Here is a 212,641-nt window from a genome sequence, read left to right as displayed (position 1 = left end):
AATGGTCAGGTCCGCAGCAGTCAACAGGTTCAAACAGGTACATGCAGAGCTATCTAAAGTCGTGGTCAAAGAACAGGCGTGTGGTCGGTAAAGGCCGCGAAGTATCAATAACAACCGGAAGGCAAGGCGAAGATCAAAACACAGGATAGACTAGACAAATAACGCATGGAAATGTTACAATAACAGATAAACAAGACTCAGCAAAGTCTGTGTATTTGAGAGATGTATACTGTAAATATTGTTTGGTAGTTGCACCTAAACTGTGTTTACTCTGACCTATTTTACATAACATATTGTACCTTTTTTTAAAGACATGACTATGTTTTTTAATGTGTATTTTGTAATGTCATTTCAAAATTCAGTTCATTTTTCTTCAATACTGCAATACAACTCAAGCGTTACTAAATTAATAATTATAGGCTTCAATATTTCTTTCAGAGCAACTTGAAGAAAAATAAATAAATAAATTCAGGAAAAACAACCCAGTTTTTCTCTCATCACTGGGGAATGAAATTTTTATTGCATTATTCATAATGTGTAAATGCTGCTTTGAAGAGCGCGATAGAGATCTCTTAAAAACACTAAACCATGTTATTACCCATCTAAACCTTCCAAATTATTTAACACTTTTGGCCAGTAGCTTAGACAGTAATTCTTGGATGTTTCTTGGTATTATACTATAGAGATATGTACAGTATAATATATATATATATATATATATATATATATATATATATATATATATATATATATATATATATATATATATATATATATATATATATATATATTATTATCTCTTTAGCTCATCAATAACTTTTTAGTCAGCGACATCAATGTAATGCCAGCTATAAAAAAATCAATCTTTTCTCAGTTTTAAATAAAGCACTGGAATTTCAAATTATATTTCTACATGTATACAGTACACACTTACCAGCCATTTTATTAGGAACACCTTACTAGTGCTGGGTTGGCCCCCTTTTGCCTTCAGATCTGCCTTAATCCTTAAGGCATAGATTCAACAAGGTACTGGAAATATTCTTCAGAGATTTTGGTCCATATTGACATGATTGCATCACGCAGTAGCTGCAGATTTGTCGGCTATGATGCAAATCTCCCGTTCCACCACATCCCAAAGGTTATTGGATTGAGATGATCTAGTGACTGTGGAGGCCATTTGAGTACAGTAAGCTCATTGTCATGTTCAAGAAACCAGTCTGAGATGATTCACGCTTTATGACATGACATGCTTTCCTGCTGGAAGTGGCCATCAGAAGATGGGTACACTGTGGTCATAAAGGCATGGACATGGTCAGCAACAATACCAAGGTAGGCTGACACTCAATTGGTACTAATGGGCCCAGAAAGTGTGCCAAGAAAATATCTCACACAACATTACACCACAAACAGCAGCCTGAACCGTTATTACAAGGCAGGATTGATCCATGGTTTCATATTGTTGATGTCAAATTCTGACGCTACCATCCAAATGTCACAACAGAAATCGAGACTCATCAGACCAGGCGACAATTTTTCAATCTTCTATTGTACAATTTTGGCGAGCCTGTGCAAACTGTGGCTGAAAATGCGATCTGTGAAAGACAGCAGCACCCTCCGAAATGAGAGGCAGATCGAGAATTATAAAAATCCACATGAGGTTTTTTTTTTTAGTAAAGCTAAATATTACTGTAGCTGAGTTACACTGTTGTTTGGACACACCTAACAACACACAACATAAGCAATTTGTCTGTACCAGATGTAAGATGACAAAAAAATTAATTAAATTAAGAGGCCTCAGAATTCTGCCTAATTAAATACAGCCATTCAAGCACAGAATAGTGCACTGCACTACAACACAATGGTAAGATTTGTAATCTTATTAATACATATTAAACTTCTAACATTATTAAAAGTACATGCTGAGTTACTGATACTTGTTGGTTTGCTCTAAGTCACAGTGATGTTCTGAGGTAAACCCTCTGCTGCTGCTTTCAGTATGGCATCAAATGTCACATAAAAAGATATTCAAACTAGCATTAGTTTCCCAAAGATGGGTTGCAGCTGGAAAGCCATCCGCTGCGTAAAAACTTGCTGGATAAGTTGGCGGTTCATTCCGCTGTGGCGACCCCAGATTAATAAAGGGACTAAGCCGACAAGAAAATAAATGAATGAAACTAGCCATAGTAGCATTTAACACTAAACAAAAGCACAAAATCATAATTAGAGAGATTAATTTTCATAGAAGTTTATAATGTGATAAATTTTGAGACTTAGAAACAAAAATATAAGTGATGCCTAGGACAAAAACTATTAACATTAAAAAAAATTCCTTTTGTCTCATGTAGGTAGGACATTGTGTAGGCTCAATAGTCAGGCACTCTCACTCCTCTTGGTGTTCTCAATCTGCCAACCTGCATTTGGCATGGTATTGTCATCGGACGGGCCAGGTGGAAAAAGGGTTTTGAATTTGGAGTGCAATTCCTAGTTCAACCACTGGGTGTCAATCTTTTATACATACTGGACCTTTAACTACTGATACCATTAAGAGAGAATTATGTGCATCATTGTATGCATTTATTACATGTGTGAAATAGATTTCTTTTTAGGGCTAGACGATAAAATCGGTATCGATACTTATTTTACCAAACCCTATTGTCAATATCCATTTAAAAAAAGATTAGGTATAAAGACTATAGTTTTATGAAATGTAAAGCATTGCCAATAAGCTAAGGGTGTAAGTTTTTTATTTTTAATGAAGTCGCATTACTTTCACATTGTAGCGACGTGCACATTTTGTGCAAGCGGCGCACAAGTGACATGCATTTTCCAGCCACACCTAGTTAAAAACATTAAACTTTTCCAAATGCCGTGATGACCACATTTTATGTATGTAGAACTAACTAATCTGCTTTACGCTTTGTATGGAATATACACATTTCAGTAACGGTAGAATAATTACCTAAGACAAACGAAAAGACAAACTAAAGGCGAAAAACAAACAGCACACCCAAACACTGCAGTGCTTTTTACTTTTCTCCATAAACTTGCATCGGAGCTGCAGCAATGGTTTCCGTTTGTCATCCTTCGAGAAGCCTGATGGGTGCCAGGGGAGCGTAAATAGTGAAAGAAACCACACAATTGCACTTGACGCTTCAGGTCAAAAAAACAACACATGCGAAAATGAGTGCCACACAGCAGCAGCGAGGAGAAGATTGTAAATAAAAAAGCATGTAAGGATGTTGCCAGAGTGGCCTTTGGTTTCTTTTCTTGTGCATCTTAGCCACTAGCTCCCAATCTGAATTTTTTTTTTTTTGCATAATATAGTCTTTTAACTTCATAATTTGTAATATAGCAATATGTATTTGAATAATGATAGTTCTTTTACTTAAAGCTCACATTTGATTATCATAATTTGTTTTAGTTACAGAATTTGAGAATTACTGTATCATTGTTATTCACATCTTACAGATGTTACTCTACCCAAAAAGTTTTCTTTGATTGTTTAGCATTTACGCTTCACCACTGCACACACTTTGTAACATTTTATCTATCAAGTTTAAGGGTGCTTTCACACCCAGACTTTTGTTTCCAAACCTGGCACGTTTGCTCTAGTAGCGTGGTTTGTTTGGCATTTGTGACACCAGCAATCGTGCTCAAATACGCACTAAAACAATCGGTCCGAGATCGCCTGAATGAGTTGGTTTCAGGTCAATTAAAACGAACTTTGGAGTGGATCAATTGCAGTGAGAAAGCAATACGATCCGAACCAAACAATATCACAGTGTATTATGAATATGTAACAGGCATATATACAGCTATAATGTAAAGCTTATAATTTATAAGCCAATTGCTACGTATGAGAAAGTCTTACCTCTGATTTATATCTGGTGACGATGTCTGCGAGTGTCACCATTTAAAATTAAAGGGCAGCTTTTCGCTTCTAATGTCTTATTGCTCATTGTCATAAATTAAAATAAGAATGCATGACAGCTGAGCGGGACTCATGAAACTCTGACCAATGTGAGGAGAGTCTACTCTGTTTTAGCTATTTTGGTCCATTTAAAAACTTTGTTGCGTGAAAGTGCAACATTGTAATAATTTTAATCCCTGTTTTGGAACAAAAGAATCGACCCACAGGTGTGAAAGCACCCTAAGAGTCTCTTTAACACTTTTTTTATTATGAAAAAATATATGAGATATTTTAAGGATATTTGTTTTTGACTATAAAAACTAATTGGTTTAGTAATGTTGGTAAATTAAAATAAAGTGATTAAATAAAAAGTCCTAATATTCCTAGATGTATTGTAAAAAATATTCAATAGTTTTCTATTTCGAATGATATGAAACTCATATTGTGATACTTTTTTTGCAATTTTGCCCAGCCCTATTACTTTTCGTCTCTTATCTCGAGTACAATGAGACTCTTGTTATAGGATTTGCTGATGTATATGTCTGGGTAATGTTCACAAACTCGAGAGTTTGAAATATATGGCAGGAGTCAATTGTTCCTTATGTTATAGAATTTAGTTCTATAAGTATGCAGGAATCTAGATCAAGGAGGGAGATACGCAACATCAAGAAATGACAACATCAATTTTCATTAAATCCATGAAGGTTAATAAACATGAACTGTAATGGCTAAGCAGTATTATAATGTTTTTTTTTTTTTTTATTTATATAGCACATTTTTTTACAACACAATGTTGTCCAAAGTGCTGAACACAATCAATACTAATTAAAATAAAACCTGCATCTCACACATACAATTAAAACAAAAAAGGCAAACCCCTCAACACTAAAAAGGCTCAAATGCTAAAAAACAAAGATGGAGTTTCAGAAGCTTTTTAAAAACAGATCGAGTTGGAGCGTGTCTGATGTGGGATGGAAGCCCATTCCAGAGTTTTGGGGCGATAACAGCAAAAGCCCGATCCCCACTTTGCTTGATTTTAACTAATACCCACATATAGAGAGATGCAATAGTCAAATCTTCCCAAAATAAAAGCATGGGTCACCTTTTTACAAAGTCACTTAAAGAGAGAAATGACTTTCCACAAGTCGTAAATGGAAAAACTGGATTTAACAACTGAATTTACTTGTTTGTTAAATTTCAGATCATGTGTGATGAGTCACGTATTAAGTGTCTATAAACTTTTGTCATCATTTGTAATAAATAACAAATGTTTATCTCTAATTGTTTGCTTGTGCAAGTAAATCAACATTAGTTTAGTTTTTTATTATTGACGTATACACCAAACACACACATTCTTTTTATTCAAATGTGCCCTGCTTTCATACAAGCACATTATTGCTTCTCATTTTGAAATTATTTTGTAATTTTAACCAAACAGAAAAGGAAATACCAAGGCATTGTTTTGAATAATAGGTGCATAAAAAAGCCAATGACCAAAACCATAACAACACATATACACCAAAAACTGATGGTTAGTTAATGTAAATTTTAATCTTTTAAAACCTTATTAATATGAATTGATTAAACAAACACAGATTTATACACAGAACAACAAAACAACAAAATTAAAACATACTTGCTTTCCTCTGCCTGCTGTTGTCTGACTTACTCCCTGCAACTCTACCTAAGAAATGCTTTTCCTTCTCCACTTTCTGCTGTTCTATCCTTCATCACTATCTCTCTCCTGTCTCTCTCGCTCTCTTCTCATCTCCTTCAGTTCTTGACGGTACTTTCTTTCGATGAAGCGTTTCTGATGAGCCATCTGAGGAAAGTTATCTGTAGAGGGTGAGGAAAAGATCAGGATATAGAAAAAGACTTTCATAAACTTTAGGACTATAATGGCTGCTTCATCAAAGCATTACTTCCATATTTGGGGAGATAAAAAAAACTAAACATTTCAGTGGATTGCAATCGTCTTTTTAAAGTTTTACTTGTATGCACTCGAGTCAGCAGTACTTACTGCCAATTACACAAAGACACACACAGCATTGAATAAGTATATAAACTTGCTTAAAGTTTTATGAAATGAAATTCAAGGGTAATTATGGGCTTCACTATGCAAGTAATGAACTTTGAGACAAACGGTTTCCATATACAGTGGCTGACACTTTAAAGATCATTACTGCGGCCCCACTAAAGGAGTAAGAACATGTTTTTAGGTATAACCGCAGTTTGCAACTACGTCGCCAGGGGGAAAAAAGGGACCGGATGCGAACGGAGAGAAATATACAGTACCTGTAAATAATTTGCTACTCGTAAATAAAGATGAAAAAATAAAACAAAGCATTATAATTCCTTCATTATTCATCAAAAACCTTTTAACAAGCTTTATTATCATTGTAAACTTAAATGAATTGAGGATTTATTTTGGAAAGTAAAATTTAAGCAATAAAAGACAAACAAAATTAAAGTACAAACATACCTACAAATAAGTAGGTCTAAATAAATAAACAAATAAATAAATAAATTAGGGTTTTAGACAAGGGTTTTATAGGCTATAGGCTACTATAGCATGGTTTCTGCAACATTCATTCTTTAATGGCAGGGTGCCACACTAAAATTCATCCCACCACAGCTACATTACAGCTTCTCGCTCAAAACATTCACTCGTTGTTTTTTTAAAAAGCGGGATATGGTTGCTCCAAAACATATTAAAAAGGTAGGTGAATTATAACAGCGGAAACTTTTTTGTAAACGCAGTAGTGCTGTGCATTATTTATTTAATCCTTTACGGTGACATGCTGACTGACTGACCGGCCTGTGTGAGGCCAGCAAACACAAAGTAGCTTTCAGGTAAGATGAACACAGTTTTCATAATACTTTGTAGATTAAGGTCTATGGTTCTGCATACAATGACTTTATCGTCCTGGAGTTTATAGCCGTTTCACTTTACTTTAGGATGCATTAATGCTGCTCTGTAGGTCTGTCAAAGTCATTCATAAATATTCCTAGCAAATCTAATAAATGGTGGAGACATGCTCATTACATAAATGCACTAAATCGCACTTCAGCAGCGTTTATTTGAGAGCAAACAAGAAAAGTTGTCCACGAACAGAGGAAATTGGCACGCAAGCATGCTTGTATTAAATAAATGCGATCTCGACTTGTAATGCTGCATTCACGACATTTGTCATTGAAATAACGCCATAGATACTGTAATTGGTAGATCTGTGTAAAAGGTCTGCCACCACAGCCGGAAAAAATCCTAGAGGAAACACTGTGTAGTAAGTAATAATTTGTTTTTTTTTATACATATTTTACATGTAGTTTTGCATTAATTTGCATAGACATTTTATAGTTTATATAGGCCTAAAATGAATGCCTCAGTTCAGTGCAGAGTTAATGATGGATATGGGTGTCACAAAATACTTTTTAAACCAATGTTTTTTATAATAATAATATTAATAATAATAATAATGTTATTATTATTATTTAATGTGAACAACACTTAATAAAAATTTAAATGTATTTATTACACCACCTTATAAAAAAACTATAAATTACAGTACTTTCCACAGGTTTGAAATATATTTGTCGTGGTAGCCGGATTAAAACACAATATCTAAGCACAAAAACTTTTTTACTATTGTAGATACACATATCGCGATAACGATGCTCAAACAGTATATTGTGCAGCCCTAGTCCTAGGGAGAGTTAAAGTAATTTTTTATTTTGGTGAACCATCTCTTCAAGGTGCTTGTGTATGCAACAAACAAGGTCAAATTAATCTCTGTATCTATATATATATGCTAAACATGAGCTAAACACATTAGGTATTAAAAGTAACTTACATTTCTCCAGAGCATCCATGGCTGCCCCCATCTCAGCTTGCTGAATGCTGTTGGAATTAAATAGTTATAAATGCTCAGCATCACAAACAATGGATCATCACTATTGTACTGACCTAATTACAAACCAGCTAATTAAGAACCAAGTGAATAGGAGTTTTCATCTACTTAGAACTCTCATTTTAAATACCTGACCTTCAACACTTCTATTGAAACTATCATAATTAGAGCCATGTACATACAGAAACAAAACACTTGTTACTGTGCTAATTTAATTTTAAATAATAGAACTATTATATTGTCACAATTACGAAATGTTTCACAAATATATCACACCACCTTTTGCACAGTTACAACTTACATGTGTATTTTTGGCTCAGTCAACAAGAACTGTTAAAAAGCATAATTAGCCATCATCTATTAAATCAATACATAGTAATGTTTCTAAATTAGCACGAAATGTCACACACTATTTGGTATGGGATTGCAATAGACGAATTACCATGTTTGTAAACATTTAGGATGCACTCGCATTGAGGTGGCAGAAAAAAACGGGAGCGCTAGCGTTTACAGCAAGGGAATGACATCCGATGCAGTACAGAGTTTGTTGTTGTCTTAGAAATAAGATATAATGATTACATATTATATTATTTACATAATGCTTTCAGTGTATTATAACACCCAGTGATAAGCAGAGTGATTCGGTAAAATCAACGTTAAAGTGAGCGGCGTTCATCTGACAGATCCATTTGCGATAGCACCCTTCCAATAAATATCGGATAAGATGAAATGGCCATGCATCCAGCCCGAAAAATACAATCTCATTGAAGCTCCAAGTGATTTTACAGGAGAAGAAGTTAAAGGCTTACAAGTCTTTAGATGCCACCAAAGTTGTTCTGTGTGATCATGTGCAAGATTACCAGATTCAACACTTTGTAGTGCTAAAAACTGCGTTTCTGCCCAGCCAAAGACAAGGAAAGTAGATGAAGCTGTACAAGGTAAAGGATTCGGATTTCTACCTTCCAATTAGTCTTAGCATGACTCAACGTTTATCCTTTTCTCATCATCCTATTTCTCATTATTTTTATTAAAGATGATTATTGAATAATGAATAAAGTTAACACATTGCTTAATTTTAGAATATTCAATCCCTACAAAGGCCTGGGTAATAAATCATCAACAAGCAAAACAACTGCATTCTGACAGCGAAATTGGTTTTATATTCACACATTCGGACTTTCTCCTTGATAAAATAATTTTATAAAAGTATTATTTGCAAACTCTAAATAGCGAAATCATATTAGCAGCCAATGACCATCAAAGTACAACATTGTTCAGTCAAATAAAGTGTTAATGTTGTTTTCAAGTCATACTTGCAGGTTATTTCAGACCAAATATTCAAAGTACAGTGTTAAACAATATAGGGAGTGTGTCACAAGTTGTCACTCAATGAATGTTTGAATATAAAACCAACTTTACCTTAATAACTTACACTTTCACGTTTCATTCTTATCATTCAGTGTGTGCAGTTTAATTAACCGTATGCAACTGTTTTTGCTGAAATCATTTCTGCAATCAAAAACGAGTAATGTGTACGATTCAGCATAGCATGAACTTACCTGATATAACATGAGAACTGCAGAGTCGAGCATTTCTAATAAAGGCGTCACTTTATTCAGCTCCCATTTTACCAAAGATGTCTGCAGTTTGCATTAAAGCAGTGTGGTTTATGGTAAAATTTAAGTTTTCTATTTTTAGAATTTGGCATCCTACCGCACAACACAACATGTTTTCTATTGCAGGCGGTCTTTTTTTGCAACCGGGAACCCGTGTGATGTAGGTTGGTAATTCGTCTATTGGGTTAGTTTTGTTAAAAAGACCTGGCAACCCTGCACTAGATATAGTTCAAAGAGAATGACATACTTTCCAATTTTTTCTATGATGTTAAAACTTAAAAGACATTATATGCAGTGATCTAGGAAAGATAGGGTAAAATATATGTTTATTAGTACCTTGGTCCTTTTCCACAGCCAATCCTTTCACCTTTAAAATACACTGCCACCGTGTAGGTCCTGGCATGTGAGGGTCCAACAGTTTGAAGTGTTCTATAGATAAAAGATAAAAGGAAAAAAATAATAACAAACTTGAATGGCACAATTATATGGAGCTAAAGATTTGTTATACTATCATTACATTAGATTAAAGAAATTAAAAAGACAAAAAAAGAAAAAAGATTAAATAAGATTTTAAAAAGCTGATGACCCAAAAATGTAAATTATACTTACATTATATACATACATTAACAGCTATCAATAAACGGTTAAATATATAACTTTGGTAACACTTTAGTTTGAGTTAACACATTATTCACACAATGTATAACTGGCTTATTACCTGCCTATTATTAATATATTAACTGTTTATTAGTACTTATGTACTTAAGATCCTAAATCCAACTACTACTTACCAACTATTAATAAGCAGATAATTAGTAGTTTTTGAGCTAAAAGTTCTATGTTAATAGTTTGTTAATGGTGTGAATTGTGTATCAAAAATGTGACCATAACTTTATTTTTGTATATAGTCACATAAAGCGCTTTCTACTATATAGCAAACTCTCCAGAGATGCTCTAGTGCGGTATCTTTAAGACATTTTCGGATCAAGAATAGAATCTGGAGTCACTTAAGATCACTGTCATGTTGAAAGGCCTCCAATACTCTTAAATAAATACAATAATCAATCGATCGATCAAAAATCACAACAATAGGGGATGCTTGCCTAAATTCCTTGGACTAAAATAAAGAGAACAATCAATGCATCTTTTATTCGGATTAAAAGTCTCAAAAGGTGACCAAGAGAAACGTGATGTAAATGTAGGCAATGTGATGAATGACGTTTTTTTCATTTTTAAAAATGTAAAAGTCTTCACAAATCGAATTCTGCTCTGTCATTATGGGTATGGGGTGCAGACTGATGTAGAAAAGAAAAATAACAAAGCACAAAATAAAATGTTAGGGTTTAAACTCCATTATACATAAATAAAATGGAGTTTAAATGCTTTCACAAGCGAAAAAAAATATTCCCTTGATGTTCATTCACTATGACCAGACATCTATATTCCATATACTTTTTAGGTTCATTATAATTATCTTAAAACAGAAAGAAGAGAGAGATGAATACCAAAGAAATTAATTGATGTTTATGGAAACATGCTTCTTACTTGTATAAAGGAATATCTGGCTCTTTGCCTTCCGTCCGCAGGGTTAGACAGCACTGCTGCAGCTGTGATTTTGGATCGTTCCAATCCTGGTTCAAGATGAACTCCTGAAACAATAAATGAACAAATTAAACAGACGTGTTTATTTATTTTTAACTTTCAGTGACTTCCAAATTAAAATATTTACAGAAGAAATTATTGTCTTCTATTTAGTCATTTTCACTGTTCAAAAATTAAATGAAAATGTCTCAAGCAAATTTAAGTGTTTAAAGGCATAGAAACCCAAAATTTTAATTGTACTTATTTTTAATTTATATATTTTACCCTTATTAGTTTCTTTCTTCTGTAGAAGTTTATTTTATGTTCAACAGAATAAAGAAAGTTTAACAGCTTTGAGATAAGTGAAGAGAGAATTTTCAGTTTCACCCAAAACTTAGTAAAAACTTACTTGAAAAGTAGATTATTACATTTAAAAGAGTTATAATTTATATGAAAATCAGGTATTAAGTTTAAATGTGATTTAGCCTTAAATTTAATAGTTTGACTTATGAGAAGCAGGACATAAAAAAAAAAAACTTTGTTTAATTCCAATTTATATTCCTCTCCTGAGTTGTAACAGATAGAGGTTCCTTATAATCACAAGAATTTAATGTAGTAGTATCAATTACTTTAGGGGTACTTACTAATAATTAAATCTGAAAAAAATAAATCTTTTGGTTTTAGACATACAGAAAGCGACTCTCGTCCATCTGCCGCAAACATATTGTAAACGTTCAGAACATAATGCATTGTCTGCAAAAGCTGTTTTTGGAGGAGACAAGCAGAAATTATCACTGTAATAGCCCTGGCTCAGTCCAGCTTGTCACTAAAGTACAGTATGTAATACAGAAACACACACACAGACACTGACAGACACTGACAGACACTGACAGACACACACACACACACACACACACACACACACACACACACACACACACACACACACACACACACACACACACACACACACACAGACACACACAGACACACACAGACACACACAGACACACACACAGACAGACACATGAATGAATGAATGAATGAATGAATGAATGAATGAATGAACGTTATGAAAACGATAGTTTGTTGTATAGTTGCATTCATACTAGAAGGGAACTGGACCAGAGTTCACGTGAACTGTACCCCAGACCACCTCTTTTAGGCGAACTCGGGTACAGTTCACGAGTGTGCACCCAAGTTCAGAAGACACCTTCACACTAACTAAACGTACCATACTCTAATGTCAAACGAACCCGGGTGTGGACTAAAAGTGCTAGTGGGAAAGTATCCTTGGTATAGTTCCTTTAAAACACTGACTTTGCAAAACATGAAAAAAGATGCCCATCTATAAAATAAAATAAAATAAAATAATCTAACCTATTTCTTAGCTGATCTCTATTCTAGTTTGTCATACCTTGAGTCGTGGGAAGAAGCAAACGTTCATGAATGTGTGCACAAATTCCAGGTCTTTATCTATGTAAAGTGCTGCGATAAATGCTGAAGTTAGAGAAAAAAACAACAAATTAATCGAAATCCACACAATAAACATTAAGTATTTTAGATTAATATAAATGCTGTATCTGAAATAATAATACTGCTGTATAAAATCATTTATAAATAAATAAATACTTACATTTCTGTAGGATTTTAGCTTGCAAAAAAGTTTTTATTGAAATAATTTAAATATAGTAATGTCACACTTACACTCCAACAAATCTGCTAAAGTCTTTGTCCGTAGGGCAACTGGTCGTTTGGTTTTGTCATTGGTAATGGCAAATTCCTGCATACCCAACTCTTCTGCAACCTTCGCTTGAGTCCGGTTATTTACCAATGAGCTGCGCAGGAGCTACAATAAAGCACACAAACATTTTCAATTCGTCTTGAATATGTACATACCTCATTTATATATTTTACTTCCTAAAGATTCATATACGAAAATGTAACCAACTAAAAAGATTACCAAATACTGTATATAATTTCCAGATCCCAAATTCAAAATTTTTAAATATAAAATTATATTATACAGTTGAAACCAGAAGTTTACATACACTGTATAAAAAGACACATAACCATTTAAAAAAATTCAGATGTTAATGTGATTTTTTTTAAGGCAAGTTAAAATTATCAAATTTGTTTCTGTTATGCTTAATAGCAGAATAATGAGAGAGTTTTATTTTTTTTGAGAAATTTTTATAACTTTTCTTGAAAGTCAAGTTTATATACAATAAGATTATTGTGCCTCTGTAAAAGCTTAGATGATTGTATGAAGACTTTAGAAGTTTCTGATTGGCTAATTGAAAACATCTGAGTTAATTGGACGCAAAACTGTAGAATAGTATTTAAGAAAAACCTCAAACACACAGCTTCCTTGTGTGACAACAAGGGAAAAATCAACAAAAAAGCCAGATTATTCTCCATGCGCTTCCGTGGGTTTCCTCCGGGTGCTCCGGTTTGCCCCACAGTCCAAAGACATGCAATACAGGTGAATTGAGTTGGCTAAATTGTCCGTAGTGTATGAGTGTGTGTGTGGATGTTTCCCAGAGACGGGTTGCGGCTGGAAGGGCATCCGCTGCGTAAATACTTGCTGGATAAGTTGGCGGTACATTTCGCTGTGGCGACCCCGTATTAATAAAGCAGCTAAACTTACAAGATAATTAATGAATGTATGTCCTGTGGTCTGATGGAACTAAGATTGAACTGTTTGTCCATAATGACCAGTGTTACATTTGGAGGACAAAGGGTAAAGATTACAAGCCAAGGAATACCATCCCAACTTTGAAGTATGGGAGTGGCAGCATCATGTTGTGGAGCTGTTTTGTTGCAGGAAGGACTGGTCCACTTCACAGCATAGATGGCATCATGAAGAAAGAACATTACAGTATGTAGAAATACTGAAGCAACATCTCATGACATCAGCCAGGAAGTTTAAACTTGGCCACAAATATCTCTTCTAAACAGACCATGACCCTAAGCATACTGCCAAATTAGTTAAAATGTGCTTTAAGGACAACAGAGCGAATGTTTTGGAGTGGCCATCACAAAGCCCTGATCTCAATCCTATAGAAAATTTGTCAATTGAAAAAGCTTGTGCGAGCAAGACAGCCTACAAATCTGACTCAAGTTACATCAGTTCTGTTAAGAGGAATGGGCCAAAAATCCTTCAAACTATTTTGAGAAGCATGTGAAAGGATATTCAAAACATTTGACCAAAGTTTTTCAGTTTAAAAAGCAAAACTAAAAAATACCAAGAAAATTTTCTTATTTTAATTTTTGAATGTCTCGAAATTCATAAAAAAAATTCTCATTATTTTGGTATTTAGCAATTGTAAATCATTTAAGTAATCCTAAAGCCTGGTTTATACTTCTGTGCAAGTGATCGGCAAGTGACTCATGGTGAATGCAACGCACATAGCTTTGCATTTATAATTCTGCGCACTGTTTCTGTTGTTCTGCAATAACACTTCCGAAACAATGTTCCACTGTGTTGAGTTTCTTCGCTGGCGTTTTTCTTTTCAGAACACTTCCTTAATGTACAAGTGGCTCAAACTCGCCAATTTTGAGGCAGGAACCGGCAGACGGGCAACAACTTTAACCATGAGGTAAACACAAAACAAAATTTTCCATCCGGAGCTCCTTCAAGGGACTCTACACTTGTAAACACTCGCTCTATCAGGCTTGCACGGCTCTCAGTCCCACCCAGACTCGTCAGCGCTACCTAGACGACCAATCACAGAGCATAAAAGCTATCGCTGCAAGGTTATTTATTTATTTTTTTTAATTTGCCTTTCAAAAACATAACAATTTAGACAAAACTCAGTCCAAACATAATTTTGCACAAACTGACTGAGACATGTCAGATATACAGTGAATTAAATACAAACCAAACAAAAATAAAATAAAAATACAAATGTACAAAATAACTTAACAAAAATAAATAAATAAGAAAAATAAAAATAAAAAAATAAATAATAATAATAACAATATACCATGCAGACATCAAACAGAAACTCTGTAAGGGGTTAAATAAAACCATATTCTAAGAACAAATCTTATAATTTTTTAGCCTTCTCGCCTTTCATTATTTTTAAAGCTTCTACACAGGTGGCAAACTCCTTTTTAAACACAATTAATTGAGGAGCTGTTTTCATAATTTTGCATTTGTGGATGAAGCATTTAAGTAAAATGAGTAAACAATTTGCAGAAGAAGTCATCATCTTTGCCGTCCAAATGTACACCAAATTTCACAATGTCCCAGCAAATAGAAGGAAACCTTGAAATTTATTGTTTTATCCAGACTTCCACATTAGACCAAAAAGGATTAACCAAATTACAATGAAGCATTAGATGTTCAACTGTTTTATATCACTAGTGTAAAATTTACAAACATTTAAAATTCACATTATTTAAAATGTACTTGTTTGTATTTTGGAGAAAGAGGAATATCATTATTTTTTTTAACTAAACTCTTATTAAAAGGTTGGAAAATATTATTTCTTTTAATAGGACCAGGATAGCATTCCTCTATAAGACATTTTCTTATAAATATATTTGTACATTTCTTGTCCATAAAAGTTAGCTTACCAACTTTAATGTCCCGAATTTTTGGTGTGACTGGAATAAACTAGTGTGCGTTGCTGCAACGTGTAGTTAATTTTTTTTTAGAGGTGCGCGTTAGCGACGCCGACGGCCACGGCAAAAAGCTATGCATCAACGCGTAGGCTGTGCCTTAGCATTCGCGTGCGTTCGACGCAGGAGTATAAATCAGCCTTAACCGACCTAAAATAGTAAGTGTTTAAAAAAATAGTTATGTACCATTTTTTAGAGTGCATGTAAACTTCTGGTTTGAACTGTATATCCAGAATTCTAAGAAATGATCAAAGCATGGTGACCTGGATAATATCTCACACAGGATAAATATAGCTCTTCATGATCACTACAGCAAATAGGGAGTTAAAGGAATAATTAACCCAAAACTAAAGATTTTTTCGTCATAACTTCATTATGATCAGTTTTTTTTCTCCTGTTAAACACAAAAGATGATATTTAATACATACAAAGAATAGTGAAAACCTGTAACCATTGACCTCCATACTATTTGCTTTTCCTCCTATGAAAGTCAATTGTAACACGTTTCTAACAGAAACTCATTAAGGTTTGAAACCACTTTAGTGTGGGCGAACTATTGCTTTAAAAAAATACACTGAAATAAAAAAGGAAGTTAAGCTAACATGAAATGAAGAAATTATATAGACATCCTTACTGTCAAATGTCCTTCGTGATGGTCTGGGAAGTGGATGAAGAGATATTCGGTTGCCACAAGCTGCATGATAGAGTCTCCAAGAAACTCCATCCTCTGGTTGTGGCCTCTGCAGACAGGAACATCAGTTGCATGAAGATCTATTTTTTAGATAACTACTTATACAATTACGGTGTTGCATTTCCAGACTAGAAAGGTGCATAAATATTATGGCTCAAACTTAAATCCTTAATTATTGGTGCTGGAAAGATACTCTAACCTACTATATAAGAAAAGTCACACCAGACTAAATGTTGCAATATTTTAAAATAAAACAAAAACACACATACAAGAATGCCACAAGTATGCACAAATGTCACATATTTTTAATATATTCTGAAACAATGTAAAAGGAGCTACCACAACTCTAAATAATTCTTAACACTTAAAACAAACATTATCGTGCAAATGTAAATTGTGTAATTAATACAAAATCCATAAAATGAATACATATTCAGAAAAAAGAAGAAGAAAGACAAAAGTATAAAACAAAGTGAAATTATTGTGGCACTGACTATACATTTCAAACCCAAACACACATATTTAAAGCCAAATAGAACTTGTGGAGAGTTAAAAATGCACTGCACAAACAGATATATACATACATACATACATACTTGTATGTGCAAGACTCCGGTCCTTCACGATCAGTCATCCTGTGACGTCTACTATGAGCATTATTTCCCAAAGCAGTCACAAGTGTTGCTATAACAATATTTATTATCTCAATTTTATTTATTTTTTTATCTTTTTTTTCAATCTCAGTAAACACTCATACTAATATACTTATACTAATACAGTCAACTAATAACTACATTAGTTAAGGGCATTCCTTATGACATGGATAGGATCAAACTTATGATTGCTTTTTAATATTAAGATATTTTCTTTAAAATCTAAATGTATATTTTCCAGCCATGAAAGCACAAAAGCAGCAGCAAGGAAAATCAGATGCTCAAGATGGATTATTTTCAAATATTAACATATTAAAAAATGTGCAAATATATAACTGAGACTTGAGATACAATCACAGTGAGGCATTCATAAATCCTTTTTTCCTTAGAGTGAAACAAATCATCCACCCGTATAGTTGAGTAGTGGAGGGGCACAAACAAAAATAAAATTCATATATTTTTCTTGGAATGAATTTTGCTTGCTATAATTTTGAACTTAATTTTAATGTTTCCTTTGTTGGTCAGTTATCTATAAACAAGAATAACGATTTGAGGTGATGCACTTTATAAGTCCGCTATATGTGTCAAAACATGAATTGCCGTGAGATTGTGTTGGTTTGTAAAATAAAATAATAATCTAGCTTAAATAAAATTAAGGTGAAATTTTCAGTTTCAGTGAAGCCTATATTAAACAATTTTCACTATTTATACCACATTTAAATGAGCAGGAAATGCTTTTGCAATGTATTCGCAGCACTGTTGGAAGGATGAGAGAACTCAAAAACTCGTTTTGAAAATGGAGATATCTGCATATTTGTGCCAGTCTGTCAGATAAAATAGCTTAAACACTTTAATATTTTAGAAAAGGTAATTAAAGTTTGCTTAACCAATGTTATTCACCCATGACCCACCCATAAGTAAATATGCAGCCTACTTTTTGATTACCTGACCAGCACATTAACAGCAGCACCCACTAATATAATCAAGAAATGATGTAATCCCAGTGGCGCAAAAAGGGGGTATGCAGTATATGCGGCGCATAGGGGCGCCACACATGGGGGGGCGCCATTGTGCCAAAACTATTTTTGAAATTATCCTTACTAAAAGTTTCAAATAAAAAAAATAAATAAATAAATATGTTTTGTTAAAAATGTTTTTTTTGCATTTTGTATGAGTATAATATTGTATTTTAATAAATAAAAAATTATACCATGAGTTGCATACGTTGGCACACACATTTTAATTCAAAAACAACACAATAACATGCAGTCGCAGAGCCAAGTGTAAAGTGTTCATGTAAATGTAACTTTAGATTTTTTTTACAATTTTTATCAAAATAAAACTGTCAAATCATACATACAGTAGAGTTGAGGTCAAAAGTTATAAGATTAATCTGAATTTTTTCTTTATTTATTATTATTTATTATTAATTATTTAATTATTTTGCCTAAATAAGAGGGATCACACAAAATGTATGTTTATGTAAGTACAGACCTATTTCACATAAACCGATATTTCAGATAAAATATTTGGATTAAAAATTCACCTATATAAATATTATATACTTGATTATAATGATTCTTAACCCTGTTAAAGTTGACACATGAACAAATTGTCCGAATATTCACATTTTTTGGAACTGAAATGTTTTTAATCCTTCTATCAAGATCCATTTTATACAATATACATGTTTTTATAAATTTATTATGTGTCATATTGATACATCAGGCCTTTTGGTAACTTTTTTTGTTCAAAACTATTTTATTTTAGTTACAAAACTTGAACCCGCATACCTCTCAGTATATGTGTAGTTGCGCCCCTGTGTAATCCAATTGCACAGCGTCACCCACGTGACGGAACTCGACATGAAAAACTAGAAAAAAAACTAAACATGCTAGACTTTATGCGGTAGTGTCATGAAGCATCGCAGGTATGTTTTCAGTTGTCATGAACTATGCCACATTACACGAGAAGACAATTAAATCTTGTTTCAAGACAACCATTTGTCATTTAAAAATCATGTCGAAATTGGACAAATTCGTGTGATCTGACAGGGGCTTAAGTTGTAGCATGATTTAGATAATGAATAATATATACTTATACTTACAAAATGTGTACTTATATTTCGAAAAAATAGGGGTGAAAGATGGAGCATTGCGTGGTTTGGTTGGCGTCACTCATGAGCTTAAATTTTTCATCAAAAGTTTATATCGCAATTTTTATGGTTGTTTACAGCTTATCTTTTAAGCATATTTTTTTTGTCTTTTAACAAGTTCTTTGTGTGATAATCTGAAAGACTTATAATCTTTATGTGCTTATAATGTTTATAATAGAGTATATGTATACATTTTATTTTAATTTTAGGTCAAGCCTCCCGAGGACTGGTGTTAAGAATTAGCAAGTCTGCTAAAACACTTAAACAAATGCATTTGGTTGTCTAGTGTAATTGTGATGTTCATGTAAAAATAAATAACCCAAAACAAAAAATTATTTTTACAAAGTCACAGAAGGACTGGGGCTCTTACAGTGTGAGGTGGTTGAAGCCCACTGTCCGCAGAGTGAAGGCCCTCGCTAGGAGACGTACATGAGTAAACAGCACTCCGATAGCATCCTCAAAATTAGTGAGTTTCTGCAGAACCGGAGAGGATTCAATCAACTGCCTGTCAGTCAGGGGCTCCTGCACCTAGACGTATAGCAGAACATTTACACATTACATATGTATAACAATTTCATTAGTACAATTAAGTTTATACACATCTTTTATTATAAAATGGCACATAAACAGCTGAAATTTCAGTAATGTATATAACAACATAAAACTGAAAATCCTGTCATTTACTCATCCTAAAGTCTTTTTTACTCCATGACATTTTGGACCACAAATCCACTTGTAAATTTGCTGCAACATATTTTTAACATTCCTTTATCCTTTTTGTCAATTGACAGAATGTCTATAGGCAATAAACATTTACAAGTTTAAAGCTTCATTACAAAATTCCTAAACTCATACAGACCCTTTTAATTTAATATTTTTAATAAAAAAAAAAAGTATTTTACGGAGGCATAATTGCATTATGTAATGAGCAGTTTAAACTATTTCAACCAACATTTTATTAAAATACAAATACTATTTACCTTCAATAAAAATTAAGGCTATATTAATAGCCCTCCAATACATTTTTTAAATTTTTTTTATTTCCAAACTGCAGTTTAACAAAGACATTTAAAAAAAAAAAAAATTTAAGATTTAAAAACTAATTTTAAGTAAATAATTTCTCTGCCATGATGACATTACATAATATTGTACCTGTTATTTTACATGATGCAAGTATTCAGCTTAATGTGCAATTAAAGGATTTAAATAGTTTTATAAGGGTAAATAGGCAGGTTAACTTGGTACATCAAAACAAAATAGCCCTCTCAAAACTTAACATTATGTCATTAACTCTCCCTTAACTTGTTTTTAGACATATTTGACTTTCTTTATTCAGTTAAATACAAAAGTGATTTAAAGAGAAACATGTAACCATTTTGGTTACTTCAATGGAAGTCAATGGTTACCGATTTTCAGCTTTCTTCCAAGTATCTACATTTTCTTTTAACAGAATTTAAAAAATAAGGTTTAGAACTACTTGAGGGTGAGTAAAATATTATTTTTGGGTAAACCAACCCTGTAATAGGGGCTAATAATATTAACCTTCAAAAATACATAAAGTTGAAGAATTATTAGCCCCCCTAAATTATTACAACACATTTCTAAACATAATAGTTTTAATGACTCATTTCTAATCCCTGATTTCTTTTTTCATCTTTGCCATGATGACAGTGAATAATATTTTACAAGACACTTCTATACAGCTTAACTAGGTTAATTAGGCAGGTTAGGGTAATTAGGCAGTTTATTGTATAACAATGGTTTGTTCTGTAGATTTTGACTTTAAAATAGTTTTTAAAAAATGTAAAACTGCTTTTATTTTAGTTGAAAATAAACAAATAAGACTTTCTCCAGAAGAAAAAATATTGTCAGACATACTTTGCAAATTCCCTTGCTCTGTTAAACATCATTTGGAAAATATTTGAAAAAAAAAAAAAATTAAAAGGGGGCTAATAAATCTGACTTCAACTGTATATATTTTAAAATTATTTAACTTCAAACAAAACAAATTATTACTTTCTCCAGATGAATTCTTTGAACTTTCATAATGAACACCAGTTTGTAGTACAAATAATTTTACCATTTACTGCATTTTATCATTAATTTTCTAGATAATTAAGTGACTAGCACGTGTATGTACATGTCTGTCTTACACAGGTACATGACAAACATTTGAAGTGATATGTGCACACACCTGTAAAGGATGAGGTGGGTAGTTGAGCCAAACTTCTCTCATGTCCTGCAAGACAAAAACAGGAAAAAAAAAAATCTACATTAACAACAGCATAGACTACTTGAGAAGAATTTGTACACAAAAGAATCTGAAATTAGACAAGAATGACTTCAGTCAACAACCTTTTGGCAACAAGAATCATATTTTTAGTTAATCACTATGTATTTTTAAAGTTTAGATTAGACTTTGAAGTGCAGTTTTACTATGTACATCACGCCAATGTTGTAATTAGAAAAAACATTTTAGGCTGCATGTCCACCAAAGTGTTTTTTTTCCTCGAGCAGAGCATTTGTTTTTTTATACTTTTGAGCTAGCCATCCAATCACAGTGGTGGATTGGTGGGACAACACCACGCAAGGGTCAACAAATAATCTGCTAAAGATTTTAAACTTGTAACGCTAAAGCGGGGACACTCTATATCATAGCAACAAAAGAACAAAAAAACACTGCACTGCAATAACACTCATAGATGAGCATTTTTACAACATCACTTGCTTTTCTGCAGCCCAAAAAATATTCGGTGGACACGCACCCTAAAGCCTCTTTCACACCATAAGCGCAAGCAGAGCGTAAGCAGCACATGTTTTTTTGGGGTCCATGTTAACAGATTATTAGAGCTTTCATACTGCACACAGTGGAGCATAAGCAGAGCTCAAATAAAGTGACAATGCATTGACAATCACCAAAAATACATTAAAGGACATTAAAATGTGGCAATTTTAAGCAGTGAATGCATCAATAAAATCCACCGATTTTTATATAGTGAATCACATAAACTTAAACAAGAAAAAAATACAACAAATATTTGTTTAGGCCCAAAAAAAAAACAAAAAAAAAAAACAATGAAAACAATTTATAGTATATGATTTGCTTAAGTTGTGCACTAGCTCGATTATGTATAATAACTATTAAAACTATTGTTACAGTCATATGTATATATATATATGTTTTGCTTTTGTGTTTTCTCTCTCTCTCTCTCGATTCTTAGAATCGCCCACTCCAATAACTCATTAGACCGTGAAGACGTCAATCTCTATTACACCCTGTGATGTCATCACATTCGCTGCCAATTAGGATGGAAGCTCAAAGTTTAAAGGGACACGAGCGGGGAAGCTTTTTCTGTCTTAATTGCTTTCTCTTGCTTGCCTTTTTATGTGTGTTTTGGCTTGTTGTTTTTTGCCATGATGTTGAATTTAGAGTTTTGATTTTGGTCTTGTTCTTGTTTTTGGTCGTTGTTACCGTCTTGTATGCGTGTATGTGACGATTCCCTGATCTCTGGCATCAGCCTTCCCCTGGCGGTTTAGATGCAACATAACATACACCTAGCATCACGGAAATAACTCCACTTTCTAAAGCACACTAGTTTAGAAGGGAGCGCCACCCGCTGTACGTTTTTTCTGTATTTTTGGTTAGAAGAGTAGTTTTAGTTATAGCGTGAAAACGCTAAAGATGTTTTGTTTGTTTATTTTGAATTTGATAGTTTAGAGGAGGGGGTCACCAATCCTGGTCCTGGAGGGCCGGTGTCCCTGCAGGGTTTAGCTCCATCTTGCCTCAACACACCTGCCTGGATGTTTCAAGCATACCTAGTAAGACCTTGATAAGCTTGTTCAGGTGTGATTAATTAGGGTTTGAGCTCAAATCTGCAGGACACCGGAACAAGTTTGGTGACCACTGGTTTAGAGGGTAAATTTCAGCTAAATTTGGGGCTTTGTTATATTACTTTAATTTATTTGGCACCAATTAATTCTTGTTTCCCCATCCATAATATGCATTGATTGATTAATTTTCTTTTGTGAGATCTTGTATATAATAGTTTTGCTGTTTGACTTCTTTTCACTTTTGTAAATAAATTCATTTATTTTTGTAGTATTTTGATTGTTGTTTTGCTATTTAGCCACCAACTCACCACAAAATTATCAAATCAATTGTTACTTCTTTTACACCCTCAAGCCAAACTTGAAAGTCGCAACAACTATATTTGTTTAAATATTAGGCTATTAAAACTATAGATTATGGGCGACGCAGTGGCGCAGTAGGCAGTGCTGTCACCTGACAGCAAGAAGGTTGCTGCGTCGGTTGATGTGAAAGACAAATGCCTGTGAGCTGCTTCTGCTCTCCCTAGGCACTGCGCACAAACTGCAGCTGCTCTACTTGCGTGTGTGACATGAAAGTGGCGTTAGGGTTGAACTATCCTTTATTGCTGATGCAGTAGCGATCCTAATGCAGACTGCTGATCTATGATATTCCATGTGATGCCAAGTAAATTTATTTAGTTTTTGAAATTTATTTTAGAAAAAACAACTCTTTGAGCTTTCAAAAAAAGCAACTTTTAAACCATTTTTTATTTCTTTAGGAATTAACATATTAATTTTTAAATGTAAAATTGTCCTGTGCCCAACTTGAACCAATAAATTGTTTTAAAACCAGGTTTTGAAACGTTTTAAAACCACAAAAATTTTCTCTTCAGCAGAAAAGAACCATCTACATCCACAACAGCTACTAGTCAGCCCACGAATCAGCAAACATTTGAAAAACAAATTCACTTATGCATCAACATCCAAGAATGCTTTAGACCTGAACAGAGCAGTGGCTTATTTATATCCAAAGAAAGGAAAGAAATCCAAAGATGCCTTTTCAAGCAGTAAAAATGTATTTATAAAATTTTTATGAACATATAAAACACAAGAACATAAAGCTCACCTCAGTGTTAAACAGCAGTCTTCCAAAGAGATCCTTGGCTTCTTCTAAACCCCCTTCTAGGTAAACAGCCCCTAAAACGAACACAAATCAATTTTAAACAAATTCAGTACTTTTCAAAGGTTTATGAAAGGAGTCGGCAAGAAGTTTGGCATTAGGCAAAAAATAATAATAATAATTGCAATTAGATGGTGGGCCAAAGCATAATCAAAAGATAATAAAATAATAATTGAGAAAAATGTAACTACAATTGTCTTGGGCATAATATTGTATATTTTGTAATTAGAGGGTATTAAAAATGTAAACTATGGTATTAAAATGTCTGGGTTTTACAACAGACAAATAAAAGCAGAGTAGTGACACATACTGTACAGTTGAAGGCAAAGCCTGTGTGCCTTAATAAGTCTGTTTTAGAGGGGTGTCTATTTATCCACCCATCAACTCTTTTAAACGTCTTTCAGACTTTTCAGAACAAATAAAAGCTCTCAAATTATCTTAAAATAAAACATTTCTGCAAAAAAAATGTTCTCATTCTTTTATTTTGAAGGCAAAATCACCAAATGATGAAGTGTTTATGAATAACCATTTCTGGCATGTGCTTTTAAAATAATCTGGCTGAGGGCATGGGTCAGATATTAATGCTGTTGCAGACCACTTGTTTAGGATCACAAGGAATTATTATATTCCTTTAAGAATTTTGAATCAATATTTGAACTACTCAAAAGGACTGTAAAGGTTGGTTTGATCTTATTCATTAGGCCTCACACACTACAACATCTTGGTGGCATATTTAAAGTGCTGAAATCCAGTGGTGAAATAATCATTGTAAATTTAACAGTTGGCTTAGGTTGTATTAAAACTTCATATTAAGTCGAGGCTGTTTTGAAGACATTCAGATGTTGAGCACACACCTATGGTTGTATTTTTTAATTTATATATATATATATTTAGTTTGTGTAAATATTTATTAGTACTACATAAACAACATAAATATCAGTATCAACATTTTGACAAGAGTGTTGGGAGACACATGAAATGAAACAAAGAGACAGACTTTAAGAGAAAGAACTAACCTATCAGGGCTTCAAAACAGTTTGCCATGGCATGCCGGAGATCTGACTCTCTGCACAGATCAGGGCCGTGGGCATATAGCATGAAACGATCCAGCTCCAGTTTCTGGGGATCCAAAACAATTATGAATATAAATAAAAAAAATATCAAAACTCACAAACAAAAGAAATACTCAAAGAAATTATGTGCTAAACAACACATCCATCTTACATTGGAAGGCAAATGAACAGTGTATGTGATTGGATGCCATCAATCTGTTCATGTAATCTGATGTGTTACAATACAGTCAATTTATTTAATCCAATGAGCACAAAATCACATGCAAGCTATAAGTGGCCAATTGAAACAGACTCTGACGTCACACACAAGATAATGAATATGCATGCTCCGGACAGTGTTTGATTGGCTGAGCAAACACTGAACGTTTCCTAGTGAGATTACAACAATATATATTTGTTATATTCTAAATTAGCTATATTTTTTATGTACTGTAGGTGGGAATAGGGCTGCACAATAAATCAGCAAAAAATAACATTTGTGATTTACCAAAAGCTGCAATTGTCTTGCAGATCTTGTGAGAAAAGTACAGTGATGTGATCCGATAAAAAGTAAATATGCTCCAAAGGCCAGAGAGCAGAAAAAAAGGACATTTTATAGCATTTGGTAAATAAGGAGAAGATTTAACTGCCTTTATTAATTCAATGAGATTAATAAACACAAAACCACACAATTTTCTTATTACAACTCCCACTCATAGCTTTTGATTGTTATTCTTAGAGAGACTTAACAGCCATACATTTTATTACTCTTTCTTTCCAAAGCACAGGGAACATTTAGGTAAACAGTCACCTTGGCAAGCATGGCAAGATGCTGGTTCTGAACGATTGCTGTGCGATATGTGGCAAGTCCTCCTTCCTCTAGGCTTGGAAATAGGTGGTAGAGGTGCACACTGGAAAAGAAAAACAACACTAAGCGAATAAACAAACTAACAACAACAAAAACTGTCTGTATGAAAGGAGAAAGAGCTACTCTAAAATGAGAAGGAAACTTCAAAAAATAACTCAGACATGTTCTGCATAAAGATACATTTAAAGCAAAGGTAACAGGAGGTCAGAGGTCCCACCTAGTCAGAAACTCAACAACTGCATCTCCAAGAAACTCCAAGCGCTCATTATGATTGATCCTGTTTGACAGACAAAAATCCATTTATATTTTATTAATGAACACCAAGAGCCACATTTATTAACAGTCTGAATAAAATCCTTCTTTAGGTGTGAACATAAAAAAAAAAACAATAATAATCTTACACTTTACAATAAGGTTTCATTAGTAAATGCTAACATGAACTACTAATGAACAAAGCTTGTACAGCATTTTTTAATAACAGTTCAACATTTACTAATGCAGTATTAAAATATAAACAGTAATGCACAATGCATGAGTTAACATGATTAACTAACGACAAACAACTTTATTTCCATTAACTAACATTAACAAATATGAATTAATACTGTATTGTTCACTGTTTTTAAACAGATTATAAAATACAACCTTACTTATTGTACTGTTACCAAAGTATGCAGTAAAAATGACCAATGAAAAAGCCATAGTTGATATTGTAGAAGCTCCTATTTCAAATACAATATTTATTAGAAGACAATAGTAAACAAAAAATGCATTGTTTACTTAAGACTGCTGCTGTACATATACTGATATTTCAAACTGTACCATTACTTTACACTCCTTAAAATTCATGTCATTAACTGGGGCTAGACAGAACATTTTTGCCATTTCGGTGCAGAATTTTTTTTAAAGTCTGTGAACTTGTGCGTAATGATTTTGGGAGTATCGTATCTAAAAACTTAATGAAATAAAAAAATAATACCTTTTAACATTTATTTAATGTTTACTAATTTAAGTTGATCTATCTGTATTTGCAGAGCAAGTCTCTCATAAAACATATCTATTGTAAGACAGAAAATACTAAATAATTTTGTAAATAAATCAATTGAACATTTTAAATAAATTTACACACATTTACACAAGTAACTACATTCAATCACAGGCTAAAATTCTGCAGAATTCTATGCACTTAGCAGCTATAATAGTTGCTGTTAGCAGGAGAAACACGGAGAGTGTGTAGTAAAAGTGAGAGGAAGTTCTGCTGTTATAAGATTGCGTTCTTACAATAATTTGCTTAATTTTGTACATATGGCACTAAATGTTCCAAGTCACAACCAAATGACCTCATTAATATAATGACAAACCACAAACCTGGAAGGTGATGGGTCATCCTGGCCCAGTCGTGACATTATATTGATCAAGGTGTTAATTCCTTATGATAAAGAGACAAATCAGTCGGTAAAATACACAACTTACATTAAAAACATTTTCTAACATACATTTACAAGAATATTTGCTAACCTTTTTTCCTCATGTACATATGATGCACTTTCCGGTCTCCATATTTTGGCTGGCGTATCCCACAGTTGGACAAAGAGTTGCGAGCATGGTCAGGATTCATCCCAAAATTAAGATGATGACTGGGGTGAGTCATTGCCAACTGAAGAAGTAAGAAACACAAAGCAAGAATTAAATGGTATAGAAGTAAAAAAATATGAACATTTAACAGCACACAACTAAAAATAATACCGTTTTCAATTTAGATTTTTACCGTTGATGATATCTTCTACTTTTAAAGTGAAGCATATTTCTCAAGTTAGTTGTTTGAGCATTTTTTTTTAATTGATTCCTAAATAGAAGCTATAAAAATATAACATTTAATATCTCATGATCATTTTAACTGGTGTTTAGCTGCTCTTTCTAAAAGTCATCAAGCGCTTTGAAATTTGCAATTTTTATTTGACAATCTTAACCGAAGACTAGGCAGGACATATAATAGCTTCAGCAATTAAAAAAAAAAAAAAACAACCAATAGCATTTCATTTTATCACAGCTCTGCCTGTGTTTTTATATCTTCCTAATGCAAAATTTTTCATTATTTTGTAGCACATTTGCTTATAGAAATCCTTAAAATCTAAAATACTGATTTGGATCAATGCGGTACAGTGCAGATGTCATCATGTTCAACGGAACAGAGACGTACCTTTAATCTCATCGGATTGCCCCATAAATAACCCACACAGATCATGATTTACATTATGCAGTACCACAGTGGCTTTCAACATGAGATAATTCACTGATAGCTGGGAGAGTTGCTTTTTGTTTACTGTGACTTTTTCTCTGATTTACTTAGTCTGTGTTACCTGCAGCAAGCATCGTTCCTTAAACATGTAACCAATCAGCTTATCCAAATGCATCAGGCACTGGTGATAGCGGATGTGATGGGTGAGAACAGGAAGCATCATAGCGTGCTGCAAAAAAGATCAAATCCGCTGCTTTACAGAAGATAAAATTGTGGTGAACCACTTGTGCTTTACAAAATGATAAGCCAGGTTGTGTTGGTTTAGACTAAAGCTCAACATACACAATACCTAAGGCAGCAGATTAGACTATTCTTGAAATATATGCATTGAATGAGTGTATGTTCATGTACCTGGCAGACGTCAGAACGAATGCCAGTCTTCCAGAAACCCTGACTGCTGAGTTCCACTGTGACCTCCCTTCTCATCGTATTCTTCTGCCTGATCTTCTGGAGAGCTTCCTGTAAATCAGAACCATTAGAACAATGTATCAGGGTTCCCATGCTTTCACGAACAGCAGATTAGCAGAAGGACTTTTTAAAGAAACAATAATGTGAAATAAAGTACCTTTGTAACTCATACCCCAGCACATGTAGCACCATGAAAGTCATTACCTAACTTAACATTTCATTGACAAAACAAGCATAATTTTTAAACATCTTGACCATTTTAAACAGTCATGGCGATTACGGCTGGGTGATATGGAAAAAATGGAATCTAGATAATTACTTTCCATATTGAATGATAACAATATACAGTTGAAGTCAGAATTATTTGCCTCCCTGAATTAGACCGCTTATTTATTTTTCCCCAATTTCTGTTTTAAGGAGAGAAGATAATTTTTTAGCACATTTCTTAACCTAATAGTTTTAATAACTCATTTCTAATATCTGATTTATTTTATCTTTGCCATGATGACAGTAAATAATATTTGACTAGATATTTTTCAAGACACTTCTATACAGCTTAGTGACATTTAAAGGCTTAACTAGGTTAATTAGGTTAACTAGGCAGATTAGGGTAATTAGGCAAGTTATTGTATAATGATGGTTTGTTCTGTAGATTATCAAGAAAAAATATATCTTAAAGGGGCTAATAATTTTGTCCCTAAAATAGTTTTTAAAAAATTAAAAACTGCTTTTATTCTAGCCAAAATAAAACAAATAAGACTTTCTCCAGAAGAAAAAAATATTACCAGACATACTGTGAAAATTTACTTGCTCTGTTAAACATCATTTGGGAAATTTAAAAAAAAAAGAAGAAAAAAACTTGAAGGGGGCTAATAATTCTGACTTCAACTGTATATTTTAATACAAGTTGTTGATGCTTCTAGATTTAAAAGAGTACCTCAACAATGACTGAAGCCACAAAAATTGGAGGGTCCATTAAATGACAACATTTTCGGCTGATAAATTTTTGGTGGGCAAAAATTCATGACATCTCTAATATTAACAAACTTAAGCTTATTTAAAAAAATGTAAAAATATTAACAAACTTAACAAGCTTCTTTTAAAAAAAAATGTAAAAAAATAAATAAAAATAAAAATAAATAATCGCCTGACCTCAAACTTTTGCCCGGTAGGATATGTAAACTTGATTCTCATCATCATGTGTACTAGATTCTAGTCACTTTAATAATACAGTCTTACTTCCATTGCCATATTTATTATTTAAAGCGTTGATGACCTTAGCCAATTACAAGTATGTCAACCACATTTGCAGACACTTACTTCTCTTTGCATCAACTTCTGTTTGTCAATTTGTTTAACTTTTGGGCTGTTGGCCAGCAGGTGTCGCAACTTCACATAACTCTTCCACAACTTTTGATACCTGCAATGAAAGCAGTGTTTTTACAATATACAGTATAAACAACTACAGACATATGCAAATAATCAATCATTTATTATATTGTGATAAAGAACATGCACAATATTGATATCATGGGCACTTACTGTGAATAATTATTTTAAATTTAACAGTCTTTAAGGAAAATTCACATCGTTCAAAAGGTGATGATAATAGTTATACATGGCAGTTTGATCATATTTTAGGTTGGTGAAAGAATAATTTGATCTTTTGCTTTTACGGGCTTCTCCGTTTTTTGCGCTTCACTCTCACGTTTGTCTGTTTATGAAAGGATCGGATGCCAGAAGCGATTCAATAATCACAGGCACGTTATTATCATCAGATCAAAAAGTTGGTTATTTCAAATAGAGGCACACACAAGTGATTGCAAGCTCCCTGGAGAAAGTTAAACCGCTCACACTTTTAGACAGCCTCATAAAACAAAAACAGGACATGGTAGATTTTTTTCTTCTTGGCTTTGTGGCTGTACATCAAAACAACGACAAGGTTTGTTTGGTTGACCATGGTTCATTATTATATGCATAAAGTATTACGATGTAATGTCTCGGCTGTGTATTTAAAAATGGTGGTTTCTTTGTTTTAATTTTTCTGCTTGTGTACAAGCGGGTGGCGATTCTCTGTAAACCAATAGCGTTCAGCTGAGCGTCTAGCTCCGCCTTTTGGTACCCTTTTATGGTGCTGGGTACCCTTTGCAAAGGGTGCTCAAAAAGTGGTGCAGTACGGTTCACTTTTAAGGCTCGTTTCCACTGACTGGTACAGTACAGTACGGTTTGGGTCGTAGGGGTCATCTTTATCAGGTTTATCAGGCTTGCGTTTCCACTACCAAAGGTACCCTTTTGGTGGGCGTGGTGTATGACAGAAAGTTTCAGTTGCATCATTCTCCCTCAAGAAAATGTCTGCAAAAAAGCTGTACGGGTCACTCATATCAAAAGAAAAGCACTTCTTACAAAACAGACACTTTACACACATAAATACTTGTGTGTCAATGTTTAATACTAACTTTTCTATGAACAGGATTTGATTATAACTGCAGATCAATAACAGTGCGAATTAGCCTACTGTAACGTCTGTAATTATAATAAATAAATAAATAAATAAATGAACATATGTGAACACATAGCGACCCTTATAGTCTCCGATATGTTACCAACTACAGAAAAACTACACACAACAGACATTTTGTCCTTATTTAGATTCAAAACAATACAAAATATAGCCTACAGTCAGTGAAATCATTTTATCTGTGTCTGTAGTCTTCAGCAGCACGTGTAGCCTCTGGTAGAGAGTAATTCCATCGTTCCCAGTTCTTATTAGTCTAAAAGGTGATGAAAATAATTAAAACAAGGCAGTTTGTTCACGTTTGCTGAAGAAATAATGTGCTCCTTTTTTCTGGCTTCTTTTTTTCAATTTCGAACAGGATCAGGTTTTTAAAGCACATCAACTCAAGAAGTTTGTTATTTCAGATCTAGACGTGCGGTGAGCTCAAACAAGAAAGCAAGCAAAACCGCTCGCGCTTCAGACTGGCTCGTAAAAAACTACGAGGCACAGGGTAGATTCTGCTCTACTCCGGCTTTGTGGCTGTTCATCAAGATGATGACAAGGTCTGTTTGAGCCCGGAGCAACCATGGCTCATTGGGTTATGTATATATTATTCTGCTGTAATCTCTCAGCTGTGTATTTTAAACATGGCAGGTTTTTTGTTTTCATTCTGGCTTGTTGCGTAAGTGAATGACGTTTCTCTTTAAACCAATAGTGTTCAGCCGCACAAGTAGCTCTGCCTTTTGGTACCCTTACAAAAGGGTGCCGAAAAAGTGGTATGGTACGGTCCGGTACACCTTTTGACAGTGGAAACAGCCATAAAAGCCTACCAAACCGAACCGTACCACTCAGAGGGAAACGGGCCATTAGGTACCTTTTGACAATGGAAACAACCATGAAAGTGGAGCGAACCATACCATGCCACTCAGTGGAAACGGGCCATTATGCACCCTGCATTGTCATGTTTTAACTGCCTGCTGCGTCTCCCCTTTGCCCTTGTGCACTGTTCGCTCGCAGTTGAAAAAAGTCAACTCTAAATGAAAAAAGTATGTTATGTCAGTTTTGTCTCTTTCATTCTCCAATCAAATGAAAGCAGAGGCGGGTTTCCACTATGGCGACAACAATGTTTGTGTTGTCAAGAAAACTAAAAAGACTTTTGAAGATGGATAAGAGACTAGTAGTAAAAGCATTAAATCTTGAATACCACAATATTATGAATTTATACAATTATAACAATATCAACAGCAACACAACAAGCAGAATGTAACTTTTGTAACCCTTAAACTTTTGAAATCCAAATCCTCTAAAGGATTGTTAGGCTGCATTAATTAGGGTAACCAGAGCTGGGAACACTTCCCAAAAGACATGATAATTTGAACGACATCTACGCTTATGTTAGTCTGTTTTTCATAATCCTAAGATCTCCATAATCCTAGACCAGGCTGTATCCTAAGCAGATGCTGTGGCGGTCATGGAGGAGTGGAGAGCATGAGACAGCTTTGATCCAAAAGGGCCAACCTGTACACTTGCCGGTGACCTACTCACACACAAATGCAGGTTCTCCACAACAAACGCCCAGCGTTCTCCGGCCTCTGGCACATAGACTGCAGCTCTGCACAGAAGAAATGGTCTTGCCCAACTGAGCCTGGTTTCTCTCAAGGTTTTTTTCTTTCACTTCAATTGGTGAAGTTTTGTTCCTTGTCACCAACATCACTGGCTTCCTTGGTTTGGGACATGTGGAGCTGTGCATCGATGGATTTGCTCTTCAGTGTTTGGACTTTCAGCAGTGAAATTTAAACCACACTGAAATGAACTAAATTCTTTAACTCTAAAAACTGGACTGACACAGTTTTAGTTTATTATAATCTTCTATGTTAAGCTGCTTTGACACAATCTACATCGCAAAAGTGCTATAGAAATAAAGACAAATTGATTTGAACTTTAAAAATTATTTTTAAACACGCTTCAGCAATTAATCGTAACAAGAATATGTGATAGCAGCAGAAGAACATTACAATCATTATCAAAATATTAATAAAGACCTATCTATTAATCAAAAACTAGAATGGAAACTGATACAGCACAATAAAGTTGCATCCTCACAAGAACTGCAATTTCATAAAATAAGAGTTCTGTTCATACAAACAATAGCAGCTAATGATCCATTGTTTTCAGCCTCTTGAAAAAGCTCAGAAGATGAAAACTCCCTCCACAATTAGACACAATTAGACACAATTGCAAATGAAATTAGTTTAGACTCATATCCCTAATTATAAGAACCACTGCAGAAAACTCATTAGATGTTTCTTAAGCAAGCATACAAGAATAGAAATGGTAAATGCGGTCACACTTACTGCGGGTCTCCAGCGTAGCTAAGCTGAGCAGGTCGGATACCAAAATGCACAATTATGGGGAAAGTAATGACACTGGAGTTGAACTGCTCACGGTCCAACTGGTCGATTCTCACAGAGCTGGGTTTCTGTGTAAATATAGGCACACACATATTTTGATGACATGACAGCACTAGAACAGTGGGCATCCTCAAGGGAAAAATAGCCATTGCTTTCTCCACTGGGAAACAGATTTGTAAGGGTAACATATGAACTTCTAAAGCCTGTTTTTAAATTGTCAAGGTTGTCGGTTGTTTGTATGTCATTGACTGCCTTGTCATATGTCATCTAACAGCACTATTTTAACAGTTGGATTGAGGGTTGGATTTTAAACTTTGTAAAACAAAAACTTGTGTTGTACAGGAAACTCTATCTGTTTTCTGTATTTTTAAATGCCTGTTTACACATGATCACTTTATGGCAATGTATTTGCATTTTTACGAAAAAGTTTGTACGTGTGAAAGGGGCAAATGTTTTGGGATTCTTCTCTGAACCCCTGCTGTTTATGGAAAATTAGGATTTGTGTTCAACAGACGAATTGAGTTTTAATTTCTGGTTTAAGTAATCCTTTAAACCAGAGATGGCCAAACTAGGACCCGAGGGGCAAAGTTGGCCCATGGTAACCCGTGGCACGTGGTATTTGGCACATCATCCCATCTGAGAATGATTTAGAGATTGTCGTTTCAAAATTATGGTAATCTTTATTTTGTTTGTTTTATTGTTAAGCTACAAAAAGCTATCTGAAATTAAATTTTTCAATTTAAATTGTTTAAATTAATCAGATTTAGTTTAAAACTTGCACACGACAGATGGAGGACAATGTAGAGACTTTGGTAAGTGAATTAAGACAAAGGAAGATTCTGCTTGACTAGTATATTGAGCATTGAACTCCCCTGTGTAATAAATATGATTGTTTATGTTTTTATTGGAATAATTTATCATTTAAAAAGTTATGCTGCATTAGTTAATATGATTCAAAGTAAAGTTTTATGTTTATTTTTTCAATACTATGAAAAAATAATTTGATTTAGGATATGACCCATGGCAACTAATGTAAAATAGTTTGATATTTATCTTTAGCCCACGGCTATCAATGATATTTGGCTTTTGGCCCTTCAAAAGAAAAAGTTTGGACACCCCTGCTTTAAATGTAGGGGGGCTACTTTAGGGTGAAGAAAATGGCTGCATTAATTCTCTCTATTGACACCACAAAAATAACAGAAAATGAAAAGTTATGGCTAATAATATATAAAGACTCACACAGACTGATCTATCAGGTTTTATTATTATTACACATACTTTGCTCACAAAATTACAGTAATCATTTTTTGTGTGTCATTGGGCGCTATCACATAGCTGAAGCAATAAGGCGCAAGATGCGCAAGACGTGCAATTTGTAGCAATTTTTAGATGGTCATTTTTAAAAGAAAACCTAACTAGATTTCTGTATGTACTACAGTGGATTGAGTTCACGAAAGTAAAGGAGTGAAGTAAAGAGAAAAGTTAAATAAAAAGATAGTAAAGAGGCTGAATGGAGGAGGCTTGTTCTCTATCCTCACTGCAGATGGTCTGTGTAACTGTTTTCTCGCTAGTGAAGCATTCAGTTTTTCCAATTAAAGCCTGCCATGTAAATAACAAATGTGCCATGGCGCGACATAACTAACTCTAAAAGGAAATGAGAGATGATACTGATCGGTTTGGTGCATGTTAAGCAAACACACATAACTCATTAAGAGAATAAGCACAACCCAGGGCTCACAGCGTATTTTTCCCATTCTTAAATTGGATTCAGACATGCCCTTAATGGTTCTGCGCCATGCAATTTAGACTGCGCTTCAATCGTTAAAATAGACCCCTTTGATGTCAGAAAATAATTTTATGCTTCTGACAGAATATCGTGATTGTGTAAATGTGTCTTACCATGCCAGGGTTAGTGACGATCATGCCCTTGCACTCCTCAGCATATTTCTGCCACTCCAGCTCCTCCCACTGAAGCATATTTGCAATCTCCTCTTCGGGAACCAGAGGTTTGCTGCTGTGTAAGAGATACAGCAGCACCTGATGCATTGACAGCACCTCCTTTCCTCCATCTGACAGCCAAGCCGACAGAAAACAACATTAATTATACTGCCAAATGCATAGAGCCAAATGTACAAACAATACTTAAAAGGAAATAACGTACATTATGACTCATCATCTTAGTTACAATTTGATTTGATTTCATTCTGACATTTACCCTGTAACCAAATTAAATGGCTAAAATTGTATTTATTACAAATAATATTTAAATTAATGTTTAACTGATATCTTAAAATACGATATCTTAGACCAAAAAAACGTAATTTAAGTCATCCTATCATTTTTTTAAACTCCCTCAAATGCCTATAGTATCTACATGTATATCCGACACACACTTTAAAATTATTTTTTTAAAGATTGAATAATAAAGTATAATAAAGGAGATAATACAATAAATAAAAGTTGTCCAGTAAGCTTTATTAAAATTGCTGAAAATAAAAATGTAATCCTACATTAAAACTCTTTTATGTCCTGAAGGAAGAGATATACTTTTAGGTATACTAAATAGCCACTGTAATAGCTAAAAACAGTGTACAATATCAATCAGATGACAGAAGGATTGTAGTATGCAATTGTTTTTGTTGTGTAGTTAATTTCATTGACTTAAATGCGTTATAACAACATGTTTTTTTTTTACACAAAATCTGTTAATCTAGTTTTTTTTAAAAACAGTATTCTATTAAATATCTATATATCTAAAAATCTATTTAAATAAACAAAGCCATTATTTAAGTAATAATATAGTCTTTGTATTAATATGCATGTTTGCAAAATCATATTTTCATTTATATATATTTTTTTTTTTAAAACAGCCAGACAGGCATTTAAAACGCACCTGGCAGGAACCGAACAAACCGAGGCATGAAATGAAACCTCTGACAGCCTAACGGAGAATTTTCTTCAGGATCTGTAAAACAAAGAATCTACATTACTATTGCTGTATGCTCATAGTGTGCTTGTGTATAATTGTACATGCATGTGTACATTACCTGTGAGATTCCAATCATACAACTCCAAGATGTCTTTAAATAGGTATGAGGAAAACAGTTCCAGGCCTTTAACACAGTAGTTCTGGAAAGCACAACAGATCACAATTGCAGAGCATAAGGGTTACTTCACCCACATTAGATTACCCAAAATGAACTATGTGCATAATCATAAAAAAAGCTAAGTTAACTTAACAGTTCCAATGGGTTTTACTCAGCTTCTTTTTAAAGGAACACATTTTATATATCACCTAGATATGTAAAAATCCATTTAGACGATCTCCAGGTCTAGCGGAAGCACTTTTAGCTTAGCATAAAATATTTAATTGGATTAGACCATTAGCATTTCTCTCCAAATTTTTAAAAAGAGCTTTGATCATTTTCCTATTTAAGCTTGACACTTTTGCATTTAGGCCGTGTATTAAAACAGACAGAACATTTTCTAGGTTGATACAGCTAGTACCTATACTCATTTCAGCATAATGATCAAGGAACTTTGTTGTCATATCATGGCTACACCAGATGCATTCATATTTCGCAGAGCTTGAAAATAGTCCCCAACTAGGTAACCTAGGTAACAGTGCTGCTTGACATCATTGCGCCTGAAGAAAGCAAGCAAACATGGCGTAGCTTTCATTTAGGATGAACACAGTTTCTATAATTGTACTTTATTTATAGATAAAGGTCTATGGTTCTTTAAACAATAACTTTGTCTTGCTGGAGTTTATGGCCTTTTTACTTCACTTCAGAATGCATCAATGCCGTTCTTTAGGTCTATTGAAGACATTCATAAAAAATTTCAGCAAATCTAATAAATGTTGGAGACATACTTGTCACATAAACGCACTAAATTGCACTTCAGCAGCGTTTAGTTAGAGCGCACAAGAAAAATCTGCGTTTAAGCAGCGTATATTTGAGGGCTTGCAAGAAGTTTTGGGCACGAACAGAGGAAACTGGCACGCAAGCAAAGTGATTAACATGCTCGTATTACTTGAATGCGATCTTAACTTATAACTTGCACTTATGACAATTGTCATTGAAATAACAACATAGGTAATTGGAAAATCTGTGTAAAAGGCCTGCCACCACAGCTAGAAAAATATAGTTGAGCAAACACTGGAGGAGTCAAGCTTTATATAGAAAATGGATCAAAATTTTTCTTCATTTTGAGCGATGGTTGCTAATAGTCTTATCTGATTCAGTGATTTATGCTAAGCTAAAGTGCTCCCACCTGCCATGGAGATGAACTGAATGGATTCAAATTAGCATATTTCCAAAAAAGTTAATTATTCTTTTAAATAGTCAACTTGTATTTATTAAGGCAACAGTATTAGCTAATTAAAGTAACTTATTACTTTTTACTGTGCATATGTACATTAAAATGTTATTCAATTTAACATTACAAATAATAATCATATGAATTAGATCAAATGAAAACAGTGTGAAATATAATGACTAGTATTATCACAAACCTCAGGTGCCATCTCTTCTATGAAGTGGATGGTGTAATCAATGTTGAAGCGAATAACCCGACACAAAGGGATCTAAAAATACAAGGGAAACAGTCAGTTCAGAGTATACACAGTATGAACTTTAATGCTGTTTGACATAATGAATGCTTCTGTAGTATGCTATTTCACAGAACAGAACATTTTTGAATTGTACACCATATAAATTCCAAAATAACATCCAAGCCCTTCACTTCAAAAATTATTTTCTAACTAAGAGTTTTATCTTGTTTCTAGTCAAAATATCTAAAAAAAAAAAAATCTTAAAATCAAGAAGCATTTTATAGATAAACAAAAATACTGTTTTGTTTTCATGTCAAAATTAATGGTGTGTTCAAAGAAAATGTAAGCAAATAATATTGTTTTTGCTATGAAATAAGATTATTTTGAATGTTAAGGGCGCTTGCTTACACTAGTAAGCGGAGTGTGTGAAAAGCAAGAAAAGCCCTCAAACAGGTACTCATGGTCATCATACTCAATAACCGTTGGCCTATCTGTCTGAAAGAGGAAGAGAGAGAGATCAAAATTCACATAATGAACATACAATATAAGAATACACAACAAATAATTAGATGAAGTAGTTAGATTAAAATGCCACAGAAAATTACCAGGAAATTGGTGGGTGGGGACACAGTTATTCTGTAATGGAACAGTTTTCCAGCATTGTTGTTCATTGGACGACACTGTTTTACTGGCTATAAGAAAAGAATGACCAATCCAATCATTTTAATGTCCCAAAGATTTAATCACAAAGATGAAAATGCTGTATTGCAACTTTTTTTAGCCAAAGTATAAAAACATTTTATTGTTGGAATAAAACAGAAACTAGGACTGTGCAATTATAAAAATACTGTAAATGTATTTGTTCATTTTTACTAGCAATATTACAATTATTATTAAATATAATGTCAACACAAGCAAACTTAAAAAAAATTAAAATTGTTTAAAAAAAAACTATGGCGATTACGTTGGGATTACAATGTTTTAATAGTTTAGTAATTTGAATATGTATACCTGTTCACCAGGGTAAATACTGTGTCGAATTCCAGTTCTTCTGGCTTTGGCACTGCACTTGCATAATGGTCCGTCATTCATCTGAGTTTTCAACATATGAGCAAAGAAATAAGAACAAACACATGTTCACTTTATGCCCTAAATATGTTTAACAATATAAAATTAAGCAATAATTGAGCAGGCATCAATTTAGAATGTGTAGGTAATTTGCATTTAATTTTTATAACTGGAAATCAGTAATGATTAAATATTATAGGATGTGGATGAACACATTTTTTTCTAAAGAGAACACTGCAGAGCAAATTTAAAGTATATAATATTAATAACTTGCATTTAGTAAATTCACATTGTAAATAAATCTTTCAAAACTTTTTTTTTTTTAAATTGATAATTTTCTTTTTTTTCTTTCTTTTTTGTATCATTAGTTTGAAATTTTAAATAAAATATTAAATGATATAGTAAAATGATAAGCTCTTAGCAAAGAGGCTGTAGTGAAACTGAAGCAAACCTGTCCAGGGTCATTGTACCACAGCTCGTCATGAAGGCGGTCAGGATGAGCTTTCTTCCTCTTGATCTCAGCGATGACATCAAACACCTCAGAGTCAGAGCTGCTGGAGCAGGTGCTACCACCTCCATCAGACTCACACTCAGATTCACTGGAACTCTCATCTGCACATAACAAAAAATAACTTTAGAGTTTTAAAAAAATATCTATGTATTTTTTTCATTCTTGTGCTCTGATATAAAAACAATCAATTCATGAGCATTAACTTTCCATACTGCAGAAGTTACACATAATTAGATCAAATGTTCAAAAAAAGCTATTTCTTCTTTTAAATTCCATTCCTTGGCTTAACATCTCACAGCTTGTTATAATTAATGTTATTTATCTGGAAAAACCAACATAATCTGACTCTCTAAGATCTAAGAATACTTTAATATTGTTTAACAGAACTAGGTTAATCTCCAATCGACTACATTGCGTTCAAATGCAGTCTCGAAACACTGAGTAAAGACATTATGTTTTTTTTTTTTTACCTAACCTTTACATTATTTATAGAAACTATTTTGTTTGGGAACTACAAATAAAATAGTTGAAAACTGATTGAAACCATTAAGTGTGATTAAAATGGAATTACTCTCTTAGGCTTTTAGTCTAAAACAGTAAAAACAGGCTAGATGTACATGATGCCTTAATGCTGTACATATTTGAAAAAAGTACAATCTTGCACACAATACCCTGATCCTGGTCCAGTTTGGTCTTGGGTGGTTCCCATTTAGGCCTGATGGATTTGGCACGCTCTTGTCTCTTACCAAGTTCTTCCTCAAAACGCTCGTACAGATCTCTCAACTTACTGGTTCCGACGACAGTAGAGTCGCCCTTTGGGTAAAAAAAAATACAGATGTAAGGTAAGAAACATCTTTAACTTAGAAGTCCTCAACATTTTAGTCACTTTTGACTAAAATTTAGTAACTATAAGGCCTTTTCGTGTCAACTCAACTAAAAAAAAATAATAATTTTGGTCAATTCAACAAATAACGAAGAAAGCCAAATCTCATGGATGAATATTCGCTGAACATGGTTTTTGGTCATCAGTGCACAACAAGAAGCAAAAACATCTCTCTGGAACTAAATCATACAAAATACATTATCCACAACAAACGTTTTTAATTCTTTAAACAAACTCAACTTAAAGTATATTAAGATAATGCTTTTTAAGGTTGCAGGTATACAAACATCATCATTATTGAAAAATATTTTCGTTTATAACAAAGATTCAATCAATCCATCTTTATTAGACTTTAGGTCAAAATCTTAAAAAGCCTTAAAACATGTAATCCATAACATCTAAAACAGACAATAACAATTTACAAAATACAGCAATATAAATGTCATAACTACAGTGTGTAATACTAACCCCTATATGTGATAAACCCAAAATAATGTCATTGTTAGAAGCATTAATCTGGTTGATAATTATAATTTCATGGAATTATTCCTTAACAGATTTTACAAAAAGTCATTTCAGAATGTGTGTAAAAATAAACAACACTTCTGAAACTCATCTTCCAGTAAACTGACTGAATTTGTATAATAATGCATCATTTATTTTAATCACTATGCATGCTCATGTTTCTTCAAAAAAGTTAGTTTGACATGCAATAACCAAATAGGAAAATCATTAATAAGGTCTCCTTATATTTCAAATGAATTAAAAAAAACTAACTTGTGTGGCTGAATTTTAAACAAATTCATGTCAAAAGCTTGTTTCAGGAGTACAGCTTGCTAAAGCGAACTTCCCAGATTTATTGGGACTCTGCATGCCTGCCATCTGTGTATTAGTAACCACTGTGTGTTTGTTCACAGCACCAAATGCGTAAATACTTAACAAGCCATTTAATTTTACTATTGTTACCATTTATAGGCCTTTTGTTCACTAATTATGTACAGTAAGGTTAACAATGAATTTAACTGAAATCAATGTAATGAGAACTACAAAAGCATTTATTAATTTTAGGGGATGTTGATTTATTAGCTAATGTCCAACAACACATTAAAATCGTAATCGTTTTATTAAATAGTCAATAACTAATAAAAATCAGCTCTACATTTTAAATTAGCATATAACAACAAGGTTATTTTTCACTGCTGATTTGAATGCATTAATGTTTACCATGTATTACACACAGTTGAGGTCAGAATTATTAGCCCCCCGTTTATTTTTTTTCCCTATGTTCTGTTAAACGAAGAGAAGATTTGTTTTCAACATTTCTAAACATAATAGTTTTAATAATTCATTTTTAATAACTGATTTATTTTATCTTTGCCATGATGACAGTAAATAATATTTTACTAGATATTTTCAAGACACTTCTATACAGCTTAAAGGGACATTTAATGGCTTAACTAGGGTAATTAGGTTAACTTGGCAGGTAAGGGTAAATAGGCAAGTCATTGTATATGGTATATATGGTTTGTTCTGTAGACTAGAGAAAAAAATAACAATTTACAATTAACAATTTTTTTTGTTAATTTAATATTGCAATTTAACAATTTTGACCTTAAAATTATTATTTTTTTAATTAAAAAATGTTTTTGTTCTAGCCAAAATGAAACAAATAAGGGTCCAGAAGAAAAATTATTATCAGGCATACTGTGACAATTTCCTTGCTCTGTTATTTTGGGAAATATTAAAAAAATAAAATAAAAAATTCGAAGGGGGGGCTAATAGTTCTGACCTCAAGTGTATATATAACAAAAGCAACACAATACAGTTGTTAAAGTAATCATTTTTTACAGCTTATGGCAATATCGTAATAGTATACAATATATTTTATAGTTATAAAAGCTTCAGGAATTAACTGCAACAAGAAAACCTGAAAACTAGCAGAAGCCTGTTCACTACTGTGTTTACCACTTGGTCCATGGGATCATTAGAGTAGTAGTTCTCAGCATGTGTGCAGCGGATCCAAGCAGGTTTGTGTAGCTCCTCCTGTCCTCTGTCCTCCTCATGGCGGTCGATGGTTATCTCCTCAGCCTCTCTGCTCCTGCTGGAGTTCACAGACCTTTCTCGACTGCTTGAAGATCCATCAGTTCTCCTCTCTTTATCCTCTTCCACACGGCGGCGCTTTCTCTCTCGGCTGCCTGAGCGATTGCGAGCGTGTTTACGATGTCTGTCTGAAGAGGGTGAACCTGGATCATCTCTGTGCCGATAGCGTTCTCTGGTGGATGGAAATATACATAGGAGGAACAGACCGTCGTTATACAATGTTTTGCCTAATTACCATCCATAACTTGCCTAATTATAAGCAAAAAACTGACATAGCAATATTTAGTTTTTCTGCAATATATATTGCAATTTGAATAAATTTTCACTGGAAAGAATTTATCATTTTACGGGAGTGTATCTGCATAAAATATACAAAAATATACAAAATAAAATAAAGCACAGATAAAAACAACAGAACAAAGATAATTTAAATAACACTTCATAGTTTTCGGTGGAGTCTAAAAAGCATTGAGAAACTAATCCAAATAAAGGTAAATTAACACTGTATAGTCATTACAGTACAATTTGTCTTTGTTAAAGTGGCAAACGTTAGAATTTCATAAGCCCAAGATACCACATAATCCACACTATTAGAACCAATAGATTAGGTCAAGTTTTATTATTTCCAACATGACATTGCAGATCCTGCAATGTGACTATTGCAGATTTGCACATTGCGATATCTATGCTGAAATGATATATTGTGCAGCCCTAACACACATATGTAGTGAATTACAATGCAGCCACTTTAATAGATATAACACATACTATTGCTTTCTCAGCTATTTATTGAAAGACTTGGTGCTTTCAAGGGTACCCATAACCTACTATTTACAAGAGTACCAAACTGAATAAAGTACTGACGACTTGTAATGTCACAAATAAATAAAATACTGGCTATTTAAATGTCGCAAACAAATAAAATGCTGGCAATTTATAATGTCGCAAACTAGTTTAGTACTCTAGATGCATAATATTGTAGTCATATAATAAAATACCCAAAATCCATTGTAGTAAACTATTAAATTACTCAATGAATTACACAAATGAAAAAAAGTACTGACAATTACAAAGTCGCAAACGAATAAAGTACTGACCATTTATAATGTCACAAACAAATAAAATACTGTCGATTTATCATGTTGAAACAAATAAATTACTGATGATTTATAATGTTGCAAACAAATAAAGTACTGATGATTTATCATGTCGCAAACAAATAAAACACTGTTGATTTGTAATGTCACAAACTAGTTAAAAACTCAAGATTTATAATGTCGTAAGCTACATTGATGCAAAATTCATTGATGCAAACTAGTGAATTACTCAATATTTATTATATCGCAAACGAATACAGTACTGACGACAACAATGTCGCAAACAAATAAAGCCCTGACAATTTATAATGTTGCAAACAAATAAAATACTGGCAAGTTATAATGTCAAAAACATTGCAATATCAATGCTGAAATGATATATTGTGCAGCCCTAATACATATATGTAGCGAATTACAATGAAGTCACTTTATTAAATATAACACATCCTATTTCTTTCTCAGCTATTTATTGAAAGACTTGAGAATAACTGAGAGTGTTTTACTCATAACCTACTGTTTACAAGAGTACCAAACTGAATAAAGTACTGACAATTTATAAAAGTCGCAAACAAATATAATACTGGCAATTTATAATGTCGCAAACAAATAAAATGTTGGTGAATTATGTTGAAAACTAGTGAATAACTCAAGATTTAGAATGTTCCAAATGAATAAAGTACTGACGATTTATAATATTGCAAACAAATAAAATACTGTTGATTTGTAATGTCGCAAACAAATAAAGTACTGACGATTTATATTGTCGCAAACAAATAAAACACCGGCAATTTATAATGTCGCAAACTAGTTAAATACTTTATAAATGTCAAAAACAAATAACTTACTGATGATTGAATGACGCAAGCAAATAAAATACTGGTGATTTGTTGTCGCAAACTAGAGAATTACTCGAGATTTATAATATCGCAAACGAATAAAGTACTGACGGTTACAATGTCGCAAACGAATAAAGTATTGACAAATTAATGTCGCAAACAAATAAAATACTGGCAATTTATAATGTCTCAAGTGAACAAAGTACTGACGTTATATAATGTTGCAAACAAATAAAAAACTGGCGATTTATAATGTTGCAAACTAGTTAAATACTCAAGATTTATAATGTCTTAAGCTAGTGAAATATCAAAAATTCTTAGTAACAAACTAATGACTTACTCGAGATTTACAATGTAGCAAATGAATAAAGTACTGACGATTACAAAGTTGTAAACGAATAAAGTACTGACCATTTATAATGTCGCAAACCAATAAAACACTGGCAATGTATAATGTCTCACACAAATAAAGTACTGAAGATTAAGTACCAAACTAGATAAAGTACCAAACTAGATATATTGCGAATATTTTGTGTGTATTTGCTTATTCAAGAGCTTCTGAAGGTTTATGAGTTTGGATGCTTTAAAATTCACTTAAATGTTCATATTGCCAAGGCTTATCTGGTTATTTAGGTCAACATAACCAAAATTATTTACACTTAAAAAGGCTCAAATGCAGCAGATTGAATAAGATAAACTTATTTGAGCATCCTTAAATATGCCTTATAGCATTCTTTAAGAGGAATCTTAAGTGCAAGTGAATTATCAGATGACCCAAATACAAGCAACATCATTCTGTATCAATAAAAAATGAGAAAAATGAGAGGTGAAGCACATTACCTGCTGCGGTGTCTCGATGACACACGTCCTCGGTCATAGTCGGATTTACACCGCCGAGGACTGTCTGAACGCCTCCGTTCTGAACTACACCCCCTGTCCCGCTTCTCTCCTCCAAACTCTCGGTTGTGTCTGCTTCCATATTCGCTATAACTGTGACCCCTGTGCCGGTGATCATCATGGTGCCGAAGTCTCTCAGGGGAACGAGAACAGGAATCCGTCTTGTAGTGAAGTGGTGGACGGGAACGTTCAGGCTTGAAGGAACCACTAGGCTGACCATAAGCTGGGTTGAAGCTGGGTGGAGGGGGAAGCTGGGGTTGTGGAGGGTAGCTCATAGGGTATGTTGGAGGGTAGGGCATAGTGGGTGGAACTGAGGGTGGCATAGGTGGCAGGGGTGGAGGGGGGATATTGGGCATCATGTAAGGATAAGAGTTCTGAATCGGCATTGGAGTCGAGCCATCTGAGCTGTGAGGAGGAGGTGGTGGAAAAGGGGGTGGTTCTGTGAAGACTGGTGGACGTATGGGGCACTGAGGCAGGGTGTTGGAAGCCTGTGATGGTGGAGGGAAGTGGAACGACATGAAGTCAGGATGAGGTGGCATGTAGCTGCTGCCGCCCTGGGGGTTATAGACAGGTCCGGGAGCAGCGGAAGGGTCGTAGTGATATCGTGGGGAAGCAGGATGATATATTTGACCCGGAGCGGGTAGTCTACCCCTCGGGCATCCACGGCCAGCATGGAAAGACATCTTTAAGAAAGCTATAGATGTAAAAAAATATATAGACATAAACAGAAATATTCTTTAAAAGACATTAAAACTGGGGTCCACAATAATACTAGTTAGGGCTGCAAAAAGTATTGTTTCAGCATTGATATCGCAATGTGCGCAATGTCCAGTCTGAATTATAGTTGACTAGGAGCTACCGAATTGTTTAATCACTGTATTTATAGGGAATTTATATGATTTATGCTGGGGAAAAAACAATTCTTACTTAGAATTTTCGTCTTTTTTCTAGTCCAAAAATTTACATTTCAAAGTGAAAACAAGATTATTTCACATATCCACTGGCAGATCATTTCCCTAAAACAAGCAAAAAAAAAATCTTAATTATTTTTTATATTTGGACTAGAAACAAGACAAAAACAAAGAACAATGTAATTTTGCATTGTGATTATTACATTTTTGAATACAGAATAATGTTAGATTCCCCAGAAAACCATCCAACAGAGCTATTCAAACCATCTTTTGAAACAATATGACCTTATTCTTCAATGCGGACATACACTCTTTTTGCAATTGTTTTAAAACTTACGATTCAGTTGCCTATGGGAGAAATTACTGGGAATAATTAACAACAAAAAATTGTCAAACTACTTGCTCTACAAACAAGTGTGTTCATGACAATACAAACAAAGCAAAATAATATAATAAGAAAATATCAATTTGCAACATCAAGCAGCAAAACAAGCTGTTTTAACTTCTAAAAAAATGAATGAGACTGGAAGTCAAACCAAAAAGATTCAAATGGCTGCGCCTGCTCGTACATGAAGAATAAGGTTAATATTTGTATTGGAGTTTTCCAATATTGTGCAGCCCTAAAAATAATACAGGGTTCTCACAAAAATATATTCTTACTATTTCCTGAGTTTCAATGACTAAAAAGCTGAATTTCCACAATCTATAATGAACAGAAAAACAGGCCATTGTTGTGCTTTGCATAATTTTTAAATGGTTTTATCTTGATTAAGTTTTTGCAGGACTTTAATAGCCACTTAGAGAACAACAATGAATAATTTACTTACACTTCCTTACTTACTTGTACTTTGGTGTGGCAAACTTTGAAATGGTCATTTTGAAGCCAAAACTTTTAAAATCTCTATTGTCCTGCATGGCATGCTAGCCTTTGTTAACATCTACAGTGACTGCATTTGACTTAAATTACTGCCAGTTAAATAATGTGTATGATTTTAATACAATGGAGATGAAAAATAGTCTAACCATAACAGACATTTTAAAAATCCATAATATTCCAGAAATTCCATGACCCATGGAAACCCTGCTAACACTAACCAGGACAACAAAGAATGCATTTGGTGACCAGTAGGTCTGTGCAATTTGGGGAAAATATGTAATTGTGATTTTTTTTTAAAGATATTGTGATTTGGGATTTAATTTTGCAATTAAGCTATCATAGCATCATAGCTTCTTACTGCTAACATTCAGTGAGTGTTAGTTAAAAATAGGAACTAAAAAGATATTAACAAACTTAAACATTTACAATTTTCTTTTTATATTCAGAAGAAACACAAATTTTCTTTAAACCAAACAGTAAATGACCTTACCTTTCTGTAAACAAGTTGAACTCAAATTAGAAAGTGATTAGGAAAAGTGTAGCTTATTATGAAAAAAAAACAAACAATTATAAAAATATAGAACACTCAGCAAACTAACATGGCTGAAACAACTCTAAAAAAAAAAGTACTTTGCTATTGCTTGCTACTACATTGAGTGTCACTGGTAATACTTTTAGTTGACTTTTTAGCAACACTCATCACTCAATTATGCTCACTCTTAGGCATACTATCTATAAAAGTAAGACTATCAGACACAGATGTCAGTCAGGCCAGTAAGGTACGCTGGCCAGGGAAAATTAATTAATACAAATATATTTCATATCGCAGCCTCTTGCAATTAGCTAATCGCAATATTTCAAATCGAGAATAAAACATAAAAAGACTTTAGAAAAAAATAGGATAACCAGACCTTTCCTGTCAGAACAAGCAGCAAATCTACTGAATAACCTCAAGACTCAGATACATAAAAGATCTTCTGGAAGACCTTTCAAGCAGTATGGCAAAGACTTTGCAGGTGATCCAGAATGTGGCACCACAACTAGTCTTTAAAATATCTCATCACACTCCTCCAGACCTCTTTGATGCTGCTTGTTTCAGAGTTGGCAAATAGAATAGCTCATTCCTACCTGAACTGTACTAAAATAATTATTGGCTTTTTAATGAATTTATTTGTCACATTTAATAAATGTGTCTGCTAAAAGCATAAACGTGAATGAACTGGAATCACCTGTAAGGAATCTTCATGTGAGCAACCAATGTTATAGAAACTGAAGCAACCACTGACTTCTTAAAGTTCTGATATAACTTATTATCTTATATAACTTATTATCTATTTATAAGTGTATCTATTTTTTGTTTATCAAAATTGTTATTGTGTGAATTTTTGCAAATATCTAAAATACTTATACTGTAACAATTTGCAGCGAAAATAACTGTTGTGTGATATCCACATTATAAAACACCATCCCTTTACCCTACCCTAAATTTATATATATATATATATATATATATTTATATATATATATATATATATATATATATATATATATATATATATATATATATATATATATATATATATATATATATATATTATGATTTCTCTTTCTTTTATGGATTTGGCAAATACTTTTTGGTTACATTTACAAGTTACACAAAACATTAACTTCTTCATAATTTATTCACCTTCATGTCCTGTCAAAACTATATGACTTTATGTCTTCTGTGGGACATATAATTTTTTTTGTACCAACAGTGGAGGCCAAGGAAAACAAAAGCATTTTATTATTAGCATTACTTAAAAGTAAGGGGTGGATTTAGTGATTTTGCAGCCCTAAGCAATTCCAGCCTTGGGGCCCAAAAGTTCTAAAATGCACCTTTTGTCATTTTTTTAAATATTATTTTGCTGTTTTTTTTTTCTTATATCATTCGATCTCCTTTTCTACATTTTATGTTAATGCAAAATAATAACATGTAATGCACCTTGTAAAACTTTTGAAACTTTGTTTTCTTAAGATTAACTCACAACTAAAAATAATGAATGAACCATTTCATTTTTAAAACTAAATCTTTACTGATTTGACTGCTGGGTGGGTCAATGATTGAAGGTGGTGCGCAGATGTAATAATTACGTTCAAATAAAAAAAAAATAGTTTTTTAAATTTAGTAATTTTTAATGCTATAAAACAACAATAAATAATTTATAGGTATCATTTATATTTCTATGTATTTATTTGGGGACCCTCAGATTTCCTGGAGAAAGAATTCAAGTTATATACAGGTTTGGAATGAAGTGATGGCGAGTTTAGAAGCACGTTCATGCTCGTGTGAACTCTCATTTTAATAAAATAAACTGGTAAGTTAAAGCGTGAAGCTAAAATTCACTTCTTCCGACATAGAGGCAAATTCTAATTATTTATAAGGCCAAAATAATATGTTTCTATAATTAGGGAATCAGCAATTTACAATGGACAAGAACCAAAGGAGGAAGTCAGTTATTTTTTTGACAAGGCAATTGAAAATCTGCCTGTTGGCCCTGCATGTCTGCCTTACTACAAAGATCTTTAGACCAGTCACGTCTTGGCGTCTCGCAAACTGTTTTTAAAATTTAGACTATTATCCCTGTCTCATTCCCAACCGGTATTACAACACTGAAAATGCATCAGAAATGAACTGTTATATCAAACAGTTAACGTTACATTGTAGTTTTAGCATCACCTATGACTAAGACAGAATTTTAATTATGAAAGCAAATAAAGATAAAACTCACCTTTAAAATAGCTCAGCTAACGCTTGAGAACTAAATCAACTATTCTATTTAAAACGTTTAAACAATGTTTACAGCGGTAAAAATGCTTATGTTATAATGCAGCCCATCGGCTCTTTCAGGACGCGATGTGTATTGCAGCCAATCAGATTGCGACTTCACGACAGCCAACCAATGAGAATACGACAAATGGTACCTCGCTGGAATAATGTTCCACGTTTTCATTTGGCGCATCACTGCCACCAACTGAACTGGAGAGTGAAGACTAAAAAGCAGAAGTTCCTACCATGATTTAGGGGAATTAGGGACTTAACTAAACGTAAAGCTTTATTTCTTTTTTGTAAATCAAAAAACAGAGATGTCTATTTTTTGCAGGAATCACATTCAAACGTGAAAGATGAATCTTTTTGGTCGAACCAGTGGGGGAGAAAAATTATGTTTTGTCATGGTTCTAATAACTCAGCCGGGGTTATGACTTTATTTAATCCACAGTTTAATAACACCTTACTTGAATCGCATTGCTCAAATGTAGGCAGGTGGTTAATCACTGTAACTCAGTTTAAAGAAAACATTGTTATTCTTACAAATGTATACGGCTATAATCGGCCCAATCTTAACACCGTGTTCTTTTCAGATTTAACTGTTAAACTAGTTTCTTTAAAAATAAAATATCCATCCTCAACAATCATTACAGGTGGGGACTTTAATGAAGCTCCTGACCTTTGCTTTGACAGATTTCCTCCAAAATATGACAATAATACACCCAATAAAATTATTAGTGATATTTGTTCTAATCTTTCTTTGGTAGATATATATAGACTTTTACACAACGACATTTCCTCTTCTTTTACCTGGTTTAAATCTGACCTGACTCAGAAATCACGTATAGATTTTTGGTTAATTTCTGATAGTTTGATTTCATCTGTTAAATCTTGCAGTATCTCCACAGCCCCATTAACCGATCATGCAGGAATTGAACTAGAAATTTCAAATTTTATCTGTAATTCATCAAGAAAACCTGGATATTGGAAATTAAACACCTCTCTATTACAAAACTCTGAATACTGTTTGGGGATTAAAGGCATAATTGACTCTTTTAAAAAAAACACAATCAACTCTCATATCTTAAACTGGGAATTATTAAAATTTGAGTGTCGCAATTTTTCAATCAAATTTAGTAAAAAATTGTCAAATTCTAAGGGACTATATTATGAATCCTTAGTAAAAGAAATTAATCATTTAGCATGTATTACTTCCCCATCTGACACAGAGACAGAAAAATTATATACATTAAGAGAAAAACTAAACACTCTCTATATGGAAAAGGCAAAAGGGGCTTTTATTAGATCTAGAGCCAAATGGCTAGAAGCTGGTGAAAAGAATTCGGCATACTTTTTTAACTTAGAAAAAAAACGGGGTGAAACGAAAAAAATTTGTTCTTTGTATATTGATAACAATGTAGTAACAGATGAAAAGACTATTTCAAAATTTGTTTCAGATTTTTATCAAAAGTTATACACATCTAATTTTAACTCTGACTCAAGTGACCTTTTTTTTAGTAAATTAAAGCATTTTATTCCTTGCATAAGTAAGATTAATAAAAACCTTTGTGAAGAGGAAATGTCTTTAAGGGAACTGGATGATATTATTAAAAAAACGCCTTCCAACAAAAGTCCAGGACCTGATGGTCTGCCTTTTGAGTTTTATAGAGTTTTCTGGGAAGATATAAGAGACTTAATTTTAAACATGTTTAATGAATGCGCTACCAATGGAGAACTTACAGAATCTATGAAACAGGGAGTAATTACTTTGATTCCAAAACCGAATAAAGATACTCTTTACTTGGATAATTGGCGTCCAATTACGCTACTCAACTCCGATTACAAATTACTAGCATCATTATATGCTACTAGGTTAAAACCATGTTTGGAGGAAATCATATCTCTCTCCCAATCTGGATTTATGAAGGGAAGAAATATTTCAAATAATATTAGATTGGTATTAGATCTGTTGGATTACTCAGAGTTAGTAAATGAGGAGGCTTTAATTTTATTTTTAGATTTTTACAAGGCCTTTGATACAGTTGAACATAGTTTTATGTATCAGACACTTAATTATTTTGGTTTTGGCCCAACATTTAAAAAAATGATGAAGACATTTTATTATAATATTTCAAGTAGTGTTTCTTTATCCAGTGGTACTTCTTCTCGTTTTATTATTCGGAGAGGCATAAGACAAGGGTGCCCAATTTCACCATTTTTATTTTTATTAGTTGCAGAAACCCTAAATCTTTATACTGTACATTGTTCTCAGATTAAAGGTATTGAAATAGGAGGTACCACATTAACTATCAGTCAACTTGCAGATGACACCTGTTTATTTTTGAAAAATAAAGATCAGGTCCCAGTTATTTTGAAGGCTTTTAAGCTGTTCTCTGATGCATCAGGTCTATTAGTTAATCAATCCAAAAGTGAAATAATGGCTATACACCAAATAGACGATTTAAGTATAGCGGGAATACAAGTTAAAAAGACAGTAAGATATTTAGGTATTGTAGTTAATAAATCAACCTCAGAACGGATAACAGACAACTTTTCACAAAGGCTACAAAAGACAAAAAATATCTTTAATTGCTGGCTTCAAAGGAATTTATCAATTCAAGGTAGAGTGCTGATCTCAAAAGCTGAAGGCATTTCCAGACTTGTATACCCTGCACTGTCTCTTTATGTAGATTCTAAGATGTGTACAACAATTGAGAAAGTTTTATTTAAGTTTATTTGGAGAGGCAAAACAGAGTATGTTAAAAGAAAAACAATAATTAGGAATATATCAGAAGGAGGATTAAATGCATTAGATTTCGAAACTATTAACAATATCTTTAAAATCAATTGGATCAAAAATTGTCTTCATAACAATAATTCCTTATGGTTCTCTATCCCAAATCTTATCTTTGAAAAATGTGGTGGCCTACACTTTTTGCTAACTTGTGATTTTAAGTGTTCTAAAATTCCTATTAAGATGTCAAATTTTCATAAACAAGCCTTGAATACATGGAAACTGATTTATAAGCATAACTTTTCCCCCCACTCATGTATTATCTGGAACAATCAGTATATTTTATTTAAAAACAAGTCCATATTTTGGAATGATTATGTTAAAAAAGGAGTAATTTTTGTTACAGACTTATTAAATCGTGTAGGGGATTTATATGATTACAATGAATTTATTAATAATTTTGGTTTAAAAATTACTTTGATTGAATACAAAAAATTTGTTCATTGTATTTCCCCAAAATTACTTCACCTTATTAAAACCGCAAAAATATATAACCATGTATCTGGCTCTCACCCAGAGCTTACTATTAAGGGCCTTTCTATCAAAGATAAAAAATGTAATAACAATTATATCAGGAATATCCTAACTGCAGATAAAAGTGTTCCTCCAATTGCAATGGTTAAATGGAAACAAGCATTCCCTTCATTCTTCTTTTCCCCAAAAATCTGGTCAGATATTACAAAATACATAATTCCTAATAAAGTAAAAGAAACAAATTTTAAAATATTACATAGATATTATCCATGCAATGATTTTATAAGTAAGTTTAAGGAAGGTTTTTCACCATTGTGTTGTTTTTGTAAAAAGGAACCGGAAACAATTCTTCATTTATTTTTCAGTTGCAGTTACACAAAACAGTTTTGGTCCCAAGTTTCCTTACTACTTTTTGAAGTGTTTTATAAATTAATCAGTATAACTGAGCAAATGGTTTTTTTTACGGATTGCAACTCTGGATTACTGGAAATGGACAAAATAGCAAAAATTCTTATTTTATTTGGAAAGTATCACATCCACAAAACAAAATGTATGCTGACTGTACCAAATTGTAAACTATTTTTCATTGATCTAAAACTTTTTTATGATTCCCTCACTGCTATACAAAGTAATACCAAAGCTATTAAGACATCTCAACTACTGGAAAAAATACTTAATGTACACGATTAATTTTTGTTGTTAATTCCATTGTATACTGTTTTATGTACAACTCTGTACATCCCTGTTTGTTCAATAAAAAAAAAAAAAAAAAAAAAAAAAAAAAGTTCCTACCATGATCAAAACATTTTGCATATCTAACTTCCCTGCTGTTATCTTATATATTTCTTAATGACCCAGTCTGAATTCTTTTTTTACAGTACTTACATTGGTTTATGCTGTAACGTTACAGTGGATGTGGAAATTTTCTGCTTGCTTCATCTTCACAATAACCTTTAAACCCATTACACTGCTAGTGATGTCATTCTTCTCATTAGTCCTATAAATCACAAAATCATTTATTTATTCATATTACCCTTGTTCACCTTTTTCTTTAATTACATTTCTTTAGTAATGCTGATCCAACCCAGGCAACCAGTTAATCGGAAGAATGTCAGAAAATGTTTTAAATGTAGTATCTCTTGGTCCAGTCATTCATGATGAGCAATGACTTTTTTTTTATTTTATTTTTTTTTTACATTTTTATTCCCTATTACACTATGTGTATTTGTACAGCAAACGCTCACATTTGTTACCACATAGCCTACACATTTAAGCTGATACACAAATTAAATATTATTTTATGTAAGAGAAATACACCATGTTTTGACACCGATAAGAGGACTAAGGATGTTTTAATTCATTGACGAAAATCATAGACACTAGAGAAACTCATACATACATCATGTTCATTACACAATGACAACATATGACTCGTTCTAAAATTCTGGGTATACAATATTCATAATTTTTCCTTCAACTTTCTTTAAATTTTTCCTCTTAAAAGAGTCATACAGTCAATTACGCATAGGCCGGTGAGTTTCAGACGGTATGATAATCTTGAATAAAAAACACAGTATCACGGTATTGTGATTACTGCTCTAAAATAAGTTCCAGGTGTCATTTTGCTAAAAATGTCCTGAAGAGACATCATTTAATTAAAATATGCTCTAGGTAAAAAAATAAATAAATAAACTTTTTCCCCATTTATATATGTATTTATTTATTTTTATTTATTTATTTATTTTTTATAAATATATTTTAGACATTGTATTTTATTTTAGAAAATATTTTATTTTAAATTGCATTGAAAATACTGGTGTAAAAATAAGTTCCATATTGTAAATACATGTTGTGGAAAATATAATTTAATGCAGCGCTTCTTGTTTGGTCTGATACATCAGTAATATTTTGTAACAGTAATCATGTCAGGCTAAATAATTAAAATAAATCATTGACTTATGCTGTCTTCATTAGTTTGGAAACACAGATTTCTTTACAACATGTTAAAAAAATACACAAAAAAACCTTACATACACCGTAGGAATGGGAAAAGAGAAAATATTAATGGTTTTAAAACCTTTACTTTTCAAACTACAGTAAACCTTGAAATCGTATAGTGCCTACAGTTGACTTAAAGTTACTTTTATTCAACCAACATGTTTTTAATTTTGACATGACACAGGTTTCTCTCAAAGGAAAAGATTTTTTTTAAAAGAAATCAGATCTTAAGTTTGCGATTTTGTATGACATGACAATTAACCGGAAGCCATGGGGCTGGCTGACTGAAATTAAAGGTCTGTGTGCATATAACCCATTGTCTGGAAGCCAGACTTGGTGTGTCACGACTGCAGAGGAAATGAAAAACCCATGAAGCATTATGCTTTAGGTGCATTAATAGTAAATGGTTAGCATTAGTATAATTTGTAAAACAATAATTTGGTTAATAAAATATAGGGTATGTAATGTATAGGTTAAATTCAGTTCTTTTGTAACACACAGGAAAAAAAATAATTAGTTCAAATAATTAAATCTCAATTGTTTCCTAGATTAAATTGGCATTTCCTGTATTATGAAGGCTTTAGATACAAACAGGAAGAAAGAAATGACTTTGTGTATTAAACATATTTTTTATTCATTCATTCATTTTCTTTTTGGCTTAGTTCCTTTATTAATCTGGGTCACCACTGCGGAATGAACCACCAACCTATTCAGCATTTATGCAGCAAATGCTCTTCCAGCTGCAGCCCATCACTGGGAAACATCCACACTCATTCACACACATAGACCTACACTACGGACAATTTAGCTTACCCAATTTACCTAGCCCTATACAACATGTTTTTGGACTTCCACACAGAAATGCCAACTGACCCAGCCGGGGCTGTGAACCAGTAACCATCTGGCTTTGAGGTGATTGTGCTACCCACCGCTCCACCATGCAGCTAAATTTTTTATGTATTTCAAATGTGGGTCAAGAAACCATGTAGCCCATATATCAATATTTAACATCTGGGCCAAATAGCCTTCTACATTTGACATCTGGACCATGTCATGCGTGCCACCTTAAAGGCAGTGCTACCTGGCAAACCTGACCCCTGTTTGGCTTACATGCTGTATGCCAGTGCTGAATAAATGAATGCTATGACGAGAGGGTCTGGGTGCAGACCTGGTGCAGTGCAATCTGAGTTGCATACAATACTTTTTAATAGCCCCATCTAACCCCACCCCTAACCCTACCCATCACAGTGACGTCACTTGCTCCATTTGAGTGCATTGTGTCTGACACTGTATCGCTGATTGATGCAATCTTAGCTTGCATCATAAAGGCTGCATATTGGCTATGCCAGCTTTATACCAAATCTGGGCCAGAATTCCTTGTTACCTGGGTATTGATGTTTCAAGTCTGAATACAACCTTAGGCCTATAATGATTTTTTTTTACTCTGGAAGTGGAACAGTTACAGTATTGTCAAGTTTTACAAAAAATGGAAACCTATTGTGGAAGTGTACTGTGTTCTGTGTTTTGGTTTCCGATTTGGTCCGTCATTCCATCAGAGAGGAGATACTGGGAGATGGAAAAATTAATCAAGCTATAATCAAGCTATAAAACTCCAAATTACCGTGACAAATTACTGTGACATACAGTTTGGTAGCCTATATGATGCAACATTTTGACTGACTGACATGCCCTTTAAAAGAAAAAACTTGGGTAACACTGCTCTAATGTTACAGCCACAGGCTGTACAAAAAGCCAAGCCCCTCTCATGCTATCGATGTAAACAAAGTAGTAATCTGTTCAGATTCATCTTCAGCCTTAGTTAGTATAGCAAACTCAAAATCAGATAGAGAGGATTTAATAACAGAAATCTATTTATCTTTATATAGATTAAAGGAAATAGGAGTAGTCGTTTATTTCTGCTGGGTTCCATCACATATTGGGGTATCTGGTAATGAAGTTGCTGACAAATTAGCAAAGGAAGCACTAAATAAGCAAGAGGAAGTAAATGTACCTCTGGGGAAAAGAGAGGCAAAATCGATTTTAAAGGAAAAACTAATAAATAAATGGCAAATTAGATGGGATAATAGTAATACTGGAAGATGGCACTATAGTATTATACAGACAGTAGGGACAACACTAAATCAAGGAAGAAATAGGAAGGAAGAGGTGTGGTTATCAAGATTAAGATTGGGACACACAGGGTTAAATGCAACACTTGCGTTAATGGGTTTACATGAGGATGGGAAATGTGATGTATGTGGTGTAACTGAAAATGTGGATTATGCACTATTTATATGTAGCAAATATAATAAACATCGCAATATGTTATTCAGTCAGTGTGGGGAAGATAAAACAATATATAAAATTATTCTAGGAAAAGGTATAATAGATTGGCAAGTATATAGAGCGTTTATTAGGTATATAGAGTATTCGGATTTAGGTTATTATAGTCTTATATTTATGGATGAGAGTATTCTCAATCATTGTCATAAAGGCCCTTTATGTTAGAGGAGCTGAACACGCAGTGCTGACATGAGTATGTGGTCTAGATGCAAAGATTGGACAATATGAAACATCCAAGGTGTTTTTTTCCCCCCTTTCCCTCCCTCCTCGTTTCTTTTTGTTGCCCTTTCATCGGAGTAAGATTCGGTACAGTAGGTGGCGATAATGCTTTTAATTGTTAGTCGCCATAAAACAGAAAGAAGAAGAAGAAGAAGATGCTATCGATGTGTGCTGATATCGATTATCCATGCTTGTAATTGGCTTCCGGTCCCGATTATTCAGGTCTGTTATCAAAATGGCGGCAATCACAGCAACGAATCCTTCGCAGCTTTTACCACTCGGTTTGTTTCACTTTCTTTAAAATTGCTTATCATTTACTGACATAACTTTTGTGTTTTTGTACGGGGCAGAGATGCCAATCAGTCACGTTCGTAACTCACTTTGCTTTTTTATCTAATTGAATACACCTGTGCACAAAAGATGTGGCCCTAATCATGTCAATGTGTTTTTATTTTAACTTAAATATTTAATTTCACAAATTTATACATCAATGTGTGATTGATTATATATAAACGGAAGCCAGTTCATTTAGTTAGTGTGGGCGAAAAAAATAAATCACTAATATGTTTCCCTCTGTTGGAGTTTAAAATATTGTAATTATGACTTGGGAACACATTTATCATTAACAATTTCCATTAAGATGTATTTATAAGTAAGATACTCTGAAAATAAAATTTTATGTATGAGTTACGACATTAGAGATACCGTGTCAAATGATTAAAAGCCACTCCACTCTTTACTCGCAGGATTTTTTTGTTGTTGAGTCAAATAAGCCTAAAATTAGTACTTTAAAGAATGAATTTGGTATTAACATATTACTCAATCCCACACCTAGTGTTAAAGCCAAAGAAATTTTAAATTTTATTAAACGTGGTTCGTTAAAAACTTACCTTGGCTGTATAGTTGTTGAAGTAACGTTTAACATAAATTGAATTTCTTTACAAGGTTTTACAGTTGTATATCACACTGACCACTCAAAATGTTTCCTTTAACAGCCAATGATGTGACTGTGTTTATGATGGGGATTGTGTGCTGTCTTTCAGAGCTGGTGGATAAGTGCATTGGCTCTCGGATTCACATCGTTATGAAGAACGATAAAGAGATTGTGGGAACTCTGCTTGGGTTTGACGACTTTGTCAGTATCCTTTACCTACTGGCGGTAAAAAAATAAACAAAACACTGTCAAATATTTGTGATGTTTACAATTTAGTTTTGGATTCAACTTTTTTTTTTTTTTTTTTTTTATAAATACTGCTAGCTAAAGATATAGTTACACATAAGATTTCCCTTTATTTCCCTTAGTCCGTTTATTAATCTGGGGTCGCCACAGCGGAATGACTCGCCAACTTATTTAGCATATGTTTTACGCAGCGGTTGCTCTTCCAGGGTGGAAAATGGCATAACGGCAGCAATGGTTACTGAACAACAACGTTGTGGAATCAGTCTGCCTAAAGAATGTTCATTAGCCTGTGCTTTAGTTTTAGCATTTTAATATAAGAAAATGTCCAACAAAAGAACTCTATCATATTTACAGACTCCAAATCATGCCTCCAAGTGATGGAATCTTCAGAAAATGATCATCCTTTGATTAATGATATTATAACTAAAGTTCACCATTTACAAAACCATTTTTTTTCATATTTTTTTTTTTTTTTTTTTGCTGGGTTCCGGGACATGTTGGGCTTTCAGGAAACGAGCGAGCTTGATCCAGCAGCTAAGGATGCTTTGAAATAAGTTGTGAACGAATGCCAAATTCCTCTTTTAGAGATGAAATCTTTTATCAACGTTTACTTTTTAAATAAGTGGCAAGAGGAGTAGGATGCATTGAGAAATAATAAACTGTATGAAATACAACCTGAAATCTCAAACTGAATTTTTAGTCATTTTAAGACTAAATTTGATTTAGTGATTTTTACTAGATGTTGTATTGGACATGCAAGAATGATCCATGCTTTTTTTTTTTGCTCAAATGTGAAGACCCTGCTCAATATTTGCACATCACACTTTCTTTTACAGTAAAACAGATTTTACTGGATTGTCCTGCTTTTAACAATTCCAGAAGGCTTTTTTTTTTTTTTTATCAAATGATGTCTCTTCAGGACATTTTTAGCAAAATGACACCTGGAAAATAGTAAAAAAATTATAAAAAAATGTATTAGCATTTAAAGATGTATTTAATTTATGTATTCATTTGTTTTTGTTTTTTAATTGTATATTTATTATTGAAATGTTCTTGCCATGAAAATAGCCTTGCATTGCTGACATGGCATTAAATAAAAAAATACAATACACTACATCACATGTTGTCAACAGAGAAATGTAAATGTCTATGTAATGTTATCTTTGCGATGTTGTACATTTCCTTGATGCTTTACATCAGACATGGTCCTAGAGGATGTCACAGAATTGTAAGTATATTTCCTAAACAAAAATATTAAATATTTGCTTAATTGTCTTTGCACAGTGTATTCATGCATTCTCTTCTGCTTTGACTTAAAGGATAGTTCCCTCAAAAATTTTAATTGTCAACATTTACTCAACCTTCTATTGTTCTAAATGCTGTTCGAGTTTCAAACGATCAGTATCCTGTCTCCAAAATTTTAGGTGTTTGTTTTATTAGGATAAACTATCAATAAAAAAAGCACTTTCGTTCTAGAGATTAACTAAAGCTCAAGTTTTATACCATTAGACTATTTATACTGTATTCTAATTATTCTATAAACTATACTGCATAGAGAAGGCATTTTCTAATCTTTTTAGAAACTTTTTTTAAAGTATGCTTAGTTAGAAGTTCAATGGTATTAGCAAATTTTTATCACTATTGAAACCGTTTAATATTTTGTGACATTATTATTAAAGAATAATTCCAAGTATTATCATTGATTAAAAAAAAAAAAAAATCAATTGAATGTGAAGTGTACTTGAATGTGAAGTGTACACTCATGTATTCAAGATGCAAGGAAAATTGGATTATGAAGTATTTTCACAAGAATTTATAGATGTAGGTTACATTTTTGAACACTTGGTATTAAATATTTCCTCATCTCGGGCTTGTGTGTTTGTATCACAGTGAAATCACACCAGAGGGAAGAAGAATCACAAAACTGGATCAGATTCTCCTTAATGGCAATAACATCACAATGGTATGACAAATAAGTTCATCTGCAAGTAATCTCATGCATGCACCAGCAAACAATATTTGCTTTAATGTCATTTTAATTTTTTTTCATTATTTTAAAATGTAATTTTTAATGCAAGTTTATGTACATTTTCTGTTGTCAGAAGTGTTCTGTTTTGGCATTTTGTAAACTTATTTCAATTTTACATTTTTATAAACAAAAACAAAGAAGTTTGCTTCTGTCATTTTAATAATTAGCTTTTTTGCTATTCCAGTTTAATCTCATATTATTTATAATGTACCTAGGGTGTGAATTATACATTGACAAATCGGTGTCAGTGGTCCACTTTTTCAGTAATGTTAGTGTAATACAAGCTTCTGTGAACCAAATTTATATATTTAATTCAAAAACATCTAATTTATTAATCAAACTTATTGAACTTTTCTATTTTGACCTACAGTAATCTCTGATTGGCTATTTTAGTAGATGCGGGATTCTCAAACACCTATTATTTTTTTATATAAAACAAACTGATAAGTTTGCATTTCTGCACCAATAAATGGATGACCCTGAAAGATTACACTTATTTTTTTTACTTTTTAACTTCCATGTCTGCGCAGGTGTCTGTTAAAAATACAAAGGATATGTCTGATTTCACTTTGCTTTTAGATTATATGTAGATACAAACACCTGTTTTACAAGAAAACTGTGGTGTCAACTCTTCCTGCTTAAATCGGTGCTTTAGATCAGTGGTTCCTAAAGTGGGGGTCGCAGGACAATGAGGGGGGTCACTTTGCGATTTTCAAAAATCTAATTTATTTTATTAAATGATTAGAAGGACCATATTTTATTCATAACCTACTGAAGAATAAAATAGTTCTTAAAAGTAACATTTTGAACATGTTAATAATAAACATTAACAAATTAACATCCAAATAAAAAGGCATCTGCTTTATTTATTTATTTTTTGCGACCACTGGGGTGATTATATTGCATTAAAGACACAGCAATAGCGTCAAATGCATTGATTTTTATAGCCCCAGGTTGGATTTTCAGACACCTTTATGGCACCCATGCACAGTAAAAATAAATACAGGACACATCTGAACATGGAGGATGGTCTTCGAGTAGCGTTCTCCAAAATTAAAGGATGAATAGACTTGGGCCTATTGGTATGTGTGCTCCGTTGTGTGCCAGGTTTATATATTTATAACCACCTCAGAGAATATTGCGGGTCGTGAGTCACTGGTTATTTTGGGGGTTGCAGGCTGAAAAGTTTGTGAACCTCTGCTCTATATCTGCTAGATGAACATTTTCTAGTATAACTGTTTGGCTTGATCATAATAGTATGAACTATTTGAGGGGTGGCTAAATATATATTTTTATTATGTATTATTTTAATTATTGAAGATGCATATCATAACAAACTGTTTCTCATTATTTTAAGGACTGACCCCACAAATATTTTGACATGCTTCTGGGTGGATCAAGGGTTAAATAGGGCAATGGTCTCAAACTCAATTCCTGGTGGGCCGCAGCTCTGCATAGTTTAGCTCCAACCACCCCTAACTCACACCTGCTTAACAGTCTTTAGTTATCTTCTTGAACACCTTGATCAGTTGGATCAGCTGTGATTGATTAGGGTTTGAACAAAACTGTGCAGAGCGGAGACCTTCCAGAAATTGAGTTTGAGACCTATGATTTAGGGGAATCAAAGCCCCTGTACTTTTCTCTCTGATAGTACCTTGAATCAGTGTTCTGGATATAAAGCAGTAATGCTTTGAGTTAATAATTTTCTTTTATATGGAAATGTGCTTACACCTACATTATTTTAAAACATCTAAAGAGATTAATAGAAGCAAGTTTTATTGCCTGCTTCAATATAGTCACCATCAAAGGGGTAATCTGCAAGTTGTGGATTATAAAGTCTAGAGAAAGATTGGTTATCTGTTGTTTGGTCATTTGTTATAAAGGCATACATCAGCCCAAAATTACATTAACTGGACCATATTTTCATCTTTTATCTTTCCCGAAGCATGACACAAGTAAATGGCACATTAATTGAACAAAAAACACATGAGATTGCTTCATTTTAAATATAATATAACCAATTGTTTATTGTTTTCCAGCTGATTCCAGGAGGAGAAGGACCAGAAGTTTGAAAAATGTGTAGCGACTTTTCAAAAATATACATTTTAAGTTCTCGTTCTCTGAAAGAAACGTCATGTCAGGTTTTCAAGCATATGTTTGTTTTCCACATTAGTTCTTTTATTACTTAACCCATCTGAAACATTTTTGTAAACATTGTTCTATGTTACAATAAAACAAATACAATGAATTAGTGTTTGAATTAATTTTAAGTTCTAACAAAATTTGGTATGATATATTCCGAAAGTGTGGATAAAGAAACAGGATATTTTGTGAAACTGTTGCTTTTATTGTGGTTGTTTGCTTTAATAACATGTCCTGTTTGTAAATTTGTTGGTCAGTTCTGCTGATTTACTTTTTGTATATGCTGAAATAAATGCAAATGGAGCTGTACATCATCTTATCATATGTACCACAACACACTGTATGATTGACTGATTTAACTTCAGTAATGTATCTCTAGAAAGTCTGAAAACAGGTCTAAGTTGTGCTACTGCATGTTTATTTCTGTCCCGGTAAACATCCGTTTCAGTACATGGAGGGCTTCTCTTCTCCTTTAGGATTCGTCACCTTCTCCAGGTTCTTGCTGATGACGTCATACAGTTCCGCCTAAAAGCAAAAACAGCCATCTTACTCTAGAAATCACGACAAAAATAATCACAACATATGTTTTTATGTAACTTTAAATTTAATAAGTTAATCAGGTTTCAACAATTTATTTTAGATAGATATACAAACTACATTCACCGGCCACTTTATTAGGTACACCTGTCCAGCTGCTTGTTAACGGAAATTTCCAAACAGCCAATCACATTGCAGCAACTTAATGCATTTAGGCATTTAGACATGGTCAAGTTAATCTGCTGCAGTTCAAACCGAGCATCAGAATGGGGAAGAAAAGTGATTTAAGTGACTTTGAACATGGAATAGTTGTTAGAGTCAAGCGGGCTGGTCTGAGAATTTCAGAAACTGCTGATCTACTGGAATTTTCATGCACAAACATCTCTAGGGTTTACAGAGAATGGTTGGAAAAAGAAAATATCCATTGAGCGGCAGTTCTGTGGGCGCAAATGCCCTGTTGATGCCAGAGGAGAATGGACAGACTGGTTTGAACTGATAGAAAGGCAACAATAACTCAAATGCTGGTGGTGTAATGGTGTGGGGGATATTTTCTTGGCACACTTTAGGCCCATTAGTACCAATTGAGCATCGTGTCAATGCCACAACCAACCTGAGTGTTGTTGCTGACCATGTCCGTCCCTTTATGATCACAGTGTAGGACAGGGATCACCAAACTTGTTCCTGGAGGTCCGGTGTCCTGCAGATTTTAGCTCCAACCCTAATCAAACACACCTGAACAAGCTAATCAAGGTCTTACTAGGTATACTTGAAACACCCAGGCAGGTGTGTTGAGGCAAGTTGGAGGTAAACCCTGCAGGGCACCGGACCTACAGGAACGAGATTGGTGACCCCTGTTGTAGGATAACGCACTATGTTATAAAGTTTGTATCATTTCATTTCTTGTACATGAAAATGAGTTCACTCTACTCAAATGGCCTCCACAGTCACCAGAGCACCTTTGGGATGTGGAACAGGAGATTCGCATCATGGATGTGCAGCCGACAAATCTGCAGCAACTGCGTGATGCTATCATGTCAATATGGACCAAAATCTCTAAGGAGTATTTCCAGTACCTTGTTGAATGCCATGAAGCATTAACGCAGTACTGAAGGTAAAAGGGTCCAACCGGGTACTAGTAAGGTGTACCTAATAAAGTGGCCGGTGAGTGTATATTTTTACTTTATTTGATTGATGAAAATTGAAATTACTAAAAATATTCATTTGAATCAACAAAAACAGGCAGATTTTTTTTACAATGTAATCTACAGCTGTGTCCACAGTTATGTTTAATTCATATTTTCAATTTAAACCAAATAATCGAAAGACTTACATAGAAACCGCGTATATCAAGCACAATCACCCTAATCTCAGAATATGCTGCTTCATCCTTCTCATGCACTAGAGAGCGATAATCCATCTGTCAAAAAGAACAAGTGCTTCATATTACACAAAAATAAAAAGATCAAAAGTTTTCAAACATTATTTGAAGGATAAATTATTATTATCATGTATTAAAGTTACCCACAAAAGAGTTAAAAATGAAATTAAAATGTTATGTTATTAATTAATCACGATTATGTAGTTCCAATCCCCTCAGATAATCTTTACAGCACAATTTAAGATATTTTGGATGAAATCCTAGAGCTTCCTCATCCTCTATAGACAGCAACGGTCATGAGGCACTTAAAGTCCGGAAAAAGAACAAAAAACCCTAAAAACATTCAATGTTATTTCAATTGAAACTACAAAAAAATGGAAATGACTTTGTTTAAAAATGATTTTTATTCACTGTCAGGTCGGGGGGGCGGGGGGGGGGGGGGGGGGGGGGGTTGCACAAAAGTGGAGATTCTTATGATTACAGTTGAACCACTTCTGAAGTCCTATGTAATGTTCTGACAATGTTTTTGGTTCCTTTTGGAATTTGAATGCCTCATGACTATTGCTGTCTATAGACTACAAGAGAACTCAAATTTCATTTAAAATATCTTAATTTGTGTTTCTAAGATGAATGAAGTTCTCAGTAGAATTTAATGACATGTGGTTGAGTAATTAATAATAAAATTTTCATTTTTGTGTTGACTAACCATTTAATATTTTATTATGGAACAATTATATACAGCAAACTTAAGATTGAATTGCAGATACTAAAATAAAAAAAAAACATTTAATGATTAAATAGGTTTGACTGCTGAGTACATTTTAATTTTAATTCTCTCTTCAGTTCACCATTAAAGATTCATATGTCTTCATTAAATAAGCTCAAACCTTTCACCTTTCAGAGTACATATAATGAAAGTGATTATTGCTCTTGGAGGAGGTGTGGTTATAACTTACACACTAAAAATGTGTCTGCTTCTTTATTCTGACACCTTTATCAGACATTTAAAAAAAATATTTTCAGAGAAGTATTTATTTATAAGTGTATGCATCGTAGATCAAAGAGTTAAATGGCAAATGGCAAAATGAAAATATGATTTTGAAATCTTACTTAACTGAAAGAAAGAAAGAAAGAAAGAAAGAAAGAAAGAAAGAAAGAAATACACCAAAAAGTTAATTTTCTCACCACATGTGTGTCTTTGGAAGCTTTGGCCACCGCATCACCCCTTTCTGAGAAGTACCTGCAGATAAAAAAATCTCATTACTAACATCACACTTTGGATTAAACTGGGACACTGTCTGTGACGGTTTTGTAACTTCAAAATAACTAAAATTCATCTTTAATAGGTACCTATTTTACCCCTTTTCCAACATTTAATATACCAGAATGTGTCTGTAAAGTTTAAGCTCTAAACACCCATGAGATTATTTATAATACATTTCAGAACATTCAAATTCTCTGCTCTAAACACAATGTTGCTGTTTTTGTGGCCTGTGCCTTTAATGCTAGTTCTTCCTGCCCAACGTTCCCATGTGCATGTCAGAAGGTGCCTCAGTCTCTGCTTCGGCTGCGTCAGAAAAACAGCACAGTGACAGACATGAAGGAAGCAATGAGTCACACACAATGTTGTTAAAAAGTTCATGCACACACACACACACAGTGCACGAATTTAACTTTGCACTGTTTTTGCACGAAAATGTGACAGGATACACATTATTATCCACTGCTGTATGTTAATGTGGATTAAAGCATCTTCTTTTATAATTTGTCACCTTAGAATTATAAGGTTCTATCTGACATTTTTGTCAAAACTGAGTTATTCACATTTTCTTATTAAGTGACAACTTAGTTACATTATATGATGTTTTTATAAGTTGTTTACATTTTAAGAGTTTCTATTTAAAAAAACAAAAACGATTTAACTACAAAGTTCAACTCTATCTTGGCTGTTTAGGGTTCTTTCTGTGAGCCAATCAGCATTTTTAATGCATGCACGAGAACCAATCAAGATCAGCTTTCTTTGTCATTTTGCCGGGCTGCTCCATTGACAGCAGGAAAGACCAGAAACACAAAATCAGAGTCGACTAAATAATGCACCACACAAAATTGAGATGTGTGTAAATGTGATGATTTAGAAGCATTTCTTGACATTGAGATTCATTCATTTTCTTTTCGGCTTAGTTATTTTATTAATCTGGGGTCGCCACAGCGGAATGAACCACCAACTTATCAGCATATGTTTTAAACAGCGGATGCCCTTTCAGCTCTAACCCATCTCTAGGAAACACCCATACACACTCAATCACACACATACACTTTGGCCAATTTTAGCTTACCCAATTCACCTGTACCACATGTCTTTGGACTTGTGGGGGAAACCGGAGCACCCGGAGAAAACCCACACTAATACAGGGAGAACATGCAAACTCCACACAGAAATGCCAAGTCAGTGAAACACTTTTCAGGGTTTATTATACTCATTTGGTCGTCATCTGTTTTTAAAGTGTTAAATTTAATAATATGCCTTGAAGGGCAAATACTTAGTTTAATTCATGGGGCATATAATTCAATAAATATAATTCAATAATTCATATAAAGCAAAAAGTGTAATAAATATTAATATATTAATTAGATACAATTAACATCTGCTCTGGAAAAAAAAAAATTAGCACAGCCTTGTGTGCTTAATTTGAACAAGACAAAATATCCTAAAACATAAAAAAATTTTTATAGAAAGCACAAATTTAACTTTCTCAAGCATCAACATATTGTTACAATCTAACTTATATATTTTTTGATTATACTTTTTGAAAAGTAATGCTTCAATGAATGATCTGCCTGATAGAACGTTATAATTCCAAGTGGAAAATTACTTTTCAGAATTAGAAGGTTCTATCTGCATTTACTGTGTTTTTTTTTTAACTTCAATTTGCAAATGTAAGAGAACTTTGATAATTTACAATTAGAGAACGCTTAGGGTCTCTGTCATGTTAATGTATGAAAGAAACTGTTTCACACATGTTGTTTGCTATATGGAATGCAAAAACTTTGAAGCTCAATATCTCAAAATCATTTAGAACGCAGATAGAACCTTGGTGACGAATTGTACTGACATGCAGCTGAAGTGATAAAGATGGTAAAATTGCTGTATCTTTACATTACAAACATGCACTGTTTTAAAAATGTTTTAAACTTGTTAAACTCATTCTTGATCACATTCGATGATGATTACTGATCACAGCGAGCTGAACATATCATTTAAACCCAATTGTTTTTAATCCCAGTTGCTTTACTGCTTAGATTTTGTGCTATATACAACAACCTATTATTGTCCTGACTTACTGATATGATTATACATGTTACTATGAAGACATGTTAATGCGTGGCTGTCAATCAATTCGGTGGGTGGGGAAACTGCACTCCTACATCACGTTGCGGTGGGCCTCAAAAAGGGAGAGATTTGGATCCTATTTTAACGTCAGGAAAAAAAAAAAAAAGAGACATATTGTCTTTATATCACCCCAATATGACCGTGGATACACTATACCTACACACAGTGCTGTCCAAACAGCTTACAAAAGATGATTTTGACTGGAGCTCTTAAGACTTATGCTACCCCTTTCCTGTTATTTAAAATGAAAAGAAAATCAGACCCTTTTTGTCACTTATGTAACAACTCTGCACAAGGTACTTATAAACATATGTTCTGGGAATGTCTCAAATCGCATTATTCTGGTCCATGGTACAAGACCTATCAGATCTAATGAAAACTCAGATCCAATGTGATCCATTACTTTTTCTCCTCATGGATGATTCATCACTCTCCTTATCCATCCACCAAATAAGGGTTCTGTTCTGCGAAAAAACACGATCCTGAAAATATGGCTGGTTTCATCTACTCCAGTTGATCTTTCTTGGAAACTCTACGTACTGGACATTTTGGAATATACCACAGCCAACTATTACTTTATTTATTATATTTGACTTTGCTTTACTTTGCTTTGTTGTATATAATTCAAAATCTAAAATATTTAATAAAAAAATGCTCATACTTGTTAATGTTGGTCTGGAATCCCTCGACTTTGGTCTTCACAGCAGTAATCCTCTCAAGGATTTTTTCCTAAAATATTAAAAGTCATTTTAGCCACTGGTTATCTTAAAATGAACAATATGAATGCACTGCAAAAAAAGCTTTTCTTCCTTAGGTTTTTTGTCTTGTTTCTAGTCCAAATATCGAGGGAAAAAAAAAAATATATATATAAATATATATATATCAACCAAGAGGCATTTTTACAAGCAAAAATGATTTTGTTTTCAGAAATAATATGCCAAAATTAAGGAGAGTTTTTTCCTTAAAACAAGCTGTACAATCTGTCAATGGGGTAAGAAACAAGATCTTGTTTTTACTTACTATAATAGCATTTTTCTTACCCCACTGGCAGATTATACAGCTTGTTTTAACAAAAAAGTCAAAATGCTATTCATCATAATATCTTTAAAACAGTTCCTCCACTGCCATCCAAAGCCACACTTCCTGAAACACGAATGCGTGCACCTTAAAGATGACAGTAAAAAACCCACTAGATCATGTCAATCGCCAGTTAGAAAACTTTACAGTACTTTATCATACTACTAATCAATTGAAAAACTCTTATATCTGTAATGTTTTCAGTTGTGTAGCAAGAGAAACTTGTCATAATGTGCAATATTTCATGCATGCAAAGATCGCTGGTCTCACTCTCTCACGCACTTTTTTTCTAAAGTGACTACTGTATGCTTAGTGGTTGGCCGACGGGGTGCAGAAATAACATTTATTACTAAGCCATTGTACAATTAGAATTTCAAATATCATATAAATACATTTAGATAATTTATTTTAATCATTTTTAACCAGCAAAAAAAAAAAAAAAAAAAAAAAATGTTTCTAAAGACAATCACCTAATGCACCTTTTATTAAGACAATCTGTTTTGCTTGTCTATAAAATGCTTCTTGAGTTAAGAATTGTATATAGTTGGACTAGAAACAAGACAAAAACTCTAAGTAAGGAACACATTTTTGGCAGTGTTTATATAAACCAGCTATCTTTAATTAGGTGTTAAAATGTAATAACCTGAATTGCAACTCCAAAGTCATTTCCATCTTCAATTTTGGGAATCAGATGAGCAATCCAGCAAGAAACCTGAGGAAAAAAGGATAAACTACTGCAAAATGACTGTATATCTGGTACAAATCTGAGAACTCTCCTAAAACCTTTTTCCCACTTACAGTGATACAGGTCTCCTTCAGACCCATTATCTCTGGTTTCACAATGTCAAGTAACTTCACAATCCTTTCATTTCCTTTGATGAAACCACACTTGGGAGCTAAAAAAAGTCACATTACAATTAATATTTCATATCTCCACAACATTTTACAATTATTATACTTTAGCATGCATACAGTACATACAGCACACAGGTTTTAATTGTGAGCATTGTGATCCACATTTCTCTGCATCTAAATTGTGAAGAACACTTATTTTTATATGCTAAGCAGGTTCCGTTATAATTGTTTTTAACCAGGTTATTAGGTGCTGACACCTTGTTAGTTTTAATTATTAATTTTTGAGTTTTATTTGAACCCACACAATGTGAGGTAAGGAAATATTGCAATGTCAAGTTTTATGCAATTTTGTTGTGCCAATAACTAAACCCTGCTCAAGTTATTTCATTATAATTACCCTGCTCAAGGTATTTTATTATAATCAGTCATTTCTCCTCTTTAAGGAATAGCTTACCCAAATATCTATATACTCTCTGTTTTTCTACTACAGGACGTTGATTGTTTGTTGCACTTTCAGTTTTCTTCAAAATATCTTAAGTGGTTTCAAATATTTATGAGTTTCTTTCTTCTTTTGAACACAAATTAAGGGTGAGTAAATAGTGGGTAATGTTTCATTTTTGGGTGAATTATCCCTTTAAGTCAACTTCCCAGACATTTAAGGTGTGTTCACGCTTGTAGTTGTCTTGATTTGTTTGGGCAAAAAAAAAAAAATCAATTTAGCCCTGGTTCAATTAACTGTCATTTTTAGGACATAAGCTTAAAATAAACAATAAAGTATTTATATTTATGTATATTGTAAGCTTGCTTTGTTAAGAACTTGTGAAGAGTTTAAAACATGAAAAAACAGATATGCTCAAGCATTCTGTGAACCTGAGATGGGTGAACCTTGCGACATCATATTCTGTTGTAACATTTATATTTCAATGAAACCCAGAGTTTCTTTGTTCAGTGTGCACCAAGTGTCAGATGACACTGTTCACACTGCTTTAAAAGAACTGGAGCACCAAATAATCACACCACTGTTTACCATTGTGCACTTGTGAGTATGCTTCACACAGGTGAATTAGCTTGACAAACAACCTGTGGGAAACACTTTTTTCTTTCCTCTCTATATGTGCCAGACTTTTTCTAATCAAAACAACAATCACGGGTGTGCTTTACACAGGTACCTGTGTAAAGCACAGGTTTACAAAGCACCTGTAAGAGACACACTCTTTTCTCATTCTCTACACACCAGACACTCTTAGTACAAAGACTCAACAAACAGATAATCAACTCAATGAATTAAGACTTGGAATGGCATCCACATGTTGCCACTCTGGTGATTGAAAGTTCTTTTTTCCCCATTTGTAAATGGCTTTTATAAAAGTGTCTGCTAAATTAATAAATGTAATACATTATGCACTATTACACTTAGCCATTTACTGTATAAATTTAATCGCTTTTCAAATGGAACACTAACATTTTTTAGGACTCATGTTTGGACTGTGTTTGCCCTGTACTATGTGCTTGTGTTGTGTTTACTTCCCCATGTGCTCCATGTTAATTTGATTCAGGTGTGTTTGGTCATGTGGTTCCTTTTTCTGTTTCCCTCCCTCGTTATCTTGTAGTATGTTCACCTGTTATTGTTATTATTTGTGCATTAAGTTCCTTTCTTCCCTTTCTGTCTGGTCTTGAATGTCTACCCTGTGTTTATCGCCACTGGCTTACATGGTTTAGGACTTGTAGAGCTGCACATCGATGAATTTAAGCTGCGGTCACACTGGGCTTTTCCTCCCATAGATTTCTATTCATATGCACGCGAATGCGTCAGACTGGAAACGCAGGGTCATGCGTTAAGTTTCGCAGGTTGCGGCTGTGCAAAGTTCAAGCTTGGTGAACTCTGACCTGCGAAATCGCATCACTTGACTGCATGAGACCAACCGAGGATCAAAACATGACCTCTCTGGACAGAAATTTTAAACATGGAGCAATTGCTCGCTTTTTTAATGCCTATTAATCTTGTTTAATTCTGTCTTTTTTCGCAACGCCGTACGACAGAATTTCGCACACACAAACTCTAGTGTGACCGCAGCTTCACACTTCAGTGTTTGGATTATCAGGAGTGAAAATAAAACCACACTGAGCTAAAGTGAACTGAACTTAAACTCTGACAACTAAACTGACATGGTTTCAATTCACTATAATCTTCTATGTGAATCTGCTTTGGCACAATTTACATTTTGAAAGTGCTATAGAAATAAAGATGAATTGAATTGTTTATACTCCTGTGCTGCATTCCTTTTTACTTCTAGAGATGCTGTTAAATTAACTACGACATATTATATATGTTGTTTTCTGACAATCTGTTTTAAGATCTGTGTGACACCCTTGTTTACTATCCAGAAATATAAAAGTTTACAGTTAACATTAAACAGTTTCCATAAATTAGCAAGCTACCAAATAGTACCTGAATATAACCCCAGTCACCACCAGGAGGTGGTATAAAAAAAATTTGCTTACACAATTCAAAATAATTGTTTTAAACTTGAGAGCTTGATAACGCCTTCCATTCCACTAGCAAAGCTGTAAGCGTTAAGTGCATAACGTTTTCAAAACTGACACTTTGTATCAGCTGAATAAGGCCCAATCCCAATTCTACCCCTTAGCCCTTCCCCTTACCCCCCTTACTAAAGTTCTCTTTAGCTTGAAGGCTAAATAGCCCTTGAAACAGATTTTTCGAAACCACACTCCTAACTAATAGGTACAAAATATGCACACAGAAGTCAGTAGATGCACGAATTAGTATTTTTTGTCAACAACATACAAACATATGTTTTAATACATTCATAACAGCATTTGTGTTTTACCGTCATGCTTTAAAAAAAAACTTTCAAAAAAAAAAAAAAAAACCCCGCTAAATTTTTCTATCTATAATCCATAATAATAACTCCTGTATAGTAGTCCCACAACATAAATTTACATCTGTCACTCGAATACCCTGTCAGAAAATTCTGGTGTCGGGGTATAACTAGGGTCTATGCATATGGCCACTGTGTAACAGTGCAAAGTACTTATTGCCACATTATATCGTTTTGATAGCATGATATCTTTGCCTTCAGTGACTTCCTGAAGATAAATACCCAAAAATAACACAATTGGAATAACTACAGCAGTTGTAATCCTCGATCTTATATGAAGATATCGCGGCAACATATGATGACGTGTGCAGGTGTTGTAATGGTTTACCAATTCTAAGGGGTAAATTTTGGAGTCCTTTCCCCTCAGACTTGGTTTCAAGGACCAAGGGAAAGGAGTGGGGGTACAGAAATAGAATTGGGATTGGGCCTAAGTGCATGATGCAGGTATTTAAAGAGTGTTTTTCTAAAGTGTATGGCATGGTTGAACAGAATAGAGCATAATTGTGCAATTTAGGACACACCAAATGATTTTGAATGTTTGGGAATCAGAAAAGACTTGTCGGTGACTAACCTTTTGTGCCCTGACAAAACTTTGATGACTGGCTTTGAACACCAGACAAATCAGACACAGGACATTGCAAATAGACTAGATCAAATTCCTACACAGATCCTCTAAATCTGCATTGTCATCTAACACCAAAAACAAAATTGTCCTTATTGAGTTCACATGACCAGCCAGATACAGCTGTGTGTGTGTTCTTGGCTATGTTTATAATGACACAGGTATTACAAAATTAACATGGTTCAACTTAAAAATTACAAAAACACATGATGCACCTACTTGCAATCATTGCAAATGAACATGCTCTTCCAGAATTAGGTTTTATAGTCACAGCAGGTGATGTAACTCAGCAAATAAAGATCCCATGGCATAGATTCCATTGTCTTACGAGACAGAATCATGCCAATAATTAGTTAAACTGCAGAAATATGGTTCTAGTAACTAGCTGCCAATAGGTAAATGCAGCTAACATTAGCTTTTAGTACGGTATTTGTTTAGTAACACATAATTTCTGCGCCAGTTTTTACATGTTTTCAGCCATTTATCTTACACGTACATCACTGGTAGTTACTATTATTCCACTACTAAAAATAGTTTTTACTTCCTGTGGTTCAAACATGCTGAAAAGTAATAGTTGGAGAAATTGTGAAACCCGTCACGTATGTGTGTGTGTGTGTACACATTACCTTTCTTCTTTTTCTCATCATCTTCATTTTTATCTGTCTCCATCTCCTATTGAAATATTTTACATACATATTGTCATAATTAATATTTGTAATATTAATTCAGAAAGCATAATTATCAATATTGAGCTGCATGCCAACCTCGTCCTCTGGGGCAGGGGGATCAGGAATGGGTATGTCCAGGGGTGCATGGAGAGATGAGAGGTCAGTGATACTAAACTCATCGCCCTAAAATCATAAAGAAATATTTTAATTCAGTTGTTGCTGAATTCAAGCTAAAACAACTCTGTTGAGCTGGAACAGGGTAATGATGAGTTCATTTAAAGACACATATAGCCTAGTGTTTATTAGCATGTAGTCACATCTGCCAAATAATCAAATGTTCGCAAAATATACCTTCAGCAGGTTGTCAAGGTGTGAGATCTTCAATGGTATGTAATTGGAGAACAGGTCTTCTGCCTGTCAACAAAAGAACTATCAGTCAACACAAACAACAGTGCAGCAACAAGACTGAATGCAGCCTATGTTTGGATTATCTGAAGTAAACTCATACCTGCTTATACAGTGACTGGCGGTAGTTTTCTATCTGGATGAAGATAAGACAAACGTTCAATTACAATTCATTTATCTTAGAAATTATTTTTCTACAAGCATCGCGCTTCAGGTAAAGTTACTTTCACTTTCACTGTCAATGAGGAAGTGTGACTCAGGATTTTTGTAACATATAAATTGAGATATTAAGCAGTTGTTACGTTCGATAACATCCATACATTCGACAAAAAGACCTTTAAAACGTCTTACAGGTTCCATACTCAATGCACAGCTTAAACAAACGGTTTTTACTTCGAGTTTGTAAACGGAGATTATATAAAGATTATAAAGATGAACTTACCCTCACTGCATTATCAGAGTTTAGCTTCAGTACATTAGCTTTAGACATAATGAAAGCAATTTGTCTTAATAAGCGAAGCAGGTCGCAAGCAGAGAGACGCAGACGTTTAGATGACAAATTTCCCTTCGCGATACTTTCGATTTCTAAACGACGCCCACTGGGTTCACGTCAGGACTCTGGGTAAGTACCGGTGAACTACCAAAAATATGCATTTCCATATTACTGTCGAAAATGTTACAACACCCATTTCTATCTGTTTTTATTTAATACAGAAATATGACAATTTTATAAGAAATAAGGAATCGTCATTCAACCAATGCCTTGATAATTAACACAAATAGCAATTAATAGCTTAAACGTTATGTTTATGTAAAAGCAGAGACAGAACACAAGATAAAGAGAAAAAATAAAATTAAAATTGAGCGCCACAAAATCCTAATGGAATATGTCCCAAACTATGCACTATTATTAATTATTATAATTATTATTCATATAGATTATTGTTATAATGGCTTCTCCTTTTCCTCAAGCACGGTCGTTTTGGGGAAAAATCAAGCCCTGCAGGCGGCAGTAATGCGTGATTTGTGCAAAAGCACGACCATGACGTCACGAAGAAGAAACAACGCCGCAGTCATCCTCAATGTCCGTTCGCTTTTATGAAGTGTTTATGAAGTAAACAGCAAAATATTTCTGTTTTAATTTGTTTGATTTAATCAGTGGATTTTTTTATTTGACTACTACAAAAGGGAAGAACAATATAAGGGTGAGTGTATTCTTACGAAGCTTTTATATGAGGAATAAAGCGTTTACTGCTAAATTAAATGTTGTCTTCGATTGACATAAAGAGCCTTGATTTGATTGCGTAGATTTTAGATTTTATTATGCCTTTTTTGTTGTGAATTCTTGGAATTTCTGCCAATTTTCTTTCATCCTCCATATAAAACGCTTGTCTAAGGGGGGTGTCTGGGATGCTGGAATTTATCCGTCGTCCTGGGCTGAATGCTGGGGAACATCCTGGTCAGATTGGCAGTCAATCTCAAGACTAACGATATATTGGACACATACACATTTCTACACACAAGCAATACTGTTTCAAATTAATCTAACCTTCACCTAGAGGAAACCCACTTCAACACAGGAAAAACATACAAAATTAACATAAACGGGCCTTTAAACGGGCAGTTGTTAAACTTGGCAAAAGATCTCCTTGATATCTAAAATAACGTGGTGTATTAGTTTTTGAGTAAATGTTTAACAAGCACCTGTTACTGTTAGTATCGGAAGAAAATATTTTCTTGACAGTTTAGACATACAAATCCAAATGACAAGTCTAAAATTAAACGTAAAACATTTTAAATAGTTAGTTTGAAGCTCTCAGCAAGAAAATGCAGGTTTTTAAAGAGCAGAGTGAAATAAAAAAGTAGTTCCACAAAAATAAAACACCAACATTGTCAGGATAAAGTTGCTAAAAAATAAAAGTTGTATTGTGTTTTCCCACTTTGCTTCAGTTGTTCAGACAACGATTCACAAAAACGACTCAAAGTCATATTATGGCTGTCATGTACATAAACATGCTGTCATAGGTTCCATAATTTGGGATTTAGTGTTGGCATGGTTTCATTTTCAAAACTGTAAATTGAAAGTGCATACATCAGCCGTTTTCCATTTAGCTGTTAACAGCCCTTTAGTAATTGCTCAAATTTGGCCTGTGTAATAATATTCTGATCTGTTTCAAACATTTAGCACATAAAAACACAAATACATAGAACTTCTAAAACAAAGTACATTATTGAAGGTTAGAGTAAAGGTTAAGTGGTAAAAAATAGTCATATATATATAGTCATATATATCATTTTTCATTAAAAAGAGTTAAACTACACAAATGTTGGGGGAATAAGAAAATGCTAAACTGAAAGTTTATTTATTTCCCCTTCAAATGTATATTCATTTCTAGAACATAGTTACTTTTCCTCATGTCAACATGCTAATAAGCGGGTGTCTATCTGTCAGAACTGAAGACAGTCAAAAAAAAAAACAAAAAAAGCAACATTTTTCTTACGATCAACCAATGATGGCATAAAGGCAGCCTTCTACTGATTGACAGACACCCTCTCATTGGCTTGTTTTAGGAAAAATACGCAACTGCGTTCAAGAATTAATAAACATTTGAAAGGAGGGAAAATAAACTTTTAGTTTGCAGTTTCTCATTTTCCCAACATTCATGTAATTTATTTAATATTTACCTGCCCACACTATTAATTCTTTAAATATTTATTTATGCAGGAGTTTATATTTTTTTACATACATTTATTTATTTATTTGCATATTTATTTATTTATTTAATGTTTAATTTATGCAGGAATTTATTTTAAATTTATTACAAATTTATTTACTCATTTATTTATATATTTGTGTATTTATTTATTTGTATGTTTCTATTATTTTATGACACAGTCCACACAATCAATCTCTGTATATTGGTGCAAGTTCATAGCTAATACAACCGGTATATAATGTTGATAGAACATCCATCTGTAAATATCACTATAGTTTTTTCTATAACTGCACTTTATAACTTATACTTGTATCCTGAACTTGCTGCTATTGCACTGCCTAAACTGGACCTAAGCTGCATTTTGTTGCATTGTACTTGTACATGTGTAATGACAGTAAAGTTGAATCTAATCTAATCTAAATGTAATGCACATAAAAACACTGACAAAAACTGTATTTACATGCAGAAAATTCCTATATTTATGTGGCTAATAGTACTTCACACTCTCCATTCATATAATTGTTTTTACTATTTTATTGATTTTTTTTTAGCTTTATCTTTTTTTTTTCTCCCAAGATGGGCGAGGTGGAGCTATCCTGTTTGGCTTATGCCAAGATGTATCTTCATGCCAGTCAGTTTCCACGCTGCAGTGTGAACGGCCTGCTGTTGTCGTCCAGTACAGCAGGGGGAGCCTTATGCATCACAGACTGTGTTCCGCTGCTCCACTCACACCTGTCTCTGGCTCCAATCACACAGCTAGCGCTTACACAGGTAACTATACTGTATTCCCAGTGGACATTGAATGTGCACACAGAGTTTCTTCATCTGCAATTGCATATGTTATTTGTAGGTTTGCTTAAAAACATGCCTTTTGACCAATACAAATGATCATTCACTGTATTAGGCATTTATTTACTAGACAACATTAGTTTTTCACTAGCTTTTGCAATTAATTTGGATACTCCTCATCTACTTATTTAAGAAAATAAACACATCTTTAAAAATATAGACCTCTTGCATATTTCAGGTACTGTTTTTTTACATTATTAGTCCTTGTATAGACACAGATAAAGAAACCAATATCTACAACTGTCTGAAAATACTTTCCCCAAAGCTTTTAAGTTGGTACCATGGTGCTGATTTACTAAACAGGGCAAATTGAGAGTGCAATCCCATTAAAGAAATGATAGCATTGAAAAATAGTGTGTGTGATCTACTGACCATTCATAAATTGGGTTTATGAATGCAGACCTTTTATTTTCAGTCAGCCAGCTCAAGCACTTCTGGTAAATTCCAGTCATGCCATTACAAAAAAACACCACATTTAAGATCTGATTTCTTTAAAAATCAATGACTATGTTTACATAGACATCAGTAGTCAAATTACTTGCCCTAATCTGAATAACACACTAATATGATTAAGGTGTTTACATGTGTTGCTTTTTGAATGTTCCTTTCATAATCTCTTTTTACATGTTATAGCACATAGATTGATTAACATCATTGTGTTACCATGCTATCAAACATTTCCTCCGGAGTTTCATGCAATTTCTGGTGTTTCATTTGTAATTTTTCAACTTTAACTGCAGTTTGGCCGTTTCACTTTCATCCAGGAACATTTCATTCATGCCCTCATGACAAATTGGCGTATTGGATGCGAGTATGAAGTAAGAACTGGTGGAAGAGTTTTGTTTTGTTTCGGAATTTGATCGCGCACACCAAATGGAAAAAACACCTTTGCATTTTGCCGTGGTTCTTTACTGTGGTAAAGGAACATATTTTACTGTGGTCCTTTACTGATTCAGTAGGAGCAGAGAATAATGTGTGAATGGAATTTTCTGTTGCAGAATGCAGTGAAAAATCCTACATGACGGTAATAGTTAAATTGTTGTGTTTACATGTCTGTACTGCACTTCAATAATGTGACTAAAATCAAATACTTCATGTCTTAATTTGATTTCTGTTTAGTTTGAATATGATTTTATTCAGATTAAGATCCTCAAAAATGGCTGTTTACATGGTAGACTCTTTAATGAAGTATTGTCTTAATTGTACTAAAATCGGATTATTGGTGTCCATGTAAATGTACTCAATTCCTGATTGATATACAATATAAATTGGGTATCAGACCAGAAAAGATGCACTGAATTAAATTCCATAGTTCCATGCCATGCCTTTAAAATATGGAAATTTACTTTACTATAGTATTTTCAATTAAGTTTTAGCACTCACCTGTTGCTTATGCTGCCACTTGTGTTTGTCTTTCTTCTTGTTTTATGCTTGAACAGCTTAATTAATGCTGAAATCTACTGGAATGAATCTACTTTAATTACATTACAACATCAATGCTGTAAAAGGAACCTTATTAAAATTAAAAATACACACATAAACCTTTCACCAGACGTTTATCCCTGCAAAAATTAGCCCATTAAAGAACACCAACACAAAAGCTAATGTGTATATTGCCTAATGCAAGGCATAAACTAGTGCAAATTTGGCTGCAAACAAGCAGAGCCAATGGTGATAATATTGACGTTATCTGCTAACAACAGCACAGCCACAAAATGTGTTACGGTTTTCTTTTTTTGGGTGGGGCATTACATAACCATGCACATACCAGTAAACTGACTACCACAGTTGCATGAATCATTTAATGAGTTTCTTTCCACGCCTATTCAGCAGTTTTAGAATGCATTACTTTAGTGCATCCTGACAGTACTTTTAATTTTTTTAATGCCGAAAGAAGGTCGGAGTTGATCCCTATATATCTTAATAGGTTATTTTTCTCACAAAATTGCAAAATTTACTCTTCCTTCTGTTGTTCCAAATCCATAAGACAAAACTAATCTTCTTGCCTGCATCTTCAGAACACAAATTAGGATACATTTAATACATTAATCATTTTTGTCCACCCTTTGAAAGTCAATTAAGTTGCATTTGAAAATTCATTTTAATGTAATGTACTTAAATGTAGGGCTGGGCAATTAATCGAAAAGTAATCAAATTCGATATTCAGAAATAATAACCGATCAAATTTATCCAGGTCAATGTTTCAAATTACTACTGGGTGGGGAGTCATGTGACCCCACTTTGTTAAGGCTAATTTATACATATTAAATTAAGATTTAAGCTTATTATATTATTCTGATATTATACTTCTGCCAAGCGCATGTGCACGGTCCAGAGCAGCCTTCGCATACCCGCACACCTCTCAAAAAAAATATAACTACATGTCACAACGACATGTAGTGCAAGCTTTGATTGGTCGGTTAGGCAGTGTTGATGAGGATTGGCAGCGCAGAAAGCTGCGTTTTAGACGATGTGTGTTTTAATTTTAGCTGTTCAGCATTAATGTTCAATAAATATTCATAGATATTGTTTTCTTCAATTATTTTAAAATGAAGTAATGCTTCTTTCCTTCAGAAATCTCTCTCTTGTAATATGTGTGCATATTTACTGTACAAAACTTGTTAGTGAACTATGAGGGCAAAAACATTAAATAAATAAATAAAATAATTGTTCATTGATTGTAATCAAGTTAAAATTTTATACTAATCTAGATTTTGATTTTAGGCCAAATCACCCAGCCCTACTTGAATGATGGAATGTAACTATTCTGTTATTAAAAATAAGTTTTCAAAGTATGCCAGATAGTATTTTTTCTTCTGGAGAAAGTCTTCTGTGTTTTAATTCTGCTAGAATAAAAGCAGATAATAATTTTTTAAAAACTATTTTAAGGTCAAAATAATTAGCCCCTTTAGGCTATCTTTTTTTCCGATAGTTTATAGAACAAACCATTGTTTTACAATAACTTGCCTTAACTGCCTATTTAAACTAATTAACCTAGTTACGCCTTTAAATGTCACTTTAAGCTGTATAGAAGTGTCTTGAAAAATACCTAGTAAAGTATTATTTACTGTCATCAGGGCAACGATAAAATAAATCAGTTATCAGAGATAAGTTTTTGAAACTATTACATTGTTGAAAAAAAATCTCTTTTTGTTAAACAGAAAACGGGGAAAAAATAAACAGGGGGGCTAATAATTCTGACTTTAACTGTGTACAAATAGAAATATCACACGAGTAGCAGTGTGTAGCTAGTAGCGAATTTGTTTTAGAAACTTCTATTAATTTAGTAGTTTACATTTATTTTTTTTTACTCCTGGAATTAGATGTTTTTAGTGGACACTTTTCAAACTAATATGACTATAATATTTCATTTACATGCCCAACAAACATGCCTGTGATTGGCCTGTGAATGCTGCGAAACACATTGTGAAGAAAAACTTTGACACACTTCACTGAGTGCTTATGTAATCTGAATGCAATGCAAACAATCAAAGAAGCATTGAAAGCAGCTGCCTATCGGCATGTCCCTGTTTATACATTTGACCCTGTTCCACTTTTTGATTCTACCAATGCTGCAGAGAGGTTGGTGTTTGACATTGTCTGCAATTCGACATTTACATGCTTCTTCAGTTGAATACAGTTGGTATTTTCTATTCTAGGTCGATGTTTGGTGTTCACAAACACAGCAGAAGATTGTGGGGTATTATCAAGCTAATGCTTGTGTGTCAGACAGCAGGTATTCCCTTAATCTTTTTTCACTTATGTTTGAGTTTCTTATTTTTTCCTCCTCATTTCACTTTCTCTTACTGCCTTTTCCAGCCCTACACCATGTGCTTTGAAAATTGCAGAGAAGATCTTCGAGCAGTGCAACAATGCTGTATTACTCATGGTAATTTAGGAAATATCACCAGGGTGCCAACATTTCTTGGGAAAAGCCATTTTGTAATTGGAAAATGTTTATGTCTTAGATTGATGGAGAAAAGATGTTTCCAGGCTGCCGCGTTCCTCCAATCGTCATGTATGAACGCAAAGACACCCGCTGGGCTCTCAAAGACAAACACACGTAAGGAAACGTCAAACAATGCGTTGATGATAATGCTACAGTGCAGTTTTTAAATGACATTTCTTTTCAATAGAATAATGCTTCGACAGTGGGAGGAAACCTGCTCTATAGTTAATCAGTTGTTCAGCTCTGGCGATCAGGCATTATTGGTGGATTTCGACAGCCATTTGGATGACATCACAAAAGATTGGACCAATCAGAAACTCAATGCCAAGATCATGGAGCTGGTCTCCCCAGCTAATGGAAATGTTTAACAATAAAGACTAAATCAGCTCATATAATAGTTTTTTTTTTCAACACAAAAGTCTAGTGTTTTTAAGATTTGAAACATTTTCTTACTTTGATCCTGTTACATCTGTCATCTTTAGTCATTTAAGCTATTGATTATTTAACATCTATCTATCTGTCTAAACATTAAATAAATATGTAATTAAACCATGTTGTTTGCTTAGTTACTGCCAGTACATTATAAGGTGCCGATAACACTGAACATGCTTTTCCGTTCTAAAAATACACGAGGCGCCCCACTCTTTTTTTATTGACAAGAGAAAAAAGAAGTGCCGTGCGCCTTTTATGTCACTAGGCAACGACTGAATCAGCTAGGTATTGTACGAGAGTGTTGCTGTTGATATTGGTATAATTTTAATATTTAATATTAATATTGCAAATCATACAGTGGCCGTTAGTAAATCATTTAAAAAAGGTGCCTCTCAACACAAAAATGCATTTGGTGTGATCAGCCCCTTAAACCAGAGGCGTGCAGGGTGCACAAGCAACACGAAAATAGCTCGCAGCCATTAGTAAAATCATTTAAAAAAGCCACATCTCAATGCGAAAAACCTGTTCGGTGTGATCAGCCCCTTAAACCCGAGGCATGCAGGGTGCACAGGCACCACGCAAAATGTTCGTGGCCATTAGTAAATTATCCAAAAAAACTGCCTCTCAACGTAAAAATGCGTTCGGTATAACTAACCCCTAAAACCCAAGGCCCGCAGGGTGCATAAGCAACAGGCAAAATTTCGTGGCCATTAGTAAATCATCCAAAAATGTGCCTCTCAATGTAAAAAAACATGTTCGGTGTGATTAGCCCCTAAAACCAGAGGCGCACAGGGTGCATATGCAACACACAAAACGTTTGTGGCCATTAGTAAATCATTCAAAAAAGGTGCCTCTCAACGAGAAAACGTGTTCGGTGTGATTAGCCCCTAAAACCCGAGGCGTGCAGGGTGCATAAGCAACACGCAAAACGTTCGTGGCCATTAGTAAATCATTCAAGAAAGCCAACTCTTAACACAAAAACACGTTCAGTGTGATCAGCCCCTAAGTGTTTTAAAATATATAGTAGGTTCTTTAAAGCCAAAAGAGACCCTATGTAATTGCTCAGAACACTTGCATACAACTGGGACAATTAATTTATAACAAAAACTGACTTGTTTATTTAAATGGAACGATAACCACAATCACGCATTGTTTAATCAAACCAGAGCCAAGGATTACTGTCATTCTTAATTTAAATACATATGTCTAGTGGTGCATCTCAATCAGCTACCTAGCTTCAGAGGTCGTGGATCAGTTGGTCGTGTACATGAATTCGGTCGCTGGTAAAGGCATGCAGGAAGCTTGCTTCACTACACATTTAGGACACTGACTGTGGCGTGAGCACAACTTTGTTGTACATAGGCATGGGACGATAACCGTTTTCAAGGTATACCGCGATTTGGAAAAGTCAACTTTTTAAAACCGTCAATATGTTCTGCTATACCATTTCTACGGTAAATGTAAGTTTATTAGTCACGTTTTGAGTTTTTTAGGACAACAGTATGTCCAGAAAAAAGATATCCAAAGATGCTGTTTTAAATTGTAATGAAATCTGTTTTTGAAACTAATGAAGACAGCAGAAGTCGAAGGCTATGTTTGACGCAGATTGACGCAGCTTTTCCTACTGCAGCAAATTTTGTTTTTACTGTTGATATTTGGTGCCAGTTAATCAGGAAGTGACTATTTTGTTCGCTTTGACTCGTTGGATGCAATGGCTGCTTTATTTGTACGTCTTTTATACGATATACCAGTTTTGGATGGAAACATAGCTAGTGATTGGTTTGAATTATTTAGCCTGATATGTTTACTGTTCCAAAATATTTTAAGTCTCTCAAAATAAAAGAGCAGTAATCACAATACCGTAAAACTGTGATATTTTTATCCAAGGTTATCATCCTGTCAAAATCTTTTGCCAGGTTGTACAACATGAAAAAAATGGAATTTATAAAAAGTAGAACTAATAAATTTTTAACAAAGTTTTAAGAAGTATATTATAGCTAAATAATTTGATTGGTTTATATACCAGCAACATTTCAACTGTTAAACAATTATAAATATTTGCTAGATTGTTTTTGTCCTCTCTGTCTATGTTTATGTTAAATATAAATAGAAAACAAATTAATACATTTTATTTGTTAAATTAATAAATAAAAAGTTATTTGACGAAAACCTCTCTGGTTTGTTATGTTCAATGATTTAGTTCTTGTGATTCATGTTTGGTGTTTCCAAACTTCCCCAACACGGTAAGCGAGTGAACGTTTCAGTGCAAATTCAGACTGTCTAATCAGTGTCTTGAACTGACTACTGAATAAGGGAGCTGATTGAGATCTAAGCACTGTAGGTCTAGGGTGGTTAAAGCCAAGTAAAATACTGGTAGGACCTATTTCTAAGTACTTCAGACGTGCTGTGGATCCTTTTATCTTCCTGTTATGACTGTAACTCCAGAGTTTTTTCTAGTCATGGTTCCACTACTGAATCTTGTCCTTTTTAGACATCAGAATTCAATATTGATATTGTAGGCACGTCAAAATACAGTGAATAATACTTAATCTTTTGTTGTGTGTAGTGCCTTTAAAGAATATTCAGATTGCTGTATTAAAAGTGGTTGTTCATCACAGCACAAAATAACAAACAACTTAATAGGAAATTTATTTTAAAACATTAAAACTTACGTAATCATCAATGTCATACGATATTGAGAAGTCTGACTATTTATACATGTTATATTTCATTGTACACTTATAAGGCTCCATTTGTTAACCTCAGTTAATTTAACTGAAGTCAACAATATAATAGCACCTGCAAAAGCATTTATTAATCATTTCTTAACAAATGTCTAATAACGCATTAAAATTAAATAATAAAAGTTTCATTAAACAAACTTAACTACTAATATAAATATTGTATTTATATATGAACTTTTATATAAATACAATAAAGCATTTACCAACATTTATTATTAAGACTTAAAGTTTGGTTATTTTTAAATTAAGTAAAAAATTAAGTAAAGTTTGGTTATTATAGCTGTTAAAACAATCTTTTTTTGCAGCTTGGTGCAATATCATGATTATACATTCCATTAAGATTTAATACTGGCAGAAGCCTATTTCTGTAATGGCTACCATCCCAATATGGCCAACATGCCAGACTCCTCAGCCATCATGGCCGCTGTGTCAGAACCTCCTGCCATTATGTTGTCCACGTCCAGACCTACATGTTCAGTTGAAGTCAGAATTATTAACCCCCCTGTTTATTTTTGTATCTAATTTTTGTTTAATGAAGAGATTTTTTTCAACACATTTCTAAACATAATAGTTTTAATAACTCATCTCTAATAACTAATTTATTTTATCTTTGCCATAATGACAGTACATACTATTTTACTAGATATTTTTCAAGACACTTGTATACAGCTCAACGTGACATATAAAGGCTTAACTAGGTTGTTTAGGTTAACTTGCCAGGTGAGGGTGATTAGGCAAGTTATTGTATAACGATGGTTTGTTCTGTAAACTATCGAAAAAATATAGCTTAAAGGGGCTAATAATTTTGACCTTAAAATGGTGTTTAAAAAATCAAAACTGCTTTTATTCAAGCTGAAATAAAACAAATAAGACTTTCTAAAGAAAAAAGATATTATCAGATATATTGTGAAATTGTCCATGCTCTGTTAAGCATCATTTTGGAAATTTTTAAAAAGGAAAAAATTCAAAGAGGGTCTAATAAATCTGATTTCAACTGTAGGTCCCAAGGTATTTGAGACGTTGAGGCATTTGGTGCCCAGTGAGGACTGTGTTATTTGTTCTGCTTTAACTTCCTTGTGGCTGTCCTCTTTGGAAATATTATGAAGCTATTGCACATGGATCTGCTTTTCAGTTTTTCCCTTCCAAAATTGTTACACTACACTTAAGTGGGTGATCATAATTAGACATAATAAGACTCGCCTGGCAAACTTTGAGGATCTATTTGTGGACTTCACCTGCCATACTCTTTAAAGGCAGAAAAAACAAAAAAAAAAACAATATACACTACCTGACAAAAGTCTTGTCGTCGATTCCTGTTGTAAGAGCAACAAATAACAACTTGACTTCAAGTTGATCAATTTAAAAAGTGGCAGAAAGTCTTTGTTTTTTTTTTACCAATACCGTACCAATCATCACAAATACTGAAGAAGACCTATTGGATTCTGTATGGACCCAAAATTCTCACAGAAATCAGTCAAGTTTGGTGAAGGAAAAATCATGATTTGGGGTTACGTTCAGTATGGGAGTGTGCAAGAGATCTGCAGAGTGGATGCCTTGAGGTATCAAGATATTTGTTCTGCCTACTACATTACAAACCTCGTGAGAGGACATTCTTGTGGCATTCTGTGGAGAGTGCTGTGGGAGTATGGGGTCAGAGGTGCTTTGTTAAGGGGTGTCTCGACCCTGTATGAACAGTGCATTGCCGGCAACATGTTTCCAGTGCATGTTGGACTCCAGCAGGGCTACCCTTTGTCACCAATTCTGTTCATAGTTTTCATGGACAGAATTTCAAAGCGCAGCCTTGGGCTGGAGGGGGTTTGGTTTGGGGACCACAGGATTTCATCTGTTATTCGCAAAAGTTGTTGTTATGTTGGCTTTATCGAACATGAACCTTTAGCATGCACTGGGGCGGTTTGCTGCTAAGTGTGACCCAGTTGGGATGAGAATCAGCACCTCCAAGTCCGAGGCCATGGCTCCACCGGAAAAAGGTGTTTTGCCATCTCCAGGTTGGAGGAAAGTCCTTACCCCAGGTGGAGGAGTTCAGGTATCTTGGGGTTTTGTTCATGAGAGAGGGAAGGATAGAATGTGATATAGACAGATGGATTGGTGCAGGGGCAGCAGTAATGCAGTTGATGTACCGTTCCATTGTGTTAAAAAAGGAGCTGAGCCGAAAGGCAAACCTCTCGATTTACCGGTCAATCTACGTTCCTACTCTCACCTATAATCATGAGCTTTGGGTCATGATCGAAAGGACAAGATCTCGCATACAAACGGACAAAATGAGTTTACTTCGCAGGTTGGCAGGGCGCAACCTTATAGGCAGGGTGAGGAGCTCTGTCACCTGGGAGGAGCTCAGAGTAGCGCTGCAAAAAAAATTATAAAAAAAAAAATTATAAAATTTAGGCAATCCACAAAAAAAGCACTTGGATTTAGCCGAGTGATATATTTATTGATACATTAGCGTTGGATGAAATTGTACCGTTTAACGTAACAGTCCATTTGTAGTAAATTGTGTACATTGTTATTAATGCATTTAATGCGATTAAATCTCTTAAAGCACAAGATTTGTACAGTGCTACAAATTACAAATAGTGAAACACAATCTTACACTGACTAATAACATTTTGAACTACTTATAAATAGTGCGATAGGATTATATATTTATATAGTAGTTGAAGCAGCTAATAAATGTAGCATTTACACTCACTACCACTGGACAATGTTACTTTTAGTTGTCTCAAGTCATTTTGCTTGTGATTTTGATCCATAATGTCAAGAATGCAGTGAGTGTTTTCTCAGAAGTTTGTTACTGGTTATTCCGATACTTCAACAAAATTCAGTGTCACTTCCCCTGTAGGAGACTGGCTGGCCAGACTTTTGAGAATTGCAATGGACTCTCTGAAGGCCTTGACCTCTTCTATCTGCGCCTCAGCCCAAGGGAGAGATATCTGGAAGAAGCAAATAATGACATTTTCTTTCAGTTTTACCTTAAATTTGGCCCAAGCTAAACATTCATTCCATTTTTTAGTCTAAATATTTAAACGTAGCAATGTTGAACACAAAATAAGATATTCCTCCATAAAGTCAAGGGTTACAGGTTTTCAGCTTTCTTCAAAGGCCCAATCTCTATTCTATTTCTTACCTGTACCCCTTTCCTGGGGCCTTGAAACATTGTGAAGGGTAAGGGCTATTAGTTTTACGCCTAAGAAATGGGACAGCATTACTACACCTGCACAGGTCATCATATGTCATTGTGAGCTCTTACTTCATGAGCGATTGAAGACAGCGACTGCTGTAATTATTCTAGTTGCGTGATTTCTTTTAGAATTTATCTTTAGGAAATCACAGAAGGCAACGATATCATGTTATCATAATGACATAATGTGGCAATAAGCTCCTAACTGTACACTGTATTTACATCAAGGCCTTATTCATCATATGAAAACAACATTAATATTATAGCAGACACTGTAAAAAGCTCATTCCCAGCCACTAGACTTTTCTGACAGGGTATTCGAGTGTCATCAAGTGACAGATGTGAAAGTATGTTGTGGTACTACTATACTGGAGTTATTAGGGATTATAGATAGCAAAATTTGAAATATTTTGAAACTACTATGAAACTAATTTGTGCATCTCCTGACTTCTGAGTGCAGCCATTTTGCCGCTCAAGATGATGTATTCTGGAAAATTTTCTTAGCACTTGGTTTCGAGTGTGGTCCTGAAAATCTCAGTTTCAAGGGTTATCGAACCATTCCCCTAAGCCCTACTCCTTCAAGGTAAAGAGAATTGGGACACCCCTACAGCTTCTGGTCCTATCGTACACCCGGGCGGCTCAATAAAGTGCAAGACGTGTTTGGCCTGATGTGTTTCTATTTTGAGACCAGCACAATTTTCCCATTTTGCTCCACGCTTTTTAGATAGCAAATCCATTGGCACCACTTATGGATGTGGTGGTCTAGAAAGGTGTGTTAAGGCGCATTGTTGGTGCGTTGCTATTTCGAAGAACTAAAATGGACTGCGCAATTGAGTGTGTTAGTTGTATGCCTTAAACACGTACACACTGCTTAATACACGCAGCATGTACAGCAATACGCAAATATCTTTACATATGAAAAAAATTAAAGGATTAAAATATTTTTAAAAATGTGGGCATGTTTGGGTATAACCCTGACCAAACGTTCGTTTGCTGGAAATTAAAATTGAATTAAGATATAGTTTTAAACAAATCTTTGTGGTTAAAAGTCAAGAGAAAGAAAAAATAAAGAGGCAGAATGTAGGAGGCTTATTCTTTATCCTCGCGCTGCAGATGGTCTGTTTAACTGTTTTCTCGGTAGTAAAGTGTTTAGTTTTTCCACTTAAAAAGTCTGCCATGTAAATAGCAAATGCACCATGGCGCAACGCAACTGACTTTTAAAGGGAATAGGATATGAGATCCTGATTGGTTTAATGCCTGTTATGCTCAAAACACACCAACAACTCATAAAAAAATAAGCACAACCCTGTTAGACCATGCACCAGGGTGCAGAGCGATTCGGACATGCACTTAATTCTTTTGCGCCATGCACTTTAGACTTTTAGACACTTTACTTTTCAGTAAATTTTAATTTCTGGGTTAACTGTCTTATTAATTATCCTATTTACATATTTATATAGTAATTGGTCACAAATCACAATGTTGTTTAAACTTGTTTAGTTGATCAATCAGTATTCTCTATATTATATCAAGGAGCATAGACAATGAGCAAAACATCATTTGTGTTTGAAAGTACACTTTTTTTAAACCTACTCTTTAAATTCTTCAAATTTAAGATAGCAGTTTAAACATTAAAGGGCACATTTTTTACCCCTTTTTCTAGATTTAAGATGAGTCTTTTGTGTCCCCAGAATGTGCCTGTAAAGTTTCAGCTTAAAACACCCATCAGATTATCTATAATACCTTTCAGAATATTGGATTTTCTGCTTTAAACAAATTGGAGCTGTTTTTGTTGCCTGTGCCTTTAATGCTAGATCTCCCTGCCCACTGTTCCCACGTACCGGTCAGAGTGTGCCTTAATCTCCGCCTCGGCTGCATCAGATAGACAGCACAGTGACAGACATGAGGGAAGCATATCTCACAAACGTTTGTGAGAAATACTACAGTAAGAACTTTCCCAATGATTATTTGTTGTATTTGTTGTGGGGTCGCAACGATGAGTCACACACAATGTCATTACAAAGTTCACACGCACATACACACAGTGTATGCGTTTAACTTTGCACTGTTTTCACATGGCAAATGTGACAGGATACACGTTAATATCCACTGCTGTATGGATATCCGTCATTTTAATGTACAAAATAAACCTGACTTAACTCCCACAAACTGGGATTGAAGCGTTTTCTTTTATAATTGTACTGACACGCGGCTGTGGTGATAAAGATGGTAAAATTGCTGTAATCATTACAAACATGCACTGTTTTGAAAACGTTTTAAACTTGTAAAACTCATTCTTGATCACATTTGAAGATGATTGATGATCTCGGCAGGCTGAACAGATCTCTCAATCCCAGTTGCTTTGTGCACATTCTGTCCTTGTTGATATGTTTATACGTGTTACTTTGAAGACATGTTAATATGCGGCTGTCAATCAATTCAGTGCGTGAGGAAACTGCCCTTCCACGTAACGTTGTGGTGGGCCTCAAAATGGGAAGTGATTTGGATTTGGATCCTATTTATCATCAGGAAATAAAAAAAAAGAGACTTATTGTCTTTTTCTCACCCTAATATGACAGTGGACACACCATACTACACACAGTTCTGTCCAAACACACTTACAAAAGATAATTTTCATCATTGGTGCCCTTTAACTTAAATGACAAATGTAGTAATGATCTATATATGTACATCAATTACGCATTTACCTTAATGATGATGTGTTTATCAGAGATGTTATCTCCCTCCAAGAGCTCCTCTCCAAAACAAAGAATGATCTCACTTTGAGGTTGTTTTCCTCCATTGCGGAAACATTCCAACTCTGAGAGGAAAAAAAAGAGGAAGAGAAATTTGGTATTATACAAAGAAGCTTCTAGTTTTAAGTCACAGGTCTTGCTAACAATGCTAATGTTGCTGACAATATTGCTAACATTACTGCTTATTAATACTTCCTAATTTTTCACCAATGTCCACACAATGCAAACACAACATGGCTGGGAAATGTTTCCAACTGGTGAAATAATCAAGGAACTTTGTTTTGTCTGAATTGTTTTTCTAAAATGAGCACATTTAACCAGGCCCAGACAAGTCATTTCACTCGGCAGCCATCTTTGAAAGGCCTCTAGGGCAGTATGCTTGGGCATTCGATTTGAATGGGGAAACATGAAATTCTCCAAAACTGCTTGCCAAGCTTATAATTGAATTTCATATTAGGAATCACGAATAAAATTAAACAACTCTTTCTTTAGTATCATTTCTAAACGTCTGGATCACACAAAATTTGCAGAAAATCGCCTCTGGTCTTAGCCCCTCCTTCGGAGTATAGTCAGTCTATAGCAATGGATGATTGGCTCCTGTACCAGAAGGCAGGGCTTCATTTATCATATTGATTGTTACAATTTTCCTGATTAAAAATAATTGGAGTGACATTTCTTGGGCAGTGTTGCCAGTTTAGTTTTAACATTTATGGTAATAATATGTTATAGTGAAATAACAAAATCAAAGATAACCGGGAAAATTGTTCATTTTAGAAGAACATTGCACACGGCATTTAGAGGCTTTTACATCTAAAATCTTCAACTCTAGATTAATATTTGACAGTCTTTCTGTGGTTCTTCAATATAGATTAGAGCCAGGTTCATTTGTGGCATTATTTGGAGTTGCTCCAGAGGACTTGTCTTGTCTTCTTTACTAGCACGCAGAGCAATTCTGCTCAAATAAAAAGATCCCCTCCCACCCATCTATATTCAAAAGATGAGAGATGATGGCTTGTCTTTACCTTGAAATGATTAGATATTTTTTAAGAGGATCCAAAAAACAATTTTATAAGATATGGCACCCTTTTACTGATTATGTTGACCATAGTAAGTAATGTCCTACTAATAAATTTATTTTTTATTTACTTTATTTATCCTTTTTTCTGTATTTGTATATATTTATTATTACTAGAATTTTTTGCTTTTTCACTGTTGGAAAGTGTCTATGTGTATTTATACAGTGCTCAGCATATATAAGTACACTCCTCACAATTATATCTTTTAAATTCATATTTTTAGTAGAAAGCTATACAATATTATATTTGCGCATACACATTAGATTAGTCAGTACGGAAGCCAAATCTAACAAAATAACTTACAATAACAGTCCAAAATGAGTACAGCCAAATTTATATGTTGTATTAAATACAAATTTTAAAAAGTGAAAATATCAAGAGAAGCAAAAAAAAAAAAAAAGTAAATTTTAAATTTAATTGAAATTTTATAGGTTGTAATTTTTTGCAATATTTTGCTTGAATTTAATTGTATTATTTTTCAATTTCTAAATATGTTTGGTGACTAAAATATTATTTTAATAAATACATATGTTTAATTAATCTGTTTTATTTAAATACACCAAAATACACTGCCTATATTCACTGACAAATGGATAAAAAAATATTCACTTTCAAAATGGGATGCACTAAATTATGCTGAGCTCAAGTAAATAATAACTCAAGTAATTGACAGCTAGAAAACGTATGTTCTACTTTGGGTAAGGGCTGTGGGGTTTGTGAACGTGTATACTTGAAAATCAATCAAAACAAATTCAAAGAAGATATTTTAGATTGCATCAGCGAGATCTCTGACCCTCGATAGACAGCAACTGTCCTGAGAAGTGTAAAGCACAGAATAGAAGTACACTCCATTCTGACCGTAGTTCAACTGTTATCATACAAAACTCCAAGAAAACTTTTGTGCAATGGCAGCTAGCTCTCACATGGTCACCCACTGAAGCTAAGTAGGGCTGTGCCTGGTCAGTATCTGAATAGGAGACATGGGAGACATGCTGCCAGAAGTGGTGTTAGTGAGGCCAACAGGGGGCACTCACCTGCAGTCTTTGTAGGTCCTAATGCCCCAGTATATTGATGGTGACTCTATACTGCTCAATGATGACATGTTAAACTGAGGTTAAACTCTGTGGTTGTTAAAAATCATAAGGGCTGTTTTTTGAAAAAGAGTAAGGGTTTAACCCTGGCATCCTAGCCAAATTTGCCCACTCTGTCTATCTCCTAACCATCCCCATATCATAATTAGCTTCATCGTTCTGTTTCCTCTCCACCAATCAGCTGGCGTGTGGTGTGCGGTCTGGTGCTTTAGGTGAATGCTGCACACTGGTGGTGGATAAAGGGGATTCCCACCCAAAAATGTGTAAAATTACTTTGAGTGTTGACAAAAGCACTATATACAGGGTGATACAAAAATAATACCTCAACTTTAAAAATAAAGAACTGCAAAAAAAAAAAAAAAAAAAGAGAGTTTAACTCTTTCTGTCATCAGTTTAAGGAAGCTCTGATGTTTTACATTGAGGAACTAAAAAAGGAAATAACTGCAGCTATTCAAACTGTTACGCCCGAGATACTACACAGATTGTGGAACAAGTTTGAGTATCGGATTGATGTCACTTGAGTGTCTGGAGAGGCTTATATTGAACATCTATGAACTTGTTTTGTACTGAAAAAAAACTTTAAGTACTCTACACATTAATTAAGGTTCCATCACATTTCTTTGATTTAATACAGATTTTCAAAGTTGTGGTATTCTTTTTGAATCACCCTGTAAATGTAAGGAATTATTATTATTATTAAAACAGTAGAAACGACTTTGTCTGCTATGTCTTCCATCTTCATCTAGGCTGTGTATTTACTATGGGCAATGCAATGCTTGTGTGTTGAGCTGCTGACACACATGGTAATTTGTTGTATTACATGTAGTTAACATGCACCCTGACGACCTGACTAGAAAGAGAAGACATTGTTGAACAAAGTCATTTTTAGTGTTTATATGATGCACAAAAGTGTTCTTGGAGCTTCATATGATTACAGTTAAACCATTGAAGTTCTAAATTTGGTCCATTTTCTGTATTTTTAACATCTTGGGATTTATTCTATGGAGGATGAGTGTGGCTTTGGTTTTCATCTAAAATATCATAATTTGGGTTCTGAAGATGAATAAATTAATAAATTAAAGAAGTAATCAACAGAATTTTCATTTTTGGGTGAACTAAGCCTTTAATTGTACAGTGCATCCGGAAAGTATTCATAGCGCTGCACTTTTTCCACATACTTTTATGTTACAGCCTTATTCCAAAATAGATTAAAATCATTTATTTTCTCAAACTTCTACACACAAACCCCATAATGACAATGTGAAAAAAGATTTTTAGAAATTGTTGCAAATTTATATATATATATATATATATATATATATATATATATATATATATATATATATATATATATATATAAACTGAAAAATCACATGTACATAAGTATTCACAGCCTTTGTTCAATAATTTGTTGATGCACCTTTGGCAGCAATTACAGCCCAAAGTCTTTTTGAATATGATGCCACAAACTTGGCACACCTGTCTTTGAGAATTTTTGCCTATTCCTCTTTCCAGCACCTCTTAAGCTCTATCAGGTTGGATGGGAAGCGACAGTGTAAAGCCATTTTCAGATCTCTCCATAGATGTTCTATAGGATTTGGGTCTGGGCTCTGGCTGGGCCACTCAAGGACATTGACAGTTGTTGTGAAGCCACTCCATTGATATTTTGGTGGTGTGCTTTGGGTCATTGTCCTGCTGGAACATGAACCGTCGCCCCAGTCTCAGTAGGTTTTCATTCACGATGTCTCTGTACATTGCTGCATTCATCTTTCCCCTTTATTCTGACTAGTTTTCCCGTCCCTGCTGTTGAAAAATATCCCCACAGCATGATGCTGCCACCACCATGCTTCACTGTACGGATAGGATTACCCTGGTGATGAGCGGTGTTTGGTTTTCTCCAAACGTAACGCCTGGCATTCACTCCAAAGAGTTCAATTTTAGTCTCATCAGACCAGAGAATTTAGTTTCTTTCCTTTAGATGCCTTATCGGAAATTCAGGCTTCTGTTTGGCCACTTTACCATACAGGCCTGATTGGTGGATTGCTGCACAGATGGTTGTCCTTCTGTTAGGTTCTCCTCTCTCTACAGAAGAATGCTAGAGCTCAGACAGTGTGACCACCGGGTTATTCTAAGGTCCTTTTCCCCCCAATCACTCAGCTTAGATGGCCGGCCAGCTCTAGGAAGAGTCCTGGTGGTTCCAAACATCTTCCACTTATGGATGATGGAGGCTACTGTGCTCATTGGAACTTTCAGAGCAGCAGAAATGTTTCTGTAACCTTCCCCAGCCTTTGTGCTTTGACATGCACTATCAACCCTGGGACCTTATATAGACAGGTATATGCCTTTTTAAATCATGTCCAATCAACTGAATTGACCACAGGTGAACTCCGATAAAGCTGCTGAAACATCTCAAGAATGATCAGTGGAAACAGAATGTACCTGAGCTCAATTTAAAGCTTTACATAAAGCTTTATACTTCTGTACATGTGATTTTTCAGTTTTTTTTTATTTTTAATAAATTTTCAAAATAAATGAATTTAATCCATTTTGGAATAAGGCTGTAACATAAACAAATGTGGAAAAAGTGAAGCACTATGAACAATTTCCAGATGCACTGTATGTGTTTTGTTTTGTTGAATGTTTATAAATATAGCACATCATCCTCTTATTATTATGCAAAGAACTAAAAGAGTCATGATGACTGGCAGAACAACAAGAGTTCTCTTCAATGCAGTAGGAAGAAACGTTTGAGTGGTGTAAATAAATGATGGAGTGTGTACATAAGGACGTTTATGGCGCACTATATAGCAGGTATGGTTATGCAGCAAGTTTCAGCACAAGGTTGTAATATAATAGAAATGTCTCACAAGCAGGTGGACATTGACATAACACAAATTAAGTTCAAATTAAAGGCCGTTTTATTGGTTGGTAATAGAAATGCAATGCATAAATACTGCTAAAACTATAAGTACACATTAGGAACCACACACACAAAGAAAAACAGTGCCTTGTCAAGAATGTTTCAAACAATCATATGGATTAAATAAGTTTCTACCAGAATCTTATGTGTTGTCAGACAAACCAGTGCCAGTATTCATAAATCATTTTATCTTACTAATAAGAGTTTTCATAAATATCAGTAAAAAAAAAAATTTGAGCTAGTTTTCTTTGAAAACCTATTCATAAACCTGAAGCTGAGGCAAAGTCTACGGGTGGGGTTGACCTGGTTGCAATGGATGATGTCAGCATGTTTACTAACTTCAGACACATTGTTGTCTGATTGGGAGGGGAGGAGAGAGTGCAATATTATGTGGCCATATTCAAACAAAGGTTTCAAGTCACATTAAAATAAAGATTTGAAATACACACTAAGAAAAGAATCAGATTCTAAAAAGTATGTTCTTTGCTTTTAGAATGTTAGACATTAAATAAAGAGTTTCTTTCATCCAATGTTACAATTATATGTATGTTCTTATAGAGAATATTCTTTCATTCAATTTCCTTTGGCTTAGTCCCTTTATTCATTGGGGTGGCCAAAGCAGAATGAGTCCTCAACTTATCCAGCATATGTTTTATACAGCGGATGCCCTTCCAGCTGCAACCCAGTTCTGGGAAACATCAATACACAATCATTTACTACGGCCAATTTAGTTTATTCAATTCACCTATACCACGTCTTTGGACTGTGGGGGAAACTGGAGCATCTGGACTCTGGAGGAAAAACCCATGCTAACACAGGGAGAACATGCAACTGGTCCAGCCGGAAATAGAGAGAATCAAATATATATTTTAAACATTTTAATATATTTTAAAATATTTTCTTATATCAATATTTGTGTTTTTGCTATTTTTAAACATTTATTTACAAATAAATGTAAAAATGTATTTGAAAACATAATTCTTACTGTAAGGGAAAGCAGCCACAATTAAGGTGATAACTTTATAAGCTCATTATGGTCAAATGATTTTAAAATTAGGCTCTATAATAATCAAAATATGTACTTATCACACAACCCATGGACATGACCTCAATTATTTTTGATGATGCAATATATATCACCCATATATTAAAAACTATTTTACAGGGTTCAACGCTAAGGATTCTTTCTACTGGTCTGATTGGGCCAATGGTTCAGATTTTTACTTGCCCTGCGAAACTGTTCACTGGCCTCACCAAAAGTTAATAGACATTTTTAGCCAAATATTTTAAACAATGTCAAAAGCCAGACAAAACTTCAGCATAACTTTTCTTTAAAAACAACTATTTAAAAAACACAATTGTGATGTAGCTTAATTAAAAAAAAAAAAAAAAAAAAAATATATATATATATATATATATATATATATATATATATATATATATATATATATATATGTGACTAACACTTTGGGAAACACTTTGGCAAAACTGTAGTGCTAGTGTCTGGCCCTCCGAGTGTCTGTGACTCCACAGTTAATCAATTTGGTTTGTTTAAGCCTAAGGTCCACAGTTTTTTTGACACTGAGGTAAAGTTTGACAATCAAATAATTTCAGTCGTCAGAAGTGGTTTCTATCAATTAAGGAACATTGAAGCCAAGTTGAAGCCTTTTCTGTCTTTTTGGGAGTTGGAAACCATCATCAATGTTTTTATTATGTCCAGATTGAACAACTGGAACTCTTTGCATTCAGGAGTTTTGCAGGCTTCAATTGTGCACCTGCAGCTGCTTCAAAATGCAGCTGCTAGGCTTTTAACTGGGACAAACAAAAGTTGTGGTATCTCACCGGTTTTATCATCCCTTCACTAGCTCCCAGTCAAATTTAGGATTCAATGCAAGTTATTGCTATTTGTTTTTTTACAGGTTTGAATGGTCTGGCACCTACTTACATCGCTGAGCTTCTTCTCTAGCATACTTCATTGAGGCAAATCAGGTCGGAAAACTAGTTTAGCTAGTTGTTCCCAAATCACGGTTAAAATAAAAAGGTGACAAGACTTTTTCTGTCACAGCCCCTCGTCTGTGGAATGGTCTGCCTTTAAACAGGTGCTTTTAAGTCTCATTTTAAAAAATCACCTTCTGTCTCTTGCTTTTTGATTGCAATTAATTAATTAAATTTTTTTTTTACATATTTTGTTATATATCTATATAAATCTATATAAGTATAGATTTTGTATGTTGGTCATGTTGTAAAGCACTTTGGTCAACATCTGTTGTTTTTAAATGTGTTCTATAAATATAGCAAACAAGATGATTCGTGAATATGGCCCCAGATGAAAAAACTGTATTCTGTAAATGTTTTTATTAACCTTTAAGCCTGGGTTTTATAAAGCTAAATACTGTAGATGCTTGTGAAACACTTACCTTGTTGAAATATCTCCCGGTTAAACAGCTGGGTTGGCGTGCCTGATCTTTCCATTTTACAAGGTCCTGTGGTGGAACTATGTGGTCCTCTCCAGAAGACCCGTCCCTGGCAGAAGCGCTTGGCATAGATGCCTCCTGATAAGGAGGTCAGCGCTACTCCCCATTCCATGAAGGGTAGCAGGGATTTAAGAGCATTCAAGCGTGGGGCGAGACTAGAGTCTGTGCTTATATCTGATGGAGGTTCCGGGAGAAAGATTCGATGGAAGTTGGAGCCACTGAGAGATGGTAGAGATGGAGGAACAGGTGAGCGAGGTAGGTAAGAGATCCGGACATCGTTTCTCATTACTTCTTGCCGCAAAACCTCCTGACCAATGTAGTGCACGGTTATGTGAAAAGTGTGCAGTGCTGACAAAGAAGAGAAGATTTATGAAACTATTGGCCAACAAACACAGTTGAAGTCACACATTTGCATACAAAATGCTAGTTATTTAACCAAAATTAGAGGAATCCTAAAAAAGGCATGTTATTATTTATTACTGACATGACATTATTTTAAATAAACTGTATTTGCTTATAGTCCACAAGAAAAATTAACAATGGTGGAAAGTTAATCATATTTAAGTTAAAGTACTATTACTTGCCTAAAAATGTAGTGCAAGTAGAGTACAGGTATCTGTTGTAAATATTACTCAAAGTATGGGTAAAAAGTAGACATTTCAAAAGACTTCAAGAGTAGAGAGTAGTGAGTATTATTCTTTAAAAAGCTGATGCATTTACATGTAGTTTTTGGATGTGTGTAAACGTAACATTCTGTAGAGAATCCAACATCTGATAGACGTCATAGTGAAAACGTCCACTCAATGTCAAGCTGTAACTACATTAGACAGTGATATTTGGTTGATTTTAGGTTAGACGTTGGTCATTGAAGTCAGCCTGACGTTGGGTTCTGATTTTAACCCAATAATAATTTCATTATTATTTTCTAAAAAAATGCATTTTCAATGCTTCCAAACAGTGCCATAAATGTACATACATGGAACATATATGTTAAAATATTGAAAAAATATCCATTTTTTTATTCATACATTTTTCCAACTATTCGAATTACAAATGTACATATGTGTCTAAATATAATAGCTCTGTTTATATATAGTTTAAGACCTTTAAAAGACCATTATGAATGAAATTTCAGACTTACACAATTCTAAACTCCAAGGAGTTTTTCTAAACACTCATTTAAAACATCAAAAAACATTTAAAACAAATGCTATTGTAAGGAAAATAATTAAACAATATGTATATAAATAGAAATATAAACAGAGTTGGTATGTAGAGTTAATAAATAAACTTTCGCTAAAACCTTTATTGAGAATCACAGTGATTGGATGGGCGTTGGCCAGATTGGGTAGCCATTCATGGACATAGAAACATTAAGACTTGCCTAAAAGGCTTTATGTTTTTTATTTAAAATTTTGAATTTGAAATTTAACTAATTAAAAGACATTTTAAGAGTTAAACTGCCCATTGTTCTTCAGAAAAATATTTTTAAGTCCCCAATATTGTTTGGGTTATTAAAAGTTTCCACCCAAGCTCTTAATGCATACTTTTTTACCCCTTTGAAGCATCAGTGAGGATTTGAACAATCTGTAATATAAAGTCCCTAAGTAGTCCTTTGGAAAGAGTTCAAGTACACTAAAATACAGAAAGATTTTTTGTGTATGTAAATGTAACTATTTTCTCTTGTGGGCTATACGTAAACAAAATATCTTTGCAGATTTTACAAGGTGTATGTAAATGTTTGACTTTATCTGTATGTTCCCAGCAGGCACACATCATCATAAGATGATAATATTAGGCTAGAATTCAATGTCTAGCCAGTGTCTAAGCACCACATTATTTTGATGTTCAATAATGACATCAAATTACGTTGATATTTGGTTGACTTTAAATTGTGTTGGAAAGTGACCAAAGTCCAACGTCAAGTGAACATCCAAAACCAACGTCTTATTGACGTCAAATACTGACATTTATTTGTCAAGTATGACAACCAAAATCCAATGTCTGATAGACGTCATATTGGTAACGTCCACACAACATCAAGCTGTAACATTATTAGATGTTTATATTTAAATGTTTTAGATTGCGTTGAAAAGTGACCAAAATCCAACGTCAAGCCAACATCTTAAACCAACGTATTATTGACGTCAAATACTGACATTTATTCATCAGGTATGGCAGCCAAAATTTATTGTCTGATAGATGTCATAGTGGTAGCGTCTACACAACATTAATCTGTAACATCATTAGATGTTGATATTTTATCGTTTTAGGTTGCATTGGAAAGTGACCAAAATCCAACGTCGAGCCAACATCTTAAACCAACGTCATATTGATGTCAAATACTGACATTTATTTATCAGGTATGGCAACCAAAATCCATCGTCTGATAGACGTCTTAGTGGTAACGTCCACATAACATCAATCGGTAACATCATTAGATCTTAATATTTGATTGTTTTTAGGTTGCGTTGGAAAGTGAACAAAATCCAACGTCTGTCCAACATTGGACATTGACATCAGTTTGACGTTGGGGTCTGATTTCAACCGATTTTCATTTCCAGCCAAAATGTACAACGTTAATCTGACGTCATGTTTACGTTCTGTGTCTGCTGGGTTATAAAAAAATAAAACAATCATTTTTTGAATTACCTCTCTTTTCGACCAGAGGTACAGCTTCAATGGTGAAGTTTAACTGGATATCTTCTGTGTCTAAGAAAAATCAAACAATGATAAAACTTTGCATTAATTTAAACATTAACCACAAAAGAACAGTTACAATTTATAGAATCAAATCAGATGATTACTGTTGTCACTCTTCTCCATCCCTGTTTCAATTGTTATTGCACTTCCTGTATTTATGAAGATTTCCTGTGCACTCTGTGAAAATCAGAAAGGAAGATTAGAGTCAGCAAAAACTGAGCAGTGGAGTGCAAAATTTATCTTTATGCACAATCTTGATCAAATTATGCATACGCAGGGTAAGTTTTTCTGGTTTGCATGACTACATCATAAGTTAGGCATGCCTCACCATGTTGATGGCCTGTGGTGCAACAATCTCCTCTTTGATCTTCTTGCCTTCAGTCTCCTGTTCATTCTCAGATTCGCTGTGTTTCCTCTTGCTGTTTCTCACTGATTTCTGACCATTCTCTTTTTTAACTTTAACCACTCCTATGGTAAGAAGAAAAGAGAAAATGTTTTACATACTTATTGCCGTTCTCACAGGCATCTTAATTTCAACATTTCATAATGGATAAAACAAGACATATTTAACATTTTTAAAGCACCAGAGGTGCCAAGAAAACCAGCAGAGTTTTAAACCAGCATAAAATATACAATTTCTATTTTTAATGGTTTCAGAATGTGGAGGTTTCCTTTAACAGATTTACATCAGTCCACACCAAGCATAATACTTCCCTAATATTCTGCAAATAAGCATAAATAATCTGTTAGAAAAGTCTTCATGTAAACACCTTTATCAAGCTGACTGAGCTAAATCTAAATAAAATTTCAATCAGATTGTAATGAGTGTTTTAAACCTGTTCTGATCTGATCTTATTTAAAGGATATATGAGCACTTGACTGAAAAAACTTCAAAGTTGTGCACACGTGCAAATTGATGTGTTCAGACTAGGGCTGCACAGTATATATTTAAAAAAATAATCATTATAGCGATAACAGTATATGCAATATCCATATCGTGAAGAAGTGTAATAAATGAAATACATTTTATGTGCCAAGCATTTATGTACTACATGCATAGGTTGTAAAAATAAATCTGACCAGATGATCAGATGGGGCATTTATTATCTTCATCCCCACCGAGGTGCTGTTAGGTGAACCTAGAGCTGAAAATAAATACTAAATAGAATTGCTGGCAGTTGGGAGACAAGAGAAAAAAGCCAATAAGAATCAGAATTTCCGCTAAGGTGTTCTGTCATTTGTGGTATTTTGAATATGATGGGATCTATTTTTAAGGAACTAGGCGCAAAGTCTAAAGCACATGGTCTAACAGGGTTGTGATTATTCTCTTAATGGGTTATGTTTGTGTTTTGAGCATAACGTGCATTAAACCAATCAAGAGTCTCATCTCCCATTCCCCATAAGAGTCAGTTGCATTGCGCCATGGCGCATTTGCTATTTACATGGCAGACTTTGTAAGTGAAAAAACTGAACACTTCACTAGGGAGAAAACAGTTAAACTGAACATCTGCAGCATGAGGATAAAGAATGAGCCTCCTCCATTCAGTTTCTTTACTTTCTCTTTCTCTTTACTTTGAATTTGAGCCAACATATTTAATTTCAGTTGTTAAGTACAAAAATTTGTTTCTAAACTATTTCTAAATTCGGTTATATTTCCAGCAAACAAATAAATGAACAATAACGAAGTTTGGTCAAAATAATGAGTTATATCCAAACACACATCATATTTTTTACGCTCCATATAGTGACGCAGTCATGTCCAAAACCAGAGAGGTGGACAAATCTAAACTTGTTTTTATTAAAACAAATATAAATACGCATATAATAAATAATACTGCTAATAATAATAACATTATACAAAAGCAAATTGTCATGAATAAACTGAAAAAAGTCCCTGAAATGAGGCATGGAGGTAGTGGTTTTTATATTTATGTAGAAAATAATAATTTTTGTAACATTTTAATCCTTAATTTTTTTTCATATGTAAAGATATTTGTGTATTACCGTACATCCTGTGTGTATTAAGCAATGTGTAAGTGTCTGAACCCACATAGGCACTTAACTAACATGCTCTGAGCTGGACTTTAAACCTTTTAGTTGGTCAATGGCACGGCCTATTTCAGTTCTACAAAATAGCAACGTGGCACCGATGCGCCTTAACACACCTCTATTTTAGATCAGCACACCCATGAGTCCACAAAGTGGCACAAATGGATTTGCTATTTAAACAACGTGGTGCAAAACGTGAAGATTAGGGATACGCTGGACCTAAAAGTAGCAACAAATCATGCCAAACACATCTTGCGTCTTATTGCGCCAGATGTATGATAGGGTCCAAAATGTTTGCACCTTGACATCTTTTTTTTAATTTTTTTTATTAAATATCTCAAAAAAATCTATTACTTGTTTATATTAGTGTGATCATAACATAAATAAATTATACATTTTTAAAACAAAAACAATATTGCATATTTTCCCAGTATCATGCAGCCCTAGTTCAGACCGATTTCTAGATTTAAATGAAGATTAAAAATATATCTTTTTAGCTATGCTTTCTCATAAAATATACTGTGACACTCTCTTATGCAACTCTGTTTCAACCTCGGGATATCCATGAGGTAACTAGAGATTGTGCAGCTCGAGTTTGGAACAAGCCTCTTGTGATGATTTTAGATGAGCTGATACATGTAATATGATGACAGAAGCTGTGAGGACCTCATACAATGCCAACCCTAAACCAACTTATACAACTTACAGAAAGTAATCTTGACTGTAATCGTGTTTATTTTGCTTGAATACTGTCATTACTTAAATGATTGTAGTATGCCAGAACTGAGTTTTGCAGTATTTACTTTGACATATTAACCTCTGATAACCACAAGCTCATTCATTCATTTTCCTTTGTCTTATTTGTCAGGGGTCGCCACAGTAGAATAAACCACAAACTATTTTGGCACATGTTTTACGAAGCGGATCCGCTTCTAGCCACAACGCAGTACTGGGAAACAATCACACAACTATAAAATTAAAAGTAGAAGCATTGTTTCTTTTGGTAAAGTTCCTTTGAAATGATTTGTATCATGAATAGGAGTATTCAAATAAACATGAAATCACCAATATACACGGTGCCACAGCAGTATTATGTTTTCTCATTTGCTCAATTATGTAATTATTTCTAAAAATATTTAATACTTAATATTCAACACTTTAACTTATTTAATCATCTACTTAAATTGCATTACAATTTATCTTGGAAAATAGCTCAAATCTATACAAATAATTGTGCTCTTACAGCTAAATTAGGTGCTGAGTCCTACCTAAACTATTTAAAACATACCACAATGATTGCACTGACCTATTCACTTACCTTTCTTCAGCTTATTCCCTATTTTATCAGAGGTGGCCACAGCAGAATAAACTATTGGATGCCCTGCACAACACTGTCCCATTCACACACTATGGCTAATTAACCTATATCGTATGCCTTTGGACTGAGGGGGAAACCAAAGCACCCACAGGATGTATGTGTGTGTGTGTGTGCATGTACATTTTTGTTGTTATTATTATTGTTATTATTATTATTAATAATAATTTACTAATTAATTTTTTATTTTATACCATTTGATTTATATTTGATTATTATGTGTTTTTTCAATTTTATTACAATATGCTTGCAAGTATACAAAATTAAGTAATGACATAATATGAACTTTAAAGTTCAAAACAGGCTGCAAAATTCAGCAAAAAAAAAAACAAAAAAACATTTGCAATACTTCCTAAATTAGTGCTTTATAATAAATACTTTAAATAGGGGTTTACCTTTAAAAATCTTATTTAGAACTTGAGCTGACCATAAATGCCTAATGATATAAATTCTTTAATATCCATGCCTCAAATTTCCAAAATAGCTTATTGTGGTCTTCTGAGTTACAGAAGGTTAGCATCTTTATTTCATGTATTTATTTATTTATTGCATCAGATACAATGTCTGATGAACGCCAGTGGCAATATTTCATTGCTCCATATTATTACTGGCGTTTTATTAAAAGGGGCAAAGTAAACATTCATAAAAGGTTTGCTTTCTAACTGGTTCAGTTAACGATGCACTTACTGTAAAGCAAACGATGGATATTGTAATAACTGCTTGTGTAGGCTCTTTGATTTGTTCCTGCACTCAATCTCAATTATTTTGTGTGATGGAAAGATTGTGCGGGCTCGCGTGTTTGATTCCAGCTGTAACTGCCACGCGGCCGAAACAACAATTCAGTTGTGAGTCCATTCAGTATGATTCTGCCTATCCCAGCTTCTGTCACTACATGTACCAGTGTCTCGATAAAGACTGTTTAAATTTTACTTTTTGTTCCACTACGAGATTGGTTAGCCTGCCTTTGACTGGACAGTTCTCGCAGTAGTGCCGAAATAAGGGACTGTCCTGGGAAAATTGGGACATCTGATCACCCTTATGTGTGACTAAAAAAGGGCTATTCAATATTCTGATTGGGCTACAGTTACTCTGAGCCCCAGTTTAGCACCGGCGTAAGTTTTTGAACAGCAGTGAACTTTTATATGTGATACTTCACATTATCGACGAGAGAACGCATAATGAAAAGAGGCATTTCCCGCATCACAGCCCAAATTCATTTCTCAGCCAATTAAGGGCCCCTTACGTTAATCTGGCCCTCCTGCAAACATGCAAACACCTCCTGATCCAGGCAGGACTAAAACCAGCAACCTTGCAACCATGCTAACCACTTAGCTACCGCATCTCTCTTGGAATAATTTCATTTTGATTAAATCTGTAAGTATTTATGTAAAGATACAGGCATTAAAGAGCACTATCTACACCAAGCAGATGAAAAACAATTCATTTGAATCCTGTTCCTTTAGACCAGTCATACTTTGAGGTGTTATATTATTTTGTGAGAGAGATTAAGAGCCTGAAGAAGAAAGAGAAACATCCTGAAAGTATGACTCAGAAAAACTATTAATGTAACAAAAGAATGTGTAGCACATGTTGACTACCTTGTTCTTCTGGTGGTACAAGGCGATACACCTTGTAGGGTTCTGAAATATCCAGCTGTGACCTTTCTGTGACCTCACTAAATTCTGGACTTTTGTTGAGGGCACATCGAAGGCGTGTTTTCCAGGACGCAGGGTCCGAATTTCCATTTTCCATGAGCTTCCCTTTAAACGCCGCCCAAGCCTATGATTGGAAAAGTTTAAATTATTATTTAGTTCAAAGTAAAAAGATTGAGTGCTTAAAGTATAAGTACTAAATTAATTCTAATCTAAAAAATAAATATTATGATGTGTAATGAATATAATGTATTAATCATTAGTATGTAATTACTCAAGAGATACTTGATTATTAAAAGCACAGTGTGTAATTTCTACCAGTAGAGGGCACGTGTTCATAATAAACAAAAGCATAGTTTGATGATGACGTGACTGAGTGTATTTAAAACTTATTATCATGAAGTAAAGTAAGAAGCTGATCACACCAAACTTGCTTTTTCATTTTTAAAAACGTGAGGCACACCACACTGCCTTTTTTGTTGACAAAAAAAGTAGCGTGGTGTGCCATTTATGTTGCTAGGCAATGACTGAATCAGCTGGGTATTATGCACGAGTGTTGCTGTTGATATTGGTATTTAATCATTTTAATTTTAATATTTAATTATATTTTGAAGTTCTAGATTTGTGAGTCATACAGCACCAGATAACTCAAAACAGCAACCACAAGTGTCTCCTCCATCTTCAAAAGTCTCCGTAGTTGTCTTGACAACACAAACACTGCAGTCACCTGAACCAAAGAGCTTTGATTGATCAAGAGGCGACACTCTATAGAACGTTGCATTGCAACAGCAGCGCCCAGCAACAGCCCCGGATTCTGCCATTTTGGAGTGAAAGCGATCAGCTTTCCATTGGATCTTATTGCTGTCACGATGCCAAGCAGATGCTTTGTTTTTTATTTATTTATTTATTTAAAAAGTGCATCAAAGCTGAGATACAACGACGATACAAGACTTACAATCACAATCATCAGCACTTTTAATAATTTATTTTACAGACTTATAATATGCTGTTGTTCTATTGTAGTTTTTATTCCAAAATGGCCGCCCCGCCATCTAGTGGCTATTTCCCAAATTGCACTAGAGTGTCGCCTCCTGGTGATTCTATGCTCTTTGCCTCAATGGAAACCCCACCTCTGATTTATTTGATTGAAGAATGAAAAAACGTGAATGACGTAAAGTGCTTTTTCCACTCAGAGTTGACTTTTTTCAACTGCGAGTGCACATCGTGCAACAGCAAAAACGCGAGGCGCAGCAGGCAGTTAAAAGGCACGCATAAGCAGAGTGCAAAATGCTCGCAGACGTTTGTAAATCATTATAAAAAGGCCTCCTGTTATTGCAAAAAGTATGTTCAGTGTGATCGACTCCTAAGGCTCAAGCCATCTATGCAAAATGAGACAACTGCTGCAATTGCTGGTGAGAGAGAAGTGTGATGCTGTGTAAAAGCAGCAGTTTTTTATTATGACACAGTTGGTTTCTGATTCTTCCATTCATGATCATGTGGGGAAGAAGCAGCGCTGTTTAATAATACTAAATACGTTTGAAGATTCTCTTATAATGCTGCTTTGTGCAGTCTAATAAAAGCGCAACATATTAAAACTTCTTTGGTGCTTCCCTGTTTTCTATAAAAGTAGTTACCAATTCCAGTCCTCAGAACCCCTCGGCCTGCACATATTGTATGTCTTCCATACTTAACACACCTGATTTGGATCATTAGCATGTTAACACAGAGGTCCAGGAACTGATCCTTTTGTATCAAATAGGAGAGACATGCAAAATGTGTAGGGCAGGGAGTCTCGAGAACTGGAATTAGCATGATGTGACACACAGTCCATGTCACTAGTTAAAATTTCTTAATTCTCTGGATGTGAACATTCTTCAAAGAATTTGGGATACTGCAAGTACATAAGTCACCATACTATATATAACTGTTCTAGTGTTTTGTAGTGTTGTCACGATCAGGGCTTGGCATTAACTTTTTTGATCACCAGCCACTGTGGCTGGTGGTTTTCCAATGTTAAAAACTACTAGTGCTATTTTCACTAGCCACAATTTTGTTTTGTTACTTGATTTAGATTTTGTGTTCTTTTTTGTGTGTTTGTGTATGAGCTTGCTCAGTGAGCATGAGCAAATGGGTCATGGTTTCATATTGTTATATTGCAATTAGTAATTATTTCACATGACTTTTCAGAGCTCAAAATTAAGGATTTACCTAATTTATCTCTGACCACAGCAAACAATAATTACTTCTTAGCTGTGTCAAAACAAGCAGAATATATCTGTATACTGTACTTTTTATTTAACAAAAAAATTATAAAAAAAAAAGAAAAACAATTGACTTTTAAAAAATAATTATTGTCATGTATCTAAAACTATGCACAGTAATCTGTCCTAGATAAAGGTCTCTCAGATCACCAGTTAGCTACACATAAATGGGGAGTTAATGTCCCATTAAAGCAATGTTATTGAAAAAATGTTAATTGAACCAAATCAATAAAAATAACTGTAAGCAAAAGAAAGCAGGTGAAATACATACCGTGTGTAATTATCAAAGAATGATCACACGCACACGGTTAACGTTAGGCCAATTAATAATCTGTTGAAAGTGAAAGCAAGCGGTACAGACAACACAAAGATCAGCTGGTCTGTTTATGAGCTGACATATGAGCGATTCGATGATGAATCAACTGATCTTCATGGCTTTGAAATGCTCCAGTGTCCCTGTATCTATAGTTTACACTGTGGTGAGCTTGGTGATCTAAGGACCCTCACGGCCAATCACAGTCATTTCTGTTGGGCTTGTGAACACAATGGCAAATTAGCGCTGTTTAAGAACACGCTCAAATGTAAACGGGAAATGGACATGTTTAAAATATCATTACTGACTGGTATCAAATTCCAGTATCATGAAAACACTATTTTATTAAAAAAAAAAACTTACATATTGTGCCTTCAATACAAACTTCTTGACTTAAAGTCATAGTCTGAGCAATTGATTGCACTAATTGGTGAATGCGCTCGTTATAGAGATATAACTACTGCAGGATTAAAGAAACAGCCAATGAAACTCCAGAATTAACTGTTGTCTAACATGAATTCCATAAAGACAGAAACAAAGATAAACGAGAAATGAAAATAAAAACACATTGTACCTTGAAAATAGCTGCATCTTCCTCACTGCGAAAGTCTTGTTTTCCTGCATGTTTCCATGGGATGCGAAACATGGTTTTCTCTGGGTTGTCCCAAACCAGGCCGAGATACTTCCCACTATTCACCTACATCCCACAGCACACACAATGAAAAATAAAAATCTAACTCAACAACAGCAAACTACAGCAGAATTAGACAGCTTTGCGAGAAATTAATTGCATGACTTTGCTGTTTAAACCAGTAAAAACATCTAAAACTACTTCTCAGAATGTGCTATTTACTGACGTAAGGATTAGAGGTTGAAATTTGTATGTGTTTGATTGACATGATCAGTTGTATCTTAAACAATAACTAAAGCCCTATATGCACAACACGCCAAAACTTGCAACAAATGGGCTACAAAAGCAGAAGACCACACTGTGTGCCAATTATATCAGCTACAAACAGGAAACCAAAATTTAACAATAGTAGATTCAAAAATGTTGCCTGGCCTGCAGATGTAAGGTCGAAATTTGATGTAAACTACATAAAACATTGATCCCTTCCTTGTATAGGCAGTTCAGGCTGATGCTGGACGTGTGGTAGATGTTTTCTTGGCACACTTTGAGCTCCTTTTAAGCACCACTAAACAACTAACATGAGTGTTTTTTACTATGTCCATCCATTTGTAAATATAATATTTATATCTTATGGCTACTACCAGAGTACATCTCATATCACAAATAATGCGGGTAGCTTAAACATGCTAACAGGTTCAGTTGACTATCCTCAAATGACCCCCAGGGTCACCATGTCACCATCTAAAGAACACTGGTGGCGGAATGGGAGACTTGCGGCATGTAGCTTTAAAACGGAGGCTAAAGGTGATATTAAACATTTATCATGCCAGTTTGAACCTAAATGTCTGAGAAATGAACTGCTCTTCCTTCTAACTTATGTAATTCACATGATTCTATGAAATCATATCTGTTATGCACACTCCTTACACACCTGTTCTACTATCCATGAACGCAGACGGCGTGTGGAGCGTATCCTTCCAGATGCCATCTGAAAAGAATCATACAATGACAGCTCCAGTTACGATAATTGTAACACCTGTAACAATAAAAAATACCATGTATTTGTTTAATTTACACAAATTCATAATGGTTTATTAAAAATAAGAACTTTAATTCATTTGAGTTCCAATTTTGCAATATGTCAAAGCAATTTTAGAACTGATCGAGTTGGAATGTGGATTAGTTTTAATCTTTGATACTTTCAGCATCTATAAAACAATAAAGAAATCTGGTCACACTTTACAATAAGGTTCATTAGTTAATGTTAATTAATGCATTTACTAACATGAACAAACAATGAACAATACATTTACTACGGTATTTGTTCATGCTAGTTAACATTAGTTAATGAAAATACAGTTGTTCATTGTTAGTTCATGTTAACTCATGGTGCATTAACTAATGTCAACAAGCATGGACTTGGATGTTAATAATGCATTATTAAATGTTCAATTATGATAAATAAATGCTGTACATGTGTTGTTCATGATTAGTTCATGTTAGTAAATACATTAACTAATGAACCTTATTGTAAAGTGTTACCAGAAATCTAAAACTGACCAGTCAGAGCTATACTATTCACATTTCCTTTAAACTGCGTTTACGACTTAAACCGATTTATTTTTTTTCATTTGTGGAAATCAATAGAGTCACCGATAGAATTGCCACTTTATAGTGCCCTAAGAAGCCTGCGCACTATAGGGAGCGGCGGTACTAAGTTATAAACACCTAACTGCAATAAGTTACCACAGAATGTCTGTAAACAATATGAGCTACTACAGTTACATGTATAAAACAATGCGTGAAAATGAAATAACGTTACCTGGTATTTAGTTTGTTCAACTTTTTTCTTTTAAAAACATTTACATCAAATAATTGCATTCTAATGCTGTACGTGAGATTAATGGACAACTCTAAGTTTAGATTAAGGTCATTTAGACAATAGACATTATGTACATTGTTTCTAATTACCTTTAGTGTCGGTCCTGTGCAGTATCAGTCGTTCTGTAGATCACAGTTTATCCAGCCCATCGCACAAAAAATAATGAAAGCAAAAGCAGTGGAGCGAACCAGGCTGTTTACGCCTAGTTAAATGCCTCTCAGATTTGAAGGGGCGCTCGGCAGCTCACAGTGCCAAATTATTATTATTATGCCATTAATACAATATCATTTATTCAGATCAAGGCATAGGATACAAACATTGACAACGTGTAGAGTAAAATCCTTTTTTAAATTGACTTTCCTCGTCCGTCTTAAACGATTGTGACTACATCGATTTCAACAGCAATGAGAAAAGTCTACAGTTCCACGTGACGTCGTGCCGCAGCCTTCAGTTGTTTTTGCGTATGCGTAAAGTACTGGAACGTAGGCTTTATATTGATATAATTAATTAGATTGATATATTATTAAGTAATATTATTTTATATTTTCTTTGGTTAATAAGTCTAAATGCCTTAATGCGTAAGGACTTTTAAAGCAACACCCACTTTAGTGCCTCACTCTGTCAGTTTCCCTTCTGCCAGTTTCATTCATTTAAAAAAAACGCCGCTCTTCCCAGAAATCACGTGATAGCACGGATTTCTTGTTCAAGCTCTGGTTCCAGCCTATGATACAAGCCTACACGAAGATAAATAAATAAATAAATAAATAAATAAATAAATAAATAAATAAATAAAAATGTAAAAAGGAAGAAAAAAGAAAAAGCGGAAAACAATAATCGGCATCTAGTGAAAAAAGTTTAACTAAGAAATGCAAAGTATTCCATGATTTAGCTGTCATTTACTAATATTCTATTTAAACTTAGATTTTCATCATGGCTACTGCCTAACACAAATAAAATGCTTTAATTTTTTTACTTAATTATTTCGTCCTAGGTCTATACAGCATATACTGTAAAGTAGATAGCATATTTTATAGAGAAATATATGGAGAGAGAGAGAGAGAGAGAGAGAGAGAGAGAGAGAGAGAGAGAGAGAGAATAAAACAATGGTCACAGTATAACTGTGAGGATAGTGTTTCTGTATTTCCTCTTACTGTATTAGTCTATCACCATTTGTTAACCTATTTGTTAAATACGACCCCTGCTGGTGTATATATAACCTACATATCTGTCCTTGAAGTAAAAAGTGTAAAAAAATCTGAGTTGTTCTGTAAAGCAATGTACATTCATTTGGTTCTCTGATTTAAAAAAAAAAAAAAAAAAAACATTAAAAACACTTTACACTATAAAAGAAAAAAAAAATCCTGTCATTGTCCTCGTCCTTAGCCCACTTAAACCTACAGCTTTAATGGTTTTGTTATGCTAAAAGCTGTTATTTAGAAAAAAATTCAGAAGTAGCAAGTTTGAAGGGGTGGTCTACTAAGATATAATATTTTAAACTTTAGTTGATGTGTAATGTAGCTGTGTGAACATAAACAACATCTCTAAATATAAGATGCTCAAATCTAATGCAAAGGCAGACATTGGGGAGTTAGCTTTGCAAAGCCTACAGTGAATAAATTTGGGGACTATAAAAAAATACATCAGGGCTAGTGAGATCACAAGAGCTGAAAAAAACAGAATTTGAGAAAGCTCAAATGCCGTCTAAATGCTGCTTTTCCACAGAACATGTTCTGTTTCTGTTTTTGGGATTCTAAAGGACATGGCTTGAAAAGAGAAGCGCTTAGAGTTTAATTTTAATTATGTTCCAATTGAAGAATTATAAAAAATATATAGTTAGCATTTGATAAAGGAGAACTTCCAGAATCTTTCTCAGTTCAGTACTGGATTCGGCTAAAAACTCCTTCAACAGACAAAGTTGTGGATTGTGAGCCACAACCTGTGAGTATTTTTATTTGTTAAAATTGAACAACTACAAGCACAGTTTCTAGCAATAATAGTATCTTTAGTGAGGACGTAAACAAGAATATAAACAATGGGAAATGCTGCTTGGCATTTTTAACAATTTAGCTACAACTTTATATTTATAAGTCAAACCGCTGTAAACACCCACTAGCTTTACCAGCGCTGCAGTGTCTTTCTATGTGGCCACTTTCCTTGCGTTCTACTTCTCAAATAACAAACAAGCAAAAGATATGAGATTGTTTTATATTACTTACACATGCTTATTCCGAATATATGTGAAAGACAATTGTCAGGTTTTATTTTAAAGGGCAGGCGTGAGGCTCAGATGTGTGCTCTTCATTTTCCTGCCTGATTCAGACAGCTAACGCTGCTAACAGCTGCTCTGACTGACTGTTTACACAGCGCAAAGGCACACGCTTGTGGGGGCATGACGTGAAGCCAATAAATCTGCAAATAACAGCACATTATGTTAGCTGACCAATCAGAGCCACTTGAGAGCAGGCCTTTCAGAGACACTTGGAAATATGATAGTCGTTTTCATATAAGCTGAGTAGTTGTATAAAATCTTAGTACGATATATGAAAAAATAATGTGATTTTCTATAAGTGAAGCATGAGCACACATTGCTTTGCATCTTATAAACACAACCAAGCCTTTAAAATACACTGTGGATCACAACTGATTAAAAACATGGAATTAGATATTATACTATTTTACAATAGTCCCCATGCTTCTGTCAGTCCTGTCAATTTTACAATAAATACATATGCATGCAATACAACGGTCACTGTTTGACAGCACATGTGCTGCAAATTATCATAATGCAAGCACATTTTTAAAAATCATGCTGCATTTTCACACAAAGCAAACAAATTAATAAAACGTGCTGCATTTCCTTAAAATTCAAACAATTTATGATTTTATTTTTTTATTTTTTTTAACACAAATTAAAGAAAAAACAAACAGAAGGGTTATATACATCACACATTAAAAAAGATCATATAATTTATAAATTTCATTTTTTAAAAGCCTTTTTTGTAAAAGAGTTTGAAATTGTTTCAAAGAAATACTGCATTCCAGTAAGCAAAATAAAAAAGGGATTTTGGTTTGAAAATTTACATCTATGTATTTAAAGTTTTGTTAATAAGATAATAAGATTAAGAAAATATATTTTGTTTATGGAAGGCTTCTGTTTTATAATTAGCAAAACCAAATAAAATATTTTACTATAGTAAAGAAAAGTCTTTATCAACATTCTCAATTACAAAAAGAGAAAAATATTTCCAAAGCAAATTAGAATAACTACATTGCCAAAATAAGTGGTCTTTAATGAACCTAAAAGAGCACATGTCACTCCGCTACTTATCCATTTGCACTGGCTGCCAGTTGCTGCTCGCATCAAATTCAAAGCTCTAATGTTTGCTTACAAAGCGACCTCTGGCTTTGCTTCTTCTTATCTGCTCTCACTTCTGCAGATTTACGTGCCCTCCAGAAACTCGTGGTTCCATCCCAAAGAGGGAAGAAATCACTTTCCAGAACTCTCGCATTCAATCTGCCCCGTTGGTGTAATGAACTCCCTAACTGCACCAGAACAGCAGAGTCACTTGCTGTCTTCAAGATACAACTAAAAACTCAACTATTTAGTCTCCACTTTCCTTCCTAATCTGCAATTGCCTCTCTGGCTTCACTGCTTACTGTATTACAAAAAAAAAAAAAAAAAAAAAAAGCTAATGTTTTGCTTCTTACACTTTACATACCTGAAACTTGCCTACAGCGCTTATTCATTGTTGCTCTTATAGTTGTGTAAATTGCTTCCTTGTCCTCATTCGTAAGTCGCTTTAAATAAAAGCGTCTGCTAAATGACTAAATGTAAATGTAAGTGAACTAGGGACTCTGAGAGTTGCTTACAAAATGAACAATTAGTATCAATATCTTTTTATATCTTAATAAGAGAGTATTTACTGGGTATGTACAATGAATAATTCTAAATAAAACTTATTTTATCTTATAGTAATTAAGTAGCTGTTTGCGATGAGCCATATTTTTCTTTAATCAATATCAGAAACAAAATAATTCTAATAAAAAGTAGCATTTGGAACTGATACAATTCCATTAATGAAGATCATTTTGATTAGTTTGAAGAAGTTGCAAACAAACAACTATTGTAGTAGCAGGGTCTAAAAGGGGGGAAATAAAAAATAGGGGATACAATAGAATAACCTAATAACTCCAGATGGTATGGCATCAAATACAACAGCAAATACTTTAAGCGGGGATGGGAATATTGAGTCGATTAAGAAATTCTTTAAAATTTTGATAAATGTCCGTTTGCATTAAGTAATTGACTAACATACAGAATATTTACTTTAACCAGCGTTGAAAGAAAAGAGATTTGTTTTTGTATACAATATTTAGTTTTTTCCAAATAAAATATTTGTTAGGAGGGAAGTTGTGCTTGTATAATAGTGAGCAGGCAAGAAGAAATTGCTTATGAAATGGAATATATGAAATATAATTTAGCTCTTATTTTCCTAACATTATAATCAATTTATGAAAATGTGTTGCTATGACTCAGAGTAATTGACATCATTTGAAGGAGGAGAAGCTGACAGTGATCAAAGGTGCGTTCTATCATTAAATTGTATGATTTTATGCTTATTTTGTATGTTTTTTTTTTTTTTTTGAGGAGGAGAACAAGCTTTAGGGTCAGGCTCTGTCACAAGTAAAAATGTATTTTTTCTAGTACAATGATTATTGACAAGTTTTACTGGCTTTCAGAAGGATCAAAAATAGATTCTTTTCACATTTTTGGGTTTCTCGGCAGTGGAAGCCATCTTAGTCGGGAAACCTTGAAAGCAGACAATAGTACAACAAATTTACTTTATTTAAAATTCTAATTTGCACAAATAACTGGGTGTTTCTCAGTACTGGGTTGCAATCCACTGTGTAAAACATATGCTGGAATAGTTGGTGGTTCATTCACACTAAGCTAAAGAAAAATGATTGAATGATCTGCATAGTGTTTTTGGGACGTTCAGAAAAAAAAGGAAAATATTGTGAGAAAAGGGCAGCCAGATAAGAGAACAATGTCAAGAACAATGTCAACCTTCGGCTTTGTGTATCCCAGCCTTTAGAAACACCTCACATAAGCATTTTAATCTGATGTAAATATGATATATAATACAAAGTATAGCTTTATGAATGTACGTTTGCTTTTTAAAGATCAAAAACATTAAAACTTTCAAGGCTGATGACCATTAAATTCATCATCACTGTCTTGTGAAAAGGGTCCATTGTAAAGTCTTGAAGGCATACAGCTGCAGATGATTAGGCATGTGTACATGTGCACTCATTAATTTTCTTTTCGGCTTAGTCTTTTTATTAATCAGGGGTCGCCACAGTGGAATGAATCGCCAACTTATCCAGCATATGTTTTACATAGCAGATGCTGACACTACGACCAATTCAGTTTAATCAATTCACCTTTAGCGCATAGCTTTTTACTTGTGGGGGAAACCAACACAAACATGGAGAGAAAATGCAAACTCCACACAGAAATGCCAGCTGACCAGCTGAGGATTAATTCAGCAACCTTCTTGCTGTGAGACGTCAACACTACCCACTGTGCCACCACGCCTCCCATGTGCACATCAATGCTGATGTCATGCCAAGCATCACCCATGGACCTGTAGCTAAACGTCTGATGCATATGGAAGACTTTTCTGGAAACATAAAATATTTTAAATATACAGAATTTTCAGGAGTCAAGTGTGCAGCAATCTTAACTTAAAAAAACAAGCCTTATCGGATAAAAAAAACTAATAATTATTATGCACAGTTGGGTGCTAGCTTGACTGTTATTCTGTGGATATTTTCACCCACCTAAACATGACATGACACAAAACAAAAGTTAATTGGTTGCATAACCTGTCAGTCAAATATTGTGGGCAGTTCTTCACTATCAAAGTCTCTTTAGGGCCTACTCACACTATGCCATCCGTAAAGTGCTCAGGCCCTGTTTCCCGGATCGTTTGAGAAGTGTGAGTGCGCTGAATTGGGCTCAAGCACGGTTCACTTGGCCGGCCCTGGCCCGGTTGGAAGAGGTGGGCCTGAGTGCGGTTCACTTGGGCTTTTGCGCGGTGCGTTTGTAGTGTGAGTGCAAATTGAGCCAAAGCCCGAAACTGAAAGTGAGACGTGACTTTTAAGGGACTGTTTCATATTGATTTATTAATCATTCTTACTGTTCAGTGAATGCAATCTGCCGTAGTTTATTAAAGACGCAAACTCCTCACTGCACGACAGATCCGCACCTTCAGCAGACCTCCTCATTACTGCAGCACGAGAGCTTGATTGTTTATGAGCGCCAAAAGTTGCGGATCTGTTCGGCGAAATATCTGACTGCGTGTCACCGCATCCCTAAGGACTGTTTGGCGAAACATTTGACTGCATGTCATGGCATATCCAAGGACTGAAACAATATAGCTAGAGAAATCTCCACTGTGCTGCTGAATGAGAGCGTCTCTCACTGAACAGCGCAGCAGCGATGACGTAAGCCGAGGCCCGATTGTGGTGTGAGTGTGGGCCGTCGGGGAAGACTGGAGGGGGGACAACCGTGCTTTGGCCCGGTTTGAGGCAACTGTACCTAGTGTGAGTACGGCCTTAAAGGGCCATGAAACCCCTCTGTCAGCCGGGTGTTTTCACACCTCTAGTTTAAAACAAAGTCAGAAAGTTGGTGAGTTTAGCTTAAGGTGGTAGTGTCGAGTGGCAAACGACGGAAGGGTTTGCATGAAAAGGGGAGTTTCAGTTCGAGCACATGCTGATTTTCACAGAGGCGAAACAACAAACACAAACGCAGTGGAGAAAGACAGTGACTGTTTACATGGACATCAGTAATCAAATTATTTGCCAAATCTTTAATTTGTAGTTTACCTACATGTTTACATTCGGAGAGCAGCATTTGCAGGATCTTTCAGTCCATAATATTGTATTGATATTAACATACTGTAAACTTAGTAACTAAATCTTTTTGACTAAGTAATGTCTTTAAAATCTAAAAGAGTACTGCTGACGAAACTAACTCTGACCTCTGAATAAACATAAACAAAGAACACTGATCACCCACTTACCAAATCTGTAGAGAGAATCAACACAAACTGAAACCGTGTCTTTTTTTTAAAAAAAGATAAACTGCTAATTCGGATTTTACCATTTCGAGATGTAAAAAGCTCTTGGGTAAAAAAAAAAAGTTCCTTACAAACGTATTTTTGTTGCATGTTAGCAGACCACTGTAATCCACACATGAGTCCAGCTGCACTTTCATAGCAGGGAATTGAAAACAAAACCTTTGCAGCACAGCATATAAACCCAGCACTGACGGCCCATGTCTCCAAACAATTCTTCTTTTTCCACTTGTTTTAAATTACGGTTGGCAACACAATATGGCGTCTCTGTTGTCTGAACATTGTAACAGATAAAAACAGCCTTCGAAGCTATCATACATATTAATGAAGTTGCGCCTCATTCACAATAGAGTGCGCTGATTGGGAGGTACCAAGTCTATCTCTTGAATTAACAATGAAAGCTTAAAGATGTCACCGTGTCCCAGCTGGTACAAACAACCAGTCTACATGCTGGAATTTACTTAAGGATCTGTTCGCCGTGATATAGCTTCTAAATTTCAATTTTCTTTTTTTGTGAAATATCTGTACTAATAGTGTTTTTTACAGCGTAGGACTGTCAACATCTCAAAAAATGTGTTTTGGTGTTTCGTGACCCTTTAAAGCAAGTCATTTCACTCGGTGGCCATCTTTGAAAGGCCTCTTCTCAAGCATTCTGTCTGAATAGGGACAAAAACTGTTTGCTTACGGTTACATTAAATATTTGAAACCACCAATCATATTAAACAAGAACTGTCTTTTCTAAACCTCAGAATCAAACAAAATCTGCATTTTTTTAGGTTGCTCGAGCCAATGTGTATGCACTAAAAAGAAACGAGATTACGACACCAAACTCATTTATGGTAGTTTAACACATTATCCTCCTCTAGATAATGCTTTGTCATTTCGTGCTGCTCTTTTGAATTCACAACTTGGTCCTGATGGAGAACCTCCTCCAGAAATGACCTGAACCCTTTGTTTACAGGTTTGTGGGCATTTGAGTAGTTGCCGTCATATGATTTGCGTTTGATAGGACTGACCGTACCTCACATTCATTTCTATTCAGATTACAAGCTTTATGTGAATATATTTCTTATGTCTGCAAAGCAAGAATTTGCTGAGATTTCAGTGTGTTTGTTAACCACCACACTGTTGTAAAAGCACATGTCTGGTTTAATCTCTCCCCCGAGAGAATCGTCAGTCTTTATCGATCTCTGTTTGGCTTCTGTACTAGAAGCTTTATTCGCCATATTGACCGTTACACTTTGTGAAGTTTATTTATAAACAAATTTCGAGAGGATCACGTGCTTATGATTGTTCACAGCTGTGTTTCAACATTAGCTCATGACTAATTATCCTATCAGACAAGAAAACCCCCCACCCAACCCTACTGTCCCTCCTTTCAAACATTAGCGCTGTTGCCTTACAGCAAGAATGACCCTGGTTTAATTCCCTTCCAAACCAGGCGACATTTGTGGAGTATTTTGCCCATTCTCCCTGTGCTCGCGTGGGTTTTTCCCGGGTCCTTCGGTTTCCTCTCACAGTTCAAAAACAAGCACCCTAAACATTTAATCCAAAATATTTTTAGCCAAGCTCTGAGTACACTCTTCTCAATCAACACTTTGCTACAATAAGCAAGGGGGAGTCATCGAGATATACCTGAGCTCAAACTCCCCTCTCACCCTGCAACGGGAGGGAGCCCAGGGCTCGAATATCTTATAAGCTCAGGGCTCTCTTCCAGGACAGCATGCCAAACAAGCTTTATTATCAATCATCAGCTAACTGTAAACTCTTGAATACACATTTAAAATACAAGTGGCATGCCTTGTGTCTTCTAAAGTCTATGTTGACTGTTCAAAGCGGCCAAATTTTCCAGATCTTCAGCCATCATTCTAAGACTACGCAAGACTAGCCACAACTGCTAACTGTATCCTGCAAAATCCTTCAGTTCAACGAGCAATTTTAAGTAGCCAATTTTGGGCACTTCAGTGTAAAATTAAACTTCAATATTGCAATCATGATTGTTTTCACAACAAATTTCCTTTTGAAGTGAGGCAATATCCCATTTGGAATGCACGGGAGTCTTCACTAATGAGCAGATGAGTTGGTCAGGTGTGAGCTGAATCAGGATTGTGGCGAACATTAGCACCATATCAAAATTTCTAATTGGCATGGTCTGAGCAGACAGATCAGTGTCAGGCTTGAAGCAGAGCTGCATGAAGTCATGACTATTTCTGTAGCTGTCACATCATACCACATTTTTTCACATCATTACCTACTCTCAAGCTAAAGTTCAAAATTGTATGAAACATACAAAAATATACATATTTCAACAGAAAAAAGAAAAGAACAAAGGCCATAATATGAACAAAAAATACATATCTATACTGTCAAAAATATACATTAATTAATAGTCTTCTTATTTTGGGATTCACGGGTTTATCTGTTTATGGTTATGAATTGCTTTATGGGACCTTGATCTCTGCTCTGTTAAATTTCGAAGTTTAAAAATTCTGTGCTGCAGTTAAACAATGTGACTTCTTGACATTTTAGTAGTTTAAAACAACCTATTTACCTTATTCTCCGCCGACGAGTGGGCGCTGCCATTTGAATCTTTTTGGCTTGAGACTTCCGGTCTCATTCACTTCCATTCATCTGCTAATTACGCTGCTTGATGTTGCAATTTGATATTTGATATTTTCTTATTATATTATTCTACTTGGTCTATATAGTCATGCAAACATTTGTTTGTAGAGCAAGTAGTTTGACCGTTTTCTGCCGTTTATTATTCCTAGTCATTTCTCCCATAGGCGACTGAATCGGAAGTTCTAAGACAATCGCGAAAACAGGCGCAGTTCCGCATTTTAGAATAAGGTCAATAGTATTAGAAAAAATATATAGAGAAATAAATCTGTAAAGTTTTAGCAGTTTATTATCAAGTTCATTCATTCCTTTTCCTTTGGCCTAATCTCTTTATTCATTAGGGATCATCCCAGTGGAATTAACCACCAACGCAGCATATGTTTTACACAGCGAATGTCCTTCCAGCTGCAACCCAGTACTGGGAAACATCCATACACAATTATTCACAAACATACAGTACACTACGGCCAATTTAGTTTATTTACCTCACATGTACTGCATGTCTTTGGTCTGTGGGGGAAACTGGAGCATCTGGAGGAAGCGTACTCGAACACAGGAAGAACATGCAACCTCCACATAGAAATGCCAACCTATACTCAGCTGAGGCGACAGAGCTAACCACTGTGCCACCATATTGCTTATAACCAATTTTTCATTCCATAATTTACGACACCCAGTATAGACAATATATTCCTTCAAACCATTTAAATTTACAATAAAATTGACTTTTTCAAACATTTCAACATCAAAAGTTGTTGGAGGAAAGATCAAGATCTCATAACACAATGTTTCATCTTGAATACAAGCATAATTGTTTCTGGTAGAAAAACAAAACAATACATAGTACATGTAAACAGTATGCAGTATGTCTTTTGGTTTGCTTTACCAAACATATAATCACATAGATCACACACATTTATTTAACACATACATTCTCATTACACAGCGCATAGATCTTCAGATATACCTTACAAAATTGCATGTTATGGTGCTTTGCAAAAGGAATTGGGCATCCAAGATCTAATAATTGTGATGCTGCAATTTAGAAAACCAAAATCTCAGGTATGTGTGGGTAGTGTGTAGTCAATTAGTGCTTTATGTAAAGAGTGCACTTGGATTATATTGATCCCTCAAATTGAATCAAACAGTTCCCATAAGTATAATATTGTTTACAGGTCAACATTTACTAATGTATAATTAAAATTTGACGTTGGTTATGTTAACAATAAATAACAGTATGTTCATTAACAAACATGAGTTAAAACCTTTATAAATTTATTGTTCATTGTTCAAGTTCAAGTTACATGGCATGTCACTCACTTCTTGATGCAAATTGATTTAATTTGCAAACCAGTTCCAATTTACTATATACATAGTCTATGAAAGACCGATTGATTGATTGATCACTACAATCAGTTGAATAAAATGACAGAAACACATGTATTAAACGGAATGTGAAGAGATGACAGTAATAGCAATATGTAACATTGTTACTGCCTTTTTTAAAGTTTATAAATAGATGAAACACTAACACTAACACACTAATTTCTGTGTGGAGTTTGCATGTTCTCATTTTGTTCGCATGCAATTCCTCCGAGTGCTTTGATTTCCCCCACAGTCCAAAGACATGTGCTATATGTGAATTGAATAATCTAAATTTGTTGTAATGTATGTGTGAGAATGTATGTGTGTTTTCCAGTTTTGAAAGAACATTTGCTAAGTTTAAACATATGCTAGATAAGCTGGCAGTTCATTCCGCTGTGGCGACCCCTGATTAATAAAGGGACTAAGCCAAAAAAGAAAATGTTATGGATGTTACAAATTAAGTTTTAAGAAAATATGCCTTTTAAAGTATTGTTTTGCATGGCAGTGTCAGTTAATCTCCATTCTCTGTATGTTTATGAATACTGTTTTCAAATATTAACAGCTTTTTTCAAATTTTTATTAGGGTTTTTCTGTTTATAATGCTTAGCATTAAGTCAGCATATACATATTCCCCACACACAGCGAACAACGTTGTTAAAAAAATACTTTAGGCCTGTTTTGAAATTTAAGTGTTTATAATTGACTATGAATGTGCTAATGAAGGTATAAGTCATTACTATAGTCTGTAAAAGACCTATGTCACCCATAGGTTTCAGAAGAACCAGTGGGCATGGCCAACCGTCGCCATTTTGTTCATGCATCATCGCACCAACCAGGGGATACCAAACAAGGGCAAAGAGGCAGAGCGTGAGCGGAGCTACAAAATCTTGCTTGCATTTTGCTTAGATGGGCTTTCCTATGGGAGAAACACTTAATACTTCATTACCTGTGACTTGTTTGTGTTCTGACCACATGTGCTTGGTTGTAAACTATATCAATAAAGCGTTTAGACTTTTAAAAACAGGAGGCGTTTTTCTACAAGAGGCAGGGCCGGAGTGGGACTCCTTTTCAGCCCTAGAGTTTCAAGTATTAGACCGGCCCACCTCAGTTCATAACTGACTATATTAAAATAAGGTCATTTCCAATTCAGTTTCTAATTACACTATCACGTCTTTTTCAAGAAAACAGCTGCTTTTGAGCGTCAAATTACAACAACCTTAGTTTTATATGTCTTAACAATAAAAAAGAAAAAAAAAGAACTACTCAGGTGAGGATCGAAAGTTGTAACGCAATGTGCTGACCACTGGTCCAAAATGGCGCTGCTACACTTTTGTGGCCGGAATGATAGTTAGATCATCATTACTCTGCAGGCTGCATTTTGCTCATGGGGCTGCGAGACAATAAATAAGAAGAGCGGAGCTGGTGCTAAAAAATGAATAAAAAGAGTGATATGGTCAAATAACTAAATAAATGAAAAAAAGTGTGACTGCTGAGAGTGCAAGCAGCTAGAAACACCGGCCCTCGCGGCCAAAAAACAGACCGGCCCACCGGGAACTCTCCCGGTCCTCCCGATTGGCCAATTCGGGCCTGACAGGAGGAAAACGTGAATTACTTCCAAACACTTCAAGTATAGCCATTCATTCATTCATTTTCTTTTTGGCTTAGTCCCTTTATTAATCTGGGGTTGCCACAGCGGAATGAACCACCAACTTATCCTGCACAATTTTATGCAGCGGATACCATTTCAGCCTCAACCCATCTCTGGGAAACGTCCACACACACTCATTCACACACCTACACTACGGACAATTTAGTCTACCGCCTACCAAATTCACCTGTACCACATGTCTTCGTGGGGGAAACCGGAGCACCCGGAGGAAAGCCACACGAAAGCAGGGAGAACATGCAAACGCCACACTGAAACGGCAAAAGACCCAGTCACGGCTCGAACCAGCAACTTGCTTGCTGTGAGGTGACAGCACTACCTGCTGCGCAACTGCGTCACCTCAATTATAGTCTGTGTTAGCAAATGCAAGGGTATTGATGAAATCCAGGGCCCGGTTTTTCAAAAGGTTTAATCTGGATCAAATTGATCCGGATTTAGTAATACTGTTTTTGCGATCTGTGATCACGTAATCCAGCTTACTTTTTGAGCCAGTTTTTCAAAGCAACATTGGATTGGATCAATCTGATCCGGATAGGAACTTTTCAGGATCACTAAATCTGGATAACCAGTGCTCAATCACAATGTAGATGGATAGATAGGCCTATGAAAAGAGCAGCAAGTAGAATAGCCAGTGTGGGGTCAATATAACTTTATTTTTATTTGAAATGAAAACACTCATTTAACAAAACACTCATTTGAAAATTCAAACACACATTTAAAAAAAAAACAAAAAAAACTAAAAACTATAAAAACCCCACCCCATCCTCTTCCAGCAGTCCGCTCATCTGAGATCTACAACACTGTACATTGAGGTATTTATAATAAGTTTCAAATATAGATGTAAATAAAAAAAGACTTAATGTCAAAAACTCAACAATAAGTTTAGACTTCCTCATCTGATGTGGAGAGACCAGCTTGTCTGAGCGTGGCCTTTAGGAGGCGAATCTCAAGTCATTGGTCTTGGTTTGCTGCAGTTTGGTCAGAGTCAGTTGTTCCTCTGCCAGATGAAGCTGTGCTTCTGCCCTTTCAGTCTCTTTTTGCGATTGTTAAAGGTGATTTCAAAAATCTGTGATGGCCATTCTTTGCATTTTTTTTGTCATTCTGTAATTATTGCATGCATCACTAATAAACATTCTAAAAACAAAAATAGTTTCCATTGTGATGAATATATATATCAATTATTGACAGAATAAAATGTATTGTTTTGGTCAGTTTTGACAGCTTTTTGGGGGATTGTTTTATGAGGTCAAGCCTTTTTTACTTTGCTGTAGGCCTATACTGAAAGGCTAAATACATTAAAGCCTATACTCACTATAGCCTGACAGATAAACAAATAAAATTAAAAATTTATGAATAAATAGTATATCTCGTAAGATACTGCATGATCCAAATATAGTATTATTTGATAAATTTTTAAAGTTTTTATTACATTTTGGGCATGATCTCCACACTAAATCCACCCTTCTGATGGGATCAGTTTAATCCATGTTTTTTGGATCAAAGTGATCCATATCCTACAAAAAATGTCTGAAAAACCCAAAGTAAAGGTTTGATCCGGATCAAAACCAAGATTAGATTACGTGATCTAATCTGATTATGTAATCCGTTTTTTCTTTTGAAAAACCCATTTTCAAGATTTGATCCAATCCCTTATCCAAAATCCTAGTGGATTACTTTTGAAAAACCGGGCACAGGTGTAAGTATGCCAATGTTTCAGATGACTGCTCTAGAGCCAACAGCTAATCAATCTGTCAGATTCTAGACATTACAGGTCTAAAGAAAACTATAAATGATAAATTATCTGAAATAAAACAAATACATTTAAAGATTTGGTATATAAGTCTATAATTTAACTTACCTGGGAAACAGAGGCCAAGTGAATGACCACACAATATGCCATATCATCTAATAATTTAAAAAAATTATTCTAAAAGACAACTGTCTGTGTAAAGCCACATAAAACAAAACAAAATTACGATGTATATACTGAGTTCATTGACTAATCAGCCGGAATCAGCTGAGGTGAAGTGACGGTGACTAGCGAGACCTAGCTGTCACTTAAGTGGCCACGCCCCCTTAATTATGCAGCCTTAATATAACCAAATATAAAGAAAACAGATGAGATATAAAAAAATTCACCCCCTCACAGTTGTCATGAAGGGGAATATTAGATATATGAACCAAAATCTTTCTTTGTACCAGGCTGTAGACTTTTTTTTTGCTGTAAAGTTGGCCATTTTAACAGTGGGCACAATAGAAATTTGCTATACAGGCCCGGCCCTAACCAATTTGGTGCCCTAGGCAAGATTTTAGGTGGCGCCCCTTCACATCGCAGTAAATTCCACTGCTAGTGTAAAGTCATAAGAAACTAAACAGCTTTTTGATCGACTACTACAAGCTGGGAAAATGTCAGATAAATATGCCAATGCAATTACCACTAGTTACCATTAGTTACATTAATACTACTATTTTCCAAAACATCTATGCCCTTCTATAACATTAGCTGACGTAAAACTAACAGATAGCACTATAGCTATTTAATGATTAGCAATGTTATGTCATATCTATCAACGTTGGGATGTTAAAATATGGGACAATACATAGCTTCAAATGATAGAATACATAGCAAACAATAGAAAATATTGACAATAAAATAAAAGGTTTAACCTATTCAAATCAATGGCCTATACAGAAATTAAATAAAGCTATAAAATCTATTTAACTTTTAATTGTATTTGCATATTGATTAAAGTTACTATAGTTATTTAGTGAAGAGCAGCAAATGAATCTCTCATTGTGTTTTGTTTGATAACAGAGGTGTAATGTAAGAATGCACAGATCTATAATGAATAAATGAATGAATGAATGAAGCATTCGACTACTTTAGTAACTGTTGTTGCAAAAAAAAAAAAAAGAAGACAGCTATGAAACATAACCAGCTTTGTCTTTTTGTAGGAGACAAACTTTGGATCTTTTTAGGGTAAGAGGTTTTTGAGTTATTGCCATCTATCACTGAATGTGTCAGGAATATTGAAAACAAAACCAACTTAACCGTGCTCATTTCTGGCGCCCCCTGGACGTACAGCGCCCTTAGCATTTGCCTATACTGCCTATGCCACGGGCCAGCCCTGATGGAGCTAGCAAAACTAGTTACTTCCATATTAGCTTCCCGAGGAAGAGCTGGAGGTTGCCGTTTGGCCAATACACTCATTACTCCAAAGCCATATGATCCTGCTCAAACATATACTTTTATCTATTGGAAGTGTGCTTGTTACAGTATGTTTCATGTATTATTATAATGCACTTATTTCAGCACTACAAGTGATTTTCATCTTGTATATGATGCATGTTTCCTGAAGCTTCTATTAGGAATATAGACTATGAGATGAGACATGTCTAAATGGGAAATCATTATAAAATCATTACAGACCCTCTTGTCCTTATAGGCACCCAAAACAAAGCACCCATATTATCTCTGAGATCATAGAGAAGCTATTATTCATAAGACACAAGAGGCTTGCTTGTGAATGTCATTGGAAGGGTAGACTTGGGTTAACAATTAACTAACTGTAGATAGGGAATACGTCAGCCTGGTCTGGGGAGCAGGATGCAGCTGGGAAATAGAAAATAAGATTGGTGATCAAACTGTGGATATTAACTGGAAAAGTAAAGTTTGCAGGCAAACTTTATGGGCTTGAGAAAGCCTAGTCTGAAAGTTTGAAATATCTTTAAAAATAAATACTTTAAGTTTTTAGAGGTTTGAAGCAGTTGGCATAGATAGATAACTACATATAGGTTAGCTTGTTTCTAGTATGGATTGGCATGTTTCTTGTAAGGTGGTTGCTATAAAGTTGCTACGGTGTTCCAAGTAGCTGCTAAGGTTTTGCTAGGGTGTTCTGAGTGGTTACTAAGGTATTGCTAGGCAGTTGCTAAGGTGTTCAGAGTGGTTGCTAGGCAATTTCTAGGGTGTTTAGGTGGTTGCTATGGTTTTTTGAGTGGTTGCTAAGGTGTTGCTAGGCAGTTGCTAAGATGTTCTGAGTGGTTGCTAGGCAGTTGCTAACATAAATTACCATGTTTCTAACATAAATTAGCATGTTGTTAGCATGAATTTAGCATGAATTAGCATGTTGCTATTATGACAAGTATGTTCGAGTATGTTTATAGTATGTATTAGTATATTGGAACAGTTCCCAAAGTGCCGTAAGTTGTTGCTAGAGTGTGGCTAATAAGATGAAAGATTATCAGTGATTGGCACATTGGTAGTCTGAGTTAAATAAGCCCAACCTTAAGGGCATACTCACACTATTCACAGTTGTCTTGAACCGGGCCAAAGCACGCTTGTCTCCCCGACAGCCCTTACTCACATTACATTCGGGACTGGGCACGCTTACGTCATCGATGATGCATTGTTCAGTAAACGCTTTAGCTTAGCACAGTGGAGATTGCTTTAGTTATACTGTTTAAGTCATTTGGGATGCGGAGGCACACAGTAAAATATTTTGCCGAACAGGTCAGCCACTGAAAAAGTCAATGCGACTTATCTCAATTTTCTGGCTCAGTTATCGGAAAACCTTAAGTCGGATCAGTTGGAAAAGATATAGCAACCCGAGTCAGACCAATTTGGAGGTTGTAATATGAACAGGAGGAGAGGCATATAGAAATTAGTCTCAGAAGAAGAAGAAGATGGAATAATAATATGTTTATGTAATATAACAGTATGTTGGCTTTCTCAAGCCACCACAATGAGATATAATGTTTACAGTGGTGTAAAGTAACTTATTACAAATTAAATGTCATTTGATGACATTATTGAACATCAGAAGAACGTTGTCCTTAGACGCTAGCTAGACTTTGAATTATGGTCAACTAGTATCATACTTAATATTAATGCTTTATGACATAAGCCTCTTTCACACAGTGATAGCGTAAATATCCGAAACAACTTTACCGGTAGATTTAAAAAAGTGCTGTTCACACAGGCAAGAAGTTACGGAAATATTACGGAAAAGACCATTCAATCCATTCCAATATAGCGGTAAATTCTGACATCATTAACCAGAAATGACCTCCAAACAGCTGGGCTTGTATTTGTAAGCATTTGATTACATTACAAACTTTGTGGAAGGATCAGTATTGTGAACAACATGTGTGCTGGCGCTCACGGGCTGCTTCACAGGCACACGCGACCCGTCAAGCAACTAATGGAAGCAGATCTTGAAGGTAAACAAACAACAGCTTAACATAAGCATCCTATTGATAATTATTTACACAGTTGGCATTAAGAAGGAACATAAACATTATCTGACTAACATCTAGCAGCTAAATTTGTCTGTAAAAAATATTCAAAGGCTTTTATTTTCATAAACTGCGTGGACGTCTACTGCGTTTGATTGGCTAAACTAGACGTCTCATGTCAGCACGTTCTAGACGTGCACATGCTCTTTCTGGCTATCTTCCTTCTGCGTTCACACAACGCAGCATTCCAGCAAATTACCGGTAATGTTACAATTTCTCTTTCTGGAAAATAGCCGTAAAACAGCCTGTTCACACATACAGACCTTTGCAGAAAACTGATGGTAATTTTACAGAAAGGTCTGTATGTGTGAAAGAGGCTATTGTGTGCCTGCTGGACAATAACTAAATGCACTACAGAATGTTACGTTTAAACATCCACAAATTACATGTAAATGCATTAGCCTTTTCCAGCGTAATACCCACCACTCACTACTTTTTAGGTCTTTTGAAAGGGCTACTTTTTAAACATACTTTAAGTAATATTTACAACAGATACTTCTACTCGCACTACATTTTTGAGCAACTACTTTTACTTGAGTATGATTTTTCAGGACCCTTTCCACCACTAGATGTATGTAATATCAAACCATAAGGGAGGAGGACAACAGTATCTATAAAACTGCATGAAAGAGTCTTATCAGACAGACATACCATCGTATTTCCTCTGTTGTTGCAAACTGCTTGTAACATTAAACGCTTGAACCTGAATAACTCAGAAAGACTTCAGAATTCTTTTGTTAACAACTTTTAGAAAGTAGAATAATTTTACACAACAAGCCATTTAAAGGTGGTAGGCACGGGCAGGCTTGGTTATTTGGGGATCCTAAGCAATTCCATGTATGGGGACCTAGCACTGAAACTCAAAACATTCTCTTTCTCAAAAGATATTTTTCTCTGTAAATTTATTCATTTATTTTTTTGTAAATAAACTTGAACCGCTTACATCTTACACATGAACGTGGAAGGAATATTTCACTGTTCATGGGCCCCCAATGGTTTTTAAAAGAAGTAATAATGTTAAAAATCTTAATGGTAATAGTCACATTTGACAACATATGATAAATAAATTATAAAAGAACTATATGATTAATATAGAATTCTTGGTTGGAGCCTCCTAATTTCCTGGGGCCCTGAGGACCGCTTACCTTGTTTATTGGTTAAGTCCACCCCTGGAGGCAGGTTCGCTCTAATAATGTTATGTTCCAGAAATAGATTAAATCAAGTAGTTTTTTTCCACATCCTAGAGCCCAAATTATGGGTTTTTGACCTTCCATGTAGTGTGTAACACCACTCTAAGTGAAGTGAAATATTCAGCTAAGGCTTAAATCTGAAAGTGCACCGTGTTTAAAACTATTGACTCATCTATAAATTAGTTGACTCATAGTGGTTCGAATGAATCTCCGGTGTAACGAGTCTTTAGCTGTGTCGGCGTGACGTCGATACGGAACTCAAACCCTACCCATTTGTTTAACAGGAAAATTAAAACCTGTTCAAGGTTGAAGTATATTTTTGCAAAAATACCTCAGCATTACAGCCACAGCCTTGCGCTGTGTTCACATCACTTACCTAATAGTCCTTCATTAATCTATATCCTTACAACGGGGGGATTTATTGGCCGTTTGTTTAAGGAAGGATCAGAAAAGACTATATGCGACTTTGTCAGAGCTTGACAGGAACTTTACAGTACACAGTTCATAAATCAGTTTCCTCCTCCATTTCACAAGTGAAAGTAAGTGGGATTAAAATGGTTGCCTCCTTGTTTTCTCTAGCTTGCGAATTGTGTATTTAATTGTGTTTTGTTACTTGTAACCGCGTTTACTTTATCTGGTTAACTCTTCATATTCTAATATCGTGTCTAAAGCCAGGTTGAAATTGCCATGCGTGCCGCTTTGTTTACGGATGTAAAAAAGTTTGTGAGCTCGCAATCCACTGCCGTTTGTTGTTGTTATAGCCACCATCAACTGTTCTGAAGGATTCGGATTTCTGCCTTCCAATCTGTCTAATCATGGATCAATGTTTATCCTTTTCGCATTTCCTGTTTCTCATTATCTTTATTAAATATGATTTTTTTTTTATTTAAATGACTATTCAACTTTGAAATTACTTAAACTAATGAATAAGTTAAACATACTGCTTTATGTAAGAATGTTCAGTGCATTTGCCTGTCTCCGTGTAACTTTTTCAGGAGCCACCAAACTAGCTCGGAGGTCACAGAGATCTTGAGTGGAACTGAGGGCTGAGGACTGGAAGCAACTGTTTTTATTGTTATTTCTAGTAGTTAATACTATCTACCATCAACTTTCCTCAGTCAGATTTTAGGCAGAAGTCACACAGAATCAACAACTGACACAGGATTCCACTTGGTCTTAAAAAGCCTTCTTTGATGGGTTATTTTAATTCATAGTTTATTTTATTTTATTTTTTTACCATTTATGATGTAAAATGCTGCAATCTATACTGCAGTCAAAATAGGACAAATGACGTCATGTCTGGGACAAATTCTGGACCTTTGTCAGTAAGGGCTAGAGAGCGGTCTGGCTGCATACTCAGTCCAGATGCAATCTGAGCTGCATGCAATGCTTTTAAATAACCATAACCCTACCCCTCATAGTGACGTTACCAGCTCCAGTGAGTAAATTGTGTCTGACACTGCATCTCTGGGAAATGCAATCTCAGCTTGCATCATAAAGGCTACATCCAGATACAATTGGAGGGCTGGGTCTTTCAAACCATCCAAACTCATACAGGCCTGCATTGCCTTTCATTTTTAGTTTTTTTAATCACCTTTACTTCATCCAGATGCGTTATTTGTGTATGAAATGGAGCATTTTCCATTCATTAAATTCGGGGTAAAAATCTATACTATACTGTTTTGCCAACAAATAGTACTCGTTTTCACAAATCCTTCTGAATCTTATCAATTAGTGATTAATAATAAACAAAAAATTGCATGTTCATGACTTAGGATAGATATTTCATGTGTATTGAAAGCGAGTAACCAAAGGAAATAATAATGATTATATTATTATTATATAATAATAATATTTTTCATGTATGTTTATGTAAATGCAGTGAAATAAAAGACTGGAAAAAGGATACAATTTTAACAAAAAACGTTTAATACACTTATTAGTCATTTTAAGAATAAAACAACTCCTCGATCGAACTCTAATTTGGAAGGGTTTAGCTATATACTAATCTCTGTCCCTAAACTTTTTGTGTTTTTTTTTTTTCTTTAAATATTTTCCAGTGATGTTGTGCTCTCCATTCTGTGGATGGGCTCATGGGAGCTTCTGTCTTAGCAGATGTAAATTCTCTTTTCCCCATTGTTCCTCTTTTTTTTCCTCTTGCTGTTCTCTTCTGCTGTTTTTCACCATCTTTGTCTTTATACTTCAAGCTATAGCTGAAAATCACAAAAAGATCAGATATCAACACTGAGCAAGCATTAACAATTGCTGCAAAACCACACTAAAATATGTATTATCAGTACATATATTAACCATCCTGTTGTGTTTGGGTCAATCTGACCGATTTACAACTTAAAACACTCATAAATGTTGTGTTTTACGTCTGATTGCCTCAAGGCCTTATGATGTCCTCCACACTGTGCAATTGAACATACAGTATAAAAGCGACGATCACCTCTTTCATTCCAATTTATTTTTAATCAAACTTTTAACTCACTCACTCACTCACTCACTCACTCACTCACTCACTCACTCACTCACTCACTCACTCACAAACTGAACAATGTTTTTTTGCAGCCTGATCTCACAAGGAAACATAACTATTTTACATTTTGTTAGTTAAGTAGCTAATTCGTCATCGTACTAATTTCTTTCTTTCTTTCTTTTATCTTTCTTTCTTTCAGCCAATCTTCGTTCAGCCAATCTCTGGGTCTACCAGGAGCACTTTTAGCTTAGCTTAGCATCAATTATTTTATTGGATTAGACCATTAGCATCTCACTCAAAAATGACCAAAATATAACTAGTGCTAGCTGTGTCCATGCTCACCATCCATCTCAGTTACTATTCCCTACATTAGTACACTAATATAGTCCACTTAAAGGAATGAATGAAAATTTGAGTACTCAGCACATAGGAAATGATACAGTTTTGTTTGTGCTTTGCTGATTGATAAATCATTCAGATAGATTCAAAATGTTTAAGTTCTTTGGTCAGACTCTGCTGTCTATATTAAAACAAAGTATGTTGGTTTCTGTCATGTATTGTTCATTTCCTAAACATTTTAGTGCCTATTTGTGTTTTCACTGCAGTTTTTTTTAATGTCTAATTCTATACAATTATGTTAAACATTACTTTGAGACATTTTTCAGAGCTAAAGAATGTTGAATTAAAATTTGGTGGTGATTTTTTTTGCTCTAATTCAAGAGAAGTTAAAACAGACCGGTCCATTTTGACTGAAAATAATAAAGTAAGGGGCAGGATATGAACACAACAGGAGGGTTGATGTATGATACATTATGACTGAACCACATGTCTAATTTTCACAGATTTTTAAAGTTTTTTTACAGCAGCAGTGTATTATTTTCTCAGACAGAATATTTTTGATTATACTGACAGTAGCAAGTCTCTGTAATTGCTCTGCACTAATAGTAAAAGCAGCAGCATAGTTCTGCTATGCTCTATATCAAACAATATTCTATGTACCTGACAAAATCTTGTTGTCTATCTCAGTTGTAAGAGCAACAATTAATAACTTGACTTGTGGTTGGTCAAGAAAAGTGGCAAATTTTTCTGAAGAATCTGTTGAACTGCATCCCAATCATCACAAACACCGTTGAAGACCTAATTGAACCTGCATAGACCCAATATTCTCACAGAAATTAGTCAAGTTTGGTGAAGGAAATATCATGGTTTGGGGTTACGTTCGGTATGGGGGCAAGCGAGAGATCTGCAGAGTGGATGGCAACATCAACAGCCAGAGGTATCAAGACATTTGTGTTGCTCATTACATTACAAACCACAGGAGAGGGCAAATTCTTCAGCAGAATAGTGTTCCTTTCCATACTTCAGCCTTCACATTAAAGCTCCTGAAAGCACAGAAGGTCAAGGTGCTCCAGGATTGGCCAACCCATTTACCAGATATGAACATTATTGAGCATGTCTGTGGTAAGATGAAGGAGGAGGCATTGAAGATGAATCCAAAGAATCTTGATGAACTCTGGGAGTCCTGCAAGAATGCTTTCTTTGCCATTTTAGATGACTTTATTGGTTATTTAAGTCATTGCAGAGATGTATGAATGCAGTTATCCACGGCACCATGACTTTATATTCCATATTGTACATTATTTATGTAAGGTGACAAGACTTTTGTCTAAGCATGGTCGGACCTTACGGTCCTAATTAAAAGGCATGATCATATTTTATTTTGGTAAGCATAATCTCGAGGCCTTTGCCTGTTATATAAGCCACTTCTGATACCAAATGATCAATTAGAAGTCAACTTATTATTTGTTGCTCATAAATTATACTCTATATTTTGCCAAGATCAAACACATCAACAGGCTGCATCCAAATACTATTGTCACTATTTCTTCTATATACATATTTGTTACCACTAAATCACTTATAGTTGTCATGACAGAAGTAGAAATTAGTCCTATAGGCTGACAGTAATCACAGGTTAGTGCAAATTATGAACTAGATAAAGCTCTTGCCATTAAGAAGTATAATTAAGTATAACTTTCACAAGCGCTTCATGCATAGCTAAAAACAGAGTGGTTTAAGACCACAAAGCAACATCAATCTAACCACTAAACATGCAAAAGGATTGAAACCTGTAGACATGTACAGACAGACACAGAAAAGCAGCTGGGGTGTTGTATACCTTGCTTCTGTTACTTGAAATCTGGGAGGTGAGAACTGTTTAGACTAGAAATGAATATAGTTGGTTAGTGGGAAATCAATTAAATGAGTGAGAAAGATAAGAAAAGGGGTATAGGAATTAGATCTGATTAAAAACACTCTTTTTAGTTGAAACAAGTTGTATGAGGAAAAAAAGTGCAATTAATATACTGTATATTAAAAAGGAAAACATTATATAAAACATACACTAAGGTTCATGTTTAGAAAAAAAGTGTAAATAGTATAAGTTTGAATATAGAATAAGTATTAAATTACTTTGCGTATTTAGCTATGTTGAAGAACTTACCATCCACATAGTTGCGGGCAAGGAACTTCAACATCTCGTCAATGAGGATTACAGGGAAAGAAAGTTTGAGTACTACAAACCACTGCTCTGTGTTCAAGTGAGTCAACCTGAAAATCATCTGTAAAAGAAGAAAAGTTGTGGCCAGCTTAGAGATATAGTCAGTTGTAAAGAACACAGTGACATAAAGGTGAGAGACGTACAGGCATGGGGTCCACATAGATGATCATGAAGTGGAGGGACATGGAGAGGGTCATGGCAGACAGCAGCCAGCCATTGCTCCATGGAGGCATACGCACAAGAGACTGATTCTCAGACAAGCTAAGTAGAAAGACAGAAACACAGAGAGGGAACCATCAATTTCAGGATACAATGAGTTTGTATGGCTTCCTCTAAAATGGTTTGATTTTTTTTTCAGTAAATGGACTAAATACACTCGTAGCAACTGTCAAATGTATTACATTGAGATGAATGTTAAGAATCTAACTGCATTTTCAGATTCTTTTGCTGGTGCATTTTAGATACCTTAGAGACAAATATAATTTATAATATATAATCCATATTGCATAAAAGAGAAATATAATGGTTGATTCCATGGTGAAAAACATCAGAAATACCACTCATTTTAGGAGGCCCAGTTTGGTCCTGCAATGCATGTATTTGCCACAGAAATGACAATGCACTGTGACTAGCTTTGTGAAGAGATTCATACAAAAGGAAATTGAAATTGTTACATTGTCATAATCCTAATTCATCACTAAAAGTATCAATATTAAATGAGGCTCTCGATATGTCATATACACATACTGAACTTTTAATATTTAGCTATACCTAGTTAGATTCAGATTTTCATTATACTGCATGGCACCTTTAATGAGTTAGATCAGCAAGGTAGCTCACTTTGGATAATGGGTATTTAGTTGCAGGGACCCTGACTTAATGTAAAACAAAATGTTTTAAAATATAAGGTGTAGATAAAAGGTGTAACCTGTTGAGGGCGTTGCACATCTCAATTGTGACCAGGACAGACAGGGCCATGGTCATGGGAGGACAAGCCTCAAACACCTCACATTCAATGCCGGTAAAGTCCTCATTCTCCTCATGGCACTGCATGAAGTGAGACTACAGAAAGAAGATAAATTGAAGGCTTGAACATATTTATCAAATTAACTTTCCAGGTTTACTGACACCAAAGACTATAGAAAACACAAGACGTGTCACTCGTATAGTTTTAAATGTGGAAAAATGTAACGGTCGACATGGCATGAATGAATGAAGCCCCGCCTACTAGTACAGTAGCCAATCATCGATCGCTGTAGACTGATGTTTCGCCAGGGGCAAGGCTCGGACGAGACGTGTGCTTTTACGACAATTTGGTGGAAAGTTGTGCTTCACAGACATAAAAAGTATATCCAAATAAAGCTTGAAATATGTGCTTTTAAATGAACCAAGTGCACTTGAAAACAAAAGTTTTTTGGTTTTGTAATCTGTATAAAATGAACGGGAGGTACAGTCCTTCTTGTCAAACGCACATCACTTGACAGCAACTGCTTAAATGCCCACAAACTTGTAAACAAAGAGTCACTGTAATTTCTGGAAGAGATTCGCCATTAAAACCAATTTGTGAATTACTTCAGAAGAGCAGCAAGATCAGACGATCATTACCAGAAGATGATAATGTGTAGAACGGTCATAAATGAGACTGGTGTCGTGATCTCGTTCCTTTCATGTGCACATGTGCATTAGCTTGGGCAAACTAAAAACCTGATGAGACGGTTGGTGGTTCAAAATATCTAATGTAATTGTAAGAATTTAATGCTTCAGAAAGAATGCCCGAGAGCCGTTTCAAAGATGGCCGCCGAGTGAAACGAATTGCCTTAAAGCGACTTAGCTTAAACTCATAAAATTGATGGAGATATTTCTCACCAGCTGGTAGTAGGTGACCTGAGGACCCTCCTCATCATAGATGAACCAGTAGGCAGCAGCGGCCACAGTGGCAGCACCCACATAGGCTGAGGGAAATCAGTTTATTCAAACCTCCAAAGAGAATGTTACTAAAGATATTCCACAAAAAATAACAAGTACACCTACCACCAACGGTCATGTATCTGAAGAACAACCAGCCAGAAATCAGGGGTTCTTTGGGGGAGCGGGGAGGTTTGCCCATGATCTCAAGATCAGGGGGGTTAAAGCCCAGGGCAGTGGCGGGCAGACCATCTGTCACCAAGTTCACCCACAGCAGTTGGACTGGGATCAGAGCCTCAGGCAGACCAAGAGCAGCAGTCAGGAAAATACTATCAGAGGAGAACAGACATGACAAATGGACAAGCATGAATTAGAACTATAAATAACTAAAATCATTAATAACAACAGTCAAGATGTGTCAGAACAATGATTAAATAGACAAGTTTATATCAGTGATTCTCAAACAAGCCTTTCTTGTTTCCAAGATTCTTACCAGACGACTTCTCCAATGTTGGAAGAAATCAGGTAACGAATGAACTGCTTCATGTTGTTGTAAATAGCTCTGCCTTCCTCAACAGCAGCCACAATAGAAGAAAAGTTGTCATCGGCCAGGACCATCTCAGAGGCTGACTTGGCAACGGCAGTGCCAGAGCCCATGGCAATGCCAATTTCTGCCTTTTTCAAGGCAGGGGCATCATTGACACCATCACCAGTCTAGAGGATGGAAAGGACAGCGTGTACTTACACAGACAGGTTTTCATGTCATATGGCTTAAAGTGTAAAGTGTGATTGTTTGTGTATCTCACCATAGCAGTAATCTCATCATAACCCTGAAGGAACTCAACAATCTTAGACTTGTGGGAGGGCTCGACACGGGCAAAGCAGCAGGCTCTACGGACAGCCTCACTCTGTTCAGAATGGGGCAGGTCATCAAACTCACGGCCAGTGTAAGCCTTGCCAGTCACATCCTCATCCTCACTAAAGATGCCAATACGACGGCAAATGGCCACAGCTGTACCCTTGTTGTCACCTGAAGGTTTGACATTTTTTAGTCATTTGGTTGACAGGTCAGGCCTTGAAACAAAAAATTAAAAGAAACCACTCATCAAAGGATGGATAAAAAGCATACCAGTGATCATGATAACACGGATACCAGCAGCCCTGCAGAGTTCAATAGAGCCAGTAACCTCCTTACGGGGGGGATCCAGCATACCAACACAGCCAACGAAGGTCAAGTCAGTCTGACAAAGACATTGAAGAAGTAAGATAAAGTTATGAAATCAGAAATTGTTGGTCAATTTTTTACATCTGTCTATGAGTTTTGCAATTTTTTAACTTATGAAAAGTTTGAACACAAGCTTGTGATAATGGCTGTGTCCGAAATCGCCTACTACTCAGTAGGTGCTGCATTTGAAATTAAATGTACTACTTGGCCGTTAAAAAAGTACATTCAATACAGTATTAATGTGAGTAGTACGAATGGAACTCAGGCCTACTAAATCCGCCAGTTTGTCATGACCACGTGACCTACCCCCGTCAGTTTCGTCGCGTCACTCCCATTCATGAATTCTCTCATGGTGCATCATGGGATGACATAACGTGCATCGGAGGCGCACTATAGAATCTCACCAGCAGTAGTAAGTCATCCGGGTACCTCTTGTAAACTGTTTTTTGAATTCTATGAATTCGGACATAATATTTGGCTCGCAAACTGTTTTAAGCATAATATATAGTATGGAGGTATGCGATTTGGATGCAGCCAGAATACTAAAACTATAGGCAAACCTAATCATAATAATAAAATAATCTGTAATTAAATAGTAAAATGCTAATAATATAATGACAAATCCAACTGTATGCATAGTTATACCTGTCAACCATCCCATTTTTCCTGGGATTCTCCTGTATTTTACAATTGTATCTCACTATCATCCCGTAAAGGAATTTTTCCTGTTTTTCTTCCGTATTTTTAATCTTTCTATGAGGGGTGGCAATAAATATCAAAGAGCCAATACCTATACCATCGAACTACCAGGGGGTGCCCGTTGATCTTAAATGTGAATCTGTTTTGTGCTTTCAATTTATTAAGGCATGAAAATACATTTAAATAAATATAAAAACTGCAGGATTCCCTTCCTTTCCATTACAGGTGCCGTTGCCCCTCCTATGCAATCCTCAAAACTGTCAGTTCATGTAGCGGTGCATGTCCGACATGAGTGATAGCGAAAGTGGACACTCTGAGTTTTGGGTGCTTGTTTGAACAGACGTATACAAAAAAATAAAATAAAAATATTATGATAACTTCTAAACATGTCAATCATGGTGGGTTTTCTTTTAAACACATCAAATTTGGTCTTAAATGAGCATTAACAGTTTAATATTTATGTTCACCTCGTAGTCAGCAAATTTAGTAGAATCCTCAAGGTTCATTTCCTCGACCTTCAGTGGAGAGTCACGGGTGGCCAGTGCCAGGCAACGCAGAGTGTCACGGCCTGTACCCCACTCCTTGATGACATTCATAATCTTATCCTTTACAGCACCAGTCAGGGGCACGCGAGTTGAGCCAACACGTACATAGGTACACCTGTCAATCACACCCTCTGGAGCACCCTATGTTAACCAAATGAAAAGCAAGGAAATACTTTCATTATTAAGGGAACTTCAACATTTTGTAAAAAATTACCATATTTATAAATTATGGAATTCGGAGATCACTAGAAATTACAGGATGATTTAATGAAAACAATACCTTCACAAACATTTTGCTGCCTGCATCGCCCTTGACAGGGGTGCAATACACGGACATGGATTTCCTGTCACGGGAGAACTCCAGAGTAAAGTTCTTCTTCATAAGCTGCTTCACAACCTGCACAAGATGAAAATGGAAATAGTTACAGAGATATCAGCGTCAAGCTACATTGCTGATGTTTAGAAAGGTTTAAAGCACTACTTACACTGCAGCAGGCATTTGCTCTCTCAACCTTTGACAGGTTGCCGACATTGGACTTGAAAACATTCATCTTCTCAACCAAGCAGCACAAAGCAGTTTCAGTGGCCTCACCGACCTTCTCATAGATCTTCTTGGTCTGCAGCAGTGGACAAATATGATAACATTTTTTTTAGACATATATGGATAAAAGCTTTCGATAGAAGTTTGAAAGAACATCTCTCACCTCATTGTAGTCAAGGGAGGAATCATTGCACAGGGCGCAGATGGTGGCCAACTCAACTAAACCGTCATATTGACTGCAGTCAACTTTGGCACCCAACTTTGTGCTGAAGAAATGATATGACAGATTACATTTATGACTTGAACATGCTGCTAGCCTGATAATTAAACAAAGCATTTTAGAGGAAGTTTAACTGTGTACTTACACCTCACCCTCAGGTGTGTACTTGGAGCCAGAGATATCAAAGCTATCAAGTTCAACGTGATCACCATCAATTCTGTCAATAACGAACATCTGTAACGATACAGAATTTCATCTTAGTCTGTGAGTTTCAGCATGAAAGCATACATGAGAGAACAGTATCCATGTTTAAAGAGGAAATTCCTACACCACTGGCCTCATTCAGCAAAAAAATATGCACTGTAAAAAAGTAGGGAACTGTAGAAATATGTACTTTTCAAACTGCAAGTAGGTAACTTCTCAATTTTAGTTGATGAATAGATTCTGGTGAACCGGTATCCTGCAGATTTTTGCTCTCATGGTGCATTCAAGGCATGTCGCATAAATTGTATTTATGAGTTGAATGCATATAAAGGCCACAACAAAGTTATTATGAGTGAGAAATAATTGGGGTTGTCAGTAACATAACGCAATTCATGTGAATCCTTAGGTACTGGTTATCTATAGCGTTAGTTACTGGTGCTGGTTATCCTTAGGTACTGGTTATCCATAGAGTAAAAAACCCTAGGGTATCTTGTCATTTATTTAAAGCATGTACATTACCACTATATGCTGTTAAAAGTGACTTGAATAAGAAGGAAAATCTGTGGGAATGTTTATTTAGGGCCTGAGCTAAGTTTTGCTAGATAGTGGCCCCCTTTTAGCAGGATTGGACACAGTCTCAGTAGATTAAACTGAGGCAAAAGTTGGTTTTTGAAATTTTGATCTTTAATTTTGATTTCATTATAGCAGGAAATAAAAATAGCATATTGTTGCAACCCATGCTCATTTTGAAAACGTAGTCCTATTTACGTTTCTCGAGACTGCAAAATATGTCTCAGGAGGTACGTATTTTGCAGTTTTTTGCGAATCCACAGGCTGTGTGTGCCTGCTGTTCTCATGTAAACCCATCAGACGCCGCAGTTGACTGACTGTTTCACTGACTGAATGACTGACTGGCTGATGACTAATCAACTGACCCACCATCCTCCATCCCTAAATCAAACCGATTTTATCGATTGACCCGCCCACCCACTTCCCTAAACCCAACCAACAATTTACAAAAGCAATCCAGAAAAAAATCCCTCGTCTGATTTTTTTCCACGTTTTCGAATTTTACCACATTGTCACCCTTATTAACTTGTTTTTTTTAATTTTTTGGAGTTTTTGTCCTGATTTTTGAAACCGACTTGAACCCAGTCATTGTGGTCGACTCCTCTTTGCATCTCAAGTCCGCTAACGTACATGACAAGCTAACTGGACAAACTGGTTGCAGCGGGAAAGCTGTCCACACGGAGGTAAGTGGTTAGCTGGCAAGCATGAAAAGGAACTGCGTCAACGCCCCATAGCATTTGTTTAAAAAAAATGAAATGCAGCCATACGTACCTTTGGCTACATAATTTGCGGTGTCCAGAAACGTACGTAGGACTACGCTTTCAGAATGAGTCTGTGTTGTATTTTTGTCTTAGTGGATGTAAACACATGCAACACCTACTTTGGTCACACACATCTGGTTGGTGGTCAAGGTGCCAGTTTTGTCGGAGCAGATGACAGAGGTACAGCCCAGGGTCTCCACAGAGGGCAGGGAACGGACAATGGCATTTTTCTTGGCCATACGTCTGGTACCAAGTGCCAGGCAGGTAGTGATGACAGCGGGCAAACCTGACAGGTGGAGAGGAGTTTATGGAATGATTAATGTCTGTTGATAACATTTATAATATCACAAGATTCAAGTATATTTGCAATCCATTATGTGAATTGTAGAATTAAGGTAAACCTTTTAGTGCAGTTGTGAACATAAGGTTTAAAATGTTTTCAGTTTCAAAGTAAATGTTGCATGTTTTATCAGGCTCACCCTCAGGGATAGCAGCCACAGCCAGAGCGACAGCGATCTTAAAGTAGTAGACAGCACCACGGATCCAGGATCCACCATGAACGGGGTCATTGAAGTGACCAATGTTGATCATCCAGACAGCGACACAGATGAGAGAGATAACCTTGGAGAGCTGTTCACCAAACTCATCCAGTTTCTGCTGCAGAGGGGTCTTCTCCTGCTCTGTGGCGGCCATCTGATCACGGATCTTACCGATCTCAGTGGCCACACCAGTAGCGACAGCAACTCCAACAGCCTTGCCAGCAGCAATATTTGTGCCCTGTGGGTGGAAGTAGAAATTAGTTTTTTTACTAATTCTTCACTAATTTTGCACATGGAGCAATATTGCTTTCACACAGAAAGATATTATTTTGGATTTGAAGTTTGAACAACTGTGTTAACAATCTTTAGTATAGATTTTGCAGCCTGATGCCATGAGACGTAACTATTTAATGTTTTGTCAGATTAGTGGATAACTTATACCGTATAAAAATGTATGATTTTAAAAAGGAGGGGGGCACCAAACCCCACCTCTAAACCCAACCGTCAATGGGGGATGAGCAAATCATACTAAATTGTATGAACGAAATCGTATAAATTCAAACGAATTAGCCACTAAATCAGTAACTAAAAAAGTTAAGAATTGCCGTGAGATTGTGTTGGATTTTGCGGGCAGTTAATGATAAGGTTGTTATGGTTAGGGTTGTGTTGGGAAAAGGTAATATATATATTTTTTATTCTTTTTATCTCTTTTTCTTTTTATTAAACAATTGTATTTGTATTGCTTAAAGTGATATTAACCAAAATTCTATTGAGTGTGATATGCTTTGCATACTAATGAAGCACTTTTGCAGATGTAGATGAAGCTAGTAGAATTGCAAAGGCCTGACTTTCTAAAATTAACTTGAGCTCTGCAGCTAAACTTCCTGTGAGCAGAGATGGGTTAAAACTGAACACAGCATAAATGCAGTTGAAAAGTCTTAAAACATTGTGTAAAGAATTTGTGGAAAAAGAGGATGTATGTATGGGTGCGGCCAACAGAGAACTGAAAAATGATTGACAAGTGACGAATTCCACTGAACTCCACCTGTTAATATCAGCTGCGTATAAAAGTGTGGATCAGGAAATTAAAATTGTTGCACACTTCCTGAATGTAATTCTTGCATTGCATTAGGGATACCAGAATTCGGTGAATCAAATTATTTATTTGTATCCAATAAATTACAAATATTTTTGACACTATTGAACACGCGTGGAATTGGCTAGATATTCCTGGGTAATATCATGGTGTTCATTTTGAACATCGGGATAGGGCTATCATGTTAGAAACTTCAATTCATAGTCTTGTTTTGGTGCAGTACAGCAGGGTATTATAGTTGGAAGAATAAATGTATAAAAACTCACAGAGAAAAGCATGTTCTTTTTGTCCTGGTTCACGGCTCTAGGGTCGGGGACAGGCTCGGTGTGCTTGATCACACTGACAGACTCACCTATGCAAAGAGTTATATACAATCAAACACATGTCTACAAGTACAGTTAATCTCAAACAACCAAGACAGTTGACCTGAGCTGTGTAATAATAGTAATGTTTCTGTGATACACTTTTAAAGTTCTGCCAAGCATATGTGGCCCTAAGAATTATAAAATATAATTATCTTAATGTAATTACAGACATGTAAAGCATCTTTATGAATGAATTTCCATTCAAAATAAACCACTTGTAACACAACAATATCACACCTATGATGCCTCAGAAACTCACTGGCTGGCCTGAAGTGCAATAGTATATTAGGTAACACTTTATTTTGATGGTCCATTTGAATATTAGTAGACTGACTGCTTAATATCTGTTGAAACTACTTCTTTAACAGACATTTAAATGACTAAGTACAAGTACATGTTGCAAATACATGTCAACTTACACTAACTCTAACCCCAACCTAATTATGTTTACTCTTTATGTTTATATAATTAATAATCACCTTGTTTCTAAATGGTCTGTTTCGAAATTTTAGGGGGACGATTACCCCACGGTTGGCATGTAAATGCAATATAACTTAAATTCAACAAACAAACTATTAAAATAAAGTGTGACCGTATATTATTCAAAATTCATAAGTGTACACTGTTAAAGATACTAACCAGTCAGAATGGACTGGTCAACGCGAAGGGTGGTAGAACGGATATGAGTAATCCTGATGTCAGCAGGAACCTTGTCACCAACTAGAGAAGATGAAAGAGAGAGTTTTCATTATGGCAAAATACTGATAATTGGTAAATATTAATACATCAAATAAATGCTTCTATATATGTATATATGCTTCAAATATATCTTTTTGGTGAACTATATTATAAAAAATATATGCTGCCAATCTTTGTGGAATGGAAGCTGCTAAGACTTATTTCAGTATGTTGATGTGCTTCCAACTGAGATGGAATAATGAGTAGCAAACTAACAGTAAGAGGGGTATAGTTTAGAATACTGTGGATAAAGCCATCAAATTAATGTCAACAAAGAAGACTGCCATTCCACTGCCACTTTTTATTGGATTAACTTGCACAGATAAATTGTTGTCGTAAAGAAAAACAATGTGCGTTATATAAATTTTTATTTCACAAAGACTTTAAATCTTGCAAGGCCAGTTTGATTAATAGTTCATATTCAATATTAATAGTCATATAGTAATATTATAGTTTTAGTAAGCAAATCAGATCTTACGATACTACTCCACAATTATTCTTTTTCTACAATAACCAAGACAGACAGCAACTGATCTGAACAGCTAGGATCCGTCCCGGTTGTATCGCATCTACATCAACCTTAGCACTAAATGTAAGCATTTCAAGTTGATTTGGTGTAATAAATAATTTCAAAAAGTATTCAAAATATAATAAGAACGCCTTTCCAAATCAAAGACTGAAGGACATAAAGGAGTCTTACCAGACACCTCCACAATGTCACCAGGCACAATCTCTCTGGCCTTGATCATCTGGACACTCTTCCTGTCAGAGCGGTACACCTTTCCCATCTCAGGTTCATACTCCTTCAGAGCCTCAATGGCGCTCTCTGCATTACGCTCCTGTGTTGCAGACATTTGTCAATCATCTGCATGTATCTGTTGCGGTAACACTTTATTTTGATGGTCAATTTGAGCATTACTAGACTGTCTGCTTAAAATCTGTTGACACTGCCAATGTCAACAGACATTTAACTGACTATAAGAAACTTTGCAAGTACATGTCAACTTACACTAACCCTAACCCCAACCCTATCAGTCTACCTATAGTCTTATGAGAATTAATTGGCATGTAGATGCAATATAACTTAAATTCAACAAATGAACCATCAAAATAAAGTGCAACCTCTGTTTCTGTGATAAATTATTGGTGTGTGTTTTTGCGTTACCTGCCACACACCAACGACAGCATTGGCGATGAGAATAAGCAAGATGACAAAAGGCTCAACAAAGGCAGTGATCGTCTCTTCACCCTCCTCAAACCAGGCCAGAACCTACAAAACACAAAAAGAAAGACATTTAAAGCCATTATTAATACTTATTTATTTTGATTCACTTTCAAATTACAATATTTGACAATTTGTTCAAATGATATTGATAAAGAATTAATGCATAATGGCATTTAAAAACCAATTCATTCATCACTTTTAATCAGCTAAATCTCAAGTCTTTTTCATTTAGTAATGAATGACTTAGTTCTTCATTCATTACCACACCATTATATGTGCTTGAGTTATGGATGGATTAATGCACTGTGTACCTGTAAAGTAATCCCTGGCTAATTTCCCAAAAGAAAAATGACATTAAATAAATTCATTAAAATTAAATATATGTATTTATTGCTATCCAGGTAGCAAAGAATTCTGGCCTAGATTTGGCATAAATCTGGCACAGCAAGCATTCATCCGGCACTAGCATACAGCATGTGGGCCAAACATAGCCCTGGTTTGGAAGAGGTGGCACCATCTTTAAGGTGGCACACAATACTTGGGTCAGATGTAAAATGTAGTATTTGGCCCAGATGTTAATAATTGATTTGTTGGCCATGTAAGTTTGGTCTATCTTGATCCACATTTAAATATATATTTTTATTATTTTCAAATAAAGAAAAAAAATTCTACCAATCAGGTCACTTTGAGAAAAAGCACACCCATAGCATGCCTGAAGTTGATGATTCATGGGTTTATCAGTTTCATTGTGGTCTAGCCCAGTTCAACATCAGTTATGGGTTATTAACTTGGCCCAGATATGGTCCCTGTTTGGCCCTTGTCTGGAAGCCAGATTTGGTCCAGTCATGTACCGTAATTCACTGTGGCATGTGGGCCAAGAAAAAGCTGATTGTGTGGGCCAGAGCTGGGCCAGAGATAATTTGCTATGTAAGTATGATAATATATATGTAGTTTTATATCATGCAGGAAATATACTCAAATAAAATATTTTTCAACAGTACAGTAAATTATAATCTTTTTTTATGGGAAAAATTTAATCTGGGATTAAAATGTGGCAAATATTCTAGAAGATACTTGTCTTTGTTTAAAAAAAAAATACTTGATTGATCAGGGGCAGGTTTAGGTTGTTTTGAGAAACCTAAGAAACGAGAATTGCTATTTTTACAGTCTGATGCCATTAAACTGGTTGCTTCATTTTCATACTTGTGCAGTGCATCCATACATAAAATCCCATCCAAACATTATTTCACAATATTGTTGCACAACAGGCCCCCTGTTCCATCTACTCTCGCTTTGATTTCTCTCATGCATCTATCTTGACCTTTTCAAAGGATAGAGTTTCTGTCTTCAACTTGACTCCTTCTTAAAATAACCCCCATCTCCCTCTCACACGTCTTCTGAGCTCCCCAGTATTTTCCTTCTAAGGCCATTGGAACAGCTGGTTGCGATAGAGTGTGGTGGGGTTGGACATTAATACCCCCCATGTTCACTTCTAACTTCCTATGAACCCCCAAACATCCATCTTACAGAGTCTTTCCTGCTTAGAAATCTGGGATAAATAACACCACCTGCATGATAGGCTATAAATTAAGATTGATCAAGTCCATGGGGAACTATTTGATGCAACATTGCCAGCTGCCATCATATCATAATGAAGACGCTGTACTTACAGTACTACAATTTTGAACAGATCTATGCCGCTAAAATAATAAGCAAATTAGCATGTGTGCCTTGTTGCATAACGCCATAGATGGCAGTGGTGTATGTTACAGTGTTAAGTATGATATAGCAACCTACATTATGTTACAACAGCTGTTTATGTGACACACTACTGAAGTTTAAAAGGTTACGCTTAAAAGTATGTGACACTCTGTAACTATATGCTGACAGATCTGATTAAATCACACCAATCAAAGTGGCTGATTTGTTGTGTATGTACATCACTATGACAACAACCATTATGTTGAGGTGTCGACTTACTCCCTACTAAATATATGAGCTACAGTCAGTCATTAAAATAATGACTTTTTCATTTATGTTTAAAAAACATTTAGGCACTAACTTAAGGTCATAGTAATTTGTTGCAAATGTAAATCGCCTTCGAAATACAAAGATGCTTCTTAGTGTTTGCTGATGCAGTGTTTTTTGAATCACTTTTTAGTGACTTACGAAAGAGATGCAGGCGGCAAGCAGCAAAATTCTGACCAACAGATCTTCAAACTGCTCAATGATCAGCTCCCAGATGGACTTACCTAAAAGGAATAAGAACATAGTTGAATTCTTAAAAGATTTTGAGATTGTAGCATAACAAAATAATTCAATCATTTATGATTTAAAACATTTTTCATGTTATTTCTTAGTTAGCATGACACATACCCTCCTCAGCGGGCAGCTCTAAGAGTATAGGAAGAGAAGAAAGAAAGAGAAAAAGAAATAGTAAGTTTAAATCTGACCAGAAAGCACAACAATTCATGAGCAATTCTTCACTAAGCTATTCAATTCTGATTTCATATGAAACCTGGGGTATTTTAAGAAAATACAGAAAGTATTAACAATATCTCATACGAGAACTGCTGTGCAGATATTTTTGTACTTCATTTTGAACGTCGGATGAGCATATTTTAACTATACAATATAAACAGTATTCAACAGTAGCTTCAGTATTTATGCAAATGTTCAAATATATTTCAATGGACATAAATTCTTAAATATTGATAATTTAATTGCATAAATTAACAAGACAGTTAAAATACAACCCTTAAAAGACATGTGAAACATGCTTTCTAACAAGTGATATTTTTATACTTTAAGAAACATTATATTTGAATTGAACAAGTGCTTGCACATGCTCTCTGTACAAATGGTTCCAGTAACATATCTGATCTCCCAGGCCAACCTTATGATTCATAAGGATCCAACTCCCCCATCTGTCTGATATACTGCTAATATAACAAGACCTCTCAGATATCCAAGCAAGACTCTCTTTTTGTCACCCTGTTTGCCAAAGTCTATTTTCAATCCCAGCTTCTACGCTTCTGCGCCACAACATATCAGTGTCACTTGAAATGCCTCTGAAGCATCTAATTATTTTAGAATATCATAAACCATCTATTATGTATTCATCCCAAAGCCAAGAATGTATAAAACCTATGCCTTTCATATACAGTTTCACTATGTAAAAGTTTAATTCAAAAACTCTAACACTATCTCAGTGCCTTCCTAAAAAGATTTGTTTTCATCATTCAGAGTTAGTCGTTGCTGTTCTACTAAACCCGCATGCGTCTTCAAAATCTCACCATTGTAGCCGTATTTAGCCAAGTTCTTCTTGAACTGTTCAGGGCTAAGACCGGTAGTCTCACTGACTGAGAAGTAGGCCAGACATTCAGCCGGCCCCTTGGTGTGTGCGTCCTCCATCCTGTCAGGGGTGAAGGATCTTCAGGAGTGGCAAAAGCTTAGTTAAACAGGTCTGTCCGTTCCTTTTTTTGATTGCTGTCTGAACTAAAAAATCTGCCCCCTGTTACTTGGACCCCCTCCTTGCAGGAGTGTTGGACTGACAGAAAGAGCGAATAAATTGACACATGTGCAGCGTTTTATACTGCTGCCAGCTGTCCTATTGGTCAAAGTCGCCCATTGGCACACCCCGAAATTCCAGTCAGTTGCGTTTGGCTCTGCAGTACTGAGTTATAGTCTAGGGGTCAAACATCTTCTTCGTCTCAGACTTGAGGATGTGTGTGTGTGTGTGTGTGTGTGTGTGTGTGAGGGGGGGGTTACTTGGTGGGTAAAAAGTGGGTAGCGTACATAGGGGGTAGCACTGAAATCAAAAGTTGATCTGTTTTTGGAACATGCATGGTCAGTGGAATAAGGAGAGTGGAGAAGGTGAGAGAGTTACATTGAGTGATAGGCCAAATGGCCTCTGATGGGAGGGGGGAGTTTGAGGAGTGCTGGAAGGTAAATTTGGTTCAAGAATTAGAGGAGTGTGGTTACATGGGTGACTTAAATAAGAGAGCGTCCCTCTGGTATCCGCACATTGCTGTAGTATGAACAAGAACATCATCATTTCCTGTTATCCTTTTTATATCTTGCTTTACATTAGATTTAAGGAATTCAATTAGTTAGCTCAATTAGTTAGGTCTCTTCAGGCATGGGACAGTGTTGTAGTTAACACAGACTAGACCACAGGTGTAAATACACCTGATCATACTATGTTAGTCCTTCAGGCTTGTTTAAAACCCACAGGTAAAGCTGTGGTCACACTGTACTTTTCTCCTCATAGACTTCCATTCATATGCACGCGAATGCGTCAGACCAAACCTCTGACCTGTGAAATCACATTACTTGACTGTCTGAGACCAATCGAGGATTAAAACATGACCTCTCTGGACAGAAATTTAAAATATAGACCAATCGCTTACTTTTTGAAATGTCTAATCATCTTGTTTAATCCCGCCCCTTTTCGCAGTGCCGTACGACTTTCGCAAGCTTAAACTCTAGAGTGACTGCGGCATTACTGTGTTGAAGCATGGTTGGAACTAAACTCTGCAGGGCTACAGCCCTTCAGGAACTGGGTTTGACACCCTTGGGCTAGTCCAAGAACATATTAATTCAATTCATTTTAATTCATATGGTGCTTTTTTCAATGTAGAATGTACAAAAGCAGTTTAAAATAGATAACAAAAGATAATAAAAAAGCCATAGCTAGTCCAGATCGAGGATCATTTCAGAATGCTAGGCAAGCAGGAAGGTAGTGGTAGAATTCTAGTGTTGTTCTTGTCAATTAAAAATTGACTGACTTCAGATTAATATAAATGTCACTATTGAATGATGATGCAAATGAAGAGCTGCTCCAGCTCTGCCAGCCCCAAACTAAGCAAGCAGGAAATGACAGTTACAAGGAACCAAAACTCCACCAATAGTTGGAAATTGAGATCACACCTGGGAAGATAGCAGGCTATGCCAGAGCATCCAGTTCTCCTATGGCCAAACATAAACAGCTGAGCTCCAGTCTGGACATCAGAGGGCTTGAGAACAATCTGTCCTGGAGAAGGTACAGGGCCAAGTAGGTCACCAAGTGGGTGTTCAGACGAGCCAACGGGATCAATGCAGAGATCCGTCACTGGGGTCTATGCAGGAATCACTCTTGTGCTCTTGACTCATGATGACCACAACAACCAACTTCTCTGAATACAGGTCAGATCCACTATTATGCGATCCTCCTGACAATGTTTTGTTTTTGCGGATCCGCGAGAGGCCGCTGTGCACGCTTTTTCGCGTCTCAGGCGCCTCTCGGGAGCGCACGCCGTTCGTGCCCGCGCCATTCTCGAGTCCGCCGGATCGGCCGACTCGGCCGCCCTCCTCTTCCTCCTCCTCCTTCCCTAAACCCGAGAAAAAAAAAAAAAAGCAAAAGCCCTCGTCTCCGATTTCGACCGCGTTTTCCGATCCCGCTGCGTTCTCCCCCTCATTTTTTGGATTCCGTTTTTCGCCTTACCTGATTTCCGGAAACGCTGTTCCCCAGACTCAATCCTGATCGTCGTCCACCACGGCCGGCTCCTCCTCCTCCGGGGCCTCCGCTCCGCCGACGCAACGCTGTGAGCTAAGCGGACAAACTGGTTACATCGGGAAAGCCCTCCACTCGGAGGCGAGCCGTCGGCCGGCGAGCGCGAAGAGGAGGGGCGGAGTGGTGCCACACCGCCCCGCAGCATTCGCTCGAAAAAAACAAAACGCGTCCATACGTACCTCCGGCCACGTAAATCGTGGTCTCCAGAAACGTCCGCGGGGCTACGTTTCCAGAATGAGCTTGGGTTGAGCTAAACTATGCAGAGCTGCGACCCTTCAGGTATTGAGTTTGCAACCATTGCTTTAGAGGATTTGGATTTTAAATTTGTGTTTGTGTTTAATATGAATGCTTGTGGAAAGAGATGTGTCTAAATTTAAACTGGCAGAGTGTGTCTGTCTCCGAACTTTTCTAGGAAGACTGTTCCATAATTTAGGCACAAGATATGAAAAGTATCTACCACCTACAGTTTATTTTGATATTCTAGGAATAACCAATTTTCCAGAATGAACTGAATGTAGTGGATGTGAGAGGCTGTAATATACCAGTGGCTCACTCAAGGTAAAACAATGCTCTGCCAAGACTGGAGACTATCAAGACCAAGACATTGCAGAGACCAGAATGTATCAAGACCAAAACCATGACTAGTTAAGACCATGACCAACACCATCACCAAGAACAAAAACAGACTAGAGTTAAAATATATAGAATGGACAGATGCCTTGGTAACCTTTTATTTATTCATTGTACTTCTGGTAAATTCCTTATCAGGGGTCGTCACAGTGGAATTAACTGCCAACTATTCTAGCTTATGTTTTATGCAGTGGATGCCCTTCCAGCTGCAACCCATACATACTCATTCACACACACATACTACGGCTAATTTAGTTTATTTAATTCACCTATAGCACATGTCTTTGGACTGTGGGGGAAACTGGAGCACCTGGAGGAAACCCACTTGAACACGAAAATAACATTCAAACTCCACACAGAAATGCCAAGATAAGGTAAGTACTAGTGACCTACTTGCTGTGAGGCAAAGCTGAAAATGATATGTCTAACTGTGGAGTTTACTTGCCATTATCAATTCTCTACGATGACTTTAACACTTTGATGCACAAGCTATAAAATAGATATAGAAAAAAATAAGCTTAGACGGGTCACTTTAGACCCATGTAGTGCATCAAAGGGTTAACCATATAGCATAGGCTGAATGATTAGTTAACACACAGTACAGTAAAGTACCCACAGACAGATGCTTTTTAAAGGTCAATGATTTATTTGATCAACAACTCCACTATAACCATAGTGATAAAATAATACATGTTTACACATAGTCAGATGCACACACACAAAAATAAAAATGAATACAAAGTGCAAGTTATGCTTTGTGGGCCAACCGTAATATTGACAGTTAATCTTTGACTACTGTGCCGACATTTTCTTTATTGTATTAGTATAATATCGGTGGTCTGTGGAGCACTGGCATTGTTTGTTGAGAACAATGTTACATATTTTTAAAATAGATGCATCTGACTGGTTACATTTGAAGAAAGATGGTTAATAAATGATACTATTCTGTGACGATTTGCAAAAGCAGCTTATTTGGTTTTTGCATAAATTCCATCAAGACCACAATGTCTGAGAGAAGACCCATTAGTTTGAACACTGCATTCTAGTCCATATTGGGTTACCTAAAGTATTCCACAGAGAACTTATGCTAATGAAGCTAATATTGCAAACTTCCTGCAGCAAGCAAGTAAAGAAGCCTATGCTGTATTTGAAATCACCCCTACAAAGTCCACTAATATAGTCCACTTGAAGGAGTGAATGAAAATGAATCACTCAGTGAACCGATAGGGATGCTGTTTTGTTTGTGTTTTGGTTTTTAATAAATCTTTGAGACAGATTAGATCATCAACTTCTTGATCAGACCCTGTGATAAAACTTAGCGAGCTGTCTATTGGTAATGAAACATTGTTTTTTTAAATTCATATAATTTATACAAAGGTTACTTTGATTAAATAATACTTATTTTTAACTACACACTGATAGGATTGTGCTTTAGATGTCATCTTTTGGTCAGATGTGGAAACTTCTTCGGTGCACAAAGTTCAAAAGTATTTGGATGCAGACTTGCATATGCAAGCAGAATTGTATGTCTCAAAGATGCAATGTCAGACACAATGCACTCAATGGAGCTAGTGACGTCACTGTGTGGTGTAGGGTTTGGGGTACACTTAAAAAAACATTGCATGCAGCTCATCTCACAAACTCTGACATTGCATGTTTAGCTTTTGAGTGTACATGGGTTGCAGACTCACTATTGCTTTGCATTGTGGGATTGATTGAGAGCACTTCATAACGTCCTATAGATATATACACTAGTTATCGCATATGGGCCCTGAACATGCATCAACACCACCGCCACATTTGTACAGTGCCCCCAGGACAAATGTCACTAATCAAAACTAAAGGCAATCTGAAGATGATAGACTTTTGCACTGTGTACAGGTGTAGTAATGAGCAAACAAGAAAAATAAAGCATAAAGGCAAAACATTTTATAGGTAACATTTCATTTTTTACGATTTTGTATGTTACAAACTTGGCCAGTCCTCCACTACACCTTGATCACAAAGGAGCCTTCAAAAGACGCTACCCTGTACTAAAACAGCTTTATTGACGCATTCCTTCCAACAGACAACAATACCATAGGTGACATCTAATGTAAATATCTATGATAAAGCCAGTGTTAACAAAAATGTTTCATTTTCATATTCATAGTTTAAGGTATACAACAAACTACCTGCAAGATGTGTTGAAGCATGCCAGATGTAAATTCTGCAAGACACCGGCCCACCAGGACTAATTTAGGGCATCCCTGATTTAATAGAATCCAATGGAAACAAAGTTTAAAAAGACCAGACAGTGCGTCTGCAAACATGGCAATCCAATAGTATCTAACTGCAGAATTGCAAGCTGAGACACAATCTCAGACACAATGCACTCCAGTCACTCCAGAGAACACATCTTTAGATTGTAGTGGCAGCCTGCTTTACACCACTGCCTCTAATGCTTTGCATTGCACTCAGTGATGGAAACCCTATTCCATGAAGCTCACTATGCATGAATTTTGAGCTAATCTGAAGGCCACACAAAGTTTATAGGTCTGATTATGCAGATATCACTAATAGAAAGTAATAGAATTCAGCAATATTTAGTGATAAGGAAAGTTAATGAAGGGACTTACTGCACAGATGCCAGACTATCTAAAATGGAATTCACTGAGCTTCTTAGACAGCTAACCCTTTCTTTTACAAACGCTTGTAGAAGCAGTCTGCATGCCTATAGGTGCTTAAATGTACACACCTGTGGCCATGGAAGTGATTAGAATTCAATGATTTGGAGAGTTGCCCCAAAACGTTTGATAATATAGTGTACTTTTATCAATTCTATATCAGTACATATCAATAGTAAAATACATCAAGTCACCTTTATCACCCTGTAGACCTTTATGCAACGCAACTTGTTTCAATGCAGCTTTACAGAGTCAAAATTCTCAACATCCTTAGCTGGGTAAACTGCAGAGAGCATGAGCCTGACTAAAGAGAGTTAAAAATTAGCTTAGCAGGTGCTCAGTGACACCCAGACTGTGGCTCATGGCTAATTTTCAGCTTGTGTTTGTTGTCTGGACATGTGGTCTCCAGTTTGCTTTGAAAGTTCAGTTGTTTTTTTTTCATGTGTAGTATGTTTTTGTGTAAAAAAACACATAAAGTACTTAGATGACCTACATTTTGAAGTGCATATACTGTATGATGAAACATTCTTAAGTGCACATATAATACACCTATAACTATCCCTTTTAGGCCACTTGACAGAATATGTGAATGCTAGTGAAGCAACTTAACACTAATCCTAACACCATAGAAGTCAGTGCTGATTACAAGATTATTGTAGTAGGCTGATAGAAGAGATTGATGCGATAAGATCCAGTCGAAGTCTTTTTTGAATCAATTCAAAAATTTAAATTAATTTAGAAAGCAATCTAAAAATCAATAACTGTACTGTCAAAAACAGATATGCTGCAATGGTTCAAAAGTAGAAATAACAAATCAGTTTAAGAAAGTATTAGTACTATACTCTGAGATCTGAGTTTAATATCCTATTGAAAATAAAAGCCTAGGCCTTCGCAGCATGTGCTGAAAAGTAAGAGAGCAAGAGAGAGGACAGGCAGAATTTCATGAGTTATGTACAGTAGGCAGGAGAACTTATATCTTCCTGTGTCAGCACCAGATGTTTATGCTGATTAGTAAAGGTCAAACAAATGTGTGCACTGGGTAAATAGCCTGCAACTTACAAGATGTTTCCAGCACTTAAGTTAGGTCAGGGTGAAGACTAGGTCATGTCAACTTGACCCGTGAAGCACAACAGGTGAAGTCAGACAAAATAAGACATGAGTTGTGGTTTTGACACCCATCGGGTACTTTAAATATACAAGCACATATAGCAAAAAACACATCAAATATAAAAGAACATATATTGTAATAAAAATTCAAATACATTTTTTTATATGATTACTTTCTTAGACTAATTGTTTAGTTCTGCTTTTGAAGCATTGCAGAATATTTGTTATTGCTACAGTTGACCTTATATACAGTGTCTATAGAAAATCATCATATCATGTCAAAATCTATACCTTTACTGTTATGATCCTTTACTCCTGGCAAATTGCTGGTGAGCTACATATCACACTAATGCAGTGGTTCCCAAAGTTCCTAAAGCCCGCTAGAGATTATGCAGTGCCACTTATGCTATCCAAGACCTGTGAAGAGATGATCCCAAGGTTTCCACAATCCCGGACCAGGCTGTATTCTGAGCAGCTGCTGTGGTGGTCATGGAGGAGTAGATAACATGCGTCTGATTCCTGTGACACTACAGGGACAGCCAAGTCTTCACTGACATCCAGTGTTCTCCAGCCTTCGGCGCCTAGACTGCTACTCTGTACAAGGCGTTTGAGCATAGGAGAAATGGTCGTGCCCAACTGAGCCTGGTTTCTCTTGAGGTTTTTATCCTTCACTTTCGCCAATTGATGTCACTTGATAATTTCCAAAAGTCTAATTCATTTTATTAAACTATTAGAAGTATAGTAGTTAATAGATATATTAAAAACAACAACATGCAAATAAAAAAATATCAGCCTTTCTATTTTTTTGTGAACCCTGGGTTGAGTATGTTATATTAACGTTATATATCTGACACCTTTACGGCACTGACGTACATTAAGGGTGCTTTCACACTTGGTTCAATAGCCTGGACCATACCAAGTTCGATTGTTCCCCTTGCCACCTTCTCGGTTGGTTTGGCTGGTCTTTTTTCCTTCTGAACCCCGGTACACTTGCGTGATCGAGTTGCTGTTGTGTGTACTGATGTTGCTAGGTGACGGACACGAAAGCAAAGCGGCAAAATGGAAAGATGTCTGCACATCGCGGTCATTCTGCTTTTACAGAATCTTTTGTTTTTGGAAAAACAGAAAGCGATTCACGTCTATCTGCCGCAAACATATTATAAACAGTCAGAACATAACGCGATGTCTGCTGAAGTTGTTTTTTGGAGGAGACAAGCAGACATTATCACTGTGCTTGCCCTGGCTCAGTCCCGCTTGTCACCAAGGTACAGTGCATGACACACAGACACACACAAATTAACGTTATGTTTTACTTTTGGCAGTTCACTTCTGTTATTTGCTACGATTGCATTCATACCAGAAGTGAACTGTACCAGAGTTTGCTTGAACCGCAACCCAGACCACCTCTTTCTGGTCAACTTTGATACAGTTCATGGGTGCGCACCCGAGTTCAAAAGACACATTTACACTAGTTAAGCACCCTAAAAATAAATAGGCCACAACTGAACATGGAGGATGGTCTCTGAGTGGCAATCACCAAAATTTAACGATGAATAGACTTGGGCCTATTAGTATGTGCATGCCGTTGTGTGCAAGGTTTATATATTAATAACCACCTCAGAGGATATTGGAGGTCACAAGTCACTGGCAATGTAATTTTAGGGGTCGTGGCCTGAAGCGTTTGGGAACCCCTGCAATAATGCACTACAATTCCCATCATGCTGTTTCACACACACCAGTTGCTGTTCACCACTAATGACTCACACACAGCTGAATCTCGTCAACTCTGATCACCTGGACTACTTATACTCCACAAAAACACAAAAGTCATGTTTGCAGTCATTATGTGTTAGTTTTGTTTGCTATTTGTTTTTGCCTGCCGTGTTCCGCATCTTAAATTTGTCATATTCAGACCGCTGCCTAGTTTTTGACCTTATACCTATTTTTGGCTATACTTTGGATGCACTGTATGTACCTGTTTTTACCTCGTTTTTTACCATTGCCTGCTTACACCAATACTCTTATTAAATTGGACTTGGATCCTCTTGTTGTGAGAGATTCATCTCCGCACGTGATATTTGCTCACATTACCCCCTGCTTTTCAAAAGACCTTCGGGATAAAGTTGTATTAAGGCACAGGTTAGGAGAAGGCTACAAAAAAAAAAAAATCAAAGGCTAAAGTTGTTTACAATGTGATTTGATTTTAGGCTGTATGTCAAATGTAATTATGTCTAAGGGGCATAATGAGTTTTTATAGCCATGGTAAATTTTTTTGTTTTTAATTTTTGAAATTTTAAAGACTCTGACTGCATTCTGATCCATCACATTTTTGTATTAATTAATATTCGATAAATGTACTGTATGTCTATGTTATCAAATTTGTACTATATGATCTTTCCAAGAGCTGAAATTTGCAAAGTGCGTAGTATATTGAGAGAACAAAACCTGAATGTGACAAAATATGAAACTGCAAAGAATCCATTGCTGGTATGGATCGATCATTCAGTTTAAGGGTTAATCGTCCAAAAAATAAAAATAAAAAAATTGAAAACAAAATCAACACAATAAATATTTACATTTCCTCCAGATGCTCCAGTTCTCCCCCAGTGTAGTAATGCGTGCGTGCGTGTGTGAATGTGAGAATGTATGGGTGTTTCCCAGTACTGGGTTACGGCTGGGTTATGGCTTGAAGAGCATCCGCTGATTTATTTAATATAGTTGAACGTATTTTATGGCAGAGAAAGGCTAAGCATGGTTAATCAGATTACTTACAGTACACCCACATTCAGACACCACATGTGCTTTGAATTCTTGTCTCTTGCATAAACAGGAAACTTGAAATATGGCCTTTGGGTGGTGGCATGTGTGAACTACTGCAGCAACTGGCAAAGGGTGTTAAAACACACGAAAGAAAGAAAGAAAGACAGAAAGAAATACCACACTAAAGAAATAAATACAAACATCAGGAAAAACTGTAAATGTTAAATTACATGTAAGATTTTCAATATTAAATCATTCCTGTATCAGGTAAATATTTATTTCATTAAATATTTTAATTAACATCCATTCCATAATTGGGTATACAGATTTGGCCAGAAATATGCTGCTGCTTCTATAGTAACAACTACTTTTGCTGTATACATTTGGTATTTTATTACATTTACATTTAGTCATTTAGCAGAAGCTTTTATCCAAAGTGAGAACTTGAAATTGAGAAGGCATTCAGCGATTCAGTAAGAAGAGGCAATACACTCAAGAAGTGCTAATTGTACAAAGGAACTGTTAGTGCTTAGTTATTCACAGTCAGTTTCTGCACAACAAATTACTGTTTCTGTATAATACACTCACTTTGACTTTTGAGTTTAGTTTTAAAAATGAATTCACTTCCTAAACAAAATTAGATTATAATTAAATAATAAACAATTTAACATTTATAGAATAAATGTAGCATACTATTTGAAATGCTTCTTTCCCCCATGTACAGTAGCAAGTCTTAAAGGCATAATTCACTCAAAAATGAAAATTAACTCATTATTTACTCAGCCTTAAGTGGTACCCAACCTTTTTGACTTATATTAATGTATTATGTTAATCACTAAAGAAGATACAAATCCAAATCAAAAAAGGTTGGGATAGTTTGGAAAACTCAAATAAAAAAGAAAGTATTGATTCCCAAATTTACTTTTACAGACTGTTATAAGCAACAAGTTCATGTTCAACAAGTGTCTGTCATGGTACAGGGTTGTGTCAGTGCTCTTGGCAAAGCTAACTTGCACTTCTGTGATGGCACCATTAATGCTGAAAAGTACATAAAGATTTTGGATCATAACATGCTGCTTTCTTTTCCAGGGAAACCCATAAAAATTTTAACAAGACAATGCAAAATTACAGTCTGCAGATTGTACTGAGCTAGGTACCCTTTGACAGTGGAAACGGCCATAAAAGTGTAACGAACCATAACACTCAGTGGAAACGGGCTATAGGTGAATAGGGGAGTGAGGTGTGTTCAAATAAGTGAAGAGGTGGGGTTGTTGGGCGATCATGGTTGATCATTGGGGGGAGGTCAGGGTGTGATTGGTAAGTGAAAAGCTGGGTGGGTGAGTAATGGGGTTGTGGGGCAGGCCAGATTTACCATTGACCATCATGCCACCGGGAAATTTCTTAGTGCTGCCTATGGCCAGTCCACCCTGGTTCTGTAAACATTCCAAAGTCCTGGCTGTGGAGGAAGAGGATACAGGCCTGCCTGCAGTCCCGACCTGTCTACAATGGAGAACGTGTGGTGAATTTTGAAGTGCAAAAAACAACACCAAAGACCCTGTGCTGTTGTGCATCGTAAGACTTGTTTGTAGAGGAATGGGACCAAATTACTCCAGAAACACTTCAACAGAAAAAAGAAGGCCAAACAGGTTTGGAACAGTAGAGAGTGTTTAAATCATGACAAAATTTTCATGACTTACTAGGTGAACCCATTAAGAGGGGTTTTCTTTCTTTCTTTCTTTCTTTCTTTCTTTCTTTCTTTCTTTCTTTCTTTCTTTCTTTCTTTCTTTTTAAGCAAAACAATAAGATATCTGAAAGAATGTTGGGCACTGGTAGCCATTAACATCAACTTTAAACATCATACTACAAAAATCTAGTCTCTAGCATATTTTAAAATATCTTCTTTTGTGTTTATCAGACAACAGAAACTCAATTAGGTTTGGACCATGTGGAGGGGGAGTAAGGATGCCACAATTAACTCTGTTGGATGAACTATCCCTTATATACATATATCATATTCTGCAATAGATAGCCAAAGACGAGTGAGGCTGTAAAGTGAATCTTGGGTTATTTTTAGATAAAGCCCAATGTCACAAATGTGTAAATTACCACTATTCCAACTATCCTTGAAATTTCCCTGATCCAAAGCCTCCATTCATGATAATAGTCAAGTGAAGCAGCCAGATACAAGTCACAGCGGTATTTACAGATGTAAATCGATCAGGTTTATAAGAGGTGAGAGTTAAAAATGATCAATGACATATAGCATAGCTCTGTGTTCTGATGTTGGTATGAACTATTACATGTAGCTCAGCTGTTCTAAGTCAGCAGAAACAGGGAACACCGGCTTAAGCAACTCTAAATGTGTCTGCGCCAAGCTGTAGAAGGTGCAAAAGGAAACAAGACCAGTTCATGATGTCCTTACTCGATGTAAAATCGTGTCAGGAACATGTATGACAAGTTTCACTTCCAAATCAAACAAATGAGGAATTAAAGAAGAATAAATGATCATTTAAACAAAGCAAAGCCTCCTATACATAATATATGTATATTATATTGTTTTGCATTGTGATATTTAATGTATAAAAATGTTTTGTTTTTATGTATTGTAATAACTTCAAACATTTTGAGTTGAATAAATTGTCAAATTAGCATGTGTTTTAGCTTGTGATAAAAACTTGAAAGAATACGGTGTACCTTTATCATGGGTTGTAAGTGTGAAAGAGTAAACTAAGATTGATGGATTGGTTACAGCTAATCCCCAGTGCTGTGAATGTTGGGCAGGGAAGAGGATAGTCTGTCCTGAGACATATTGAGTTAAATGTCACTGGGTTCTCGCAGGAAAATTACACACGGGCCTGCTTATAATCATAGAAAGCATAGACACATATGAAAGACTCCAAATGGCTTTTCACACTGTGCTTAACCTTATGTTATGGTGTTTTAAACTGTTTACCCCTTGGTAAGTCAATGTTTCACGCTACAGATTTCAAAGGGGCTTAATACTTCTTTTAATCCAGGGTTATGACCCTGCTTTTGTGGATTTAACCCCACATTGCAGTGGCAGATATATATGGGTTGTTGACATGACATTGTAATTTCACTTGTCACACAAGTATAATGATATAATTACTATTGCCATTAAAAATGCGTTTTAAACCAAATCACAGAATGTCTCAAGCATATTTAATTAATTATTATTTTTTTTCTTTTCAGCTTAGTCCCTTTATTAATCTGGGGTTGCCACAGCGAAATTAACTGCTAATTTATCCAGCATATGTTTTACACAGCCCATCACTTGGTAACATCCATACACACTCATTCACACACACACTACAGTCAATTTTAGCATACCCAATTGTCTTTGGAACTGTGGTGGAAACCGGAGCACCCAGAGGAAACCCACATGAACACGGGGAGAAGATGCAAACTCCGCACAGACATGGAAACTGACCCAGCCAAGGCTCAAACCAGCAACCTGGTTTCTTTAGTGTCGTAGCAGTGTGATATGGCTGATATCTGCACTGGTGGGAGGCATGCCTTAGAGTCCCACCAGTGACGATATAAAGCCATATCGTTATGCTACCAGTGTACGATTTATACAACAGTTTGATGCCATAATAGTGAGTATAAAAAAGAAAATCAAACACAGAGAGTCTAAAAACTTTTGTTTAAGGAACTACTTTTTCTGCCATTCATTTACATGTGCATCTGACATCAGCAGAAACCACTGCTACTTCACCAACATCACTTTAGAGCTGGTAGTATTCATTACAAACTCTTTGGATGGATCAGTATTGAGTACAACTCTAATGAAAACATAGAGAAACACTTTCGCATGTCGAGATGTTCATGATATGTGTGTGTGCTGGCGCTATGGGCGCTCACGAAACAAATAACGGATTATCATAAACACTTTATCGATAATTATTTACACAGTTAGCATTACGAAGGAACATAGAAACATTATCTGACTAACATCTAGCAGCTAAAGGTGTCTGGAAAATATTCAAAGGCTTTTATTCTCATAAACCGCATGCACATGAATGCGTCTGACTGTTCTGAATGGCTAAAGCAGGTGTCTCACATCAGCACGTTCTAGACGTGGACACGCTCTTTCCGGCAATCTTCCTTCTGCATTCACACAGCGCAGCATTCCGGCAAATTACTGGTAATGTTACAACTTCTCTTTCCGGAAAATAGCTAGAAAGAATTTACCGGTATTTTCAAAAAGGGCCTGTTCACACATACAACCTTTCCAGAAAATTGCCGGTAATTTTCCGGAAAGGTCTGTATGTGTGAAAGGGGCTTTAGGCTGTGGACAACGCGAAACATGGATTGTTCTCTAATGAGTCCACCTTTACTGTCTTTTCCCTGATCTGAGAGAGTTATGGTGTGGAGAAACCCCAAAAAAGCCAATAGTACCTGAATACAGCCTTTATGAAATTGTCAGACACAATGCACTCAATGAAGCTAGTGACGTCACTGTGACGGGTAGGGTTAGAGGTCGGGTTAGGTGAGCCTATTCAAAAGCATTGTATGCAGCTCAGATTGCATCTGCACCGAGTCTGCAGCCAGACCCTCTCAAAAAAGCGTATCACCCAGACTGTTGCATGCCCAGAGGGAAGCATGGGGGTGGATCAGTGATGGTTTAGGCTGCAATATTATGGCATTCCCTCAGGCCTAATACTTATATGAACGCAAAACTTCCAAGAATATCTGAACCATTCTGAAGGACCATGTGCATCCAGTGGTTCAAACATTTTATCCTGAAGACTGTGCCATGTATCAAGATGATATTACATCAATATACACAGCAAGACTGGTGACAGTGGTTTGATGACAATAAAAGTGAAGTCACAGTCACTTAGGGGTGTTTTGGAGGAGTGAGCCAGAATTTTTTTTTCCTCCATCAGCATCATGTAGTGACCTGAGTACTATTCTGCAAGAAGAATGGCTAAAAATCCCTCTGGCCTCTGAGCAGGGCTTGTATTTGTCATTCCCAAGACAAACTGATGTATTGGCTGCAAACAGGAGTATTGTAGTAGGAGTGTGGAACTATTTAAGCCCAACTGATGCACAAGATATTAATAGAGAAATTAGTTATCTGGTATGAAAAATGCAACATAGACTAATAATAATAATAATAATAATAATAATAATAATAATAATAATACATTAATATAATAATAATAACAATAACAACAACAACAACAACAATAATAATAATAATAATAATAATAATAATAATAATAATAATTATTATTATTATTATTATTATTATTATTATTATTATATTAGGTTAAAAAAACTTTCCCAACCTACATTTTTTTGTTAAAACTTCTAAGAGATCAATCCTTGAAGTTACCTTATAATAAAAAAGTCAATTTTAAGCATATTTCATGAGTTATTTATATTCTGAAGAGGAGGAAAAACAATGAAATATTTGAAAAAGTTAATTGATTAAGTAGAGAACAAAGTTTCAGATACGTCCTAGACATTAGTGTTAATCTATCTGGTGGTAATTTTCTTAATTATCTGACAAACCCTATTTAACTCTCAGCATAAACTTTTTAATTATCACTGATTTTGAAAGATAGTAAGCTGTTTTAAAGGAAACTGAAACTGTCATTCCCCAAAAAATCCCGTAGAATTACTGGATGGATGAAGACCGGACAATGCAGAAAATCTGAATAGGCACTGCAGCTGGAATTGCTTTCCACTTGAAAGAATTTGTACTGAAGTGAACAGATAACAAAGTGGACAAACAAACAAACAGGCTAACCTTTTCTAAGGTGCACGTTGTGTGGAAAGAGAACTAGCACAAAGTTCACTTAGTTGTGGAATATTTATAGTAAGCATAACTTAATAGGTATCAGATGGGGAACATTACACTCATCATCAAACTGGAGAAAGACTAAACCAAAAATATGAAAAGAGGTCTAGAGGTGAAAGTTGTAGGTGAAATGTAATAGTTTGGTGGAAGGTTATGATGGAGGAGCACGTCATATGTTGAACTTAGACAACCTCAGACAGTCTGAATTTGAACAAAGGCACTTTTATTGATTTTTTGGTAGTTTATACTATCTGGGATGTCATGTGAATTATGGAACAAACCCCGGGTAATAAGCTGCCAGTACTACTTCTGTTATTTCAAGGCAATCACATGGGAAAATGTAACCGTTTTATGTATTGTAAAAAGGGGCCAATTCATATTTAAATGTATGAATCTTCTGGGAATAAGGTCATGCAAATCAATTTGAATTAACCACTAAAGCAAAATAATTTTGAAGTGCTGTCAGATTGCATTAGATATTTTAAAGATTTATATTTTAAGTGTTTTATTTAGCAGAAATCTTGCCTTTAGGCATTTCTCCATTGAGCCTGGCTTGGAAAAAATGAGCTCAAAATCAATTGCCTGGGGCATTTAAATAAAATAAAATCTTGATTATAATTATATTTGTCAACACCAATTGTGAACAGTCACTTTTTGTATGACAATGGTTGTTTCTTTTTTGTATTTATACATAAACACATATAGGTAGCACACAATGGCCAATCAGAATTTTTTCAATTGAGTAAATGAGTAGAGGAAATACACCCAAAGGATTTTATTACTCTGACAAAGTGTGAAAAGAACACAGAACCACACCAGATTGCTTTAATGTGTATCCCAGTTGATAAATTGCATAAAAAATCAGTTTGAGCTCTACATGTAAATGTCTACAAATTCTAATCAACACTAATAAGAGAGATATTGTGCTGAGTAGGCAAATTTATTCATTATAACATGAGCTACAGTAAGAGTTTATCTTCAGCATATAATCAGCCTAGGCTTATTTCAATTACGTACCCCATATACATTTCTGGAGAGTGAAAAATACTTCCCAGGAGCTATAATTTTGTGCAGCTTTTGTTTTTGCGAATCCACCAGAGGCCGCTGTGTATGCTTTTTCAGATCTCAAATTTCTATCAAAGTACCATTTGCGCCTGCTCTTCTCACATAAATTCCCCAGAAGTCACTGGTGACATTTATTGATCCGCCCACCCTCTTCCAAAAACCCAACTGCAGTGTTTTGAAAAGGAAAGCCACCTTATTTTTTGCCATGTTTTCAGATTTTACCACAGTTTCACCGTGCTATTTACTTATTTTGATTTTTGGCTTGTTTGTTTTTGTCTTACCTGCTTTCTGCAACCGTTCCTTACCATACTCGAAACCTGTCGTCGTGGTCAACTCCTCTCTGCATCTCAAGTCTGTCAACGTACGTGTCAAACTACCTGACAAACTGGTAACAGTGAGAAAGCCGTCCACAAGTAAGAGGTCAGCTGGTTAGCAAGGAAAGGAACGGGGTCATAACACCCCACAGCATTCGTTTGAAAGAAAAAATGCGACCATTAATACTTTTGACTACATAATTACATACATACATTCGCGATCTCCAGAAATGTATATTGTGCTACGTTTTCAGAATTAGCCTATGTTGCATATAATCCATTTACAATATGAATAAAAGTTGTTTTCCATTCTGCTAAGAGCTAACAGCCACATGTACTCTAAAATGATTTAGGAGTAACACTTGCTTTGAAATGTGAGACTGAACTTGCTAAATTATAGTTTAAGGAATCACTGTGAAAATTGTGAATATCAAAGCAACATTTGGGGTTTTAATGGTCTATGAAAAAAAACTTGAGCCTCTTGTAAATAACACTAATTGCTTCAGTGGCAAAATTGCTTTTTGATTGTTGAGCAGAGGATTGCATTGAAACTTGTCCCAGTGTGGGCTTGGCAGGCTTGTGTTCCCTTTCCCTTTTAAATTTTTAATTTAAATGTACTTCCACTGATTTTGATAAGTGGTTCCCAAATGACGGTTCCTGTAATGTGCCCATTAGTACTCATTTTGAATCTTTCTCTAGGTTAAAAAGACAATTTTGGATCATTAGGTCCCCTGCTAATGAACTGATGAGTCGAATCAGCCACGTTTTATTAATGAAACATAAAAAATGCGCAGAAAAATATGAGTACTCTAGACCTAGCATTGAAGACCACACAAGTTATAAGACACAGTTGAAACTTCAGACATAGTTGTACATTTTTATAAGGCCCCTTGTGAGTTTCAGCTAATATTTATTAGTAATTAGCAAATTATTACTAATGAATATTATTTTACAATGATTTATATTAAATACCAAATAATAATGAATGGAAAATATGTTTTGGTGTGCTAAAGTATTCACTGAGAAAGCTCATGCCTTCTTTTTCACCGCCCATGCATATTTCAACAAGACAATGCAAAGCCACATTCTATACACGTTCCAAAATCCTGGCTGTGGAGGAAGAGGACACAGGTACTTGACTGGCCTGCCTGCAGTCCCTACCTGTCCCCATAGAAAATGTATGGTGTATTTAAAACATAAAATGTGACAACTACTGCCTACCTTAAAACTTGTTTGCATGAAGAATGGGATAAAATTACACCTGAAACATTTCATCATGTGGTGTATTTAGTCCCTAAAGGTCTTTTAAGAGTTGTGAAAAGGAATGGCTACATTACAATGTGGTAAACTTTGTACTGTTCCAACTTTTTTGAAATGTGTTGCAAGAACCAAAATCACATGTTTATATTTTTAAAAAATGCTTTTATCATGCATGTTTTTTTTCTAATAACTTTGCTTAAGTTGGTGATTTAAAGGCATAGTTCACACTAAAATGAAAATCTACTCACTATTTACTTTGACTCAAGTGGTTTTATATGGGTTTCCTTCTTTATAAGCCATATGCTCTTCCATAAGGAAAACAAATACCATGTAAGGTAATGGTTACAGCCAGGTGTTTGGTTAAAAGAAAAAAAAAAGAAACTCACACAGACAGGTTAGGAACATGAGGGAAAAAAGGCAGATTCTACCCAGTGGCGTAGCGGACGGGCCCGCAGGGCACGCACCGCGGGGGGGCCCCGCGTGATTAGGGGGCCCCGCGTCGTCGCGATTTTCAATAAACTGTTGGGAACAACTGTGGTCGGAACCAAAGTTCACACGTCTGGGTTCTCTGAACACCTCTCAAGCGGTGGACTACTTCATTCTGATTGCTTGCCGCCAATGTTGCCAACTTAGCGACTTTGTCACTAGATTTAGCGACTTTTCAGACCCCCCTAGCGACAAATCTAGCGACTTTTTTGTGTGTTATTGGAGATTTTTTTAGACTGTCATTTTTCCATACCGTACCGTCCCTACTCTTCTCAACGAGCTGCGTGTGATGCCGCCGGCCCCTCCCCCGCCTCACAGCACTGACAGGCGGCCCAGTCAGTCCTCGTACAGCAGCCTCTCCCACCTGCAGCCCGAGAGCAGATCATCCCTCTGCGTACCGACGACAAATGATTTAGCAAAGGCAGTGTGAAGGTATTTCCCTTGTACAGTCAAACCAATCTACTTCTCCTTTATTTTAACAATTTATTTGGACCGTTTATTCTTTTCTTGTTCACAATCACAGATATTTTAGTGACAGTTTCTGAACTTGTCTGAGTGTATTTCATATGAGAGATTACTGCACATTCACTAACGTTACACATCTATAATGATATACTGTATTCAAACAGCAATAAATGTAGTTAAATAAACATGCTTATATAAAGTGTAGTGCAATTATAAATGCCCCTTTATTAACCATATGCTGTTAAACAGAAACGGTAGATGACGTGATGACGTCAGTGATATGCAAATTGACGTATGACGTACCCCCCCCCCCCCCCCCCCCCCCTTCATCACGGGGCCCCGTCAGCGATCCCTGCAGGGGGGCCTCCGCATTTTGCGCTACGCCACTGATTCTACCACCTTGGTTGGCCTATAATATATCATCATTTCAGCCGTCTCTTCCAGTAAGATTGCATGAAGTAATTTTTGGGCCACTAAAATACAACATGAGAGCGCCATCTCCAGGTTAAAGATCCCACTTAGTGTTGCCAACTTATCAAGTTTGTTGCTAGCTTTAGCAACTTTTCATACTACCCTAGAAACTTTTTTTTTTTCAAAAGGACCCAGCCTAGCCACAAGTTTAGCAATTTTTAACATTCATTTGGCTAATTTCAGCTATTTTTACAAAGTTACTCAAAAGATCAGTGGCTGCAGGCTTCACTTAGTAGAGTAAATTAGCTCAGATTGTTTATAACTGTTAATTTACTGATGTTTGTTAACATGTATAATTATTAGTAATTTAGGCAGCCATAAATTCCATTAGTGCTATAATTGTTGTCACTTTCACAAATGTGTTAATTTCACAAGTTAAAAAGAGTAAATATTTTCTAGAGATGGGTTGCTGCTGGAAAGGCATCCGCTGCATAAAAACCAGCTGAATAAGTTGGCGGTTCATTCCGCTGTGGGGCCCCGAATTAATAAACGGACTAAGCAAAAAAGAAAATGAATGAATGACAAGAGTAAATACACGAGCTGTGCTTGAAAGAATACTGTTCATTATCAGTGTTATATTTAAAAATAAAAAAAATTCTTATCAAAAAGTGTTTATATTACTTTTACAAATAGTCAACTATATTTTCCATACAAATCTTAACGGACATATTTCAAATAATGTTTTTGCTGAGATGGCCAGTCAGACTACCTTGAAGCTACAGATCAAAACCTGAAGCTACAGTTCGAACAGGCTCACCAAAACTGGACAATATTGGAAAAATGTTGCCTGGTCTGACGAATCTTGATTTCTGCCGCAACATTTGGATGGTTGGGTCAGAATTTGGTGCCAACAACATGAAAGCATGGATCTATCCTGCCTTGTGTCAGTTGAAATGGTTCAGGTTGCTGGTGGTGTAATGGTGTGGGGGATATTTTCTTGGCACACTTCTGGAAAGGGGTCTGGATGCAGACCTGGTGCAGTGCAATCTGAGCTGCATCCAATGCTTTTTAATGTGCCCACCTAACCCCCACTCCTGTCACAGTAACGTCACTCACTCCATTGAGTGCATTGTGTCTGACATTGCATCGCTGAGTGATGCAATCTCAGCTTGCATCCAGATACAGTTGCACTTCTGGGCTCATTAGTACCAATTGTGCATCGTGTCAATGCCACAGCCTACCTGGGTATTGTTGCTGACATCTCCATCCCTTTAGGATCACAGTGTACCCATCTTCTGATGGCTACTTCCAGCAGGATAACACGCCATGTCATGAAGCAAGAATTATCTCAGACTGGTTTTTCAATCCAAAAGAGCACCTTTGGTGGAACAATGATTCACATCATTGATCAATCTGCACCAATTGTGTGACGCTATCACGTCAATATGGACCAGAATCTCTGAGGAATATTTCCAGTACCTTGTTAAATCAAAGCCACAATAAATAATGCACTTCTGAAGGCAAAGGAGGTTCAAACCCTGTATTAGTAAGGTGTACTTAATGAAGTGGGTGTCCATTTCTACTGTAAAAGATACCAAAATAGCAAACCATACCACTTTTTTGGAACCAAAAGCTAGATTAGAATGCAACCAGTTTAAAAAGAATCACCACTTGCGCATACAACAAGCCAGTAGAATGAAAACACAAAAAGTGACATTTTTAAATACACAGCCAAGAATGAGGTTGATTACAGCTTTCAGCTGTACAGCATGTCTACCAAGTAAAGGTTGTCAGTTGAAACGCAAGCCTGATCAGGGCGACCTGAACAGAACCAGACCACTCAATGGAAACAAGACATTACACCCTTTATAGTTCCCTTTGCCTTTGAACTCTTCAAATGGATAACAGAGTTAAGCCTTGGAATGGAATGCAGCCACAGTAAACACTTAAATACAATGAAATCATTGACTGACACACAAAGTAAAAAATTGCACCAGATTCTGACTTTATTGGCTAAATTCATGACTACTAAAAAAAGTCCTTTTTACAGGAAAAAGTGAGGTTTGCAGTTTACAAAGTGGCACAAAGCCACAATCAGAAAAAAAAGAAACAGTGCATTCCTGTGCAAACTGAAACAGCGATGGCACCCTCTTTGTAGACATTCACACTTGGTGTTTTTGCACAGCATGCATCGTTTTTATATAAATCGAAAAAAAAAAAAAAAAAAAAAAACCTTACTACAATTTGTTCAAGCCAAAAATTCAAAGAAACAGAGCATTTCCACAGGCCAGGCTAAACACTACCCGAGTGTGAGTTTTAATAAGCAAATGATGTGTCAAAATAAAAGTATATGACAAAATGTGCAGGGCGCCGTCAATAACTACTGTAAACAGACACGCACTTGGACAAAGTTTCACATTGAAGAGACTGGCAGTGATTTGCACACAATTCAAGAGCACAATCACCTCTGTTCAGATTGCTTTAGAGCTGAAGGGGAATGAAAATGTTCATAGAAATCTGGACCCTGAGGCTTGGTCTGAAGAAAAGGGCAAAGCGCAGGTCCAATAGATGGCCTAAAAAGCAATAGAACATTATGTGTGAAGATGCGTATTACAAGAAAGTCAACCAGAACAGCTTTAAAAAAAAAATTATAACGCAGTAAAAGGTGCGTAATTACTAAAGAAGAAAAAAAAAAACCTTGCATACAATCTCACAACAAACTCACTTTCAACAAATACACACACAATGCTGTTTCACATAGAAACCCACAAACTCCACAAAAGCATTTCATTCACGCACATGACCATTCAGATTCCCAGCATTCTTGTCTTGATGAGAGAAAAAAAAAAAAGCACTGCACTAGTTTGGTGTTTGGAGTAGAAGAGGAGAAAGAAAAGGAGAGGTAGAATGATGGACAGGATATTCAGGCATGCTGCAGTAGTTGATGTTATTTCTTGGCTTTGCCACCCTTGGCTGTGTTCCGAGGAGGAGTTACAGGTCTGCTGTTCCCAAATCCTCCAGCGCCGCCATATGACAGCACCTTCTTCTCTGCTGGTTTCAGAATCTGCAGAAACAGAGAAACAATTCTTTAGGTAAAATGTATTAGGAGGCACTAACTTCTTTACTAAGTTAAATTGAAGGGTTTCAAAGACATTTTTAAGACCCTTATAAATGAAATGTTAGACTTATACAACGCTAAGGATAAACGCTAAGGATTTTATTTGAATATGCCAGTTGGAAAAGAGATTTTTACTTGTTCTATCAAAATATAATTATAATTCAATATATTTAATAATACAATAATAATGTAACAATAAAAAAAATCTAGGTCAGGTCAGTATCTTTAGCAGTACATAAATGGAGAAACTTTAAACAAATGTTACTGTAAGGAAAGTGTTTAAGGCTATTTTTAAATTAAAAGTTAAACGTTTGAGATTGGAATTGTTGATGATTGTATGAGACAGATTGAGTAGCAATCAATCGAGGATTGAGTAGCAATCAAGGTTACTTATAATAGTTTTAGATTTTTTAATTAGTTTAAATTTTGTTTTGACTTTTTGATTTCAAATTCAGTTGGTTTTAATCAGAGGTGGAAAGTAACCAATTACATTTACTCACGTTACTGTACTTAGTACTGCTTACTACTGTACTTACTGTAAGTAGTTTTTTTTGAGAATTTGTACTTTTTAAAGTAGTGTTTAAAATCTGTAATTTTACTCAAGTATTATTTGCCTAAAGTATTGTACTTTGCTACATTTTAAATCACATGCGTTACGGAGTAAAAAAATAAATATATAAGGAAATGCAACGGAAAAAGTAAAAGGAAATCATGCCTGGAAACCACGTCACTGCAGCCGCAGAAAAATCTGCGGTAAACTTGTCTATTTACTGTTGCTGGAGCTGGATTTGTGTATCAGTTTATCAGCAAAAGACCTGTCAACCCCAGAAATGACAAGGTAAGCTACTGTATGCCTCATTGATAATTTTAGCCATGCCTGTGCCCTTATTGGCGTGATATGGAACTTCATGACTTAATGACGCAGAAAATAAACAAATAACTCAGGGAAAGTTTAGACCGCTTAGTATAAAAGCATCTCCAGTCCGTTGTTTAATGTAATGTTTGCACTTGTTAGACTATGAATCTCGCTTTTGCCTACTGGCTGCATCCAATAATATCCAGGGCACCTAAACTCTGTCCGTTTTAGTTGCCTATCTTCCTATGTTTCTTTTCATCTGCACCAGGACCCGCGGTAACTTTATCACATGTTGTTTAGTGTTTCCTTAACCTGCAACTCTTTATTTTACAAATTATGATATATATATCATGAAGAACTGTATGCTCATCAAGCTTTGAGAATAAGAGCTATATACATCAACATAGCAGCATTTTTATGACACTTTATAACAACAGACAACGCGGTGGCAAAGTAGGTAGTGCTGTCTCCTCACAGCAAGAAGGTCACTGATTCGAGCCTCAGCTGGGTCAGCTGGCATTTCTGTGTGGAGTTTGCATGTTTGCGTGGGTTTCCTTCGGGTGCTCTGGTTTCTCCCACAGTCCAAAGACATGCGGTACAGGTGAATTGGGTAGGCTAAAAATTGTCTGTAGTGTGTGAATGAGTGCGTATGGGTTTCCCAGTGATGGGTTGAAGCTGGAAGGGCCTCCGCTGCTTAAAACATATGCTGAATAAGTTGTTGGTTCATTGCGCTGTGGTGAACACAGATTAATAAATGGACTAAGCCGAAAAGAAAATGAATGAATGTATAACAATAATTAACATTTTTACAGTACTGTGACGGTTGGGTTTAGGGTTGGGGGTAGGCTTTAAAAAAATACAATTTATTTGGTAATTTAATAAATAGCAGCATAAATAATACTCAATACAACTACTGTTTTTACGTTACTGTGACAGTTGGATTTAGGGTTGGAGTGGGGGTAGAAGTTAATAAAATACAACAAATGTGAAATTTTATAAATGATATAAATAATTCTCATTAACTTTCGACCGCAACTGTATCTAGCAAAAACCAAAATACTGGGGTAAAACAAACTGTAATATTTTAAAGACATGGCAGGGAGAAATGGACTTTAATGCAGTGCTTCTTGTCTGATCTGAAACCCACTTCATATTGTATGATATAGTGAGGATCACTGATTTTTAAAGAAATCAGACCTTAAACATGAAAAATTTGAAATGGAAAGACGTCATCGGAAGCCCTTGGAATGCCTGGCTGAAAATTAAAAGTCTGTGTGCATATAGCCCATTTAGCTAACACGCAGATGTTGCATTAGAATTTGTGCATTTGTATAAATTGTTAAATAGGATAATCTGTAAAACATTTTAAATAATATATCATTTTTTGTTATTGGTCTTTAATTTTTAAAGTTACTTCTACAAATAAAAACAACTAATTGGAAATTTATATCGTCTTTTCCCTTTTGAGAAATAGTTACTCTTTACTTTTTACTCATGAGTATGTTTTTAAGAAGTTACTTTTTACTTTTACTTGAGAAGATTTATAGACATGTAACTACCTTTACTTGAGTAAAAAAAAATTTAAGTAACAGTACTTTTACTTGAGTAAAAGATTTTATTACTCTTTCCACCTCTGGTTTTAATTAGCTTTTAGAGGCAGATTTACTATTTACCATATTTTGAAATTGCTCAGTTTTAGTTTAGTTTTTTTTTCTAAATAAGGATATTTGTTAGGTGCAAGATTCGAAATAATCTGAATAATTATTGTACAATAAAAACTTCATACATTGTTTGAAACATGTATTGAAGCATGACCACTATCATTTACCCTTCCTCAAATTCATATACAACAGCCCACAAGACAGCAGCCTTAAGTAAAATACTGTACCTATGCAAGGCCGCTTCAGAGGTTAGATACACAGTAGAGATTAGAAGTTCAGATCTTTAGTGCAAATGAAATCTTTTGTGACAATCCTTCTATGTTAGGACTCAACATACCAAATATATGTAGCCAGCAATCATAATTTCAGTCAGTTAAAGGTGCAGTAGGTGATTGTCCTTAAAAGCATTTTTTGTTGTGCTGGTTGATCTCTTCACAGTCCAATAGCGATGATTACAGTAAATGATCTAAATGTATTTATATGTATTTTGAAATTTTGGGTAAGGCATAAAACTAAAAAAATGTTCAACCAATTGAATAGTCGGCCCGACATCTCTCATAAATCTGATAAGTAGCTCAAACTGTCTGTCAGCAAATGCAGATTTGAACAACTGCGCAGTCATTTGTACGCAGCTTCGCTGACCGCTGTTTGTGCTGCGCGTTTACAAGAGAGGGAGAGAGCATGTGCGCGATCGGTAAACACCTGCTGAATCAAAACTTTTTAAAAACCTGAAGCAATATTGGAGTTACCTTTGCATGCTGGAGAAAGGATGTCACAATTGCTGAAGGATTTCTCTTAGACAGGTAATGTTCTGTTTTAAAACTGTGAGTAGCTTTACGCAAAGCTGAAGTAACGTTAGATGTTGCTATTACAAATGGGTTATATCTTCACAAAAGTGTTGTTCAGCCACTAAAATCTTCCGATGAAAGATTGATAAGACATCAGCATTGATAATGTAGATTTTAATTAGTTTAACAACAAAACTAATTGTTGAAACAAGTAATGCTATTCTGCCTAGTCTCTCCCTATATTATTTACCATGCAACTCTAATATTCACTCTGAAATCGCATGTCAGTTTGGCTTGCACGCCGCCGGACAAGCACGAGTCGCTTTTGACACATGAGAGAGGGTTCTTTTGCTGTGCTCGTGTTTAAGGAGGCGTGGCTCTAGACAGCAGGGGAGGGACTGTGATTCAGAGATTCATGCTAAGCTGTAAGCATTGTGGAAGATCACCTACTGCACCTTTAAAACATCCCCATGATCTGAAACATTTCTCAGTTAAGTTCAGCAACCCAACTGAAGCATGATTCACTTAATTAAAGTCCATTTCGACTTTGTTATGAAATAAACTTAAGTTTCACCCCCTCATACAAGTACTCCGTTTACCCATGCTGCAATTGTTCAAGTTTAGTTCAGTCACAGCAGGTTGTCATGTACTGTTTGTGTTCGGTTCACTAAATCACACATGTGCAGTATTATTGGTTCACTGTTTCTCAAATCTGATCTCAGTGTACTGTTCTAATTAGGGTTGGGCGATGTCGACCAATTCGGCATCGTACGATGTCTATTATGAAACATTACGATGGACGATGGCATCGTCGTCATAGGTGGAGATGAGTTCATTATAATTTATAATAATAATAATATATTTATTATGCATAAATAAATAAAGATAAGTTGCACACAAAATACCACCTGTCAATCACTTTTTCCGCAGGAGGTTAGTCAGTAAAAAAGGTGCAAAACCAACAGCATCTGAGGTTTAAACTAAAATGACAAGCGTGAAAGTGAAAGATTAAAGCAGTGTACTGATGCTGTGACTTCTTACCTGATAAATTCAAAAGACTGAAGAGTCGTTTGAAGATTAAGTCGAGAAAAGATTAATTAAATATCATGTTTAACAACTAGGGCTGTTTAGAAATGCTTGTTAAAACATGGAGTGGATGTGGATAATTTTTGTTCTAAAAAGGCATTTTAAAACTAAGACGTATTAGTGTAAACGGAGCCTATGTGTGTATTTTTAGAGAGCAGGTTTGCGACGGGGGCGGGGCAGAGGATCGCTGATGCCGGCTCATCATCGTGTTGTCTATTGGTCATCATCTATGGACAATGGCACCTTCTATAAGCCCAACCCTAGTTTTAATAACTGAATAACAGTATACATTGGTTTATTTCGAGTCAGGGGGGTATAAGGCATGTTTAAAAAGTAGTTTGTGGAGAAGGGTGCTTACTGGAGGAAAGATCTGTTCGCGATCACTAAGACAGAAATATAACCCATTATTGTGCACAAATTAAAAATAATAAGTGTATGTCTCTGTATTTAACGGCAACAATATTTCAGTAGATTTAAGATTTTTGAGGCCTAAAATTAGCTTTAGAGATTTAAGACAATAACACTTTTTAAAACCCTGTAGTAGAGTTGCACAATTAATCGGAAAAAAAAAATCCTGATCTCGTTTCGACACCTTGGACGATCTTAATCCAGCCTTTCTATGATTCTGCCAATCATATTTTCAAGTTCAAGATCTTCACATTATTTTACATACGTTGTTTAGCAACGTGGACACCAATGGTGTTGAAAGAGTTACATTCAGTATATACAAGGTATAATTCACCAAACAAATGCCATTTCTGTCTTCATGTAATGATGTATTCGCGGCCATGAAATCACACGTGACATGAGCTGACCGTGACCTGTTACCACAGAGAGGGTGAGCGCGCGCATGTAGATAAAGTCTACTTAAGTGAACAGAACCTGCAGAGGCTGTGAATAACAGGTAATACAGTTGTAAACAACATTCAGGTTGTGGAACAGTGATCATTTGGGCGCCACACAGGAAATATGAACTGGACTTAGCAGTGAAAATGAAACCGAAAGCGAGCACGTCATTTAAATAATCATATCGCATTATAGAGTTATGATTGCGACAAGCATTTGATATGTTTTTTCTTTCTTAGTGAACAAAAAGTGTTAACAGTGTCAGTATAACCACTGTAGCCTATTATGTTGAATAAAATGCAAGAGGGAATCTGATGTTACCAGTAGAAAAAAAAAATTGTCTAATATTGTTGTCAATGACAGATTGCAAACATATGTCTGAAACATAATAATTCAACATCAGAAATAGGAAAATGTTTTGTGGTCATCACTTTACTGTGCATTATTGACCAGGACAAATTTAATGTCTGTTTAAGTCCACCATTCTAAGTCTATACAAAATGTAGCATTTTAACCAACAGTAGACCCACACATAATATTATTATAATATTTTTTACATAATATTTTTACTGTATGTTTGAGAAATAACAAAAATAAAAGCCCACTCATATTAACCTTTATTTTAAATCTACAGAACCATGAAAATAATCATGATCTTTAAAGCAATTTAAAGCATTTAAAGCAAAAAAATCGTGATTCTCATTTTAGCCAGAATAGCGCAGCCCTACCCTGTAGATACCCTGTTCACAATTAGTGTTAAGATGCAAATATTACAAATATTCAATCAATTTTCATCAGTTAAAGTGCTCTTTAAACTCTAAACTCGCATTTAAAAGTATGTTATGTAACATTTAAATAAATTTTAGATTTTAAGAATTAGAATAAAACAAAAACAAAGAATAGGCACATACTAACCTGAAATGAGCACATAAGGGTCTCATCAACACTCATCATGGCACCTGCATTGTCAAACTCGCCGCAGTAGTTGGGAGCAGAGAAAAGCGTGACTAACTGCCTCTTCGCAAAGAACTCGTAGCCATCCTCCACCACCTGTTCAGAGAGCAGACGATCTATGCTTTACAAATTTTGCAATATATGTCCATCTTATTATCACTAAAGCTGAGGACAGAACTGAATTTTAGAAATGCAATGATCTATTTAGGTAATTTGGTTTGCAGTCAAGAGTCTCATTTTTTAACAGTGCCAAACACACACACACACACACACACACACACACACACACACACACACACACACACGCACACAAACGCACGCACAAACGCACTCACGCACACTAAGAAAAACAAAGGCAAGAAACAAACATACAAAACACTCTCTTCAAGACATTATAGTGACTATCCTGCTCACACTATTACAGCCGCATGATATCATGTCATCTCTGTGGAAGCAGCAAGAGCGAAAAAACACACAGACCAAATGAAGCATCAACAGAAATTTCTCTGCGCTTAAGTCAACCACTGTGCTGCAGGTTAGCGATGCTCATTTTGACAGACAAATTAATTGACCGATTAATACCAGCAGTTAAATGGTTTAAAATAGGGATGCACGATATATCGGCGCCCATATCGTTATCGGCCGATAAATGTTGTTTTTAAGATTATCATTATCGATCCGATGTCCAAATTAGGCCGATATATTTAAGCCGATAAATTACGTAATCTCCTCACACTGTTTATTCCTTCAAAGTCCATCCTTTCTTCACGTGGCACTGCTGTGCGTTAATAACTCAGTAAGTAATCATGTTCCTCATCATTGTAGATATGTTTGATTGAGAGTCATTGTGTATTTTGCTTTAAATCACCTCAGGAAAAATATTACATGTGTAAACCTTTCCTGCTCTGTCTCTTTGTAGTGTTAGAGATAGCAGAGGAGATTCACTTATTACTCCAGGGCCGAATAATATTAGTTTCGGGGTGAACTCTTTTAGTTTCAGCTGGTGAATGAAAGAGGACACATGTAACTTGGTCCAAAATATTTATTACTTTTTGTGTGGTACAACAAATAAGTTACCAAAAAGGCAACATCACAGAAAATGGTCTCATGGCGAAAAAAAAAAAAAACGTTCCTCTTTTCTCTCTTCCTCTGCTTCACACACCCCAAACTGCAGCCCAACATTTTACAACATGTGTAAACATAACGGTTGTTTGTAATCTGATTATTTGTTATTATCAACGCGTTGCTGGTCATTTGTTGTTGATGTAAGATTGTATTCAGTTTGATCGGAATATTCATATTGATTATAACGAGCTCGCGTGAGAGCTGTCACCGCAAACACGCACACTGTAGCACGGGGGAGAGGTGAGAGATGAATCCAGTCAAAGGGGCTCTTAACTAGCCGCTCATTCTGTCTTTACATTCTGCTCTGTTTGCCATAAAGTCAGCTCAATGCAGGTTTTGTATCAAAAGCTGACTGATGGCAACTCTGCCTCTACAGTTGAGTAAAACTCTCAGCGGTTTATCATAAACTTTTCATCGAACATTTTCCCGCGATTGACGGCAAGAACGAGCGCAGAAGTGTTGTCTGATTGACAAGCAGCACCTACATGTGAAATGTCAAAACGCCAAAAAAGATGAATCTGTGCCACGTTTTCTAAACGTACTATTTAGCTGTTCGCTTGTACGGTGGCTCTAAACTGTCAAAACACCTCTAAAAAAGGCTTTTTCAGACATGACATACCTTTACATGTGTACATCACTGTAACACGTTTTATTCATGACCATTTGAGCTGGTTTCAGTCCTTAGCTTTTATTTTCATCTTATTTAAATATATTTAACTTGCTTGTTGATTAAATACCATTTTGTTATTTAAACTTTTATTTTTATGCAACAATCAACTTGCATGTTAATTTGCTATGAAGAAAAGGAAATCATTTTTTGCATGCTGATTTATGTGAAATCGTGAATATAGGTCTATAATCACCTTGCAATTTTGAAGGTATAGCTTTTTTGCTTTGAGTATAGACTATTCGTTTCATAAGAGCAGTTCAATCTTTTATGAAGTTTGCTGTGTAAAAATATAACAATTTAAAATATTAGTTCTTCTTAGCAATGTTTCAATTGTTTAAATTGCATCTCTCCTGCTCCCCCACCCACATTCCAACCTCCCATCAAGGCAAAGTCTGAGCAAAACAAGGGTGGCAACATGTGGTAAAGTAGTCACCCTCATTTGTCGACTTTTGTGATCATGAAATGGATGCTAGAGACCTATTCTACAGAGTCCCCACAGGTCGTTGAATAGCAAACATTGATTACATTTGAACATTTACACACCGTAAACAATTAAAAATGTCACAATACATCAATTTTATATGTTGACCAAGTAAATGCAGCCTTGCTGAATAAAAACTTTTTGTTTTAACTTTTTTTGATTTTGACTGTTATTAAATTTACGCACACACTTATGTATATGTCTAGACCAGGGGTCACCATTCTCGGTCCTAGAGGGCCGGTGTCCCTGCAGGGTTTAGCTTCAACCTGCCTAAACACATCTTTCTGAATGTTTCAAGTATACCTAGTAAGACCTTGATTAGCTTGTTCAGGTGTATTTGATTAGTGTTGGAGCTAAAATCTGTAGGACACCGGCCCTCCAGGAACAAGTTCGGTAACCCATGGTCTAGAAAATGATCAGAATACATTCAGTAAATTATTTACCTGGTGGGCTCTGCATATGAGATCCATGTCATGTTTGTGCAAAAACTTGGCCACGACATCAGACCCGAAGGTGAAGGAAACACCACGATCATTCTCTCCCCAGCCCATGACATCTTTATCAGGGTCAGCCCAGAGCAGATCACACAGCAAACCCTGGTCAGGGACATCCGTAGGCCTCATCACACGCCGAATCTGTTCCATTGATTGCAGGTCTGGAGAAAGACCTGTGTGAAAGAACATTGTTTAATATTACGAATTCCATGTTTTGATTTCTAGCACATCAAGGACCACAACTCCAAAATTCCCAGCCTGGATGTTTCACATTTACATCCATGTGATAAATCATTCATATCAAAAACACATCAAAGGTCTTTCTTTTGTCTGCAAGTTCTTTAAGTAATGGAACTGAACTTGATGACGTATAATGAGAGCACATGACGGCAAGACTGAATAAGACACTGCCCTTAATTAGCTGGTTTAAATGCATTTAAATAGGGCTGGAGCAGGAAGGTGACCTTGTTTTTCAACTCCAGTCATCTCACTAATGAAAATAACTGGTTCAACTCATTAGCTTCTAGGTGTTTTGGATAAACATATTGTAAGCATCGCATTTCCATAAAAAAAAAAAAAAAACTTTTTTTCTACAATAATCACTAAAAATTGCAAAGCATATTCTTTAAATAGTTTAGTGTGTGGTTCATGGGTTTGTCTCTGAAGTGGTTAAAAGTGCCTCCCCTAAAGGAGAAAACCTTTGAGGTTAAAATACTTTTCTTTATAAGTGTTTATGTGTGGTATTTCCTATAATTTCTGCAACAATTTAAAACCAATGTAAATATAGTGTAAAAAACACTAAGCTACATTTATCCATTTTTAGAATGACAAATTACACCTTCCAGATAAACAGTTAAAAGTGTTTCTCTAATTTAAACATTCAATTAGAGTATTCGCCTAAAGTAAAACAAATTCTTCATTATGCAGATCTAGTGTCCAGGTTAACCTTTGACTAGGTCTAGTCTTAGGGTAAAGAGGGAAAAAGATGAATAAATAAAAAATAAATAAGACTTACCCCCATGACAACAAAAAATCTTTTCATCCACAATAGCAGCTACTGGCAAGCAGTTGAAACAGTCTGTGAATGTTTTCCAGAGCTTGATGTTATAACGTCTTTTACCTGTAAAAAAGAAAAAGAAAACTTGCATATTAGGACTGCAAAATGATAACATTTAATGATAATTTCTAATGGTAATATCTAGTCTACACCCCAATCTGATTTTGAAGAAAGGGACAACACCTACTATAACAGTAATTACCTTTCAATTAATCGCCCAGCCTTAATGGTGAGTAAAGTTGAATATTTGTATCACATCTTTAAAGATTATTTCAATGATGATGATGATGTAGAGCACCAATGTTGTAAATTGTAAAGTCAAGCAAATTAGTTTGTAAATATATATATATATATGGCTGATTCCAGCGTTATGGACGTGACATTTGCAGTAAAAAAAATGAAACGTATATTCTCAGAGAAGGTATATGTTAACAGTATATTGAAATATATGTTTATATTTTTCTTACCCCTTAACCATGGAGTTCAGGCATCAAAAAATATCAGTCTATGCAGGTGTTTTATATTTAAAATGACGGCAAAATGAATGCGTTACGGACGTGACAAAAAAAAGACATGAGTTTTGTGAGTTGACATACTTTGTGAAAATTCTGTGAATGAAAATGCAGAAGACAAAAAAATATATAACAGTCAAAAGGATAAGGGTTGGCTCTGCATGGGACATATATAATTAATTGTATTTAGTTTTTCATTTTTGCATTAATGAGGAAAAACTATCGTTACGGACGTGACTTGTCTTCGTTACGGACGTGACTGCTCTGAAATTGACAGTTGACACATTACGAAAATCAGATAAATGCTTTCAAAACTTGACCAAAGACCTATTTGTGGATATCTGTTGGGTGTGTAAACCAATAAACTTTAACCTCTGAGACATCTGAATGGTAAGGTTGCACAATTAATCAAACTTAAATAGATATCACCTTGTTATATTTAATTCGTATTATGGCATGTGTGTTGTTAAAGGTTAACGCACGTTCGAATGTTCAAAACTCAATTCGGTAACAATGTTGCATGCTAACATGGTGCTTTTATACTCTGAATAATATAGAATTGATAATAAACATAATCAGCTATAATGGGCCTATGTTTAGCAGGCTCCTAAAGTTAGTGTTTCCAGACAAACTTGAATTAAATCATTGCCCGACTGTTGCGCAAGACCGTGTCTAAGTGGAGAATATTTAAAATCTAGTTTTGTCACAGATATGGCAATATTATATTTGACAAAGTTTATTTTAGTTTATTCTAGTTAATGTGTTAGTTGATGGAATAAATAATTTAATTTCTCCACTCGCGCTTGCTTTCTTTTTCTCGTCGGCAGTCACTTCAGGACAGGTTGCAAAAAGTTCATACGCACCAGGGTGAGAGAGAAAACTTTAAAACTTAAGAAAGGTTTTGTGTAGGCTATGTTAAACAAGCATAGAAAAATAGTCATTGGTTGTAGGCATGTACGATGGATGACTATAATGTTTATATTTTTAGGCTATAGTTCATAACCGATTGTGTAAAATATTGAATTAAATATTTACAGCTGCAGGTCCTATCGATTTTCTAACAAATTTAATACTCATATAATGTAGTTAAAGCTTAGATCAATATCAAGATTTTAATCTTATTTTATTCTTATTAATTAAAATAATTTTAATAAGCACTCAAGCGCATTTGCCGGGTGCTGGAAATCTTTGAAAATGTTTCAATTTTAATGTAGGCTATAGCCAATTTTCAAGCTTTGAAAGTGCTTAGATTTTGGATAAAGGGCTTGGAAAATAAATTGTGTCGCTTTGATAATTTATCTTTATAAATAGTTATTTAATTAATTAAATAAAAAACATATTTATGCTCTGCATGAAATGAAAACTCCGCTGTGGCCTGACCCGCGGCGTGCGCATTTTGAGCAGTGGGAAAAGACCAAATGCATGGAGGTTATTGATTATGCGCCTTGCGCGCCTCGCGTTTTGTCATTGCGCGCTTTGTGCGCTCCAGAAGAAAAGCATGTTACCTCAGTGGCGTCTTTCATTCTTCAATCAAACGAAAGCAGAGGCGGGGTTTCCTTGGAGGTGACAGCAGTGTCAAGATGACTACGGCGAACTTTTTAATGACGGAGAGACTTGTGGTCGCTGTTTTAAGTCATCCAAAGTTGTATGACTTTACAAATCTTGAATTTCATAATGTTATTTAAAAAATTTAATTATGAAAACATTGACAGCAACACTCGCGCACAATAGACCAGCTGATTCAGTTGTTATCTATAGTGACATTCAAAAGAGCACCGTGCTCCTTTTCTTCTTGTCAACATAAAATGCATTGCGGAGCGCCTCACGTCTCTGGAATGAAGAAGCGCGTTCGTTGTGATCGGCTTTTATGAGCAACACATATTTGTTAACTCGCATGACAGTAACACGTGCAAACACACGTGCTTACAGATGTTTTTTGCCAAAAAAGCAAAATGAAAGAAGGATATTCTGGCCACAGTTTGACACAGGAGTTGACGAACCAGCGCTGATCCTGGTCGTCTGTGCTGCCTGGAGCCGCGTCATAAACTCAACTAGGCATATTCATGATTTAGTGCAGACTACTATCAACAACCACCCTTTTTTCCTTTTCGAAAATAACAGTTATTAATAGTTCTTATATACATTTTAAATAGCCTAATCTACAAATCAAACAAAGACAAATATTTTATAACTTCGCACCAAACTGATGCTTCATTTTACAGCTTATAAAACATGTATGCAAATTAATGCAGTATCACATGTAAATAACAAAATTGTTATATGCTTAGCCTATACTTTACAAAATGTATAGGTTCAAAGCCTTATGGTTCATTGTCATTATATTTCACTATAGGCAGCGCGTGCGCACATGAACCGCAAGTAAGACGGAGGAAATAGGTTAAGTCATTATGGCCAATTATGGCAATATGTAAAATGTTGTTTTCTTATTAAACATTTATTTCTGAAATGTTACTAAAGTGGTTTATAGTTAAATGAAATGTTCAGTTCTTGATATAACATATGGATGTTATGTAATGTAAGTCAGTAATTGTAATGCAGCATCATAATGAACAAATATGCGCTAGTCATTGGCTTATATTAATAAGGAGTTTAAAAATGGTCACGTCCGTAACGCAAAATTGTGGTTGTTCAGAGCAAAGACCTGAGATGAGTTGGCGATCATAATTAGTATGGACATATTTTGGCTTTGTATACAAAGTTTCATTTTATTTGTTATAATATTTATTCCACAATATAAACTTTTTCATTAAATCGTTACGGACGTGACACGTGACCGAAGCTGCGTGATGTCTTAAATATGTAGCTCATAAATCAAAAGGGCAATAATGTTATGAAAAAGTAAGGATAATTATTTATACTACAGACTCCAATCCTTCTGCAGAATGATTACTGTTAACTTAAAGCATGGAAAAGGTGAGTCTTTAACCCCTTTTTTGAAAGCACGAAAAGTGGTTGGATGATAATGAAAATTAGCATTGGCACAATCCTCATATTTCATGGATAAACAAAACAATTTCCTTAAAAATTCAACAAGAGCACATCATAACAATAAAATATAGACCTTAATAAGCAAATTGAAATAGGTTTTGTTATTTTGGTCAAAAGTTTATTTTTTCATGATAAGGTTGACATTTTCATGGAATTGCTCATATATATATATATATATATATATATATATATATATATATATATATATATTTTTTTTTTTTTATGTGTTGCAATATGTGAATTTATTATTGTATTATACGTTTATTGGTAATGTGTTATGTTTTTGGATATGGACCTAGAAGTCTGAAATAAAAGGAATAATAACAATAAATTGCTATTACAACTAACAATAGCAAGCAGTGAGTAGTTATTTAATCCACTTCTTGACTGTAAAGTCATTTCTGTTTAAACAATGTTGAGATAACATTGTTAAAGATAATTTACCCCATGTTGTTGATATCGAACAAGATGCTACTACAATAAAACTAATCATAGCTAACTAGCAAAACCCAATTATCTAGTATGGATTACGAAACATTATGATGACCTACAGTTAATCATTTCAGTGACAATATGTTGGCCAACAAAAAACGTTTATTGTGATGGGCCTAGTTCAATGATTTAATCTGTTTGATCCACATCTCCAATTTAAGATACAGGTCCTGTCAACTAAATTTCTAATAAACAAACATTATTAATAAATTTGTTCATTTGTCAACTACCCTAATGAATATTACACAATAATTGATGTTCCTTACGTTGGCTATTGAACCCAATTGTACAACACAAAACTCAAACTGTTTCCAAGTTTTTTTTATTAAACAGCAATTTCTTTTTTAAATAAAGGTTATGTTAGAATCTGTTATATTATATTAAGATTAATTATAATTAATTATATTAAGATACCACCCAGCCCAAAATAAGCATACTCACATTCATCATAAAATCCATATATCCTGTTGATTGAGGCACATTCATGGTTTCCTCTGAGAAGAAAGAAGTTCTCTGGATATTTGATCTTGTAAGCAAGCAGCAGGCAGATGGTCTCCAGTGACTGCTTGCCTCTGTCAACATAGTCTCCCAGAAATAGGTAGTTACTCTCTGGTGGATATCCTCCATACTCAAAAAGCCTGAGCAGGTCATAGTACTGACCATGAACATCACCTGCAGTGAAGATAGATAGATTTCAGTTAGTTAAGCTTGTTTTGCTCAACTGAAAATTTAAATCTGAGTGTAAAGGCTATCAGATCTTTACCACAAATCTTGAGGGGTGCCTCCAGCTCCAGTAGTATTGGCTGACTAAGAAAGATTTCTCGAGATTTTAGACACAATCCTCGAATCTCTTGCTCAGTTAACTGAACATTTTTACCAGGTCTTGAGCCCTTCACTAGAAAAAAGAAAGTGAAAAATTATTATAAAATTAAAAATGAGTATTTTTAATTATTATTATTAAAAATTATATTTTTGACAATGAATTAACAATTAAAACATTGTTGGATGTTAATTTTCACGTATTAGAGGATCTTTAATTCCTTATGTCTTTATTCATACAGCAATGCTTATTAATTAGAAAATGCAAGTATTGTTTTCTAAACAAGTAAATTTACTCCACAGCCATATTGAGCTTAAATAAATAAAAAGCCTCAAAGGCAAGTAAAAATCTAAAAGATAAGAAAATAATCATTTATGCTACACCTTGCAAGTATTTTTTTTTTATTAACCAGCTCTTTGGTTGTTTCACATTTAGTAGGCAGTCTTAAACCACCTGATTTAAAGGGCAAATGCATTATCCAAATGCAGGTTGCAGATAACAAACAGATATTTAAAGAGTTAAAAGTAAATATAGACCTGTCTGTGATCCAAGTGCAGTGAAATCTAATTTTACTGAAGCTTGCATCAGAAACAACAATCATTTACTGCGGGGCAGCATATTCATTTACAGTAACAATAGCAAGGCTCAGACATTTACCTTTATACATTTTACCGTTTCATCACAATTCATTTGGACAGACAGACAGACAGACAGACAGACAGATAGATAGATAGATAGAGTTAGATATTTATTTTTAGGTTTACTGCTGTTCACTTTAAGGTTAACTAACGCTAATATTTACTGGAAAGTATGAAGAAGGCAAATGAGTTGTATATAATCTAATTTCTACAATACAACTATTTCTTTTACCTGAATATCCTAGTCAAAATTTGGCATAAAGACCTATGACGACATCTTAGTGGGATTTTAAACGCGACGACAAACGAAATGCGCATGCGCTTAAATATAATTCGGATTATATGTAATAAATATGCCAATTATACAACAGTATTTTAATTACATCAACGGAGATATGCATTTAACTTATATATATAACAATACACAGTCATATATAGACTTGACTGGAGACGACAACGACCACAAGTAAAACTATATAACGTTACTCGTTCAAACACTTATTTAACATTATGCAATATACATCAACAAGAATTCAAGTTTATTACCTTCCAAAAGGCGCTGGATGATCGAATCGATGTTTATTTTGTCCGATTCGGCCATTTTGTCGCGCGCTGGAGATTAGCCGGCTAACAGTGCCAGTAACGAGACCGCTGGGGAACCCGCCCAATACAAATTCACGACAATACTTTATAAAAACGTCGTTACAAAAGAGTCATACTACTGTTGGTATTCCTGAGTGTACTTTACAATGTTATTGCCGCGAATGGTCCCTCCGGTAGTTCGTTGTGTGAGGTAAACTAGCACCACGACCGTTTACGGTTGAAGGAAACGGTAAAGGGGTGGGGGTAGACATTAAGCGCGTGTCTGATTGGTTATTCTCGTCTCATGACGAGCCTTCAAACATGAGATCTGAAGAGCCAATAGGATATTTAATGTGTCAATCTTTTTCTATATAATTCGTCGAACTAAACACGGTGTATAATCTCAGATTCACAGGATAATCTTTTTGAAACTGTAATCCTCGTCATGATGGACATGCTAAATCTTCTTAGGCTGGATAGTTAACATACTTCATTAGCAACGATTGAAATCAATTCAGAAAATGTCGCGTTTAAACAATATTCGAAATATAAAGGAATACGTTCTTTCAACCCACGGAAGTAACCATAGATAGAAATGACGTGGTGACGCAATCTATCGGCCAAATGACGTGATCAGAGAGCGACATTGCGAATCGTCTGATTCATTCTAAAGTAGCAGAATGTGCTATTGCTGAGGCGGAAACGTTACCAAAACAGACTATTAAATAGAGTAGATTACTCATTATCAAAGATGTATTTTGTTTTTGAATAGTTAACCTCATTGACCATGAAGTTGGTTCATAAAGACATCGAGAAGGATAATGCCGGGTGAGTGTTTGTGAACACGAGTCTACATGTACACCACTTTTGGGCATTATATTTACCAGTTGAGTGGGGTTGTAGTGCCATGATGCGATGTTGGTATTATATGACAATACAATAGAATAATCGGATACTTTTGTATAAATGAAACATGGTGGCGTAATAACGGATCTTTTCTGTTTGTAGAACCGACACCATTATAACCCAAAATGCTGGCTGTATTGCTTACCCAGTGTTGTGTTTTCAAACTTGGCAGGATTGTTTCACATTGCCACAGCCCCAAAATTGCGTTTGCCTTGCTCGTAGCGCCCCCCTTTGACCACCTGCGCTTTTATAGCCCGGTGTTTTCAAACTGGGGTCTTTACGAGGACAAAGAAGGGTGTGTAATTTTGTTTGGAAAATGGAAAAGATAAGATAATTTAGTTAATGAAATAATATGCTTAAAGTAAATGACAATTTTAAGATAATCACACGGACTAGTGTAATATAAATAATTGATATATAACAGGCCCGTAGCCAGTCTGGTAAAGGGGTCTTTTTTCATTTTTTTGCAGTTATGCTTCTCGTTTTCTGTTTAATTATAATATTTAAATACGGCATTTTAACATTTAAGCATTATTTTTTAGGATGGTTACCACACTTTTTGATATACCAAAAATATTTGCTAAAGATTTGGAATAAAGAAATGTAAAATAATATATTTTTTAAAATATTTGTATTTACATATTTATCACATCGTATATTACTAGAAAAAAATAGGAATCTGTTTAAGTTTTTAATTTAAAAGCTGTAGTCTATTGTCATTTATTAGGCACATAACAAACTGCTCAGCACATTAAACAGTCCTTAGTTAGAATTTGGCCATTAGAATAATAATAAAAAAATGAATTAAAACATAATAATAATTATATTATAGATTTTAACCTAGAGCTTCACAAGTTGTCTTGCCTCTCTTGTAAAAAAAAAGTACATTTGAAAATTCATGGATGACAACAATAGCCAAAATAGTATTCAAATCAATTGTAATATGGTCCACTTTTGGAGCTTTACATACTTTTATTGCTTTTTTTTTTCAAGAATAAGCTCCAAGGTTTAGAATAAACGTTACCTGTAAAATGCTTTCTTTATTTTAAAAACAATGAAGTAGCAAATGATGACTTCTCTTAAAGCAGATTGTTCAGGCTGTCCACGGGGTCTTAAAAGTATTAGAAGTTGATAAATCAATTTACAGAAAATTTAGGCCCTTAAAAAGTAATAAAGTCTTAAATGCTATTTTGCAAGGTATTAAATTTTATATCATTTTTGATTAAGCAATATATGATTGTATGATAAAGTGTGCCTGAATTAAATCTGCGAATACCAGGATTCTGTGTAGTTTGTGAAATCGATAAAATTCTGCTAGATTTTACATCATGCTGCTTTGTTTACTGCAGTAACCAAGGCAACACTATTATTTTTGTTGTTCTATAGGCTGCTGAATTAGCTAGATTTAATAGATTTTTATTGAGTATATAAGTAATGTTTTAGTTTTGGATTGGTTTCTTGCATTAATATTTAGTAAATATATTGTCATTTAAAATATCGGCAGTGTAAAATATCGACGTTGTCCTGTGGGTGCCATCGCATCATCCAAGTGGATGTTACAAACTGGTGGTGGTGTGGAGAGACACCCTCATGATTGTGAAGCACTTAGAGTGTATATAAATACACATTATATTATATTATATTATATTATATTATATTATATTATATTATATTATATTATATTATATTATATTATATTATATTATATTATATTCATGTATGGGGTAAATTCGGGGCCTTCGTTAGTAAGGGGGGTGTCTTCCGAGCCAACCTAATCCTAACCATTTTGAGGGATGTAAACATAATTTCTACAGCTTCCGAGGACCCATACATATTGATAAATATTGTTTTGATGGGTATTTTAACATTAGGTTATGATTGAATTGTCTCTTGTTACAGTTATGAAATTGCACGTTTTTGCGCAGCGCATGCCCTTCCAGCCCCAACCCATCTCTGGGAAACATCCACTCACACACTTCTACACTACGGACAATTTAGCCTACCCAATTCACCTGTACCGCATGTCTTTGGACTGTGGGGAAAACTGGAGCATCCGGAGGAAACCCACGCGAACACAGGGCGAACATGCAAACTCCACACATCCAAAGATGCTTTATAAATTGTCAATAAATCAGTGTTTTTGAAACTAATGAAGACAGCAGAAGTCCACGATTCACTTGAATTATTCAGCCTAATATGTTTACTTTCCTAAAATATTTGAAAAGTTTCTCAAAATAAATACATTGTTTAAAGGGGGAAAATGTTTGTTTTTTTACTCAGACATTTGAAAAGAATATGTTTTAGAGCATGTTTTATGCCTAGTCTCAGATAGATAGAGTTTTTCTTAAGTTTGTTTTTCTTTTAAACCAGGGGTCTCAAACTCAATTTACCTGGGGGCCGCAGGAGGCAAAGTCTGGGTGAGGCTGGGCCGCATAAGGGATTTCACAAAAAAAAAGTCCTCAAATGTCATTATTAACAGTTTTAATTATTTCTTCTGAACATGAAGTGTCCTGAACATTAATAGAACATTGAGTGAAGATTATGAACAGTTCTTCTGAACATGGCATCTTTTGCCTATTTCTTGCTGCCAGAGACTTGACAGCGCTTCTTCTCACAAATCTGAACCACATTTGGCTTTAGAGCGGAAGCAGTTGAGACCCTCAGTATGGCTTGAAGATGATCATCATTAAGTCTAGACCTGTACTTTGACTTATTGAAGTCCTAGGGAAAAAAGTGGGGGAACTCACTCAAAACTTCCATTCCCTCACCTAAAAAAAAGGCGTATATATGTATAAATAAAACACCCCCACCCCACTCCAGTCACATCAGTCTGTACCAGTCTGTATCTACCTATAATATCAATATATATAAGATGCAGGGCAGGCACGTGCACACATAGGGCTCAACCTGTGCAGAGCACATGCCCTTTTTAGTCTTGCATAGAAAGTGCCCATCCAAAATGATCAAAAGTGCCTCTGCGACGCGACACACATAGTCCCGCCCTTCAGTAGGGGCGCGATAACACCGCTCTTGAGTACGCGCGCGACAACACAGCTGATCAGAACGCGCGCGACAACGCGCATTGAGTGACAAGCGCGCTGTGTACGGATAGAATCAGCGGAGCGGGGAGCGCTCTCTCTCCCCGCTCCGCTGATTCTGTCAGAGTACAGCGGTCGGCGCGGGACACAAAATATTGCACTGAGGGCCGCAAATGGCCCGCGGGCCGCGAGTTTGAGACTCCTGTTTTAAACGATATTGGCGAAAATGGGCTAATGATAACTGTTTGTTTCAGAGTTTGTTTCTTTTATTAAACTACAATAGTCTGTTAAATTAGAATAAATAGTTATTATACAATTCTTTAAGCATCTATAGTACTAATATATGTATATAGAGTATAATACACAAATATACATTTATAATACCATTCAGATTAGACTTAATTAGTTTTCGTTTAAGTTGCAAAACCGGTGTTCAAGATTTCAGTATTTCCCTTTTCAGTCAGTCCAAGGCTCCTAGTTGTAATTTCTTCTATTTTTATGTTTTTTTTTTAGTCAGGTGACACTAATACCTGACGAAGCAGAGGATATGTGGCACACCTACAACCTACTGCAGGTGGGCGACAGCCTCAGAGCTTCAACCATCAGGTGGGTCTTAATTGTATCACACTGTATTTTATTTATTTTTTTGGTTTGGTTTAGCACATTTAGTATCAGAGATTTCACTTGTTTACTTAATAAAAATATTTCGATGTCACAAACAGGAAAGTGCAGACAGAGTCTTCCACGGGCAGTGTGGGCAGTTCACGTGTGCGCACCACATTGACTCTTTGTGTGGAAACCATAGACTTTGATTCCCAAGCCTGCCAGCTCAGAGTCAAAGGAACAAACATCCAGGAGAACCAATATGTGAAGGTCAGTATGCATTTAGATTTGTTTTCGTGACTTTGTAATTAACTTTAGCTCTCCCAGCATTTGATTGCAGTCCTGACCAATCATACAGTCAATATTGTGCTCCACTCTTTGTCCTACCTAAAAAAAAAACACCATATACATACATAAATATACATTTTTTTACATGAACCTGAAAATTGCAAACAAATTAGGTAATGTATAGTCTATTCTTATCCAAAAATTGTTTTCAAAATTGATCATGGGGACTTGGATTACCGAAATGTCACCATTTGCTTTCTATATTTAGCAATACCGCAATCTTTTGTTGTAATTGTAGGTATAGCACAAATAAAAGATTACAGTTTTGAATTATGTTTATACAGTCTTGCTCGTGTTTATATGATCTAAAATGACAGTTCGTTCGGTTATGTTCTTTTTGTTCTTATCTCCAAATGCAAGTGTAGGCTTCAATCATACTTATGCCTTGTTTTATTTAAGTTTGGATGTCGTTTTTTTAGTCATTTAAGTTTTAAATTACACTTACAACTTAAATATATGATTTAATAATAATATTATTATTTAAAATTAAGTTTTATATGCATATTGCAGACATTTTTGTCTAATTTCGTCTGAAATGATTGTCATTTTTCCAGAAATTATTTATTATTTTTTTTCTATGGGACTGCACAAATTAATTGTCAGTGACATGGCTGGTAGTAAAAACTTGTTGAACTTGGCAAAAAAAAAAATGTTTTAAATAACTGAGAAAATATATTTATAGCTAATATTCACCCTCACTTATCTTATGTTGTCATAGTAGAAATGTGAACGTTGCTTTAAAATGAGACATGTTGCTTCTATTGTGTCATATGTAGATGGGTGCCTATCATACCATAGAGCTGGAGCTCAACAGGAAGTTTACCCTCGCCAAAAAAGTCTGGGACAGCGTGGTGTTGGACAGAATTGGTAATGTGTTGGTGTGTTTTTGCTGCATTTTCTGACTGAATTAAACTAGTTTTGCTTGTACAAATTTTGCGTACTTTGTGAAAATGTCAATAAATAAAAAGTAAAATTATTTTGTTTAAAAAAATAATGATATAATATTTAGTGGCTCAAATAATTAGTTTATTTTACTTCTGGTAAACAAAGAGTGTTTTGTGAAGTCGTTCAGCTTTCTTTTGGGCACATAAAAATGCAGAGCAATCAGATCTATCAAGCTTTAAAAACAATTTGTCCTCGCTCTTTACATTTACTTAAAGCATAGGTCTCAAACTCGATTCCTGAAGGGCCGCAGCTCTGCACAGTTTTGCTTCAACCCTAATCAAACACAGCTGATCCAACAAATCAAGCTGTTCAAGACTAGCAGAGTAGACACTACTAGATCAGCTGTGTTTGATTAGGGTTGGAGAAAACTGTGCAGAGCTGCGGCCCTCCAGGAATTGAGATTGAGACCTATGACCTAAAGGCAAAGTTCATCCAAAAACTTTTGATTTACTCATTATTTACTGTAGTTCCAAATGCTTGTGTGTTGCTCTGCTGACTCTAATGCCAAAACATCATACTGCCTGTATTATACGCGCACCTTGGAAACATTGGTGAACAAAGTCATTCGAGTTTTTTTGGGGGGTGAACAAAGCCTTAAATTTTTTTTTTACGTGAAATACATTAAATTGACGCAATGCCTTAATAATTTCTAAACTTGCCTTTATTAAATCAACAGAGCAGGCATGTGATCCTGCTCAGAAAGCAGATGTGGCCGCTGTCGTGATGCAGGAAGGTCTGGCCAATCTGGTTCTTGTGACTCCAGCCATGACCTTACTAAGGGCGAAGGTTGAGGTCACCATCCCTCGCAAGAGGAAAGGCAGTTGCACTCAACATGACAAGGTGAACCAAACTTCTTTTTCTGTGTCATAAATAGTTTTTATGTATTCCATAATTTTTTTTACAGGCAGGGCTGCACAATTAATCAAAAAAAGGTTGCGATCTCGATCCTACACACAATCTCAATTCAGCTTTTCTACCAGTTATATTTTCATGGTGAGGAGAGAAGCTTAAAGGCGGTTGCACAAATCTTCATATTGTTTTACATACTTTACTCAGCAACATGGACACCTCCAAATGGCATAAATGTGTCACACACTGCATCTACAAGGTATAATTCACCCAAAAATGTTGTTACTGTCATAATGCAATGACGTATTTGCGGCTAAGAAATGACCCCTAATCTGACGAATCTGATGTTTACTACTGATAGGACACTAGCCCGCCAATGATGTTAACTTTAGTGAACAAAACCTGCATAGAGTGTGAATAACAGGTAATAAAGTTGTAAACAGCGTTCAGTTTGTTGCACAGAGTGGTCATTTGGGAGCTGCGGAGAAGGTATGATTAGATTGTATGTTTTTTTTTTTTTTTGAATATTATAATCCAACTTTAGAATTATGAATGGTTGTATTCTGATGTCATCACACTGTGCATTAATGACCAGGACATATTTATGTCTGTTTAAGTCCACCATTCCAAGTCTATACCGAATTAAGCATTTTAACCAACATTAGACCTACACATAGGCCTTATATTGTTGTTTTACCATATGTTTCACAAATAACAAAAATAATAGCCTATTCGTATTAACCTTTATTTTAATGTCTACACAATCGTGAGAAAATTGTGATTCTTGATTTTAAGCAAAAAAAAAAAATATATGATTCTAATTTTAGCCAGAATTGTGCAGCCCAACTGTAAGGTCTCAATTCTACACATTAGCTGTTCTAATGTCAATCCGGTCACATTGACCTATGAAGGGTCCTCATTGCTGAACATTTTCATTTTTTCAGATATTTATAACCTTACTCAGACCTCCTTATTCTGTTAATGCTACTGCATTATTATGATGTTTTTTAAGTCCAAGTTTTTCTTTAATCAATAAGATGTTACTTGCTTTTATGAAACAGTTCTTGTTACAAAAGATGTCTCTCAGTATTTGCATATCTCAAAATAAGATGCTTGTTGCATACTAACACTGTGTTCTCTTTCAGGCATTGGAGCGATTTTATGAGGCTGTAATGCAGGGCATTCTGAGACACTTCAACTTTGATGGTATCATTATTATTATAACTTATTAATAATGAAGATAGAAAGTGGATAAACAAACACGGGCATTTGACTGTATTTGTGTTTTTCAGTGGTGAAGTGTATTCTGGTGGCCAGTCCAGGTTTTGTGAAAGATCAGTTCATCTCGTACCTCTTTAAAGAGGCTGTGAGACAAGACTGCAAACTTCTTTTGGAGAACAGATCCAAGTTCATGGTGGTTCATTCCTCGTCCGGACACAAGTATTCTCTCAAAGGTATATTCAAATTTCATTTTAAATTGATTGATTGATTGATTCATTTTCTTTTCAGCTAAGTCCCTTTATTAATCAGGGCTGAAAGAAGATGACAACTTTATGAGAATGAAGATATTAGTGTTATCTACCAGTAAGAAATTAGCCGGTTTGTTGATTTGTGTGATAAAAATAAGCTAAAAATAAATACTAAGAAAACTGAAGAGATGGTATTTGACCCAAAGTATAGGTGACCATCATCAAGTGATTGTACATGACCTTCTTATCACTCAGTCAGAGACCTATAAGCACTTGGGCATTTACCTTGATAGTTCTTTTACATGAAAAACACACAGAGTGTGTAGATTGTATTTTTTTTTACAGAGGTTACATCTTTTTTTGGAGTTAAAAGAAGCTTATGATGCTGTTTTATGAAGCTGTTCTGGAAAGCATTGTTAGATATGGTATCACAGTGTGAGATCTGTGTACAGATCTATCTGTACAGTGTAAATCTAAGTTTATGGATTTCTTAAGGACAGGATGGAAAATTGTTGGGCATGATGAATATTTTAATTCTCAAGTTTTATATGAGAATTGTGTCCTCAGTTTGGTGGAAAGGATTCTGAATGATCCAATTCATTGTTTTGTTTCCACATTATGAACTACTTCCGTCTGGTAGGAGATATAGAGTCCTAAAGTGTAGGTTGAACAAATATAAGAGAGCCTTCTTGCTGTGAGGCGACAGCCCTGCCCACTGCGCCTCAGCACCGCCTGTTTTTATTTTATATTGATATAAAATATAAATGATTAATGTCTGTGTGAAATCAAAGTTTACTGTGTATATTTGGCTAGCTCACATTATTATTTTTTAAGGTAAATCATTAATCTGTGCAAGTTAATACACTGAAATTTTTTATTTTGTTTTTTGGTAATATTCAATGAAAGTTTGACCCTTTCGCTTATGGAGTTGCGGTCCTTCAGTTCACTTCAACCTGAGGGTCTCCATAGCAACTACATATTAATACCCTCTCTAAAGATTTTTGCACACTGAAGTCCAAAATTTTAGTATGTGTTTTTTTTCGTATTTAAAAGCGAAAAATTCCTTGCACACTGAGCCTGATACGTATTAATTAATCCATTATGAAAACATTTTAAACATTTTCGGAGTCAGTTTTAGCAGTGATACTTTTTTTTCTCTCTCTTCTCCAAAGTAGAAAAAGGAATTGGCAGCATATTGTGTTCATCTAATATTGGATGGAAAGGAAGGAGAGTTCAGCCCATTATCAAAGAGCTGCGCTGAATTATCCCGAAATGCAAAGTTTATTTCTTGAAATCAGTGGAATTTTGATAGATTGCTTGTGATTCTTCACACATTCACATACATAAACAGATCCTGAACAGAGATTGGCAGTATGCTTGGAAATTATAATAGATGGCACATTGACGTGTTGAAGCAACGGACCGGAAAGTGGATATATTATATTATATCTTAGGGCAATACTTCAAATGTATGGACATACACGCACACACGCCAAACAGCAGCAGGGCAGAGGTGCGCCAGTCACTGAATCCAGCATATAGGCCAGGGGTCACAAATCTTGTATATGGAGGTCCGGTGCCCTGCAGGGTTTAGCTCCAACTTGCCTCAACACAGCTGCCTAGGTGTTTCAAGTATACCTAGTAAGACCTTGATTAGCTTGTTCAGGTATGTTTGATTAGGGTTGGAGCTAAAATCTGCAGGATACCGAACCTCCAGGAACAAGTTTGGTGATCCCTGATATAGGGGTTCTGAACTATCTGCTACATTTTGTCATTTTATGCACTGTGTTTGTCATAAAGTTATCTGTTACTCAAATGACAGCAGTCTGTATTTAGCTTTTTGCTTGTAGAGTAGCTGTTTTCATCCACCTATTTTTATGTGCATTTTGGATATGCGCATAAAAAAAAAAAGGTTGATGGAAACGGCAAGATGCGCATAAATTTTGAAAATGTGCATACAAAACATATGCGCATAAGTGAGTAGGATAAACATTTTATTCGATAAGAAAATATGTGCATAAACTAAGATGGAAACACTTTTACCGCACAAATTTCAGTATGCGCATGTGATTATTGTTATAAGAGATCATGTGTTGATAAAAAAGTGTGTAAATAGACAAATCATTTGAAAAGTTGTTTTGTTTGTTCTAAATTGTCGTAACCATTTCAGTATTAGTGTTATTACATTATTAATTACCTCCAGAACTGTCAAAAGTGTCTGTGCCCCCAATTTCACGCATTCAAACACCACCATTTGTTCAATGCGCGTCGGCATCGTCTTCTGAAGCGCAAGCCATTTATTAAATTAGTAAAAGATTGACGCAGCTTCTACCGTAGCAAATATCGTTTTTACTGTAGATATTTGCCTCCAGTTAATCTGGAAGTGACAATTTTTGTTCTCTTTGACTGTTTGGATAGAAACACTGCTTTATTCACACGTCTTTGTTGTGAAATTCCAGTTTTGCTCATGAAATTGATTTGAATATTTGGATGGAAACATAGCTGGTGGCTCTGAACTGTCAAAACACTCTCAAAGTGCTTTTTCGGATGCGAAAAGTGGAAAAAAATCAAACCCGGTTCGATTTTATAATGGACAAAAGTTTTGGAGGCATTGTGTCAATACGATTCACACAACATGAGGTTGAATTAATTGGTCATCCTTTATTTTGATGGTCAGTTTGTTAACTTTAAGTTACATTGCATCTACATGCTAACTAATTCTCATTAAATTACAAGTAGACTGTAAGGTTGGGGTTAGAGTTAGTGTAAGTTGACATGTACTTGCAAACTTTCTTATAGTCAGTCAAATGTCTGTTGAATATCTGTATCAAAACTGTATCAACTGTATCTTCTAATACTCAAATGGGCCATCAAGTGTTACCAATTAAATTTTTAACGTACAAAAACCGATTCAAGCCTCATTCACATGACGAGGAACAAGCAACCGTTTATTTCAACGGAGAGTGAGCGACTTCCGGCGACCTTCGTCTACGCGAGTGACCGCTGGCAAACAGGTGGGCGTGTCTAGTGACAAAACAAAGTTGAGAATCCTTCAACTTTATGCAAATGAAGAGCGACTTTTTTTGAGCGACAACCAGTAGGAGCACCAGTAGAGCTCATGTCATCTTTCTTCAGCTCGCTTAGAGGCCGTTTGTATTCTCCGTGCTGGAGACCTACACAGACCTGCTAGTGTGAATGAGGCATCAGTGTGCAATAACTTTTACCGTTAGTTTGTTATGAGGGAATGATGCACAAAAGAAAACCCAGCCCCCTACTTTATTATTTCATTAGTTTTGAGTGCATCCACATAAAGAAGTCTCAGCATCTTCCAGTTCACATGGATTTTAAATATTATCTTTATTAAGAAATACATTTTAAAAGTGTATTAACTTATATGTTTATTTGTGTTTCCATTTATAAATCAGTTTAAGGTTTATGGGACAGCAAGATGGCGCAGTGGGTAGCATGCAAGTGTGCCGCAAGCCTGCGTTTGAGTGAAGGTCTCGGCCGTTAGATCGCCCCCTGGGGGCTGGCTGCAGTACAAGTCATAAAGCCCGCCTTCTCCGTGTTAATGAAGGAGACTTGAGCCCAAATAAGAAAATTAATTACACTTGCAATAAAATGTCCCGAAAGATGGTTCTGGTCGATTAAGGCACTGGTTATTGTGCTGAAATAGGTGCAGATCTTCATTTTTGTAAACAGTTTGTTTTTAGCAGTAATTTAATGCTGGGCGTGTCATCGTGATTGAGAGCTGTGATTGACAGTTTCTTAAAGCAGCGCGTCTGAGCTTCGGCAGAAGACTGAAGTGTTATTATTCGATTTCTGTGTTATTTCACCATGACAAAATGAGTTCAGCAGTAAACTACAGTTTCTGACATACATGATCCTGGTGGAACACTGTTTATTCGCTAAGGTCAGGGCTTTTTTCGGGCTTTTTTAGTTTGCTAATACACGCCTAGCCACCCAGATAGCAAAATACACTCGGGCCAGTTCCGGTTAGATTCTCGCCTGTCGGAGACTTACCCATCAGAGCTCAGACTGACTACCTCTGCTGGACCTACTCCGGATGCCTGGACTTACTGCCCGATTCCAGCCCGAGTCAATCGAGCCAGATGCGGCGGCCGAGCGAGCTGGCGCTGCCGCATGCGAGCCGGAATCAGCCCGTGACGCCGAGAGTAGGTTATGCGCTGCGGCCCAGAGCCGGCACGATTGAATATATAAAACCCTCATATTTGTTAACGTTATTACATCCATTTGTGTTGATATGACAGCAAACGCATGCTGAGAAGTTCGGGGGGCGTGGTTGATTTTACATAAAGCGTTTGGTTGGAAGCTCGACTCATTTTCGCAGCTCCTCCTCTGGCTCCATCAGACAGTCCTTCTGCGCATGTCAAGGCTCCAATTTCAGCAGTCTTTTGCGACAGTTTGTGCCCGTCAAGCAGGCGTTTTGCCCTCAAGGCGTTCAATGGTAAAAGGGGCTGTCGCGTCGTCCATATTTTTTACAGTCATTGGTAGCATGATTACCTCACAGCAAGAAGGCCGCTGGTTTGAGCCTCGGCTGGTTCAGTTGGCATTTCTGTGTGGAGTTTGCTTGTTCTCCACGTGTTCCTGTCGGTTTGCTCACAAGTTCAGAAGCATGTGCTAAATTGTCCATAGTATATGTGTGCGAATGAGTGTGTCTGGTTGTTTCCCAGTGATGGGTTGCAGCTGGAAGGGCATCCGCTGCGTAAAACACATGCTGGATAAGTTGGCGGTTCATTCTGCTGTGGCGACCCCTGATTAATAAAGGGACTATGCCGATAAGAAAATAAATGAATGCTTAAAGTTTATTTTTAGAAACATATTTTATAAAGTTTCAATGTGCGATGTTTGCTTTTTATAGAGGTGCTGTGTGATCCAGCAGTCACGGCTCGATTATCTGACACCAAGGTGACTAGGTTTAGTTTGTACAATTGCAAATATAACTTCTGGCTTTCTGCAAGCACAGGGTGGGGTTTATTACTGTGTGATATTTGTTTTCTGTATTAGGCAGCTGGAGAGGTCAAGGCTTTGGAGGACTTTTACAAGATGCTTCAACAGGAGCCGGATCGAGCTTTCTACGGGTGATCACAATCTATCATTTAAATGAGCAACTCTTATCAGTAGTACACTCAACCTTAATAAGGATAACTTTTGTGTGTGTGTTTTTTTAATCAGTGTAACTTATTATTTATGAGATATTTGCATTCATTTTGGTTTTCTACAGGTTGGCTCATGTGGAAAGAGCAAGTGAAGCTTTGGCCATTGATATCCTGCTGATCAGTGACACACTATTCAGGTACTTTTAAAAATCCCTATTAAATGTTCTGTTTATAAATGTATTGTCTTGTTTATTGTGTACTTAAAGGGATAGTACACCCAAAATGAAAATGTACTCTCTATTTACACACCCTCAAGTGGTTTCAAATCTGGTACACAAAAAAAGAAATTTATAAGAAAACTAAAAACATGTAACCATTGACTTTCATATTTCTTTTTCCTACTATAGAGGTCAGTGGTTACGGGTTTTTTACCACTTGAGCATGAGTAAATAGAAAGTAAACATTCTTTTTTGGTTAAACTATGGTGGGTGAATTTGCAATTAATTGCTAAAGCTTTTATCATAATAAATGATATTATCACTATACCTTACAATACTTATCGCAACTACGTTGAAAGGTATAATTACCAAACATTACCTAGTGTTTTGATTTATTGCATATACTTGGTTATATTTAATTGCAAAAGGATGATAAAGTGCTATAGGTAACACAGTTTCATTGGTAATCATTAGGTAATGCACTACAATCAACAATAAGAAATGGCCGTATTATAGTTATATGTTAAAGTTAATAATAAATATAACTTAATTAGTTATTAACTTCATTTATTAAAACTAGAATTTCTCACTTTATTTTCTTAGTTTAAACTAAGATCACCTAAGATTAATAAATGTTTTTGTAGTTGTCATTGCATTGACTTTAAATTAACTGATGTTAAAACATTTAACTGTACTGTACAGAGTTAATGAACAAAAAGCCTATAAAAAGTCAATGAATTTTCAATTTCGTTGGTCAGATTAACATAAACATGTTAATGTTTGAAAATAAATCTTCTATTAAGTCTTCCAGCATTTGGTGGTGTGAAAAACAACCACTGCAAATAGAATCTGACTATTCTTTAAAGCACTCTAAAAATTGAAATCTCAAATAATTACTTGGTAGAGTAGTTTGTGCCCACAATATTAATATCACGCAAGTTCATAAACACGATATATTGAATATATGAATATCAGCGTACAGTGTTCAGCATATACAAATACACAACTCCCAAATCTATCTTTTAAATTCATATTTTTAATAGGAATCTATACAATATTATAATTGTATATATACTAGATTAGTCAGTACTGAAGTCAAATCTAGAGCTTATCTAACAAAATAACTTATGATAACAGTCCAAAAACTAGTACACCCACATTTATGTTATAGAAAAATATTAAATACAAATTAAAAAAAGAGGGAAAATAAAGAGAAGAAAAATGTAAAAATTTAGTTGAAATTTTGTAAGTTGTAATTGTTTTTACGTTATTTTGCTTGAATTGAATTGTATTATCTTTTCATTTCTAAATATGTTTGGTGATTAAAATATTATTTGTATAAATATATTTGTTTTAAAAATCTGTTTTGTTTAAATGCACGACAATACATTGCTTACATTCACCGAGAAATGGATACAAATATTCATTTTCAAAATGGGATGTACTCAAATATTTGCTTAGCACTGTATGTCTACAGTCATGGCCAAAAGTTTTGAGAATTACGTAAATATTGGAAATTGGAAAAGTTGCTGCTTAAGTTTTTATAATAGCCATTTGCATATACTCCAGAATGTTATGAAGAGTGATCAGATGAATTGCATAGTCCTTCTTTGCCATGAAAATTAACTTAATCCTGAAAAAAACTTTCCACTGCATTTTATTGCTGTCATTAAAGGACCTGCTGAGATCATTTCAGTTATCGCCTTGTTAACTTTGAGAATGTTGACAAGAACAAGGCTAGAGATCATTATGTCAGGCTAATTGGGTTAAAATGGAAGACTTGACATGTTAAAAGGAGGGTGATGCTTGAAATCATTGTTCTTCCATTGTTAACCATGTGACTTGCAAAGAAACGCGTGCAGCCATCATTGCGTTGCATAAAAATGGCTTCAAAGGCAAGAATATTGTGGCTACTAAGATTGCACCTGAATCAACAATTTATAGAATCATCAAGAACTTCAAGGAAAGAGGTTTAATTCTTGTAAAGAAGGCTTCAGGCGACCAAGAAAGTCCAGAAAGTTCCAGGATCGTCTCCTAAAGAGGATTCAGCTGAGGGATCGGAGTGCCACCAGTGCAGAGCTTGCTCAGGAATGGCAGCAGGCAGGTGTGAGCTCATCTGCACGCACAGTGAGGCGAAGACTTTTGGAAGATGGCCTGTTGTCAAGAAGGGCAGCAAAGAAGCCACTTCTCTCCAAGAAAACATCAGGGACAGAATAATCTTTTGCAAAAAAGTATGGAGTGGACTGCTGAGGACTGGGGCAAAGTCATATTCTCTGATGAAGCCCCTTTAAAATAGTTTGGGGCATCTGGAAAAACGCTTGTCCGGAGAAGAAAAGGTGAACGCTACCATCAGTCCTGTGTCATGCCAACAGTAAAGCATCCCGAGACCAATCGTGTGGGGTTGCTTCTCATCCAAGGAAGTGGGCTGACTCGAAATTTTGCCCAAAAACACAGCCATGAATAAATAATAGTACCAAAACACCCTCCAAAAGCAACTTCTTCCAACAATCCAACAACAGTTTGGTAAAGAACAATGCATTTTTCAGCACGATGGAGCACCGTGCCATAAGGCAAAAGTGATATCTAAGTAGCTCAGGGACCAAAACGTTGAAATTTTGGGTCCATAGCCTGGAAACTCCCCAGATCCTAATCCCATTGAGAATTTGTGGTCAATCCTTAAGAGGCGGGAGGACAAACAAAAACCCACTAATTCTGACAAACTCCTAGAAGGAATTATGAAAGAATGGGTTGCCATCAGTCAGGATTTGGCCCAGAAGTTGATTGAGAGCAAGCCCAGTCGAATTACAGAGGTCCTGAAAAAGAAGGGCCAACACTGCAAATACTGACTCTTTGCATAAATGTCATGTAATTGTTGATAAAAGCCTTTGAAACATATGAAGTGCTTGTAATTATGTTTCAGTACATCACAGAAACAACTGAAACAAAGATCTAAAAGCAGTTTAGCAGCAAACTTTTTGAAAACTAATATTTGTGTCATTCTCAAAACCTTTGGCCATGAATGTAGTACTTAAAACAGAAAAATATTTGTTTTGTTTATGACAGACATCAAGATGTTGCCACCCGTGGCCGGTATGTCCGGCTTGTGGACAACGTGAAAGAAAATGGAGGAACTGTCAGGTATTAACATATGACTTTTTTGGTCAAGAAAGGTCCATTTTTGAATGATTTCTGTTGTGTAAAATTTATTTTTTCCCTTCTGTTTAAGAATATTCTCAAGCCTGCACGTGTCTGGAGAACGTAAGTTTCTTCTTCAGAGTATTGTTTCGGAGAGTTGTATCAGTTATCATCACTGACATGGATTTGTCTCTTCAGAGTTGAATCAGCTGAGTGGAGTGGCAGCCATCTTGAGGTTTCCCATCGCTGACGTATCTGAGCCTGAAGAGAACAGCAGCTCTGACGAAGACTGACACTAAATGTGCGCAAGGATTTGAGAAGAAAGGTCACAAGTGCATTACATTTTGGACTAAACGAAATGAAAATGCATCATGGTCTTAATAAAGGATTTAAAACCAGTTTAAACTTTACAGGAAATTAATAGATATGGTTATTTAGAGCAGTGTTTCTCATCCACGTTCCTGGAGGACCATCAACACTGCATGTTTTAGACATCTCCTTTGCCTCTCACATCTGTTACAGGTATTTTAGTCACTGCAAACGAGCTGATATTCTGAATTAGGTGTGTTTGGTTAAGAAGACATACAAAATGTGCAGAGCTGGTGGTCCTTCAGGAATGTGGCTGAGAAACCCTGATTTAGAGTAGTCATTAAACTAAAGCTGGCCAAAACTTTGACTATTAAACATGCTGAACCTTTATAGTGTGATACCTTAAATAGTTATATCATTAAAGATGCATAAATCCACACAGAAAAAAAGTTACTTCTGCCTTAGAAACAATATTTAGGTGTACATAATCGCAACAAAGTTTCAGAAGATACTTTTCTTTGCCAATCAGTATGGATTCAGTATGATTTCATTAATGATTTCGGATAAAGTTTGTTTATACAAGTCAGATTCACTTTTTCATTTGCATACATGTTGCATGTATTTCAAACAAAACAATAACTTTATTATAGTGCCCAGTCATTGCATAAATAAAAGCATATATTAGTTCCCCTTGTTGCTCATTTGCACCCAGAAACTGATGCATGACGTCAGAGTTAACAAGTAGATTATCCTCTGAATGAAGATAAGTTGGACATGAGCCAAATCAATAAAACACTTAAAGGGGTGGTCCACTATGATGTCATATTTAAAATTTTATTTAATGTGTAATGTAGCTGTGTGAACAAACATCTCTAAATGTCATTTGCTTAACATTCAATGCAAAGGGAGAGACTTGGCTTTTACAGAGTTAGCTTACAGTGAACAAAGTTAGGGGACTACAAAAAAATACATCCAAGCTAGGGAGATCACAAATGCTTTGGGTTATGTGCATTCACCACACACATATACCCCGGACAGAAAAGAGGCACTATTGTTATAGCAGAGAAAGCTAAAATGCCGTTCAAACGCTGCTATTTCCATGAAGCTTGTTCTGTTTCTGTATTTGGGGTTCCAAAGGACATGACACGAAGAGAGACGTGCTTACAGTTAAATTTTAATTCATTCATTCATTCATTTTCTTGTCGGCTTAATTCCTTTATTAATCCGGGGTCGCCACAGCAGAATGAACCGCCAACTTATCCAGCAAGTTTTTACGCAGTGGATGCCCTTCCAGCCGCAACCCATCTCTGGGAAATATCCACACACTCACACTACGGGCAATTTAGCCTACCCAATTAACTTGTACCGCATGTCTTTGGACTGTGGGGGAAACCGGAGCACCCAGAGGAAACCCACGCGAACACAGGGAGAACATGCAAACTCCACACAGAAAAGCCAACTGAGCCAAGGCTTGAACCAGCGACTTTCTTGCTGTGAGGCAACAGCACTACCTACTGCGCCACTGCTTCGCCCTAATTTGAATTATGTTCCAGAGAATAATAAAAAATGTAAATAGCCATAATTTGACAAAGAATAGCTTCCGGAATCTCCCAGTTCAGTGCTGATTTCTGCGAAAACTCCTCAATAAAGGAGCAGCTCCAGTCATGGTAGACAAAGCTGTAGATTGTGAGCCCCAACCTGTAAGAATTTTTATTTGTTAAAAATAATCTATTACATGTGTAGTGTCTAGCGTTAATAGTATATTTTAGCAAGGACGTAAACTACAGGAAATGCTGTTTGGCACCGCTAACAATTTAGCTTTCATATTTATCAGGCAAACCCCTGCAAACACACACAATCTTTACCGGCGCTGCAGTGTCTCTCTATGCAGCTGCTTTCCTTACGTTCTACATCTCAAATAATGAACTCTCGAAAGGTATGTGAACGTCATTTCTTATAACTGCTTATTCCAAATATATGTCGAAGACATTTGTCACATTTTACTATAGAGAGCAGACGTGAGGTTCAGTTGTGTCCTTTTCATTTTCTGTTTGATTAAGGCTCAAACTGATACGGCTAACAGCTACTCTGACTGATAGTATTTACAAGGCGCAAAAGCATGTGATTCTTTTCCTGGTCATGTGGAGCCGATCCGCTAATCACAGCACATGGTGATAGCTGACCATCCAGAGCAGGGATGTGAAACTCAATTCCTGGTTGGCCGCAGCCCTTCACAGTTTAGTTCCAACCCTGCTTCAACACACTTACCTGTAGGTTTCAAACAAGCCTGAAGGACTCAATTAGTTTGATCAGCTGTGTTTAATTAGGGTTGGAACTAAACTGTGCTGGGCGGCGGCCCTCCAGGAATTGAGTTTGACAATCCTGATCCAGAGCCTCTGTCGGGCGGGCCTTTCGAAGGAAATAAAAAATATGACAGTTGTTTTCATGTTAGCTGAGTATCATATATAATCAAAGTAAGATATATATATATATATCCCCTCAAAAGATAAGGTGTCTTAAATGTATTATGTTTTAATCTGATGGTAAGTTTTATAAAGGGAATGGACAGGCAGATTTCTCATTTGTGACAGCAGTGGACCTCTGCATTTACTCCTCTCAGCAAACCTCAGATCTCAGCACACGAACAAAGAAAAAGTCACCATTGGTATGTGTACATGAGTGTCAGCAATGATATAATCTTGATGAATCTGGACATTACTTTCATTTTCTCTGTGTCCATCTGCACATTTGGGTTATTTCACATATGCAGGCATGATGGTCATTTCTAATGTTCGTTTTAATAAAATATCAATTTCTCTTGTCACATGGAAATTAAAAACATCCTCCACACACACTTAGATATAAAGGATGATTTTAACATCAATACTGTGATGAATTTAAGAAAATAATAATGAGGAAAATGAAAGGTTTGAGGCTCCAGAAATCATTCAAAAGTATTCTGAATTAAGACCCTGAATTGTTTATACCTTTGGTTTAGTTTCTTGGTTCAAAGTCAAACAAAGACTATGTGCTCCTGCTTTTCTTAGCATTCAGACTTAATAATACAGATTTATTTTATTTAAACTTTTTTTTTTTGTTGATGTAAGTTTGCAGTGCAATTTACCTAATATCCAACACAATGCTGTTTGTTTATTTTTTCTTAAAAGTCAGACCATAAAACCCCTATCATTACCGTTCAAAATGTCTGTCTGTTTATCTATCTATCCATCTATCCATCTATCTATCTATCTATCTATCTATCTATCTATCTATCTATTCGTTTACAATTAGGTGTAGGGTATTCGTATTTGTTCCCACCACCGCCCCCTTTCACTTGGATACACACCTGCTGTACATACCTATGCCCACCACAACCCTCTTCCCTTTAGGACATCTATCTTTCAACCTACCTAAAGTATCTACCTATACCTACCTAACTATGCCCACCACCACCACCTTCCACTTGGAATGACATCTATCTTTTAACCTACCTAGAACTTAATTACATTGGCCTAGGCCTACATGGAATCTGCACGCACAGAAATCTGCAGTTTTTTAGCACATCATTGAGTCTACTTATGCACTTGTGTAAATGTGTGTAAATTTATACTTATTCACTTTTTAAATTAATTTCAGTAATATTATTGACTAATATGAAAGTGTTCATTTGATATATTTACAATACAGTTTGTAAAGTAATGTTTTCTGTCTTTAAGTAGATTTATGAGAAACTTGCTTTGTCTATTAAATAAGTGAATCTAGATGGATTTGCATGGTAAACAAAGTTAAAAAGCTTTTTTACATATAGGAAGTTTTTAGTTTCACACTCTCAAAATAATTCTGCATAAATCTGCAGTTTTTTTTTTTTTTTTTTTTTACAAAATTTTCCATAGAAATACCAAAAAATGTCCGCAGATTCTGTCTGGCCCACCACCACCCCCTTCCACTTTGAAGGACATATCTTTTAAATAACTACCTTCCTACCCCCACCACCACCCACTTCCATTTGGAAGGATATCTTTTGACCTACCTATTTACAGTTGAAGTCAAAATTACTAGTCCTCCTCTCTTTATTTTTTTCTTTTTCAAATATTTCCCAAATGATGTTTAACAGAGCAATGATTTTTTTCACAGTATTTCTATACGATTTTTTTCTTTTGGAGAAAGTATATTTGTTTTATCTCAGCTAGAATAAAAGCAGTTTTTAAAAAAAAGCGATATATTTTTAGACTGTTTACAGAACAAACCGCTGTTATACAATGACTTGCCTAATTACCCTAACTTGCCTAGTTAACCTAATTAACCTAGTTAAGCCTTTAACTTGCACTTAAAGCTGAATAGTATCTTGAAAATATCTAAAAAAAATATTATGTACTGTCACCGTGGCAATGATAAAAAATCTATTATTAGAAATGAGTTATTAAAACTATTATGTTTAGAAATGTGTTGAAAAAAGAATCTTCTTTCCGTTAAACAGAAATTGTGGAAAAAACATACAGGCAGGCTAATACAGGAGTACCTACACGTACCTACCTGACTTCAACCATATAACTACCTACGCCCACCACCACCCTCTTTCTCTTTAAGGACAGCTGCTTATTTATAGGTCTATTTGTGATGTACATCGAACGTTCGCAGATTCTAAGAACCCTCTGGTTCACCTTGAGTATTACTTAACCTCAATACAGATATGAAAATTAATATATTTAATATTCATGCAGGATAATTGCAAATTTTGTATTTATTAATTATTATTAATATTTATTATTGTTGTTATTACTTTGAGAATAGTAAACAAGTTCTTTTTTTAAATTAATCATGTAACAAAAAATAGTTAATCACTAACGATTTTTTTAAAAACTTGAAGGGAAATATAATTAGTACTAAATTGGTTTAAGAAAAGACCCTTACTTTGTTTATTTTATTCTATTCTATATTTTTGAGCCATATATTTAAAAAATAAAATAAAAACGATGAAAAACTCAACAAACAACATATTAACTGTAGGCAGCCTAGTTAAACATGCCTTGTTTACATTTTTAGCAAGTGAAGTAAAGAAATAACACCTGTTATATGTTTATATATAAAAAATAAACATCATGGTTCCATTTTCTGAAAATTCTTATTTAATTTTGATAATTATTATTTTATTTTAGTCAGTTTTTCTTCAATTTTGAAGTTAATGAAAATGTTTTTTGACCAATAGTCTTTGACATATATTTGACATTTATTTATTCATTTATTAATTCTTTTCCTTTTGGGCTTAGTCCCTTTATCAATCTGGGGTCGCCACAGCAGAATGAACCACCAACTTAACCAGCACATGTTTACACAGTGGATGCTCTTCCAGCTGCAACCCATCACTGGGAAACATCCATACACACTCATACACAATGAACAATTTAGCTTACCCCATTCACCTATAGCGCATGTCTTCGATCTTGTGGTGGAAACCGGAGCATCCAGAAGAAATCCACTCCAACACGGAGAGAACATGCAAACAAAAGTGCCAACTGACCCAGCCGAGGCTCGAACCAGCAACCTTCTTGCTGTGAGGCGATCGTACTACCCACTGTGCCACCATGATGGCCCTTATTTATGTATGTATTTATTTATTTTTTTACCATGAAACCTTTTTTTGCTGTCAGACTTGTCACGTTGCTGGATTAAGTTACTATTGAGTTCTGAGTGGTTGCTAGCATGTTGCTAGCATGATTCTATCATGATTAACATGTTACTGGCATTTTGTTGAATGATTTCCATGTTGCTATCATGTTGGCAGCATCAGAATGTCACTGGCACATTGCTAGCATTATCCACATTTTACGTAAATGTTGTTAACATGATTAACATGGACATGTTGTTTTCTAACATTATTACTATGTTACTAGCATGATCTTAACATGATTAGCATGTTACTACTATGATGCAAATTTATTTTCATGTCTTAACAGATATTGACAGCTAACGTTCTCTGCAAGCTTGTGTAGCATATTGGAAGTCCTGTTTGTCAAAAGAACAATCCTGTGTCTCTAGAGTGTTCTCAAGCAGAGCTTGACAGCCCACATGGCAAATTTCTCTGGCCCACACAAAGTGACCTGATTGGTAGAATTTTTTCTTTAGTTAAAAATAATCTAAATGTATTTTAAAAGTAGGTCAAGGTAGGCCAAACTTATGTGGCCCACATATAATTTTTTAACATCTGGGCCAAATACTACATATGATATCTGGGCCAAGTCTTGTTTGCCACCTTAAAGGTGGTGCCACTTCTGTGAAACCCAGGCCATGTTTGGCCCACATGCAATATGCCAGTGCCAGACAGGGCAGGGCAGTGGTGCCAGCTTTATGCCAAATCTGGGCCAGAATTCTTTGCTACCTGGGAGTTACTAATCATCTACCTCTTCATGAAAGAACTGTATATTAAAAGTGTGCGTTTGATAAAATAAGGTGATTGTCTTCAGAAACTATTTTTATGTTAGTTGAAAGTCTTCAAATTCTGATAGCCATAATTAAATAAAGTAATCTAAATATTTGTATGTGTTTTAATATCCTGTTGAAATTGTAGCATCAAGCAAAGTTCATCAAATGAAAATGTTTGGTTCAAATATTACAATAGTTGGTTCTACTTTCCTAGCTCGCAGTTTGTCACTTGTGCTTTTTTTTTTTTGACCACTTCATAGTTCAGTTTCTCATCGAATGTTCTGAGTGATCATTATCTAAC

The 212,641-nt window shown here is 35.3% G+C and overlaps 8 protein-coding genes across 11 annotated transcripts; 3 read left to right on the top strand and 5 right to left on the bottom strand.

Annotated features, from left to right (window-relative positions):
* Nucleotides 1-5,436: 5,436 nt before the first annotated feature.
* Nucleotides 5,437-50,234, bottom strand: drosha (drosha ribonuclease III). Its single transcript, NM_001110472.1, is given in 31 exon segments — nucleotides 5,437-5,746; nucleotides 7,762-7,808; nucleotides 9,771-9,863; nucleotides 10,980-11,083; nucleotides 12,433-12,515; nucleotides 12,723-12,864; nucleotides 16,279-16,384; nucleotides 19,514-19,671; nucleotides 21,338-21,382; nucleotides 24,077-24,147; nucleotides 25,147-25,249; nucleotides 25,994-26,093; nucleotides 26,268-26,327; nucleotides 27,419-27,479; nucleotides 27,569-27,707; nucleotides 28,411-28,518; nucleotides 28,701-28,808; nucleotides 30,078-30,177; nucleotides 33,606-33,730; nucleotides 35,562-35,731; nucleotides 36,556-36,627; nucleotides 36,710-36,791; nucleotides 38,179-38,250; nucleotides 38,626-38,712; nucleotides 38,823-38,909; nucleotides 39,229-39,309; nucleotides 39,737-39,897; nucleotides 40,468-40,609; nucleotides 42,645-42,951; nucleotides 45,553-46,303; nucleotides 50,169-50,234. Coding segments are annotated over 30 exon segments (3,870 nt in total). The 5' UTR covers nucleotides 46,293-46,303; nucleotides 50,169-50,234; the 3' UTR covers nucleotides 5,437-5,630.
* Nucleotides 50,235-58,187: 7,953 nt separating this feature from the next.
* Nucleotides 58,188-63,694, top strand: lsm5 (LSM5 homolog, U6 small nuclear RNA and mRNA degradation associated). Its single transcript, NM_001100438.2, has 5 exons — nucleotides 58,188-58,315; nucleotides 59,078-59,173; nucleotides 60,415-60,442; nucleotides 61,105-61,177; nucleotides 63,283-63,694. The coding sequence occupies exons 1-5, from the start codon at nucleotides 58,270-58,272 to the stop codon at nucleotides 63,313-63,315; spliced, it is 276 nt and encodes a 91-aa protein (NP_001093908.1). The 5' UTR covers nucleotides 58,188-58,269; the 3' UTR covers nucleotides 63,316-63,694.
* Nucleotides 63,259-75,782, bottom strand: psme2 (proteasome activator subunit 2). Its single transcript, NM_131374.1, has 11 exons — nucleotides 75,661-75,782; nucleotides 75,322-75,354; nucleotides 75,165-75,227; nucleotides 74,910-74,996; nucleotides 74,772-74,817; nucleotides 70,567-70,664; nucleotides 70,412-70,480; nucleotides 69,353-69,420; nucleotides 66,486-66,540; nucleotides 65,253-65,339; nucleotides 63,259-63,910 (listed from the first exon to the last, which is right to left on the bottom strand). Exons 1-11 carry the CDS (start codon nucleotides 75,706-75,708, stop codon nucleotides 63,830-63,832), a joined length of 735 nt encoding a protein of 244 aa, NP_571449.1. The 5' UTR covers nucleotides 75,709-75,782; the 3' UTR covers nucleotides 63,259-63,829.
* A 493-nt stretch (nucleotides 75,783-76,275) lies between these two features.
* Nucleotides 76,276-83,282, top strand: emc9 (ER membrane protein complex subunit 9). Of its 2 annotated transcripts, none has more exon segments than NM_200126.1 (6): nucleotides 76,276-76,423; nucleotides 78,512-78,706; nucleotides 82,444-82,520; nucleotides 82,604-82,673; nucleotides 82,753-82,847; nucleotides 82,921-83,282. In NM_200126.1, coding segments are annotated over 5 exon segments (618 nt in total). In that variant the 5' UTR covers nucleotides 76,276-76,423; the 3' UTR covers nucleotides 83,102-83,282.
* Nucleotides 83,283-88,334: 5,052 nt separating this feature from the next.
* irf9 (interferon regulatory factor 9) lies at nucleotides 88,335-112,458 on the bottom strand. 2 transcript variants are annotated; one of them, NM_205710.2, is made up of 10 exons: nucleotides 112,378-112,458; nucleotides 111,338-111,442; nucleotides 110,350-110,472; nucleotides 107,148-107,328; nucleotides 102,454-102,593; nucleotides 102,230-102,302; nucleotides 102,075-102,134; nucleotides 99,366-99,770; nucleotides 91,814-91,926; nucleotides 88,335-88,857 (listed from the first exon to the last, which is right to left on the bottom strand). In NM_205710.2, the coding sequence occupies exons 2-10, from the start codon at nucleotides 111,392-111,394 to the stop codon at nucleotides 88,723-88,725; spliced, it is 1,287 nt and encodes a 428-aa protein (NP_991273.2). In that variant the 5' UTR covers nucleotides 111,395-111,442; nucleotides 112,378-112,458; the 3' UTR covers nucleotides 88,335-88,722. The 2 variants fall into 2 exon arrangements, with proteins under 2 accessions (NP_991273.2, XP_005156116.1); XM_005156059.5 differs by having other exon boundaries at nucleotides 88,338-88,857; nucleotides 111,338-111,394; nucleotides 112,378-112,414.
* Nucleotides 112,459-133,473: 21,015 nt separating this feature from the next.
* atp2a1l (ATPase sarcoplasmic/endoplasmic reticulum Ca2+ transporting 1, like) lies at nucleotides 133,474-150,804 on the bottom strand. 2 transcript variants are annotated; one of them, NM_001077533.1, is given in 24 exon segments: nucleotides 133,486-133,778; nucleotides 136,227-136,270; nucleotides 136,551-136,668; nucleotides 136,751-136,868; nucleotides 137,536-137,669; nucleotides 138,474-138,559; nucleotides 138,639-138,841; nucleotides 139,006-139,226; nucleotides 139,319-139,542; nucleotides 139,642-139,753; nucleotides 140,904-141,122; nucleotides 141,262-141,378; nucleotides 141,467-141,598; nucleotides 141,686-141,788; nucleotides 141,888-141,976; nucleotides 143,397-143,563; nucleotides 143,757-144,054; nucleotides 145,179-145,264; nucleotides 145,917-145,997; nucleotides 146,716-146,854; nucleotides 147,181-147,285; nucleotides 149,410-149,492; nucleotides 149,617-149,634; nucleotides 150,537-150,793. In NM_001077533.1, coding segments are annotated over 23 exon segments (2,976 nt in total). In that variant the 5' UTR covers nucleotides 150,655-150,793; the 3' UTR covers nucleotides 133,486-133,778; nucleotides 136,227-136,265.
* A 20,968-nt stretch (nucleotides 150,805-171,772) lies between these two features.
* On the bottom strand, nucleotides 171,773-189,267 carry ppp1cab (protein phosphatase 1, catalytic subunit, alpha isozyme b). Its single transcript, NM_212710.2, has 7 exons — nucleotides 188,945-189,267; nucleotides 187,704-187,835; nucleotides 187,382-187,612; nucleotides 182,886-182,990; nucleotides 181,820-182,043; nucleotides 179,062-179,196; nucleotides 171,773-172,855 (listed from the first exon to the last, which is right to left on the bottom strand). The coding sequence occupies exons 1-7, from the start codon at nucleotides 188,997-188,999 to the stop codon at nucleotides 172,739-172,741; spliced, it is 999 nt and encodes a 332-aa protein (NP_997875.1). The 5' UTR covers nucleotides 189,000-189,267; the 3' UTR covers nucleotides 171,773-172,738.
* Nucleotides 189,268-189,659: 392 nt separating this feature from the next.
* On the top strand, nucleotides 189,660-206,009 carry pelo (pelota mRNA surveillance and ribosome rescue factor). The gene is given in 13 exon segments (NM_201136.1): nucleotides 189,660-189,808; nucleotides 193,438-193,530; nucleotides 193,647-193,797; nucleotides 194,652-194,742; nucleotides 195,497-195,660; nucleotides 196,815-196,875; nucleotides 196,962-197,123; nucleotides 202,021-202,067; nucleotides 202,167-202,240; nucleotides 202,384-202,455; nucleotides 205,540-205,614; nucleotides 205,703-205,734; nucleotides 205,810-206,009. Coding segments are annotated over 13 exon segments (1,158 nt in total). The 5' UTR covers nucleotides 189,660-189,767; the 3' UTR covers nucleotides 205,905-206,009.
* Nucleotides 206,010-212,641: the final 6,632 nt, after the last annotated feature.

The sequence above is a fragment of the Danio rerio genome, chromosome 12, assembly GCF_049306965.1.
Source record: "Danio rerio strain Tuebingen ecotype United States chromosome 12, GRCz12tu, whole genome shotgun sequence".
In the NCBI taxonomy this organism is placed as follows: Eukaryota; Metazoa; Chordata; class Actinopteri; order Cypriniformes; family Danionidae; genus Danio; species Danio rerio.
This window is presented reverse-complemented; position numbering and strand designations above follow the sequence as displayed.

Excerpts from the sequence above, each read along its gene's own strand:
- lsm5 (NM_001100438.2), top strand. The coding sequence starts at position 58,270 with ATGGCGGCAATCACAGCAACGAATCCTTCGCAGCTTTTACCACTCG. Across the intron at positions 60,443-61,104 it reads CTAGAGGATGTCACAGAATT|TGAAATCACACCAGAGGGAA; the intron begins GTAAGTATATTT and ends TTTGTATCACAG. Across the intron at positions 61,178-63,282 it reads ATGGCAATAACATCACAATG|CTGATTCCAGGAGGAGAAGG; the intron begins GTATGACAAATA and ends ATTGTTTTCCAG.
- psme2 (NM_131374.1), bottom strand. The coding sequence starts at position 75,708 with ATGTCTAAAGCTAATGTACTGAAGCTAAACTCTGATAATGCAGTGAGG. Across the intron at positions 74,997-75,164 it reads ACCTTGACAACCTGCTGAAG|GGCGATGAGTTTAGTATCAC; the intron begins GTATATTTTGCG and ends TTATGATTTTAG. Across the intron at positions 70,665-74,771 it reads TGATGAGAAAAAGAAGAAAG|CTCCCAAGTGTGGTTTCATC; the intron begins GTAATGTGTACA and ends GACTTTTTTTAG.
- emc9 (XM_068224532.2), top strand. The coding sequence starts at position 78,512 with ATGGGCGAGGTGGAGCTATCCTGTTTGGCTTATGCCAAGATGTATCTT. Across the intron at positions 82,521-82,603 it reads GCTTGTGTGTCAGACAGCAG|CCCTACACCATGTGCTTTGA; the intron begins GTATTCCCTTAA and ends TGCCTTTTCCAG. Across the intron at positions 82,848-82,920 it reads GCTCTCAAAGACAAACACAC|AATAATGCTTCGACAGTGGG; the intron begins GTAAGGAAACGT and ends TCTTTTCAATAG.
- irf9 (NM_205710.2), bottom strand. The coding sequence starts at position 111,394 with ATGGCATCTGGAAGGATACGCTCCACACGCCGTCTGCGTTCATGGATA. Across the intron at positions 99,771-102,074 it reads ACCTCTGGTCGAAAAGAGAG|CACTGCACACTTTTCACATA; the intron begins GTAATTCAAAAA and ends CTTCTTTGTCAG. Across the intron at positions 88,858-91,813 it reads ATAAACACATCATCATTAAG|ATATCTCTCCCTTGGGCTGA; the intron begins GTAAATGCGTAA and ends TGCTTCTTCCAG.
- atp2a1l (XM_005156072.5), bottom strand. The coding sequence starts at position 150,654 with ATGGAGGACGCACACACCAAGGGGCCGGCTGAATGTCTGGCCTACTTC. Across the intron at positions 144,055-145,178 it reads AAAAGAACATGCTTTTCTCT|GGCACAAATATTGCTGCTGG; the intron begins GTGAGTTTTTAT and ends TTCCACCCACAG. Across the intron at positions 136,869-137,535 it reads ATGTGCAACGCCCTCAACAG|CTTGTCTGAGAATCAGTCTC; the intron begins GTTACACCTTTT and ends CTTTCTACTTAG.
- ppp1cab (NM_212710.2), bottom strand. The coding sequence starts at position 188,999 with ATGGCCGAATCGGACAAAATAAACATCGATTCGATCATCCAGCGCCTT. Across the intron at positions 187,836-188,944 it reads CATCCAGCGCCTTTTGGAAG|TGAAGGGCTCAAGACCTGGT; the intron begins GTAATAAACTTG and ends TCTTTTTTCTAG. Across the intron at positions 182,044-182,885 it reads GATTTTTTGTTGTCATGGGG|GTCTTTCTCCAGACCTGCAA; the intron begins GTAAGTCTTATT and ends TCTTTCACACAG.